At 36.5% G+C, this 288,358-nt stretch overlaps 2 protein-coding genes and 1 pseudogene across 2 annotated transcripts; 2 read left to right on the top strand and 1 right to left on the bottom strand.

Moving 5' to 3' along the window:
• The first annotated feature begins 117,363 nt into the window (after nt 1-117,363).
• BMT2 (base methyltransferase of 25S rRNA 2 homolog) lies at nt 117,364-201,572 on the top strand. Its single transcript, XM_065884335.1, has 5 exons — nt 117,364-117,523; nt 131,996-132,137; nt 148,881-149,051; nt 184,855-184,969; nt 200,943-201,572. Exons 1-5 carry the CDS (start codon nt 117,364-117,366, stop codon nt 201,570-201,572), a joined length of 1,218 nt encoding a protein of 405 aa, XP_065740407.1.
• On the bottom strand, nt 199,117-200,063 carry LOC136128372 (protein-L-histidine N-pros-methyltransferase pseudogene; annotated as a pseudogene).
• A 9,162-nt stretch (nt 201,573-210,734) lies between the features above and the next one.
• TMEM168 (transmembrane protein 168) lies at nt 210,735-266,677 on the top strand. Its single transcript, XM_065884171.1, has 5 exons — nt 210,735-211,070; nt 215,605-216,862; nt 250,582-250,724; nt 253,000-253,274; nt 264,678-266,677. The coding sequence occupies exons 2-5, from the start codon at nt 215,735-215,737 to the stop codon at nt 265,223-265,225; spliced, it is 2,094 nt and encodes a 697-aa protein (XP_065740243.1). The 5' UTR covers nt 210,735-211,070; nt 215,605-215,734; the 3' UTR covers nt 265,226-266,677.
• Nucleotides 266,678-288,358: the final 21,681 nt, after the last annotated feature.

The following is a 288,358-nucleotide window of genomic DNA, read 5'->3' as shown; positions in this document are numbered from 1 at the left end:
CCTGGTGGCGCAGTGGTTGGGAGTCCTCCTGCCGATGCAGGGGACGCAGGTTCGTGTCCCGGTCCGGGAGGATCCCGCATGCCGCGGAGCGGCTGCGCCCATGAGCCATGGCCACTGGGCCTGCGCGTCCGGAGCCTGTGCTCCGCGGCGGGGGGGGCCACGGCGGTGAAAGGCCCGCGTACCGCAAAAAAAAAAAAAAAAAAAAAAAATCAGCTGGATACCCTCACTATAATACTCAGCACACAGTCCTAGCACTTATCACAACCAGTCAGAATCCCCCACTAAAGGCTGGGATCCTCTAGCCTCTTTCATTCACCATTTAATCCCTAAAACCCAGCACAGTACCCAGCACAATATGTATTTGTTGAATGAATAAATAAATGGATGCATGAATGACTGCAGATTTCCTCTACTTCTCTGGCTCAAGCAATCTCACTGCTCACCTGAATCACTACAGTAGCTTTCTAACTGGATGGACTATTCTCAGTATTTCAGCCCCCGCTTCAAGACCACTTGCTGTACATTAGTCAAAATGAGCTTTCTAAAATCAAACCTGATAATGTCCCTGGCCCTATTTAAAACCCCTGAATGGCTCCCTAATGCTCTTAGGATAAAGTCTAAGCTCTCTGATGTATCTTACTTATAAAGCCACTTTTAACCTGGGCCCTGTGTACCTCTATCACCTAATCTACTTTCAATCCCTGTTTACATGCCATTCCCCAGACATACTGAATGTTTCCCGCTCCTGTGAGCAAGTCATGCCCTCTCTTTACTCAGAAATTTTATACTTGCTTTATCCCAGAATACTGACTTCCAACCACCCCTTTCTCTTGATTAAGACATTTCTCCTTTCAGGAAGCCATCCCTGATCACTCAAATCTGGATTAGGTGCACATCCTAAGTGGTTCCCCTGCCATGGAAATCTTCAGCACACAGTGTTTTAACTGTCTATTTACTTCCCCATCTTACCCTCTTGACTGTAAGAGCTGTGGAGACAAGTATTGCATCCATCTAATTCACCACTGCCTTCCACAGCAGGTACTACAGTGCCTGGCATCTGGCAGGTCCTTAGAATATATATATATATATTCATATATATATATTCTATATATATATATATATATATATATGTATGAATAAATAATATCCTCTCTTTCCCGTAAGCTCAGAATAGTTTATCAAATGAGTTCATTGTCATGTTAGATAGTATGAGATAGTATGAGAACCTAGACCTTAAAGAAGAAAATAAGGGAGAAATAAGTTTCAGGGGGAGGAAGGGTTGAGTATTAGTTTAAAAGCAAAACATTCTGGATTAAAAATAGAGTCAATCAGGACAAGTGTAAAGGACAAGCTCAGGGGGTCAGTGGCCATGGGATATGGCTCCAGTACCCATAGCAGGACAGGGAAGACTGAAAATTGCTGGGGACTTTAAATTAAGCTTTTCCAGTGAGAAGTGGAAGACTTTGGGAACAGACCTATCTGTCAGTATGGGAGGAAATCCAACAGGAGATCAAAAAAAGGGCAGCAACAGCCCAATAATAGATACATGTTGAATGAATAAATAAATGGATGGATGGATGAATGCTGATTTCCTGATTCTCTGGGTAATGTGCTTAGCTTCTAGGAGGCTGGCAAGAGAGTAACCCAGTCTTCTGATGGAAAAGCTGACCATAACAGTGAAGAAGTCAGAGAAGGCAATGTAGGACAGACAGCGTTAACTTGATTTCTTGCATTCTTTCTCCAGATATACCATAGAGTGTCAAGTAATTTAGAACTGTTATCTCACTAAATCTTATGCGAAATAGGCACTATTATTCATTTTATTTTGCAAATGAGAAAACTGAGGCTCTGAGAGAAAAATAACTTGCTAGTGATGAATGGCATCAAGATTTAAGTATATGTCTGTCTGCCTCCCAAGCCCAAGCTCTGACTTTCCATGATCTCCTGCCTTGCATCATAATAAGCACCATATACTGGTGCTTACTCCTCTCAGCCAGATTAATTGCATTAATTCTCTCATTTAAGTCCCCCTACAACTCTAATTAGATAGAACCTGAGACTTAGAAAGGAAGAGTATTTTGCCTGATGCCAAACAGGCAACAAGAGATGGAGTTGGATTTTAAACCTAGGTCTGCCTGTCTCCAAAGCTCAAATGTTTATCCTTTGCATTGTTATCCCCACTCTTAAAAATTAATCTTTACAAGGAGACGAGTCCTGGATTAGGGCCACACAATTAACAAGGGTTTGTTGGGACAGAGTCTCAGCACTGAGCTAGAAATGAAGGGCTTGAATCTTTCCTGCAGCCAGCCCTGGCCATGACTGATCTTAGTAGCAGCCAGTCTGGTTGGGATGAGCAGTGGGTGAACTGGGAGGAGAGGTCCATGAAGAAAAGGGAGAAGGAGTGCCAGGCAATCTGGACAGAGCCAGTCCAGAGGACCCATGGTCCCAGTGATGCAGAGTTGAGAGATACATAGGCTAGATACCCAGCCAAGAATGAATGGCAGCTAATAGAAATAATAAATGGCAAAGGAATGATGTAGAATAAGCAATATAAAATCATCTTAACCACTTAAAGTTTGGTTAGCAAAACTTCTAACTATAAACCAAGACACATTTATACATGTTTCTGTTCACTTTATGTCCTATAACTTGGTCATTCTGCAATGTTGTGATGAGACAGAATTTTCACTGCTATAACCATTTAATACAGAGTATTTTTTTAGGTTATTTGGACACAGATACCATACAACTCATATGAAGAGACTGGGGAATGACCTTTTGTTTAACTCCAGGAAAAAATCCACAATATAAAATGATCTAGAAGAGATCAGCAGTGTGATGATTGTGAAAGGTTTTTTTCTCTCTCTCTCAGCTTGCCTTGTCTTCTCCAATGTTTGTAGTATAACTGGATTACATTAAAAACAATAATGACTGTTAATTAGAAGATTTAAACTAGGCTGCAAATATTTTTTCCTTTCTAATATTCTAATTGCCAAAGAAGAAAGTCTATGTAGAAACTCTGGGGAGAATCTACCAAATAAGAAAGAGCTGTCTCAAAGCAAATGTTCCAAGAGACAGCTAATTCCTTTGTTTGATTGTTTGTTTCATAGGTTCATACTGTAGGAGGGAAAAACCAACAGATGATATTTTTATTCTTCTCCTTGTTAATAGTTTGGCAATGTAGTGGGATGGTAAGAGTGATAGATTCACAGTTAGGAATGTGGAGTTGGGTTCTGGGTATACCACTAACTAGCTATGTAACATTGGGCAAATCTCCTCACTTCTGTAGGCTTCTTCTGTCACAGCTGTAAAAATATCCTAATCTCTTTCACTACTGAGAAACAGTGATGCTAAACTAATTGATTCTAACAGCTCTAACACGTTGAGTGTTCCAGTATTGAAATCCTGATTGTGAGCGTACCTACACCACAGTAGTAGTTGTGGTAGTAATTCATTTAACAGAAATTCCCAACTGGTGACCATTCACCCACTTCCTTCAATACCTAGTCCTTAGCTGTTTCAAAGCAAGAAATAATGCTAGAATGAAAACAGAAGCCAAATTTCCCCCACGGAACGCTGAGAGTAGTCCTGTAGCACCTGCTTCTCTATTTTGTTCATTACAAAAAATAAAATAAAATCTCCGTGTCCATCTGGTAGCATTCAAAGGTTGCCAACCTGGCACCATTTGTGGATATTAAATTCACTGACTCTTATCTAAAACAAATTTTATACTTTACGTTCATAGGCTTAGCATGAATGGAATTAGCAGATTTTGCCATAAGTAGTTAGCAACAATTATTTCCAATAAGCAAACCACATATTCCACATAACTAATTTTATCCCATGCTCTTCAAAAGAGGTTACAGAAATGACAATTTAAATTTGGGGAAAAAATAAAACAATCCTAAAAAAGTGCTTAGTGTTTATTTTTAAATGACTAATAATTTGAAATCTAATATCATATTAAATGACTCATTAGAAAATAGAAAAAAATGGAAATGATTATTCAACTGGATGCACATAAAGATACATTATATACCACCAAATATATAAAATAATAGCCAAGTAACTATTTTTAATAAAATGTAACTGTGGCTATAGACACAGTCTCAGGAAACTTCATAATTAAAGAAGTAATAAGGAAACAGGAAAACAATGCATATTCATTCCAATAAATATAGTACCACAAGTATGTATAATCAACCTAATGAACTGGTGAAATGGTTCTATAACTATTATCACATGAAAGTTAAATTTTCTGTTTATTCTTAAAACATTGTCAAATATTCATTTGGGCTCTTTAATATTCTTCTGGAAAATAAAAGTAAGAAAAATCACTAAATCTTTCGATGCTTTTAATTTGTGTGAAATTCTATAGTGGCTCTGTGTACGCTAAAGTTCAGATTTCCTATCACAAAATTTATTTCTATCAAATGAAACAATAATTGTTTTCTTAAAAATTTTATAACATCAATTTCCTAGAACAGGTTCAAATAGCTAAAGATTTTTCTGAAGAGTCCTAAGTGGTTCTTCTCCTTTCCCAAGGAGCTAATTCCATGTTGATGTCCAATCCTGAGTAAAACCAAGACTTTGTGGTGAGAGAAGTTACATTATCCTTTGCCCAGAGCTTCACAGCAGACATTGTTCCTGTATGTGGCACTAAAGATAGTTTTTCCTCCGGAGTAATATCCAGGGTAAACAGAAGACTGAAGATACATGTAAAGTGGGCAAGTTATATATGAATTGCATGGAAGAGACAGCGTATAGTCCCCTCCCCACTCTACCTGCAGTGGTTCATCAAACACAGGAGCTCATCTCTGTCTTCCCAGGGAAAGTACTTTCCAAAAGGAAGTGGGATTTGGAGGGCAAAGTGGTGGAGAAGACATGGGGTAAGCTCAATTCATATCTACGAATTGTTTGGCATTCTATAAAGAGAACTTATGGCCAATTAAATGTGTGTTATTTAAATGAAAATTATCATATGTCTCCCTAAATAGAAACAGAATACCCACCATTTATTACAAGCACTATGTGCCAAGCACTGTGTTATGTGCTTTATATACACTATTTAATGTAAAACTCAAAAAAACTCTGCAAAGTAAATGTTTTTATCTCCTTCTTAAAGATAAGGATATTGAAGCTGAGAAAGGTTAAATGATTTGCTCAAAGTCACTGGGGATATATAGTAGAACTGGAATCCAAATTTAGGTTTAGCTAATTCAAAAGCAAATGCTCTATTTGCCAATAACAAAATGTCTTATCAAGTCAACAACATATGGCTCAAGACTATCAAAAAATAAAATGGTACGCATTACTCATTTGTAGGTCCTCTAGTTCCATCTTTCAACTCAATTAGGCAGCAAAAATAAAAGGAAAGTTACAAACAGAATGATTAGAAGAAAGGAGGGGAGCTAATATTAAATGAGGAGAGGCCATACTAGCAACTCCTAGGCATATCTCAGAAAAGATATGTCTAAATAATGCACTCAAGCACTAGTTACAATGCCCATTGCTGCAAGAAAGAAAGAAAGGAAGAAAGGAAGGAAGGAAGGAAAGGAAGGAAGGAAGGAAGGAAGGAAGGAAGGAAGGAAGGAAGGAAGGAAGGAAGGAAGGAAGGAAGAGGGGGAAGGAAGGAAGGAAGAAAGAGAAAGAAAGAAAAAGGAAGGAAAGAGGGAAGGAAGGAAGCCTCTTCCACCAGAGAGCAGCCAGCATAAGCAAAAAGAACTACAATCCTGCAGCCTGTGGAACAAAAACCAGATTCACAGAAAAACAAACAAAATGAAAAGGCAGAGGACTATGTACCAGATGAAGGAACAAGATAAAACCACAGAAATACAACTAAATGCAGTGGAAATAGGCAACCTTCCAGAAAAAGAATTCAGAATAATGAGAGTGAAGATGATCCAGGACCTCAGAAAAAGAATGGAGGCAAAGATCAAGAAGATGCAAGAAATATTTAACAAAGACCTAGAAGAATTAAAAACAAACAGCTCGAAGAATTAAAAAACAAACAGAGATGAACAATACAATAACTGAAATGAAAACTACAATAGAAGGAATCAATAGCAGAATAACTGAGGCAGAAGAAAGGATAACTGACCTGGAAGACAGAATGGTGGAATTCACTGCCATGGAACAGAATAAAGAAAAAAGAATGAAAAGAAATGAAAACAGCCTAAGAGACCTCTGGGACAACATTAAACACACCAACATTTGCATTATAGGGGTCCCAGAAGGAGAAGAGAGAAAGAAAGGTCCTGAGAAAATATTTGAAGAGATGATACTCGAAAACTTCCCTAATATGGAAAAGGAAATAATAACCCAAGTCCAGGAAGCACAGACAGTCCCAGGCAGGATAAACAAAAGGAGAAACACACCGAAACACACAGTAATCAAACTGGAAAAATTAAAGACAAAGAAAAATTATTGAAAGCAACAAGGGAAAAAATGACAACATACAAGGGAACTCCCATAAGGTTAACAGCTGATTTCTTGACAGAAACTCTACAAGCCAGAAGGGAGTGGCATGACATATTTAAAGTGATGAAAAGGAAGAAACTACAACCAAGATTACTCTACCCAGCAAGGATATCATTCAGATTCGACACAGAAACCAAAAGCTTTACAGACAAGCAAAAGCTAAGAGAATTCAGCACCACCAAACCACCTTTACAACAAATGCTAAAGGAACTTCTCTAAGTGAGAAACACAAGAGAAGAAAAGGACCTACAAAAACAAACCCCAAACAATTAAGAAAATGGTCATAGGAACATACATATCGATAATTACCTTCCATGTGAATGGATTAAATGCTCCAACCAAAAGACACAGGCTCACTGAATGGATACAAAAACAAGACCCATATACGTGTGTCTACAAGAGACCCACTTCAGACCTAGAGACACATACAGATTGAAAGACAGGGGATGGAAAAAGATATTCCATGCAAATGGAAATCAAAAGAAAACTGGAGTAGCAATACTCTTATCAGACAAAATAAGTTTTAAAATAAAGAATGTTACAAGACACAAGGAAGGACACTACATAATGATCAAGGAATCAATCCAAGAAGAAGATATAACAATTACAAATATATATGCACCCAACACAGGAGCACCTCAATACATAAGGCAAACACTAAGAGCTATAAAAGAGGAAATCGACAGTAACACAATAATAGCAGGAGATTTTAACACCTCACTACCACCAATGGACAGATAATCCAAAATGAAAATTAATAAGGAAACACAGCTTTAAATGACAAAACAGGCCAGTTATATTTAACTGATATTTATAAGACATTCCATCCGAAAACAGCAGATTACACATTCTTCTCAAGTATGCATGGAACATTCTCCAGGATAGATCACATCTTGGGTCACAAATCAAGACTCGGTAAATTTAAGAAAACTGAAATCATATCAAGCATCTTTTCCAACCACAATGCTATGATATTAGAAACAAATTACAGTGGAAAAAAACGTAAAAAGCACACACACGGAGGCTAAACAATACGTTACTAAATAACCAAGAGATCACCAAAGAAATCAAAAAGGAAATCAAAAAATACCTAGAGATAAATGACAATGAAAACACGATGATCCAAAACTGATGGGATGCAGCAAAAGCAGTTCTAAGAGGGAACTGTACAGCAATACAATCCTACCTCAAGAAACAAGAAAAATCTCAAATAAACAATCTAACCTTACACCTAAAGGAACTACGGAAATGAGAACAAACAAAATCCAAAATTAGCAAAAGGAAAGAAATCATAAAGATCAAATCAGAAATAAATGAAATAGAAACAAAAATATAGCAAACATCAATAAAACTACAATGTGGTTCTCTGAGAAGATAAACAAAATTGATAAACCTTTAGCCAGACTCATCAAGAAAAAAAGGGAGAGGACTCAAATCAATAAAATAAGAAATGAAAAAGGAGAAGTTACAACGGACACTGAAGAATTACAAAGCAACCTAAGAGACAACTACAAGCAACTCTATGCCAATAAAATGGACAACCTGAAAGAAATGAACAAATTCTTAGAAAGGTGTAACCTTCCAAGACTGAACCAGGAAGAAACAGAAAATATGAACAGACCAATCACAAGTAATGAAATTGAAACTGATTAAAAATCTCCCAACAAACAAAAGTCCAAGACCAGATGCCTTCAGAGGTGAATTCTATCAAACATTTAGAGAAGAGTTAACACCCATCTTTCTCAAACTCTCCCAAAAAACTGCAAAGGAAGGAACACTCCCAAACTCATTCTACAAGACCATCATCACTCTGATACCAAAGCCCAACAATGATACTACAAAAAAAGAAAATCATAGACCAACATCACTGATGAATATAGATGCAAAAATCCTCAACAAAATACTAGCAAACAGAATCCAACAACACATTAAAAAGGTCATACACCGGGGCTTCCCTGGTGGCGCAGTGGTTCAGAGTCCGCCTGCCAATACAGGGGACACGGGTTCATGCCCCGGTACGGGAAGACCCCACATGCCGCAGAGCGGCTGGGCCCGTGAGCCATGGCCGCTCACCCTGTGCGTCCAGAGCCTGTGCTCTGCAATGGGAGAGGCCACAACAGTGAGAGGCCCGCGTACCGTAAAAAAAAAGGTCATACACAATGATCAAATGGGATTTATCCCAGGGATTCAAGGGTTCTTCAATATATGTAAATCAATCAATGTGATACACCATATTAACAAAATGATGAATAAAAAACCATATGATTATCTCAATAGATGCAAAAAAAGCTTTTGACACCCATTTATGATAAAAACTCTCCAAGAAAGTGGGCATAGAGAGAACCTACCTCAACATAATAAAGGCCGTATATGACAAACCCACAGCAAACATCATTCTCAAAGGTGAAAAACTGAAAGCATTTCCTCTAAGATCAGGAACAAGACGAGGATGTCCGCTCTTTCCACTATTATTCAACATAGTTTTGGAAGTCCTAGCCTTGACAGACAAGAAAAAGAAATAAAAAGGAATACAAACTGGAAAAGCAGTAAAACTGTTACTATGCACTGATAACATGATACAATACATAGAGAATCCTAAAGATGCCACCAGAAAATTTCAAAACTAATCAATGAATTTGGTAAAGCTGCAGGATACAAAATTAATGAACACAAACCTCTTGCATTGTTATACACGGACAATGAAAGATCAGAACAAGAAATTAAGGAAACAATTCCATTCACCAAGGCAACAAAAAGAATAAAATACCTAGGAATAAACCTACCTAAGGAGATAAAAGACTTGTACTTAGAAAACTATAAGACACTGATGAAAGAAATCAAAGATGACACAAACAGATGGAGATATACATACCATGTGCTTGGATTGGAAGAATCAATATTGTGAAATGACTATACTACCCAAAGAAATCTACAGATTCAGTGCAATCCCTACCAAATTACCAGTGGCATTTTTTACGGAACTAGAACAAAAACTCTTAAAATTTGTATGGAGAACCAAAAGACCCCGAATAGCCAAACAATCTTGAGGGAAAAAAACAGCTGGAGGAATCAGACTCCCTGACTTCAGACTATACTACAAAGCTACAGTAATCAAGACAGTATGGTACTGGCACAAAAACAGAAATATAGATCAATGGAACAGGATAGAAAGCCCAGAGATAAACCCACGCCCATATGGTAACCTTATGTTTGATAAAGGAGGCAAGAATATACAATGGAGAAAAGACAGCCTCTTCAATAAGTGGCACTGGGAAAACTGGACAGCTACATGTAAAATAATGAAATCAGAACACTCCCTAACACCATACACAAAAATAAATTCAAAATGGATTAGAGACCTAAATGTAAGACCAGATACTGTAAAACTCTTAGAGGAAAACATAGAGAGAACACTCTTTGACATAAATCACAGCAAGATCTTTTTTGATCCACCTCCTAGAGTAATAGAAATAAAAACAAAAATAAACAAATGGGACCCAATGAAACTTCAAAGCTTTTGCACAGCAAAGGAAACCATAAAGACGATAAGACAACCCTCGGAATGGGAGAAAATACTTGCAAATGAATCAATGGAAAAAAGGATTAATCTCCAAAATATATAAACATCTCATGCAGCTCAATATTTAAAAAAACAAACAACCCAATCAAAAATGGGCAGAAGTCCTCAGTAGACATTTCTCCAAAGAAGACAAACAAATGGCCAAGAGGCACATGAAAAGGTACTCAACATCACTAATTAGTAGAGAAATGCAAATCAAAACTACAATGAGATATCACCTCACACCAGTCAGAATGGCCATCATCAAAAAATCTACAAACAATAAATGCTGGAGAGGGTGTGGAAAAAAGGGAACCCTCTTGCACTGTTGGTGGGAATATAAATTGATACAGCCACTATGGAGAACATTACAAAAGTTCCTTAAAAAACTAAAAATAGAATTACTATATGACCCAGCAATCCCACTACTGGGCATATACCCAGAAAAAAACATAATTCAAAAAGACACATGGACGTCATAGTTCACTGCAGCACTATTTACAATAGTCAGGTCATGGAAGCAACCTAAATGCCCATCAACAGACGAATGGATAAAGATGTGGTACATATATACAATGGATTATTACTCAGCAATAAAAAGGAATGGAATTGGGTCATTTCTAGAGATGTGAATGGACTTAGAGACTGTCATACAGAGTGAAGTAAGTCAGAAAGAGAAACACAAATATCATGTATTAACGCATATATGTGGCATCTAGAAAAATGGTACAGATGAACCAGTTTGCAAGGCAGAAATAGAGACACAGATGTAGAGAACAAACATATGGACACCAAAGGGGGAAAGCGGGGGGTGGTAGGAAGAACTGGGAGATTGGGATTGACATATATACACTAATATGTATGAAACAGATAACTAATAAGAACTTGCTGTATTAAAAAAAATTAAGGTAAAATTCAAAGAAAAAAGAAAGAAAAGTTTGGCATGAATCTCTTTTTGTGTTCCCAAATGACAACATTTTATTCACTGTTGCTTTTTTGAGTTTACAGAACTGAGAAGTCCAGAATTTATCCTCATGGTTTTGTATTTGCATTTCTCAGCATTATGTTAGTGTGTCTTGTGGCAGACAAGATGAGGTGAACAATGCCTACACTGAAAATCCTCTGGGAAACAATAGATAGTATTCAGAGTAAATCTATAAAGTGTATCATTGACATACACACTAAAAGGGTGCTTTTGGATGCTTTGTACAACTTTACTCCTGCATATACAGAAAAAACAGATCTGTTTTCCCATTTATCTTCACAACCCCCTTTTGAATTAGGAAATAATACCTTACAGTAAGAGAAAGCTAAAGAATACTGGTTACAAAAAATTGAGCCTCATGTATTAGATTCTCTAGTTTTTTACTTTTGGTTGGTTTTTGTTTGTTTGCTTGGTTGGTTTTTTGTTTTGTTTTGTTTTGTTTTGTTTTGTTTTGGGGGGGTGTTTGGTTCCTTTCAGTTTGGTTTTGGCTGATTATTCCATCGTCTCAAAAAATGATGTTTCAGGGCTTCCCTTGTGGCACAGTGGTCAAGAATCCGCCTGCCAATGTAGGGGACACGGGTTCAAGCCCTGGTGCGGCAAGATGCCACATATCACAGAGTAACTAAGCCCGTGCCCCACAACTACTGAGCCTGCGCTCTAGAGCCCACAGGCCACAACTACGGAGCCTGCGGTCCTACAGCACATGCTCTGCAACAAGAGAAGCCACTGCAATGCGAAGCCCGCGCACCGCAACAGAGAGGAGCCCCCACTCACCGCAACTAGAGAAAGCCCATGCGCAGCAACAAAGACACAACACAGCCAAAAATAAAGTAAATAAACTTTTTTAAATGATGTTTCTATACTAAGATTTCTATGTTTAAAAATCTTCCGATATCTAGATGAATAATTAAACATGCAACTAGTTATTTGGCTATAATTATTAAACAGTCATTTAAAATTATTTATTCATCAATATTTGTTTCAATACCATATGCAGGCAACATAGGAGATATAAAGAGTAATAAAATTGCACGTCAGCCCTAAAGAAGCTTAGAATCTATTAATATAAAAAAGGACAAGGCATACTTTATAATAATAAGTATCATATAACTTGTGGAATATATGCCATAAGAGGGAAAAAGATCAGTACCAGCTGGGTGATGAGGAATGGCTTAATGGAGATGCAGCATTTGAGTTGGGTCTCGAAAGATGAAAATTATTTGATATGAACAAAATGAAGAGTGAAAAATAGCAGCATTCAGAAGCATGAAATATTCGCAGAGGCATAAAGTTGGGAAATTTTAAAGCCTGTTTGGGGGATTCTACTTGAACTATATCCAAAATATAAACAGGAAATATTCCCAGGAAAGTAAATTTGGGCTCACATTTGGAGGCTTGCATTGGCTGAATGCATAGACAATCATAAGGAATTCAAAGAGTAGAGTTGTTTGTAAAAGGAATGCAATTAATTCCATTTTTAGACACTAAGGGCACAAAGTCATATGGGCTGAACCTCACCAAAGTAGAAGATAAAATGATTTACTAGGACCAGAGGTGAATTTGATTAGAGAGGAGAATAGAACAGAAGAATTGCTACGAAAATATCATAATGGCTCTGCAATAGCAAGGGCCCAGCTGAGATTACACAGCATAAATGGATATTGGACCCAACAGCACTATTTTGTCATTTTATCCAACAAAGTTGGAACAGAGAAATGGGTGATGTGAGTAACTTATCATTGATAATGGATATGTCAGAAAGCCAAGACTGCAAAGAATTTTAGGATGCCACAGAAAATACTGAAGAGATACAAGAGGGCCAGCCTGGTTACAAAGGCAAGTGAATACTCTGGATCAATGGCCTGACAGAAGAGTGACAAGCCCACAATATGAGGATCACAAAAGGGAGGAAAAGAAAGAATAGGCATAAGGGAGGAGAAAACACGGTTGTAGCCAGACAGAGGAAGAATCACAGACAAGATACTGGTCACAGAGCATTATTTCATTATGATAGATTTCAAAGTATGTGTATGTCAATACTCAGGACTAAACTGCCAGTTTTTATTTGAAGTGAAAAAAGCAGAAGAAATACTCAGAGAAGATGAAAGGGTTTTCTCAAGACACAATGGAAGAAACTAGTAGAGGATGAGGAGGGGAGGCAGTAGGGTAGAACAATTGTGAAAAGAGCTGAAATGGAAAAAATATATATTCCATAAGAGGCAGATAAGGCCCTGACTGTCACAGAGATGAAGGAAGATGTAAGATCCAAGCAGAGAGCTGCAAAACTGTTTTACTTGGGTTTGGAGACTCGACTAATTCTGGTGGGCCAACTGAAATGTGGGTGTATTTGTTTGTTAGGGCTGCTATAACAAAGTATCACAAACTGGGTGGCTTAAACAACAGAAACTTACTGTCTCTCAAGGTTCTGGAGGTTAGAAGGTTGAGATGAAGGTATGTTCAGGGTTGGTCCTTTCTGAGGATTGTGAGGGAGAATCTGTTTCATGCCTCTCACCTAGCTTCTGCTGGTTTGTTGGCAATCTTTGGCATTCCTTGGCCTGTAGAAACATCACCCTGATCTCTGCCCTTCATCTTCTTATGGAGTTCTCCCTGTGTGTGTGAGCCTGTGTACAAATTTCTCCATTTTGTAAAAACACCAAGTCATATTTGATCAGGGGCCTGCCCTACTCCAGCTTGATCTTATCTTAATTACATTTGCAACTACATTATTTCCAAATAAGGTCCCATTGGGAGGTACTGGGGTTTTGGGGTTTTTTTATAATAGTTGTTCACATAATTCATTAGATCTTTTTCTTTTTGGTTGTGCCAGGTCTTGGTTGCAGCAGGCGTGCTCCTTAATTGTGGCTCGCAGGCTCCTTAGTTGCAGTTTGCTGGCTCCTTAGTTGTGGCATAAGAACTCTTAGTTTTGGCATGCATGTGGGGTCTAGTTCCCTGACCAAGGATCGAATCCGGGCTCCCTGCATTGGGAGCGTGAAGCCTTAACCACTGTGCCACCAGGGAAGTCCCCTGGGGGATTTTTAAAGCTTCAAAATATGAATTTTGGGGCAATACAAGTCAACCCATGATAGTAGACTTAGCAAAGTATTTGTGGAATTGGAGCTGTGAGATCCAGTCTCCCTAGGGGCTATGTTTGGTCTGGATGTCTTCTCAGTTTCCACTAGTGGAAAAGAAACAGGTAAAGGTGAGTTTCTGCATGTTTGACCTCATGCAGACAAAGCCTTTGGATAACTGACTACAGTATTTGCTTTTTGTCTGTTTAGACATTCATATATTCATAAACACAACCTGAGTGCATATAACTGTCTGCTAAAATGACTATATACAAGTCATTCAAATGCAAAGTCTGCAAGTGGGAATAATGTAAAGGATGGCAAATTTGTAATATGATAATCCACAAGCCGAGCATTACCACATTATCCTGAATTCCCATGGTGCTCTCTCTGTAAAACTAAAGGAAGAGTTCAGCCTCAGGCCACAAGACAATCAATATGAGGTTGATGAACCACAATTAAAACATGTCAAGATCTAAAAGTTATTGAAGACAAATCGTCCTTCATTGAAGATGTTTCTCAGAGAGAATAAATGATAGTCCTGGGAGAGCAGAAATCAGTTCTGGAAAGGTCTTAGCCTACTAATCCTTCAGGAAAAGCTGACAACATTCAAAATGCTAAGATTGTCAGCAATCTAGAAAAATACTCACCTTGTATAGCTTTGGTTTTCCAAGGAATCTCTCAAAAGCAAGATCTAAGAATCTAATGATAAGAAAACTTGCCCTTTAGTGTTCAAAAAAATAATAAAAAGGCTACAGTGAAAAATTTATACAAAACGTCATGATCTATGAAACTATTGTTTCAAGTACACATGGAGAATGATATGAAAGATTTTACTTTGATTTTTTATTTCCATCTTTTTAATTATTCCTCATTTTGTGATCTGTGTGATTAATTTGAAAGGTGCTCATTATATACGCAATTTAGCTTTTAGGAAAAGAGTCAAAGCAAAATGAGCATAAAATACTCTACCCCTTCACTTCTTACCTGGATTACACCCACCTATTCATTTTTAGATCTAAGCTGATTTCCCACTACCACCCTTGCCCCCACTTTAAGTGAGTTTCCTTGAACTTTTCCTGTAAAATAGTAGAGTTCCAGCTTGCATATGTATTTGTGAAAATTGTTTAATTCCTGCCTCTCTACACTAAATTCTAAACTTCACCAGACCAGGGATGATGTCCTTCTTGCTCCCACTGTATCCCCAGGCTAAATAGGTATTCCATAAAAGAATAAGATTTGTGAATGAATAAAGACTGTAAGGTAGAAAAACTAAACAGTAAACAATGTTTAGTCTAAGCTGCTTAACATAGTTCTGATAACAGAGGGAGGATAATAGCATACCTACTTTATGATACTTTGTACAGATCTACTTTTTCCTACATCTTGCATCATTTTCAGGCCTTCAGTTGCCCCAGGGAATGGAGGAGTCCATACTAGGGCTACTTAGGAGAAGCTTTGGCACCATCATCACTCCCTCACTAGGAACCAAGGATTCCACTCAAACAGCCAACTGCAGAGTTTTCACACAACCCGAAAATGTTGCGATCCCCCACTGGAGGAACAAAAAGGAAGAGGAAATCTCTTTTTCCAGATCTTAGTACCTAAGTGTTTAAAAACAGATGGGATGTCCACTAATTATAGAAGTGACACAGAGACAATGTTCACCAACACCTAGAATAATGGAAAACAAGCTTTGTTCTACTACTTAGAGATATAAAATAGAAAAATAATCTCATTACAGATTCATGTAATTTTTGTCTGGATAAGTTTTCGACTAATGAAATGCCTTTCTCTGTAATTGAAATGAATCATTCATTTCCTACAGAAACATCCTACTTAACATCCTATGCATACATAGTGAATTTCAAAACTTCATTTCCCCTAAAGAGAGTGATTTAATATTTATACACCCGCCCACACACACAGTTTTTTCTTTTCTATATAGTACAGTTTGGAAACTTAGGAAAACATTTTTATATATCATGGTTCTGCTCTAATCACTCTCTAGGTACCAGGAAAACTACTTTTCCAGCTGTGAGGAGAAAAACAAATGTTTAAGGAAAACATCTGGTCTAAAGTGAGCAGTTCATGTTCTATGGAGGCATATAGGACCTTGGTAATGCAAGTACACTACTCCATGGTTATGGAGGGGTGGGATGGAGCAGAAATACTGATCTGGTATGTAAAATGGAACAGTATTAACCAAAGGCCTATAGTAATATTTGCATTCAGATAATGAACAAGTTAGTTGTAATTATAAATGAGTCATATTTGATATAGTACTTGTAATATCTCTATGAAATTTTAAAGTATTGTTTATAATGTATATTCCATTTAATTGTCAAAAAGTTTTAGGATAGGTTATAATAAAAACACATCATAAGTATACAGGTCATTAAATATGAAAATAAGAGCTATCATAAATCTTGAAAATGAAAGATATTTGCAGAATAATGGTTGAAAAATCAGATAATTACTACAACTTGAACACAATCTGACTTGCGCATACTTCCAGACAATGCAAAAATGGAAACTTAATTGGATGTTCAGTTATTTCACCCCTTATATAAAGCAGATGTTGAATCATAATTCATTGAAGACATTTCTAATAGTAGCTAAGCTAATAAAGTCCAAATACCTACTTCTGAGTGATCTAAGGGATAGAACTGAAAGACCACAGAAAACTGTCATTCAAAAATTGCTTTAAACCAAGGAAAACTCAGTTCCAGGTACACCTTACTCAGAAGTTCATTCAAAAATTGCTTTAAGCCAAGGAAGACTCAGTTCCAGGTACACCTTACTCAGAAGTAAGACATGGAAAATAGATCAAAGTACAACTACTCTGGTTGAAGAAGGAACAGAGGAGGGCTGGGACCCTATCTTTCAGTAATCCCTCTTTACTTTACTCCCCTACCCCATCTCTGGTCAGCTCCAGTGATCAGGTAGACCTCCTCAGAGCACTTTTCAAAACCCACTGCCCTAGAAAAATTGGTTGGCTAACTAGTCCTTCTATCAACTATCCTTTGACAGGTTCTGAGTAGTCATCATTTCAAGCTTGGGCTCCATGGTGAGAGTCTAGAGTACAGATGAACTGTGTTGTTGCAAAAAAAAAAAAAAAACAAACTTCACATGCAAGATACACATAATAGGGGAGCAGGTGTCCCATCGGAAATGGTTATGAACAGGCTGCAAAAGATACGTGTTTCTAGAGAGCCCCTCCCTGACCCCTTCCTGGAACAAAATAAATCAGAATCAAAGAAGTTTCCCTGGTAGTTCTCATGAGTTTGTGAAGGAGTTTTTAAAAATCTACTTAAAAAAGTAAAATATGCATTTTCCCTAAATTTATAAGACATTTCTTATTATTGCTGAAAATTTAGAAAACTCAGAGAGCACAAAGAAAAAAGTGCTCTATAATCTCACCTTCCCAGAGGAAACCAATGATAACATTTTATTATGTTTCCTTTCTATCTTTTTTGTATGCATTGACACATACTTTGAAAAAAGATTATGCTGAATATGCTTCTTAGAAATCTGTTATTTTTACATACTACATCATAAGTATTTTTGTACTCTATTCAATGTTTTCCCACAGGATCATTTTTCATGGCCTTGTGTTACTTGTATGGTTGAAACAATTTTGCAAATATCCAATAGTTGGCCATGTAGATTGCCTATACAGTTTCTATATTATCAATTGTGTTGCAATGACATCCTTAGGAATACATCTTTTCCTACATTCATGACTATTTTTTTAGAAATAGAATTGCTGAGTCAAACAAACAACAAACCATTTTTAAGTCCTCTGATACCCATAACCAGTTTACCCTCAGACAAAAGTAAACAACAGTTGCCCTCTGGAACTAGAATAGCTCTTCAGAATTGTCCTGAGTTGGGCTGAGATGCTTAGGAATTTATGCATCCACACTGACCAACCACTGGATGTGGACCATGTAAGGAAGGAATGTTACTTTGGATGAGGCCTTCTTCTGCTAAGGCAATCCTCGAATCCCTGCAGATAAGACAGCCCCAGAAACTGAAACAACAGTGCTTCACTGAAGGAGGATCTGAGCCTTGCATAATGTCCCCCCACACTGACATCACCAGTACTGTATGAGTGTGCCTGGTTCACCTCACTTTGATGCCACATGCTATCATTAGTTATTTCATCTTTGTTGTTTGAAAGGTGAATAACGGTATCTTGTTTGTTGGTGATTTTTAAATTTTTTATGAATTGCCAATTTATGGTATTTGCCCATTTTTCTATACGGGTGATTTGCCAAGGGAGAGGTTGATTTGTTCTTTTTTAAAAAGCTCTTTGTATACTAAGAATACTAAACCTCCCATAAGCAATGCAAATATTCTTTCTCAGTCTGCAATATTTATATTCGATTTTTAATGGTATTTGACAACAGAAGCTTTTAGTTTATGTGGTCAAATATTTTTATCTTTTTTCTTTATGATTTCTGACTTGAGAGTTATGCTTAGAAAGATCTTCTCCACCCCAAGATTATATCAGTATTGATCTGTATTTTTTAACAATTATGTATATACATATATATACTATATATGTATATAAATATATAATGTTTAATTTATCTGGAAATTCTTGGCGTATACATATATAAGGTAAGGAAATTATCTTTTCCCAAATAGTCAACTGTCCCAACATCATTTATTCAATAATCTATCTTTTCTTTGATGTTTTGAAATGCCATTTTTATCATGTTCTAATTTCTGAATATAATAATATCCAATGGATTTTTAATCACTGGAAAATGATTCTTGTAAAAATGCTCTGTGACACTGCATAGGATAGTGCTGTATATAAACATTTTAGTCAAAGTTTCCTACCATTTCTCAAAAAAGAATAGTTTGATATAAGGAAATTAAACTAAATATTAATAGGAACATAATTTTCAAGTTTGAATGATGACTTTTAATTATGTCAGCAACTGTTTTACCTATAAAATGCTAATATTATTTAGAATCCTTGTACACCACTTGAGCACATTTTGTTTTAACAGCTGAGATCATTCTCTATTACTCTGACCCATGAGATTAAATCCTATTAAAAGTAATTCACATTAGCATCATTAAGAAGATAATCCTATTTGGCCTACATACAGTTCATTTCTTTCTTTCTTCTTTTTTTTTTTTAAATAACAATGCAACTTAGCTGTGCGTTTCTTTTCACTAAAACTGAAACAGAAAGATAAAGGTGCTAATCTAGAAAATACTGTCTCTATCATTCTCACTGCTTTTACATCAAGCATTCAAAAGTGTGGTTTTCATTGCAGCCTATCTGTATACAATAAATTAGATAATAAAATGGAAGCAAGACATCATTTAAAAAAACAATTTAGCTACTGAAATTCTATCCCGTGAAGATAGTCACACTCTGTCTTTTACCTAAATGATGATGCTCAGTCTTCTTATATATTGAATGCTTCAGTTGTGGGGGAAGAACTCTGACCTCATGCCTTGGGTCACCTGGAGGAGTCTGAGAGGTGTCACCAATCTCACATGTCTCATGGTTCCTCAGTGAAACGAAAAATTATTCTGGCCCACTCTACTAAAATATTAACTCTGCAGTTGGTTCAATATTAGCGCTCTTTACCCAAATAAAATGTAATTCCCAGTGCAATAAATTCTTGAAATGAAATTTAAAAGATGCTTCAGATATGCTTGCTTAGTACTTTTACTCCTGTGAAAATGTGTGGGATAATCAAGTCCATATTTCCATGTACATTATACCAGCTCCTGTCTACATTATTGCATGCTAAGAATACATAACTAAAATCATATGGAAATCTCCACAAATGATACGGTGGTTATCTGGTGGGAGGGGTGCAGGAATGAAGAGGAGAAAATTTGACCAATTACTTTCAAATAAACTGAAATGTCTTTATTTGCATCACAGACAGAAGTGTGGTGCTGGTAAAGGCACAAGATGAGACGTCAGCTCTGAACTCAGGCATCTTCTTTCCCATTCCCTGCCCTCCCAAGCAGCCCAAAATTCACCCCCACAAAATACACTTGCTTCCTCTACTGTTGTATCAAAAGGAAGAAGCTTTCTCCTGCAAAAACCTGTCCTTCCTGTGTGCTCTACACAGTGCCTCGGCAAGGGACTTACTCCAATATTTATTCTCTCTTCCTCCTCACCCTTCTCTTTTCATGAGCTTCCTGCTTTTGGCCTATAATACTCATGCCCTCACTACTTCTAATTGATCACGTATTATTTCTCTCCTTCAAGCTTCTGTATTGACTCATTTTCTCACCTACTTTTTCTTCAATTCACTAAAATCTGTCTTCTATCTTTAGCACACCACTGAAACTGTTCTTGCTAAAGATCTAAATACCAACTCCAATATATTATTTTCAGCCCTTGTATTATCTGTTCTCTTTGTTACGTTAAACACTGGTAACTACGTGTTTCCTAACATTTTCTCCAACCTCTCTATAAGGACTCTCATCCCTAATTCTTTGGCTTTGCTCACTGCTCAGCTGCTTGGATGATTCCTCTTCTTCTACCTGCCCTTCATACTGTAATGTACTGAGGTTTTTGTACCAGGCACTATTTTCTCCTACACACATTCCTGCCATCTATTCCATGATGTCAAGCAGCTGTACACTTATGAATCCAGAATCTCAATATCGAATCCAAATCTATCTCCTAAGCCTTAGACTACCAAATAGCTCCACAAGAGAGTTGATTACCTGCCCATTTGAGTCTACATGAAGATGTAACAAACTATGCAGTTTTAACTCCATAAGGTATAGAATTCAAAGTATAGGCACCTAATTCATGTCATTAAATTCATAATGCTAACGTGTGTCTCGCTATAGCTGGAAAAAATGCTTCTCCTACTCTGAAGAAGAGATTTTTTTTTTTTTTTTTACTCTGCCTAACACCACACAATTACTTTGACTTAAGGGAAACAGAACATAAATAAATGGTGATGTGACATAATACATAAAATTTAATAATTGAATAATTCCAGATGCATTAGGTAGGAGCTCTCATTTGCATATTTTTCCAATTGCTATTTTCAGCTTTCTTAAATTGGTAGGGTCACCTACCCTACGCTTGATAATAGTACACTATGTTTTTAATGTATATGAGTATAAATGTTTGAATTAGTTAAAATGTCACCAAAAGACCAGATTCTGTCTTGTAGATAACAGGGCTTGAGATGACTTCATTATCTAAAAATAACCAAACACAGTAGAGTTTACTGCAACAAAAATTGATACACAATTCTCCATAAATGTATTGCACAGGAGCCTTAGATGTTGATCATGCCTTCTTGGTATAAATGAAGGCTGAAAGTATCTTTGGAAAACATAAATAAAATCATATCACTCTCCTGCTCAAAATCCTCACTGAGAATAAAATCCAAAGCCCTTGTAACAGCCTACAAGGCTCTACACAATCTGCACCACTCCCTCCCATCATCCCATGCCACCTCCAGCATCTCATCTCCTACCATTCCTTCCCTAAATCTGTGTTCCAGCCTAACTGACTTCTTTGCTGTTCCTGCAACAGACCATGGACATGCTCTCCTAAGGGCTTTGGCTCTGCCTAGAATGTTCTTTCCCCAGATATAGGTAAATCTTCTCTACTTCCTACATCTTTCTGCAAACCAAGGTGCAAATCCCAGCACCACCCACCACCATTTCTATGACTCTACCATGTTTACCTATCCCTTCTTCTATCCCAGTCTCTTTTTCTGTAGATATGAAATAATACCACATACCTGGGCCTTTGTTCGTATGGTTCTCTTTTCTCAATAACCATTACACCCAGATTTCTGCTTAGGTCTACCTCATTTCCTTCAGGACTCTGCTTACATTTTTTTCTTTATCAGAAACCTTCTTTGGTCATCCCATATAAAACAGCATACACATAACCCCCCTTTGTCTTCCATCTCACTTTACTCTGCTTTATTTCTCTTCAGAGCACTTTTTAACCACCTCCCATATTGTCTACTTACTCATTTGCTTATGGTCTGTCGTCCCTCACTAAAACAAAAAGTTCCTTTTTGATACTTTCATCTGTTTTGTTCATTGTTGTAACCCAGCATCTAGAATTGTGTCTGGCAAATACTCAGAGGTTAACAAATACGTATTTGTTGAACAAGTTAAAGAATGAAAGAACATGCATTTCACTCAAGGTGAATTCATTCTGTAAATTAATCAGAGGGATTATTTCTGAAATACTACATGGCTTTCAATATGACCCAAGTTTCTCCTATATTATACAATATATATATATATGGAGAATGGTAGCCTTTACTTCAGCATGACTCACACTGTGTATGCTCACAAGATAAACTAGGGATGTAGCAAAATAAACACCAATCTAGATAATGCTGGCCCTCAGAGTAATTACAGAGTAGTTCAGAAATAATACATTTTAATCATCTACAATAATGAAATTATCTAACAACCTTCTGAAACCTCTACTCCATCTGTGTGTGTGAATGGTTTGGGGCATGAAATCCAAACTGAAGGATATCTGATATGATTATAAAAGCCAGTGCAGGGATCTGCATTTATCGGCTCAAGAACTAAAACGATCATAGTTTCCATGCTAAGACCAGTTTTATTTCTTGTCAGCAGGTCTATTCATTGTTTTCTATGAAGAAGCCCTAAGGGATTACATATCTTTAAGTAACAGACTCGTTTTAATGAACTCTTTTCCATATTTAAAATGGCCCTACTACATATGTCTGCAACAAAGAGCCAAAGGAATTTAATCATCTCCAAGATTACATGCAAATGCAAATTTTTATGTTGGGGATTCTGTTTTATATTGGAAATATATCCTTCCTTGAGACCATTTCTTTCTCTGGAAATCATTCCTTGGCGAAAACAATATGAATTCCCTAGCTGCTTTCTCAAGCAGCAAATATATAAAGTTCAAATTAAATAGTGTAAAAAAAGACCAACTTTATTAGATTATTAAAATAGATAACCTCAAAAATAGATTTTCTGGTAAAATGCTAAAAATATTTTATATTAACTAAATCTATTAACTAACATATATTAAATTTTTGTCAGGTTATTTTTTTCTATTCAGTGTAACTATGGGTATATCTCATTTTATTGCACTTCACAGAGAGTGCATTTTTTTTTTTTTTTTTACAAATTGAAGCTTTGTGGTAACCCTGCCTGGAGCAATCTATTGGCACCATTTTTCCAACAGCATTTGCTCATTTCATGTCTCTGTGTCACATTTTGGTAACTCTCAGGATATTTCAAACTTTTTCATATTAATATATTTGTTTTGGTGATCTGTGATCAGTGATTTTTGATGTTACTATTGTAATTGTTTTCGGGCACCACAAATCACACCCATATAAGACAGTGAACTTAACTGATAAAACGTTGTGTGTGTTCTGACTGCTCCATTGACAGGCTAATCCCATCTCTTTCCTTCTCCTCAGGCCTCCCTATTCCCTGAGATACTATAATATTTAAATTAGGCCAGTTAATAACCCTACAATGGCCTCTAAGTGTTCAAGTGAAAGGAAGAGTCAACCAATGTGACAAACTTCATTGTTGTCTTATTTAAGAAATCACCACAGCCATGCCAACCTTCAGCCACCACCACCCTGATCAGTCAGGAACTAGCAATAAAAAGGCAAGACCCTCCACCAGCAAAAAGATTACCACTCACTGAAGGCTCAGACTTTAGTTAGCAATTTTTAGCAAGAAAGTATTTTTTAATTAAGGAATGTACATTTTTTGACATAATGCTATTGCACATGTAATAGACTACAGTGTAGTGTAAACATAACCTATATGCACTGGGAAACCAAAAAATTCATGTGAATCCCTTTATTGTGATATTCACTTTATTGCAGTGGTCTAGAACCTTAGTATCTCCAAGGTATGCCTTTATTCAAAATCTTTATAATATATTGCAAGATTCTAAAGGAGTAGATTAGGATTGGGTATTTTACAATAGGCTTAGTCTGTAAAGAAAATATAGGAAAGAAAAATGATTTTCATATTCACATAAAATAAAGCAATATAGTACAATTGCAACTCTACACTATATTAATATATATAATATGTTTCCAAACTGCTATGTCTGTATGTAAAGTTGGCTTTCACAATATGAAGCCACTGTCAAACAAATCACTTTTATGCTGAAGATGGTGTAAAGAAAATAAATCAAGCCCAAATCAAATGAAACTCTATTCCATTCTTTCCCTCCAGGAATATCAGAATTCATTTAACTATCCATTTGTCCTAATGAAATCTTCTGCTGTACTCATAATGCAGGTGAGGTGAGCAGCATCCCCAATTTGATCTGCTCTCACAAACCAGAACAAACTACCAGAGTGGTGAAACAGAAAGCACTGCAGATCTGGTTACACCCTGGCTCCTCAGCCAACTATATGGTTTGATTCTGTTTCCTCATGTGGAACATGTAGGAAATAAACCAGAGGGCTTCTAAGGGTAAAGAAGAGAGAGAGTTTGTTTCTTCAATGATTGCAGCAATAACGTTTCTCTAAAAGTACAGAAGAGAATTTTAGAGCTATTGAGATCTAGAGATTGTTAAAGTGGGAGATTTCATGCTGTTATCCACTCCCTGCTTCCAGAACTTTTATCAAAGTTTTTGTTATAAAATCTGATGATGTCATACCTCTGGTTAAAAGTTTTTGCTTCTCCACTTGCTTAATGGCTGATCTGGACATCCTTATACTTAGCACTAGAGACAAAGATCCATGCAATTTGGTCCACTGAACCACTGGTGCCCCATTCCCTGCCATGCCTTTCATTCTTTTCATACATCCCAGGAGACGATATCCTAAAAAGTTCTATACATCTGTACATATGGTTCCTCCACCTTCAGTGTCCTTATTCCCTTTTTCCCTTGGCAAACTCCCACCTAGAGGGATGGTCCCCATTGAGTACTTTCAACTATTTATTGGTATTTCTATCACAACCTTTATTACACTGTACTGTAATCTCCCTTTTAAAGTCTGTCTTACTCACTAAATCATTTCTTTTTGTGGGAAAGAGATCATGTCTTACTTATCTTTGTGTTGCAAGTGCCCAGTACCACGCCTAGCATGTAATGAGTGTTCTACAAGTATGTGCTTTATATGGAACTGTATAGATTTAGGCAATGAATAATAACTGCTATGAGCTAGCTCAGTTGCTGCCTGATGTTAATACAGTGACCTAAAAGCTACAAAAACATCCCCAGCATACATAACATTCCTCTTCATAATAAGTATAAGGGTGAAAGGTTTCCTCAGTCAGAAAAAAATTAGCACATCCTTCACTATGCATTTTTTTAAAAGAGCAACGAGTAGTTATCAACAGAAATTTATTCATAAACACCTGTGTTTGTTCCAAATGGATGAAACAACTTTACAGAGCATGCTGAGTTATGAGAAATTTAGAAAGCTTGAGAGGTCAGTTTTCCCCACAAAAAATCTGCCTCAGGACATCCTTTGTCACTTGCAAGCTCCTTTGAGCCTCACCATTTGCTTGCATATGAGGTTAAAATATAACTGAAAAGGCTCTCTCTGCAAAGTTAATAAACTCAAGTAAAGACTGGCTGGTGATTAGGGGAAAAATGACTATAAATCTGGTGTGTTTAAATTTATTGACACATACTGTTAATTACTGCAGTTGTAGGAGCAGCACCAAACTATTTTGGGAAGAGCATCCTATAAGCAAAAAGTTCTTGTTCTGAAATGGTTCTGCAAAATCAAAATAGATGATTTTTAGAGAGCCCAGAAATAAATCAATGCATCTACAGTCAACTAATCTTCATCAAGGGTGCCAAAATGAGGAAAGAACTGTCTCTCCAATCAATGGTGTTGGGCAAACTTGATATCCCCATGCAGAAGAATGATATTGGACACTTATCTCACACCATATCAAAAAATAAATGCAAAATTTAATAAAGACCTAAACCTAAGACCTAAAACTGTAAAACTACTAGAAGAAAACATAGACAAAAAGCTTACTGATGTTAGTTTCGGCAATGATTTTTTGAATATGACACCAAAAGCACAAGCAACAAAAGCAAAAGTAGACAAATGATATTGCATCAAACTAAAAAGCTTCTGCAGCTCTCAGCCTTAGCACCATCTTCTTAGAAACCTTTGCATCATGAGAGCCAAGTGGAGGGAGAAGCAAATGCACAGGCTGGAGTGCAAAAGAAGAAAGATGAGGCAGAGCTCCAAAGTAAACTGCTAGCCTATGCACCTATGGAAGAGACAGGAGCAACAATATGGAAAGCTGGAGGCCAGGGACACAGGTAGAAATTGCTGGACTGGATGCTACTATCTAGAATTGTATCATTGAATCTAGCACATCCATTGCCATCTGATCCTTGTGACCGACCACCTCTGAAAGACCTACCTTGCTTATACCAAAACAGTCCCTTTTGGTCCTTTGCTCTGGACTTGGTGACATTCTGGGCTACTTCTGTTCTCAGTTGTGGCTGACTATAACATGTGTACAATAAATCATCTCTTCTGCTGCCTTAGCTGAAGAATAAATAAATAAATAAGCTTCTCCACAGCAAAGGAAAAAATCAACAGATTGAAAAGTCAACCTATGGAAGAAAATATTTGTAAACCATATATCTGAAAATGGATTAATATCCCAAATATGTAAGGAATTCATCCAACCCAACAGCAAAAATCAAATAACCCAATTTAAAATGGCAAAGGCCTGAACAGATATCTCTCAAAAAAGACATACAAATGGCCAACAGATTTATGAAAAGGTGCTCAACTTCACTAATCATCAGGGAAATGCAAACCAAAACCACAATGAAATATTACTTCATACCTGTTAGAATGGCTATTATCAGAAAGATGAAAGATATGTATCGGCAAAGATGCAGAGAAAAGTAACCCTTGTATGCCGTTACTGAGAATGTAAGCTGGTATAGCCATTATGGAAAACAGTGTGAAGGTTCCTCAAAAAATTAAAAATAGTACTAACTTATGATCCAGAAATCCTACTTCTGGCTATATATCCAAAAACAAAAAAAAGAAAGAAAGAAATCAATCAGTATCTCAAAGAGGTATCTGCAACAGACCAATCACAAGCACTGAAATTGAAACTGTGATTAAAAATCTTCCAACAAACAAAAGCCCAGGACCAGATGGCTTCACAGGTGAATTCTATCAAACGTTTAGAGAAGAGCTAACACCTATCCTTCTCAAACTCTTCCAAAATATAGCAGAGGGAGGAACACTCCCAAATTCCTTCTACGAGGCCACTATCACCTGGATACCAAAACCAGACAAGGATGTCACAAAGAAAGAAAACTACAGGCCAATATCACTGATGAACATAGATGCAAAAATCCTCAACAAAATACTAGCAAACAGAATCCAACAGCACATTAAAAGGATCATACACCATGATCAAGTGGGGTTTATTCCAGGAATGCAAGGATTCTTCAATATACGCAAATCTATCAATGTGATAAACCATATTAACAAATTGAAGGAGAAAAACCATATGATCATCTCAATAGATGCAGAGAAAGCTTTCGACAAAATTCAACACCCATTTATGATAAAAACCCTCCAGAAAGTAGGCATAGAGGGAACTTTCCTCAACATAATAAAGGCCATATATGACAAGCCCACAGCCAACATCATCCTCAATGGTGAAAAACTGAAAGCATTTCCACTAAGATCAGGAACAAGACAAGGTTGCCCACTCTCACCACTCTTATTCAACATAGTTTTGGAAGTTTTAGCCACAGCAATCAGAGAAGAAAAGGAAATAAAAGGAATCCAAATTGGACAAGAAGAAGTAAAGCTGTCACTGTTTGCAGATGACATGATACTATACATAGAGAATCCTAAAGATGCTACCAGAAAACTACTAGAGCTAATCAATGAATTTGGTAAAGTAGCAGGATACAAAATTAATGCACAGAAATCTCTGGCATTCCTATATACTAATGATGAAAAATCTGAAAGTGAAATCCAGAAAACACTCCCATTTACCACTGCAACAAAAAGAATAAAATATCTAGGAATAAACCTACCTAAGGATATGAAAGACCTGTATGCAGAAAATTATAAGACACTGATGAAAGAAATTAAAGATGATACAAATAGATGGAGAGATATACCATGTTCTTGGATGGGAAGAATCAACATTGGGAAAATGACTCTACTACCCAAAGCAATCTACAGATTCAATGCAATCCCTATCAAACTACCACTGGCATTTTTCACAGAACTAGAACAAAAAATTTCGCAATTTGTATGGAAACACAAAAGACCCCAAATAGCCAAAGCAATCTTGAGAACGAAAAAAGGAGCTGGAGGAATCAGGCTCCCTGACTTCAGACTATACTACAAAGCAACAGTAATCAAGACAGTATGGTACTGGCACAAAAACAGAAAGATAGATCAGTGGAACAGGATAGAAAGCCCAGAGATAAACCCACGCACATATGGACACCTTATCTTTGATAAAGGAGGCAGGAATGTACAGTGGAGAAAGGACAGCCTCTTCAATAAATGGTGCTGGGAAAACTGGACAGGTACATGTAAAAGTATGAGATTAGATCACTCCCTAACACCATACACAAAAATAAGCTCAAAATGGATTAAAGACCTAAATGTAAGGCCAGAAACTATCAAACTCTTAGAGGAAAACATAGGAAGAACACTCTATGACATAAATCACAGCAAGATCCTTTCTGACCCACCTCCTAGAGTAATGGAAATAAAAACAAAAATAAACAAATGGGACCTAATGAAACTTCAAAGCTTTTGCACAGCAAAGGAAACCATAATCAAGACCAGAAGACAACCCTCAGAATGGGAGAAAACATTTGCAAATGAAGCAACTGACAAAGGATTAATCTCCAAAATTTACAAGCAGCTCATGCAGCTCAATAACAAAAAAACAAACAACCCCATCCAAAAATGGGCAGAAGACCTAAACAGACATTTCTCCAAAGAAGATATACAGAATGCCAACAAACACATGAAAGAATGCTCAACATCATTAATCATTAGAGAAATGCAAATCAAAACTACAATGAGATATCATCTCACACCAGTCAGAATGGCCATCATCAAAAAATCTAGAAACAATAAATGCTGGAGAGGGTGTGGAGAAAAGGGGACACTCTTGCACTGCTGGTGGGAATGTGAATTGGTTCAGCCACTATGGAGAACAGTATGGAGGTTCCTTAAAAAACTACAAATAGAATTACCATATGACCCAGCAATCCCACTACTGGGCATATACCCTGAGAAAACCAAAATTCAAAAAGAGTCATGTACCAAAATGTTCATTGCAGCTCTATTTACAATAGCCCGGAGATGGAAACAACCTAAGCGCCCATCATCGGACGAATGGATAAAGAAGATGTGGCACATATACACAATGGAATATTACTCAGCCTTAAAAAGAAATGAAATTGAGTTATTTGTAATGAGATGGATAGACCTAGAGTCTGTCATACAGAGTGAAGTAAGTCAGAAAGAAAAGGACAAATACCGTATGCTAACACATATATATGGAATTTAAGGGGAAAAAATGTCATGAAGAACCTAGCGATAAGACAGGAATAGAGGCGCAGACCTACTGGAGAACGGACTTGAGGATATGGGGAGGGGGAAGGGTGAGTTTTGACAGGGCGAGAGAGAGTCATGGACATATACACACTAACAAACGTAGTAAGGTAGATAGCGAGGGGGAAGCAGCCGCAAGGCACAGGGATTTTAGCTCGGGGCTTTGGGACAGCCTGGAGGGGTGGGATGGGGAGAGTGGGAGGGAGGGAGACACAAGAGGGAAGACACATGGGAGCATATGTATATGTATAGCTGATTCACTTTGTTATAAAGCAGAAACTAACACACCATTGTAAAGCAATTATACCCCAATAAAGATGTTAAAAAAAAAAAAGAGGTATCTGCACTCCCATGTTAATTTCAGCATTATTCACAATAGCCAAGATATGGAAACAACCTAACTGTCTGTGAATAGATAAATGGAAAAAGAAAATGTGGTATGTACATACAATAGAATATCATTCAGCCTCTAAAAAGAAGGAAATCCCACTATTTGCAGTGACACAGATGAGCCTGTAGGACATTATGCTAAGTGAAATCAGCCAGATGCAGAAAGACAAATATTGCATAATCTCAATTATATGTGGAATCTAAAATAGTCAATCTCATGGAAGAAGAGAATAGAATGGTGGCTACCAGGAGCTGGGGAAAGGGGAAAATGGAGAGACGTTGGTTAAGAAGTACAAAATTTCAGTTATGTAGGATGAATAAATTCTGGAGATCTAATGCACAACAATGTGACTACAATTAACAATACTTTACTGTATACCTGAAATTTGCTAAGATGATAGATTTAAAGTGTTCTCATCTCACACACACAGTAAAGAAAATGGTAATTATCTCAAGTGACAGATATGTTAATGATCTTGATTGTGGTGGTAATTTCACAGCATATACATTATGTATATCAAATCATAATTGTATACCTCAAATATATACAATTTTTAATTTTCAAATATATCTCAATAAAAAAATCAAAATGAATTCTATATGATTTTTTTGGTCACTGCCTAAACAAAGACAGGAGAATTATGTATATTATAAAAGTCAGCATTTTACAGTCTTTTCAATATCTGAATCAATTCAATCTGCTAAAAATAAAAGAAAATGTTTTCCTATAAAAACTCCTATATGGACTGCACGTGTTACAATGAACATAATATAATGTCTATCTAATAACTTACATTTATTGAACACATACCATGTGCCAGGTCTAAATTGCTTGTCATGTAATAACTCAATCAACATAACAATCTTCTAGGTAGGAATTATGATTTTAATTTTTCACTTGAGGAGACTGAAGCACAGAGAGACTACATAATTTTTCATATCACCTGACTTGTTAGGGTCAGAGCTACATTACAAATCCAGAACCAACACTTGTAATCGTATCACCCCATTCTTCAACACTGGACTACACTAACTTCTATACAAGAGAAATTTTAAAAAGTAAATAACTTTAATTGGTGATTTTTTTCCTGATAATAAAAATGAATCATGTTCATTGGAGAACATTTTTGTAATCAAAAATATAATAAAATCATATTTTAAAAGAAAGTAACCCAAAGAGGTTGAAATAGTACAAATTGTACCAGTGTGGCAATAGAATTAACTGTGGAATTTTAGGACCCACAGAAAGAGAGCAGCAGACCTCATTATTAGTTTGAGTCATACTCCATTCTATAGATGACATTCTTCTTGATAAGAAAGTAGCCACGACCTCAGTATCATGAGATATTTTACACATAGGTCCAGCTCCAACACCAAAAAATAGGGCATCAGTGGTCAGAAACATCTCTCTATAGTTACTGTTCTTTACTATGATTCACAAGAGTATAAAAGCTTGATATAATGGAAGGCATTTTTGTGTCAGCAAAGCATGTAATGACTTTTTCTGGTAGGTTCCTCAATTGCTTCATTTTGTTTAAGAAAAACATAGAAGGAATTAGAGTAGCCTCAAGAATGCTCAAAGTTTTTCCTTTATTTTTAAAGAAGATGCATTTTTTAATTTTACATAATATAACTTGGATAGCATGAATATAAAAATTGCTAATGCTAAGACTAGGAAAAAAGATACTAGAATTATTCTTATTACATTTTTATCTTTTTTCATTCAGATATATTGTGTATCAAATCACATAGAAATTTCTAAACTTTTCCTATGAGTTCTTAGTATGTTGGTCTTACATGAAATATGGATCTACCCTGAATGCTAGAAGGTCTCCATGAAGCACTAGAAAATTAAAGGAGGGAGCAAAACTTTAAATTTTTAGAATACTTCATATTCACCATATAGTTACATAATAATATCAACTGGGTGTTTGTAGTGACCTCAACAACTTAGGTAAGTATCTTGTGAAAAATAATTATAGAAGATATATGTATGTATTACGTGTTTCGAAATACTAACATAGAAAGTTATAGATATATATTCATCCATCTAACAATACAATGTTGAAGGCAGTAACAGCCAGCCTATTAACATCTAGCAAGTAGTAGGTGCAAAATAAATATTACTCACTGAAAGTAGATTTTCCAAAAATGGCACTTTCATTCTTCTTTATTACAAAGATTAAAATGAAACACAGAAATTGGCATGTGTGATATTGTCAATAATCTGAAATAGATTAGGATTGAATAAAACTAAAATGACATGAGGTAAAGCATCTCTGTTTCTAAACTAAATTAGGATGAAATCTACATCTAAATCTACTTAATGCAGCCTAGGCTAGAAATGAAATAGTGGACATGAAGTGATAAATCATGTCAGTATTTTCTAGGCCTTAGCTTTTTATTTATTTTTTTTTCAAGATTTATTTTATTTATTTTTATTTTTGGCTGCATTGGGTCTTCATTGCTGCATGCGGGCTTTTCTCTGGTTGCAGCGAGCAGGGGCTGCTCTTCGTTGCAGTGCGTGGGCTTCTCATTGCGGTGGGTTCTCTTGTGGAATACGGGCTCTAGGCACGTGGGCTTCAGTAGTTGTGGCACGCAGGCTCAGTAGTTGTAGCCCACGGGCTCTAGAACGCAGGCTCAGTAGTTGTGGCGCAAGGGCCTAGTTGCTCCGCGGCATGTGGAATCTTCCTGGACCAGGGATCGAACCCGTGTCCCCTGCATTGTCAGGCGGATTCTTAACCACTGCGCCACCAGGGAAGCCCTAGGCCTTAGCTTTTTAAAAAACAAAGTTCAAGTAGACCATCTGATCAGAGTCAAAGTAGACTGAAAATCAAGTGTGATGGATTTCAGCCATTAGTCATGATTAGAGCTATTAGAACAGTTAACAGAGGAAAACTTTTAGATACCAAAAAAAAAATCCCTTAAGATTGTTGGTATCTTTTGATTTATCTGAAATCAATGCAGTAAGCTTCATCAATTATGTTGTTTTGCCAAAATAATTAATTGCAAAATGTGTCTAATCTTCAGAGAGCCTGCCATTTAACTTTCTTTATCAATCTTACCACATGCATGATGGAGAATTTAATTCTAGATGTATTCAAAAACAGTTATATAGAAATAAGTATTTTTATAAATTTCTACCTTCATCTTTGTATATGCTATAAACTGATGCCAAAATATCACAGATTGTATGTTATTTCTGAGCCTTTCCTGCTTATGTTCTCTGGAGTTCATGTAAAAGAAGCTCTTAATCTTTTAGGAATCATAGATCTTTTTAGAATATGATGATACCTATGATGTTTCCCTTTTTTAAAAAAATGTACATATTCACAGTTTGCATCCAATTTCAGATCATCTATGGATACAGGTTAAGAACTTGTGGTCTATAACAAATACTTGATTTTTCCGGAGGGGATGTATGAAATGTGTTGGACTTCTCAAAAGAAAAATGGATCAGTGAGCTTACTGAATGGAATCTTAGAATATTTTGGGGGGTGATTACATACAGCATTGGAAGTGGAATTTATCCATTTATTGAGAAACATATCTCATTTCCATAGATGAATGCTTTTATATCAACAAAAGGGCCTCCACTGGCTTATTCATCTCTTCGGTGAGATGTCTTCTCCAGGGTTTTCATCATTGTCAATTCAAGTGGCTTGGTGCTGCCAGCACAAGTAAAATGGTTCTTCTCCCCCATTCATTCATTTATTAAACAGATATTTATTGAGTACCTGTTACATGCTAGGATCCTCCTAGAACTTCCTTTGTGTCTATATCCTCCTAGGCTTTGAGGATATAGACACAAACAAAAAAATACAAGGTTCCCACTCTCATGGAGCTTGCTTTCTAGTTGAAAGCAAGAGGAATAATAAACAAGTTAACAAATAACCAAGGTAATTTCAGATAATGATAGGTTCATGATGACCATAAATGAAGGTCATGTGATGAGTCACCGAGGTGAGGGGAAAGACTCTAGAATGTGATATTGATCTGAAATCTCAAAGGATGAGATTTAGCCAACAGTGGAAGAGAGTACCTAGCAAAGGGACCATCAAGTAAAGGGCCCTGAGATCAGAGCGTGCTTGGCTTACTCAAGAAACATAAATATGATCAGTATGGCTAGAGTATTCTAAGGGTGAGATGAAGTCAGGTGGATGGGTGGAGTGCAGATCCTGTAGGACCTTGCATATTATTAAAAGGATTCTGGATTTTATTCTAAATATGATGAGAAGCCATTAAAGAGTTTTAAGCAGAGAAGTGACTAGCATAACCAGATTTATATTTTGTAAAGATGATTTTGTCTGATATGACCTTAGACACAAATGTAGCCACAATAGAAAATGCAGTATTCAGGGCAGATAAATGAAAATTTCCACTACTGATACCAAGCAAAGCAAGTTACAGACTGTAAGTAAGAAGTTACCTTATGACTAACAACATATATATTTTAAGATTTGCTATTAACCATTAATTTATAATAATGTGAGACTTCAAAAATCTCTGGTTCCATCTGTACCTTACTGAAAGATCTAACCTTCCATTTGTCCAATAACTAATTATTGAATAACTTCTGTATCCAGGTATTATTCTGCCTAGTGCTTTTCAAACTATCTGTGGAGAAGGACCAGTTTTTTCATTGTTGACTAATATTTTTATAAAATACATAAAAATAAGTTATTAAAAATAATTTTAAAAGATGAAAACAAGCTTAATTTATTATCAGATTTAACAAACATAAAATTACATTTCAATAGATGTAATCAGAAGAAACATAACCAAAGCAGAGAAAAAGAATTGCAAAACTAAGCAAGTTTAAAAGTGTGTGCACAGGTGATTAATATAATTTCTAACACATTTGTAATTTTTTGTCATTCCACAATAGTAACTAAAGAGTATGTGAGGAAATAGTGACTTGCCACATTAAATCCCTATTCACACACTTCAAACACCAAGATATCAATATTTAAAGTTTTTAGTGCAATAAATGAGCTTTCTTCTTGCTTGTCAAATTATCTAATCAAGAGAGCAGTTACTCAGAGTTATCTGAAACACTGTCTCCCAGGCTGCAGTTCTCATTTTGCCCCAAATAAAACTTTACTCACAGCTCTCACAGTTGTGCACATATATTAAGTCAACAATTATGGCGACCACGAATAAGGGACCCAGATTGGACTTCTCTCCTTCACCTGAACTCTGCAAGGAACCAGAGCCTTGGTACCAGCAGAGGCTGCTTGCACCCATCCGCCTCCTCGGAGAGTCCAGATGAATCTGGACAATTGCACATGAGAATAGGCACCATGAAGATATATGAAGCAGACTGTGTGAGTTTCTGTGCCCTTAAGTGATCCATATTTGTTGTTTTCTTTTCGTTTTGCAACTTTGGTTAAATGAATAAGTATTGTTTCACAGTGACCTATGATCCTGTTGTGTTTTTAAAACTTTTTGATATTTTTAACGAACTTCTCAAAATCTAACTAAATTTGTTTTGGAAATTTATCTGAAATCTCTAATGTCTCATATGTCTTGATATAATGTCATAATTCCAGTTATTCTAAAATGCTGTATGTCACAGAAATATCCAAGTTTCCTACTAATTGCATTATACTCAAATCTTTAACCATGCTATTTTAAGTTTTGTCCGATGCTTTTACAAAATGAAGATTTTCAAGAAGACTCATAAAAAGAACTTTTTAAACAAACACAAGTTTCTGATGGCCTTTAGATAATACCACTGAACTATGTAACAAATGACGGAAAACCTGATTACTTTATCCAAATCAACAGGAATCAATTACATGGGACTGAATGAACTGATGAATATGATTTATAACCTTATGACTTTGGGAAATATACTAGCTTTAATCTTTGTTTTTCAGAAAAACCTTTTCTCTTATGCTATGACTTACAAGTTGCTAAAGTATACACTTGTAAACAAAGATAAAACATTTATCTTTTTCGCTCTACCTGATCCTACCAGAATTTGGCTTCTCCAAGTGGCTCTCCTATGGACTTGATGGTTTACTGCAACTAGATTACAACTAGTTATACTAATTGTTTTAATTTGTTCTTTGTTTCCAAATTGTTTATGATTGTGTCTCCCTGCTGCATTATGATTTTGCCAATATTACTAGCTACATTACTTATCCTGTCTATTCATAAGATTGTTGTCTCTTACAGCACTCAGTGATAGTAACCAGGCTACTAGCCTACTGAATTCTTAGGTCTCTATGATGAGAAAAGCAGTGCTACAAAACCGCGTGGTCCTTGACATCCTTACAGCATCTCAGGGAGGTACCTGTGCCACAATTCAAACTGAATGCTGTGTTTTCATATCTGATGAATCCACTGATATAACACGTTTAATTAACCATATGAAAAATCAGATTTTTGCCTTAAGTGACCCACTTCCAAGTCTTGATGACCTCTTAGAAAAATGGTTTGGCATGGGAAGCTCTTGGCTTAAATATTTACTTATAACTCAATCAATGTTATTGGCTATATTATTTGTATTTTGCCTGTTTTACAAGATTATTGTTTCTTGTATTACTAAATGTATGACTGAGCCTCCAACAAAAATAATGATGACTAGGCGACTTGAAGCAGTTGATCAAATATATAGTTCTGTATGCGATCAACGATTGTAATAATGCAACTCTAGATATGGGAAGATGCGACTAGGGAAAACATTTCCTGGATCAAATTAAATTAGTAAGACAGAGGATCCAGAGAATCTTTAATTATCAACAGGGCCTAATCCGAAAATTAGCACCTGGAGTGTCATATCAACAGGAATTTTCGTCTGATGTGGGATGAGCCTCCCAGCACCGTGGGACAACATTTGGTCATGAAATGTTTTCCAAATATTGGTCGCATTCCTGACCAAGAGGAGGATATCTGAGAAATGAAATATTTTCTGCCATATCAATAAACAAAGGATGTCACAGTCATCAACAACTGCAGCCCTCCAACGTGAGCCTAGCCGAGGAAACTCAGGGCTGAAAAGAATACCTGCCATCTAGCAGCCATCAGACTGCAGCTGGTGAGCCCTGAGGAAACTCAGGATGTGTCAGGATACTGGCCCCAGATGGCTGAGGTGCATATCACAGGAATGATGTCAGTGAGCCGAGACTCTTGCATCTTCCCATAAATAGAAAAGTGCTAAATTCCTTAACTTGAAATATCTGGTTTTCTTTAACAATAATCTTTTGACGTTTCTGACTACCTGTCCTTTGTTGCAAAACTCCTCTATATCCTGGCTTCTCCCCTCACCTCCTCAAGGCAGTTTCTCAGAGCTATCTGAAATGCTGTCTCCTGGGTTACAGTCCTCATTTTGCCCCAAACAAAACTTTACTCACAGCTCTCACGTTGTGCATATATTCTTTTTAAGTCAACAATCCCATGAGTGTATTATTTTACACAGCCAGGCCAAAGGGACTTTGAAGATAGCGTTAAAACTGTAAACTTTAAAATAGGGAGAGTATCCTGGATTATTCTGATGGGCCCAGTATAATTACATGAGCCCTTAAAAACAGAATGAGGCAGAAGAGCTGTCAGAGAGATGCAACCCGGGGAGAAGAGGCAACAGAGAGTCAAAGCATGACAGGGACTTGACCTGTCATTGCTAGCGTTCATTATGGAGGAAGTAGACTATGAACCTAGTAATCCAACGGCCTCCAGAATCTGAGAATGGCTCTCAAATGACAACCAGCAAAGAAACAGTCCTATAAATGCAAGGAACTGAATTCTGCCAACAACTTGAATAAGCAAGAAAACATTTTCATCTAGAGCCTCCAGAGAGGAACAGCCTGCTGACACCGTGATTCTAACCTGTGTCAGATTCGACCTGTGTCATTTTCTTACAACACTGTAAGAAAATAAATGTGTGTTAAACTGCTAAAAAAAAAAAAGAAAAATTATCTAATCAAGATCGGACTGACAACAATGTATTTCTAAACAGCTTCTGTTTTGTTTTTAATAACACTCAAAAGTAGAGAAACCAGTCTTGCAGAAGAATATTGATAGGAATGAAAAAGATTTTAAAGCAATTTTGGCAAGCTCGAGATATTCACTTTTAACTTTTATACAAAATAAAATAATATACTCTCAAAATTAATCTTCAATCCCTCATCATAGTCAGATATAACAAATTACTCTATAAAAATATAGCTAAAGCCCAAACTGCCTATTCCCCATTCAATGACTATAATCCTATCTTATAAATCCACTGATCATGAACTTGGATGTTGCAACAATGTCAAATTACTATAGAAGTTTCCAAACCCTTACTTCAACTTCTGCCTGTTTCTCATCACAGAAGTTACACACAGTTCTTCGACCCACACCACTTGTGAACTATAGTTTGGGGAGCACTACTCTAGACTACCCTTTCTATGAACAAAATAAAGCTGTATGTTTTCAAAATCATTGAATTCACTGTAGAGGAATGCTTTCTACTCATCAGTGTTATAAGTCAGAAATATTAGAAATAGCAATAAAAGTCAGTGTTAACCTGGAGAGATATCTCTCCAGATAAAAAATGATTTGGGGTAATTTATGTCTCTGACTACCTGGCTCTATTTCTGACGTCTGGGATTTGTTTAACACAGGGTTTCCTGCAATGATCATCTGTTTAGAAGTACTCAGATCTTTTTCCTGCTTCACTCCTCTCAAAAACAAACAAAAAAGAAACAAAAAAATACATATATATTAATTTAGCATATAACACAATCTATTAGGATTTTTCAAAACTTCATTTAAAACAATCTTATAATTTCAACTTTCATTAGGTCAAATGACGATTTATAAAAATGGAATTAAAACCACTGGTTGGCTGCAGTTGGCCCATACTGGTTTGGGAGAACCAATTATGTGCATATCTTCCCACTCAGCTTTCAGTGGTATCAGGTTGGTAATTGAAATCAGCCTTGGTGAAAGTATTTACACCATGGAGATCAGCAAACACTACTAGTCAAGGCTTTTTTTCTTTCCAGAGAGCTGGTTATTAAACATTTACAGTAATAACTAGTTGTAATTAATGTTAATTTCAAATTTCTTTAGAGTAAGAAGAATTGACAGAAATGGTATTATAAAATTTGAAATATTTCAGGTATTATTTTCAAGATGGTCTCATTCACGGCCTTCAGCATCCGGCTAAGAACAAAAGAAAAGTCTTCCTGGATTATATAAAATAATCTGTCATTCAGGATAAATTTATATCATACATACACACACCAAATCACAAGTAAGAACAGCAACAGGTATACAAGAAGAATAATAGTATATGTGGGTTTATGAGTGTAAAATTGTTTTCAAATGTGATTTAATAAATTATCTTTATGTTGGTCATAATACACTAGAAAAACTCCAACAATTTATTCCAGACAATAGCAAAAACTAGAGCTGATGAAAAGCTTTTTGAAACAATAGGAGAAGCACAAGTCACTGTACAGGTGAAGGCTGTATTATTGAAGATAATAATAATAGCATTACTATTTCCAATAATAGTACTAAAGGTAGAACTCATGGCTTGCTTCTATAAACAAACAACAAGCTACACTAAAACAAATTAAATCCATTGCTGAGAAATTACATAAATTTTTTTTTAATAGTGTGCTCGGGGCACACTATCACCTATTCTGCCTTTTATTAATTTTATTTATTTATTTTTGCTGTGTTGGGTCCTTGCCTCTGTGCGAGGGCTTTCTCTAGTTGTGGCAAGCAGGGGCCACTCTTCATCGCGGTGCGCAGGCCTCACCATCGCGGCCTCTCTTGTTGCGGAGCACAGGCTCCAGACACGCAGGCTCAGCAGTTGTGGCCCACGAGCCCAGTTGCTCCGCGGCATGTGGCATCCTCCCAGACCAGGGCTCGAACCCGCGTCCCCTGCATTAGCAGGCAGACTCCCAACCACTGCGCCACCAGGGAAGCCCCGAGAAATTACATAAATTTTTAAAACAAAATCATTTTTAAAAGAAATGGGAAAACGATAAATATAGGGATCTAATAAATGTTTGGTGAGAGAATAGATAAATGACTACCAAATAACATTTAAAGAAACAAGCGAGTTGCCTCGCTAATTAGAGTGTGGTTCCAAAGAAGTTAAGGGCAGGTTAGGTCACTCTAAAGCATGACCCTAGACTGAACACTTAGTCTGACTGAAAAATGAAAGCCTAGAGCCACAGGAGAAAGGCAGCAAATTCAATTCACCATTACGGTGAATAACCTACTGGTAACATACTAATTCATCACTTGTGACTCTTGGGGGCAGTGGGACAGTAGCCCAGCTTTTGATATCAGGGGTTTCATATATCATTAACATCTACCTTGTTTCTATTCATTTCTTCTCCTGACAAGCAAAAGCACAGTGAAAACTAAATTGGAAATAAGAGCAATTCCAAACTTTAGGATAAACTATTTTTCAAATATGGTGAAAGATGTTTACAGCAAAAATGTTTAATACATTAGCCTCATCTGCACCTTGCAATACTATCTGTTCAAAAGAAATCCTCTTAAGGATTGCTATCTTTTCCTTTGAATAGTTATCTTTCTTATGCTATTTGAATCTGAGCTGATTTTCACAGCACAACAAAAACAGGATCTTACGGAGATTTAAATGCCACTTAAAATAATGAAATAGAGAATTAAGAAGCTATTCTTATCATAATATGTCTACCCTTCCCATTTTGTAAGGATTTTCTTATATTGAAAAAATTTTTTTAGTGACTAGGAATCAAAAGTCTGCTGCTTTTTAAATTATATGACAGATAATCTCTCTATTCTCACTTTCTTGCTTTCTTTTCTTATTCAGGGAGGAAAAAGCCCCATCACAGTGCTGCTCACAAGCTACTTAATAGTCTTCTTTTTTTTTTTTAATAGTGTGCTCAGGGCACACTATCACCTATTCTGCCTTTTATTAATTTTATTCATTTATTTTTGCTGTGTTGGGTCTTCGTTTCCGTGCGAGGGCTTTCTCTAGTTGTGGCAAGCAGGGGCCACTCTTCATTGCGGTGCGCGGGCCTCTCACTATAGTGGCCTCTCTTGTTGTGGAGCACAGGCTCCAGACGCGCAGGCTCAGTAGTTGTGGCTCACGGGCCTAGTTGCTCCGTGGCATGTGGGATCCTCCCAGACCAGGGCTCGAACCCGTGTCCCCTGAATTAGCAGGCAGATTCTCAACCACTGCGCCACCAGGGAAGCCCCTACTTAATAGTCTTCTTAAGTGAGCTGTGTCAGGTGACTGATTCCCTGTTCCCTGACACCGGCAGCCCTTTAATAACTCCCAGTGATAGCTGAGTGCCCCATGGTTTTACCAACTATATTATATCTTCCTCAAACATTTCTTACTTTCATAGACAAAATAAGGTTTATGTCAATATTAACCTCAACAATACTCGTTTAGCAGCTACAAAAATTTTTTCTTAAAATTAAATGATAAAGAATATGCCAAATTTCAATTGATGTAAACATCAAAGAAAAACAAGATGCCCTCTCCATTTCCTGATCTTTCTATTATTGATTCATTGATTCAGTAAGTTGCTGGACTTACTTTGATGAAATTTTTAAAATTGAAAAGTATAATGGCAAATATGATAGTATTCTTGGGATTTTCAAAAGGTTGCATAATTGTAGTCAATTGATAATAACCTCTTCATTTGAAATGGTTTTCTTGTCATAGGATTAGAACACACCTGACACTAAGCAATAGCAGTAAATAAGATCAAAGATTAATAAAAAACCATTTGTGTTCAAGTTTAAGGCAAGCTCTCAGGCATAATTATATATTCATAAGTCATGAACTTAACTTCATCTATTTCTTTACATTTTGGGAAATAACAAAAGAAATCTCACCACATTTAATTTTTAAATGGCTGTATTTTTCCTGCATTATCATATATAATCCCCACATGAAGAATGAACTATTATTATTCCCATTTTATGGATGAAACAATGGGGGCAGGATACAAATGACTTTAAGTTTTGAAGCCAATGCTCATCTACCATTCCAAAACTCCTAGAGCCCTTGAGAATTATGCTAAATCTACTCTGTGTCTATTCTATAAATTGAAAAACAAAGCTTCGATGACAGCACATTTGTTTACAACTTGGTTTACTGAATGTTTTAAGGCCACTGTTGAGACCTATTGCTCAGAAAAAAAAGATCACTGCTTATTGACAATACACCTGGGTCATGCAAGAGCTTTGATGGAGATATACCACAAGATTAATGTTGTTTTCTTGCCTGCTATCACAACATTCATTCTGTAGCTCATGGATCAAGGAGTCATTCTGACTCTCAAGTCTTATGATTTAGGAAATACAATTTATAAGGCTATAACTGGCATAAATAGTAATTCCTCTGAGAGATCTAGTCAATGTTAATTGAAAACCTTCTGGAAAAGATTCACCATTCTAGATGTTATTAAGAACAATCATGGGAAGAAGCCAAAATATCAACACTAACAGGAGTTTGGAAAAAGTTGATTCCAACTCTCATGGATGATTTTGAGGGGTTCAAGACTTCAGTGGAGTAAGTAAAAGTGTTTCAAATTCTACCACTGCAGATGTGGTGGAAATAGCAAGAGAACTAGAAGTGAATCTGGAAGATGTAAGTGAATTGCTGCAATCTCATGATAAAAGTTTAATATAGGAGGAGGTGCTCCTTATGGAAGAGCAAAGCGAGTTATTTCTTGAGATGGAACCTACTCCTGGTGAAGACTGTTGAAAGGACAAAAAAAAATGATTTAGAATATTGTATAAAATTAGTTGAAAAGCAGAGGCAGGGCTTGAGAGGATTGGCTCCAATTTTGAAAGAAGTTGTACTGTGGATAAAATGCTATCAAACAGCCTCACATGCTACAGAGAAATTATCAGTTGATGCAGCAAACTTCGCTGTCTTATTTTAAAAAAGTGCCACAGCCGCCCCAGTCTTCAGCCACCACTACCCTGATCAGTCAAGAGCTACCAATATCAAGGCAAGACCTTTCACCAGCAAAAAGATTATGACTTGTTAAAGGCTCAGATGATGGTTAGCATTGTTCAGCAACAAAGTATTTTTAAATTAAGGTATGTACATTACGGTTTTAGACATCATGCTATTGTACACTTAATAGACTACACTATAGTATAAACATAACTTTTATATGCACTGGGAAGCCAAAAAATTTTTGTTACTCGCTTTACTGCAATATTTGCTTTATTGCAGTAGTATGGAACCAAAACCACAATATCTCCAGGGTATGCCTGTAATCTAATTGATTGCATTGTACTTGACCATATCTGAAATAGCCAATATAAAACACAACTAATCATATCAGTAATTCAGTACTTATTAGGTAAACAAAAGAAAAACTAGATCTCTTTTGTCACACTGAAGTTACTTGCTTGCAGCTAGACTTTAAAAAATAATTTGAAACACTTTTTTTATCTAATAGAAATGTATTTTCTATTATAAAGTAATTCATACATCTTGTAAAAAATTCAGACAATATGAAAGTACATAAAGTACAAAATTAAAGTCACCTTGTAATACTAACCTTGTTTCTAGTTTTCTAGGGAAATCTTACTTTGCCCTTGTAAAGTATATGTTTTTAGATCATCTTCTAAGTTCCTAAGCAATCATGTAATCTCAAAATTATAAATGGAAAAATCAAATTGTGATTTTTAGGCAAAGAAATGCTTATGGAGACAGAGAAAAAACAAATTCCCTGCCACTTAGCAGAAAGTTTGTATTGTTTACTCTTGCTTCTTTAACACATCTGTTTATTATTTCTAAATTCAATTCCTTTAATCTATGAATATTTGGTGTTACAAGAAGTTGCAATTTTTTTCCATGATCATCCATTTAATTTTTATTTTTTAATTTAATTTACCCATCAGAAAATAACTATTACAACAAAACACAGAAAACTCATGTTCCAATTTGCATAAGTTGCTGGACTTACTTTGATGAATCAGATACTACATCTCTATTAGTGGTTCCCAAATTCCCAAACTTTAAGTGTGTATCAGAATCATCTAAAGGGCTTGTCTAAACACAGATTGCTGGGCCCCCATGTCTAGACTTTCTGAATTCCACAGATCTGGGAATGAGACAGGAGAATTTGTATTTTGAACAAGTTCCCAGGCAACAGTGGTGGGGCTAGCAGAGACCACATTTTGAGAACTGGCGATCTATATAAAGACATTAAACACCACTTTAGAGCTCATCTTTCTAAGATTTATTGTCACTGGATCTTGATTTTAATGGACAATTTAGTGCCGTGTATATAGTAGGTTTCAGTAAATGTTATTAACTGATCAATTCTAAAATTAAATATAAAATAAATTGGGTTATAAATCTACCAGTTATTAAATAACCCATTTCCCCCCCTAATTTACCAATTGAGAAAATCTTGGCCAAGTTTTCAGAGAGCATACATACATAAAATGGTCTTTGGATACAGAATCTTTCTACCTATTAAGTTTCTTTACAGTGTACTTTTATTTTACTTACTGACAATAACAATCACAGTCATTCTGGTACAGGCAATATAATGGTAAAATAAAATGTGCTTAATGAAACATTAGTAAAATTGTTGAATAGATTGTTGATTCAAAGAATTTTTTTAGAAGCAGTGTTTTGATAATAGTAGAGAATGATTTTTGGAACAGAGATCACAGCTTGATTTTTTTAGTTTTAGTACAACATTAATCTCATGTTGCTAAAATCTGGAATGTGCCTATTAGTTTGTTTTGATGTCTATGTTTCACCCTGCATGACTAATTTAAGTGAGACATTTTTTCTGTTTCCAACCCTACAGTGAGATGTTTTAAGTCTTTTCCCATAGTTACACCAGTTCTACCAAATTCTGAATGCTAGTTGAAGTATCAGTAGTACTGGGAGAAAATATTCAATGATTTTTCCTTTTCCTTTGTCAATATGTTATGGTATTCATATGACTCCCTCTGGTGGCAAATGCAGTATGGAATGTTAATCTTTTTCAAGAAATGTACATGTATATATTTCTCTTCTTATAAAGTCAATGATTTATAATTTCCCTCCTGCCTGAAGTTTTTTTCTCTATCTTACTTAATGCTATGCATAATCTAATGTGACCATTGGAAGTCATCAAAAATGATTAGTTCAATCAATACAAAGATGGACTGAATCTCTCTGTAAAAAATCAGCCTGGAAAATGGAGTCAAATAGTTTTTGTAGCCTTTTAATAATCACACCAGAATATTAAAATACTAAAACAACTGATTAAAGAAAATGACCCCCCAAAATTCAATCTCAATTCCTCTACACATAGTTCATTCACAGTCATGTATATACTTAGTCTAAGAAACCTAAGTATTGGACTTCCCTGGTGGCACAGTGGTTGAGAGTCCACCTGCCAATGCACTGGATACGGGTTCACACATGCCATTGAGCAGCTAAGCCCATGTGCCACAACTACTGAGCCTGCATTCTAGAGCCTGTGAGCCACAACTACTGAGCCCGTGTGCCACAACTACTGAAGACTGCATGCCTAGAAGCCATGCTCTGCAACAAGAGAAGCCACCACAATGAGAAGCCCACGCACCACAACGAAGAGTAGCCCTCACTCACCGCAACTAGAGAATTCCCACATGCAGCAACAAAGACACAACACAGCCAATAAATAAATAAATTTATTTTTAAAAAAAGGGGGCTTCCCTGGTGGCGCAGTGGTTGAGAGTCCGCCTGCCGATGCAGGGGACACGGGTTCATGCCCCGGTCTGGGAAGATCCCACATGCCGCGGAGCAGCTAGGCCCATGAGCCATGGCCGCTGAGCCTGCGCGTCCAGAGCCTGTGCTCTGCAACGGGAAAGGCCACAGCAGTGAGAGGCCCACGTACCGCAAAAAAAACCAGAAAGAAACCTAAGTATCTGCATTCAGAAAATACCCTCAGAGCTCCATACAAATATAATATAGAGTCATGCAGAGATGAATTTGAATTCTACCTCTGCCACCTGATGGATGAGTAACCTACATCAGGTTATGTAACTGCTGTGAGATATGATTTTCATATCTATAAAGTGAAATAATACCTACTTTATGAACTTTATAAGAATTAAACAAGACAATGTTAAAACCTAGCACTGTGCCTTCTGTTTAGTAAGACACTAGCTATTATTATAGCTATTCCTTTTAACTAACAAACTGAAGCAAACACCTCTTATATTATCTATAGGAATTATTATCAACTGTCCCCTCTCCTACACTCTGTCTCACACAGGATCCTTTCAATTATACCATCTTACAATGCCCCACATTTATCTACTCCTTCTGTCCTCTTGTGCGTCAGTCAGGGCCCCGGCAGAAAACAGATGGTACATTAAGCTACATAATTTGATAGGAGCTTAATAATGAGAATATTTACAAAGGGCCTGAAGGAAACCATAAGGGTAATACAGTGATGCCTTGGGAGCTACCACACCTCGGCCAGAACGGGTGAGACTAGTAAGTGGCTACCAGACCTGGAGAGAAGAGTTATATGGATAGGGCTGCCAGACACAAGCTATAGGCTTTGCTGGCAGGATGCTGCCAACCTGCAGCGACCAAACTAAGAAAGATCTGCGGGGAACTGGTATCTCACCCTCACTCTTCTCCTTCCCTCTGATCACCTACGGGTGTCTCCCATTGGCCACATATACCTGGAAGCTGTAGGGCAAAGGTGATGTAGCCCCTAAGGGGCAGCTTCCCAAGGCCCAGTGCAGCAGCAAGAAAGGTAGACAGGGGGATCAGGAGATGCAACAAAAGATTTCAAACACGTCCTGCAAACCCATAATTTTACTACAGTGGCCATCATCTCCTGCCTGGATTATTTCAATATCCTCCTAACTGGTCTCCTTGTCTCCAGTCTTGCTTCCTTCTAGTCCATTACTCATACAAGACAGAGTGATCTTTCTAAAAGTATAAATCTGCTTAGGTCACTTCCCTATTAAGTCATCCAATGGCCCCCACTGTTCTTGGGACAAATTCCAAACCCATTAACATGTGTTTTATGAGGCCTTTGACTATCCAGCCTTGAAGAGCTCTCCAATCTCATTACTCACTGTTTTCCTGGTCACTTCACATAAGCTGAAGGGAATACAGGTCTTCTAATAAGTCGTGCTCACTTTCAGATCTATCTGCATGATGGTCCTTTTGCCTGAGTACTTTTTACCACCCTCTCTGCAGGTTTAGCTCAAGACTACCTCCCAAAAGTCTCCTCCTCTAGGGAGCTTTCTCCGTCTTCCCAGAATTAGGTCATATGTCTTCCTGGAACAGCTCCATCTGCTCCAGACATGGCACTAATACATTATTTTAATTGCCTCTTTACTTATCCATTCCCCCCCTAGAGAATCTGTGCTACTTGAGCACAAAAAGATTACACTGTTCATCATTGTCACCCCACCTCCAACCCAGGCCTGGCATCATGTGGGCACCAAGGGAACTTTTACTGAATGATTAAATAAACTAAAAGAAAAAATTCCAATCTCTTCATAATGACTTCCAGACTCTCCATAATCTACCTTCACCTCATATTATCATATCTCCAACATCTGTTCCCCCAGTCCTACCCCCATCATAAACTCATCTGTCCAACCATATTTCCTCCCTAGATAGGAAATTAAAGGTCACCTTTCCTTCCTTAACCCCTCTCCTAAAAATGGGTTAAAATGTAGGACTCCCATTCTATCTCCAAGGAGGAAAAGTGTGCTCCTTGATTAGACTACAGCACACAAGTACAGAGTATTAAACAGGTTTGAAAGATTACACAAATATAAAGATGGTTCTTTGGGGTTTTTCCTTCCAAGAGACTGGAAGGGTAAGGCAGGGCTCCAACCTGCCCCTCTGTTTCCAGTCAGTGAGTAAGATAGGCCTGGAAGTCTTTCCCTTTCCCCACACCACACCTGAGCATTGAGGCAAACCCTCTGTCTCTTACACACTCTTCTGTTTTTTGCTGTCATATTGTCTCACAAACCACACTGGAATTGTAGGTAATCTTAGTGTCCAGGTTAACAGCGCGTAACACTGAGGTTTAATGTTAAGGCCTCAGCTTATAATCAAGGGTTAGCTTACCTGGCTTCCATTGTGTGAATTGCTTTCTTGGGATCTCAAGCATCAGGTACTTCATTTGAAGTAAGATTCAGATCTTTCTGTGAACTGGAAAAATACCATCTTTTCAGTTTTTAAAGTTGTTGCTGTTTCAATTGTCTTTTTGTTTTTTAAATACCATATGTACATGGAAAAAAATTCAAAACTTTACAGTGAGATGTGTCTCTCCTTCCCAGGTTCTGTCTCCTGGGAATTAGAAGAAGTATCTGCTAATTATATTTTACTATAAATATGTTCTTCACAAGTTTGCATTCGTTTCTGGGGTTTTTATATATATTGTGATTGGATACACCAGAACAATCTAATATCATCCAGAATGATACCAACCTCCATGGAACCAATTACGACTACTTATGAAAAACCTTCCATGAAGCCTGAAATACCTGCCAGGAGTACTGCTCAGAAAAACATGAGCTTTAACATCTAAATTATTAGGAGTTACGCTCAAAGAAATAGCCCTGCCACTGTAACCCGTTATCTCCTTGACCTCATCTTCTATTACTCTCCCCTCTGGCCCATTCCACTCTAGCTTCAAAGAGGCCTGACTTGCCTCAAAAAGGCCTTTAAAACATTTGCATTGCCTCTTCCTTCTGTCTTGGGCACTCTTCTCTCAGATAGCCACAGGGCTAATTCCCTCTAGCTCACTTCCTGCATGTCACCTGAGTGGAGCTACCTTCCTGACCACAGAGAAATCATTATTTTATGGTACCTATGCCAATTTGCATTTATTCATTATTTATCTGTTTGTCTAATTGAAAGTTCTGTGAAGACAGGGACTTTGTTTTGTTCCCCACTGTCTGTTTAACAAATAGCCATTCAGTACCAACTATGTGCCAAGCACCATTTTAAGGGACACAGCTATGAAAGAAGTTTATATTATAGAAGAGTGAGAGGGGGACAGACAATAAAAGTATACACGTAAAATAGCGGGATAGTTCAGATAGTAACCAATGATTTGAAGAAAACAGACAAGGGAACGTGATAAAGAGTGACTAAGGGTTGGAGGATTAATTTACATTGGCTGGTCAGCGAAGACCTCTCTAAGGAAGTAACGAGTTGAGATGGGAATTATATGAAGGAGACAGCCGTGAGACGTCCTGGTGGCTGAGCACTCCACAAAGAGAAAACAAAGTGCAAAGGACCCAAGGCAGGAAAATCTTTGACATTAAGGGGCATGAAGAAGTCCATTGTGTCTAGGGCTTTGTGAATGACAGGGATGAGATGAAATGGGAATGGCAAGCAGCGGACAGCTCACATAGGGCACTGCAGATCATGCTGAAGCATTAGGTTACTTTGCCTGATATGTGTAGAATTAGATTATAGAAGAGCAAGAGCAGAATCAGCAGGGAGGTGTGTCCTGGCAGATATAGGAGATTAACAGTGACTTGGATCAGGTATAGGTAGAGAGAAGTGGAAAAAGTGGAGATAGATAGTAGAAGTGGAATTGCCAAAATCTGCTGATGGACTGAATGTATGCAGTGAAGGAAAAAGAGGAATCAGGATGACTCCCAGACTTCAGTCTGGACTTATCTGGTGGACGGATGGCATTTCCACTTACTAAGGCAAGTATTTAGTGCTTGTCACATAATAAGTGCTTAATAGTTATTGAACACATCAATCAGTACTGAGGTTCTGGGTAAAATTTTGTTTAAATACAACAGTTTTGATGAAAACAGAGGTTGAAACTACTGCCGTTAGGGAGATCAGAGTTGTACATGCTGGTTTTAATCTCATTTGGGTGACTTAGAGGAGATGGCTCTTCTATTACAATTTCCCTTGGCAATGCCTCTGATGCAGTAACAATGGGTACATGCATTCACAGAGCTGGCTTCTGGTATGGTGAGGGTAATGGGTGGTCCTTGAGAGGTTTGAAGATTACACCCTATGAAACTAGGGCACTTTGGTTGTGAAGAAGTTCTCAATTGAGAGACCAACGGCTTAGTCAAATACGGCAGAGGTTGATGTTGACTAACAAGGAATTATAAAAACTAAAAAAATCAAAGAGTGAGCAGAAGTTTGGATTTCATCCAGGGAGGATGACTGTCTCCCAAATCATTTATATTCTTTTAAATAAAGTAATTTGAGGTCTTCTAGACATGCCAATTTTATAGGAAGTTAATCCCTGGAAATTGGGTGAGTGAGAGGGTGGGACAAGGTATATCAAGGTCCTTTGCTGAGGGTCTCGTAAATCACACCATAGAAGCAGTTACCTTATTTAACTGCACATAAAGCCACTCTTAATTCTGATTGGTTGAACAAAGTAATCATGTTTGGAGAGATTATATGCCTTGCAGAACTGCTGGGAAAGAGGGTGGAGCAGAACCAAGAGCAAATACTTTATCTCCTAATCAACACTGGAAGTTTAGATCGCTCAAACATGGGTAATCTAGAAACCTGCTGGCACTGACACTGCAGCTAATAGGAACCAGCAGCAGCCTCACAGCTGCCCAGCAGAGACCTACTGGGGTGTTGGCAGTTGAAGTTTATAGATGTCCACTGGTGTGTCCTCTCCGGAAAGCTAGAGCTCAATTTCAACAGGATTATGAGGCTTAATTGATTAGTGCTGCTAAAGTGTATACCATCTAGTTGTAGAGCTTGTAGTCTTAGCTTCATAGAATTGAGTTAATTTCTTCCCAAGGGAGGCATTTGCAATTTTCTTAAGTGATAGCTTTAACCTAATACCCTCAATGGTTAAAATCTTGATAGTTAAAAGTTAATGGGTTTTTAACAAGCTATTCCCAACATATGCATAATTTGTTTTCTTTTCTTTTCCATGGTAGTTCCACGTTAAGGTTGAATTGGATAAAACAAAAGAAATGCAAAATTCTTCTTCAGAATTTGGTTTCTGAGATAATATCAAGTTCCAGACCTTATTTTTAAAAACAATGGAATTTTCATTTTCATTGAAAAATGCTATTATTTTCTGACTATAAGAATTAACAGTGCTGAATTAAAATTCTATCACCTTGTAAATTTGGGCAAATTACTTAATTTCTCTAAGTCTTAATTTCCTCACCTGTAATACTGAGATAATAATAGTTGTGACTATTAAACGAGACAATGCAGGAACAAGAGTTAATACTTGTTTGGCAGAAAAATATTTTCTCAGTTTATTATTATTATTAAATGTTTTGAGAAGTGGTTTTATCCTCCAATTAAATAATTATGCATGTGGGTGTTTAATCTGTAGGGCCAAACTTGAGCTCCAAAGCTTGAGCAAAGATAAATATTTTAAATGATTTTTCAACTTATTTTCTGTTATTCCTTCATGTCAAATCTGTCTAATGTACCTGGCAGAACACCCCCTAAAGGAAGTGATTATTATCCTGACAACTCCAATTATCCAATCTTTTAAAAATCCTAATACACATATGTATTTTCACAGTAATCTTTGAATTTTTCAAGGTTATTAATTAGTTAAAAGAATGGCCTATCTGACAAGATAGTTCTTTGTCTATATTTACAGAAGGAAAGGGCACATGCTACTGTTCTGTTTTACTGATTGAAATAACCTGGGTTAATTCCTAACCTTACCGCTAGGATAGTCTTAAAGAACAGTATATATATATTCAACTCTAGTGTTTAATCAGTATCCTTCTCTATCCTGCTATGTGCAAGGCACTGAAAATACAGTAATTAAGTCACTAAGAAGCAAGAGAAGCCGCTGCATTTTTTGTATAGCTTGTCTGTACCAGAAGCTGGTAGATCTTGAGAAAAAGGCTGTTTCAACAATTAAAAGAGCTTTCTTAATCTCTAATATAAAGAGAGTGAAAGAGTGAATATGTATTGAGAACACATCACCCCCCCAAAAAATCTAAATCTACATTTGAAGCTAATAATAAAGTATGTTTAAAGGTATAAAATGTTGGTCTTATTTTTATGTTGACCCTTAAAGATGTGTTAGGCTCTACCTTCATCCACACCTAACTAGGACTGAGCTATCCTCTGCCACTAACATTAGAAAACTCAGAACTATATGTTTCCCAGCAACAGAGTAAATTCAAAAACTTTTATGGTAGAAAAGGAAACTTCAGTTGAGCTTGTCCTTTGGGCCATTGAGCAAATTTAGAATAACAGGACCTACTTTTCTTTTTAACAAATACTTAGACCAGGAAAAAAAATGCAACAAGCAGCCTTAAAACTGTAGAAGTCTATGTATAAAACTTTATGGATTATAATGAAAATAAAAATTAACAGTCACAGTTAATCCCCAAACCTTTTTTTTATTAATCATGTCTCCCTTTTCACAAAACATCTTGTTCCCTATGCTAAATTATTTAGTATATAAATGAGCAGAGTTTTATCTGTAAAAAAATTAGGTGGTGTTAATTCTGTATATATATATATATAAAATCAAAATATGTTGCTTTTATTAAAAAGCAGTAAGCTAGGGCTTCCCTGGTGGTGCAGTGGTTGAGAGTCCGCCTGCCAATGCAGGGGACACGGGTTCGTGCCCCGGTCTGGGAAGATCCCACATGCCGCAGAGCAACTGGGCCCGTGAGCCATGGCCGCTGAGCCCGCACATCCGGAGCCTGTGCTCCGCAATGGGAGAGGCCACAGCAGTGAGAGGCCCGCGTACCGCAAAAAAAAAAAAAAAAAAAAAAAAAAAGCAGTAAGCTAACAAATTAGCCTGCCACAAGCTAACATACTAGCTACTTGCAAGTTAAAAGGTAGCCTACCACAGTTTCATGGGTACTGGTAGAAGACATGAACCTCCTTAGAGACAAAACACAGGTAATGACTCAAAGCAATAGCAATAGCCAGACTGTCAGCATTTGCATTGATACCCAGCCCTACATTCCCATAACATTTAATAGAAAGAGAGCTTAGGGAACACAAATCTTGTATTTGTGAGAGTTCCTGCCCACTGCTCCAGACAGAGATACTATCTCTATCTTCCTAGACTATAAACAATCCTACCCTTTTCTCTGGAGGGAGACAAAATCTCCATCTTCCAAGTCTTTTCTTTATATAAACATCCTTGAAACATAGTCAAGAACAAAGAGTAGTCAGTGCCTTGCTTTGCAAGAGGTGCAGAAATGCAGGACTCATGGAGGATTGTCTCTCAACAAATCTATGCAGTGATTTCCAGGGAAAGAGTCTGGAGGAAGAAAGAGAATCCTGTCCTGGTGACTTTTCTGGTACTGAGGTTAGATGAATCCTCTTCATACTGGGTAACATGATGAGAGAATTTAGTCTGAGGTGAGCTTCCACTGCCACATGTGACCTGAGAAGAAGAAAATTCCATCTCCTATTCTTCCTTTTCACCCTGTCTCAATCTCTGTTTCCCAGAACATATTTTAGTTTAGTCATGGCATCCTGAAGTCTGACTTGGATATCAATTACCTTAGAAATAATTTACAATGGCAGTCAAATTTCCTGACTATTCCTCTCACTGCCTCCCATCTCAATCTCCCCAAAGGCCCTATTAACTGACAATGTAACTGATTTATAGAACATTCAGTTTCAACTACATTTTGAATTAAATAAAATTGGCTGCCTAGCTGGATACCATAACCACTTATGGAGTCTCTAGTGTGGGAAAATGTGTCTTTATTAACAAATGCACTTAACAAATGATTTTATCAGCCATGCCTCTTATTATATTGCATCTTTGTATTTAATAAACAAGTTTTTAGAATGTTATTACAGGAAATTTACTTTTGCAAATGTCTATGAAAAATGGCACTATTTTCTATGGCAGCAAAAAAGTTATCCCAAGCCAAAAGCCTGGAGAAAAAGTAGACTTACTCACTAACAGGAGATTAAAGTTAAGTGTATGAGCCAACATGCTGTCAGATTATCATATTCTCTCCCTAGAGAAGTGTAATGGCCAAAAAGCAAGCAGTAAAAGAAAAAAATATTTTAATGATAGTTCACAAAATCCTTGAAAAATGGAAAGTTTATACTATGTCAGGGAGAAAAAAAAAAAGGAATTATATCTCTCTCACTGGACAAGGATTATACCTTTGAGAACCTCTCTGAGCATTTCCAATTTACATTCAAATTCTCCTGTTTCGAGGAGCTCTTACTATGCAATGGAACATTGCTGCTTGTCATCAAAATACTCTCTGTGATATTCCACTTTCAAGTTTGCTTTGCTTGACTTCACCCCATTGCACACAGCTATAGAACGTTTTCTTATCTGCATTCCCATTTAAAACTTGTCAAACATTTTTATCATTTTTATATCAATTTTTACATAATTTTTTTAGAATTCATGCTCCTTTTTTTCTGGTTGAAAAAATTATCCAGTTAGTTCTATTTTTCCCATGTGAGGAGACTAGAATGAAGGCAGACTAGCAAAGTCAAATGTGATTTTCTCAAGTTGTAGTGGGGGGGGCATTCACTACTCCTGTGTTCTGAAAGATTGCTGACATTTTTTTCCATCAAAGTAAGCGCTTTGGGGGTAACTTTTCCACCTTTAACTGTCCTTTACTTTTGCCCTTTTCATAGGATCTTACTTCATGTTGATCTGGGGGTAAAAATACCTTTGGTTCACTTTTAATTAAGGTGTTCCATCTCTTGATTTATCTTATTGTTGAATTTTTATCTTATTTTTCTCATTTCTAGGGCATATTCTTGAAATTTTACAAAATATTATTTTAAAATGTCAAATTACTAAACTATTCTAGGAGGTAATTTTGAATAAAAAAGGAAAGTTCATATTAATTGACCCCCCAAAATTAAAAATATAAATGAATATTATCTCCTTCACTATAACTTAGGAATTTCTACTTTTATTCCATTGATCTTGCCATTGTTTAAAACAATTTGGGGATCTCCTCTTTTGGATTTGCCTTTAGAATCTGCTGCTTTATTTTAAATGAACTCAGTGGTAGTAAATCTTCAGCCTTTAAGTGTGGACTTTAATTTTTGTACAGAAATAACTGTCATCCATAGTCTATATAGGTTGATGATCAGACTGGGAGAAAAAGTATCTGACTATAAGGAATGAGGGTAATATTCTTGTCTGAATAAACTCGCTGTGAAGACAACTTCAGGAAAAACTTCTAGAAAGTTCTTGAGCTTTGTCAAGAGCAACTGACTGCCATACATCCAGCTCCTGTGTAGATCCCTGGTTCAGCCAGTGGTAGTGGTATATCACATAGGTCCTAAACTCACCTGGTAGACCATTTTACTCTAAAGGAAATGGGGAGTCATTGGAGGGTTGTGGGCAGATGAGTGCTGTGAACAGGAATGTTTTTAAAAGATCACTCTGGAATGCTCTTTTGAGAAGACACTGAAAAGGTAAGGGCAGAAGGTGGGACAGATGCTAGAAGTCTAATTAGGAAGCTACTGCAGTAATCCAGACAAGGGATGGTGATAGCTTGAACAAAGATAGAAAAGGGAAGTGGTGAGAAGTGGTTGAATTCTGAATATACTTTGAAGATACAGTCAATAGGATTTCCCAATATTAGCCTAGATTTGGGCCTCAGCCAGGGACCATTTTCCCCCAAGAGGCATTTGGCAGTGTCTGAAGACATCTTTGATTGTCATGACTAAAAGCATGCTATAGACATTTAGTGAATAGAGGCTAGGGCTGCTGCTAAGCATTCTGCTAAGCATTGTTTTCCACAACAAAGAATTATCTAGTCCAAAAATGCCAATTGTGCTCAGGTCGAGAAACACTGCTCCAGTTGCACTTTGAGCATTACCCTGTGAATTTCCCCACTATATGCTTTAGGAGAGTCCTCTATAACAATTTTGACACTAAGCTAAAACTATTGTTGAAATGCCCATGGAAGAGGATAGACTCTAGCAAAATCCATTCTGCCAGTGGACTCAGCCTAAATTAGAAAGAAACCTCCCCAATGAGCTTGTTCTAAGAATAATGAGTAAGCCTGTTTGGAAGTGGCTTTATTCACCAACACATCCAGATGGAGGGTAACCATAGTCAGGACTTCTGCTTAGATGCCCAGCATCCGGCCTCTACAGGAGCCAATGAAGTCTAAATTTATGAGAGTTCCTTCTGATTTTCCTGGCAGAGAGGGAGGAACAAATAGCGACAAATCCTTTCTTCATGAGCCCAAGTGGAGCCTGCCCTACCAAGTGTCCCAGGCCCATTATGCCAGAGGAGGGAATCTGTTGGCCACCATAGCAAGGCAGCCACTGGACAGATTTGCCATTTTAAGAATTAATCTAGTTGGATAGCCTCACTTTCTGAAGACATATCAACTCTATGATAGGTGTCAAATAATTACAACTTGGAGCACTACTCTATGAATGTAGGCATCCTTTTACTTTTAGAAATCTTTGGTTTGAGGAAAGAATCATCAAATCTCTAAATTCCAATTCTAGAAAACAGAGCTACTAGGTTGGAACCAATATCAAAGTAATGTGGGTGCTTCTACTGTCAATAACACATTAGGAAGGACAAGCCATAAGATTCCTGCCCTGAGTAGACACGAAATTATACAGGCCATCCTTTTTATCTACATATGTATTATTCAGGCTCTCAAACTTACAAGGTTTCATAGGCAAGCAAAACTATTATGACACAAGAATATTTGCTAAGGAACTCCCAAACATAAAATTAGTTCATACTCAAAAATCCTTTCCTGCTTCACACTAGCTTTTATCCTATGCACCATTTTCATATCTTTGACATTTTCTTACAAAAATTATGACATGTTATAATTATCAGTGAAACTGAAAATCTTACAAAAGGTGCAGGCTTTCTTGACGTCCATAAAAGTGAAATTAGAAAACAGATAAGCCACTGAGAAATAAAGATCTGATGACAAAGTAAATGCTTCAGAAGAGGCTTTGAAGAAGCCCTTGAATATTTTGCAAAAATAACTCTCTTTATGAGCATACTACAAAAGTCAAGTGAGAAGTGAAGGATGCCCTATGGTGCCATTCTATCACTTGGTTAGAAAAATTAACCCCTCAAAAAGCCCTTGATTTATTTTTTTGTGCATCCTAAGAATTAGCATAATCATATGCAAACTCTAACCTAGATGTTAAGTAGGAAATAAAATAAGCTTATTTTCATAGTTTACAGACTAACAGCTTTATTCTTCAATATAAAAATACACAGGAATTTTCCTCTAAATTCCCTTATTCCCTGTCATACCCACCACTCACATTATAAACTCAATTAAACTTAAAGCTACAGTTGGCTTCTGTCTGCTTATTACAGTCTGAAATGCATCCTCTGCCCCAAGACTAGTAAAAATTCCTTTTCTGCTCAGTGGTTATACACTGGCTGGATCAGTCACTGCCATTAGCTGGACACTTAACTCCAAAGAGCTATATGAACACCTCAAAGTACCTCAAGAAGCTCCAGAACCCATTGAAATGTCCTATTAGATTGGGTTAAGACCAAAGCCTGTTTGAGAAACTTGCTATCTAAACAAATGGATGATCCTCCCAAAATCTCCAAAATTGTTTCACTGGGTCCCATTTCTTCCTGTCTTTTAAAAAAAAAAGAAATAAATATATAGAGAGACAGATATAGATGTATAGATATGGATATAGATATGGCAGAAGCATAATTATTTTAAGTTCCCTTTTAGGGCCAGTGTTAATTGCACAGCCTCAACTGACTGTCTAAAACTTCAATATTTTTACTACATATAAGCAAACAAGGCTTTTACAAGTAAAACTTTCTAAGATTTAGGCTCTCCTTTTGCTGCTACAAGAGTTCCATTATAATGGTGGTTCTCAAAGGGTGGTCCCAGGACCAGTAGCATCAACATCCTCTAGGAACATTTCAGAAATGCAAATATTTGCTCCCCCACAACTGCCCATACCTATTGAATCAGAAAGTATAGGGGTGGGGTCCAGCAACCTCTGAACAAGACTTCCAAGTGATTGTAATGTTCGAGAGTACTGCATTATAGAGATTATTTTTAAGGTCCTTGAAAACATGAATGGTGTCTTTCCATCTTTATATCACTCCCATGAGTGTCCAATACTATGTATGTGCCCTGACACACAATATTTAGTAAATATTTCTTCTATGAATGAATTTAATGATTGGTCTATCATTTCTATGATTTGTTTGGCATTGTCTTCTCCTGACTTCTCTCTTCTTCACATTTGTCATCCATAAAACTGAGGCAATAGTATGAAGAAGAGTTAAGTATGAACTGAACACGACTCTCACCGGGCTGTCACTGTTCTCTCAACACAATACTCTCAGTGTTTTAAATTCACCATGATCCGTATTTTTTCAGGATGCTTAAAAGTAACTTGCATACCAAGCAGGAAGAGTACAAAGAAACTGCAGGATTTTGAACTGTGCAGAACACTGCATTACACTTATATTATCATACCTTATTTCTCTCTACAATGCAAGAGAGAAAGTGTCATCAGATAAGCATTTAGCAGTTTCTGCCACATTGTACCCAAAATATATAGCCAGGAAGATTAACAATGATATTTGAAACTGTAGGCATAATTCTATGCTGCAGAAGTAGTATTTGCCTGACCTGGAAATTACATAAGAACATAGTTATTGTTTTTTTTCTTCAGAGAAAAGAATATCTTCATGAAGCTATCAAAAACACTGTACTTCTATATTTCATGAAATATTTACAGATAATGACAAGTTTGCTGAAATTATGTAATCAGCAATTCCTAAATGGGTACCGTTATAATTAATGTTTATTTGAAAATCCTGAGAGACAGAAGAAACATCTCCAGTTTTGTAATGATATGAGGTATTCTCCTGGCTGCTCTTCCAAACACCTGGGCTAATACAAATGTAAATCACCCAGTACTAATTTCTGCATATTAATGAGGGTCAAGCTTTACTGTTCCCATAGCTAATTTTTTAAAAATTTCCTCCTTTTGACACTATTATCAACAGATTCTCAAACATAACACTAAAGAATAGAAACCTCCTCCATCATGCTTCTAATATCTCATCTCTCTTATTTTAAGATCCTCTTGATTGCCATTTCTAATAGTTTTGTCTGATGTATTGTGCTATAGTATAAAGAGCCTTGTACTTGGGTTCTAAAAACCTGAGTTTCAATCCTTTAGCTTCTATTAAAGGCAAACACTGCTCCTTTGAACTGCAATCTCCACATCTGTAAAGAAAAGATGATAGCTTGGTGAAAGGGATCTTTAAAAAGTCACTTGCTGGAGCTGTTATCAAAACAAAACAAAACTTCAAAACAACCAGAAAATAACAAGTGTTGGCAAGGCTGGAGAAAAACTGAAACCCCTCTGCACTGTTGGTAGGAATGTAAAATGGTGCAGTCACAATGGAAAAACAGTATGGCAATTCCTCAAAAAATTAAAAATAGAATTACCAAATGATCTGGCAATTCTACTTCTAGGTATATACCCAAAAGAACTAAAAGCAGCATCTCAAAGAGATATTTGTACACCCATATTCATAACAGCATGATTCACAATAGTCAAGAGGTGGAAACAACCCAAGTGTCCATTGACAGATAAATGGATAAACAAAATGTGATACATATAATGGAATATTATTCAAACTTAAAAAGGAAGAAAATTCTGACTACACATAAACAAATCTTGAGGACATTATGCTAAGTGAAATAAGCCAGTCACAAAATATATACTGTATGATTTCAGTTATATGAGGTATCAAGAGCAATCAAACTCACAGAAACAGAAAATAACATGGTTGTTGCCAGGTGGTAGGGACAGGAGGAAATGGAGAGTAGTTGTTTGATGGGTATAGTGTTTCAGTTTCGAAGATGAAAAAGTCCTAGAGATTGGTTGCACAATAATGTGAATATACTTACTACTGAACTGTACAAAGAAGTTAAGAAATTAAAACAACAAGATATCACTACCCACCTATTAGAATAACCAAAATCCAGAACACAAACAACACTAAATGCTGGCGAGGATACAGAACAACAGGAACTCTCATTTATTGCCAGTGCGACTGCAATATGGTACAGTCACTGTGGAAGAGAGTTCAGCAATTTCTTACAAAACTAGACACACTCTTACCATACAACCCAGCAACTGCACTCCTTGAAATTACCCAAAGGAACTGAAATGTTATGTCCACACAAAAACCTGCATATGGATGTTCATTATCAGCTTTATTCATAATTGCCAAACACTGGAAGCAACCAAGAAGTCCTTCAGTAGGAGAATGGATAAACTGTGGTACATCCAGACAATGGAATATTATTTGACAATAAAAGGAAATGCACTATCAAGCCATGAAAAGTCACGGAGGAACCTTATATGTATGTATATTACTAGGTGAAAGAAGCCAGTATGAAAAGACTACATACTGTATGATTCCACCTACTGTATATAACATTCTGGAAAAGGCAAAAGTATATACAGTAAAAAGATCAATGGTTTCCAAGGGCTGGGGGAAGGAGGGACGATAGGTGGAACACAGAGGATTATTTAGGGCAGTGAAACTATTCTGTATGATGCTGTATTGGTGGATACATGTCACTACAAATTTCTCCAACATAGAATGTACAACACCAAGAGTGAACCCTAATGCAAATTATGGACTTTGGGTGATAATGATGTGTCAGTGTAGATTCATCAATTATAACAAACGTACCACTGTGGGGTTAGGAGGGGAATACCGATATATATGGGGGGGCAGGGGTATATGGAACATCTCTGTACCTTTCTCTCAATTTTGCTACAAATCTAACATTCTTCTAAAAGAATGAAGTTTTTAAACTGAAAAAATAGTTAAGAAAATTTTTATGTTATTTGTATTTTATCTCAATTAAAAATAAAATCAGTTGCTATATAAAATTTAACTTCTTGAAAGTATTCCATATCAGTTTGCTATTTATCATTATACCTCAGTGTTATTATCCCCCCAAAAGAATGATCATAAAGTATAATAAAAATATAATAGGGGACTTCCCTGGTGGTCCAGTGGGTAAGGCTCCCCGCTCCCAATTCCGGGGGCCCGAATTCGAACCCTGGACGGGGAACTAGATTCCGCATGAATGCCACAACTAAGAAGCCTGCATGCTGCAACTAAAAAAGATCCCACATGCCACAACGAAGATCCCTCATGCCGCAACTAAGACCCGGTACGGCTAAAATAAAAATAAATAAATGTTTTAAAATATATATATAATAAAAGTATAGAGCTATATAGAATGTATCTTAGTTCCTTTATATGGAAAACCCAGTGGAGCTTTAGAAATGTCACAAGTCTTCTACTTAAATTGACTCCCAGACTCTGCACTGGAGACAGGACCAAGTGGAGTATTTTTATTAAGAGAGGACATTTCTCCAGTGGGAGAGGGGCTCTTTTTCCACTCACCAACCTAGTCTCTTTTTTCTGTCAGTCTGACGGCGTGCGCAGTCCACAGGGCACAGCACTGAAAACGGCTGAGAGGACAGGTGGAGGCAATTGTAAGAAGCAGGCTCCATGAGTGCTGAGTGACTATTTGTCACAGCACTCTTCTTCTCTTCCCCCTTTGCTTCTCACAATCCCTTCCTTTCCCCCAGAATGAAAGTCTCATGAATGCAAAAACCAAGGTAAGGCAGTGACCTTTCTCAAGGCTCCAAAGGCAACCATGGTGACAGTTCAGCTATTCTCTGGAGAATTCAACAGATAACCAGTTGGAAGAAATGTCCCCCCACCCCACCCCTTTTTTAGCCCTCTTTGCCATAAAGAGAAAACCAAGGTAGTAAGTTGGGCTGGCTCTCTGTCTTTCACAGGTGGGCTAACTTGTAAAGGAGGTCCAGTTTCTTCTCTGTTGACCATACCCCACTACCCGCCACCACCACAGTCATGAGCACCTTCTCTGTGCCAGCCCCCCATTCAGAGAGGGTCTCCACCCCGGCCAGCCCTCTCCTTCCTGCTCCAAAGACTCTGAAAACAAACATTCCAGATTCTAAACTTTTCCCCCCTCCATTTCTCATCCCTCTTCTTCAGAAATGAAGGCTTTTTCTGTGCTAAATTTCTCCAACTGATGACAAACTAGCTAAAATGCCATACTGGTTGACACTAGGTTTTAATTGTTGATTAAGATTTATCTCCAGAATAATTTCCATTTTAGAACAGTATTCAAGGCCCAAACATAAAGTAAATATTTGTAAACCTAAGGTGAGAACCCCAGGCACTATATTACATCTGCCAAATTAAGGGACCAGGCAGTCTTTTTAGTGCCTTTCAAATCACGTCAAGTGATTGCGGTCTGCTCTGCTACGCTAATCCACTTTACTCATTCAACTTTGCTCATGCAGCTGTTCTTTCGTCACCAGAAAAGCCCACGGGGGCCCCCGGGAAAAATAATAAGATAGTGTTTAGGTGATAAAATAAGGTCTAACCTCTTCTTCTCGGTCCAGTTTCACCTGCTTATAGTGGGTCGGGTGCAGAGGCTTTGTGCCTAACGCGTCAGATCACAGTCTCCACAGCAGACCTCATTCAAGATGGCGGCGGCCTGCAGTGTGCAGAGACGCTGTATCCCGCACTTCAGTCTGAAGTGCCGCGAGAGCAGCATAGCCACACCCGACCCACGAGAACGCTCCAGTTCTCCCCACCCACCCGCGAGAACTCTATAAAACAGTTCCGCCCATCGCCTACTGGGGAGAGTTGTGCTCTATAGTGCGAGCGGGCGTCTCTCCCTTTTTTCATCAAAGAATCAAGCTTTCTTTTGCTACGGAACCGAACTGAGTCTCGTTCTCTTGGCTCGAATGACACCAAGCAGGAGCACCCTGGGGACTGACTCGTGAGGGTCGGTAGCACTTTCAATAACTACATACTAAGCCCATGCTGAGTACAGGATACTGTACTTCAAGCATTTCCTCAGCAGCCCTACACACAGCCTTTGCCCACTGCTCACCAAAATGTGAAGTAAAGACACAGAAAGAAGAAAGGAACTCACTACCACACTGGTAATCAAGACGGAAGCTAGCCTAACTCTAGTATGTGGGAAAGAGTAATGCTAATTCCAAAGCAGGGAGAACTTGATAGAGGCATCTCAGAGATAAGGACATAACATTTCCCACCTCCAGTGTATAAAAAAGAAAGCAATAAATAGTGCACTGCTTTTAAGGCCTGGATCCTAACATAGAATACAGTAAATATTTTATACAAGTAATTAAGATTCGTGATAAAAACTGTTTTCCTCTTCAATGTTACCATTGTCTCCAAATAGGCGTGGTTCTTCTGCAGAGTTCCTTTACCTCTGGTTTAAAATAAACAATTGAACAGGCTTTAATTTCTCCATTTTTACATTATACTGCTTACTTAATCCTTTATAATAAAATGATAATAAATTCAACATATTGTTGCCAGATTTGCATAGATGCCTCATTTATGCATTCTCTTTTTTGATAACAGCATTTCATGGCTGACTCACATCCAGTTTAAAGTATGCTAACACTCCTAGAGCTTACAGTTTCTTTCCAATATCGCCATTAACTATTCTTCTCCTATAACTGATTTTCATTAGTTTCTGCCAGCCCTATGTTTTTAAAATAGTATCTGAAGTGCAGAACAGTTGCACAATCAACACAATTCAAGTAAATTCGGTTTTTTAAAGAGAGAGCATCTCAAAAATGTAAATAAGAAAACAAAAGCTGACCTCTGTTCTCAAGCAAATCCCACCTTAAAAAAATTGTTTTTATCTAGATGCATTTGAAACAAGTTAACAATTACTGGAGATGACAGTAAACTGGCAGGAAAATTACTTAAATTATTCCATCTGGAGAAAAGAAAATGGAAGATAATCATAGATTTAAGACGTAAGGGATTATTTTAAAATGTATTCCAAATAGCAAACCTGTCCAATAATGTATGCTCATTTATAGATGAAGAAACAGAAGTGTTAATTAATCGTTGATCAATATAGGGAGAAGAACAGAAAACTTTCTGAATTTGAGGGTCTTTTAGTTTGTTTTGTGCTCCAACCAGTATGCACTTCTCCATTTCAAATGTATCACCAAATAATCAGAATGCAAAGAAAAGAGACATGAAGCAAGACTTCAAGCTTAAAATGACATAAGAACAAAACAGGAACATATTAGTAGCTTAGGCATAGCCACGTTTGCAAGCAACAATTTTGTAGAAGATAATAAACTATCATATGGGTACAAAGGACTAAATGTTCACTGCTGACTCTCTAAAATAATGTTATGGAAAACGTTTACTTTTACAGCACTGTTTCCTTTATTAAATATTATGTGCCATAGCCCAGATGTAAATCTGACCTAGCTTTTGGTCCAAGATAGCCCCTGAGAATACTAGAAAAGCTAAATGTCAGGATTATGCAGAGCCAAAATTAGCTGAGCATGGATAAAAGTGTGGAAAGATATACCCCAAATTGCTAACAGTGGTTGCCTCTGCAGGATGGAAGTAGAGCTGGGGAAAGAGGAGAATTATCACTTTTAAATCATGTATTTTCTGTTAAAATTTTTTTGTTTAGATTGGTTAAAATGATCACATGTTACTTTTATAATTTAAAAAATTCATTACTGAAACTTCCGACCAGATGTCAAATAATGTTGCTTCTCAGTTGAAGCAATATCTGACTTAAGAGAAACAGCACTTACTGATGGTCCACAAATTCCATTCCCTGAACTGTATCTCTACCTTTTCTCCCTCTATTTGGACATATCAACAGCCCCACAGAAAAATCCCAGAACTATTGCTGGGATGAGCAATCATATGATAGGTGAGCTATCATAAGATGTAGAAAAGGAGCAGTACAGGTAGGCAGAATTTTTTTAGACAATTCTTACATTCAGAAGAGTGAGTAAGGGAAGAAGTTGTGAAAACAGTGAACACACCCTGAATCCAGTTTCCCAAATGGAACTTCTTGCTTGAATATTGTCCTGCATGCCCAAAATATTTCCTGGTTTGTTTGGGTTTTTTTACACTTCGGTTATTACACCATAGAATGGTACTATAGAATTCTACCAAAAAGATAATCCTCTGGTTTACATCTTTCTTTAAAATACAAATTCTTCTTGAAAGGGTAAATGGCTCTCCACTCTTCACACATTAGTAAATGTTAGTTTAATCACATGTCCTCGTAACAGCCAGCTGAAATTAGACTTGCTGTTGAGAGAAAAAGCATATGAGAGAGCGTAATTACCAATGGGAGACCTGGATGTTGAACTGAAGAGGACTTGGTACAAATGAAAGCATGTAAGCTAGGAACTACAAGAGGGCCCTGGAAAGTCATAAAAAAAGATGGGTCGTAAAGGAAGGTAAAGGATACCAGAAAAACTGTGGACTGCAGAATAAAAGCACCCAGTGAAAAAAAATAGACTCCTTTTGTTTCCCTCACCTTCTCTTCTTTCCTCTCCTTCCTTCTCTTTTACTTCAAATACTAAAGCAAGTATGAGTACCACATGTGAGTTATATACAGTGGCCTAAATAAACTTCAGCTGAAGCTCCCTCCTCCATCCCTCTACCGCAAAGACTCACCACCACCTCCCACAGACTAAACACACAGTCATTTGTCCACTGCCCAGGAAAAGGTTTGAGAAATAGCTCATTGAACACTGCCAGACAGAAGTATATTTTGTCAATGATATTTCTATGGACTGGACATTTATGCACCCCCCCCCAAATTCATAATCCCCAATGTGATGGTATTTGGCAGTGGGACCTTTGGGAGGTAATTAGGTCATGAGGATGGAGTCCTCATGAAAGGAATAAGTGCCATCCTTATTCTCCATCCTGGCCTGAGTCATATTGCCTCTGCCAAAGACTCATATTACACTCCCTTGTAGGTTTTAGAGCTCTTTGGAACACAGACCTGAAATAAGACTCAGGGATTCTCAGATGAGCCTTCTGTGCATCCCAAAGACAAAGCAAATCAGCCAGGAACAGGGATGGCTGTGCCTTGTAAAACTGTGGTCATGAAATCCAACCAGGACAGCCAGGGATAGAGAACTCACTACACACACCATCAAAAGTGTTTGATAAAGTGAGCTAAATGAAAGAGTGACATTCACTAGATGTGTTTTCTTAGTTTCCCAGTATCATCTCTTAATTGAGGATGCCTAATACTTTTAAGGAGGACTGGAAGATAAGTGAGATAACACAAACTATTTGGAGCACTCAATTCAAGGCCAGGTATCCTAGGATTAGCTAGAAATATTTACATATTATATATAGGCCGTGGGGCCTATATAAATACGGGACTTGAGGACATGGGGAGGGGGAAGGGTAAGCTGGGACGAAGTGAGAGAGTGGCATGGACATATATACACTACCAAATGTAAAACAGATAGCTAGTGGGAAGCAGCCGCATAGCACAGGGAGATCAGCTCGGTGCTTTGTGACCACCTAGAGGGGTGGGTTAGGGACGGTGGGAGGGAGACGCAAGAGGGAAGGGATATGGGGATATAGGTATATGTGTAGCTGATTCACTTTGTTATAAAGCAGAAACTAACCCACCATTGTAAAGCAATTATACTCCAATAAAAATGTTTAAAATATATAAATAAATAAATAAGATTTTAAAAATCATTAAACAATTTTTGACCACCAATTTACATTAATCTCCCTCATACTTATGCTTTCCCAGATATTTCACCTTTCTTCCTCTCAGTATAAACGCACTAAAAGAACAAAAGCATTCTGCTGAAGCAAAAGTAGTAAAAGCATTCTCATAGGCAATGGCTTTTATGCAAAAATCCAGAGGACTTGGGAAAAAACAGAGCTTATGCAGTTTCTTTTGGGGACACATTGGTTTCCCTTGTAGTCTTTCTGATCCCAATCTCAATTTTTGTAGTCCATTTAGCATATACAAGTGATGGGAGGATTAGAACGAGAGTCCCCTAGTGGAGGAACAGAAAAATGTGCGTGAAGATCATGGAATTGTAGAATAATGGGTAACCAAGAGCCAGATGGTCCAGATTCAAAATCTCAGCTCTTCCCCTCACTAACTACATGACTGTGGACAAGTTAACCTCTCTGTGCCTCAGTCTCCTCATTTATAAAGTTGGGATAATAAGTACCTGCTTTCCAAGGTTGGATAAATTGAGTAAATTCATATAAAGTGCTTAGGACATAGTCTAACGTATAGTAAGACCTCAATAAACTTGACCATTAATATTGGAAGCATCATATTAACTTTTGTGGCACTTTAGGAACTCATACTGTGGTTTACTTGGAGTTGTCACTGGAAGATAGGAAATGAGACTGCAGAAAAAGGCTGTCTTTACTCTCACGATCCTTTTGAGAGCATTTCAGCTTGTAAATGGAGAAATATAAAGGTTTCTTAATAAGCATAATGATTCCATAATAATAATAAAGCACAAAATTTATAATTTACTTATGAGTCAATAAGATTAAATTATCAGTGTGAAAACTGAATTTAAAAAAGGAATAAAAATTTTATTCCCTGTTAACCAAGTGAATTTTAGCGTTGGAAATGACTTTCCACTTCTTTACATAACTATAGCTAGGACATAAACGTTAAAAGATCTCTGGTCTTGCATAATTTTAGGTTCAACCATAGTTAAAGGAAACAAGAATAAATGTGGATACATGATGAAAAATTTTGCAATAAGCAAAGAATAATTTTTAACAATAGAAAAATTATTCATTTTACCAGACAGCTTAATATCTTACATAACAGTGAGATAGAACCTAACACCTGCAGATAAGAGAGGGTGGGTGAGAGAAGCTGATATTGAATGATTACATAAAATGACACTTGGCAAACAGAGCAAACCAAAGAATGACTGCAAATGTTCCATCACTGGTAGTTTGATACTAAGGAGTAGATAAATAAAATAAAAGAGGAAATTGGGAGGCGTGTGAGGAATTGCTAAAACAGAGCTATGAGAGTTAGGAATACAAAGTTGCTTCAGAAAAGCATCAGAAATTTTCCAAATAACATGGATTCCCAAGTATTGCTTAATAAGAACTTTGGATGGAATAATACTATAATAGTCTCTGCAGCTTCAAGCTTTCTTGCTGTCCCCAAAGGCAAATACATAGGACTTCTGGTTTAAGGGGATGACAGAACCAAAATGCATGGGAAAATCACGAAGTTTAAGTAACCTCATTATGTTCTTATGACTAGGTTTCCTGATCTATGGTTGTTTATTTCTGAGTGGTCATTGGAAGAACCACTGGACTTCTGCTGCTTAGGACTTACTCTTGAACGTGATTCTTTAATCTTCCCCTGTCTACTACATCTTCAGCCCATGTCTTTTGCCTAGAGAGAGACAATGACAACCGTTCATTCAAGAAGGACCCCCATGCAGACCTGAGGACCCAATCAATGAAGAGCAAATATCAGCTTTTCCATGCAGTGGATGACAACCAATTCAACAGGTCCCTATCCTTCATGAGAATGTTGTCTTTGGAACATTTCCTTACAAGGAGTCCTATTGTCATTTGATCACCAGTTTGAAATATATTATTGCAATTGCAATATTTGTTGTTAACTTTTTAAAAAACACAAAGTGATGAAAATCACTGGATGTGATCAAGTTCAAACAGTCTAAACTATGCTCCCAAACTCCAAACTGATTCAAATTAAATGATGATTTTAGGGTTAAGATATCTTAATGAGAAATCTAAAAGTTAAAAATAAGCAAAATAACAAAAACATCTAAATACCAGAGTAGTCTTCTCTTTAGTTTAATCTCATATTGATGTTGTGTTTTTAAAAAAATTTTTATTTATTTATTTATTTTTAGCTGCGTTGGGTCTTCCTTGCTGCGTGCAGGCTTTCTCTAGTTGTGGCGAGTGGGCACTACACTTCGTTGCAGTGCACAGGTCTCTCATTGCAGTGGCTTCTCTTGTAGCAGAGCACAGGCTCTAGGCACGCGGGATTCCGTAGTTGTGGCACACAGGCTCAGGAGTTGTGGCTCACGAGCCCTAGAGCACAGGCTCAGTAGTTATAGTGCACAGGCTTAGTTACACCACGGAATGTGTGATCTTCCTGGACCAGGACTTGAACCCATGTCCCCTGCATTGGCAGGCGGATTCTTAACCACAGCACTAGCAGGGAAGTCCCTCATATTGATGTTTTAAATGTACATACCATCTTTATACTTCTGAGCTATTAATCAGCACTTCTGTTTTCTTTAATTTTTTGCCTCTTTTGACCTAAAATAAATTTTAAATGTAATATTTAGATATTAAAATTTTCCAGTTTCACATTTTTGCAACTCTTTTAATCTGTGGTTGAAGTTAAGGAATCTTCAAAAATGTTTTCATACCTTGAATGAGTAGCATTGCCCTTATTTACAAAGGGTTTTTACTCTGAGATAATTGATAACAGAATTATATTTATGAGGATCCAAGCCTCAGAGTAAATATGCTTTATGCATAAATATATGGTTCATCATAAAGCTTAGAGAGAGCATGTAAAAATTTTCTCTTAGAAAGTAATTAAGATAAGTTGAAAGAATAATTAATAATTGTATGGGTTCATTTTATCCTGTGGTTCATAACTTTATTCTGAACCAAATATTTTTAATTTGGAAAGTTTTATGATTAATGTCATTTGATCTAAATCAAATTCATCAGTCAAAATTAAGGTATCAATGTAAGAAGCTTTAGTAATCAATCTTTGGTTTATTGCAGCCATCAAATCACTTATCCATGAATAATTTAGATGAATTCAAAAGAATCATACTTTCAGCTATACATTTCCCAAATATGTGTGGTGAGGAATAGCAGTAATTGTTCAATATGCTACAAATAACATTATTTTATTTTCACAAAAATCGACTTTATATCAAATTGTTTTTCATTTTTATTCTTTTCCCTCTCTTGTTAAAAAAAAAAGAAGAATATACACTTTCAGTTATCTGCATTCATGGCCAGATTTTTTTGATGAGTCAGTTAGTTGGTGGATCCATATATTGCTTGAGATCACCATCAACTCTTCTTATTAGGCATTTATCTCATCAAGGCAGATATATCAGATGATTGTCAAAACAATCAAGCTTCTTGAGGGCAATTTAATGTTTCCTTGTAAAATAAAATACCACACAGAGAGAAGTCAGTCAAACAATAAAACAATAAAAATTTGAAGCTAAAGTGTTTTAAATTCTAGTAAGAAATAGCATGAAACGCCAAAATGTATGAATAGAATGTCTCCTTTCATGTGAAAATACTGCTAGGCTTGGGGGTGGGGGTGGGGGTGGTATGAATTGGGAGATTCGGATTGACATATATACACTAATATGGATAAAATAGATAACTAATAAGAACCTGCTGTATAAAAAATTAAATTAAAAATTAAAATGGCAGATATGTTGATGGAATATTTATATGTGAAAATTGTTTAATGAAGCTGTGTGTCCACTGATAAAAAGGGCCAAGGAAAAAGAATTGAAGAATATGAATAAAGGACATACCGTTGACTAAAAAAAAAAAAAATACTGCTAGGTTTAAACAGCTATCATACTGAGACTTGATATTTTACAACTTAGGACTCTTCCATAACTATGTAGCCAATAAGCTCCATCTCTAAACATATTAACAGTTTATATCCATGAAACCTAGGTCATAGAACATTAATGTGTATCAGATGCAGATGGACAACTCAACAGGTACAATTCTTAAGACAATTATAATTGGTGCTATCCTGAGGGTATGGATGGAAAAGGAGGTTGCCAGGGAAACAAAACCAACTGACTGGACATGTATGACTCTCGGATGCTTTATGATACCACTGAGTACACGAGGGCACAAACAGAAGAGCATTGATGTATGTGCAAGAGCTCATTGGCTGTTGCCATGGAGGCAGCCAGTAATGGTGTGCAGGGAACAAACAGAAGGACATAAAAAGAGATGACTGTGCCACATGTACTGAGAAATAAACCTGTGAAATTCTCTCCGCTCATTGGCCATCACTATGGAGACAGTCTTTAAAAGCCCATAGGAAATGGAAATTAGATTCTGGTTTAAACACAAACACACACACACACACACACACACACACACACACACACACATATACCTCATAGAGGTGAGTATAAGCATGAAAAATATTTAAGATCAATTTCATAAGCTGTTTTCAGGAACAATTACAGCAAAATCCCCCGAGACAGAAAACATTGATATTATTCAATAATTATAGAGAGTATCTTTTTTCCTACCCTGGTATTCATTTCCAAAAGTTACCCATTTTGCTCAATTTTATCTCTAGGTTGTATGTCAGATGCCAATACCACTGTATGCTGTTAAAAGATCACTCTTTCAAGTAATGAATACAACCCCCTGCTGCAAAGCAAGGGCTTAGAGACCTTGAAACCCTGATGTTTGGCAGGTAGATATATTTCAAGTTTTATCAGCTCTTTATACATTGGGTAAATGTTTTTCTGTGATGCATTATTAACAAGGCTCGTCAACATCCTGTTATGCAAAAAAAACAAACAAACAGTTGTGCTTTAACTGGCTACTCATGAGGCATAAAGGAAATCGAGGTTTCTTAAATTATCCTCTTTTGCTTTTCTTTGCATGATAGTAGTTTGCCCTGACTCAATTACCAATACAACCATCATCTCTTGAATTCTTTTCAATTTTTCATTTGCTCTAACCTCCCGCTATGTGTAGTAGCTGAGCTGCCTAAAGCTTAGGTTTATCTTGGTCCCCCAAAATACACAGACATATACAACTTGGTCTAAGGAAAATACGTATTGTAGGAAAAAATACAAAAATGATGACTTTTGAGAATATGGAAATTAATTGCCACTACTTATTTACTAAGAAAAAGAAAAGGACTATTCTAACCATGGAATGGAGCTTGAGAGAGAGGAAAAAGAGAGTCACAGGTGGCAAAACCCCCTAATTTACTCCTGGCAACTTTAAAATGGAAATTCTCAACCAAGGGAGGCTCATACTTCTGTTGCAAAAGTCAAAATATTAATAGAGGTATAAATTACTGTAGAATGTTCTGAGTTTCCTCTCTAGCTGGGTGGAAGGGTTATATCTTCTGCCTGAGAAAGAGAGTGCTAGAGAGAGGAAGGCCGAAATAAGGGTAGACTTATCTACCAACTCTATGCAAGCAAACAATTAAAACAAACACTTCTGTCACCCAAGGGCATAGCCAAATGAGCTAGTTGATGGCAACGTAACTGAGTCCTCATTGTAAGTCAGGATGCCCCCAAATTACAAATTTTTTTGGCTAGGGGTCAGCCTGTATTTGGAAATGATAAAGTTCTATCCATGTACTTGGTGTGAGAAGCAATCGTGATCCCAGTATACCCTAACAGTTGTCGAACACATCTGCTGCAAGCTGCCTGCACAACGGTGTGACAGATAAAGAAGCATCAGAACTATTAAGAGGATAAGCTGGATCTTATCAGTTAGACTGAAAAGTGTGCTTATATGGACTCTGAAATGCTCCACAGTATCTAACTTTATTTCTCTGATGCCTAAAAAATGTGATTCAGCCTTTAAGCACGACTGGTGTGCTATTTTTAGGCAGAGGGGGAAATCTGGTTCAGTGTCACTATTAAGTACCATTGTTTATATAGATCTTTTTATACTAGGATTTGACCTGAACTTTTAGCAAGTTGAGGGGTGGGTTGTGAAGCATATTATCTCATTCCCTTGATCCTAAACACTATCCTCAAAAATTTCATTTGCAGAATGAGTTTCATTTTCAAAGGACTTACTATAAATAATAATAACAACTTATTTCATGCTATCATAAAGGTGTAAAAAATTTTTAGAGAATGTTTAATTTTCCTGGGGGGGTCTAATTCTCTTATTTTAGGTTATTTTGCACAGAGATCATTAATATTTTTTAAGCTGATTGACTTTTCATGCTCTAAATTTAGTTACCTCTCTACAGATCTTCAGTTGAAAAAAAAAAAAAAACTCTAGGGATTATTTCAAAGTTACATACCTGAAATTCCTGTAATTAGCCAGCCAATAAATTAGAACACCTAGGCTATGGCCTCCAGATCCAAAAAGTCTGACTTTCCATTACCGTATAATGAAAATAAAACATTTATTTATACTCAATTATGTTACTTCTATAAAATATTTACTCACATTATGATGTTATATTTCAGCAGTAAATATAGCAAAGTTTTAACATTCCTACAAATATATTCATCAAATCAGTAAGAAAAGTCACAGAATCACAGTAACAGATGAGAAAGGGCATGAATGAATCAACAGTTCACCTAAGATGATGACTAGAAAAAATGTTCAAACTCACTAAAATCTAAATATGCAAAATGAAATAATATTTTAGCATATTATAGTTAAATTGCCCAAAATAAATAATGATACATCTTAGAGATTACAAATTTAGAACAAATGATAAAATGAAAACGATAGCTCTTAAAGATTAGATAATTTAGATCAAAGTTTGAAAAAGTACAAATATTTGGCCAAAAATTTTTTTTTTTTGGCTGCACCGTGAAGTTTTATCCACTGGACCACCAGGCAAGTCTTAATTGGGCAAAATTTGAGAACATCTTCATTAACTTGTAACAATTATGAATCTTAATCCAATTATATTCCCTACAGATTTAAACAGAGTATTGTTGTTCTCAAGTTTTGGAAGTCCAAAGTTCCTCAATTGTTGGAGTTAAAATTTTACTGCTCTTTTTCTCATTTTAATAGTTATCTATGATCTCAGCTTACCTTTGACTTAGCTAGTGAAGTCCCCAGAGGTTTAAGTCCCTTTGCCTCCGAGTTCTAACTTTTCCTTCCTTATACGATTTGACAGAAAGAGCCCAAGGTTGAATATGTCCTATATTTCCCAGTATAACTTCCATGTGACAGCATTTTTCAAATCAGCAGAAAAATTTCCTCTTCTGAACATATTTCTTTTTCATGCCCATTCTTCTTCCTTTATGAAGCCAGGACTGGTTTAACTCCAACTTTGCACTGTATACTTAGGCTCATATTGCATTTTCCCTTGGTAATGGGTACAGGAGGTTTTAGATCACTCATAAATCTACTTGTTTTTGTTGTTATTTAAAATGGCATGGCCTTTCCATTTCAAAACAGACTATAACATACATTTAAACAGATATATAAAATTGTTCCTTTCTCTATACCAACTAAATAAACTGTCCTCACAGCTGCTCAAAAGCACAGATTCAGTCTACTACAACATTTTCCTAATTCAGTGTTCCTTGAAAACAAACTACAAATTCAGAAATTTCATCATAAATCTTAATGATATGACTATATTAAACTTTTCATAAAACAAATAATGTTCCATATTTGGAAACACATAAAATATCTGTGATCCCACACTAGCTTATCAGACACTTTCAGTCATTGGAAGTAAACTCTGTAATTTCAGTAGATAAATTACTTTTTCAATTCCTATTTAGATAGCACCTAATAGTAAAATTATAGTTTCTAAAAATAGTAAACTTGATATAGTCTTCTCCATTTTAGTTAAAACATTTTAATTTTGATAGTTTCCTTTATTCACCAGGAAAAAAATTCTAACTTTGTCATAATATGGGAAAAAAATTACCTTTTCAGCCTTACTTTCTGCTAACACTTTCCTGCCTGCTATTATATCCATCTGCCTGATATACCCTTGAGCTTTTTCTTCATATTTGACAGACTTGGTATTATTTTTCAAGGCCAACTCAAAGGTACTATATGAAGCCACCATTAACGACTAGATTTGAATTACTTATTGCATTGCACTGCTGACCTAAAACAAATAGATTGCCAGTTATTTCTGCATCAAAAATGGGTTTATTTGAATTCAGCAAAGAATTGTAATTCAGGGAGATTGGAACCAAGATGGCAGACTAGAAGGATGTGCTCTCAATCCCTCTTGTGAGAACACCAGAATCACAACTAGCTGCTGGACAATCATCAACAGGAAGACACTGGAACTCACCAAAAAAGAGACCCCACATCCAAAGACAAAAGAGAAGCCAAAATGAGATGGTAGGAGGGGCGCAATCACAGCAAAATCAAATCCCATAACTGCTAGGTGGGTGACTCACAGACTGGAGAACACTTATACCACAGAAGTCCACCCACTGGAGTGAAGGTTCTGAGCCCCATGTCAAGCTTCCCAACCTGGGGGTCCAGCAACGGGAGGAGGAATTCCTAGAGAATCAGACATTGAAGGCTAGTGGGATTTGATTGCAGGACTTGGACAGGACTGGGGAGAACAGAGACTCTACTATTGGAGGGCACACACAAAGTAGTGTGTGCATCGGGACCCAGGGGAAGGAGCAGTGACACTGGGGGAGACTGAACTGAACCAGACCTACTTGCTAGTGTTGGAGGGTCTCCTGCAGAGGCAGGGGGTGGCTGTGGCTCACCGTGGGGACAAGAACACTGGCAGCAGAAGTTCTAGGAAGTACTCCTTGGTGTGAGCCCTCCCAGAGTCTGCCATTAGCCCAACCAAAGAGCCCAGGTAGGCGCCAGTGTTGGGTTGCCTCAGGCCAAACCTCCAACAGGGAGGGAATCCAGTCCCACCCACCAGCAGTCAAGTGGATTAAAGTTTTACTGAGCTCTGCCCACCAGAGCAACACCCAGCTCTACCCACTGCCAGTCCCTCCCATTAGGAAAGCTGCACAAGCCTCTCAGACAGCCTCATCCACCAGACGGCAGACAACAGAAGAAAGAACTACAATCCTGCAGCCTTTGGAACAAAAACCACATTCACAGAAAGAAAGACAAGATGAGAAGGCAGAGGGCTATGTACCAGATGAAGGAACAAGATAAAACCCCAGAAAAACAACTAAATGAAGTGGAGATAGGCAACCTTTCAGAAAAGGAATTCAGAATAATGATAGTGAAGATGATCCAAGACCTGGGAAAAAGAATGGAGGCAAAGATCAAGAAGACGCAAGAAATGTTTAACGAAGACCTAGAAGAATTAAAGAACAAACAAATGGAGATGAACAATACAATAGCAGAAATGAAAACTACAATAGAAGGAATCAATAGCAGAATAACTGAGGCAGAAGAATGGATAAGTGACCTGGAAGACAGAGTGGTGGAATTCACTGCTGCGGAAGAGAATAAAGGAAAAAGAATGAAAAGAAATGAAGACAACCTAAGAGACCTCTGGGACAACATTAGACGCAACAACCTTTGCATTATAGGGGTCCAAGAAGGAGAAGAGAGAGAGACAGGACCCGAGAAAATATTTGAAACGATTATAGTCAAAAACTTCCCTAACATAGGAAAGAAAAGAGCCACCCAAGTCCGGGAAGCACAGAGAGTCCCATACAGGATAAACCCAAGGAGAAACACACTGAGACACAGTAATCAAATTGGCAAAAATTCAAGACAAAGAAAAATCATTGAAAGCAACAAGAGAAAAATGACAAATAACATACAAGGGAACTCCTATAAGGTTAACAGCTGATTTCTCAGCAGAAACTCTACAAGCCAGAAGGGAGTGGCATGACATAGTGATGAAAAGGAAGAAACTATAACCAAGATTACTCTACCCAGCAAGGATATCATTCAGATTCGACAGAGAAACCAGAAGCTTTACAGACAAGCAAAAGCTAACAGAATTCACCAAACAGAAGAAAGAACTACAATCTAGTTCACCAAACTACAAACTAGCATCACCAAACCAGCTCTACAAGAAATGCTAAAGGAACTTCCTTAAGTGGGAAACACAAAAGAAGAAAAGGACCTACAAAAACAAATCCAAAACAATTAATAAAATGTTCATAGGAACATACATATCAATAATTACCTTAAACGTGAATGGATTAAATGCTCCAACCAAAAGACACCGGCTTGCTGAATGGATACAAAAACAAGACCCATATATATGCTGTCTACAAGAGACCCACTTCAGACCTAGGGACACATACAGACTGAAAGTGACGGAATGGAAAAAGATATTCCATGCAAATGGAAATCAAATGAAAGCTGGAGTAGCAATTCTCATATCAGACAAAATAAGCTTTAAAATAAAGAATGTTACAAGAGACCAAGAAGGACACTACATAATGATCAAGGGATCAATCCAAGAAGAAGATATAACAATTATAAATATATACGCACCCAACATAGGAGCACCTAAATACATAAGGCAAGTGCTAACAGCTGTAAAACAGGAAATCGACAGTAACACAATAATAGTTGGGGACTTTAACACCTCACTAACACCAATGGACAGATCATCCAAACAGAAAATTAATGAGGAAACAGAAGTTTTAAATGACACAAAAAACCAGATAGATTTAATTTTTTCTTTTTTTTTCTTTTTTTTTTTTTGCGGTATGCGGGGCTCTTACTGCTGTGGCCTCTCCCGTTGCGGAACACAGGCTCCAGACGCGCAGGCTCAGTGGCCATGGCTCACGGGCCCAGCTGCTCTGCGGCATGTGGGATCTTCCCAGACCAGGGCACGAACCCATGTCCTCTGCATCGGCAGGCGGAATCTCAGCCACTGTGCCACCAGGGAAGCCCCAAATAGATTTAATTGATATTTATAGGACATTCCATCCCAAAACAGCAGATTACACTTTCTTCTCAAGTGTTCATGGAACATTCTCCAGGATAGATCACATCTTGGGTCACAAATCAAGCCTCAGTAAATTTAAGAAAATTGAAATCATATCAAGCATCTTTTCTGACCACAACGTTATGAGATTAGAAATGAAATACAGGGAGAAAAACGTAAAAAACACAAACACGTGGAGGCTAAACACTATGTTACTAACTCTCCAAGAGATCACTGAAGAAATCAAAGAGGAAATCAAAAAATACCTAGAGACAAATGACAATGAAAACACGACAATCCAAAACCTATGGGATATAGCAAAAGCAGTTCTAAGAGGGCAGTTTATAGCAATACAAGCCTACCTCAAGAAACAAGAAAAATCTCAAATAAACTATTTAACCTGACACCTAAAGGAACTAGAGAAAGAAGAGCAAACAAAACCCAAAGTTAGCAGAAGGAAAGAAATCATAAAGATCAGAGCAGAAATAAATGAAATAGAAACAAAGAAAACAATAGCAAAGATCAAGAAAACTAAAAGCTGTTTCTTTGAGAAGATAAACAAAATTGATAAACCATTAACCAGATTCATCAGGAAAAAGAGGGAGAGAACTCAAATCAATAAAATTAGAAATGAAAAAGGAGAAGTTAAAACAGACACCGCAGAAATACAAAGCATCCTAAGAGACTACTGCTAGCCAATAAACACTATGCCACTAACACTATGCCAATAAAATGGACAACCTGGAAGAAATGGGCAAATTCTTAGAAAGGTATAACCTTCCAAGACTGAACCAGGAAGGAACAGAAAATATGAACAGACCAATCACAAGTAATGAAATTGAAACTGTGATTAAAAATCTTCCAACAAAAAAAGTCCAGGACAGGATGGCTTCACAGGTGAATTCTATCAAACATTTAGAGAAGAGCTAACACCCATCCTTCTCAAACTCTTCCAAAAAATTACAGAGGAAGGAACACTCCCAAACTCATTCTATGAGGCCACCATCACCCTGATACTAAAACCAAAAATACTACAAAGAAAGAAAATTACAGACCAATATCACTGATGAATATAGATGCAAAAATCCTCAACAAAATATTAGCAAACAGAATCCAACAACACATTAAAAGGATCATACACCATGATCAAGTGGGATTTATTCCAGCGATACAAGGATTCTTCAATATATGCAAATCAATCAACGTGATACACCATATTAACAAACTGAAGAATAAAAACCATATGATCATCTTAATAGGGGCAGGAAAAGCTTTTGACAAAATTCAACACCAATTTATGATAAAAACTCGACAGGAATTAGGCATAGATGGAACCTACCTCAACTTAATAAAGGCATATACAAGAAACCCACAGCAAACATCATTATCAATGGTGAAAAACTGAAAGCACTTCCTCTAAGATCAGGAATGAGACAAGGATTTCCACTCTCACCGCTATTATTCAACATAGTTTTGGAAGTCCTAGCCTCGGCAATCAGTGAAGAAAAAGAAATAAAAGGAATACAAATTGGAAAGGAAGAAGTAAAACTGTCACTCTTTGCAGATGACATGATACTATATACAGTGAATCCTAAAGATGCCAGCAGAAAACTACTAGAGCTAATCAATGAATTTGGTAAAGTTGCAGGATACAAAATTAATGCACGGAAATCTCTTGCATTCCTATACACTAATGATGAAAAATCTGAAAGAGAAATTAAGGAAGCACTTCCATTTACCACTGCAACAAAGGAATAAAATACCTAGGGATAAACCTACCTAGGGAGACAAAAGACCTGTATGCAGAAAACTATAAGACACTGATGCAAGTAATTAAAGATGATACCAACAGTTGGAGAGATATACCCTGTTCTTGGATTGGAAGAATCAATATTGTGAAAATGACTATACTACCCAAAGCAATCTACAGATTCAGTGCAATACCTATCAAATTACCAATGGCAGTTTTTATGGAACTAGAACAAAAAAATCTTAAAATTTGTATGGAGACACAAAGACCCTGAATAGCCAAAGCAGTCTTGAGGGAAAAAAATGAAGCTGGAGGAATCAGAGTCTCTGACTTTAGACTCTACTACAAAGCTACAGTAATCAAGACAACATGGTACTGGCACAGAAACAGAAACATAGATCAATGGAACAAGATAGAAAGCCCAGAGATAAACCCACACACATATGGTCAACTAATCTACGACAAAGGAGGCAAGAATATACAATGGAGAAAAGACAGCCTCTTCAATAAGTGGTGCTGGGAAAACTGGACAGCTACATCTAAAAGAATGAAATTAGAACACTCCCTAACACAATACACAAAAATAAACTCAAAATGGATTAGAGACCTAAATGTAAGACCAGACACTATAAAATACTTAGAGGAAAACATAGGAAGAACACTCTTTGATATAAATCACAGCAAGATCTTTTCTGATCCACCTCCTAGAGTAATGGAAATAAAAACAAAAGTAAACAAATGGGACCTAATGAAACTTCAAAGGTTTTGCACAGAAAAGGAGACCATAAACAAGACCAAAAGACAACTTCAGAATGGGAGAAAATTATTGCAAACATATCAACGGACAAAGGATTAATCTCCAAAATATATAAACAGCTCATGCAGCTCAATATTAAAAGAATAAACAACCTAATCAAAAAATGGGCAGAAGACCTAAATAGACATTTCCCCAAAGAAGATACACAGATGACCAAGAAGCACATGACCTCTGCTCACCATCACTAATTATTAGAGTATTGCAGATCAAAACTACAATGAGCTATCATCTCACACCAGTTAGAATGGGCTTCATCAGAAAATCGACAAACAACAAATGCTGGAGAGGGTTTGGAGAAAAAGGAACCCTCTTGCACTGTTGGTGGGAATGTAAACTGATACAGCCACTATGGAGAACAGTATGAAGATTCCTTAAAAAAGTAAAAATAGAATTACTATATGATCCAGCAATCCCACTACTGGGCACCCACCCAGAGAAAACTGCAATTCAAAAAGACACATGCACCCCAATGTTCATTGTAGCACTATTTACAATAGCCAGGTCATGGAAGCAACCTAAATGCCCATCGACAGGCAGATGAATGGATAAAGAAGGTGTGGTACATATATACAACGGAATATTACTCAGCCATAAAAAGGAACAAAATTGGGTCATTTGTTAAGAAGTGGATAGATCTAGAGACTGTCATACAGAGTGAAATAAGTCAGAAAGAGAAAAACAAATATCGTATATTAACACGTATATGTGGAACCTAGAAAAATGGTACAGGTGAACCAGTTTGCAGGGCAGAAATTAAGACACAGATGTAGAGAACAAATGTATGGACACCAAGGGGGGAAAGCTGCAGGGGTGTGGTGGTGGTGTGATGAATTGGACGATTGGGATTGACATATATACACTGATATGTATAAAATTGATGACTATTAAGAACCTGCTGTATAAAATAAAAAATAGAGAAAACCTATTTATTAAATAAAAAAGAATTGTAATTTAGATTGTGTAACCATGGCGAGCCATGTGCAAGTCCCCAGAAAAAAATGGAGAGAATTCTTTCATAGAGGGGAAAAGGAACTTGGGAGGCCTATAGTAAACAAAGACTCCATGACTTTTCATTGGCTGAATTGTGACTGTCTCTCATTGGCTGAGCTCTCTCCAGGAAGGAGGAAGAAGTCTTCTTCCTGTTGGGCTCCCACTCTTGTTGGTCATAGGGCATGAGAGCTCCCCCTTCTGTTCACCTGACTCTATTTTTTTGTTTGTTTCTTGGTTTTTTTGGCCACAACCAGCAGCTTACAGGATCTTAGTTCCCCAACCAAGTATTGAACGTGGGACCCCTGCATTGGAAGCATGGAATCCTAACCACTGGTCTGCCAGGGAATTCCCTGACTCTATTTAACTGAGGTTTCCTTGTATTAATTTTTTATAGCACTATCTGTGATCTCCTAGGTCTTTGTCCACACTTCTTTCTAAACACTTGTTATCTTTTATTATGTTATAGACATATGTGTCATCTCATATATGTTTATATCTCCGTCTAGACTGTAAGATACTCAAGAGTAAGCAACATATCCTGTTTACCTTTATATTTTCAGGATCTCACAAAATAGCTGCTATATCAATAAAATACTGCCACACAAACATTTAATGAAAAAAAATCATTATTGAGATTATAAACAGGCAGAATGGTAAAACCTATAAGGGAAACAAAGTACTTCTTTGTCTGAAACAAGAGGAAAGGAAGTTGTCCATATATAGCATTGCTCCTTTGTGAAGGTGTTTTCACCATTTCAAAGTTAAGGTTAAAAATCTTGGGGGAAACACTGGTTCAGCTAATTATGAATTTGTGTCCTAGATATTCATACTTTTAGTTTGCCAAACTACAAATAGTTGTAAATAAACTTTACAAGATATTCTCCAAGGAAGCAGGAATAAACAAAGAATGTGACCCGGAAAATTAGAGAATAGTTCAATGGGGTGATTAACATCCTATCCATTATCAGACCAGGCTGTCCTGAGGAAGAACACACTCAGCTTAAACCTATTTTAGGACCACGGCTAGGAAGCAAGAGTCTATGAAATCTTGAATGCCTGCAATATCTAAATGTGCAGGTATCCTTTTCTTCTTCAAAGGCACGGAGTATTTATTTTGGCTGAAACTTCTGAGTGGGCTGTGTGATATTGTGATTTATAATAAGAAACATATATCTGGTCTTTATCCCCATTAAAGACATAGAGCTCCTAAAACCCTTGAAGTTTCCTAAGTGACAAAAGCAATAAAGGTGTCTTTTGTTATGTTCTTGATGGAAACTTTTGGAAAGCCCTTGGGTAACCTAGGGTGGGGGCTGATTACCAAGGGAATCAACCAGGTGATTAAAGGGATGGAACTTTCACTTGTACATTCTGACCTTCCTGGGAGGGGAGAGGAGCTGGAGTTCAATGTCCAATGGCCAGTGATTTAATCAATCATGCCTATGTAATGAAGCCTTCAAAAAACTCAAAAGTATGGGGTTTGGAGAGCTTCTGGGTTGGTGAACCTGTGGAGATTCAGGGAAAGTGGAACTCCCAGAGAGCATGGACCTTCTGAGCCCTTTTCCTGTACCTTACCCTGTTTATCACTTCCATCTGGTTGTTCCTGAATTACATCCTTTTATAATAAATCAGTGATCTAGTGAGTAAACAGGTTTCCTAAGTACTGTGAGTCACTCTAGCAAATTAATCAAACCCAAGGAGAGAGTCGTGGGAACCTCTGATCTATAGCCAGTTGGTCAGACATACAGGTGATAACCAGAGCTTATGATTGGCATCCTGAGTTGGAGGAGGTTGTTGGAACCTCCAATTTGTAGCCAGTTTGTCAGAAGCACAGGTAAAAACTTGGACTTGTGACTGATTGGCATCTCAGATGAGAGGAGGAGTGATCTTGTAAGACTGAGCCCTTAACCTGTGGAATCTGATGCTACCTCCCAGTAGATAGAGTCAGAATTAAAGAACACCCACCTGGTAACCTGAGCATTGCTTGTTGGTGTGGGGAACACCCTTCTCCAACATACATACACAAATTGGAATTGGGTCTAAGAATCCCCCAAAAGACAAGGTTTTAGATAAACTAGTTCTTATTCTTCACGCTAGTGAGTAGCCATTCTCTCACACAAGCAATTGTAAAACTGTGCCTATGCTTTGATCAGAGTGAGCAGAGTGTGCAAGTAAACACATAGACTCTTGGTCCTGTTCTCCAGACCCTTTCAAATTTTCCGTCTTCTGTAAACCAATCTATCTTCAGATATGTGTTAATATCATTAGGCTGTAGCTTGTTTCACACTTACTCTTACTTTTAAATATATTTCTAGGTGCAATTCTCCTAACTTGACCCACAGATTTGCTAATTTAGTCAATTATATGAAGGTGTTAGTTATTTAGCTCTTAGAATTTCACCTTAATTTTTCTAGTTGTAAGATCATCTCACTCTAGCCTTTAGTACACTCTCTCTAATTCTCAGTGGATTACATAAATTATATCTGTACAAGCCTAATGTTTTAAGCCTTTATTAAGACTACAGTTGGACAAAAATTATGTCCTTAGGCAACTCTCATAACCATTTCCTACAGTCAATCAACTCCATTCTTACTGAAGGGGAAGATTTTTGCAAAACTTGACATTGCCCAAGTTAGGCAGCTTGTTCAGCAACCCTGAAGTGTAGACATCTAATCATCATTAATTGAGAAATCTTCCAAGATTTATTTGTTCAGCTTAGACTTTCTAACCCTTGGAATTAGATGTATCATGGAGACACTGTTTTATGGGCCTCCAGATAAGGTAAAAAGGTTTTTGTAATATATTAGCCATAAGAGCTACAGAAGATAAGTTCTTTTGAAAACATCTACATCATTTCCTTTGGAGTCAACCTTGATCCTCAGTTCACATTCAATCTTCAAGAAATTTTGATGGCTCTTCTTTCAAAATATATCAGAATCTGACCATCTCTCACTCCTCTCCACCTCCCATGGCAGTGCCAGCACCTCTCTAGACCACTATGAATTACTACACCTTGAATTACAATCTGCCCTCCCCGTGCACCAATTTTGCATCCATGGATTCAACCAACAGCAGATTGAAAATATTTTTTTTAATTCCAGAAAATTCCAAAAAGCAAAATGAATTTGCTGTGGACCAGCAACTACTTACATAGCATTTACATTGTATTAGGTATTATAAGTAGTCTAGAGATGATTTAAAGTATGGAAGGGTGTATGTATATTATATGCAAATACTACAACATTTTATATAAGGTACTTGAGCTCCCTCAGATTTTGGTACCTGCAGGGGCCCTAGAACCAGCTCCCCGCAGTTACCAAGGGACGACTGGACTATAATGGCCTCACAACTGCTCTATTTTTATACTTTCTCTCCTATAGTCTGCCTTCAACACAGACATTAAAACATTAATCTGCTCTCCTCTGCTCAAAACCTTAGAGGGGTTCTCCTTCATTTAGGGAAGAGAGAACTCCGATTTCTACCAAGAATGTGGAAGAATAAAAGACCAAGCATTGCCAAGCATTCTGGCAGCAAAGCCTGATCTTAAGACCTATTTTAGAAATTTTCACTAAGAAAAGAATATACAATTTGGGAAAAGATGCAAAGAAGACATACACATCAAGATCTATGTGCCTTCATGAAAAGATGCTCAACATCGCTAATTACTAGAAAAATGCAAATCAAAACTACAATGAGGTATCACCTCACACCAATCAGAATGGCCATCATTAAAATGTTGACAAATAACAAATGCTGGAGAGGGTGTGGGGAAAAGGGAACCCTCCTACACTGTTGGTGGAAATGTAAGTTGGTGCAGCCACTATGGAGAACAGTGTGGAGGTTCCTCAGAAAACTAAAAATAGAACTACCATATAACCAAGCAATCCCACTCCTGGGCATATGTCTGGTGAAAACTTTAATTCAGAAAGATACTACATGCACCCCAACATTCATAGCAACTCTTTACAATAGCAAAGGCATGGAAGCAACCTAAGTGTCCATCAACAGATGAATAGATCAAGAAGATGTGATATACACACACACACACACACACACACACACACACACACACACACACACACAATGGACTACTATTTAGTCATAAAAAAGAATGAAATTTTGTCACTTGCAACAATGTGGATGGACTTGGAGGGCATTGTGCTAAGTGAAATAAGTCAGAGAAAGACAATACTGTATGACATTGCTTATATGTGGAATCTAAAAAGTACAACAAACTAGTGAATATAACAAAAAAGAAGCAGACTCACAGATATAGAGAACAAACTAGTGATTATAGTGGGGAGGAGGGGGAGGGGCAATATAAGGGTAGGGGAGTGAGAGGTACAAACCACTGGGTGTAAGATAGGCTACAAGGATGTATTGTACAACATGGGGAATGTAGCCAGTAATCTGTAATAACTGTAAATGGAGTGTAACCTTTAAAAATTGTTTAAAAATTGTATAAGGACTTCCCTGGTGGCTCAGTGGTTGGGAATCCGCCTGCCAATGCAGGGGACACAGGTTTGATCCTTGGTCTGGGAAGATCCCACATGCAGCGGAGCAACTAAGCCCGTGCGCCACAGCTGAGCCTGCGTACCACAACTGCTGAAACCTGCATGCCTAGAACCTGTGCTCTGCAACAAGAGAAGCCACCACAATGAGAAGCCCCCACTCGCTGCAACTAGGCAAAGCCCGCACACATCAACAAAGACCCAATGCAGCCAAAAATAAATAAATAAATTTATTTTTTAAATATTGTATAAAAATTAAAATTAGAAAAAAATCCTATGTTCCTATATTCTGGTGAGGAGTGGTCCTTACAAAGGTCTACTGCCTGACTCTCGGACTGGGGCTTACTTCCTGGTCCCCACTTCTACCCCAGGATACCCCAGGCTACCTGGGTGGCACTTCTAACGCAAAAGCCTCTACCTCAGTCTCAGTCACTTCTGGCCTGAAAATTGCTGCTCCCCATTATAGATCTATTTGGTGGAGATGGAAGGAGCTGTTTCTGCCCTCTTTTCAGTTTTGACCTGGGTGTTTGCATCTTCTGCTCATTTTTTCCCCTTTGCCCATGATAAAAGCAAATATTTTTTTTTCAAAAGGTTCAATTAAAAACCTAGAGTAAGGCTAATGGACAGATTAGGTTATGTTGTCAGACTTAAATCTTGAAATAACATGTCAGAAAGTCTGAAGAATTGGTTAACCTATTACCTTTTCCTCAAACTGTTCACAGAATTGCAGTGTTTCAATCATAGTTATAAATCCCAGGACTTTCAGACAAAGAGTTCAGCTACAATAACAATGTTGTAAATAGGAACAATTCTTTTTCTCTTTTATCCAATATAGTCATTACCTAAATAAAATATATGTATCTGGTCTGTCCATTCTGCTTAAAGTAGAAATAAACTTTTACGGGATACCTTACCCTTTTAGCGTTGAATTTTGTGGAGATTCAAAATGTCATACATGGGGCTTCCCTGGTGGTGCAGTAGTTAAGAATCCACCTGCCAATTGAGGGCATATTGGTTCGAGCCCTGGTCCAGCAAGATCCCACATGCCGCGGAGCAACTAAGCCCGTGCACCACAACTACTGAGCCTGCACTCTATAATCCATGAGCCACAGCTACTGAAGCCTGCGTGCCACAACTACTGAAGACCGGATGCCTAGAGTCCATGCTCTGCAACAAGAGAAGCCACAGCAATGAGAAGCCTGCCCACAGCAACCAAGAGTATCCCCCGGCAACTAGAGAAAGTCTGTGTGCAGCAGCGAAGACCCAAAGCAGCCAAAAATAAATAAATTTATAATAAAAAATAGTTTTAAAAAAATGTCGTACATATGTCCATATCTCTACTGACAATTTCCACATCAGGGAATGTGTGTGTATTTAAGGGTAACTGAAACTATTAGAAATAATAAGAAAATTCACGTCCATGGTTTACAGAGCTAATATTAAAAATAACGTTTGCTTTCCAATATTTTAGCAACAACGATACAAACTGCAGTGGAAGAAATTATCTTTTACAAGAACAATAATAAGATTAAATGTCTAAATATTAACTTACAGGAATTTTACAGAATCTCTATTCCTAAAACTTTAAAACTACACTGAGGAGTGTATAAAAAGATTTTTAAAAATTATTATGCACACTATCCACTTGTATACAAGGGAGACAATATTGTCATTTCCTTTCTAAATTACTCTATAGGTTAAATGCAGTCACAAAACACCAAAAGGATGATTTTTGCACCTGGACAAAGTTATACTAAAGATCATTTGGAAAAATAAACACACAAAGATGTTGAAGAAAATTCTAAAACAGAAGAGTGAATGGGGCTAGCCCTATTAGCTCTTAAGACATCGTGTAGTTTCCATAATTAAGCAGATTGGAACATGAAAAGAAATAGATCAATGAAACAGAACAAAGTCAAGAAATAGTGTGCAGGACGCACAGAGATGTCCTTTATATTAAAATTGTGTTTCACGTCGATGTGGAAAAACTTCTGTATGGCTAAAACTAAAATTCTAACTGTAAACAAAGTTAATGAACATATATAAAAAATATTTGTAACATGTTAAAAAAGGATTAATTTACAAAGAACTCATATAAATTAATAAGGAAAGAAAGGATCATTTTGTAAGAGAGAATAAGAGGAATGAGTTGATTTTTTTTTTTCTGGAAAAAAGCAAGAAAATGGTGCCTATCATTACTTTACACAAAGAAGACTGTGGTTGTGAGTGAAGCTGTTTAGAGAGATATGGGGAAAAGAGGCTCTACCTTTCAGTTTGTATCTTTCTCTACAACATGGATTTTCCTAATTATATTCAAGTATGTATTCATTTAACATGTAAACATATTACCTGGGCGATAGGATTTTAGGCCAGTATTTATTTTCATTATTTTACTTATTTATAAATAAACCCATATTATTGTTATTTTTAACATTTTAAGGAAATTGCTCTATATTGTCTGTAATTTACTTTAGAATACCCCAGTGTAAATGGAGATATATATGAGTTTCGATTTAATTTTACCGTAGGAGCAGGTAATTATCATTGAAGTGTCCTAATCAGGAACATACACTTCATGGGTGGTTAACTGGCTTTGAATAGCTCTAACTAAAACAATCCAGAAACACCTACACCAGCCTTTCAAATATCTTTATCTCCAATCAGCACAAGAGGCTTTGATATATGTTAGAAGTAATTTTTCACTGTGAAATGAATAGTGTTTAAGATATATGCATTGGCTAGAAATATTATACAGATTTTCATACCTTTGAATGAATAACCTAATATCTAAGCAATCCAATACCCTACGCCTTTTAGAATAAAGCACTGATTTAAGATTATAAATAAATTGTTTGGCTGCCTAATGACAGATTTTCTCAACTGACTCTAACTAAAACGTTAGCTATATTTGACATTAAAATATAATCACGGGCTTCCCTGGTGGCGCAGTTGTTGGAAGTCTGCCTGCCGATGCAAGGGACACGGGTTCGTGCCCCGGTACGGGAGGATCCCGCGTGCCGCAGAGCGGCTGGGCCCGTGAGCCATGGCCGCTGGGCCTGTGCGTCTGGAGCCTGTGCTCCGCAGCGGGAGAGGCCGCAACAGTGAGAGGCCCACGTACCACACACACAAAAAAATAAATAATATATATATAATCACATTCATCTATATTGAAGCTTGTATGCAAGATTCTGTCAGAGTGCCTAAAATGATGCAATTTATAGAGCATGATGACTTTTCCCAATAAACATTTCTATGTAGTGTTTGTATGTGTGGCAAATTTGAGCTTGCTTTCATTATGACATTTCACCTTACGGTGAAGTTATGGGGGAGAAGACCTACAGTCTCACCTAACTTTTAAGGGAGGTCACTCCACTTATCTACCCCAGAAACTTAATTATTATGAATGACCAAATTACCTTAGGTCAATTTACAACACATTTATAATAGGGGTCTTAGGGGTGGCAGCTCTGAGAAGGAGAAAGCTTAGAAACAATCTCAGCATGGTATCCTCCCTCCCAGTTATCATAATTAGTCTCCAGAAATATAGACATAGAATTCAAAATGTAAGATTTAATCGTGGCTTTGATAAGGGTCTTTGTATCTCTTTATTAAGCTTATAGAGATATCTATCCTCCCTTTTCTATGTCACTATTATATTCCCAATTCTCCACCCCAGTGAGCCTCTTTACCAGGTGTATTACCAACTATTTTTTGGAGATATGCTAAGTATTCTGCTGGTTTCTGAATTTGCAATACCCAAGGGCTTGTTTAGGGCCTTTAATCAGTCTGCTGAAAGTCCTGACAAATTCCGCTGACTTGAAAAATTAACAGTAAAAATAGAACCTCCATAATGTAAATTTCTCTGTTTTCATTCCATTTGTCCACATTTAGAATTGCCAGGCTACCTGAATTACCTGAAATAATAAACATTTGGGCAAAGTTTATTTTCTTGCTAACTTTATAGGTATGTGTCACTTCTTAATTCCCCATACAAAAATTTAAATTATCTAATCCTTTGTACATTTATTAATCAACTCTTGGAATTTCATTTAGGTCTATTTTAAAAGTTTTTTCTTGGGCTTTCCTGGTGGTGCAGTGGTTGAGAGTCCGCCTGCCCGTGCAGGGAACACGGGTTCGTGCCCCAGTCTGGGAAGATTCCACATGCCGTGGAGTGGCTGGGCCCGTGGGCCATGGCTGCTGAATCTGCGCGTCCGGAACCTGTGCGTCCGGAGCCTGTGCTCCGCAACGAATAAGAAAGTTTTTTCTTAAAATCTAATGTAGTCTCTAGAATAGTTCACAGAAATTTGAATGCCCTACCTTTGCAAATCTAAATCTTCTGTGCATTTGAAGGATAGTTTCAATCTTGCCATCTCAAGTTTCGATCTCTAGCATTATTAATTCAAATTATAATCAGTTTCTTCAGTCTCATACCATCCTTCCCTATGTCCCTTAACAAAACAAATTTAATCTTTTCATCTGGAAACAGTTCATTCCACATCTCGTCATGAGCTCACTACACTCTCAGATCACCTGATATCTATGAAAACAGATGTATAACAATTATTAGAAACAAAATCTGTAAAAGGTCTCTGAGATATCTGGTTCAGCAACCTTATTTTAGAGGTAAACTGTGTTTCCCAGAGAGGTTTAGCAAGTCTCTCAGTTATTCATCAACTTAGGGTCAAAGCTGAATTATTCAGAACCTAAATTTCCTTACTCCCTTAGGCCATGTCCCCCAAGGATACCACACCACTTCCTTATTCAATTGTCTGAATCACTAAGAGCCAACATTTCAGCAGTGGAAATATGGTGAAGTTGAAATAAAATCTATATGGAAATTTCAAGCTTTATTATTTAGACCTAGAAAAATACCCTAGGAACAGCAACATTAATTCTTTGACAGTTTTTAACAACAGCAAAAATACTATCTCTTTTATACTTTCTTCTTTATATTCCCAGATTATAGGAGGTGGAGAGGACCGTAGTCTTATTTCTCTTTCCTCTCTTTGGAGCCATCACATAAAGTTAAGAACCCTTAAGCTCTTGCTCTGATTGAGCCATTCCTGAAGCATCTTTTTCACGTTCCATTCATTGTGTAACAATTTTGCTTCTAACCCTAAAACTGTCAACTTTTTTCCTTGTCCTTTTTTTTTAGCTTTACATGAATTGGCGAAGGATGAACAAATAGGTCAATAAATGAATGAGACTGTAAAATGGGTTCTTCCATTCTGAAACCAAGGTAATTTTTCAGTTATATATAATTAATGCTTTCTGATAATTGGCAAAGAACCTTAATGGTATTGTATCCAAATGACTGACAGACTCTATAGCATCAGAAATGATAGTGATAATATGGGGTATGCTACCCAGAAAAAGCAAGGTTGACATCTACCAAATTATGTATGAAATCTAACATCTGTTAGAGCCATTCAAGGTGCAAAATAACTTAGTGAGTTAATATATACAATAACTTAGAAATGTCTAAATATTGTTAAATTATTGCTGATTAAATTTTTAAAGATTTAGTTTCACATTTTCTTTTTTCTTTTTTTTTTTCTTTTTTGCGGTACGGGGGCCTTTCACCGCCGCGGCCTACCCCGTCGCAGAGCACAGGCTCCGGACGCGCGGGCCCAGCGGCCACGGCCCACGAGCCCAGCCACTCCGCGGCATGTGGGATCACTCCCGGACCGGGGCACGGACCCGCGTCCCCCGCATCGGCAGGGGGACCCTCAACCACTGCGCCACCAGGGAAGCCCTCCCATTTTCTATTTTTATTTGATCATATATGTTGTATTGAGCTTTTGAGTATCCCTCTCTAAAAAACTCTTATTTTTGCTATCTAATCTGCACTGTCAATGCAAACCCATTTCTCACTCTTATAGTGTAGCTCTTTTTTCTTTTCAAGTACCAGAAATAAACATTTAACATTTGCAAACAGAAAACTCTGTGTTTCTACATGCATGAGACATGATAGACTTGGAGAAATGATTATCAACTGAATTCAGATATGGGAGAATGAAAGATGTCAATTTTAAAATGTTTTTTCACTTCCTTATGGAATCTCAGTGATCAGCTTCTGTGAACTTTCTTTCCTCATCTGTATAACAGGGATGCTAAGCTATATAACCTAAAATCTAATTATAGGAAATTAAAATAGCCACTTCAATATCTATCCCATGATATATCATGGTAATATAATCAGATAATAATATGGTCCAGCAATTTGTTAGCCAGCAAATGCATCTCCCCTTTCATGCTGCTTTACTAAATTCAGGTTTTTAATAAACATTCATTTCTGAAAGGTCCATAAGGTATAATTATGAGATTTTCCCATTATGGTGTGGCAGGTCTACAGAAGAACGAAGTGATAGTCTGATTATAAAATTATAACACATGCAATATGAGAGACACTATGGTAAGCCTAATCAGCTTGCTATAAAGTATTCAGAATTTTAAAGATGACATACATTCTATGAAGTTGCAACTGTCTAATCCATGTAATTGCTCTTTTTTCCCACTTAAATTTTGAACTATTTCCTTTGTGTGGTTAGAACTGGAAAAAAAAACTGACAATAAATCAGCATTATACCATATATTGGAACGCTTAGTAAGTAAAACATCATACATTACTATTATAAAATTATAAAAAATCAATTATGGTATTGGGTTATAGATTCTTTTTTTTTTTTTTTTTTTTTTTTTTATGCGTTACGCGGGCCTCTCACTGTTGTGGCCTCTCCCGTTGCGGAGGACAGGCTCCGGACGCGCAGGCTCAGCGGCCATGGCTCACGGGCCCAGCCGCTCCGCGGCATGTGGGATCTTCCCAGACCGGGGCACGAACCCGTGTCCCCTGCATCGGCAGGCGGACTCTCAACCACTGCACCACCAGGGAAGCCCGGGTTATAGATTCTTATGATAAAATATTTATTTTGTTTAGCAATAATAGCAATATAGTAAAATGAACTAAACTGGAAAAACTAAAAATCCCCCTCACCACTTTGTCAAGAGTACACACAGGAATGATGAAAGATTCCTTATTCTGTTTGTTTAATGTTTGGATTTCAGTGATGCCTACCTCTGAAGATAATCTTGAGTGGCACATTTGACATTATATGAATCTAGAGGAAGTTTGATGCCACATTTTCAAATACAATGAGATACTGCATTTCACTGTCAGTTTCTATGTTTCTAGAGAATTTCAGAATCATGCAAGAAATCTTAAGAATCAGGTCCTATCTTGTTATTTGTGAATATGAATTATTTCAAAATATAAAGCATAGGGAGAGGACGAGAAAATTTAAGGAAAATAATAGTATTACCTGGTCAAAGAAATCTAAATAGCTTTCAGTTAGAAACCCTAGTAATTAACATCATGAGTTTAATAATGAATAGTCAAGAAGATTTCAATCTTGATGTATTATACTTCTTGGGCTACTATAACAAAGTATCACACACTGGGTGGCTTAAACAACAAAAATTCATTTTCTCACAGAAGTCCAGGAGCAAGGCACTGGCAATGTTTGGTTTCTGGTGAGACCTCCCTTCCTGACTTGCAGAGAATCACCTTCTCAGTGTGTCCTCACATGGCCTTTCCTCTGTGTGTGTATATGCAGAGAGAGTGAGCGAGCTGTGGTGTCTCTTCCTCTTCCCATAAAGATATCTGTTCTGTTGGACTAGAGCCTCACCCTTATGACCTCATTTACCTTCAATTACCTCCTTAAAGGCCTTATCTCCAAGTACAGTCACATTGAAGGTTAGGCTTTTTTTCCTTTTCTTTTGTGCTGTGCCATACAGCTTGTGGTATCTTAGGCCATGCGGCATGTGGCATCTTAGTTCCCTGAACCTGTGCCCCCTGCAGTGGAAGCACGTAGTCTTAACCACTGGACCACCAGGGAAGTCCCCGAGGGTTAGGCTTTTAACATAAGAACTTTGTAGGAACATGATTCAGTTTATAATATTTGGTATCCATTGGAAACCCCTCAAAATATTTCTCTCTCTACTTTAGGTCAAGCTAGGAATAACTGGCATAAGATATTTATTAATTGTGACAATTGCAAGAAATTTATTCTCAATTAGAAGGAACATCTCAGTATTCTCATATTATAATTTTAGCCTTTACCTCCAGGAGAAGAATACAGAGGAATTATAACACAATCTAGAGGAAATACATTTTAAGACATTTTTTCCTATTGCTGAGTAGTATTGCATTGTATAAATATATCATAATTAGTTTATTAAACTGTTGTTGGTTTTGAATTGTTTCTGCTATTAACATTTGTTTGCACGTATTTGTGTGGACATATGTTTTCATTTCTCTTGATTAATTACCTAGAAATAGAAATGTTAAGTCATAGGACATATATATTTTACTTTATAAGAAACTGCCAAAAATTTTTCCAGAGTGGCTCTATCATTTAACACTCCCACCAGCAATGTATGAAGGTTCCAGTTGCTCTGCATCCTTGTTGACATTTGGTATTGTCATCTTTTAAATTTTAGCTATTTTAAGGGTATGAAATGGTATTTCATTGTGTTTTTAACTTGCATTTTCCTGATGACTAATGAAATTGATCACTTTTTCATATGCTTATTGTACTTTTTAGTTCTAGAATTTCCATTTGGTTCTCTTATATAGTTTCATTTCTCTGCTGAGATTTGCCTATCCATTCACTCATTCTGATCATCTTTTTCCTAAGTCATGAACATCTTAATAATTATTTCTTTAAAGTACTTGCCTGATAATTTTAACATCTAGATCACCTTGGGATTTCTTCCTATTGATTCTTTTTTCTCTTGACTAGGGAGACTCTTTGTTTCTTGATATGTCTATTACTTTTTGATTGCACACTGAATATTGTGGATGATGTATTGTAAGGACTCCAGATTTCATTATATCTCTCTGAGAAGTGTTGATTTTAGTGTGACCAGGCAATTAAGTTACTGGCTGATATCCATGAACTTGTAGAGGCTTGATTTGAAAGAAGCCAGACACAAAGGCATATTTACTGTATGATTCCTTTTATATTCCTTTTATAATAAGCTGAAGAACAGGAAAAACATTCCTATGGTGACACAATCAGAACATCAGTTGTAAATGGGGAGTGGAGACTGAATGCAAGGTGCACAGTATAATTTCTTGGAGTGATAAAAACATTTCAAATCTTATTTGAATTGATGCTTACATGACCGTATTCATCTGTTGTAACTCACCAAACTGTATGTAAATTTTTCTCAATAAAAATGGTATCAGGGCTTCCCTGGTGGCACAGTGGTTGAGAGTCCGCCTGCCGATGCAGGGGACATGGGATCGTGCCCCGGTCCGGGAAGATCCCACATGCCGCGGAGTGGCTAGGCCTGTGAGCCATGGCCACTGAGCCTGCATGTCCGGAGCCTGTGCTCCGCAGCGGGAGAGGCCCGCGTACGGCAAAAAAAAAAAAAAAAGGTATCAAAAAGTATCTGTAGACTACATATTCACTTATAAAATTTAAATTCCTCAATATCATTAAAGAATATGGACCTATTGTATATAATTGTCCTCCATGAATAGTTATCACTATATATAGTTTTCCATGCAATCAAATATAAATTCTAAATATAGAAAGCAATGAGAAAAAAAAAAAAGGAGCAAGAAATTTTCCAAACTTACAAAACAGTGTTTACTTGGGAGAGGGAAACTGCAAAGATATTTTCTGTTCCTCGTTAAGACCCTTTCTGCCTTCAGGATTCCAATTTACATTTTAAGAGGGAGAGAATTCAAATTGTTCCACTCCTCTGGAATGGATTCTGTGTCCAGCTAAAGAGAATAATTCTTTATAACATGGTATTTTATCTTGCATACTTATCTTATCCTAAAATAATTTAAAAAAACAGTGACATATTGAAAGTGAACTCACATTCTGATAGAAAAAGTTGTCACTAGTGGTGCATGGTCAAAAACAAACAAACAAAAGGCAATAAAGGAGTATGTCATCCTAAAGCAATGGTTCTCAACTCCAGCTGTACATTAGAATAACCTAGGCAGATTGTAAAATAAATACTAAGTCTTAAGCCTCACTAATTACAGCAGAATCCTTGAGTTATTATTCTCACTGAAATAAAAACTTCATGAGGGAAGAGCTGTTTTTTGATTTTTTTTCTCTTTTGTTCATTCTTATATCCCCAGAGCTTAGAACAGTGCCTGGCACTAGTATGCTCTCAATATTTGATGAACCGGTGAAGAGTAAACAAGTTATTACAAGCCAAGGACAATTTTGGTCTTGTTCAAAATGGCAGAATTCTTCTAGATAATAAAGAATACAGCAGTGTGAAGAAGTTATTTTACAAAAATGTCTGATGATTTGTATTCATTTTATTTTATTTGTTTATATTTTATACAGCAAGTTCTTATTAGCTATCTATTTTATACATATTAGTGTATATATGTCAATCCCAATCTCCCAATTCATCCCATCACCACCACCCCCACACACATACGTCCATACGTTTGGTGTCCATACGTTTGTTCTCTACATCTGTGTCCCTATTTCTGCCTTGCAAACCAGTACATCTGTACCATTTTTCTAGATTCCACATATATGCGTTAATACATTGTATCTGTTTTCCTCTCTCTGACTTACTTCACTCTGTATGTCAGTCTCTAGGTCCATCCACATCTCTACAAATGACTCAATTTTGTTCCTTTTCATGGCTGAGTAATATTCCATTGTGTTCATGTACCACATCTTTATCCATTCATCTGTCGATGGGCATTTAGGTTGCTTCCATGACCTGGCTATTGTAAATAGTGCTGCAATGAACATTGGGGTTCATGTGTATTCATTTTAGCTGAAAATTATTATACTAAGCATTTATTGAGCATTTTCTATGTATCAGGAATTATGCTCAGAGTAAGGTATACAAATGTTAATAAGGCATAGTTCTGCATTTGAGAAGCTTCCAGTCTGTTAGGGATTAATGGTAAAGAGAAAGTCTAGCACAAAAACATACATCTATTTATTCATTCATTCAACACTTATTTATTAATTATTTACTCTGCGTCATGGACATATGTGCCAGTATATGCTGTGGTAAACAAGGCAAATATGATAACTCTCCTCCTGTCTAGTGAGGGAGAAAGATAATAAACAAGAGAAAAAAAAAGAATTACAATTTGTGATAAATATTATGAAGGAAATGATTATAATGTTGTGATGGAGAATTTGGGTCAGGTAAAAGGCACTGTTTTGTATTGGATGGTCAGGAAATACCTCTCTAGGGAGAAACTTTAATGATGAGAAGAAGTCAAGAATGCAAAGTGCATAGAGAGTTTCTAGCAGAAGAAATATGTTCAAAATACTTGAGGTTGGAAAGAACTTAGCATGTTCAAGGACCTGAAAGAATCCAATGGCTAGAGCATAGATAGAAAGTAGAACAAGTTGAAAGTGGATTAATAGATGGGGTTATTAAATTCACAGCCTTGTAGGCCACAGTAGAAAGTTTGGATTTTATTCTAAGGGCAATATGAATCTATTAAATGGTTTTAAACAATAAAATGGCATGATACAATTTATATATTTAAAAGATTAAAAAGATTTCTTTTTCCAAATGTAAAATAGATTAGAAAGTGGACAAAACGGAGGTGTGAATATTAGTTAGGAAGTTTTACAGAAGTCCAGGTGAGCGATGACAGAGGCAGTGAATTACAGAGATTCTAGTACATATGGAGAAAAGTGAGCTGCTCTGAATATATCCGAAGACAGATTTGATAGGACTTGGTGAGGAATTGAATGTGAGTGAGGGAGAGAGAAGAATCAGTAATGACCCATAGGTTTCTGATTTACAAGAATGGGAGGATCAAGTAAATATGTACATAGATGGGGAAGAATAGGTCAACTCCAACTTTTAAAGTTTGGATAGAAAAGGAACCAAGGAAGAATAAAGAATAACCAGAGAGGGAGCAGAGAACTCTAGAGCATGAGGTATCTCAGAATCTAAAAATCTCCCTAAAAGAGGAGAGTATTTCAAGAAGGAAGAAGTGATCAAATATGTTCAATGAGGCTAAGGGCAGAGAAGTATCCACTGGATATGGAAAAATGAAGGTTGTTTGCAATCTTGATTAAAGCAAGTTCAGTAGAATTATTGGAACAAAATTCAGATGAAAGGGGACTGAAGAGTAAATGGGGGCTTCCCTGGTGGCGCAGTGGTTGAGAATCTGCCTGCTAATGCAGGGAACACGGGTTCGAGCCCTGGTCTGGGAGGATCCCACATGCCGCGGAGCAACTAGGCCCGTGAGCCACAACTACTGAGCCTGCGCATCTGGAGCCTGTGCTCCGCAACAAGAGAGGCCACGATAGTGAGAGGCCTGCACACCGCAATGAAGAGTGGCCCCCGCTTGCCACAACTGGAGAAAGCCCTCGCACAGAAACGAAGACCCAACACAGCAAAAATAAATTAAAAAAAAAAAAAAAAAAAAAGAGTAAATGGGAAGGAAGGCAATGGAGGAAGCAGGAGTAGACAACAGTTTCAAGAAGTTTAGTTTCAAAGGGAAGCAGAAAAATGGAATGAGAGGTGGTATTGAATCAAGAGGAGATACCAGAGCATATTTGTACATTGATGGGGATGCTCTAGTACAAAGAGACTGATGGTTCAGGGAAAGAGGGAGTGTTAATAAAGAAGTCTGAGGAAGGAGCATGGTAATTGAAGATGTCCTTGAGAGAATGATGACCTGTGGAATCTAAGCTGGACAAGGAGGGGAGAGGATATGAAAGCTAAACAAAGCTATGAATAAAGAAAGCTAAAAATAAATAAATAAATATAAATTTAAAAATAAAGAAAGCTAGAAAGAGCAATGAATACTTGACCTTCTGAGAAGGAAGCATGTTTGGAAAAGGAAGAGGATGACCTCATGGAGACATAAGGTTGAGCAAAAGTTGTATGGTCTTCTGAGACTATTATGGAGAATGGAGGCAGTGAAAAGAGATGAAACTTGAAAGCTAGCTTTTGAAGGATACTGCATGACTGCCAAAGAATTTGAACTTAATTTGTTAACAACCATAATTATGAAGACTCTTTGAGTTGCAAATAACAGATATCTACTTGGGTGGTATCTACAATGAAAGGGGTAAGGTTATAGATGTCTTACAGAATTCAAGAATGAAAAAGAAGTAACGGCCTGGGAAGCACTGGAATATAGTGTTTATTGTCATTCATTTCTCCTTTTCTTTTCTTTTCCAGTCTGTTTAATTCTTCTCCATTTCATATATTAGAATATGGTGACCCCATTGCTTATAAGTTTTTACAGGAGGGAGAGAGATTGAGCCAGTTCAGGTATCTACTTCTGTTCCAATCAACTATGGCTGGAGAGTGGGTTGTCACTGAATAAATATGGTTTCTGGAAGCCCATTCCTGTGGATCAGTAGCTGAATTCATAGAAGATAATATTTTTAGAAGTTTAGCAGGCAGCCCTCAAATCATCAAGACATAGGAGGATTTTTTTTTTTTAATACGGAAGTAACATGATCAAACCCAACATTTAAAAAGATAACTCTGGCAGCAGTATAAAGAATACATAGATAGAGACAAACTAGATTCAGAAAGATAGTCGAGTTAGGAAAGCACTAAGAAAAATGCCAAGCAAAAAAATAAAACGAACTGGGTTTGGGATAGCAGTAGTAGCAATGGAAAGTCATGGACGGATATCAGACACATTTCAGAGGTTGGATGGACCAGACTTTAATATAAGCAGTGAGGAATGGTGAAAAAGAAAAGATTACTCCAAGATTTCTAGCTTGGGCAACAGGGTAAATATGATTGCTGATAACTGAGACATGAAAAACAAGAAACGAAACAAACAAAAAAACCCCACCAAGGTTTGAGGGGGCAATATCAAGACTGAAGAGTTACAGTAAATCCAATGACAAATCCAAAGCTCAAGAAAGAGTTGAAAATTCAGTATTTCAGAGACACAAAGGCAATAGTTGGAATGTTAGGATTCCATGAGATCATTCAGGAAGATCATGTAAAGTGAGAAAAGACAGTAACTCCCTTGGGAAACTCCATCAGAAGAGATGGAACTAGGAGAAAAGTAAGGAGCAGTCAGAGACGTTAGGGAAGAATAAGAGATAACTGTGTCTTAGAAGCCAAGAAAGAGCTTTACAGGAAAAAAAAAAGATCAACGATATCAAATTCTGCTGGAAGGAAATATAGGCTGAGAGCTGAAAAAAGGCTAACGTATTTGGCAATCACATGATTGCTAACCTTTCTCACAGCAATTTCAGTAGGGTGGTGGGGGTGGAAGCCAGATTGCAGTGGTTTGAGAAGTGACTGAGAGAAGAGGAAGTGGAGGCAGTGCTTATGACCTGCTCTTTCCAAAGGTTGCCTATAAACTAGAATATATACAAGCATAGAATGATTTATTCTATTAAAACTTATTTTTTCATTATTTTGGATTGAACTAAAACTAAATCATTGACAAAGCTCCAATTGAACCACGGACTCCTTATTCCCAAATATCTAGAGATCACTTTATCTTTAAATAAATTAATTCTGTGGCCTCTTAGAGAGGTAGATCCAATGGTACTATATCTCATCTTTATTTTTACTGGTTTTCATGCCATGGTCTTTAATGATTTCTCCCATTATCATTCCTTTTTACTCCATCTCAGCTCTCAGACACATGACCCTTTTGCCAATCTCATTAAAGCTTGTGCTCATTTTCTCAAGTTTCCTATCAATCTGGGTAATTTCTTCCTACACAAAACCCAGTCTCCTATTAACTGGCTCATTACCTTGAGTTAAAAGTTTAGAAACTTCAAACTGAAATCACTGCAGTATCCTGAAAAGAAACTACTTTTGAAGATGCTGACACATCTGTAAGCCAAGACATTCTTTAGATTGAATTCATTGTTTTACAGCTCCAACTTATTCCTTGTCAAGTTCCTATTTTCACCAGTTTTCCTTCCTCACTGTAATGGTACATTTATTACTCTCCAGGTCATAACAGTTGCAAACATCTGGAGTAGTAGAGGACAAAAATCAGTTAATATGTTGATCACAGCTCTGCCTGTGTTGATAGAGCTATGTGGTTCAGAAAATGTATACTATTAATGTTACTCTAGTTCTCTCTCCAGTTGAAGACAACTAGGTTAATAAACATTTGTCCTCATTTATTTGCATGCTAACTAGTTTTATCTTTGCATTTTTTGGCTTACTTCACTGATGCTGAACATCCTAAAAAACCATTGCTGCTTTGGATCAGTGAGAAAGACCAAGAGACATGAAGAGAAAAAAAAAAAATTGAAAAAAATGTAATAAGATAAATGATCCAAACTCATTATACCTAATGAGTAATTAAAAATATTCTTTGGTAGTACAGGTAAACATCTCCTCAAATAGATTTTTTTACAAAGCATCTATAATAAGTTCAAGACATACATCACTTCAAGCAGAATAACGTCTCCTAAAAAGAACTAAGATGCCCCAGTATTCAGCTGCCCTTTCTATCAAATATTTATTTAGTACATATTTCATGGTGGTCACTGTGATATAGAGATATGGGCCTTGGTTTGTGTTTTGAAAACCATATCGTGGGGTGAGGAGAGAGAATATCCTATCCACAGGAAAGTAAGTAATAATATAAGTATATTTTCAGTGACAAAATGAATTTTACAGATTATAAGAGCTATCAGATTCCATATTGGTATTAGTATACCGATATGGAATAATTTAGAAAAGATTTCATGAAGGAAGTGCTCCTTGTGCTGGATCTTGGAGGAAGTATAAGACATAGGCTAGCAAAAAGGCATGGGGAAGACATTATAGGCAGAGGACAAAACTTAAACAATGATCCAGAGGAGATGTAGAATTGCTGAAGAATCAGGCCTGAAGGCCTGCAAGTGTCTTTCATGCTCTGGAGGAAGTTAGCCACCATGAATAAAGTCTAACTACCCTGAGCCTATCATCATGCTGTGAGAAGCCCCACCTACCCATGTGGAGAGGTCACATGGAGACCTGAGGCCACTGGCCCTGAGTTCCCAGCTGAAACAGCCAGCACCAATATGCCAGAAACATGAGTGAGGCCACCTTGGAAGTGGGTTTTCTAGGAGTAATTGAGCTACTTACCTGATACCATTGCTCAGCCCTGCATAAATTTTGGAATTTTGAGCAAATAAATGATTGATACTATTTTAAATCATTAAATTTTGGAATGAATCACTGCCTCTTTTCTTGATATGGGTTAAAATTATAACAAGCAAAATTTATCTGTGAAGATCTCTTGCTTCGGTATTATTCACTTTCCCAACTTTGTCTTCTCTACCATGTAGCATAAATCTTTATTCTCAAAATCCATATCATATGATGACTGGTTAATTTATTTTTTAAAAAGGTCAAAATGATCCTTTTTTTTTTTAACATCTTTATTGGGTATAATTGCTTTACAATGGTGTGCCAGTTTCTGCCTTATAACAAAGTGAATCAGCTATACATATACATATATCCCCATATCACCTCCCTATTGCATCTCCCTCCCACCCTCCCTATCCCACCTCTCTATGTAGTCTCAAAGCACCAAGCCGATCTCCCTGTGCTATGTGACTGTTTCCCACTAGCTATTTTACATTTGGTAGTGTATATATGTCCATGCCACTAGGGGCAGGACAGGAATAAAGATGCAGACGTAGAGAATGGACCTGAAGACACGGGGAGGGGGAAGGGTAAGCTGGGACGAAGTGAGAGAGTGGCATGGACAAAATGTTCCTTCTAATGTTATTTATCTTTTAACAAAGGAAGATAGGAATATCTTTTTATTTATTTATTTATTTTTGGCTGCGTAGGGTCTTCATTGCTGCATGAGGGCATTCTCTAGTTGCAGCAAGCAGGGGCTACTCTTCGTGTGGTGCACTTCTCATTGCAGTGGCTTTTCGTGTTTCAGAGCACAGGTTCTAGGAGCATGCGCTTCAGTAGTTGTGGCGTGCAGGCTCAGTAGTTGTGGCTCGCAGGCTCTAGAGCGCAGGTTCAGTAGTTGTGGTGCACAGGCTTAGTTGCTCCACGGCATGTGGAATCTTCCTGGACCAGGGCTCAAACCTGTGTGCCCTGCATTGGCAGGCGGATTCTTAACCACTGAGACACCAGGGAAGTCCCAGATAGGAATATCTTTTTTTTTTTTTTTTTTTTTTGCAGTACGCGGGCCTCTCACTGCTATGGCCTCTCCCGTTGCGGAGCACAGGCTCCAGACGCGCAGGCTCAGCGGTCATGGCTCACGGGCCCAGCCGCTCCGCGGCATGTGGGATCCTCCCGGACCGGGGCACGAACCCGTGTCCCCTGCATCGGCAGGCGGACTCTCAACCACTGCGCCACCAGGGAAGCCCCAGATAGGAATATCTTTAAGATGCAAGTGCTGAAAAGGATGTAGGGTGGGAATGTAATGAAAAAGAAAGAAAAGGAAAAGTATAAAATCACCATATAAAAGTCCCAAACATCCAATTTAAGCTATATTGCTTCAGGTTATCTAGATCACAATTTTTCTTTGCTTGATTTCTCTACTTAAAAATGTATGTCACTTCCGTAGGTATTTTTTCTTTCAGTTGAGAAAAGTTAATTACTAACTATGATTGCTTTATAAACCTCATATGCCAATTTATTATAGGCTAAAATCAACTTGACAGATAAATATTTAAAAATAATCAGCAAACAAAAGATTTTCCCCATCTCATGCTTTTTCTAAAACATGTAAAGTGAACCAAAGAGTAAAACAAAAATGTATTATACTCCTCTTCAACTGGTCTGCCACTAGTTCTCTTTAACTAGTCTGATACTTTAATGGGAATTTTCTTTTTCCATTTAAGAACACATATTCTCCTAAAATTAAGTAGCACATATTTCAATTCAACACAAAAATCCGGTTTCTATCACTGTCAACTTCTGGGAATTAAACCACATTAAGAATTTAGGGGGAAGATGGCGGAAGAGTAAGACGCGGAGATCACCTTCCTCCCCACAGATACACCAGAAATATATCTACATGTGGAACAACTCCTACAGAACACATACTGAATGCTGGCAGAAGACCTCAGACCTCCCAAAAGGCAAGAAAGTCACCACGTACCTGGGTAGGGCAAAAGAAAAAAGAATAAACAGAGACGAAAAGATAGGAATGGAGCCTGCACCAGTGGGAGGGAGCCGTGAAGGAGGAAAGGATTCCACACACTAGGAAGCCCCTTCGTGGGTGGAGACTGAGGGTGGTGGAGGGCGAAAGCTTCGGGGCCGCGGAGGAGAGCACAGCAACAGGGGTGCGAGGGGAAAAGCGGAAAGATTTCCGCACAGAGGATTGGTGCCACTTTAGCACTGGGGACACACATCAAAAACAACGGGAACTACAAACCTGCAGCCTACAAAAAGGAGACCTCAAACACAATAAGATAAGCAAAATGAGAAGACAGAAAAACACACAGCAGATGAAGGAGCAAGATAAAAACCCACCAGACCTAACAAATGAAGAGGAAATAGCCAGTCTACCTGAAAAAGAATTCAGAATAATGATAGTAAAGGTGATCCAAAATCTTGGAAATAAAATAGAGAAAATGCAAGAAACATTTAACAAGGAGCTAGAAGAACTAAAGATGAAACAAGCAATGATGAACAACACAATAAATGAAATTTAAAACACTCTAGATGGGATCAATAGCAGAATAACCGAGGCAGAAGAACGGATAAGTGACCTGGAAGATAAAATAGTGGAAATAACTACTGCAGAGCAGAATAGAGAACAAAGAATGAAAAGAACTGAGGACAGTCTCAGAGACATCTGGGACAACATTAAACACACCAACATTTGAAGTATAGGGGTCCCAGAAGAAGAAGAGAAAAAGAAAGGAACTGAGAAAGTATTTGAAGAGATTATAGTTGAAAACTTCCCTAATATGGGAAAGGAAATAGTTAATCAAGTCCAGGAAGCACAGAGAGTCCCATACAGGATAATTCCAAGGAGAAATACGCCAAGACACATATTAATCAAACTGTTAAAAATTAAATACAAAGAAAACATATTAAAAGCAGCAAGGGAAAAACAACAAATAACACACAAAGGAATCCCCATAAGGTTAACAGCTGATCTTCCAGCAGAAACTCTGCAAGCCAGAAGGGACTGGCAGGACATATTTAAAGTGATGAAGGAGAAACACCTACAACCAAGATTACTCTACCCAGCAAGGATCTCATTCAGATTTGATGGAGAAATTAAAACCTTTACAAACAAGCAAAAGCTGAGAGAGTTCAGCACCACCAAACCAGCTTTACAACGAATGCTAAAGGAACTTCTCTAGGCAAGAAACACAAGAGAAGGAAAAGACGTACAATAATGAACCCAAAATAATTAAGAAAAAGGGAATAGGAACATACATATCGATAATTACCTTAAATGTAAATGGACTATATGCTCCCACCAAAAGACACAGATTGGCTGAACAGATAAAAGAACAAGACCCATATATATTCTGTCTACAAGAGACCCACTACAGACCTAGGGACACATACAGACTGAAAGTAAGGGGATGGAAAAAGATATTCCATGCAAATGGAAACCAAAAGAAAGCTGGAGTAGCAATCCTCATATCAGAGAAAATAGACTTTAAAATAGAGAATATTACAAGAGACAAAGATGGACACTACATAAAGATCAAGGGATCGATCCAAGAAGAAGATATAACAATTGTAAATATTTATGCACCCAACATAGGAGCACCTCAATACATAAGGCAAGTACTAACAGCCATAAAAGGGGAAATCGACAGTAACACATTCATAGTAGGGGACTTTAACACCCCACTTTCACCACTGGACAGATCATCCAAAATGAAAATAAATAAGGAAACACAAGCTTTAAATGATACATTAAACAAGATAGACTTAATTGATATTTATAAGACATTCCATCCCAAAACAACAGAATACAATTTTTCACAAGTGCTCATGGAACACTCTCCAGGATAGATCATATCTTGGGTCACAAATCAAGCCTTGGTAAATTTAAGAAAATTGAAATTGTATCAAGTATCTTTTCTGACCAAAACGCTATGAGACTAGATATCAATTACAGGAAAAGGTCTGTAAAAAATAAAAACACATGGAGGTTAAACAATACACTACTTAATAACGAAGTGATCACTGAAGAAATCAAAGAGGAAATCAAAAAATATCTAGAAACAAATGACAGTGGAGACACGATGACCAAAAACCTATGGGATGCAGCAAAAGCAGTTCTAAGAGGGAAGTTTATAGCAATACAATCTTACCTTAAGAAACAGGAAACATCTCGAATAAACAACCTAACCTTGCACCTAAAGAAATTAGAGAAAGAAAAGCAAAAAAACCCCAAAGTTAGCAGAAGAAAGAAATCATAAAAATCAGATCAGAAATAAATGAAAAATAAATGAAGGAAACGATGGCAAAGATCAATAAAACTAAAAGCTGGTTCTTTGAGAAGATAAACAAAATTGATAAACCATTAGCCAGACCCAGCAAGAAAAAAAGGGAGAAGACTCAAACCAATAGAATTAGAAATGAAAAAGGAGAAGTAACAACTTACACTGCAGATATACAAAAGATCATGAGAGATTACTACAAGCAACTCTATGCCAATAAAATGGACAACCTGGAAGAAATGGACAAATTCTTAGAAATGCACAACGTGCCAAGACTGAATCAGGAGGAAATAGAAAATATGAACAGACCAACCGCAAGCACTGAAATTGAAACTGTGATTAAAAATCTTCCAACAAAAAAAAGCCCAGGACAGGTGGCTTCACAGGTGAATTCTATCAAACATTTGGAGAAGAGCTAACACCTATTCTTCTCAAACTCTTCCAAAATATAGCAGAGGGAGGAATACTCCCAAACTCATTCTACGAGGCCACCATCCCCTTGATACCAAAACCAGACAAAGATGTCAGAAAGAAAGAAAACTACAGGCCAATATCACTGATGAACATAGATGCAAAAGTCCTCAACAAAACACTAGCAAACAGAATCCAACAGCACATTAAAAGGATCATACACCATGATCAAGTGGGGTTAATCGCAGGAATGCAAGGATACTTCAATATACACAAATCAATCAATGTGATACACCATATTAACAAATTGAAGGAGAAAAACCATATGATCATCTCAATAGATGCAGAAAAAGCTTTTGACAAAATTCAACACCCATTTATGATAAAAACCCTGCAGAACGTAGGCATAGAGGGAACTTTCCTCAACATAATAAAGGCCATATATGACAAACCCACAGCCAACATCATCCTCAATGGTGAAAAACTGAAAGCATTTCCACTAAGATCAGGAACAAGACAAGGTTGCCCACTCTCACCACTCTTATTCAACATAGTTTTGGAAGTTTTAGCCACAGCAATCAGAGCAGAAAAGGAAATAAAAGGAATCCAAAACGGAAAAGAAGAAGTAAAGCTGTCACTGTTTGCAGATGACATGATACTATACACAGAGAATCCTAAAGATGCTACCAGAAAACTACTAGAGCTAATCAATGAATTTGGTAAAGTAGCAGGATACAAAATTAATGCACAGAAATCTCTGGCATTCCTATACACTAAGGATGAAAAATCTGAAAGTGAAATCAAGAAAACACTCCCATTTACTATTGCAACAAAAAGAATAAAATATCTAGGAATAAACCTACCTAAGGAGACAAAAGACCTCTATGCAGAAAATTATAAGACACTGATGAAAGAAATTAAAGATGATACAGATAGATGGAGAGATATACCATGTTCTTGGATGGGAAGAATCAACATTGGGAAAATGACTCTACTACCCAAAGCAATCTACAGATTCAATGCAATCCCTATCAAACTACCACTGGCATTTTTCACAGTACTAGACAAAAAATTTCACTATTTGTATGGAAACACAAAAGACTCTGAATAGCCAAAGCAATCTTGAGAGCGAAAAACTGAGCTGGAGGAATCAGGCTCCCTGACTTCAGACTATACTACAAAGCTACAGTAATCAAGACAGTATGGTACTGGCACTAAAACAAAAAGATAGATCAATGGAACAGGATAGAAAGCCCAGAGATAAACCCACGCACATATGGTCACCTAATCTTTGATAAAGGAGGCAGGAATGTACAATGGAGAAAGGACAGCCTCTTCAATAAGTGGTGCTGGGAAAGCTGGACAGGTACATGTAAAATTATGAGATTAGGTCACTCCCTAACACCATACACAAAAATAAGCTCAAAATGGATTAAAGACCTAAGTGTAAGGCCAGAAACTATCAAACTCTTAGAGGAAAACATAGGCAGAACACTCTATGACATAAATCACAGCAAGATCCTTTTTGACCCACCTCCTAGAGGAATGGAAATAAAAACAAAAATAAACAAATGGGGGCTTCCCTGGTGGCGCAGTGGTTGAGAGTCCACCTGCCGATGCAGGGGACACGGGTTCGTGCCCCGGTCTGGGAAGATCCCACATGCCGCGGAGCGGCTGGACCTGTGAGCCATGGCCGCTGAGCCTGCGCGTCTGGAGCCTGTGCTCCACAACGGGAGAAGCCACAACAGTGAGAGGCCCGTGTACCGCCAAAAAAAAAAAAGTAAATATATAAATAAATAAATAAATAAACAAATGGGACCTAATGAAACTTAAAATCTTTTGCACAGCAAAGGAAACCATAAACAGGACCAAAAGACAGCCCTCAGAATGGGAGAAAATATCTGCAAATGAAGCAACTGACAAAGCATTAATCTCCAGAATTTACAAGCAGCTCATGCAGCTCAATAACAAAAAAACAAACAACCCAATCCAAAAATGGGCAGAAGACCTAAATAGACATTTCTCCAAAGAAGATATACAGAATGCCAACAAACACATGAAAGAATGCTCAACATCATTAATCATTAGAGAAATGCAAATCAAAACTACAATGAGATATCATCTCACACTAGTCAGAATGGCCATCATCAAAAAATCTAGAAGCAATAAATGATGGAGACGGTGTGGAGAAAAGAGAACACTCTTGCACTGCTGGTGGGAATGTCACTTGATACAGCCACTATGGAGAACAGTATGGAGGTTCCTTAAAAAACTACAAATAGAACTACGATACGACCCAGCAATCCCACTACTGGGCATATACCCTGAGAAAACCATAATTCGAAAACAGTCATGTACCAAAATGTTCATTGTAGCTCTATTTACAATAGTCCAGAGATGGAAACAACCTAAATTTCCATCATTGGATGAATGGATAAAGAAGATGTGGCACATATATACAATGGAATATTACTCAGCCATAAAAAGAAATGAAATTGAGCTATTTGTAATGAGGTGGATGGACCTAGAGTCTGTCATAAAGAGTGAAGTAAGTCAGAAAGATAAAGACAAATACCGTATGCTAACACACATATATGGAATCTAAGAAAAAATAAATGTCATGAGGATCCTAGGGGTAAGGCAGGAATAAAGACACAGACCTACTAGAGAATAGGCTTGAGGATATGGGGAGGGGGAAGGGTAAGCTGTGACAAAACGAGAGAGTGGCATGGACATATATACAGTACCAAACGTAAAGTAGATAGCTAGTGGCAAGCAGCTGCATAGCACAGGGAGATCAGCTCAGTGCTTTGTGACCTCCTAGAGGGGTGGGATAGGGAGGGTGGGAGGGAGGGAGATGCAAGAGGGAAGAGATATGGGAACATATGTATACATATAACTGGTTCACTTTGTTATAAAGCAGAAACTAACACACCATTGTAAAGCAATTATACTCCAATAAAGATGTAAAAAAAAAAGAATTTAAAACTTTGTCTATCGCTTTCTATTTTAAAGTTATGGACACTGTTAAGAGATATAGTCAAGAAGTATTTGATATTTCTCTTTCACTTTTATATATCTTCTCATTTAACAGATATGCTGAGTCCTTGCTATGTTTACACTAAATTTATCTAGGTAGCAAAATAAGTAACTAGTTTGTATCAAATTTCCACTTACTTTATTTTATAAATAGTACATAAATAAAAATTCCATTGGTTTGCATCCTCTTACTAGTAACTGCTAACTTCATGAAAATATAGACACTCTCTTTTTTTTTTTTTTTTTTTTTTGCCACTGAAGCTACAATACCTAGCAGAATGTCTGTCATATAATAGTTGCTGAACAGATTTATTGAGGTACAATTAATATACAACAAAGAACATGCATTTAAAATGTACAGTGTGACAAATTTTTACGTCTGTACAGACTCATAAGATTACCACCATATTCAGGATAATAAACATATCCATTGTCCTCAAAAGTTTCCTCATGCTCCTTTGTAATCCCTCCTATCATGACTACTGATCCACTTTCTGTCACTATAGATTAGTTTGCATTTTCCAGAGTTCTATGTAAGTGAAATAATAAAGTATGGTTTGCTTTCTGTCTAGCTTCTTTTACTCAGCTTAATTATTTTGAGATTATTTTTTGTTGTGTGAACCAATAGTTTATTTCTTTTTATTGCTGACTAGTATTCTGTTGTATGGCTAAACCACAGTTTGTTTATCCATTCATCTGCTGAGGGACATTTTGGTTGTTTCATTTGGGGCTGTTACACATAAAGCTGCTGTGAACATTCATGTATGTCTTTATATAGATATACACTTTCATTTCTCTTGGGTAAATACTTAGGAGTGGTATGGCTGGATAATATGGTAGGTGTATTTTTAGTTTTTTAAGAGTGTCAAACCGTTTTCCAAAGTAGTCGCACCATTTAACGTTTGCACCTGCATTGTGTGAGAATTCTCCTTTCTCTATGTTCAAGTCAATACTTGGTATGGCCAAACTTTTAAATTTTAGTCATTAGCACTGATGTGTAGTGGTAGCTCATTGTGATTTTAATTTGCTTGCCCCTAATGACTAACGATATTGAGCACTTTTTCACACACTTTTTGCCAACTATTTGCCCAACCCAAGGTCATAAAGATTTTCATCTAAAAGTCTTACAGTGTTAGGTTTTATATTGAGGTCTGTGTTCTATTTCGAGTTATTTTTTATATATGGCATGAGGCAGGGACTGAAGGACATTGTTTTGCATATGGATGTCCAATTTTTCCAGCAACATTTGTCAAAAATACTATCCTTTCTCCACCAATAAGCTTTGCAACTTTGTGGAAAAACTAGTTGTCTATACATGTATGGGTCTATTTCTGAATGTTCTCTCCTGTTTCTTTGATGTATTTGTTTCTCTTTATGCCACTGCCACACTGTCTTGATTATTGTGGCCATATACTAAATCTTGAGATCTCCAACTTTGTTCTTCATTTTCAAAATTGTTTTGAATCTTCTGAGTTTTTTTTTTCCACATGAACTTTAGAATCAGCTTGTCAAGTTCTACAAAAAGGCTTACTTGGATTTTGATTGGGATTACCCTGAATCTTTACAACAATTTAGGGAGAATCGACATTCTAACAACATTGAGTCTTCTGACCAATGGCTGAATACATTTTTAAGGGATAAAAGAAGAATTGTTGAAGTTCAGTTTTAGAATAAAGAATTTTAAGAAACTCTAGGTAAATTAGAAATATCATGTTTATTAAAATGTTATGGCGGGGAATTTTGATTTGGCTTTTCAAAAAACATTCTAATTATACTTTCAAAATTTGGGGGAGATACGGTCAACCTTAGGAAATGTATTGTAATTGCTTCATTCTTTGACATATAACACCTTGTAATTTCAGAACTAATATGAGATCTTTGGAGCATGCTCTACCTTTAGAAAAAGAAAAAGAAAATAGTGATTTGGTGACAAACTATTAAAATCTAAAGGGAGACAGATGAACATTCAATAAAAGAAAGTCTAGATTTAGCTTCTTGCATCCAGGCAATTTCACTTTTTCAGGCCCCTTAAAAACAAATAATACCTATCACATTCATTTGCTTTTGTAATTTTTTAACTTTTCAAAACACTTTCAGTTCACGATTTTCTTTTATTCATACAACTTTGTGAAGTAAGAATGACAAGTCGCCATCATTGGCAGCTGAGGAAATTGAGGAACCCAGCAGATAACAGATCACCAAAAGTCACTGTGAGAGCTAGTGAAAACTGCTTTCAGGTCACCTAATTCTCTTCTGAGATGTTTCTTCATTAGACACTTCTGTGCAAAAAATAGAATTCACTCTAGCTGTTCGAATAGAAAAGGCATTTATTAAAGGATGTTAGGTGTCCCCCTAATCTCCAGAAGGACCAGTGAGGCAGACTTGCAGACTACCCAGCCCAGATCAACACCTAAGTCAGACCCAGTGACTAATGTGCTAGGTCAGACCTCACTACCTTTGTTTTTTTGGCTTAACGGCAAATGTTGGACACTAGAAGACAGGACCTCGGTCACTATGATCCTAAAAGACCCACACCAGCACAGTCTCCCTCAACGAACCAAAAGGTTCCCTGTAGCTTCTGCTTCATTGTTCTGCCCTTTTCTGAACAGACAGGTCATTCCAGAGAATATGATTAGCAGAGTCCAGTCACTTATTTGAGCCTACATTCATAATGGGGGAAATTCCCCAAACATAAAAATGAAATTTAAAAAGGAGTGAATAGCCTCAACATGGCAAGGTACATGTCACAAAGCATTCTTAAAATCATTGTGAGTCACTGAATGACAGTGGTTTGGGGGTTGACAGGGATCTTTTAAATTGCCAGTATTTTCCAAATTTTAGCCATGACTCATTAGAACATCATAAAAATCAATGTAGTGTGCTCCATAGTTTTAAAAATTAAAATAGAATTGAAAATACCACTATGGATTGCACTTAGGGAAGGTAAGTACTGTCTGGTGAAACTTTTGTCCTAATTGTATATGTGTGTCTACATGTCTATATATATGTATATGTACAATATATATGTATTCGTACATATGTATAATATATATTTATATTTGTATATATATAGTGTGTGTATATATATATATATATACATATACATATATATATATTTTTTTACATTGGGGCTTAGGGTACATCCCAAGCCCCAATGTAAAATGTATTTTTTACTGTGAGTCGTGGTGAATATAAAAAATTGAAAAATGCTAGTCTAATCCAATCTCTTCATTTTACATTTAAAGGAGAAAAAATAAGGCTCAGAGAAATCAAGTACCTTGCTCTGGCGGTTAGCATAAAGCTGGAATCAAGATGCAGAAAATCTCTCAGTCCTACTCTGCATTATAAGGACATTATCTATCACCTAGAAGAATACTTCCCATTTCCTATGTAGATCTTCTCCTACATTAGCCTTGTTGTGGTAATTAAATGTATTTCATAATTAGTAAATCACAAAAATATTGTAAATTTTATAGTTGCATTTGGAGTGAGGCAGTAGTTAATTGTTACCACTTGCTGTAGTTAATACTAGTCTTAACACCATTCTGCATTTTAACTCTGGAAAGACAGCTAACCTCTGTTATTTTAAAGATTTTTATGTTGGCAGATATGTTAAGAATTGCAGGTGACACATGGTACTAGTTACTATAAACAAATTTTTAAAGAAAATAATTTTATTTTCAATAAATAGAAGGAATTTTAAAGTTGTAATCTGCCATACTGAATGAAGATATATCATTGAAAATATTTCTTTTCTTGCTAGTTCTCTGCTATGTTTGTTTCTATCAAAACATTAAATACATATTCCAAAAAAAGTTTCTGTGATTTGAAATAAAATTTGAAAAACAAAAGCTTCTCAACAGTTTCTCTAAATGTGCCCAATTAATGATACCTCTACACTTTAAAAATTTGAATTACTAGAAACAAAGTACTTAAACTTCATGGATATTTTTATATTAAGGGGTAAGAGTTATACAAATAATATATAAATATTTTAAACAATAATATAGATTTTACTTTTCCAGTCCTCATTTTAACTGAATTTCTAAAAATTCTATTTCTAAATAGCCATGAGCCAAAGATTTAGCCAGCTTGCAATATCTCTATCTTCAATAATAAAGAGGTTCATCAAGTCTTTTTGCAGTTGCACACCACTGTGTATTTTATAAACAGAAATTTAATATAAATACTTCAATTACACATTAAAACCTAATTGCTTTTAAGATTTTGATGATAAAGAGGGTCAAAGAGGAGTAAAAAATACCAATGATTAATGCTTTAGATAATCAAAGAACCCCAATTTCCATTGTGTAGGCTTCTCCCTCCTACAGGAAAACTCAATAAATGTAGCAATGAAAAGTACAACACTTTTGCAAAGTGCACCCAGAATCTTTCTATTTGCTAACTCAGTGCCACCACCCAGATTTTGATATGGATCCTACAAGTTTACTTTTCATCACCAGTTAATATGTTTTGAACTCATACTGAAAATAGAATGCACTTTATTTTTACATGTTGTCTCTTCTCATTGCCTGTGGGAACTTGTTTTCCTTACAAAGAACATAGCTGCAAACGAAGAAGACACGGTATTTTTCTTGCCAAGGATATTTTCCTATACTGAGTGGTCCTTTGACATAGGAAGCTTACTATGACATACCAAATGTGCATGGGAAAGGGTGCAAAAGTCCGTCAGGTAAGGTAAAGAATGAGGATGAGAAACTTAGTTATCAGGGGTTTAGTGCAGTCATTAGGAATGTCTCTTCCTCCCAGACTGTTTTGTCCCGTTCAGTGAATACTGTTTTATTCCAACATCCCTTTTCCCAACAGCCATTTAAAATAATAATGAGAAAAAATATTTAAAGATATTTACAGTAAATGAAATTCTGTCACACATAGAGAGGGTAGGGGGAAGATGCTGATATTTTCCTGAGCATAGGATATGCTCATTGAATATGGCACCAAACCTACTTTCTGCAGTGAATTCTTCTTACCAGCAATTGGGACAATTATTTTACTTAAATGGAAAATATTGCTACCATTCTTCTGCTACCTTAACAGTCAGAAAGCTTTTCCCAATATTGCTAATCACACTGGAGGAAGATTATAAACTCCTTTTTATACTGTGGTCTATGGCTGGTTGCCATAGTCCTCCAAAGAAAATTCAGTATTGATGTATCTCAGGACATGTTGGCCTTCTGCCCTATGTGAATTCATTCAAATTTAGAATAAAATCCAGCTGTTTAGTTTCTAATCTTGAGTTACTTCTCAAGAAAATATGAAATCAAAAAACAAATTAAAAATGTGGAGCTCTTCAATTTGCTTGAAAAATGACAACTAGATAGTCTTAAATAAGTTCCTTTTACTTGCTCTTATATTAGTATTAGTGTTAAAAATTATGCCAACCAGAATAGCCAGTTAAGAAACAGCAGAAAATTCCCACATGTTTCTTAAAAATAGAGACCTTTAAAAAAATCTCATTAATGACTTTGTAAATTGTACTACCTACAGTTGGTAAGGGTGCAATCAAATAAACACTCACAGTTACTGCTGGAGGTGACATAAACTGCTACCACCTTTCAGAAAAGACAATTTGACAATGTACGTGAAAAACCTTAACATGTTTGATCCTTTGATTCAGAAATTCAACTTTTAGAAATTTAGTCTAGTGAAATGTATAATTAAAGAAATGGACAAGCATTTGTGTACAAGGGTGTTCATCAAAGCATTACTTGGAATACAGAAAAGCTGGAAAAAACCTAAATATACAATAGCTGGGAATTGGTTACTAAAACGATAGGCTATTCGTATAATAGACTATCACACAGCCATAAGAAATATCTCATTTGAAATAAGTATGTACAAGCAAAGGAAAAAACAAAAAGCACTGTTATCTTTCAATTCTGGGTTTCCAGGTGACTTTTACTTTTTTTCCACCAGCTTTATTGAGATGTAATTGACACATAACATTGTGTAAGTTTAAGGCATCCAGTTGACTTGAAACTTTTATAAACTGCAAAATGATTACCACCGTAGTATTAGCTACCACCTCCATCCCATCACAGTTACCACTTCTTCTGTGATGGAACCATTTAAGATCTACTCTCTTAGCACTTTTACTTTCTTTACTCCTTTCTGTATTTTCCAGGTGCCCTTCAGTGTAATCTTTACTTTTTAAAAGGACTTTAAAATTCATGTGCTAGTAGTAGCATGGAGGGAAAAAATTTTTTTAACTACAATTCAGTATAAATGAAATTTAATGCTCTCTTTACTATGATTATAACTTCCAAATATTTGCACCTCTTTCTGCCTCCGATAAATATTAAATACGTAAGAGCCAAACGAAGTATGTCTTTTCAAGCTCCCTTTTTTCCCAAATGAAATCCCCCCAAATAAGACCCCCATATTCTCATGAAGCATATCCTCATTTTATTAGGCATGTCCATGTAACTTCTCCTCATAATTACAATTAGTTCTTATGAAGTTTATCTGTGTTTCATCTGCTTCTTCTCTGTGCTGGTAGGGACATAATCTTCCATCTTAAATTTCACCAGTATTCTCCCTTCACTTCTTCCCTCTTGCTTCTCCTATGTTCTCGAGAGTGTATGCTACGTTCTTCAGGGTCTTCTTTATTCAGAAGGTGCCATACGAAACGGTTACATAACGCAGGCTTCATTCATACTTATAAAATTACTGATCAGATAGTTACTGCAACAATTTCCAAACAACATCATTTAACCGACAACTGCAGTGCGGTGGGTGGAGTGCGGGGGCTACAACCTAACACAATTCATTAAGGGCTCTCAGCTGGTTGACTGTCTCACACTCCAGCAGTCTCTCTCTCTCTCTCTCTCTCTCTCTCTCTCTAGCAGCGTTCCACCTTTCTGGGGCAGAAGTCAGTAACCATATTCTCCATAAGCTTCCCATGAGAAGATGTAAGAGGACGAAGGTAGAACAGGTTGCCAAACCCACTTAGGCGTTCGCATATATTAACCTACCAAATAAAAGGCAGGAGGTCACCCAACCCAACTTTAAAAGCGCTCAGAGTTCTGACGCAAATTAGACCAACGCAGGCTTTCTCTGACACCCGGGCCACCACGAAACTTCTTGAGGGCATCTGTTGTGGATTCCCCATCTTTCCTTTCCCCTCTTCCATCTTATATTGTTTTTATTGGCCCTCTCCTCTCCCCAAGTTCTGTGTTTTTCGCCCAGCACTTGCACTACAGGCATTAACCATTGTTGGCCCGTGAATTAAGCCAGTACTTGGCAGCCATACCTCTCTTGCGCCCACCAAAGCATCCATGCCTGGGTTCCTTAAAGTCTAAAATTCTAGTGCTGCCAAGTCACCTCTAAAGCGCTTCTCAGGGCTACACAGCTAAAGGGAACCTACAACCGACAAGGTGCAGCGGGGGCTCAGGTAGAGGACCCTGGCTACAACACACCAGAATATAACTCGCAAAAGGGGGAAGAATGCTAGGCGGTAGAAAGATGCTAGGCGGTAGAAAGATGCCCAACCTAAGCAAACTCAGACGCGCAAGCGCGTGGCTCACGGCGCGTCTCCGTGGCCTCACCACAGCGCCTGCGCACAGGATCCCCGGAGCGGCGGGGAGAGGAGAGGAGCAGTCGGGCCTGGCGCTCCTACCGCCTCGGCAACTCCAGCCTGCAAACTCCGCCTCCCTCAGCTGCTCGCCTTCCCAAACAAGCGGGTGCGTCCCTGGCGCTCTCCGTCCATTGGCCGTTGGCCTTTTCCGTTTCCGCCCAGCCCTCCAGAGTCCACCAATCAGCTTGTGCATTTGGGTAAGTGGCCACCTCCTAGGCCGTCGCTCCAGGTTCTCTGTCTCCTCCCGCTGCTGCCTCCGCTGCTGCCTCCTCCTTCCCCACCTCCTCCGTCAGGCGGGCGGCTGCGGGGGCCCGAGGGGCGGCGGCGGCGGCAGCGATATGGAGCCGGGGGCCGGCGGCCGAAGCGCTGCTCGCGGGCACGGGGCCAGGCCCCCGAGCATTCCGCCGCCCAGGGAGCAGGAGCGGAAGCTGGAGCAGGAGAAGCTCTCCGGGGTGGTAAAGAGCGTCCACCGGCGGCTCCGCAAGAAGTACCGGGAAGGTAAACAGCGAGCTGAGCGGGGGGAAGGGGAGGCCTCGTCGCCCCCAGCCCCTTGTCAACCGCTCCCCTCCCCCCAAGGGGCCACCATTACAACCTGAAGGAGCTGCACGTCAGCCTCTGCTAGGGCCGCTCTCCTAGGTCCGGACGCCCCCTTCTCGGTCGAGTACTCGGTCGGCGTCAGGCGTGCTCCTCCCGCCCCCTTTTCTTCGAGGGCCCTTCAGGAGAGTTCCAGGCCTGTGGAGGAGCCGAGTGCCCACCTCCCCCATCCCCTGTCCCCAGCCGGGGTGCTGAGATTGTTGTCACCACACACACAAGCACGTAAATCCTCTCACAGGAGGTGGAGGTCGCTCGCTGCGAGAGACATGAAGCTAAAACACGAAGGCAGGTAGAATCCATTCGAGAAGGACGAACTGAAAGAAGCCCGAGTTACCCTTCGCTGCCTCGCGCCTGATGAGCCTGTTTGATTTGCTGCCTCGTCAGACCCCCTTCCTAGTACCTAATTTCTGTGGCTTTAGCCCGGGCCGGAGCTTCCTCGCATTGGCTTCCAGGGCTGCGAAGTCAGCAGGCCTTAGAGCTGACTAGACTTCACCTTGTTAAAAGGGGGAGGGGTTCCATCCTTGCTCCCCCCCCCCCCATTCTTCAAATGCTGCATCTTAGGGTTTATTTAGGCGGGAGAGGAAGAGATCTGGGGCAGGTTCTCAAAATACTGTTTAGATTTGACTAATCCGTAACTACCAAGCCTCCTAAGGATACAGACCCTGGTGAAGCCGGCCGTCGCTGGGAACCCCTCTTGTGGAAGGTCTTGAGCAAAGGAAAAAGCCATAGTAGCTTTTGCTTGGGCCTGAGGAAGGTTTATAGTTGGGATCTACAGTTATCCTTGGTATTTTAAAATATAGGCTTTTTTACAGAGCTATTTTATAAGAAACTAGCAGTGAAAATTCCCAGTTTTTTCATGCGCTCAGGAGACATTTCTTCTAAAGATTAAAACGAGGGATAACTTTTTTCTGTCTTTAGCTTAATTGCAAACAAAAGTCGGCAGTCTTAGTTAAGTTAGGATTAGAAGCAAAATTATGACAGTGAAGGAACAGATAGGTAAGATCATGTTACTTTCGAGTTACAAACACTTTTCAATTACTCTGGAAGATAAAAACTAAGTGTCTTTTGTTCTCTTGAGTGTAGGTGATGTGTTTCATTTTTCAAACTTTAAGAGTTTTTTCCCCTTGGCAACTCAAGCCTCAATTTTTTAATAGCTGCTTAAATAGTCCTCCTCAAAGCTAGCCTATAGTTATTGTTTAATAGGTAGCAATAGAAAGAGACTTATCGGGCATACTGAGATGTTAAAATTTGTTTTTTAAAAGAATGCTTTAAACCCCAACCCACAATTTATTCAATAAAATGAGTAGTTACCATAGCAATCGTTGCATCATTCTTGATATTCAGAGAGTGCACTTACATAATGGCATTCAGTGTAGGTTCTTGTGTTGTTTGGAGAAATGAGCAAATAAAACGGACACACTTTAATTTATCATGCTATTTTGCATAAACTTAAGCAAGTACATCTTTTTAAAGAAAAATGGGTAGCATATAATTCAGTTTCCATTTTTACCTTTTTATAATTATTCATTATTAACTTATTCATAAATGAATATATTCCATTTAATATACTACTAATGTGTCATCATGCATTCAAGAGCTGTTTATATTTGCTTAGTTCTCACATGTTGAAACATGTCTTTAAGCCTGAATATTAACCAAGGGAACATTTGTTTATAATGAGAATTAGTATTTGGAAGTTATGAGAGCTAGAATAGATACATGTAGTACATAAGTGAATGATCTAGTGTGCTTTAGGGCAGGTAAAGTCCTGGCAGTCTGTAAACATATGAATGAGACAGTTCTTTAGGCGTTTTAATGCCCTGAATTCCACCAGTGATCTAGACTTCTCTAGGCTTTACTCTAATGATATACAAAGCCCCATCAGTGAATTAGCAAAGTAAAAGGTCCTAAAGAGTCTGCCCTTTCTACCTTTATTTCTGACCTGTAGGTCAAATCTTAGTTGTGATTTGACAAAAATCCATGAAAAAGCCATCTGTGAAAAAGTCTGATTATGCACATAATAATACCAAAGAAGTAATTTTTAGTGCTTTCCTTTGAGGTCTTAGTATCATTATAATATCATTTGCAAAGTCATCTCTGGTTATAAAATAATAATATAAATGGTGCTTAGGTTCTAGGTCAGGTTACAAAGGCCTATTTGATCAGTAACATGCCTGCACTGTAACACCAATAACTATGCAAACTTTACTCCTTTTATAACAATATTCCTATCAGAAAATGCAGTGAAAGTTCCAGCTTAGAATCTTGGAATGTTAAACTAGAAGGAACTTTAGCATTTATCAGTGATTCCCAAACATGGATAAACAATAGACTTATATGGTTGCCTTTTAGAAAATTACTCCATTCCACCTCAGATGTACAGTTTCAGAATCCCTATCAGTGGTGCTTGGAAATTGGTCAGCCAGATTTTGGACTGGTAATCTAAACTACTTCCTTCCTTTTTACACATGAGTGAGCTGAATCCTAAACATAGTAAAATAACTTGCTTGAAGTTTGGATAGTTTATCATTAGCACAGAACGTATTTTATGGGAATAATGTGTTTTTCTTTCCAATTCAAAGCCTAATGGTGTCTCCAAATGTTGGAGTGGTAGGGAAAATGGGAAGCAGGACGTAGCCCTAGAATTTGTGTTGGGTAAGAGGATGTAAACTGACGGGAATGGGGCAATCCATGGGATAGGTATGGTTCGCTGAGTTAGGGCTATGTGAGGTGTGGGTTTCTTAGGGAGTTATGGCAAAGAAGGAAATAAGTTGGGGTAGAATAAAGAAGGAGGCAAAACATTCACTGGATAGTAGACAGGAGTGAGACCTGGATAATGAGTGTAGGGTTGGATAATATAGTTTTCCCTTTCCTTATCTCTGGTAGTGGAATTGAACATGAAGCAGGAATAAGATTGAAAATAAGATTTTTCTGATGTGGTAGAAAAAGGTTTTTCTCCATCCTTCCCAGTCCATTTGTCCAAACTGATGCTTGTTGTGGCAGTGAGCAGGCTTGGGGTAGGGGGTAGTGGATAGGATTGTAAAGACTAGCAGGTAAGTTTAATGTACTCTTTTACCACTTTTCCCCTCTCTGCTCCATTTTACTGCCTGTCCTGTGTCACCACTTAGAGATCCTTTCTCTATTTGTATAAGAGTAAAGTGAGAACTGGAGATAAACGTCAGTGTTCCAGGCAGTGCTGATATCTGAAGTAGTTACCAAAAGGAAATGGTAGGGAAATGTTTAGCAATGGTGATGAGAAGGGGTGTTTCTGGTGTCAGCCATTTATAGATAAGGGACAGTCTTTTAGACTGAGTTTATATAAATGGAAATATGCTTGCAGATGTAGGTGTTTTCTGTCTTTGCTATACAGAATTTTCAAAATAATGGCCTTGATATAAGCCAAAAATATTTTAAAATATATCATAGGATTGGAGACAGCTTTTAAATAAGAAACAGCTAGTTTTTCTTTCCAAACAGGGAGTTTGGAACAGGGAGTCATTGTTTAATCAAATCTGCCTGATAAGTACATATCTAATTGAGAACTGAAGTAGAGCCGTGTGTATTTTCAGTTGACTTTGTATGATTTTTTTCCATAATCCTAGTCACATAATCTTATTCCTGTAATGATTGTTATTATGCTTGGCATCTCTTTTTAAATTGAAAGTATCCGTGTAAAAACTACAAGAAAATGTAAAGGCTACAGCTGTTAGGAATAAAAGTATGATTCCCCATTCCTTAGTTTTGCTTTTTTAACTTATCATGTGAATGTCTTTACTTTAGCAATTTTCATCAACTTAATTAAGTCTCTGAATTTACTTATTCTGTATGCCAAAGCAGGTTAAACAAGTTTGTCACATAAACCCGTGTAGGTTATCAATCAGACAAAAATAAAAATGCACGTTACCCTGTTAACAGTGATATTCTCAAAGTCATGGTTTAATGGGAGATCTTTATTATACTTTTCTGCATTAAAAAAAAATCAATCTTATTAGTAGCAATGATAATATTATAAAAGTGGTTAGAGTAAGTAACAGATTACTGATACTGAAACAGAAAAGGAGAACACAGAGTAGGTTGGTTCTGTAGACTAAGTCTGGAAAACATTGTTACAAAGGTTAACAGCTGTGAGCAGCATTTTAAGAGTCAACTACTAAATAGCCTAGTTTAGATGTTTAATTCTTATTGATTATTGAAATTATTCTTCCTTGTTTGAGACAAAGGGTGAGCTAGAATAGCAGTTTAGGATAAGCTGAAAAATATATTTGTGATTGAGTTTTCTTTAGCATACATCTAAAATGAGAACTGTAGGGGGGAAGGAAAAAAACATTTGAATTAGAAATAATTTTAAACTAAAACCAAAAGGTCTAAAAATGAAAGAATAAATGTATCGTTAGAGTTTTTCCTGAAACAAAGTTTTGAAATTGTTTTTAAAATTAGGATAACAGACTATGTGGGGGGTTTTTTGTTTGTTTGTTTTTTTTTTTTGCGGTACGCGGGCCTCTCCCTGTTGTGGCCTCTCCCGTTGCGGAGCACAGGCTCTGGACGCGCAGGCCCAGTGGCCATGGCTCACGGGCTCAGCCACTCCGCAGCTGGGGCACGAACCCGCGTCCCCTGCATCGGCAGGCGGACTCTCAACCACTGCGCCACCAGGGAAGCCCTGTTTTACTTTTTTAACAAGTGAAGTTTTACTCTTTTTTTCTTTACATGGTCTTTTCTGATTCTGATATAGAATCTGAAAATGCTGGGTTTTTTGGTAGAATCTTTGCTCAATCAACAAAATAAGGTGAAAAGTGTCCACAGAAATGCTTGTTAACTTTGCCCTAGGAGAGTTTGAACTGCCATTCTAGCAGGGGGAAAAAAAATGAAAAGAGTTTAATAATTAGTAACACTAAAAGATAAAAGGAACATTGATAAACAGTCAGCTCAGTGAGGTACACATAGTATATTATTTGATTTCTAGTCATCTTTGTATCTTTTTAGGAATTTTTTGTATTTAAAAAGATACGGTAAAACTAAAAAGTATTGGTATAGATCCTTTGATTGTTTTGTGGGAAAAAATATAACAACAAATGCAGTGGATATTAGCCTTGATTCCACATCAGTATCATCTCTGGAACTTTGTGGAACACAGGCATCTGTATTATTTAAAAGCTCCATAGATTATACAGTGGACAAAAGGGTTGAGGAACACCTAGCTAAAGTACTCTAGATTGGAGTAGGAAGGAATCTAGAAGAAAGCAGATCAGCTAGGAGACTCTTACACTAATCTATTTTTTAAAGGTGAATAATAGCATAAATAACAGTAGTGATCATGAAAATAGAGAAAGATAAGTCAAATAGTCAAACATAAGTCGAAGTCAAAGTGAGCAGTTTTAATGAAAGTAAAGGGGAAAAGAGTCATTGATGATGCCAAGATTTCTTGCCTGGAAAAATATAAATAGCCATTTCCATCCAGTTTGGAAATGTCTGTGTTGAGGTGGGAGCAGGGAGAAAGGAGTAGACAGGCAGGTTGGCTTGTCATAGGGATAGTGGTAATGATTTAGTTTGGAATGTATCCCTTGGAAGTGAAGGATTGGAAGCTCTCTCTTGAAGTTGTAGCTTTGAGGGCAGATGAATGACCCAATGGAGTGATGGTAATGTATAACTGAGGACAGATCCTTGGAAGATACCAGTAGTGTCCAGTTTTACGTAAGTACTGCCCATTCTACCGTATGCTCCCATGGCACAATTGCCTTGCTTTTATCATAGTTATCACTTATCAGTTCACTTGTCTTTCTCACTGAATTTAGTTACTTGAGTAGGACTCTGCCTTTTATCTTTGTATCCCTAGTACCTAGCACCTTGCCTTGTAGATTTAAGGCACACACACACACAAAAGAAAGAAGCTGATATACATATTTCCTTATAGTTTGAGTCTAATCTTTTTGTATTCATAACTTTAAAATTTTAACTTTGGATACAAATTTTTTGTAATGAATTTATGGTCATATCTTTTAAAGTGAGTATATTAGATTAATTTAACCTTTTGAAAATGGTCCAAATTATCATTATTAGTATCATTCCATTTTTTTATTAAAAAAACTGTAAATAGTGGCAAATATAGATAAAAAAAATTTTTGTTCTCAGAAAATGAGAACTAATAAGGATATTGTGTGTGGTATAATGTGTCTCTGTGTGTGTTGGTATAAGAAGATGATAATTTTGTGTATGTGTATATATATTATATCCTCTAATTTCACACACAAAATTTTGCAACCCCAATATCAATTGCCTAAATTTTGGAGGTGAAATTTGTACTTGTTGTAAAATCCAAACATCTGAGAACCACTGATCTAAACTATACTAATTTATTGTGCTTTAAGTGTAGATATATTGATGCTCATTGCAAGGGTTATTTTAGAACCCCATGCCTTTAGAGGGACATCTGAGTATCCCCTATTCTCATTTATACAGAAATTGCTCTACTTATATAGAAATTCCTATTCCCATTTATATAAAAATTTAAGTCACTGAAGTTTCTCCATAAGTCCTTTGCTTACACTAAACAAGAGATCTGTGTGGTGGTACACATTTCGGTAAAGTTGTTTCACAGGGGAATAACAGATACTGATGCCATTATTTCTAACTTTTCTTAATTTTTTCCATCTCTTGTACAGGATGTGTTCAAAGTTTTATATTTCAATTAACTGTTTTTATCATAAATATATTTATAGTAAGAGAGTGCTCCATGTACAGAAGATGCACCATGGGCCAAACTGTGTTTATAAATGTGAACTTTTATCTATGCAGTGTTTTGTTTTTTAATTAAATTTGACTCTTCAGTTTGCCCCAGGTCTCAATTGCTCTGTGTATTATTTCACCAGACTTTTGAGTTTACAGTCTTGCCATAGACCCATGGCTTTAAGCCATGGCTGCACAGTGGATTCATTTGGGGAGCAGTGAAATAAATGACCAGTTCCCACCTCAGACCAATTAAATGAAACTTCTAGGGGATTCCAGTGTGCAGCCAGAGTTGAAATCACTGCCAGAAATCTAACAAATAATGCAGTTGCAGAGACTAAATAACTGCATTTGACTGACAAAAGACCATTTGTTTGTGGCTAGTAGTCAGTGTACTTTGCTTTAGTGCAAAGCTTTGTTCATATCCATGAAAGTTTATAAATTAAAAACTCATAAAGACAGGCAAGGTGGTATAGCGGTTATGAGCATGGACTTAGGCACTTGAGTGCCAGGTTTGATGTGTACCCTTGAGAAGGTTACTTAATCTCTCTATACTTCAATTTCCTTATCTGTAAAGTAAAATATCTGCCTCAGTGGGTTGGTATTAGAATTAAATGAATTAATATTTGTAAAGTGCTTAAAACAGTATCTGGCACATAGGAAGCATTACTTGTATTAAATACATAATTTTAAAAATTAAAGGTATATCTGTAGCTACCACCTGGATGCATTAAGGGCATTGAAGATTGAATGGTTTCTGGAATTTGTATCTAGACTATTCTATAGTGTCTTTCTTCTTCAGTATTAGGATTGCTGTAGTGTTTTTTCTTTTCTTTTCTTTTTTTTCTTAACCCATTTGCTTTTTGTATTTTTAACTTTTTATGTGAAAGGTCCAACCTTTTTAGCACATTAGAATACTGAGTTTTTTCCCCTTATCAGAGAAATGACTAGTCGTAACACGTTAGGTGTAAGATGCAGGTTTTCAGGTGGTTCGTTTGTTTGATTCTCAGGAGCTGCTTCAGCACCAAACATCTTGGATGTTTTTGTCCCACCTGTGTGTGTCACTATATCAGATGCTCAAGAATACTGAGAAAGCTGGTCTGTGTGTGGTTTAACTATGTTCGTGAGACAATCTTGTCCTGATCACTTTGTTTTAATGTCTTGGAATGGCTGCTGAACTTGTTTCCACTTGGTCATGAGTTTCTCTGCTTACTTCATATTAAAGAAAATGACCTTTAAATGTTCTTTGAACTTGAATTTGGTAATCTGGTTATCTATTTGGTAATATACCTAAGTAAAAGTGAAATTTTTCTGAATTTCTAAAAGTTTAAGACTTGTTTGTGATACTCAAGGTAACTCCTTGTTTTTGTTTTCAGAGTATTTGATGACCCTCAAATTTAATGAAATACAGTTTTTATTTTGTAACTTTTGCTGTGTTCACAGCATGTCATATTTTAAAATGAAATTTATTGAGGTACAATTTATATACAATAAACTACACACAGTTAAAGTATATAATTCACTGGGTTTGACAAATATATACACCCTATATTCTTTTAGCACAATCAAGACACAGAACATTTCTGTTGCCCCCCAAATTTCCTCATGCTCCTTTGCAGTCATTCTCTCACTCTACTCTTGGTCCCACTGATCTCTTGTCCCTGTAGATTTTTTTTCATATTTTAGAATTTTATATACATGGAATCATGTGATAGCTTCTCCATTGCATTGTACGCCACTTAAGGACCACAATAGTGCAATGTTAATCTTTGGTATCGTGACTCACAAGGCTAAACTGACAAGAATGACATGCTATTCTTATCTTAAATTGGCCTCAGATTTACACTTGCTAAATGTCTTATCTTCTGTGCTTTATATTCTGTCTTTTTATACTGAGAATTAGAATAGAGTTATTGAAAAAATAGTATTATTTCTAATGTACTTCTAAACATCAAATGGTCCCAGCATGAAAAAATGCATGAACCTTAGCACCTCTTATTCATTTTATTCATTTACAAGTAATTCTTTATCTATGTAATGTGTTACCAATAATTTCTTCTTAACCTTATAGATTTTCCAAAAAGACCCATGTACTATAATCAAAGAATTTAATAGATGTGATTGTGTTTCCACTTGCAAGTTTGGTTTTTTTTTTTTTTTGACAATAATGTGAAGTGAAAAAAAAAAGATAAATTAGCTTAAAACAGTGGAGAGATTCTCAAATTGACTTTGAACCTATTGGTTTCCTAAACGTCTCATAACTAATATTTTGAGAACACTGTTTGAAGTATTCAAATTTTACTGCTTATTCATCACTATTATCTATTGACAGTTATGAACTGTAATTTGAATTTTACTCTAGCAACTATTTAATTTGTAATTTTTGCTGTTTCTTATAATTTTTTTTTTTTTTGCCGTACACGGGCCTCCCACTGTTGTGGCCTCTCCCGTTGCGGAGCACAGACTCCAGACGCACAGGCTCAGCGGCCATGGCTCACAGGCCCAGCTGCTCCGCGGCATGTGGGATCCTCCCAGACTGGGGCACGAACCCGTGTTCCCTGCATTGGCAGGTGGACTCTCAATCACTGCGCCACCAGGGAAGCCCTTCTTATAATTTTTGAGCACGGTGAAAATTTAAATATTTTCTCCCCCATTAATGGGGTACCACGATTAACTTCTATAGCTTATATAAGTTATAAATCAAAAGTAGTCTTTACCTTTCAATTTATACTTTCTAATGGGAAATATCACACCTGGTTTTAATAGAAAACTCTATATAAACAAGTGACAGAGTACTATAAGGATAGCAAATGCATATGGGGGGAATTGTAAGATGATCAAATGGGAGGCAGGTAAATCCTCTTGAAGAACATGGGAACTCAGTTATGTTTTGAAGGCATGAGAGAGGTTAATTCAAAAAGGAAGAGTAGTATCCATTCTAAAGCGTATCCATTCTAAAGAGACAGTTTAGAGATTCCATTGGTTCACCTGAGTTTGGACCTGTAATACAGCTGTTCTTGAGCAACAATAAATAACTCCTTAACTTATTATACTTGGTTCTTACAAAGACACCTGCAGTCAAAGTAATAATTATCTTAAACTAATCACAAAATTCTTAAAAATGGAACTTTTTTTTTTTAACAGCTCTATGACGTATTTATTTTATAACTGGAAGTTTGTACCTTTTGACCCCCTTCACCTATTTTGCCCACTCCCCTACCCTCTGCCTTTGGCAACTACCAGTCTGTTCTCTGTATCTATGAGCTTGCTGTTTGGTTTTTTTTTTCCTTCTTAGATTCCATAGAACTTTGTCTTTTTAATCAACTAATGAATATGCTATTTTTTCCTAGTTATTGTCTTTTCATAGGAAGTAACTTATATTTATTCTTTAGTTGTTGCATGTTTGTGAAGGTGAGTTTAGTCAATAATTATGGTATTATTCCTGACAGTAGGACCAAGCTTCAGAATAATTTGGTTCATCCGATTTCCATACTGAATTTGTTTTGGCAACTTTAAGTTGGCATCACTTGTGTTTTGAATTATTAATTAATTTTTTAATTAGTGTTTTTAAAAATTTAAATGTAAAGAGAATATAATGAATAGAAGTCATGTTAATGTGAACTTCATTCTAGAATTTTATGAGACCATCAGGTGACTTTATCTTTAAGACCTGACAGAGCTTTAAGTTGATCTTAAAATGATGTATTTGAACAAATGAATACTGATTTCTTCTCTAGATTTATTATTTTAGTCTGACTATAAAATGTTTATTAACTATTAATTTCAAGTTAGGCTGCAGGACATATATATATTTAATTGTGCTTTCTAAATATAATTTTTTAATTGCCGAGACTTCTCTGTGTTAGGACAAATTCGAATGTATGCATTAACTAGAGATTTTCCTCTCCTTCTCTCCATTTCCTTCTCTTCACTTCCCCCCTCCCCCCTTTTCTCTCTCTCTGTCTCTCTCTTTAACTAAGATACATTCATATTTTTATAGGATGCCTGTAAGAAATAAGTAAGAAAATAGATTATTAATCACAATGATTTTGAGTCATCACAAATACCAATATATAAAAATCATTATAAAGCTAATTATTAATTCATTGAGATCTCTGATTGATTGAACTTTAATACTTAAGCATTTCTTGTTCTGTTCAGTAGATCTTTGATGCAGACCTCAGGAAGTTCTTAGTTCTTAATTTACCTTTCGATAATGAAAAAGTATTTCCTTTTAAATAAGACAGTCTTTTAAATATTGGTTGACCTAATAACTAAAAGATAACAACAACCAAAAAATCCTCAGAATTGAGTTTTAACATATTTTTTGCATATGCAGTTTGACCAAGTTAGCAGCAGAGTTTTGAATTTGTATACTGGGCACTGGTGAACTTCAGCTTTTTTTGACTTTTGGAACCCAAATCATAAATCATTTTGAAAATACAGTGATTAAAAGGTAAATAGCACTATTTTGAATACTGTAAAAACAAATAATGGGCTATTACGAAAAAATACTGAATTTTCCCATTCTGTTTTCAATAAATTTATTTATTTTAAAAATAGCCTTTCAAGGGTATTCTGGAAAGTGGAATTTCTGAAGGCTAACTGTATTTTTTGTTCAACTTTGTAACCACCAGACATGTAACATAGTGTATACCTAGTAGTTGGGGTTTGATACTTTTTGTTGAATAAATACATGACTTAAAAGTTCTGGGTCCAGAATGGCTTACATGGGCCATAGTGAATATGTCAGGTTCGTATCTCTATTAGAGCAGATACCACATTTTAATACATCTTCTCCCCTTCCTTTGATGCCAGTGCTTGCTCGTTAACTTTATTATTCTCTATAGTGTTTCACCTAGAGTATTTTCCCAGCAAATCTGTTGGAATGAAAAGTATGTACAATTGCATTAGTTTCAATTATATATTAAGTGTACTGACTTTATTAATCACGTTAATCTCAGTATCAGCATATTTAGAGAGTCTGGAGACTCTTAAATGTTAGTGAAAACATTAAATAGAAGTTTACAATCAGTTTGATAGGCTTACAGACAAAATGTGAATCCTTCCTCAAAACTTCAGTAGAGCAGATAGTAAGCCTTAAAACTACATAAAAAATTGAAGTATTTAAAGAGAATTTTGAGTGTGAGAAACTAGAGGTCATCTAAAAAGCTGAAGGGCAGTAGGTTTCCACATATATATAAACTCGTCTTTGTATCTCATAACTAGTAGAATAATTCTAGAGTAAATTGAGTTTCACAGTATACAATGTTATAGTAAGGACTCTGAGAATTTATAGTAGATGCTTTTGGCGGCTCACACAGCGTACCATTGGTCCTTGGGTGTGGTGGACAAACACTGTGAGCTCAGAGGCACTTGACCCTGACCGAGTCCCATTTTAAATGTGTGTTGCTTTCTTTTCTATTTTTCACCTTTTTCCAACACTGATGGAGACCACTGAGGGAATCCCCTTTTTCAGTACCTAAGTGTAGACTTAGAGGTACAGGTTGTTAACAACCCTCAGTTAATGGGGGATAGTAACTGATAGATAAATGCTCCAGCCTCCCATCCTTTAGGTATACAATTCCAGAGGCTTTTTGTATGCTTCTGTGCTGCCCACAGCAGCAGCCTCAGTAATGCACCCTTGTATTAGCATTTTCTCCTCCCTTAACTTGTTCTCCCCACTCCCTCACTCCTGTTTCATAGGGTTCCCTCCTAAATAGACTGCTTGAACCCAGGTCCTTGTCTTAAGTTGTACCTTCTGTAGAATCTAAACTAAGAAGTCTTAAAAAAAGGAAATCTGTTTAAGTATGTTAAACATAGCTTTTCCCAAACGTATTTGATCATAAAACTTTTGTTTGAATGACTTCTATTACCAGAAAATGTAGTAAATTTATGTATTTATTTATAATATGTACATTACGTAAGACAGTGAAACTTACATATTCAAACAAAGGGCCTTTTAGAGTTGAAGATATCCATCTCAAAAAAAGATAAAGCACCTTTAAAATAATACTGTACCTTAATGAATCATTTGACATCAAGTCTGATAAGTAAAGTCAGGAACAGTCTTATGAACATCATAGGTTTATTAAGGTATCATTAATCAAAGTATTTGTTTCAAAGACTTTACTTCCTGTAGTCCTACTTAGATACTTGATAAATAACTACATCTGAAAGATGTTACTAACACTGAGGGGTTTTTCTTTGAGAATGTAGAAAAATTTGTTTGCCTGCTTGTTTTCAGTGGACAGTTATTGCCAACCTGCTGTATAACAAATTGAGAGCCCTGTCACTACACAAATATTAGTGATTAATGAAAATATTATTGTATAAGAACATAACCATGAAAAAAGAGAAAGCTTTTCATTCTTTTGGGGTTTAAAGTCAATATTCAGACCAAGGCTGAGACTGATAGATATTCATCTTAACTGAGCAATGTGAGTGTGAGGGCATATTTGTACCCTTATTGCTCTTTCTGGTATTGGTCAAACTAGAAGGCTAATAGTTTGGTTTTCAGCTCAGTATGTGCTGGGCTAAGTGCTTAAAATAACCAGTAAAGTTTTTCAAATTTTGAATAGATAAGTGTTGTTAAATTTGAACTATTATAATTCCTTTTCTGTTAAAAAAAAAAAACCCAACTCTTAAGTACTGGAATCTAATTGTCTCACCTAGGGAAAGAACTTGACTATAATTATCATCCCCAAATTTGGTTGTTGTATTTATGTTTTTAAGTTTATTCTGTCACTAAACAATTGCCTATATTTGAACATGTGGCAAGAGAACCTAGATTATGTCTAAGAGCATTGATTGAAGCCAACTTGATAATTTTTGTTTACTCTTTTACCTTTACAATTATGTAAATGTTATTTATTTGGCTGTGGCATATTCATACCTTTCTTTATCAGAACTCACATTGATTTTTCAAATTAAATATGATGACTAATCTAATTAAAAAGGAAAAAAGGTAGTAGCTGGAAGTAATGCTGTGGCCAGATAATGTAGTCAACTTATAATTTTTATTCATCTTATAAAGACTCAAAACTTTGGAGAGTTTTCCAAGGTAATTTCTCTAGCAACGTTTTTGCACTAGGATTATAATTTTTTAAGTGTAGTATGCCTACAGCAAGTCCAAGTGTATCAATACACAACTATTTAACTTGCATGCTAATTTATGTTGCCATCTCACTTATCAACCCCTTTTAATATAGAAAATGATAAATTTGTAGAGATCCAAGAAAATAACAGACAAGAAGAAGGATTAAGTGGCTTCTCTGTTGCTGCAAGGTCGTATTGCCCAATGGTAGCAGGACAATTAATGTTTGAATGCCCAGCCATACTTGTCCCCTACCAGGATGTTTTTGGTTTATAAATTGATAACTTGTATATGTCTACTTATATTTATTAGTTTTATTCAGCTTCACAAATCCATCTGTTTAAAATGGTAAAATTTACTTGGTTATCAAATCATCATGGTTAAAATGATGAATCCAATTTGCATAAAGGAACTTCGAAAATTATGAAGTTTAAACTTCATAGAATTTTACTTCATGAGTTTGCTTTTATTCATCTTTAAATAATTGTAGATTATGCTGAAGCTTTTAGGAGCCTGATGTATTTTAAGTCAACTTAATTTAATTTTTTCCTTGTTTTTAGTGGGAGATTTTGATAAGATCTGGCGAGAACATTGTGAGGATGAGGAAACACTTTGTGAATATGCTGTTGCAATGAAAAATTTGGCAGATAATCATTGGGCAAAAACTTGTGAGGGCGAAGGTCGTATTGAGTGGTGTTGTAGGTGAGTGTTTTTATGAACTAACAGTTTTGGTTTCTAATGTATTATTTAAATTCTTAAGTCTAAGTAATGCCGTATATGATTCATTGTACCAAAATAGAAATGTTTTAAAACAGATGATGTCTTTTAAATAGCTTCTCCCCATTGCCTCACTTTCTCTATATTTATTTCATTCACCTTTTTTTAATCAAAATGTTTTTTTGATATAACTTAAATTTCTTTGTTTCAACTTTTTAAATGTATAACTTTAAATACATTTGTTTAATTAAGCATTGGTACATTTAAAATAGGAGATTTAGCACTTGACTCATCATTAATAAGTTATAGTATAGAAATTTCTTTAGATAATTATATTTGGATTCAAGTAAAAATGAATACTTTCCATTCTTTAAAGCTGAAAACATCTTAAAAGTTTCCAAATCCTGAATTTTTATATGTGATTCAGGGTATTCCAGCACTTATATTGACTTTGGATAATGTTTATTTTCTCATAGCAGAGCTTCTAATTTTAAAAACATCAGAAAATGAATACTGCTGATCATTTCTCTCAAGTGGTAAAATAATAAGAATGAATTTGTATATTGACTGAATTTAAAAATCAATTTCCAGAAAACAAAACATTATCTTTCTGCTTGGACAATAAGTTTATGGTAACTTTAGGTTTATATTTCATTTCAATTATTTTTTATTCAAAGTTTCTATTTTGATTTCATTTAAAAGTTATATAATAGTGCCTATTTCATTTATTCAATAAATAATCCAGAGAAAAATATGTATTTTACTTTGTTTTTTTATTTATTCATTTAATAAATAATTTTAAGTGATTGTCTTCTGTGTACCAGTCACATCATAGGCACTGTGAGTATAGCATTCAACCAAACAGATAAAATCCTTGCTCTCATTGAACTTACATGCTAGTGAGGGTTAGAAGCAAGAAACAATACATAAGTTAAATATACACTAGGTCAGATAATGGTAAGTGCTGTGAGAAAAATAAAGCAAGGAGAAATAAAACAATTTTAAATAGGGTAGACAGAGAAGGCCTCACTAAAGTGATGTGTAAAAGACATGAAGGAAGTAAGAGAGCAAGCCTTAACAAGTCCAGAGGCCTTGAGACAGGAGCTTGCTGGCATGTTTCAGAAACAGCAAGGAGACCAGTTTGGCTAAGAACAGAATGAGAAGGGGAGAGTGATAGAAAATAAGATAACAAACAGCTAGATTTTGTAGGATCTTGTGGACCATTGTGAAGACATTGGCCTTTATTCTGCGTGAGATGCGAAGTCATTAAATGTTTTAAGAAGAAGAAGTTACAGGATCTTACTAATCTTTTGAAATGTGTCAAGGATTTTTAAGAACTAATTGTAGTGTTAAGATAGACTATAGAAAAGGCAAGGATGTTAGTAAGGAAACCAGTTAGGAAGCTGCTACGGTAATCAAGGCACAAAGTTATAGTGAAACAGTTTTCTTGGAGAAGGAGAGAGTGAATGGACAGATGGTGTGGTAGGATTAATGCTCAAATGAGTATAATGACTTAAGAGAGGAGCAGGGGAGATGGTGATGTATACATGGTGGTGATTATGATGATATGTAAGAAGTGAGCTGAAAATGTGAGGTAGGTGAGGAACAGTGAAAAGATTGGTATTATCAATGGATTGTGGAGCCAAAGAATTGTGGAGTTGAGGACTAAAGGAAGGAGCCAGAGTAATAAGAAATGAGATGCTTGGGATTAAAATGTTTGGGTTTTTTTTTTTTGCTTTTTCTAGAGAAAAAATGGTTATAAATGTGACTGTTCTACGGAGTATACATTTCTCCTTCAAGCTAAGAAACGCAAATTGAGGCATACTACTGAGCCAAATATTTCCCTTGTGACACAAAGTAATAATGTAATCCAATCAGGAAGTCAGTACCATCGCTATTTAAGACCAACATTCTTTGCTCTTAGCAGCACTGCTTTTAAATTAGTATTCCAATACATCAGGCAAGCTCTCAGACTTTATTTCAAATACCACTTTGATATGTGGTATTCTCATAGGAGCATTTGCTTGTACCTTCCACTTGAATAATGAATATGCCTCACACTTCACTCTTCTTTCTTTTTCCTCAGATTTGTGTTTTTATCAGTAGTTTTTGTATCTACATGTGTTCTGAAAGAGGTTATTTTTAGGTCAAACTGCTGAAAAAGAACATTAATAAGAATTTAGGTCAAACTGCTGAAAAATAACAGTGGCAAAATATGGTAAAAAGATGTTACTATGGAAAGTAATCCCAAGAGAAGTTTTATAGTGTCTTTACTTTAAACTTAAAAGTAGGTTGGGGAAAAAAGGCTTCAAAGCAATATTGAATTTTGAGATGAGTTATCTGTAGTTCTAACTTGGGTTATATGTATTTCCTTTCCCTGTTGACAATTCTAAGAGAGCAGTGTCACTCTGAAAAGCTAAAATCAGCTTTAAAAGGGGTTTGACAAAAGTTTGCTTCCAGTAGTTATACTTAAAACTTTAGAGGAATTTGATATGTGCAATAAGTCTTACTGACATTACCTTGCTAAGAGTTTGTTGACAGTTTAGCTTGAAGAATTATACATAAGATTTCCTTCTAAAAATTAGTAAAATTTTATTTGTAATATGAAGTATTTAAATTAGAAACAAAATACAATATAAAGTTATAGTTGTATGTTTAATAAAAGAATTTACCTTTTCTAACTCTCCACACAGAGGAACATATAAACACACCATTTCCTGAACCATTTGAAAGTAAATTGCAGATGACATGACATTTCATCTCCATCTCCTACATAACCACAATACTGTAAACACATTAAGACAATTAACAGTAATTTCCTAAAATATCTAGTTCATAAAATTCAGATTTTTGTTATTGTCCCCATAACATGCTTTATAATTTTTTCCCCCTAAATCAAGGCTTGTGCTTTGGTGGTTAAATTTTTTAGGTTATTGTTTTTGTTTTCCCTAACATTGCATTGTTTTTAGAGAAATGTTAGTTGATTTGTAAAATATACCACGTTCTGTATTTTGTGATTGTTGGTTTGAGGTGATTAGTAGCATTGTTCAAATATTCTATATATCCTTACTGATTTTTCTTTTTGGCCTTCTATCAGTTACCAAAAGAGATGTTTCCAAGATATCATTTTACTTAATTTTTCTATAATAATTTGGCTCTTCTTTAAAGATTTCATTTTCTATTGAAGTTCTCCATATTTTCATCTATTCAGTTAATATTTTTCTCTATTGAAAAAATTTATAATAGTTATTTTAAGTCCTTGTCAGCTTATTCCAACATAAAATTAATCTGTGGTTCTGTTTCTTTTGGCTGTTTTTTCTTTTGGTTATGGATCATTTTTTTCTGCTTCATGGTATGTCTGGTAATTTTAAAAAGTACACTGGGTTGGCCAAAAAAGTTTGTTCGGGTTTTTCCGTAACAGCTTACAGAAAAACCCGAACGAACTTTTTGGCCAACCCATATATACTGGCATTATGTTTAGAAGGGACTGGGGTAAATATTATTTTCCCAGAGAGGGCATGGTTTTTTCTCTGATAGGCAGCTGGGATAAGAGATTGAACACTTTGATCTTATCAGGAGTTAGGCTGGGTTGAAGCTTGATTACCACTTTAGATAGTTTCAGTTCGCATCTGGCTTCAAATGCCTTGAGAGTGAGTCCTGTTCTGTGTATATTACAGGTACCAACCTGTAGCAGGACTCTGGGACCTAAGCCCATGGAAGAGTGCAGAGAATTTTCTTTGCTTTTTTAGTCCCACTCCAAGTCTCCAGTGCTCCCCCCTCCCCCATCTTTTTCTTACTTGAAAAAAGACCTATGGGGGAAGGCAGGAGAATGGGGAGAACAGTCTCTGCATTTGGGTTTCTTAAAGTTTCCAGTGTGTCACTCCATTCTAAGCAGCCATTGAAAGCTCTGCTGCTTTTCCTTTAATCGAACAAAATTCCTCTACCTTGGAAGGCTTGATCCTTCACCACTCATGCTCCTTTTCAGCAAATGCACAAAGTGCCTGTGGTCCCTTCCATTAGACCTCTTTGCATATTCAGTTCTCTTGATTTCTTTTTAATACATTATTTTTAGATTGTTTAGGTATTTTTCTTTTTTCCTAATTATAGCACAACCAGGGGTCTATTGTGATTATCTGTATCCTAATCCAAAACTAGCTTTGTGTCTTTGTTTTGGATTTATTTGATTGTTTTATCATGGTGCCATTTAACTACTTCCTCAGTCTCCTTTATTTCTTGTAAACTGAACATTGAGTCTAAAGTGTTGATTCAGGTCCCAGATTTTTGCCAAAATATTTATTAGGTGAAACTGCATACTTCACATTGCATCACGTTAGCAAGTTCTTATTGTCAGGTTATTCCACTGTTAGAGACGATAAATTTTGCCATTTGGTTAAGGTGGTAACTACTAGATCCTTCCATTGTAAACTTATGTTTTCCTTTTGTAATTAGCAAGTCATACGTAGAGTGACGTTTTTGGCTTGTGAATCAATCCTGTCTCCCAACAATCTTTCAACTAACAGGTTTACTCCATTTATTAAATAAATCTGGGGTGGTAAAATGATTTTTTTAATTGTATCATTCCTTGCATTTATTAGCGGTCATTCTTCTGTAAATAAAAACTTTCCCTTATGAACAGGGAATGATTACATGTTTTCTGGAGAGGCTAGGTAAAAGTAAACATATACATGTAATTCTTTCTGTTTAATTAGCAATTTTCAGAGTAAGGAGTTGGTGTAATGGTCAATTCCAATTGTGACAAGTGAGTTGTGGTTTTGTTGTTGTTTGGTTGGTTGGTTTGGTTTTGGTGGATTTTGTCTGTTTTTGGAATATCACTGCAGGCTCCTGGATTCACTTTTTCCATCAGTCTTTGATTTGTGTTTGAGTGTGTGTTTGTGTTCAAATTAATCTGTATTTAGCCAGTGGGAGCCTCTTCAAAGCTGGCTTCTTGGTTCTGATGTCACCTTTGAGCACTTCTTGCTATCTACTACAAGATAAGCTTTACCTTCCCAGTCAAGACCTACAATCAAGGAGCCTTAGTTTCTTGTAGTGAGAAATAGAAATTAAGATCTGGGCACTAGATATGCTTCTGGGGTGTCCTTTCTTCTAGACTTTTTCACTGAACAGAAATATTATATAGTCTTAAATTCATAATTGATATTTGCTGTTCAAATGTAACATTACAGGTTTTTTGCCTAACTTCTTTGTTTTATATTTGTATATTATCTCTTCTGTTACTCTGAAGGACTTAGTTTGGAATAACATCAACATATTTGCTTTGCTCTATAGTTCACATAAAATGGTTTCAAAATTACAGTACCAATTCTACTTCTAACAACAAACTGAGTAAAGTTTAAGATTTCTTTGCAGTTAGTTCTTTCGTCTTTAGAACATATCTCACTAAGGGTCAGAATACTGTGTTTAAAAGTTACATGAAACAATTCTTTTGTGTATGGTTATGTTACCAATTTACTATGCAGTTGGTTTCACTTTGTTTTATGGGCTTTTTTCTTATTTTCTTTTAATCTGGAGGAATATAAGGCATTTACGTGGTTCAAAAGTCAAAGCTTTACAAAAAGGTATACTCAGAATAGGCTCCCTTCCATTTTCTTCATTTGTTTCTTGTTTCTCCTTTTTGCAGAAATAAGCAAATTCATACAATGTATATACATGTATCCACCCTTTCTTATCTCTTCAAGTGGTACATGTCATATACTCTCTTTTGTACATTTCATTTTTACTTAATATTATGTCATGGAGATCATTCTATTTGTTATTGTATTAATCAGGGTTCTCCAGAGAATTGGCTCATGTGTTTGTAAAGGATGACAAGTCCCAAGATCTGCAGGATGAGTTGACATGCCAGAGACCCAGGAGATCCAAACCAGTGGTATAATTCCTATCCTGAGGCCAGCAGGCTCGAGACCCAGGAAGAGCTGCTGTTTCAGTTTGAGTCCAAGGCAGGAAAAATTCAGTGTTCCAGTTCAAAGGCAGTCAGGCAAGAAGAATCTCTCATACTCTGAGGAGGGTCAGCTTTTTTGTTTTACGCAGACCTTCAAGTGATGGGATACAGCCTACCCTCATTAAGAAGGACAATCTGCTTTACTCAGTCTACCCATTTAAATGTTAGTCTCATCCAGAAATATCCTGACAGAAATACCCAGAATGTTTGACCAGATATTTAGGCACCCCATAGCGCAGTCAAGTTGACACATAAATTGATCATCACAAGTATATAGATGTCTTCCTCATTTTGTTAAGTTACATACAAGCTTTTTCTGTTACAAATAGTGCTGTAATGAATAACCTTGTGCATATTCATTTTGTATTTTTGGCATTGTATCTTTGTAGACGTGGAATTGCAGAGTAAAAGAGTAAATGCATATGTGATTTTGTTGGATATTGCCACATCACCCTCCATAGAGGTTATATCATTTAATTCCACCAGCAAAAATGACAATACCTGGTTCTCCAAAATCTTACCAACAGAGTATGTTGCCTACCTGTTGAATTTTTGCCAGTCTGATAGATGGGAATTGATATCTCTATGTGATTTTAATTTACGTGTCTCTTATGAATGATGTTGAGTACGTTTTCATATACTTAGGAAATATTTGCCCTTTTTTTCTGTGAATTATGTGTTTGTGTTTTTGATGCTTTTTTTCCTAACGGTTTTTGGTCCCTTTTTTCTTGATTATTTTTTAGAGCTCTTTATATAATTTAGAGATATGTGCTCTTTTTCTTTGAGTTTGTATCTTTTGCCATGCAAGTTTTTGTTTTGCCATGCAGAAGGTTTTTGTTTTCACATAATCAGATATATCTGTCTCTTCTTTTATTGCTTCAAGATTCCAGTTGTCTTAGAAAAGCTTTTCTGATTCCCAGACTGTAAGAATTCCTGTTAGAAATTCACTCATGTTTTCATGTAGTACGTTTATGATAATCATTTTTTTTTGACATTTAGATCTCTGACCTCTTTGGAATTCATTCCAGTGTTTGTTGCAAAGTATAGATCTAACCCCCCCAATAGTTATTTATTTCTCCAACATCATTTATGAAAACGTCTACCTTTTCTACAGTGATTTGACATATACTTACATGATATACCAAGATTCCCCACATAATTGGTTCTGTTTTAGGACTTCCTGTAATGATTCCTTGTCTATATCATTTAATCCATGCTATTCTACATCATTTTTCCGCCTCCCCACCACCATTCTTCTTTCTCAGGATTTTCTTGGTTATTCTTGTATTTTTTTCACCATATGTACTTTAGAATCAACTGGTCTAACTAAATTTTTTTTTAACATCTTTATTGGGGTATAATTGCTTTACAATGGTGTGTTAGTTTCTGCTTTATAACAAAGTGAATCAGTTATACATATACATATGTTCCCATATCTCTTCCCTCTTGCGTCTCCCTCCCTCCCACCCTCCCTATCCCACCCCTCCAGGCCATCACAAAGCACCGAGCCGATTTCCCTGTGCCATGCGGCTGCTTCCCACTAGCTATCTACCTTACGTTTGTTAGTGTATATATGTCCATGCCTCACTCTCACTTTGTCACAGCTTACCCTTCCCCCTCCCCATATCCTCAAGTCCATTCTCTAGTAGGTCTGTGTCTTTATTCCTGTCTTACCCCTAGGTTCTTCATGACATTTTTTTTTTCTTAAATTCCATATATATGTGTTAGCATACGGTATTTGTCTTTCTCTTTCTGACTTACTTCACTCTGTATGACAGACTCTAGGTCTATCCACCTCATTACAGATAGCTCAGTTTCGTTTCTTTTTATGGCTGATAACTAAATTTTTTAAAGTTTGTATTTTTATTGGGATTACCTTAAATTTTTTAATAACTGGAAAAAAGTGGAATTTTTATAATGTTGAGTCACTGTGTCCATGAAAAAGTTATATATCCTTCCATTTATTCTAGTCCACTTTTGAATTTTCAGTAGTGTTTTAAGGTTTTCTGTATAGTGATTATGCACATTTCTTATTATGTTGATTCCTAGGTACTTTATCATTTGTTGCTATTATAAATGAAATCTTTCCTTCCGTTGTATATCCTAACAGGCTATTGTTTGTATACATGTGGAGGCTTTTGATTTTTGTATGTTTTACATCCTGTTTTACTGAATTCTCTTACTGTTTGTATTACTTTGTGATTGAATCTTTTGGATTCTCTAGGTATATTATCATATCTGTGTATACATAGAGTTTTATTTCTTTCTCTCCAATTCATTTGACTAATTATTTTTCTCTTGTCTATTGCATTAGCTATGTTTTACTCATTCAGTGATGTGTGTGGTATGTCCCCATTATATAAGTTGCTGGCTTTTTTGGCTGATATATAGATACAATTTAACTGTTAGGAAGTATTCACCAAGCTCTGATTGATTGATTGATTTTATTAGGAATAGCTGTTGGATATTGTTGAATGTCCTTTCAGCATCTGTGGAAGTGAATGTTTTCTCCCTGATTTGTGAATATAGTGAATTATATGGAAGGATTTTTTATATTGAATAATCCTCATATTCTTGAGATACATACTCGGTCATATTTGATTCTGTTTGTTAAAATTTTATTTCATATTTTACATTGATATTTATTTTTATATTTTGTATTTTATATTTCTGTATTTTTTGTAGACATTCTCACACCTGATTATCATTGTATTTGCTCCATAACAAATGACTTTAGAAAATTTTCCTTTGTTTATATGGTCTGGAACTGTTTAAACAGTTTTGGCATTGCCTAATTTGTACTTGTGTGTTTTATTTATAGAGGTGACTGAGTGATGGCATGGAGAGGTCATTGCCATTGAAAGAATTTATTACTTACATGCCCTGAGAGAAGTGGGTATGCCATGTTACACAGGGAAGCACCACATTTGGTCAGGAGGCAGAAGCAGGAGTGAGGGGAAGAAATAGACCTGATCCTTTATAGGGTTTACATGGGAAAGGCAAAGCAGTGTAAACAGTATAGGACTGGCTAGTTTGAATAACTTTGGTGGGCTTTGGAATATAGGAGCTGTCCCTAACTGTCTGGTACCTGGACCTGAGTTAATTTAGGGTTTGGGAAACATGGACTTGTGTGAGAGTTAAATAAAGGAAATGGTTGGGTTGCAACCCATAGTTGCAACTCTGAGAGGTGCGCTCCCAAGTAAGTTGTTTATTATCTTTAGGAATTAGCTAGCCTTGGAGAGGCAGTTTCTCCCTGGGTCTGTAAGGCCCTCCCAGATGTCAGAACATCCTAAGTTACAGAAAATTAAAAGCTTGATAAATACAGGGGTTATCTGATTTTTGAAGCCTTGGTAGAATTCCTCAGTGGATACTGATGCTTTTTGGTGAAGCAACTCTTTGATAACTTTCTCTTATTTCATCTATGAATTTTGGGTTTGTTTAAATTTTGCAATTTAATTGCAAAATTAACTGCAGTTTATTAATTCTACCAGTAATCAAGAGTCAAGTTTAATAAATTTTCCTATATTCCTATATCCTATATTTAATATACTTACCTAGAAAAATTATGCTTCATCTAAGTTTTCAGCTTTATTTGTATAAAGTTATACAAATTAAAGAACCAGTTTATGTATTTATTTGTTGGTTCTGTTTTTTTCTAACATTAATATCTTACTCCCTTTTTTTTGTTTTACTTTTTTCCCCTAATCCTTTGAGTTGGATATTTATTTTATTTATTTTGATTCTTTCATTTGTATTGATATAAATATTAAAGGTCTGAATTTTCCTCAGGTCACTATTTTAGTGCATTTCTTAGATTCTGACTTGTGGTGGTTTTGTTATTGTTTTTTAGAAGTTCTGTGATTTTTATTAGTACTTTAACTCCAGAGTTATTTAACTTTTAAAAAAATTTGCAGGTGAAATGAATTTTTTGTTTTATTTTGTTATTAGTTCTAGCCTTATTGCGTTGAGATTGGATGATTTTGTCTATATTATTTTTCCTATGGCTCTTACTGTAGTTTTATTTGTGACCTAATACATGTATATGGTAATTTTTATGAATATTCCATGTGCACTTGAAAAAGAATAGAGTGAAGTTTGTTATGCAGTGATAAGATAAACCTTATTATGCTCTTTAGGGCTTCTGTAACCTTACTTATTGTTCATTTACTTGATTGAGAGTGGTGTGTTAAAGTTCCCTGTTTTTAGTTTTGCCTGTTTCTCCATGCATCTCATGGAGTTTCTGCTTTGTAAGGATGGCTGCTACGATACATAGTACATGGCTTCACTGGGAATTGTGGTCTTCAGCATGATAAAGTATACGTTTTTAATTCATTTAATGCTTTTTATTCTCTACCAGCCTCTTCTTCAACATTTCCCAGTCATCTCATAGATGAAGTTCATGCTTTAATAATCTTGCAACTGTGACATTCTATGAGTTCTTACATACCAAAAGCTATTTTTCTGTAGTTTTGTCACAAGGTGCATAACTTGGCTAGATATAAAATCCTTGACTCACACTTTCTTTCCTTCAGTTTTGAAAAAAAAAATGTTGCTCTATTTTAGTCTCATTTTGTATCGTTTCCCCTTTTTCTCCCCCCGCCACACCCCCCTCACCTTTTCCCTGCACTCTCTATTGAACCATTTGAAAGTCAGTTGCAGAGATCACAAGACTTTTGCTCCTGAATCCTTCAGTGTGTATCATTGCACTTAGTTGTTATCCCTCTTTGGTCTTCTTTAATCTAGAAAAATTCTCGGTCTTTTATGACATGGACATTTTGTAAAGTCAAAGTTTTACAGACTGTCTCTCAGTTTAGATTTGTATGGTTGTTTCTTTGTGATTAGGTTCAAGTTAAGCATATTATTAGCAAGAATATCACATAGGTGATACTGTATCCTTCTCAGGGTACTGCATCAAGAGGCACATGATCTATTCTGTGTTCTTTTTTTTTTTCTTTCAAATAATCATTATTGTTTTAGAGCAGTTTTAGGTTCACAGCAAAATTAAGCAGAAAATACAGGTAGCTCCCATACACCCTGACTCCACACATGGGCAGTCACATCACAATCACCATCCATCTATAGTGCTACGTTTGTTACAGTTGATGAACCCACACTGACACATCATTAGAATCCAAAGTCCATAGTTTACATTAGGGTTCACTTTGGGTATTATATATTTTATGGGTTTTGACAAATATATAATGACAAGTATCCACCATTATAGTATCATACAGAACAGTTTCACTGCTCTAAAAATCCTCTGTGCTCCAACTGTTAATTCCTTCTCCCCCCAACTTCCCCCCGTACCCAGCAACCACTGACTGTTTTACCGTCTCCATAGTTCTGCCTTTTCTAGAATGTATGTAGGTGGAATTAAGGTATTTAACCTTTTCATATTGACATCTTTCACTTAATAATGTGCATTTAAGGTTCCACCATGTCTTTCTTGGCTTGATAGCTTATTTCTTTTTAGTGGTGAATAATATTCCATCGTCTAGATGGACCAAAGCTTGTTTATCCTTTCAGCTACTGAAGGATATCTTGGTTGCTTCCACATTTTGGCAGTTATGAACAAAACTGCTGTAGAGACTTCCCTGGTGGTCCAGTGATAAAGAATCCACCTTACAATGCAGGGGATGCAGATTCGATCTCTGGTCAGGGAACTAAGATCCCACATGCTGTGGGGCAACTAAACCTGTGCACCACAACTATTGAGCTCGAGTACCTCAAATAGAGAGCCTGCGTGCCACAAACAACAGAGCCTATGCTCTCTGGAACCCGTGCGCCACAACTAGAGAGAGAAAACCCAAACGCCACAACTAGGGAGAAGCCTGTGTGGCACAACGAAAGATCCCACATGCCTCGATGAAGACCCTGTGTGCTGCAACTAAGACCCGAAGCAGTCAAAAATAAATAAAATAAATAAATCTTTAAAAAAAAAAACTGTTGTAAACATCCATCTGCAGGTTGTTGTGTGGAAGTAAGTGTTCAACTCTTTTTGGAAATACCATGAAACTTGATTGCTAGATTATATGGGAAGAGTATATTTAGTTTTGTGGGAAATTACCTAACTGTCTTCCAAAGTGACTATACCATTTTGCATTCCCACTAGCAGTGAATGAGAGTTCTTGTTGCTCCACACCAGCGTTTGGTGGTGTTAGTGTTCAGGTTTTCTGTCATTCTAATAATGTGTAGTAGTATCTCATTGCTATTTTAATTTGTATTTCCCCAATGACATGTGATATGGAGTGTCTTTTTCTTATGCTTATTTGATATCTGCACCTTCTTTAGTGAGGTGTCTGTTAGGTCTTTTGCCCATTTTTTAATCAGGTTGTTTGTTTTTGTAACGTTGAGTTTTGAGGGTCCTTCATATATTTTGGATAACAGTCTTTTATCAGATAGATCTTTTGAAAATATGTTCTCCTAGTCTATGGCTTGTTTTCTCATTCTATTGACATTGTCTTTTGCACAGCAGAAGTTTTTTATTTTAATTAAGTCTAGCGTCTCAATTTTTTTTTTTTAAGGATTGTGACTTAGATTTGGCAATGACTTTTTAGATATAACACCCAAGTTCATCTAGATTTTCTCCTAAAAATTTATAAAACTCTCTTAAGGCTTTTAGAGTTTTGTGTTTTACATTTAGATCTGTGATCCATTTGGAGTTAATTTTTGTGAAGAGTGTAAAGTCTGTGTCAGGGTTCATTTTTTGGCATGTCGATATCCAGTTGTTCCAGCACTATTTGTTGAAAAGACTGTCTTTACTCCACTGTATTACTCCACTGCTCCTTTGTCAAAGGTCAGTTGAATGTATTTACATGGATCTATATCTGGACTCTCTCTTCTGTTCCATTGATCTATTTGTCTATTGTTCTGCCTACAACATACAGTCCTTGATTACTAATAGTAATAGTATAGTTATAGCTTTATATTAAGTCTTGAAATCAGATGGTTTCAGTCCTCCAACTTTGTTCATCTCCCTCAATATTGTGTTGGCTATTCTGGGTCCTTTACTTATCCATGTACACTTTAGAATCCATTTGTTTTATCTATAAGATATTTTGCTCTGCTTTTGATTGGGATTGTGTTGAATGTATAAATCAATTTGGGAAGAGCTAGCATAGTGACAGTATTGAGTCTTCCTATCCATATTCATGGAATATCTATTTATGTAGTTCTTCTTTATCCTCAGTTTTCTATTTAATTTCAAATTTGAAATGTTTTTCATATCTGCATTGCTTAATTATATATAATTAATATTGAAGTGTTAGGTTACAATTTTCTTCTCTTTTATAGCTGTTATTTTCTGTGTTTTTGAGAATTTTCATCCACTGAAAAGTTTTGATATCTTTCTCTTCCCTTCTAATAGAAACTTGTACGATTGCTGGATTCATTGGACATCTCTTTTATGCGTTTTGTCTTTTATGTTAGACTGTGTATAGAGGTATAGGTAGAGGTTTGGGTGCTTGCTTTGTTTCTTAATTCCAAAGATCCTTGCTTGATTGCTACAGATATGAAAGTGGAGTTCCTTTAATAAGTATTGTCCTCTTTTGGCTGATTTATGAATTTTTAATAGGTTTAACTTATGTCAGTATGCTCTTTATTCTTAATTGCTTCATTCTTTCCCTTTATCAACACACCTCCAGAGATACCCCCTTTTTTCAAGGTGCTTCCTTTCTCCCTCAGAAATAATATCTTCACAGAGCTCTCACCTTTGGTGACAGCCCTTCCCATATACTTTCCAAACTTTTTCCTTTTGGTCTTCCTGTGCCTAATGCCTTGTTTCACTATGTCCCATAAGTCTTAAGATCTCTCCATTCAGAGTTGGACTCTCTCTGTGGTGAACCTTAGCTGGCATTATCGATTTTTCTGTGCCACCTCTAAGACCCCATCATACCTTCCTCTCTTACACAGTCCTCATCTGACTCTGTACTTCGGGTAACTCCAAAACCAACTCAGTTGGCCTCGGATTTTTATTTCCCCAATTACATGTAAAATAAGGTGCTATTCCTGTTTCCTAGTTATGCCATGGGTGTGAACTGTGTGTGCTTTTATTTGCTCTTTCTAATGTTTTGTATATTTTTTGGAAGTTTTGTAGGGAGATTGGGGTTTAGATGGTGGTTATTATCCTATGAGTATCTGGAATTCTAGCCCTTTAAGTATTTTGCAGTCAAGTGTCTAGGTAACATTGAGATTGAACCACATAAAATTGCAATTTTTGTGGGTCAAGAACTACTGAATATCAGCAGCTCTTTGTGGTTCCACCTAATAGAAAGGTAAGTAATCTCTTTACCCTTGTGTTTCATGCCTTAGTGAAATATTATATGATAAAGGTATTATTTTTAGTATTAATTCCAAGGTGATTCAGGCTATAATTTTCAATCAACCTTACTGAGGTTTAATTAATATTCAATAAAATATACCCATTCTAGTGTACAGTTCAGTGAGTAATGACAGTTGTTTACACTTGTGTAACCATCACCACTGTCTAGATACAGAACTTTTCCACGACTCTAAAAAGCTCTAGTGTACACCTCTGTAGTCAGCCCACCCCCCACTCAAAGAAACCACTAAACCATTTCTGTCATTAGATTAGATTTCTAAAAAAGACCACATTCCTAAATAGGCCTGTCAGTCTTGCATGATCTGAAGTTTGCTTACCTCTCCAGTGTCACGTGGCTGTTGTTCCTCTCTATATGTGTGTTGGCCTTAGGGCCTTTTCACTTATGAGTCCATCCATCCATTTTCTGCCTGGCAGTTTAAATTTCACATGCCTTGAACCGATGTCTATCTCTGCGGGATCCATGATGCTTTTCTCTTCCATGCCTTTGCTCGTGCTGTTCTCTCTGCCAGGAAAGCACTTTCCTCCTTAACTAACATTCTTCCTAGCCTGATTTATTCCTACTTATCTTCCTAAAATCAGCTTATACTACTGATTTTAGATTGGGCGTTAGGTATTTATCAATTGTATTTTCTTTACTATTGGGTTGGCCCAAAAATTTCTTTTGGAAACCCAAACAAACTTTTTGGCCAACCCAATATATAATTATTTGTCTCCTTCACTAGTCTGAGCTCCTTGAGGGCAGCAATGCCTTCTTCAATTTGTTTTTCCATCACCTATGTGCCTGGCACATGATAGGTACTTAATAAATGTTTGATTAGTGATAAATGAGTTTCAACTCCTGTATATAATTTGAGTTAAAATTAAATCCCATAGGATAAGTTAAAGAAGTCTTTATTAGATACTTAGGCAAACTGAAATTGAACTAATAGCATCCTTTAAGTGTGAGGGGAAATGAGCATTGTTTCATTAGACACCATAGTTCTACTTGCTGAAATCAGTTTTAAATTAATTTTTCACTTCTTCTCTAGCCATGTGTTTTTGAAACTGCACCAAGGAGTGTCTATGGAGAAAAATAGTCTAGCTTGTTCAGAGTATGAGCTATATGGAATAATAATGTGGTTTAAGAATCTAAAAATAAAGAAAATTTGTTTAGTTTCCATTTACATTCACTTTAAGCTTTGATAAGTATATCAGTTAATTGTCTAAGTATGTATCTCCTGTCATATTGTAAGCTCAAGGGCCAGAGGCAGATCATACCAGTCTTGCTTCCTTTAAGTTTTTTGTCTTTAATAGCTAGTAAGTGTTTTGAGTTGATTCTGTGGTTCATGTTTATTGTCCTGTTACATACCCAGGCGTGGTACCCTACTATTTTCACCCTAAAATTGTATGAGGTATGAAGAAAATTGTTTAATCTTAATGCCAGTCATCAGTTTCTGATTACGGATAACAACCTGATATGGGCTAAACTAAATGAGTTTGAAATAATACATCTTGAAAAATCTGCATTTTAATATCCATTTATATTATAAGAATTGGGACAAGCAGTAGTGGTCTCTTGATGGACAGGAATAATTTCCAAGTGTTATAAAAATCACTATTATGTTAAAACCTTTGTTCTCTCTGAATGTATACCTTTATAATATGATACCATTTTTACCTTAACCAGATTTTTATGCTCTTCTTTCAGAGCAAATAGCATGATTCTTAATATTTTGGCAACCTGATTTTGTGACTTTTTTTTTAACAGCAATTGGATATAGTTTAATGGAGCTTCTCTTTTGTGTGATAACTATACATATATATATATTTTTTATTGGTATAGTTGTTTTACAATGTTGTGGTAGTTTCTACTGTACAGCGAAGTGAATCAGCCATATGTATACATAGATCTTGCTTTTTTGGATTTCCTTCCCATTTAGGTCAACACAGAGCACTAAGTAGAATTCCCTGTGCTATACAGCAGGTTCTCATTAGTTATCTATTTTATACATATTAGTGTATATATGTGTGACTTTGTTTTTATAAACTAGGAGGGATCTGAAAAACAACTGTCTACTACCAGCAGAGCTGGCTCAGAGTTAACTGTGACTACTATTCTTTTTGGATTCTCTCACTGAATAACAGAGTTATCTAAGCTTTTCTGGAGGAACTTATGTTTTAGCTAAGAATAAAGTTCAGCAAAACATACAGGCACATTGTACTTCTGAAAAAACACTTTTAAACATAAATCTATAATCATGCTTTGTTGTATGGTAATTTTAAAAATTTGAAAATGCTACAGGTGCTCAAACTTACCTCTATGACATTTTAAAAATAGGACACTATAATTTGAAAATTTCCCATTTTGATTAATAAAGGTTAATATTTTCCCATTTTATTTTATATTCATACCTATTGTTTTAAAATATAACTTTATTTTGCCTTGTAGTGTATGCAGAGAATATTTTCAAAATGGTGGGAAGAGAAAAGCACTTGAAAAAGATGAAAAAAGAGCTGTACTCACCACTAAGACCACTCCAGCCTTAAATACGCATGAATCTTCTAAACTTGAAGGTCATTTAACCAACCTCAGCTTTACAAACCCTGAATTTATAACTGAGTAAGTATACTTTTCTACTTAGATTATTAACATTATCCTGGATTGCTGTGTTAATAATGTAAAATAGTGTAATGGTTTACAGCAAGTAGTGGGCATTTTGCTTGCTTCTCTGGTCATATGTTAGTCTGAGAAATGTAAATTTGTTATATTATTAGGTAGGAAAGTAGCATAAAATTTTAAGGGATATCTGGGAAACTAGTAGTTCCATAACATCGATTGTTCTCACTAAAAATGAGAAAGAATCATTCATTAAATGTTACATTTTATGGTAATACAAAGAATCAAAACAGTGAAATCCAGTTAAATTAAATCCACTGACAAATCACAAATAAAGAATTAATGGAAGATTATTAATACAACCAATTCCCATTATTTTATTTTCAATATAAAAATCTGCCTGCTGCTAATATATATATATGCATATAGGCATAAATTTTATTTAATAAGTACATGAGTATTTTCCCAGTTTTACTGAGATATAATTGACATGTAACACTGTTTAACACATACAACAAAGTGATTTAATATATGTATATATTGTGAAATGATTACCGCAGTAAGTTTAGTTAACTATCCCTCACCTCACCTAACTACCATTTTTTTTCCTTATGAGAACTTTTAGCAATTTTCAAATATACAATACAGTATTGTTAACTATAGTTACCATGCTGGATATTACATCTTCAGAACTTATTTATCTTATAATTGGAAGTACCTTTCACCCAATCCCTAAATTTGTGATCTGACAGTCACAAATCTTATTTTGTTTCTATGAGTTTGACTTTTTTTTTTTGACTCTACATAGAAGTAAGATCATACAGTATTTGTCTTTTCGTGTCTGACTTACTTAGTGCAGTGACCTCATGGTCCATCCATGTTGTTGCAAATGGCAGGATTTCCCATTTTTTTATGGCTAAATAATATTTCATTTTGTATGTATTATAATCCAATTAATTTTAATAGTATTAAAATTATTTATATACCTTAGTACCAGAATAAATTTGTGGAATCAAGTAATATTGTATTACTCTCTTGAAAATGTTAAGCTCGAATAATTCTAGAAGCATTCCTAATAGACACTGCAGGCTAACCATGGAAATAAAATTAAATTAACCTCTTAAAACATTTCCAAACCTGTAGATATCAACATAACATTACCTTTGGTTACTTTGATTTTATACCATGTTGAAATATTATCTAGTTAGGTATAAGCAGTTTCATTCAAAAATTAATATACCTTTGATTAGTTCTGTAGGAAAAGATCTTTACCTTTATTCAAAGGTTACTACAAAGCTTACAAAGCATAATGAGTTACTAAACATCTTATAACTCAGGTGTTACGAACATTCTTGAATATTTTTAAAATATTGACCAGCATAAGAAATTATATAGTTAACAGTGCTATCAAAAACAGGTACATATGGAAAACGTGAACCCTAGAATTTCTATATCGTTCTTTTTTATAGTCTCTGTTTCATTGTTGAGATTACTTTGTTTGTTAAGTCATTGTCATATTTTCCTTTTACTCTTCTGAACGTGGTTTCTTTGAACATTTTTATAATAGCTGATTTGAGGTCTTTGCTAAATACATTTGGGCTCACTCAGAATCTATTTACTGCTCTTTTTCTTGAATATGGACTACACTTTCCTGTTTTTCTCTGCATGTCTCATAATTTTTTGTTGAAAACTGTCCAATATATTTTTGAAGTTATAGAAACTCTTGTTTTGGATTTTTCCCCAAGGAGGGTGGTGATGGTGGTGGTGGTTTTTAGTAATGTCCCTGCACTTAATCTGTGGAGTCTGTTTCCCTGGTAGTTTGTACGTTACTATTATTTTTATTTTTTTAGGCTGATTTCCTACAGTTTGCACTTGTGTCTGCACAGATTAGGGGTCAATGATAGGTCAGAGGTTGTGCTCAAACACCTCTCCAGCCTGTAAGGCTCCCACCCTCTGCCAGTGGATGTGTGTTGATTTGGGAGTACATTTAAAATTCAGGCAGTTTCCAAGTCTGCCTCACTTTTTGCTTTCCATCAGGCCCTCGTGGGTCTCCCGTGCATGTTCATTTAGCCTCCCAATCAACCAAGGCTATGTGGAAAGCTTATTTAGCCCTTCTGTGCCTCTTTCATTTCCAGGATATTTCTGGAATTCCTAAATTTCTGACCAGTCTTCCAGTCTACAGCTCTGGCCAACCAAAACTGCAACCTGAAGCTGGCATAGCTGCTGACTTGCCCTGTTTGTTTCTTACCATTTTGTTACTTTTACTGACATTGTTCTGTGGGTTTTTCACCCTCTGCTCCAAATCCCGTTAACCCCTTCCAGCAGGGAATTTGCTGTTTCTCACAGCCAGCCCTGTCCTCAAAGAACTTCCATACCAACTGAGCAAAGGGTGAGGATGATGAGAGTGGCTTCAGGCAAAGACACCACAGATCCCCACTGTTGTTAGCTAAGATTTAGCTGGTTTTCATGAATGAACACTTTGCAACGTGTTTGCCTAGGTTTGAGCCCTGAAATGGTTGTGTTTGATGATTGTGTTCTTTGTTATAGTTGTTTACTGAGGAGTGGATTTGCCAGCCTCTCCCCTGCCATAGTCAAGAAATTTCAGTCTCTGTTTTAATTTTAAAGGAGAAAAAGTAGTTTTAAGTATTTAAAGGAAATATGATTGTTATAGGTCAGGACTGACTTAGTATTGAAATTAAGCATTGAAACATCTTAGCCTAGGATGGCTAGGTTTAGATTTTCTTCATTCTAGAAACTACTTTGTATAGCATCTGGCCCCAACATGTGTATGTAGACTTATCCCTCCCACTCCTCCTACCATTATTGCAGCCCGTATTCTAGTCTTATGGAACTGTTTAAATTCCCCTAGTGGCACATTCATGTTCTCACTTTGTGGCATTTGCAAGTACAATATATCCTCTTTCTGATCAACTGTTGCTGTATTATATTAGGCTATATTTGAAGCATCTTCCCTTCTAGAACTTAACTTTAACTTCTCAAAAGAATTGGTACTCTGGTACCAATATCAAACTTTTAATATCTCTATTACAGTACTTATCATGTTGTATTAAAATCAGTATTGTATATTTTCCTGACTGCAAATGAAATAAGGTAACAGTATGAAAAATTTGCATGTAGAGTAGATTATAGGTGTAGAAAAATTATTACTCAATCCTGGTTACATTTAGGTGTATTTCTTTCCAGTCTTTTTAATAGGCACTGTTTTCTTACACAATAGAGACCATGCAGTATAAAAAATTTTGTGTAAACTGCTCTTCCTGTGCTATTAAAACACTCATTCTGCATTATATTTTATCATAAATATCTACCACTTTATGTGTCTAAATATAAAGTGATACTCATACAAAATAATAATCAATTTTTCCAAAGAGAATTTCTCGCTCTCTTACACATACACACTTCTAGAGAGGTAGATGAAATAGTCAAAGGTCAGATGTTTACTCTCTTTATTTATAGATATTATTATGTAGGAAGATATGTATTTGTTACTATCTAAATCTGTTTGACTTCCGACTTTGGATAGCAAGTGTAGCTAGCAAGGTTTATCTTTTTCCCAGTGTTATCACAAAATCAAGTCATTTTGATTTCCGGGTTCAGATAGTGATGGCTCACATAGCAAAAATACCTTGGGTTTTTTTAACTTACATTTCATGAAAACCAAAAATTTATTACTACTAGAGTCACTTTTTTTCTTCTTCTAACTTTATTGAGGTATAATTGACATATAACGTTGTGTAAGTTTAAGGTTACGATGTAATGATTTTATACATGCATATGTTACAAACTGATTACAACAATAAGGTTAGTTAATACAGCAGTTACTTCACATAGTTAGAATTCTGTGTGTGTTTGTGAGGAGAGAACTTTTAAAATCTCTCTTAGACAACATTCAAATATACAATACAGTATTGTTAACTATATTCACGTACAGAACATTACCTTACATTACATCCCCAGAAACTGATTCCTCTTATAACTGGAAATTTGTACCCTTTGGACACCTTTACCATTTTCTCCCCCTCCACCTCCTGCCGCTGACAATCTGCTCTCTGTTTCTATGAGTTCGGTTTTTATAGATTCCACATTTAAGTGGGATCATAAGTGTCTTTCTCTGTCTGACTTATTTCACTAAGCATAATGCCCTCAAGTTACATCCACATTGTTGCATATGGCAGAATTTCCTTCTTTTATGGCTGAATAACATTCCATTGCGTGTGTGTGTGTATCACATTTTCTTTCTTAAACATCTTTATTGGAGTATAATTGCTTTACAATGGTGTGTTAGTTTCTGCTTTATAACAAAGTGAATCAGTTATACATATACATATGTTCCCATATCTCTTCCCTCTTGCATCTCCTTCCCTCCCACCCTCCCTATCGCACCCCTCTAGGTGGTCACAAAGCACCCAGCTGATCTCCCTCTGCTATGCGGCTGCTTCCCACTAGCTATCTATTTTACGTTTGGTAGTGTATATATGTCCATGCCACTCTCTCACTTTGTCACAGCTTACCCTTCCCCCTCCCCATATCCTCAAGTCCATTCTCTAGTAGGTCTGTGTCTTTATTCCCATCTTACCCCTCGGTTCTTCATGACCTTTTTTTCTTTCTTAGATTCCATATATATGTGTTAGCATACAGTGTTTGTTTTTCTCTTTCTGACTTATTTCACTCTGTATGACAGACTTTAGGTCCATCCACCTAACTACAAATAACTCAATTTCGTTTCGTTTTATGTCCAAGTAATATTCCATTGTATATATGTGCCACATCTTCTTTATCCATTCATCTGTTAATGGATACTTAGGTTGCTTCCATGTCCTGGGTATTGTAAATAGAACTACAATGAACATTTTGGTACATGACACTTTATGAATTATGGTTTTCTCAGGGTATATGCCCAGTAGTGGGATTGCTGGGTCATATGGTAGTTCTATTTGTAGTTTTTTAAGGAACCTCCATACTGTTCTCCACAGTGGCTGAACCAATTCACATTCCCACCAACAGTGCAAGAGGGTTCCCTTTTCTCCACACCCTCTCCAGCATTTATTGTTTGTAGATTTTTTGATGATGGCCATTCTGACTGGTGTGAGATTATCTCACTGTAGTTTTGATTCGCATTTCTCTAATGATTAATGATGTTGAGCATTCTTTCATGTGTTTGTTGGCAATCTGTATATCTTCTTTGGAGAAATGTCTATTTAGGTCTTCTGCCCATTTTTGGATTGGGTTGTTTGTTTTTTTCATAGTGAGCTGCATGAGCTGCTTGTAAATTTTGGAGATTAATCCTTTGTCAGTTGCTTCATTTGCAAATATTTTCTCCCATTCTGAGGGTTGTCTTTGCATCTTGTTTATGGTTTCCTTTGCTGTGCAAAAGCTTTTAAGTTTCATTAGGTCCCATTTGTTTATTTTTGTTTTTATTTCCATTTCTCTAGGAGGTGGGTCAAAAAGGATCTGGCTGTGATTGATGTCATAGAGTGTTCTGCCTATGTTTTCCTCTAAGAGTTTGATAGTTACTGGCCTTACATTTAGGTCTTTAATCCATTTTGACTTTATCTTTGTGCATGGTGTTAGGGAGTGTTCTAATTTCATACTTTTACATGTACCAGTCCAGTTTTCCCAGCACCACTTATTGAAGAGGCTGTCTTTTCTCCACTGTATATTTTGCCTCCTTTATCAAAGATAAGCTGACCATACGTGCGTGGGTTTATCTCTGGGCTTTCTATCCTGTTCCATTGATCTATATTTCTGTTTTTGTGCCAGTTCCATACTGTCTTGATTACTGTAGCTTTGTAGTATAGTCTGAAGTCAGGGAGCCTGATTCCTCCAGCTCCATTTTTCGTTCTCAAGATTGCTTTGGCTATTCGGGGTCTTTGTGTTTCCACAAAAATTGTGAAATTTTCTGTTCTAGTTCTGTGAAAAATGCCAGTGGTAGTTTGTTAGGGATTGCATTGAATCTGTAGATTGCTTTCGGTAGTGGAGTCATTTTCACAATGTTGGTTCTTCCAATCCAAGAACATAGTATATCTCTCCATCTATTTGTATCATCTTTAATTTCTTTAATCAGTGTCTGATAATTTTCTGCATACGGGTCTTTTGTCTCCTTAGATAGGTTTATTCCTAGATATTTTATTCTTTTTGTTGTAATGGTAAATGGGAGTGTTTTCTTAATTTCACTTTCAGATTGTTCATCATTAGTGTATAGGAATGCCAGAGATTTCTGTGCATTAATTTTGTATCCTGCTACTTTACCAAATTCATTGATTAGCTCTAGTAGTTTTCTGGTAGCATCTTTAGGATTCTCTATGTATAGTATCATGTCATCTGCAAACAGTGACAGCTTTACTTCTTTTCCAATTTGGATTCCTTTTATTTCTTTTTCCTCTCTGATTGCTGTGGCTAAAACTTCCAAAACTATGTTGAATAATAGTGGTGAGAGTGGGCAACCTTGTCTTCCTCCTGATCTTAGTGGAAATGGTTTCAGTTTTTCACCAGTGAGGACGATGTTGGCTGTGGGTTTGTCATATATGGCCTTTATTATGTTGAGGAAGGTTCCCTCTGTGCCTACTTTCTGGAGAATTTTTATCATAAATGGGTGTTGAATTTTGTCAAAAGCCTTATCTGCATCTATTGAGATGATCATATGGTTTTTCTCTTTTAGTTTGTTAATATGGTGTATCACATTGATTGATTTGCGTATATTGAAGAATCCTTGCATTCCTGGGATAACCCCCACTTTATCATGGTGTATGATCCTTTTAATGTGCTGTTGGATTCTGTCTGCTAATACTTTGTTGAGGATTTTTGCATCTATGTTCATCAGTGATATTGGCCTGTAGCTTTCTTTCTTTGTGACATCTTTGTCTGGTTTTGCTATCAGGGTGATGGTGGCCTCGTAGAATGAGTTTGGGAGTATTCCTCCCTCTGCTATATTTTGGAAGAGTTTGAGAAGAATAGGTGTTAGCTCTTCTCTAAATGTTTGATAGAATTCGCCTGTGAAGCCATCTGGTCCTGGGCTTTTGTTGGAAGATTTTTAATCACAGTTTCAATTTCAGGGCTTGAGATTGTCCTCTTCATATTTCTGCTTCCTCATTCAGTCGCAGCATGTTGTGCATTTCTAAGAATTTGTCCATTTCTTCCAGGTTGTCCATTTTCTTGGCTTAGAGTTGCTTGTAGTAATCTCTTATGATCTTTTGTATTTCTGCAGTGTCAATTGTTACTTCTCCTTTTTCATTTCTAATTGTATTGATTTGAGTCTTCTCCCTTTTTTCTTGATGAGTCTGGCTGATGGTTTATCAATTTTGTTTATCTTCTCAAAGAACCAGCTTTTAGTTTTATTGATCTTTGCTATCGTTTCCTTCATTTCTTTTTCATTTATTTCTGATCTGTTTTTTATGATTTCTTTCCTTCTGCTAACTTTGGGGGTTTTTTGCTTTTCTTTCTCTAATTGCTTTAGATGCACGGTTAGGTTGTTTATTCGAGATGTTTCCTGTTTCTTGAGGTAGGATTGTATTGCTATAAACTTCCCTCTTAGAACTGCTTTTGCTGCATCCCATAGGTTTTTGGTCATCATGTCTCCATTGTCATTTGTTTCTAGGTATTTTTTTATATCCTCTTTGATTTCTTCAGTGATCACTTGGTTATTAAGTAGTATATTGTTTAGCCTCCATGTGTTTGTATTTTTTACAGCTGTTTTCCTGTAATTGATATCTAGTCTCATAGCGTTGTGGTCCGCAAAGATATTTGATAACAATTTCAATTTTATTAAATTTAGCAAGGCTTGATTTGTGACCCAAGATGAGATCTATCTTGGAGAATGTTCCATGAGCACTTGAGTAGAATATGTATTCTGTTGTTTTTGGATGGAATGTCCTATAAATATCAATTAAGTCCATCTTGTTTAATGTATCATTTAAAGCTTGTGTTTCCTTATTTATTTTCATTATGGATGATCTGTCCATTGGTGAAAGAGGGTGTTAAAGTCCCCTACTACAATTGTGTTACTGTCAATTTCCTCTTTTATGGCTGTTAGTATTTGCCTTATGTATTGAGGTGCTCCTAAGTGGGTGCGTGAATATTTACAATTGTTGTATGTTCTTCTTAGATCGATCCTTTGATCATCATGTAGTGTCCTTCTTTGTCTCTTGTAATATTCTCTATTTTAAAGTCTATTTTGTCTGATATGAGAATTGCTACTCCAGCTTTCTTTTGATTTCCATTTGCATGGAATATCTTTTTCCATCTCCTCACTTTCAGTCTGTGTGGGTCTCTTGTAGACAGCATATATAAGGGTCTTGTTTTTGTATCCATTCAGCGAGTCTTTGTCTTTTGGTGGGAGCATTTAACCCATTTACATTTAAGGTAATTATCGATATGTATGTTCCTATTCCCATTTTCTTAATTGTTTTGGTTTTTTTATTGTAGGTCTTTTCCTTCTCTTGTGTTTCTTGCCTAGAGAAGTTCTTTTAGCATTTGTTGTAAAGCTGGTTTGGTGGTGCTGAACTCTCTCAGCTTTTGCTTGTCTGTAAAGGTTTTAATTTCTCCATCAAATCTGAATGAGATCCTTGCTGGGTAGAGTAACCTTGGTTGTAGGTTTTTCTCCTTCATCACTTTAAATATGTCCTGCCAGTCCCTTCTGGCTTGCAGAGTTTCTCCTGAAAGATCAGCTGTTAACCTATGGGGATTCCCTTGTGTGTTATTTGTTGTTTTTCCCTTGCTGCTTTTAATATGTTTTCTTTGTATTTAGTTTTTGATAATTTGATTAATATTTGTCTTGGCATGTTTCTCCTTGTATTTATCCTGTTTGGGACTCTCTGTGCTTCCTGGACTTGATTAACTCTTTCCTTTCCCATATTAGGGAAGTTTTCAACTATAACCTCTTTAAATATTTTCTCAGACCCTTTCTTTTTCTCTTCTTCTGGGACCCCTATAATTCGAATGTTGGTGCATTTAATGTTGTCCCAGAGGTCTCTGAGACTGTCCTCAGTTCTTTTCATTCTTTGTTCTTTATTCTGCTCTGCAGTAGTTATTTCCACTATTTCATCTTCCAGGTCACTTATCCATTCTTCTGCCTCAGTTATTCTGCTATTGATCCCTTCTAGAGAATTGTTAATTTCATTTATGGTGTTGGTCATCATTGTTTGTTTGCTCTTTAGTTCTTCTAGGTCCTTGTTAAACATTTCTTGTATTTTCTCTATTCTATTTCCAAGATTTTGGATCATGTTTACTATCATTATTCTGAATTCTTTTTCAGGTAGACTGCCTATTTCCTCTTTAGAGTCACTTTTTAAAGTCACCTATAGCTCAGAATTGAGACGTGACACTTTTTGAATCTGTATATAATGTGATTGATGGAAATTTTATCCCAAGCCCCAATTAGTACCAATCCTTCTAATACTAAGATAGCTGTGTCCCAACCCTCCGTCATGTTGTACATATATACTTGTAAATGATACAAAATAAGTACTTTGCTTCCTTCTCAAAAGTATTATTTTTTCAAAACGTTTACCAAATAGACCATATTCTAGGCCATAAAACACACCTTAACATATTTAGAAAGATTTGAGTTATATAAAGTATTCTTTCAGACCACAATAGAATTAAAATATAAACCAATAACAAAGAGAACTGGAAAATCCCAAAATATTTATCGATTATCTAATTAGCACGTGGGTCAAACAAGAAGTCTCAGGAGAAATTTTAAAATACTTTGCACTAATTGCACTAAATGAAAATGCATCTTATCAAATTTGAAGAGATGTTGTTAAAGCATGCTTAGAGGGAAATTTTTAACATTGAATGCATATATTGGAAAAGAAGAAAAATGTAAAATCAGTAATCTAAACTTCTACCTTAGGAAACTAGAAAAACAAGAGCAAGTTAGATCCAAAATAAGCAGAGAAAAAGAAATAATAAAAATTAGATCAGAAATTAACAAAATTGAAAACAGGAAAGCCATAGAGAAAATCAGTGAAACTAAAAGGTGGTGTTTGAAGGTCAATAAAATTGATAAACCTCTGGTCAAGCTAACCAAAAAAAAAAAAGACAAATTACTAATATTGGAAATTAAAGAAGGGCCATCACTACTGATCCCATTGACAATAAAAGGATAATATAGGCATATTATGAATAACTCTATGCCCACAAATTCGATAACTTAGATGAAATTCCTTGAAGGGCACAATCTACCAAAACTCACAGGAAGAGAAATAGATCATCTCAATAGGTTTTAATTAATTAAAGAAGTTAAAGCAATAATGAATAGTCTTCCAAAAGAGAACGCATCAGCCCTAGTTGGTTGTACTGGTGATATCTACCATTTAAGGAAAAAGATACCAATTCCCTGCAGTCTGTTCCACAATATAGAATTAGAGGGAACACTTATGAATTCATTCTGTGAGGCCAGCAGAATGTAATTTAAGATGTTAAACCAGTCTTCCCATTTCCCAATCTAAAGTAAAAAGGAAAATTTTTAAATAAAAGAAAATCATATGAAATCAGAAAAATAAAATTCATTCTGTGATGTTCTAGTACTTGCTATGGTAGAAACATGGCATACATGCTTTCATAATACTTTCCAAAATCCATGATAAATGTAGGTAGTTTGTCATTGGATCTTTCCTACAGAGCCTGGACTTGCCTCAGAATCCTTTTTACACAGCATTCTAAGAAGCTGTTTCCAATTAATCAGTCAATATAAGAGAAGAAACTCATCATCTGCCATTTATGTCCATTACTGTTGTTACAAATAGAACACACAGTTTTGACTCTAAGTTTCTTAGCATCTAAGCCAAGGATTCGAATAGGATCATTTCATTATTTCTTTTTTTTTTTTAAGGATTGTCTGTTCATGTCATTTGCTCTCTTAAGTTTTATGATCTTAAGTCTGTCAATTTATATGAGCTCTTTAGTACTCAGGATATTACTGGACATTTATAGTGATTTGAGGGGGGCTTAACACATGCTTCATGGGTAAAAGAACAGACAGACAGATGGACGGATGGATGGAAGGAAATGAAAGAAGGAAAGACATATTTAGGACAGTAGAATCAGGTTTTTCTAATCATCTACTTGAGATTTAGTTAATTGGTAGAGAAAGGGGGAAGGAAGAGGTGGCACTGAGCAAAAGGAAAGACTATTTATTAGATGGTCACTGCCAATCTAAGAGTCTTATGGACTTTACCTGCATACTACCTTAGGATGTAAAATATTGGACATATTCTTAAAAGACTTGTGACAGAAAGAGAATACAATACATGATGATAGGTAATATCTAATAAAGAGGACCTAATTTGACATATTAATGCTGGTTTTGAGAGTTCGGTTTATAATAATTAAATAGTGGTTTTGAATACCATTTTAGTGTTCTTTTTTTTCAAAGTTTTAGTTAGCAGTTGATTTTTATTCAGTTTTTAGCATTCTTCGTATTTTCTTTGGCTTTTAACGTTGAAGGTTATCCTAGTAAGTGAAAGATATTACGGTAGTAAAGGAGGAAGTTAAATGTCTTTTGAACATAATACAGTATATAAATGAAAAATTTGTTTCAGTAGTGCTTTTCAGGTGTTTTGCTCTTAGTTTGAAATGCATTACATATTAAAGCATATATACAAATATAAATTTGAACCTGAGAGTAAAATTCATTTATTTCACTGAAACACTAAATGGATAAAATTGTGATTACAAGTATCAAATATGGAGTTTTAGAAATATTAAGATATTAAGTCCCACTTCCCTGGTGGCACAGTGGTTAAGAATCCACCTGCCAGTGCAGGGGACACGGGTTCGAGCCCCGGTCCGGGATGATCCCACATGCCGCAGAGCAACTAAGCCCGTGCGCCACAACTACTGGGCCTGTGCTCTAGAGCCTGCAAGCCACAACTACTGAAGCCCGTGTGCCACAACTACTGAAGCCTGTGCGCCTAAAGCCCGTGCTCTACAACGAGAGAAGCCACTGCAATGAGAAGCCCGTGCACCGCAATGAAAGTAGCCCCCACTCACTGCAACTAGAGAAGAGCCTGCGCACAGCAACGAAGACCCAACGCAGACATACATACATACATACATACATAACTAAATAAATAAAATCTTAAAAAAAGAGACAGACATGGTGGCTGATGCCTTTTGTGAAAAAAAGAAAAGATATTAAGTCCCATTTAAAGCCATGTATAATATTTTAAAGTTATTTCTACAGAAACAATGTGTATTAATTACTAATTCAAAATGTAAAGTTTTCCTCCATAGGTTTTCTTCATTTAAAAAATATATATATTGGAGATTATGAATAAGCTGAATGCTAATAATCCGTGCTTATCAGTTGCTCCTTTTTAAAACGTTAGATAGTTCCTTTCCCAATTTTAACACTGGCTCAGAGAATAACCTTGGGAAAATATCTAACATTCCTGAGTCTCCCTTTATTTATAAAAATAAAATAATGCTGTATAGTCTTCTGTTAAAAAAAAATAGGAAGAACTATGTATAAAGACCCCAAAGGTCTGAGCTTTCAGATAATGACCCAAAGTACTAGATGTTGAGAATGAAAGTAGTGATGATTGTATAGGTTCAAAGCATCATTTGGGTAACAATAGCACAATGGGCGAATTGTCATAAGAAGAATACCGTGATCCAGCCCTCTATAATCTGACTGTATATATAAAGGAAAATGATGACCAAAAAATATTTTCTACGAAAAATTCTGTTTGGAGGCATTCTTTTATTTATTTAATTTTTGGCTGTGTTGGGTCTTCATCGCTGCGCAGCGGCTTTGTCTAGTCGCGGTGAGTGGGGGCTAATTTTCGTTGCAGTGCACAGGCTTCTCATTGCAGTGGCTTCTCTTGTTGCAGAGCACGGACTCTAGGCATGTGGGCTCAGTAGTTGTGGCTTGCGGGCTCTAGAGGGCAGGTTCAGTAGTTGTGGCTCATGGGCTTAGTTGTTCCATGGCATGTGGGATCTTCATGGACCGCGGCTTGAACCTGTGTCCCCTGCATTGGCAGATGGATTCTTAACCACTGCGCCACCAGGGAAGTCCCTGTTTGGAGGAATTCTTAAAGTAAATGTGCTTCCTTAGTAAGATTTAAAGCATTCCCCCCAAATTCTGTTAACTTCAGTTTATAGGATTTTTATTATAGTTCTGTATATTATGTCCTCAACAGATAGTAAATTAAAGATTTACTATCTAAAACAAGTTGTTTATTATTTTGGTAACTGGAGTTGAATCTAATTTGATCTAATAAAAAATATAAAGCTAATTAGACTTACATGGAATTATAGAAGTATAATTTAGGAAATAGAGTCTTTGGTGTTTTAACTAACAAATTACCATTTTCTAGTGAGTTACCTAAAGCCTAATAAAACTCGTCCTGAAACAAATATCAATGAATGTTATTCATTTTATGGGGGTGGTAGAGGCATGTGCTATATTACCTATTTTATGAGTCTTAATGGTAATTTAGTGGTTATTAACAATCAACTTATGTATTCTTCTCCTTATGACTGCAGTGTTATCTTTAAAAAATAAGTGTCTTCATCTTAATACATGTGCTGTAAGGACACGTCCTTTTATCAGTACATTTCTTGTCATTTCTTAATAGCAGTACATCCCCTTTCTTTGCCTCTTAAATGCTGGTCCTGTGCTGTCTACTCTTCATTTTCATATCCTCTCATGGCAGCGTAATTTACTTCCATAGTTTTGGTTGCCACGTATATGCTGGTGATACCAAATCTGTATTTCCAGTTCAGAGCTCTGATCTGAGCTTCATATATCTAGGTGCCTACTAAACTCTGTTTGCGTTTGTGCCTGTGAAATACCCTTGTATCATGAGCAAGCTAATATTCTCCCCATTCCTACTCTCTGAATCACCCAAATTTGTTCCTCTTCCAATGTTCCCTGTTTCATTAAATGCATCTGTATGCCCAAGCTAGAAACTTAAAGATTTTATCTTGACTCCTTCCCTGTCTCACTTCCCACATCCAGTTAATCACCAAGTCCTATTATCATTTCTAAGTTCTCAATATCACTTCAGTCAGTCTACCTCTCTCTGTCCTCTTCTCCTACCAGGGCAATTACAATAGACTTCTATTTCCAGTCTTATTGCAATTCATTCTCCACAGTTCATCCTGAGAATTTTTTTCTGAAACATAAACCTGATAATGCCAGCTCTCTTACCTAAAACTGTTCAGGGGTTTTCTTTTGCTCTTCAGATAAAATGCAGGCTCCTTAACATAACATAGAAAGTCCTTCATTATTGACCTCGGCATCCCTCATTTCCTCAGTACCTTTTCTTTTTAACTATATGACCTAATAATACTGATGTTTCTTTCATTCATGTAGAACTCCAGCTTCGGCCTGGTGTTTTTCCTTCTGCCCAGAGCATCCTCTCACAACCCATCATTCAACCCCTTCACCTGGATAATTTCCTGTTAATCCGTACATATAGTCTTAAACATTCAACACTCTGAGGAGGAACTTCCTTTACTCCTAGATTTGGTATCATCAACAAGGCTACCAGAATCCTCTAACATAGCAGATTTCAAAGTATGATCCATGGATCTCTAGGAGTCTCTGAGGCCCTTTTGGGGAGGTCTGTGAGTTCACAGTATTTCCATGTTAATATTAAAATATTATTTGCCTTTTTTACCATGTTGCTATTTGTACTGATAGTTCAGAAGCAATGGTGGATAAAGTTGCTGATATCTTAGCACAAATCAAGGCAGTGAAACCAAATTATATTAATAGTCGTATTCTTCGCCATGAACCCACAATTAAAAAAAAAAAAAGTCCAGTTTCAACTTGATTGTTGGTGATGAAGCAATAAAAATTATAAATTGTATTAAACTTAACTATTGAGTAATTGTCTTTTTAATGTCATGTGATGAAATGGGAAGTATACAAAAAGCACACTAAAGCATGATGGCATGATTATCCAGCTATTATCTGTTTAGCTAGACAACAGAGATCTGCAAAAAAAATGTAAAACAGTGTCACTTTTCTCATTAATTTTTTGTTTGGAAAATATAATTTTCTCCAAAAATGCTATTTATAAAGTTAGCCTGTGATGATTTTATTATTGCCATTTTTATGAATAAATTTTAAAAAATTTACTCAGCTATAATTTTTATACAGTAAATATCAATTGATATAACCCACATAAAGAAAAGTTCTCTGATGTCTTCAGTAACTTTTAAGAGTAGAAAGGTATTCTGAAACCAAAAAGTTTGAAAACCCCTGCTCTAACTCATTGTATTTTCCTTATTCTGTTTATGGTTTGTCTTTCCTCTTAGACCACATTGTAAACCCCGTGAAGATAAGGTCCATGTCTGCCTTGTGGGTAACTCAGCTCCTAGCATAGTGCCAACACATACAAGGTCCCCAATAGATACTTGTTAAATTACTGAATTCAACAGCATGTGTTTATTATTATCTTGCATATTGTTGAAATGTGAGTCTAGAGCTAGGAAAAAATTTTTTAAATCAGAAAGTAGATATAGAAGTATCATCTGCATTTGGGGATTATTTTGATTGTTGGAAGTACATGATATCATCTGGATATACAGAATATCACCTGAATCAGTCTGGAGAAAAATTGTAAAGTAGAAAGAGAGAAGGAAAGAGAGAAACCTTAATTATGGAACTTTAGGGAATGCTTATGTATAACAGGAATGAAAAGGAAGGTATAATGAATGTAAGAGTTAGGAGGATAATCATTAATTGGATACAGATTGAGAGGATGTTCTTCGGGGGGGGGTGTTTATAGAGTAATGATACTCTAAAGAGAAGCATGATAGCAAGTGAAAAGGTTAAGATAGGATAATGTCTTTAGGGAAATTCAGGAGTTCTCCCCAAGTGACTACAACACACACATTATTTTGTACTTGTAAGTCTATAGAGTAAATTTTTTTATTATCTTGAATCATCTAAATAAGAATTTAACTGGATTTATTTTTAATGCTAATACAACAGCATTAACTAAATTAGAGGATGGAGATATACAAGCAACTGGCTAAAGTCAAAGAACAGAAGATGTATGTATATGTATAGAACTGAGTGGGTTGAAGAGTAAATTGTGGTGTTTGTGCTGCAACTTTAAATCATCACGTCCTTCTTATCCCTAGGAGAATCACTTTCTTAATAAAAATCTCCTGTTTAGTACTTCTCCAAAAGAAATGCTTTATTTACTTGAAAGCTTTGTTCTTATCCCCCCCCCCTCCTCATTTGTAGGTAAGTCTTTCTGGTCCGTAATTTTTAAAATCATTCATTACACTCAGAGAATGGATTTTCTATTAGTTAGTGCTATCTTTCCTAGTTAACTAGGATAACTTGGTTTTTTGGTATTGAACCTTAGAAAACATTCACTAATTTTATATGGAGTGTTCGAGAGCGATGGTACATATGTTTTCTTTGACATTTTTTTTCTTCAGTCACTTGCCTTTTGATAAACATAACTCAATCTTTGTCACAGCATTTTGATATGAAAGTGTCAAAATATTGCTGTGATAACTGTCATGGTTAAGGATAGTACTCTACAGATTTTATAAAGCTCTTCTGAGATCTAGTACTTAGGCCTAGACAGGATCTATAGTTTGAGATCTATAGTGAAGAATAGTTGGTGTCTGGCTTTCTAAACCTTCAACCATGAAGCTTGTGGGAAAGCTGCTATTTAGAGATAAAATAGGAACTGAAACTCTGTAAACAATAAACAGCCGCCTTCCTGGGTTTCAGCCCTCTCCCTCCTGACCTCTTCTGTTTCACCAGGCAGCAGCAAGTAGTTCATAGCTTTCCTTCCTTGATTCTCACCCAATAGCTTTCCTTCCTTGATTCTCGACCGTTCTCCGTGCTTCACTTGGCCCATGGAGACTGCCTACTAGAGGATCTGCCAAAGTCAGAGCTGGAGTCTTTAGATTAGTCACAGTGTTGCACAGAATTCTGAAATGTTTCCCTGCACCAAATTTAATAACACATTGTTACTAAGTTTATTCTTACTATACTGGTAGTAGCCAAATTAGTGATACTGAGTAACTGTATATGGAGGAGTGAATAGACACTTCAGTTCCCAAACCATATATTATTTATGACTCTTTTTTGAAGTGGTGGTCCTCATGTAGTACTATATAATTATTATATTGTGTGTATTTCCCATTCTCACTCAGTTCAGCTCTACTTATAGAAAGCCATATGAAAATAATTCATGATGTTTTATTTATACAGCACTTACCTAAATTAGATTCCTGCTGTGTAAGTTTAAGGACAGTAAGTTTGCCTTACCACTGTGTCATCAGTACCTACAGAATACCTGGCATACAATAAGTACTCAGTATATATTTGAATAAATGAAAGAAAAATGGAAACAATTGAGTAATCTAATATAGAAAGTGTGAGCGTAATCGCTTTACTTCTGGAGAATATTTTAAAATTAAGAATGTGGCCTTAAGAACATGACCAGAGATGAAATGTGAATCTGAGGTGGAAGGCTTCTGTGAAATATGTAAGTTGTTAAAGAACCTTAGCCAGCTGGATTCTTTTCTACCTCAGTTTTCCAAAGCAGTGGCTTTTAGCCTTCAAAGAAACAATGTTACCTGTGTTAATTTTTATCTAAGCCAACAGTGATAGAGGTCACAGCCTACAACTTAAACTATAAATATGAGTGTAGAGTAGTAAGGTATTTCAGAATGACATTGTCTACCTCACTCAATCTCTAAGCCTTTAGGCAATGTTTATGTCTATTTCCGTTTAAGAGGAAAAGCCTATTCCTCCCAAGATCTCTGTACTGTTATGGATTAACTCTAGATTGAATACATATTCTCAAAGGTAGAAACAATTTTGAAAACCTGGGAAAGTCTGTATGTTTGACAGAATTCACAGTAAATTATTCTAAGTAAAATAATCTACTCTATCATAAAATCACAAGAGAACTTGTGTCTGTGTCTAAAGGCCAGGTTTTCTTTAGGCTTTAGTAGTAGTTGAGAACTTTAAAAAAGGGTTAGAAAATTCTAAAAGAATTAAGTTATTCACTTTAGTAACTGGCCCAAGGGGCATTATAATCTTCCTAACCATTATAATTTTCCAGACCATGTACTAGTGTATAAAGCATCATGAGGACCGCTGTCCAAACTCTCTTATTCTCTGCTATAATTTGGGGGCTTAACACAGTAACCTTGCACATAAAGGAACACACTAAATCAGTGAATGAATGAATTCTGTTAGAAGGGACTATAAAATTAATTTTAACCAAAACCCCAAATAGTGCTAATCTCATGATTAACTGTGACTTTAGAAAAAGATGACTTAATCGAGGTTAGAAACAGGGAAAATTAGTAGTACTCTGTTTCCTTTATTTTCTTTTTATCCCTAGAATATCTTTTCAGTTCTGTATACCATTGAGTATGGTGATGTTGGCCCAAAGTATTTAGAGTAGGATGGAGCCATAAATATAACAGATTATGGGTGATCCCAAGGAGAAACAACAAAGGATTAAAATGTTAGAAGTAGACTAAGTAAAGGTTTTAAAAGGGGGGTGCAGATGTTGGGGGGTGTTGTGTGTGACACTTTATATCTTCAGAAAACATTGGTAATCTAATATCTCTACTATTTGGCTTCTTACCCTGGTTAATAAAAGACAGTATATCTAGTTTTAGCCGACTTATATTTAACCACCCTGAATAAAGATGAGATCAGTTCAAGTAATTGCCATGGAATTAGGCCTTCATACACAAAAATGAAGAAGAGGAAATAAAGGAGAGAGTTTTTCAAAGCATAATAGATTAGAAACCTTAAGAAAACAGAAGAGTCAGTTTACATAATAACAAAATGTGACAGAGAAAAGACCAACTATCTTAAAGAAAAGCAACAAATAATTCTAGAAACAGGCAAATTTTTTGGAGGGGCAGAGTCTTATATATCTATAAAGATGATTAATGGTCATGATGAATACCTCTGATGTCCAGAAAAGATAATGTTCAAGTCATTTTTAAGAAGACAGGTAAGACTATATTAACTCTTAAAAGATTTCCGTTACATATAAAATATGTTGTCACTCAAGCACTAGATCCTTGCCTTTAAAGAATCATGCCCTATCACAAAATTTTGAGTTGTTAAAAAATACTGAAGTGTAGGTTACCAACAAATTGTTTATTTCATAAATAACAGGTGAGAAAGTTGAAATAAACAGTATTTTTAAAATTTATTTTATTTATTTATTTTTGGTTGCATTGAGGCTTCGTTGCTGCGTGCAGGCTTTCTCTAGTTGCAGTGAGTGGGGGCTACTCTTCGTTGTGGAACGCGGGCTTCTCATCACGGTGGCTTCTCTTGTTGCGGAGCACAGGCTCTAGGCCCACGGGCTCAGTAGTTGTGGCTTGCGGACTCTAGAGTGCAGGTTCAGTGGTTGTGGTGCATGGGCTTAGTTGCTCTGCTGCATGTGGGATCTTCCCAGACCAGGCCTCGAACCCGTGTCCCCTGCATTGGCAGGCGGATTCTTAACCACTGCGCCACCAGGGGAGCCCTAAACAGTATTTTAAAATATCACTTAGGACAAGGTCATGAGTGAATATAAATCTGCATTTCAGTTAACTTTATAATTTTTCCAATTTCTTGCCAGATCTGATTTAGTCTTTTTTTTTTTTTTTTTGCTTGCTTCAGTCTAGCTAAGAAATGTTTTTACTAGGAATTGAAGTGTCAGATCTGTTTTGTTTTGTTTTGTTTGTAACTCCCTTGCGTTTCCATTTTTAGATTATCTTCAACTTTTAAGCTTCTTTTTTTCTTTTTTTTTTTTTTTTTTTTTGCGGTACATGGGCCTCTCACTGTTGTGGCCTCTCCCGTTGTGGAGCACAGGCTGTGGACCCACAGGCTCAGCAGCCATGGCTCACGGGCCTAGCCGCTCCGCGGCATGTGGCATCTTCCTGGACCGGGGCACGAACCTGTGTCCCCTGTATCGGCAGGCGGACTCTCAACCACTGTGCCACCAGGGAAGCCCTAACCTTTAAGCTTCTTTGCCAGGAATCTTGATAAGCTACTCTTTCATGAGGCTTAGTTTAATTAAAACCAGTGATTCAGTCATCTATTGACTTACCTGGGAGCAAGGAAACTCAATATATTGTGGTATGCTGCTAGGGAACAAATAGCAGGGATATGCCACTGGTATTCCTCTGTGTTTTGGAACTCCTCATCTCTCAGGTAACCCTACACAAAAACAGGAAGCTTGACCACCAGATACAGGGATTCTTTTGGGGAGTGTGTATTAGTCAGTGTTCTCCAGAGGAATAGAACCAGTATAGTCTGTGGGTGTGTGTAGAGGATCAGAGATTTAAGGAATTGGCTCACATGATTACAGGGACTGGCAGGTCCAAAACTGCAGGGCAGGAAAGCGGGCTAGAGACCCAGGGAAGTGGTAATGTTGCATCTTGAGTCTAAAAGTAGTCTGGAGGCAGACTTCCCTCTTCCTCATGTGACCTTAGTCTTTTCTGGTAAGGTTACTAATCCATTGATTAAGATGGGAAGATCATCTGGGTAGGCCTAATCTAATCACATGAGCCCTTAAAAACACAGAACTTTTTCCAAATGCAACAGAAGAGGAGGGGAAAAGGAGGGTATCAGGGAGATTTGAAGCATAAGAAGGATTCAGTATGCTGTTGTTGGCTTTCAAAATGAGGTGGGCCATGAGCCATGGTATACAGGTGGCCTCTAGAAGCTGAGCAGACAGCCAGCAAGAAAACAGGGCTCTCAGTCCTACATCCACATGGAACTGGTTTCTGCCAACAGCCTGAATGAGCCTAGAAATGGATTCTTCCCTCACAAAACTCTTAAATGAGAGCCTAGGCCTGCTGAAACCTTGATTTCAGCTTTATTACACCCGGAGCAGAGTACTAGGCAAGCATACCGGAACTTCTAACCTATAGAATTAGGTTGTATTTTAAAGTTAGCTTTGTGGTAGTTTATTATATAGTAATAGAAAACTAATACATATGACTAGCTTGTATTCAAAATGAACTACATTTATAGTATATATTTCCATAGCATATTTACTTTATGCATGGACAACTGTTAATTTGTATCCAAACTGCTACTTCCTTCTATGCTAAACGTAGTGAGCATAATTGTTAAAAGCTCAGGCTGCTGAGTTAGACAGATTTTAATTCTACCTGAAATCACTTACTAGCATATGACCTTCCATGTGTTATTTAACTTCTCTAAGCCTCATTCCCCTCATCTATAAAATGAGAGTAGTAGTACCTACTCATAAGAATTTTACATTGCCGATATAGTGACCATTGTTATATGATTATAATGATCACCATGATGGCAACACAAAGAATGTTGTCAATAAGAGCAGGAATCTGGGCATTCATGTGAAACCATGCTGAGATCTTTTCACTTAATTCTTTATACCCTTCTCTGATCTCTGTGTATGGATTTTCTGGGTCATCCTTTCAGTTTTTTTCAGATGTTTTGCTTAAAAACTAGATATCCATGCCTTTCTCATGAATCCCTATCTCGTCTCAAAAGTTTCCCAGAGAAGTTCTGTAAAATAAGTAATACATAATTTGAAAGGGAGTTTGTCAACAAAATAAATTTGGACATTAAAATTAAATTGAGTTTCTTAATTGTAGAGCTATTATATGGTTACATGCCTGTAGCTCTTCAAAAAGAGATTATATTTTCCACATTCATTGACCTATTGACAAAGAAGCGACTTGCAAGACTATTTCGTGAAATGCGCTTTGGGAAAAACTGTCCCTTCAGATATAAATCAACTCCATGAGCTAACTCTTGTTTTCTCTTTTCCTCTTAAAGCCTGACTTCATCTACTTAGTGCAGATTATTTAGCCTATAAACAACCTTTACTCACACACTTAATCTCCCTCCAATATATTTTTTGTTCTTTACTACCAAAATATGGAGGGGAGGCTGTTGTCTGGCTTTTACACATTGCCATCAAAATCAATAATTGTTAGCGTCATTTCAGGGATTTGTAATACATATAGAAATGAAATGGATTATGTACAATGCTAAGAATGAGTTGCTAAATAAATGATAATAAACCAAGTCATCAGAGTCAGAAGTTTTCTATTTTAACTGGTTTTTTTTGCTGTTCCTTGAAGGAATGATTGAGACAAGAGGATAGGTGGAACTAAGGATTTTTATATGATCCAAGGTATCTAGTAATAGATTTTCCCCACTTATTTGTCATCTATCAGCCCTAAAATTTGGCTTTAGAAAAATTTCCATATATATGACTGTCATGAATTCAGAGTCAGAGTGACAGTGCTGTTGTTTTACATACTAACTCTCAAAAATGCATTTTCTTCTTGTTTTTTCTTCTCAAAAAGATAAGATATGGAAATCTAATTTCTCCCTTCCTCTACATCAAACCAGCAGGGATAATTAATAAGGCCTAGATCATTGATTTCAACCATTTTAACCATAGAACCTTTTCTTCAGAGGAAACATTTTATGGTACGGTTAAAGGGTATAGAAGTTGTAGCCTCCAGATATCTCCCATACCTGCCTTTGTTGGCCCTTGAATGGACTCTGGAAAATACCTACAGCTTTGTAGAGAGCACTTTGAAAAACTGTTGTAAACTGCATACTTGGGTAAATATTGCCAGATTTTCTTATGTAATGAGCAAAAAATTTTACTTAGAGTTTACAGCTCCCTCTTAATATGTCTTGAGGAGTTCAAGATGCTGTTGTTGACACTGGCAGCATGCCAGACAGAAAATTTTGTAGGAAATAAAATCCTGCATTTCCTTACTAAACTCCTTAACCAGTGGATGGGAATTGAGGGGGAGAGAGTAAAGAAATGTAATGTTTTACCATAACTGTTTTGGAAAAGAGAACAAAGACAATATTGAGTAAACACCAACATGGGAAATTTAAATAGAAAGTTATCATTTGACTAGCCTATACATGTTTTTTACATATAAGATTTTTTTCTTAACACTTTTGAAAAACTGCAAATGAAGTTAGAAGACTATGAATTCTTAAGTTTTAAAAATGTTTTTAAATAATACAATTTTAAGATTCTCTGCTAAAATCTGTCTAAAGAAGCAAAATGAAAATTTACTGAGGAATGTAAATGAACATTTGAAAGAGGCATTAAAATGTAGAGGAAGCATTACAAACTTTCTAGCTAAACTTTGTTTTCTAATCAGTATGTTTTATCACTTTACAGAATGTAAATAAGTGAGTGCATATATGCTGAAATTAGGAACCAGTCTAACTGTATTTCAATTAGCTGTCCTTTAGAAAACCATTTGTTTCCTGACTAGGCAGACTGTTGACCTGTTATAAAGATTTTCCTGATCAGAAAAACTAATTTTTTCCAAATATTTGTCTTACCAACATTAGTAAATTCAGCCATTCCTTTTTGTTTTGTTTCTCATAAGGTATAATGACTTTTTTTTTCTTTTCCTTGATCTCTTTGGAATCACATTTTACATGTCAAAAAAAGGCTTTAAAATCTAAGCCTTACATACAGCCTAGTGCACATTTAGAAAAATGTGTTTAAATGCCCCAGAGTAGTCTCCAGAGAACACTAACATGTTCCAACAGTGCTGCCGTAGACTACAAAATTTATTACAACTGTTTAATGAAGTTACAACTCCTACATTTCGCATTTCTTTTAAACATTCTTAATGGTGGCAAATTGTCTATTGTGGTTGAGTTTGATGTTAATTTTTGGAGCGATGTTTCAGTAGAAAATGGTATAGCTGTAATAAGTCTTAGGTTGCTATGGGAAGAGGAATAAAGCATGAAAAGTATAATCTGAGAAGGGCTATCTGAGAGTTACAGGTGTCTTGGAAGGGATTTAAAGAGCACATCCTAACAAAGAATGCTGAACGTTAACTCAGAGAGGAGTTCACAAATATTACATTAATCTAGCTCATATCCTGACTGTGTATGTAAATACTAACTACTCTAAACTGAAGTGAAAAATAATTATACTTTAATAGTATAGTTCAGGGATATAGGACCATGTCTACTTTTGTCATCAAAGTCCAGAAATTTTTTGTAGGCAACTGAGGCAGCTTTCTGGAAAGAAGGAGGAGACAGAAGACTATCTCCTTGGTAACTTTTCTGCTCCCATGAAGACCAACTGTGCTTCTTAAAGTTGAATTCCATGAGTTATCTTTTCATATTTAAAATAAATTTGACTTTACTTAAGCTAGTTTAAGTGTTTTCTGTTCCTTGCAACAAAACTATACCAGACGAAGACAATGATTCTATAAAACTTTATCTTCATCATCACTGCCTATACATGGAAACTCAGATAATCCAAGCAGAGTCTGTGAACCACCCTGAATTATATAAAAATGTGATTTGTGTATCATATGTGTATTGTTGTCTAGGGGGAAAAGGCCATAGATTTCATCAAATACTCAAAGAAGTTTGTTACCCAAAAATATTAAGAACTGTTGGTAGAGAGCCTCATGCAGAGGCATCCTAAGTGACAGAGTCCCTTTCCATTTTGCCTCCATGCAGAGGCAGTGAAAGACTTTGGTTCATTATTGTTGCATCTCACAGTGCCATAATTATGCCAGTTTTTATCCTATATATGGAACGTTGAAAAAGATGCCCCTTAGAGCTTTGCTGCTGTTAGATGTCTATTAACAATCTGACAAAATAGATTTTCATGAAATTTGGACCTCAGGAAAATTCACTAGGTAGTAATTTTTTTAAGAAGTCTTAGTTTTTGTTATTTGATTATTTTCAATGGGACATTGATACAGACAGGTTTCAAATCTGCAAGAGGGTGGTATTCTATCAAGAACTGATCTAGAATTTTAGAATTAGAATGGCCTTTCATTTTACAGATGAGAAAACTGAGACGCAAAAAAGGGTAAGTAAAATTTCTAAGGTCACTTGGTAGTAAAGCAGAAGTGAAGATAGAGTTCTGTTGACTGTCTCCAGAGCCTTTTTTTTTTTTTAACTGTACCAAACTTTTGATAATTATTACTTCTTTACTCCTTGTCCCCATCTATGATGCATAGTCAACTCATTTAATGTTTATACAACACTATGAAGAAGGTGCTGTTACTGGCATTTTAGTAACTATTTCTTCTGGGGAAATTTTGTTGGGGAAATTACATTGTGAATGTTCTATTAAAATATGTAAGTCAGTTTGAAAAATAGTGCCATACACATATATGTACTGATTCATGGTAGTGGAATTAGATTTCAAGTCTTGGATAAATCAATGAAAGAGCCATTTCAGATAATATTCTTCTCTGTTTTCTAGGAAATGTGTTTAGAGGCTTTTTTGTTTGTTTGCTTGTTTTTAAAATTCAAAGTTTTAAAAATGTTAAGGGCAAAAAGAACAAAAAATTGTCACTCTGGACTTAAAAACTACAATACAGTGAAATCAGTTACTGGACATTTCAAAAGGCACTTTATGAGTTTCACAGATTTTATGGAAAGTCCACACCTACTTGGAAACATGTACCTTTGCACTTACTATGCTTTCTGACTGGAATGACAGTCACCTACCTCAACAGTCCTTCCCTTTATTCTTCACCCCCCATTTCCCATTTTCTCCTGGGAGAAGCCTGCTTATCCTGCAGGTCCCAGATATGGATTTCCCTTCTCTTCTACCAGTGTTCTTCTGCTCCTATAACATTTTATACACTCCTTTACTATACAGTCATTGCATTGTTTTCATGTTGTATTTGCATGTGTGTCTTCTTTACTGAACTGAATTACTTGGGAATCTCAAGCTCCTAAAAAGAGGTAGACAGGTACAATAAGTATTCAATAAGTATTTGTCAAGTTATAGTTATGTATACATTTAAAGTATTTTTAAAAATGATACTAAAAGTATTCAGGTTTTTTGTAGAAGATTTGAAATACTGTTTCGATGAATAATTTCAAATTAAAACAACTTCTAAGCTAAGATTAAACAGTCTTAACTATATATTTATGATTATAGCTGTTTAGTATAAACTTGAAAATTTCCTTCCAAAATCTAATCTTATTGTTGATTTTAGAACCTTGAGGCTTCAGACTTACATTTCCACATCAAAAATTAGAGCATACGATCTGACAAAGATTTTGTTTTGTTTTTGTGTTGTGAATGAAAGGTATTCTGAAATATAATTTGGGTGCCAGGATACTGGAATTTCAAGATCTTTCAGCTTCAGTGAGGAAGAGTAGTTTGTTGGTACTATTGAGAAAAAAAAGAAAAACACCCTATTATACTGTTTAAGTATTTCTTTTGTTAAATGAATTATTCTTACTTTGCTGAGGCCAATGTTTTGAATTCCAGATACCTAACCACCACCTTACCCATCATTTAACTTGCAAATAAAACCGGGCTTTTCCTCCAAGTAAATTTATAATATGAGAATTTGCATAAGTAGTAATGTTTGTTGCTTAATTTTGAAGTATTGGTGCTTCAAATACAGAAATATAGGTGCCAGGATTTAGTTATTATCAATAAAAATCAACTTGATGTGACAGTAGTCCTTATAAATTTTATTTATTTTGGACTATGGGATTACAAATCCCATAAGAATTTATTAAGGGTAAACCTGAGAGAGACCAGGATAGCTTTTACATAGCATTAACATAAAAGACTTGCTTATTTCTCTTGCAGAAAAATTTGAAATAGTGATTAAAATGAGAAAATTGGGTAATTCAATGTCATTTTAGTCATATCTGTATTTGGCATTTTAACTATGAAGTCTGTCATATAAGGTCACTTAAGGTTGGCTCTCTGGCCTTTTTTGATTAAGAAACTTCAAAGTCATTTGATAGATTATTCAGAGGCTATTTTTGCTCTTAGCACACCTAATGTATTCACATAATAAGTATTTTCATATCTGTGAACAATAATGAAATACTTCTTATACTCCTTTTATAATTATTGACTCTTTGTCACAGACTGATTTTATGCTGACCAACTAGACTAAATTAATTTTATCTGTTTATATATTTACTTTGAAAGTTAACTAGAATATGCTAGCAGGATATTCTAACTAATCTCTCAAACTTGAAAAGAATAACTTTTATAAAATGTTGGATAAATCTTAAAAACACGAAAGAATTGGTAGGGCCAAATGCAAATGCTGGCAGGAGCCCAGAAAGGGAGGCAGAGCACAAAGCTTCTTTAGCCTTGAGAGCATTTTTCCAAACTGCAGACTTCAGCTTTAGTTTTTATACTCGACTGATTGGAGCTTCAACTCTGAAAATTACTTTCTCAGTTTAAGGATGAACCAGAATAAATCTACCCTGTTCGTCCACAGCATGACAGACTCTGACAAGTTGAAACTACAGGACATCCTAAGCATAAACTGCTAAATTCACATCACGAGGGTGGTCCAAAAAACTTTAAACCCTGTTTATTTGGTTGAAAGTGGTCCGGCACTGGTGGTATCCCAGATTGCCTGACAGAGCAAAAATGAATACTTCTGCTCAAAGAAACTTCATAAATAATTTTTTAAGAAAAACATCTCACGGTAAGAAGTAATTACGAAGCATGTATGGAAACAAGGAGCCATGATCTAAAATCAGCAGGTATCAAGAATAGATATTTAAAGGCCTCAGACACTAGAATTATGAGTCACTATTTATAAAATAATATTTTAAAAATAAAAGAATGCTTGAAAGTTTCTGCAGGGACTAGAAACTTTAAGAACCTACAAGCCATTTGGAAAGCCAAAATTAAAAAGAAAACTTCTAGAGATAAAAAATAAAATAATTAAAATAACTCGGTGTATGACATGAACTAAAGAGGAAATTATTGAACTGAGTGAGAGTAAATGAAATTATCCAGAATGCCACATATGGACAAGGAAAAAAAATAATAATGAATTAAAATGGTTAAAGACATAGAAGATAAAATAAGGTTTAACTTCTTAATGGAGTTGCAGAAGGAGAGAAAAGAATGGGAGAGAGAAATCTCTTACTAAAAGAAATTCTAGAGGTGTATTTCAAGCAGAAAGAAAATGACCCCAGATGGAAAGTCTGAAGTGAAAGAAAGAATGAACAACAACAACAACAACCGAAAAGGTAAATATGGACAAACATTTATAAAACAGAATACACAAAAAGACTAACATAACCACACAACAGAATTGTGGTCTCAAGCATTTGTATGGTTTGAGAGAAGGCTAAGATTATTCAATAGTTAAGTATATACTTTTCTAAAAGAACAAACTATAAATTTTTGAAATCAGTAAAATGAAACAATATGTAATTATTAAAATTTAAAAGGAAAAATCTAAAACCAGTTCTCAACCTTGGCTTACACAATACATTCACTTGGGGAGCTTTTAAAAACCCTGATGCCCAGGCTCCATCCTAAACCAATTAAATCAGAGTCTTTAAGTAATTTTGAAGCTCCCAGGGTGATTCTACAGAAAGCAAGGAGCAGAGGAAAAGAAACGTAGAACAGATAGAGCAGATAGAAGGTGCAAGGTAAGATACTATATATAAATCAAAATATGTTGGTAAATCACTTTAAAAGTAAATGATCTAAATACTCTAGTTAAAAGAAAATTTTTATTGTCATAAAAATCCAGTTTATGTTGCTTATGAGAGACATATCCAAAATATAAGATGGTAGAATAAATATAATTTCTAGAGATAAAGTATATTTCTCATAATAATAAAAGGTGTGATTTAACAGGAGAATATGTGTTTAATTTGTACGTGCCTAATAGTATAGCTTCAATATACATAAAGCAAAAATTGACAGACAAACCTACAGTTGTTTTGAGGAGGTTTGTTTTTTTTTCCCCCAGCATTAAAGTTTGATAAGTTTCAAAACTCTAAGGGAGATTTTAAGAGTAGTACAACCAATACCCTCATTTATGTTTGTTACCAAGATTCATTAACAGTTAGTATTTTGCTACATTTACTCCATAAATCTATGTGTGTATATATAGACACATTTTTCTTTTTGTTTCTTTTCTGAACCATTTGAGTTACTTCAACATTAAATACGTTATCATGTATCACCAAAGACTGAGGACATTTTCCTACATAACCACAATACAGTTGTCATCACATTCAGGAAATTTAACATTGATATAGTTACATGTTTACATAGTTCACATTTGAATTTTCCAGATTGTTCTAATAATGTTCTTTATAACTGTGGGTTGGTAGTTTGATCCAAGATCCAATCAAATATTATATATTGTATTTAGTTGAATATCTCTTAGGCTTGATTAATCTAGAAAATTCCCCATGATAGATCCATGTTAAACATTTTTGATAGGTATAGATGATACTGTGTTCTCAGTATATCACTAAGAGGGCATATGTCAGTTTGTCCCATTATCATTCATGTTAAGTTTCATCATTTGACTAAATTGGTATCCACCAGATTTCTTCACTGTAAAGGCACCTTTAATCTCTAATCTGTTGGGTTATACGTGAAGATCGAGACAATTTCCTGTTCCTTGACAATTTTCACTGTAACTTTAACATGGTCTTGCCTGAGTCAAGTTTTGTTTCGGTTTTTTTTTTTTTACTATAATAGTTGGAAATAGGTGATTTTTCTATTTCTAGCTTGCTTACACATTCATTGGTTGATATTCTTCTATAAAGAAAAACTTTCCCTTTTCCCCCTCTTTTTTAAAGTTCTGTAGACTGATAGATTTTTTAAAAAATTCAGTGTGTTATAATTCATTCCTATCATTATTATGATGCTAAAATCATCTCAGATTAGGCCAGTGGAAACTCCTGTAAGCTAGCTCCTTTGACCTTTTGATATATTCCTATTAGTTTTTGAGCGTTACCTTACTTTCTTGTACAACAAGATAGTTGAAGTTCACCTTGTACTTTCTCTGCTTCAACCCTGAAATAAGCCTTCCTGTAAAAAGTGCCGATTCCTTTTAGCAAGGGACCAAATTCTGGCATTAGGTATCCTCACTGCTACTGGGGTGTTATTGCATCTACACCCTTTCATATGAAACCTCTAATTCTAGTCTATCTCCGAAGGATTCTTTCTCTCCTTTCCCTCATTCTGAATTTGTATCTTCTAGCAACTTTAGTTTATTTCCCTATTTGCTCAGCCCTTCAATACACACAAAATAATTTTTAAATGGCTGCACTAGTACCACAACAACATACTAAGTAAAATTCAGGATTTCTTTGCAGTTTTTTGTCCTTAAAATTTCACCCATTGATATGATTATAATCAGAATACTGTGTTCATAATTATTTAATTTGAATAACTATTATTTCAAATCAATTTATGGCGATCTTTATCTGCTTCCTTAAAAAAAAGTTGGAAGATTTTTAACACACCTTCTCAATAACAGAGAGCAAGCATTCACAGTGAGTAAGACTGTAGAGGATTTGAACAACATAATTAACAATCTAATAGCCATATATAGAATAGTGTACCCCAAAGCTACAAAGTAATATTCATTTCAAGCATACAGGTAACATTTATAAAAATGTTTTTTAAAAAATTGTGAATTTAAAAAATTAAATATTTAAGGTATTTAATTTATAAAAATTTATAAGTCAAATGTTAGTAAGATTCAAAGGGTTGAATTATGTAGACAATGCTATTAAGCTAAAAATTGGTACCAAATTGCAATAAGGAAATACCCAAAGGTTTAGAAATTAGTAAATAACCTTCCAAAAAAAATTCCATTAGATGAAAATTTATAATAAAAATTAGAAAATATTTTCAACTAAATAATAATGATACTTTTTGTGAAGAAATTTTTTGTCAAAAGATGTTACAAATGTGCTTTTTATTAAAACTTGTGGATATAGCTAAAGCATCGCTTAAAGGAAAATGTATAGCTTAAATGCATATATTATAAAGAAAAGCTGAAACTAGTGAACTAAGAATCTATCTCAAGAAATTAAAGATAACTCAGCAAATAAGGCCCTTTCCCCCTCCAAATGAAAAGGAAATAGTAAAGAGCAGGAAGATAGAAAAAGCCAGAGATAAAAGTTGGAATTTTGTAATAATATTAAAGAAATTAAATCAGTGGTTAAAGATCTCAGAAATAAAACTCCGGGCCTAAATGGCTTTACCAGCGAGTTCTAGTAAACATTTAAGGAAAAATGAATTCTGTTCTTATACATACTCTTTAAAAATAGAATGAAAGGAGTTATCCCACACTCATCTTAAGAGTCTAGCATAACCTTGATATTAAAACCCATCATGGACAGTACTAGCACAGAAAATTATAGTCTGATCTCACTTACGAACATAGATGCAAAAATCCATACACACACACACAGTTTATCCTAATTATTCAGAAATTCCATATCTGCCAATTCACCTACTCACTAAAATTCAACTCCAAGGTGAGTACTCATGGCATTTTCAGACTCACTTGTGGACATGCTGAGGGTGGTGAAAAATTTGTCATCTGACACACACCTTCCCAGCTGAAGTTGAACAATGCAAGCTCTGCCTTATTGTTTCAGCTCTCAAGTATAAAAATGTCCCATTTTCAGTATTTAATATCACATTTTTTGTGCTTTATTGATTTTACGTTTATTTTTTAAATTTTATTTTTGGCTGCATTGGGTCTTCATTGCTGCGCGCGGGCTTCCTCTAGTTTTGGCAAGTGGGGACTACTTCGTTGCAATGCGGGGGCTACTTAGTTGCGATGCGCAGGCTTCTCATTGCAGTGGCTTCTCTTGTTGCAGAGCATGGGCTTTAGGCGGGCGGGCTTCAGTACTTGTGGCTCATGGGCTCTAGAGCGCAGGCTCAGTAGTTGTGGCACATGGGCTTAGTTGCTCCACGGCATGTGGGATCTTCCCGGACCAGGGCTTGAACCCATGTCCCCTGCATTGGCAGGTGGATTCTTAACCACTGCGCCACCAGGGAAGCCCTATTTTGCTTTAAAAATGGCCCCTAAGCATAATGTTAAAGTTCTATCGAGCCTGTCTAAGCACAGGAATGCTGTATTATGCCTTACAGAGAAAATAGTGTATTAGATATGCTTCCCTTAGGCATGAGTTATAATGGTGTTGGCTGTGAGTTCAGTGTTGATGCATCATAATACATATTAAATAAGTTACCTTTAAACAGAAATACACATAAATCCAGGTTATGTGTTAGCTCTGGTGTTGAAAGTATTGTAACCAGAGGCCTAGTCTTGTATTTCCCTTAGGAGCATGGTTTGGTGATTGTGGTGACTTTATAGACCAGACCCATCACAAATAGAACCAACTATATATACATATATAAAACAAATCCTTTAAGTTATGAAGACAGTAATTTATCAAAACCAAATTAGATTCTTCCCAATAAGGCAAGATTGATTTAACACTACAGAATTAATGAGTATACTGTATCACATAAACAGATCAAAGAAAAGTCATATCTCAGTAGCTGAGTACATTTGATAAAATCTAACATAGATTTGTGTGAAATTTTTTTTAAAAGGAGCTAGCAAAATATAAAAGTAGCTTCATCAGCTTTATCAAGGATTCTATATAAAACCTGCAACAGTCATTATATTTAACGGTGAGTTATACATTAATGGTGAACATTATACTTAATGTTCCCTCTGAGACTGGAAACAAAATAGTACCTGCTTGTATTAGTCCTGTTTAATATTGTATTAGAAGTCCTGGGCAAAGCAGCGAGGCAAAAAATAGATGGATGGGTGGGTGGATGGATAGATAAGAAAAGAAGAAATATTATTTTTCACAGATTATGTAACTACGTACCTAGACTAGAATACCCAAAATAATATACAGATAAGCAGTTGAGATAACAGGAATTTAGTAATGTTGCTGGATACAAATCATTGTACAAAACTGAATTGCATTTCTGTAACCAACAATGGAAAATCAAATTTTAAAAAATAACAAGGTTTATCCATAGGGGAAAAGCACCAAAAAATATGAGTTAACAAGAAATACAAATCCAACAAAATATACATGGGACCTTTTAAGAGAAATTGTTAAAGCTATTGAGAGACAATGAGGAACTAAATAGATGGAGAACTATGCCATGTCCATGGATTAAAAGAGTCCATATTGTAAAGACGTTAATTCTCCCAAATGATCTTTAGATTCAGTGCCACGCTAATCAAAATCACAATGGGATGTGTTGTATAAAGGTACTATCACACAGCCATGTACATGAATTAACTACAGAAACACAAATGACACTCACAAACTTAATATTAAATGAAAGAAGAAAGTCACAAAAGCAAATGTGTAGTGTAAAACTAAACTATGTTATTCAGAAGACATTCAGTCATAGGTAGCAAGACTATAAAAGGAAATCAAGGGAACGATTATCACTAAAATCAGGATAGTGGCTACCATTACAGAAAGGGGTAGGGGATGTCATCAGGGAGGATCCTGTTTCTACGGTGCAGGCAATGTGTTATTTCTTGACCTGGGTGATAACTACTTGGATGTTCTGTTCACTTTGTGATTAGTCTTTAAACTAAATATATGTTTGATGCAAAAAAAATTACAGAGCTCAACCAAAGAATTTGAAATGGATTAAATGTATTACTGAGAGTTAATGTTATTAAGTTAATCCATGATATTAAGTTATTGGTAATTATATTTTAAAGTTGAATTAAGTTGAATGATTTGGAATACTCCATCCAGGTAGAAAGGTTAATTTCTAAGAAGCACTTTTTTAAAGACCATCAGGAATTTTTTGTTACCCAATTTACCAGAGTCTACCAGTATTCTGCTTTTACCATGTTCAGGAAGATCATTAGTGGACAAACCACAAAAGATTTTATATATAACATGATATTAATAGCTAACAATGATATCTACCACTTTTTGAGCGTTTATCATGTACCAGATATTAGGGCAAGAATTATAAACGCATTATCTCATTTAATCCTAGAAACGACTCTTGAGTGTGGGTACCATTGTTGTCCCCATTTCACACAGGTAAAGGGCAGAATCAGGTTTTGATTTTAGTCTCTCTGATTCCAGAACTCTTGTTCTTAACCATAGCCCCACATAAGGATTAGAATGGCAATCTAGTAGTGTACTTAGTATTACATGTTGTTATAGATTCATTTATTCAAACTGGTTATGATTTGAGTATTCAAATTTGTTAATTTAGCAGTGAATGTCAGCTATATGCCAGGCATTTCAAGGTACCTATCTACTGGATCTTTTGCTCTGTTTAGCAACTTGGAACCTATACCACAGTAGTTCGCTGGCCTCCTTCTTCCTTAGAGCTAGTGTATTGTGATATTTCAAGTATCACTAAACTTAATTCAACTTTACAGATGATTATTTGTTATACACATCACCCAAACTACATAATAATCTACTTCCTGATTTGGCTGCAGTACAGAAAATTACCTTTTGAGCCCTAGGATCAGCTCTTGTTGCTGAGGGAGTTTCTAGGTATTCCTTTTATTTCCTTATACCCTCATAACCCCTTCTTTGGATGAGTTCTTAAATAAAATTTTGTTGACAAAAATCTTTTAATTGGTTCATATTGTTTTTATGGTACTATAAAATGCCATGTACTATATTAAACAGGTCCTGTATACAGTTTATTTATAATCAAATGGTGATTATGGTCATTTCTATAAAATGTTAGGACATCAGGCTCTTGGTAAAAAATGTAACCCCTATTTATTGCATTCCTTTTCTGAAAAAAAAAATCAACTTTAGATTATATTATTTTATTTTGACTTACAGTGCCTTTTCCAGGAGCTTAACTACAGTCTGTAGTTTAACACCTCTCTAATGGACACTATGGCAATATGCTAGCTGAGGTAAAAGGAACAGAAGCTGGGCAGATTTTCTCTGCCCTATAGGCTTTAAAGAACCAAGATTCTGTTTTTACCCAGTTATTTCACTATATTTCTTTCCTTTATGTTTCCAGTGTCTACTCATAATTTTTTTCAGCAAAATTGTCTTAATATCAATAAAATGGCATATGTCTTAAGTTGGTTTTTATTATTGCTTTACTGTCTGAACACTAGGACTATAGGCTTCAGACCAACAAAAATCCACTGTTTTCCTTTATCCTTATTTGCCGCTATGTAGATCCGTATTATCAATAGTTGCATTTGACTAACTTTAATGGTCATGTCCGGTTTTGTTTACCTTCTTTTTTCCTAACTACTTTTGGACACAAGGAACGCTCCTGAACAAAATAAAATTTTTCATAACTTAAGAAATACTATCCTATCATTGCTTTGCTCTTTGGTCCTTTTAAATCATTGAGACAAATTAAAGTCCAAAGACATCATTATATTGACTACTGAGAATTAATTTGTGAATGGATTCTTTCATCTACAAAGACAGTTTTCAAAGTGTGGTCTGGGGATCTGAGACCCTTCTAGGGTCTCTGTGGGGAGGAAATTATTTTCATCATAATACTAAAATATCGTTTGCTTTTTCTACTCTTATCCTCTCTTGAGTGTACGGTTGAGTTTTCTAGAAACTTCATGGCATGTGATGCTGCAACAGCTTGAATGCAAAGCAGACATGCGAATCCATCTGTCTTCTATTAAGCCCAACATTAGAGAGACTTGAAAAAATGTAAAACAGTAACTCATTTTTACTATCTTTCTAATCTAGATTTTCATTAGAAAGTATAATTTACATTAGCATATACTATAGTGTTATTGTTTTATAAATGAATTGATGTTTTTAAACCATTCAGTTTTAATTTCAAATATGGTATTATTGATAGAACCTGCATAAACAAAAGAGCTCTTTTAGGCCCTCAGTAATTTTTAAACATGTAAAGGGATCATGAGACCAAAAAGAGAGCCAATAATCTATATGATTTTTTTTATTCTCAAATGTTTGAATTTTTCTTATATTTTATTTCATCTTATAAAAAGCATAATGAAAATAATCTATTTTTAGGTTGCTACAAACCTCAGGAAAGATCAGATTACTTGATGTTGGCAGCTGCTTTAACCCATTTCTGAAGTTTGAAGAATTTCTAACTGTTGGCATAGACATCGTACCTGCTGTAGAGGTATGCATAGTTCTGTTTGTTTTGAGATGAATATTTTACATATATATATACAAAGGAAAGCACTGTCTTTACACTCCTGAAATAGCAAATATATTTCTTGTGTACAAGTTGATAAGAGACTATTTCTGTTCAAAACTAAAAGTATATTTTGTGAAAATTTGAGCATTTAGTTAACTAATATTAATTTGACCAATACCATATTTGTCTTCATTTTGTTTTGTTCCCTGTTTATCATCTATCATTTCAATCAAGAAACTTAAGTAAGTTGCAAAGATTCCTTATTTTATTTTTTAATGCATCTCTTTCTGAAATGTACTCTGATGTAGAGCTATTATGGAATAGTGGAAAGAGCAAGGGCTTTGGAGACAGCCAAAACTTTATTAAATCCCAGCTATTTGTACTTAGTAGATTAAACAACATTACAAAGAATGTTTCCTCTGCTTTTCAAATTAGATTTTTTTTCCCCTCAATGACATAAGTTTATAACATTTGCCATTATACTTCTGATATGGTACCAGACACAAAAATTTTTTTACAAATTTTTATTGCTATAAAGAGATTGTGGTAGAGTATAAACTCAGGCTCAGAGATTTTTTTCCTCCACTGCTATATTCCCAGTACCTAGAAGAGTGCCTGGCATACTAAGTACTCATTAAATACTTGTTGAATAAAAGAATGAAATCTTATTTTCAACCTTGATTTGACTTTCGGATTTGACTCTCTGAGCCTCAGTTTTCTCGTCTGTGCAGTGGGGTTTGTAATGGACTATACCTTATAAGATTGTTGCCGTGTTTACTTGAGAAAAAGTATTTAAAGCACCTAACAAAGCACCTGTTATATAGTGAGTGCTAAAGAAATGTTTGCTGTTATTATTGAAAAAAGTTCCTGCATGAAGAGTCAACTTTCATATGAATTTATTCTTTAATTTTTATGAGCTTGACTGTCTATATTGAATCTATGTGACTAACACTGACGAATAAGAAAATGCTAAAAGCGTTACTATTATCTCCTAAAGGTAGACAGATACTTGCTGTACGGTAAAACAGCTGTTCTTAGCTTACCACTGCAGAGAATTCCTGGGCCATTAGAAGCTATAGTTTTAAAGTGCAGGTGGATTTGTACATGGATTCTCTCCCCTTCCTTCCTCAAGACACGCATTAGAGATGTCCTTCAAGGACTGGTAAGACATGATGACCATTTGATCTAAACCTAAGGCTCAAATATTAAAATATTAAGCTTATTTATATATAGGGCTATAAATTTTCAACTGTAAAGCCATTAGATAGGCAAAAGAACTACTATACATGAGTTCAGTAGTAGAATCTGACTTTGATAGTTCCAGAACCCTATAACTAATTTTAAAACAAAGGGAAGAAACTTATACTTCCAGTCGAGATGGAGTGACAAGGACCAGACTGATCCACTTTCCCCCTGCCTGCAGCAACTAAAAAGTGGACAAAATATTCAAAATAATATACAAGACACTGGACATCAGGTAATGAAGGACAGTGATCCCCAAGAGATGGAAAACAAATGAGATGAGCCATATGGTTGCACCAGCATACAGCCTTCAGAGAGTTTCCAACGTGTGGCACAAACAGGGGATCCCAAGCAGAGTCCAGCTGGTACTGAGTTGTAGAAGCAGAGGTGAGAGTCCTGAGAGACCAAGACAGCTAAGGCTCATGGACAAAGTACCAAAGATATGAGAGCTACACAGAGAGAAAACTCCAGGGGTCTGCAAAGAATCCTCCCTGAGTACTCAGCTGAGTACTTATCAGTACACATCTATGAGAAAACTACATGAGACTGGAGGAAGTACCACCTCAGAGATCTAGAGGTTATAGTGCCCAGCACACTCACACAGGCTGGAAGTAGCACCCGTTCCCACCAGCCACACTGGAAACCTCAAGAATCACAGTAGCCTGGGTAGAGTTCACAGAAAAGCCTTGCATCAGTAGTGGAGAATAATTAGCCTTAGACTGAAGGCTGCTGTAGTCCCACCTAGCAAATCCTGAAACAAAAACCAAAAAGATCAAACTGTCTCCAGATAATTTAACTACATCCTAGAGCAAAGTTAGAATATTTATAGCAATACCAAGTCATCCAGGATGCAGCAAAGTAAAGTTCACCATGCCTAGCATCCAATAAAAAAGTAATCAGCCAAGTAAAGAAGCAAGAAAATAGGACCCACAATGAGGAGGTCAGTCATCCAGCACAGACCAACTGTGAACTGACACAGATGTTAAAATTCGGAAACAAGGACATTAAGATAGGGACATTATGACTGTATTCTGTATGAGCAAAAAGTAAAGTAGAGACATGGAAGATAATTTTAAAAACCCAAATCTAACTTCTGGAGACGGATACTATGATCTATGATATGAAACAAGTACTAAATGGGATTAACGGTACATTAGATATTGAAGAAGAAAAGTTAAACTGAGGACATGGCAATAGAAACTACCCAAAATTAAACTGAGATTTTTTTTTTAATGGAAAAGCATCAGCAAGCAGTGAGTTAATTTCAAATGGCCAAATGTAAGCATAATTGGAGCCCCCCCAAGAAAGGAATGAAAGAAATAATGGTCAGAATTTTTCTGAACTTGATAAAAGCTAACTAATAGTAGAGCTGACCCTTAGCACCCAGGGGGATTGTTCCAGGACAGCCCACCACACCACAGATATCAAAGTCTGTGGATGCTCAGGTCCTAGAGTTGGCTCTTCATATCCCTGGGTTCCATGTCCACAGATACAGAGGACTAACTGTATATTTCTTGGAAAAATCCATGTATAATTGGACCTGTGCAGTTCAAACTCGTGTTGTTCAAGAGTCAGTTGTAATGTAGAGTTTATAATCTATATAAAAATAAAATGTATGATAACAATAGCACAAGAGGGGAGAAAGGGAAATATACTATATAGTAATAGGTTTTTATAATATATATAAAGTGGTAAAATACTATTTGAAGGTAGACTATGATAGGTTAAAGATGTAGACTATAAATTCTAAAGCAACCAGTAAAATAAAGAGTTACAGCTAATAAGCCAGCAAAGGAGATAAAATAGAATTACAAAGAAATTTCTTTAATCCAAAAGATGGCAGAAAAGGGAAGGAAACAATGAACAGATGGGAAACATAGAAAATAAATAGCAAGAGCATACATTTAAACTTAAGTTTACCAATAATTACATTAAATAGATATGGCCTAAATACCCCCAATTAAAAGGTGGAAATTGTCAGATTGGATTAAAAAAAGCAAAACTCAAATATATGCTGCCTATAAGAAATGCACTTCAATTATAAACACACAAAATAGGATGTGTAAAAGAAAGACACTGTGGCACTATTACAGTCAGACAAAGTAGATGTCAGAGCAATATTACCAGCAGTAAAGATGGCCATTTCATAATGATAAAAAGGTCAATTCATCAAGAGTACAAAACAATCCTCAGTATATATGCATCTAATAACAGAGCTTCAAAATACGTAAACCAAAAACTGATAAGGTAGCAATTACGAATAGACATTTATAAAATTATAGTTGAAGATTTCATTACCCCTCTCTCAATAATTGATGGAACAATTAGAACATTGGTCAAAGAAGAACTCACAAGGAAAGACCATATTTTCTTTTCTTCTTTTTTTTTTTTTTTGCAGTATGCGGGCCTCTCACTGTTGTGGCCTCTCCCGTTGCGGAGCACAGGCTCCGGACGTGCAGTCTCAGCGGCCATGGCTCACGGGCCTAGGCGCTCTGTGGCATGTGGGATCTTCCCGGACCGGGGCACGAACCTGTGTCCCCTGCATTGGCAGGTGGACTCTCAACCACTGCGCCACCAGGGAAGCCCTAGACCATATTTTCAAATGAAGATAAATAAAAACATATGATATCAAAAACATAAGATATGCATAGGATGCCACTAAAATCACTAAAATAGTACTTAGAGGAAATTTTACAATAGTAAACACCTTTATTAGAAAAATAAGAAAGGTCTCAAAGTAATGACACCAACTTTCCAACTAGGAAAAAAAACAAACCCACATTAAATCTAAAATACAAGAAAGAAAATAATAAAGATTACAGGAGAAATCAATGAAATAGAAAACCTTCAGAAAATAGTAGGGAAAAACTAATGAAAGCAAACACTACCTCTTTGAGAAGATCAATAAAATTTATAAATCACTAGCCATACTGATTAGGAAATAAAGAGAAAGGTGTGATATCATGTATATTTTACCAATATTAAAAGAAAGGAAAATAAATATTACAAAAAATTTTATGCCAATAAATTCCACAACTTAAGTGAAATGGTCAAACTCCTTGGAAGACACATACTGCCAAAGCTCACTCATGAAGAAATACATAACCTCAGTAGCCCTAAATGTATTAAAGAAATTTGAATTGGCAGTTAAAAACTTTCCCACAAAGAAAATCCCAGGCTCAAATGGCTTCACTTCCCAACTTATTCTATGAGGCCATTACCCCAATACCCAAACCAGAGACATTACAGAACAACAACAACAACAACTTATAGACCATATCCATCATAAACATAGAAAAGTTGTCTACAAAATTCTAGCATATTGAACCCAACAGTATTTCAAAAGGGATAATAAATCATGGCTAAGTTTGATTTATTCTAGGAGTATAAGATTGGTTTAATGTTAAAAAAAAATAATCTATAACACCTATACAAAAATCTACTCAAAGTGGATTAAAGACCTAAATATAAGACCAGATACTATAAAACACTTAGAGGAAAACACAGGCAGAACACTCTGACATAAATCGCAACAATATTTGTTTTTTGATCCGTCTCCTAGAGTAATGGAAATAAAAAGAGAAATAAACAAATGGGACCTAATTAAACTTAAAAGCTTCTGCACAGCAAAGGAAACCATCAACAAAACAAAAAGACACAACCTACAGACTGGGAGAAAATATTTGCAAACAATGCTACCAATAAGGGATTAATCTCCAAAATATACAAACAGCTCATACAGCTTATTATCAAAAAAACAACCCAATCAAAAATGGGCAGGAGACCTAAATAGACATTTCTTCAAAGAAGACATATGAATGGCCAACAGGCACATGAAAAGATGATCAGTATCACTAAGTATTAGAGAAATGCAAATCAAAACTACAGTGAGGCATCACCTCACACCAGTCAGAATGGCCATCGTTAAAAAGTCTACAAATAATAAATATTGGAGAGGGTGCGGAGAAAAAGGAACCCACTTACACTGTTGATGGGAATGTAAATTGGTGCAGCCACTATGGAGAACAGTGTAGAGGTTCCTTAAAAAACTAAAAATAGAGTTAGCATATGATCCTGCAATCCCACTCCTGGGCATATATCTGGAGAATACTCCAATTTGAAAAGATACATACATCTCAGTGTTCATAGCAGCACTATTTACAATAGCCAAGACATGGAAGCAACCTAACTGTCCATCAACAGATGAATGGATAAAGAAGATGTGGTATATATACACAATGAAATATTACTCAGCCATAACAAAGAATGAAATAATGCCATTTGTGGCAAAATGGATAGACCTAGAGATTATCATATTAAATGAAGTCAGACAGAGAAAGATAAATAGCATATGGTATCACTTATATGTAGAATCTTTAAAAATAATGATACAAGTGAACTTATTTACACAACAGAAACAGACTCACAGACAGAATACAAATGTATGGTTACCAAATGGGATAGTGGGGGACGGGTTTGGTGGCGAGATAAGTTAGGAGTTTGGGATTAACATATACACATTACTATATAGAAAATAGATAAACAACGAAGACCTACCGTATAGCACAAGGAACTCTACTCAGTATCTTGCAATAATCTATAATGGAAAAGAATCTGAAGAATATATATATAAATGAATCACTTTGCTGTACACCTGAAACTAACACAACATTGTAAATTAACTATACTTCAGTTTAAAAATGGTTAAAAATAAAATTACATATGCCATAAAAAAACTCCACTTATTCTTTTCATCACAGTAATACACTAAAAAAGAAACCTACAGCTAACATCATACTTAACAGTGAAAGAAAAATGTTTTTCCAATAAAAACTGAAAAAAGAACAAGATAAGGTTACTCTCACCATCTCTATTCAGCATTCTCTAGAGGTTTTTACCAGTGCAGGAAAGCAAGAAAAAGCAATGATAGGCATCCAGATTGGAAGATAAGACGTAAAACTGTCTTTGTTCACAGATGACATTGATCATCTATTACATTATTCTGTGGAATCTACAGAGAAGCTACTAGAGCCAGTAAGTGAGTTTAACAAGGTTGCAGGATATAAGATTAACATATAAAAATCAATTCATATATACTAGCCACAATCAACTAGAAATTAAAAATAGTACCATTTATAATAGCATCAGAAATATGAAGTATTTAATATATGAACATATATTTATATGAAATATAAAGCTGACAAATATATGGCAAACCTGTATATTGAAAACTATAAATTATCAAGAGAAAGTAAAGAAGACCTAAATGAGTAGAGATATATACTGTATTTATTGGTGGAAAAACTCAAAATCTTTAACACATCAATTTTCCCAAAATTGATCTATAGATACAGTGCAATCCTGATAAAAATTCTAGCAGGTTTTTTTGTAGAAATTGAAAAATGTATTCTAAAATTTGTGTGGAAATCCAAAGGTCCTAGAATAACAACTTTTTAAAAGGATAGTGTTGGAGAGTTTCAAAATTTATTTTAAAGTTATAGTAATGAAAACAGTGTGGTATTAGTGTCAAGATTATCAATGAAATATAACAGAGAGTCCACAAATAGGGCTAAACGGGTCCCAGAGGGAGAAGAGAGAAGAGGATCAAAAATGTATTTGAGAAAATTATGGCTGGAAACTTCCCAAACTTGAAAGAGAAAAAACTCATATCTAGGTACAGGAAGCACAGAGGGTCCCAAAAAGATGAACCCAAACAGACCCATATCAAGACATAGCATAATAGAAATGGCAAATTTAAAGACAGCAAGAGAAAAACAAAGAGTCATATACAAGGGAATTCCTGTAAGGCCATCAGCTGATTTCTCTGCAGAAATTTTGCAGGCCAGAAGGGGGTGGCATGATATATTCAAAATGCTGAAAGGGGAAACCTGCAAACTAGGATACCCAGCAAAACGATTATTTAGAATAGAAAGGGATAAGAACCTGCTGTATTAAAAATTTTTTAAAAAGAAAAGAAAAAGAATAGAAAGCGAGATAAAGAACTTCCCAGACAAGCAAAAAATAGTTTATCAGTACTAAGCCTACCCTAAAAGAAATGTTAAAGGCTCTTCTCTAAGTGGAAAGAAGTAAGGATCTACAGGAAAGGGAAGATCCCATTAGGAAAGGGACATATATAGTAAAGACAGAGAATCAATTGTGAAAGCAACTGTAACTGCAATAAACAGTTAAGGGAGAATCATGCAGATGTAAAATATGACGTCAAAACACAAATAGGAGGGGAATTAAAAATGTAGATCTTTTAGAATGTGTTTGAACTTAAATGACTGTAAGTTCAAAATAAGTATTTATATTATAGGTCAATACATATGAACACTGTGGTAACCACAAATAAAAAAACTTAAAATAGATAGACAAAAATTAAAAAGAAAGGAACACAAGCTTACTACTAAAGAAAGTTCATCAAACCACAAGGGAAGAAACAAAAGAAGAAAAGAACAAAGCTACAAAAACAGCCAGAAAACAAGTAATAAAATGGCAATAAGTACATACCTATCAATAATCAGTTTAATGCCAATACACTAAATGTTCCTATCAAAAGACATAGAGTGGTTGATTGGCCTAAAAAACAAGACCCATCTATATGCTACCTATAAGAGACTCACTTCAGAGCTAAAGATACACACAGAATGAAAGTGAGGGGATGGAAAAGATATTTCATACAATGACAAGAAAGTGGGGGTAGCAATACTCATATTAGACAAAATAGAATTTAACAGAGTGTATAACAAAAGACAAAGAAAGGCATATAATGATAAAGGGATCACTATAAGAAGTTTTACACTCATTGACATATATACATCCAACAGAAGGGCACCTAAATATATAAAGCAAATAACTAACAGACATAAAGGGAGAAATTGACAAGAATACAATAATAGTAGGGGAATTTAACACCTTACTGACATCAATGGACAGATCACCCAGATAGGAAAAAAATAAGGTAACAGTGGTCTTAAATGACAGAATGGACCAGTTGGACTTAATAGATATCTACAGGACATTCCATCACAAAACAGCAAAATACACATTCTTTTCAAGTGCATGTGTAATGTTCTCTAGGATCGATCACATGCTAGGCCACAAAACGAGTCTCAACAAATTTAAGAGAATAGAAATTCTATCAAGCATTTTTTCCAGCCACAACAGTATGACACTAGAAATCAGTTACAGGAAGAAAAATGGGAAAAGAACAAACAGGGAGACTAAAACAACATGCTACTAAAAAAAACAATGGTTCAATTAAGAAATCTAAGAGGAAATCAGAAAATACCTCAAGACAAATGGAAACTGAAACACAACTTCCCAAAATCTGTTGGATGCAAAAGCAATTCTAAGAGGGAAGTTTATCACAATACAGGCCTTCCTCAAGAAAAAAAATCTCAAACAACCTAATCGTGGACCACCTAAAGGAATTAGAAAAGGAAGAACAAAGCCCAAAGTCAGCAGGAGGAAGGAAATAATAAAGATCAGAGAGGAAATAAATAAAATAGAGACCGCCAAAAATAATGGAAAAGATCAATGAAACTAAGAGCTGGTTTTTGAGAAGACAAACAAAATTGATAAACTTTTAGCTAGGGTCACCCAAGAAAAAAAGAGAACCCAAATTAACAAAATAAGAAACGAAAGAGAAATAACAACTGATACCACAGAGATACCAAAAAAAATAATAATAATACTATGAACAGTTATATGCCAACAAATTGGACAATCTAGAAGAAATGGATAAATTTCTAGAAACATACAACCTGCCAAGACTGAATCAAGAATAAACACAATTTGAACAGACTGATCACTGGTAGTTTAACTGAATTTGTAATTTAAAAGAACGCCCAGCAAACAAAAGTCCAGGACTGGATAGCTTCACAGAGGAATTCTGCCAAACATACAAAGAAGAGCTAATACCTTTCCTCTTCAAACTAGTCCATAATATTGAAAAGGACAGAACACTCTGAAATTCATTCTACAAGCCACCACTACCTTGATACCAAAAACAGCAAAGACACTACAAAAAAGAAAATTGCAGGCCAATATCTTTGATGAAAATAAATGCAAAAATCCTCAACAAAATATTAACTAACCAAATCCAACAACAATACATTAAAAAGATCATACACTATCATCAAGTGGGATATAGTCCAGGGATGCAAAGATGTTTCAATATTTGCAAATTAATGTGATACACCACATTAACAAAAGGATAAAAGTCACATGATCATCTCAATAGACACAAAAAGCATCTAACAAAATTTAACATCCATTCGTGATAAAAACTGTCATCATAGTTGGTATAGAGGGAACATTTCTCAACATAATAAAGACCACTTATGACAAACCCACAGCTAACTTCATACTCAACTGTGAATAGCTAAAAGCCTTTCCTCTAAATTCAGTAACTAAACAAGGACGCCCGCTCTCACACTTCTATTTATCATAGTAGTGGAAGTCCTAGCCACAGCAGTCAGGCAAGAAAAGGAAATAAAATGCATCCAAGTTGAAAGGGAAGAAGTAAAACTGTCATTACTTGCAGATGACATGATAGTTTATATAGAAAACTCTGAAGTCTCCACCAAAAAACTATTAGAACTAATACATGAATTTAGTAAAGTTGCAGGATATAAGGTTAATATACAGAAATCTTATGCTTTTCCATACACTAGTAATGAACTATTGGAAAGTGAAAGTAAAAAAAAAAAAGTCCCATTTAAAAATCACATCAAAAGGAATAAAATACCTAGGAATATACTCAACCAAGGAGGTGAAAGACCTATACTTTGAAAACTATAAAAAATTGATGAAGGAAAGTGAAGATGACACATAAACTTGGAAGTATATCCTGTGCTCTTGTATTGGAAGAATTAAGGTTGTTAAAAGGGCCATACTACCCAAAGCAAACTACAGATTTAATGCAATCCATATCAAAATACCCATGACATTTTTCACAGAATTAAAACAATTAATCCTAAAATTCATATAGAATCACAAAAGACCCCAAGTTGCCAAAGCAGTCTTGAAAAAAGAAACAAAAACAAAACTGGAGATATCACGCTCCCTGGCTTTAGACTATACTACAAAGCTGCAGTATTCAAAACAGCATGGTACTGGCACAAAAACAGACACATAGATCAACGGAACAAAATAGAGAGCCCAGAAATAAACCCACACACCTATGGTCAATTAATCTATGACAAAGGAGACAAGAATATAAAGTGGGCAAAAGACAGTCTCTTCAGCAAGTGGTGCTGGTAAGATTGGACAGCTGAATGTAAGCCAATGAAGTTAGAACATGCCCTCACACCATGCACAAAAATAAACTCAAAATGGCTTAAAGACTTAAACATAAGACATGATACCATAAAGCTCCTGGAAGAGAACATAGGCAGAACACTCTGACATAAATTGTAACAATATTTTTTCAGATCTGTCTCCTAGGACAAAAGAAATAAAAGCAGTAATAAACAAATGGGACCTAATTAAACTTAAAATCTTTTGCACAGCTAAGGAAGCCATCGACAATACAAAAAGACAACCCACAGAATGGGTGGAAATATTTGCAAATGATATGACTGACAAGGGGTTAATATCAAAATATAATAACAACTCATACAATTCAATATCAACAGAACAAACAACCCAGTCAAAAAATGGGCTGAACACATGAATAGACATTTTTCCAAAGAAGACATACAGATGGCTAATAGGAACATGAAAAGATGCTCAACACTGCTAATTTAGAGAAATGCAAATCAAAACAACAAAGAGATATCACCTTATACCTCAGAATGGCTGTCCTCAAAGTCTGCAAATAACAAATGTTGGAGAAGATGTGGAGAAAAGGGAACCCTTGTACACTGTTGGTGGGAATGTAAATTGGTGCAGCTACTAAGGAAAATAATATAGAGGTTCTTCAATAAACTAAAAATAGATAACCATATGATCCAGCAGTTTTACTCCTGGGTATATATTAGAAGAAAATGAAAACAGTAATTCAAAAAGATAAATGCACCCTTGTTTTCATAGCAGCGTTATTTACAATAGCTGAGATAAGAAAGCAACCTAAGTGTCATCAACGGATGGATAAAGAAAATACATACACATATATATACATACAGGTATATACACATACATACACACACAATGGAACCTTACTCTGCCATAAAAAAGAATGAAATTTCTGCCATTTGCAAAAACATGGTTGGAACTAGAGAATATTATGCTTAGTAAAATAAGTCAGACAAAGATAAATACTATATGATATCACTTATGTGTGGAATCTAAAAGATAAAACAAATGAATGTATAGTAAAACAGAAACAGACTCACAGATATAGAAAACAAACTAGTGTTACCAGTGGGGAAGAGGGAAGGGAAGAAGGGCAAGATAGGAGTATGTGATTAATAGGTACAAACTACTGTGTATAAAATTGATAAGCAACAAGGATATATTGTACAGCACTCTGGAATATAGCCATTTCATAATAACTTTAATGGAGTATAATCTCTAAAAATACTGAATCACTGGGCTATACACCTGAAACTAATATTATAAATTAACCATATTTCAATTAAAAAAGAAGACATTGTTAAAAGAATGAAAAGACAAGCCATAATCTGAGAGAAATATTTTCAAGTTATATATCAGATTAAGGACTTGAATGAAGAATAAAGAACTTTCAAAATTCAATAAGAAAATAGGTTTTTGGGGCTTCCCCGGTGGCGCAGTGGTTGGGAGTCTGCCTGCCGATGCAGGGGACGCGGGTTCGAGCCCTGGTCCGGGAGGATCCCACATCCGCGGAGCGACTGGGCCCGCGGGGCCATGGCTGCTGGGCCTGCGTGTCCGGAGCCTGTGCTCCGCAGCGGGAGAGGCCACAGCAGTGAGAGGCCCGTGCACCGCGATGAGGGGTGGCCCCCGCTCGCCGCAACTAGAGAAAGTCCTCGCGCAGAAACGAAGACCCAACGCAGCCAAAAATAAATTAATTAATTAAATAAAATAAATTCATTTAAAAAAAAAAGAAAATAGGTTTTTAACATTTAAAACGACCCAATCATTTTTCACTATGCAAAAAAATTGAACAAACACTTCACCAAAGAAGATACTCAGGTAAACATTACTACTCATTAGGAAAATCCAAATTAAAACTTCAATATACTACTACACACCTGTGACTATGATTAAAATTTAAAAGCCTGGCCATTCCAAGTGTTGATGAGGATTTGGAGGAACTGGAACTGCAATAAACTCCTGGTAGAAATGTAAAACTCAGTATAAGTGCTTTTGAAAATAGTTTTGAAGTTTCTTTAAAAGTTAAACATGCACGAACTGTATGATCCAGCCACCCCTTTCCTCAGTATTTGCCCAAGACAAATGAAACATGTTCATTCAAAGACAAACAGGAATGCTCATAGCAGCTCTAGTTGTAATAGCCAAAAACTAGAAACAACCAAGTTATCTATGAAAGGTATATGGATAAACGAAGTGTGGTATATCTTAATATAGTAGCCTACCTCAGCAATTAAAAAGGAATAAACTATCAATACAAGCAAAAAAATGGATTAATCTGAAAATAATTGTGCTGTATGAAAATAGTACATTATTCTGTATTATTCCACTTACATAAAATTCTAGAAAATACCCATTGATCTATAGAGATAGAAGTCACATCAACGATTGCCTAGTGGCAGGGGAAGAACAGGGAGGGTACAAGGAAGGGATTATATAAGGGGCACAGGAAAACTTTGGCAGGTGTTGGATCTATTCATTAATTTGATTGTAGTAGTGGTTTCATGAGTGTATAAATGTTAAAACTTACCAAAGTGTGCACTTTAAATGTTTGTGTGTCAGTTATACTTCAGGTTGTACACCAGTTATACTTCAATAAAGCTATCCCCCTGCCCCAAAAGGAGCAAAAGGAAGAAAATCTTTTTCCGCGTAGTTCCACGTAGTAGAACTTTGTGTCGCATTTCCTAATAGATAGTCCAGATGCTTATGTGACCAGCTTGTCTACACACTAACAGAATTGAGGGACTAAGGTATTAGTTCATATCTTTGATAATTAATTAACTATTGTTGTATATAAGGGTAACTAATTTTTATCTAATTTTAAAACTGCTTTCTTATTCTGGATTATTTCCACAGAGTTTTGGTTTTTTTTTCCATCTCCAAAAAAGTTTATTAGCATGATTAAAAACATTTTTTGAATAATGATAGAATTTCTAAACGTAAAAGAGTATCAGTGGCTATATCCTGTAACCAGTATTTGCAACTGGATGGACAGCTTTATTGCCAGTCTTCATTTTATTAAAGACAATCCATATTTATTGGTTCCATGTGAAGTCATGACTGTTGCTTTGCCTGAGAATGAGTCCCTCCTGCAATTAAGTATAAAAAAAATATCTTCCAGGTGAACCGGTTTGCAGGGCAGAAATAGAGACACAGATGTAGAGAACAAACATGTGGACACCAAGGGGGGAAAGTGGCCGGGGGCGGGGAGTGCTGTGATGAATTGGGAGATTGGGATTGACATATATACACTAATATGTATAAAATGGATAACTAATAAGAACCTGCTGTATAAAAAATAAATAAAATTCAAAAATTCAAAAAAATACATATATCTCCCATAATCGGAGTGTGACCTGCATTACTGAGTAAAGAGTTAATAAAAGTCCTCAAAGAGTTGGGGTTTTGTTTTTCAAAAACATTTTTTACACACTACAAAGAAATAATTCGTATTTTGGCTTTTAAAATTCCTGCATGATATTTAGAATGGCAGCCCCCAAATGTCCTCCCTTCACAAAATTGAGAACACAGACCCTCTTCCGGAGCATACATTCTTGGGGTGGACTCTGAAGACTTCAACCTCCACATGTTTATACTGGTTTGAGAACAAAGACAGCGTCATCCAGAATGTAGTAGTCTTTATACATGTCACCTTCACACAGGTATGGCAGTCTGGTGAAAGCTTCGATAACAAAACCAGCTTTTCTGAAAACTTCAGGCAGACTATTCACTTGTTCTTCCCAGTTCTATCCCTTGATTTTCAAAATTTCTGATGGTTTATCCCACTTGCCATCTATGTTTTCCACATAGGGATGAAAAGGTAAGACCAGACCAAGGATGACCCTGCCTCTAGTTGGCTCCAAGACGCTTCTGATATCTTTTAACAAAGTCAGGGGTTGATCACAGCAGTCCAGCAAATTCAAGCAGCTGATGATATCATACTGGAACCCTGTATTCTGCCATTCATTTTTACCAAGCACTCTGTATTTCTTCTTCTGAGGCTGCCATATTATAGTTTCAGACAGCTCAGTGGCATAAATTTCTTCAAAATGAGGGCTCATGATTTTTGTGACTTCTCCATCTCCAGCAACTAAATCAAGAAATCTGTGGGTTTTCCAGTCTGGATTAATTTTAAGCAGTCTCTGAAACTGATCTGGTGAAAACACAAACATTGAGCCTCTTCCTAGCAACCCATTGATAGATGTTCTAGACATAAACTGGCTAAAAACAGATGACACAAAACAGTGATATAATTGGATAAATAGCCAGCCCGATTTCTCAGTGCTGTTGTTTAGGTCTGTGTTCCTTGATCAAGGTAACTGAGCAAAGACAGCCTGGAGTGATTCGCATAGTTTCTCTCTGTTGCACACAAACCACTGGTGGTTCTTCCTGCTGCCTTCGGCTGCCGCCAGCCCACCCCGGTCCGCTCGTCATGTTCACGTACAGGGAGCGGGTGAGCGGGCTCCGCAGGGTCCACATCCTCCGCGCCAGACACACGGACGCCGGGCTCAGACAGCCAGCCCGCGAGCAGTCTCATCGGGGGCCGCGGCCACTCGCTCCGGTCATCGCCGGTGCCGGGACAGGGAGGAGGACGCGCTGCCGCCTCCAGCCGCCGCCGCCGCCGCCCAGGATTGAGCCATCGCGCCAAACTCGCCCATCCAGCCCCTTCAGGGCAGAGGCAGAGGGTCTCCATAGAGTTTTAATATTCAGCAAATGATACAGTGTTGTTTATTTCTTTACTTGTAGTGTATCTCATGGTCATTTGACTCAGTTAATTAAATTTAATACATAGTTTGTTTCAAGCCGGAGATCAGCTTTTTAATAGAATCAATATATTATTAAAATTACTTTTGAGATGGTTAAAGTTAATGGTTGAAAAGATGTTTTTCATGACCTTAAAAGTTCTGGTATTTTGTTTTTACACATTTATAACTCTTTCATTATCCTCTTTGACTTCTTTGATTCATCTTTATTTCATGGTATTTCTTGTTTCAAGTTATTTTTATGTAAACCTGTTTTTTGGTAACTATAAATGTTTAAGTGAATATAAATATGACTAAGTTTAGAAATAAATCATCCCTGTAGGCTCTTACCCAAATAAAATTTCAAATAAACCCGTATTATTTTTAAAAAATATATACTTAAACATTATTTCTAATTCTTAATTAATTGTTACTCAGAAATATTTTTTTTTAATAATGACTAGAAATTCTTTGGGCTTAATTACTCTGAGATTTTTCTGAGTAAAAGTTTTGGTTGAATAAGTCTGTGCAAGTGGAATATTTATAAGGGAAAGGTACATAATTAAAGCTTGAATTATATAGAAATGCTATGAAATAGCTTGGTTTAAAATGTATGTAATTAGGTGGAGGTAATCTTAAAATTCTTAACATGCCTTGTTTTTCCCTTTCTGCAGAGTGTGTATAAATGTGACTTCCTGAATTTGCAGCTTCAGCAACCACTCCAGCTTGCACAGGATGCTATAGATGCCTTTTTGAAGCAGCTAAAAAACCCTATTGATTCTCTTCCTGGAGAACTTTTCCATGTGGTTGTTTTCTCTCTCCTTCTTTCCTATTTTCCATCACCTTACCAGCGATGGATTTGCTGCAAGAAAGCCCATGAACTGTTAGTGTTAAATGGTTTATTGCTTATCATCACACCTGATTCCTCCCATCAGAACCGTCACGCTATGATGATGAAAAGCTGGAAGATTGCTATAGAGTCCCTGGGCTTTAAACGTTTCAAGTATTCAAAATTTTCACATATGCATCTGATGGCATTTAGAAAAACCTCCCTAAAAACCACAAGTGACTTGGTTAGTAGGAACTACCCAGGGATGTTATATATTCCTCAAGATTTCAACAGTATAGAAGATGAGGAATATTCTAACCCTTCCTGCTACGTTCGATCAGATATAGAAGATGAACAGCTAGCATATGGTTTCACAGAGCTCCCTGAAGCTCCATACGACTCAGATTCTGGAGAAAGTCAATCCAGCTCTATTCCTTTCTATGAGCTAGAAGATCCCATATTACTTTTAAGTTAATATAAAAGCAAAAGGCCCTTTCAGTCCAGACTCCTAAACTTAATTGCTTACACTAATCAGAAATACTAACATGAACTCAGTACTTAAAACCTGCTTTGCATAGAAGAAATGCAAAGGTTTACAGAGTTTGCTATTTTTTTCTACTTCTGGATTTTAAAATTTATTCTTATATAGAAAGCTTAAAGTTTCATGCAGAGTGACTCCTGTCATAGCAGAAACCACTGTTATTTTAGCATTTAGCACTAAGATATTATAGAAAGGTACCTTTTTCTCTTTAGTGCTATTGTGAAAAATGAAGCATAATTTGCTATGTATTTTTCTTATTTTCATCTTTTCAGTGTTGACTTTAAACCATTGCAATGAGAAACTAAGATATGTAGAAAGCTGTAGATTGCACTTTGATGACTCACAAGTTAAATGTGACAGAGATAGATTGGTTTAGTAGTTTTGTGATGCACTTATTCTTTTTTCTAACTAAATTGTTACCTGTTATAGAAAGCCATTTTGGCTCAGTTTTGTCTGATGATTGAACATTCCCCAAACTTCTTGGAATTGATAATTCTTATTCTTTCTTGCTTGCTCATTTGGCAGCATCAGACATTGGGGAGATATTTCCCCCAAAGTATGTATTCTAATTTGATTAGCATAGTACAGTAAACACCATTGCCAAAATAGAGTTTTCATATCTTTCTTGTTGATTTGGGCCTTGGTGTAAAGTATATTTAACGGTGAGAATTCACTTTTACTTTTTTACATTTAGGTTTCATTTACAAAATTTTCTATTTAAGCAAGGAACAATATAATACTCAATACTGACCCGAAACACATTTGTGAAAGGGTTTGCACTTGTAAGAGAGCTTATGTTCTACCTAGACCAACCTTAATAGGGTCCTCACCTTTCCATTAGGAGGTGCTGCACTACAAGTCTGGAATTATATAGAAAAATTTTAAATTAACCCTCTGCTGGTAATCTCATAAAATGGTTTTGACGTTTCGGTATTCTAATTTCTATCTAAATCCTAGCAGAAATTTTTCTTTGAATATATAAACCATTAGTTGGCTGTGGGAATTTTCCCTTTCCACATTGATAAATGCCTTTCTGTGTTTCTGAATCAGAAGCAAATGATTAAGGAGAAATATATGTCCAACAAGACAAGATTAGTTTAAATGGCTAAGAACATTTAGTCCACATTGTCTTGTCAGCCAGCAATTGTCATGTAAACTATCATTTTTAAGAGTGCCACTGTGTGGATTTTTTTTCAAGTGGTTATTACATTAAAATTACCTCATACTGAGGTTTTTGCACTGAAATATCACAGTTTCAGATTTCATGGTTAATGTTGTGTGTGTGCGTTTTTAAAGGAAATTTGCATTTTCAATAGTTGATCCTAAATTCATAAACTGAACTTCTTTACTCTGATAAAAGTGTTTTTGTGCTTATTGTGAATTGCTGTAGTTAACTCTGAATGTCAAACTTTATTTAGAAATAAAAAATTTACCCTTTAAGATATAAATGGTTGAGTGTGTATACCCAATATTTCAAATTAAATTTCACATTCTAAATTAATGAAAGTAACAAGACTGTAATTAACCTAAAAGTCAGTTGAGTAAATGCAATAAATATTGGTTGCTCAAATATGCCAGAAGTAACTTGAAGTTTTTCGTTTACTTTCAATAGCATAAGATTACTTAATAATAAGGAATAATTAGGACTTTCTTTCCAATTAAGAACTACAGGTCAAGTCTTATAACTCGCCCAAAAGAAGAAAAAAAACACTGTGTTCAGGGTAACATAGAAAAATGTGTGTTGTTAGTACCTCCTTTACCATACGGTCCGTTTTCTGTGATTTGGCTAAATGCTATCTTAAAGGCAAAGAAAAGCAACATACCAAACAAAAGCGCTTTGAAAGTAAATGAAAACAGTGCTTTTGAGAGGCTGGTGTAAGTATTGATATATGACCTTGGAGTTAGCCCATGTGTTACAGCTAAAATGTTGGTGCTATAAATTCTTCTGATTGTTTACAGATGTTGATTCTGCTTATGCTCCAAAGTGTGCATGATGTATTTTAAGTAGTACTTTAAAGAAAAATCTCTTTATAAAAACCTATACTCTCACTTAGTATAAATTTGTTTGGATTTATAAATCTCATTTGTTACTACTGTAAATTCATCTTCAAAATTAGGTTGGCGCAGGATTTAAACTAATACGTATTCCACCAAAGCCAATTCAACATATAAATGTTAAAATATAAGCAGTCATGTGGCTTGGTGCCAGATTATATATGTAATGACACAAGAAGTTATTAGAGCCTTTAATACTGTATGGGTACTCTTGAGAATGATTTTGTTTGGATATGAAGAAGTTAAGGGGCGTCCTGTCACATTCACAACAGTATTCTCCAAAATAATTTGATGTTTCAAAAACAAATGATCATTTGCTTGGTTTCTTCAGGATTATGACTAGATCAAGTGGTTTATATGGTAGTTGCCAAGTGGTGGGAGGTGGCTTACCTGAAAATGTATGTTTGTGTTTGTTGTATTTTTTCACATTTTGTGAACAAAGCACATTTATTAAAAATTTTAAATTTTCTAATATTCCTTGTCTGTTATTTACGAACTGAAAGTTTTGTGGTCTTGACCTAATCTCACTAAGTGATTTCAGAATTGGGAAGCAATTTAAAACTTAAATGACTTAGAATTTTCTATCTGGTTTCATCTAGTCCAGTCCCTTAATTTCATAAATTCATTCACTGAGATCCAGAGAGCTCAAGTGACTTATCCATTATCATGCTATTTACCGACGAACAAGGACAACAAACAACAAATTATAGTTCATTATATGTCAACTATATCATACCCTGCTTTTCTTGAAAGTTAATTACATCCAAGATAATTTACCTAAGTATATCAGTTATTTTAGGGCAGCAGATGGCTTTCTCATAATGTGAAAGGGTTCTTTATTCATTAAACAGATATTTGAATTCTACCAAGTGCAATATGCTGGGGAAACAGCAGGGCTTGGTGTGTTCTCAGTCCCCTGCTTTCATTGGAACTTACGATCTAATGAAGACGACAAGCATTCTACATGGAGTTAACATATGTATTTAGGAATGATTGCCTACTGATCCTATACCTTTGCTCCTGCTTAACTTCCTTAATTTGTTTCCTAAATAGAACAAAAAGAGACAAAAAAATTTTAAAACACAACAAAAACTGTTTAGCAAATCACAAACACATTGTAGATAAGAGGGATATATTGTTCATCCCTCCAGAAAAGTGCAAACTGAAAATTCTAATCGTTAAAGGCAAGGAAAAAATGGAATTGAGCTTTTGCTCCATTTCCCCACACTTTTTGAGCACAGTGCTGCAATGGTATTCGTCTTCAAGAGTCCACATACTAGGTAAGTAGAATATAGACTTAAGATCTGGCTCCTTCTTGGTGTTGGAAATTGTTAGACAGCAAAGGTGAAAACCAAATACCTCTAAATTACTAGTCCCAAAAAACAATACAAACGTTTATTACAAAGAATGTTTGTATTATAGTTTTTTTATTCGTTCCAAAAACTTGATTTGCAGTAACTTGCATGATAGTTCACAATAAAAAATTCATGTCCATGATCAACTGAACACAAAGCTCCCCAAAATTATTAGTGGTGGCCTATATTACATAGTACCCAATAAACAAGCATGCTACAATAGCTAACAAATTAAGACCTCTAAATGTTATAAAAGGAGAGAAGTATTAGGTTTTCTAAACCCTATTTTGTCTTAGAGATATTCAAACCTTAATAATTGGAATCTCTTAATTTATTTTAAACTCAAGTTTGAATGTATGTTTTATCCCAAATTTGTTTCAGAATGAGCTCGGTAGTTTAGTATGTATTTTTCAGATAAGAATTTGTTACAGATGGCACTACTGAGTGGTAACTTTGAGTCTACATAAGCAGTGTTCAACGGTGAATTTTATTTTTAAACAGAACACCTTTGCTCAATTCCACTTTTTGCAATAATATAAAGCACTTGTTATTCATGTCACTGCTTGTCTTTAGTAATTGAATATATTGATAACTGTTTTGCACTATAGATTTTAACAGTTTCTAAGATTGGCCCCATCAGTAGTACCAAAGATGGTACCTATGTTTTTTAACTTACAGGAAAATACAAAAAATTAGGTCATAGGCGTTGACTGCAGGATTGTTTCTTAATTTGTCAATAAGATTGTAAAACATAAATTTGTTAATATTGTTGGATTGGAATACCTACGTAAATGATAAAAGTAGTAGGAAGCATTACTCAAAAGACAAAACAATGCCTGGTAGCATTTCCTGGCACTGGGCCTATTTGTACCTCTTTACAGAGAATAGCCAGGAGAATGTACATGCATTTTTATTGCTTGTATGTCTTATCTATTGAAGGCAGACACAACGAAGTAAATCAGTGATCTCCTAATAACATTCTTTCCATATACCTTTGAGCTGGTGTGGGGGGAATCAGATATCTAGAAGAATATGATTTCTTGTCACAGATACAGTCTACATGAGGCTATTATGGAATCCACATGTAAGTCATTTACATTTATTCCCTAGACCTACAAATCTTTCCTGGAGTTAACTAATGCCACTCTAGCTATTCCCATTACCTTCTACCAAGGAAAAAGAATACAAACATGGCCATGGCCAGTATTAATTTAGTTCTCCCTCAAACTCTTGTCCTGTAACATATCCCCTGTTTGGAGAGGGTTTGCTGAGACAGGCTAAAGTATGTAGGAAAGATAAAGTCATCCAGAAACAATTATAGTTTTTAAATCGCCACAGGCCTTTTCACTAGGAATCTAAGAGAAAACACTCGCAAAGCCAGGCCTAGAAGTAAAGTAGATGCATGATTGCTGGCAAGAAGAGAGGTAAGCAGGCTAAATCCCTGGAGCCTGCCTGCAAGTAGAAAGATGCTTAGGAAAGAGACCTGAGACAGAGGGTCTAATGGCTTGACTGTGAAAAGGAGCTTTTATGTTTTTCAACCCCATTGAAATATTATCACAGATTAAAGTACCAGAGTGCAGGTTACTGTGGAAAAATAGAGACCTGGGAATTTAAAAGTCAAGATAACATTTTGATAGGAAAAGTTCTGGATCTTGTGTGACCAGAAGTATTATCAAGGTAGGAGGGACCCCAGTGGCCTGGAGAACGATGCCAATTGGAATGAGCTATAGAATGGGAGTTAGAATGTCACAAACCATCTCCTTAGTCCTGCTTGATTCATCATTTGAGGCTTCATTACTACACTATTACACTAGACTAGGTACTGTAAGGAATAGGTGTCTGTTGTGCTCTTCAGAGCTAACAATGTAACTTAAGAAAAAAAAAGAAATACATTTGCATTAATATGAAGCAAGAAAAACTTTAAAATTGAAGAATAGTATATTCTGGCATGCTGCATTTGGTGATACATATCAATGAAATCTGTTCATGTGATTATGGCACACTGTTCATAACCAATCTAGATGCAATTAAATATGGGTATCTCTCATCATGGAAGTACCAAATATAAATTATGCCCCTCCCTGCCTCTCCCAATTCAACCTCCTACACTCTCTCCTTCACCTTCAATGTTAACCCCCTGGGGGTGGGGCAAGGGAGAACCAAGCCTGTGCTCACCTTTGCAACAGCTAGTCCCTCTGCCTAGAATTTCTCCCTCTTATATTGGATTTGCACGGCTAGCTGATTTTTGCTAATCAGATCTTAGCTTGCATGTCACCTCCTCAGGAGGATCTCCCCAGTCCACATAATCTAAAGTAGTCTCTGCATCACTCTATCTGAAGTTTATCCTTTTCCTTGTTTGTCTATACATATGGGCAAGGCCCTCTTCCATCCTATTCTGTATCTTCAGCTGAGAAAAGTGCCTTGCACAAACAGGTGATCAATAAATATTTGCAGATGAATTCATTTTACTTTATAGAATGCAAGCGAGATGACACAGCTTCACTGCCAATACTTAGTTTATGAATTTTTTTTCAGGGGAGGGGAGAAGGTCTAGGTCTGTTTTATATTGTTTATTACTTAATGTATTCTCAGAATCAGGATATAGCTCAATTTATACTTCAGAAAAGTCTGAATTGGTTTGTATAAAATATAGCTTAGATCAATACTAAGTAACTTCCCCCCTCCCCCCGCTTGCTTACTCCTACCCATTTAGATTTCTTGTATCTTAATCTCAGATCCTTTCTCACCATGTCTCTGTGACATCCAATCCCCACCTCTCTCTCATTGCCAATAAAATAAGTTTGTAAACCATCATTACCTTTACTACATACTAAAAAGGAAGACTTAGCTAATTGATATCTTTCAACTCCACAAGAGAAGTGGTACTCCAGCAGTTTCTTAATTTGTGTAAGGGATACATTATTCCAACTACTGCCCAATGACTTTATATCCAGATAGGTTTCCACCATTAAATACTATGACATCTTGGGCAAATTTCCTCAGGACTTATTTCTTAATCCACACATTTTGCTGTGTTGAAGATAGGTTTAAAAACAATTTATATAAAACAAGTAATACAATCTTGTCACATAGTAGGGATATAACACATAGTATTATTTGTTTTAGCAAATAGGCTTTAATAGCCCTGTTACTTTCTTTTAGTCTTGCCTGTTCTGTGCCTTCCACACACATTAACCATTTCACAGCCACCATCACCACTCTCACTACTGCCCCAGGAGCTTACCTTGCTGCATTCCTGCAGTTACCCAGGGAGCATAGCTTTCTGTGCCTGCTTTTTTGAGTCAATAGCTTCCAGCTGGTGCTCATGATTGGTTGAGTAAATACTTGGCATTTCAGTTTCAGCTACTAGACTTGTAAGGTTGGGGGGTGTGAGTGAAAAATGTTGGCTGCCATGTCAGTAAACAAAGAATGTTGCAGCCATCAAATTACAGGTCCCTCCCCACCGCCGGAAGGTGAGACCTGAGGAGACTCAGGATGGGAAAACACAGGATACTGGCTCAAGGTAGCTGATGTACATATCAAAGAAATGAACAAGAAGATAGAAGACACTAATAGAAAATAAGTGGGAGGAGAGGACCTACTCTGTTCTATTATTTCATTTAACAAATATTTAAGTACCAACTATATATCAGGCACCACGTAGGCCTATTTAATGGTGAGCAAAACTGGACATGTCCCTGCATTTGAGGAAATGGAAGCAGGCTAGGGTGCAGAGTTGGGGGAGTGTGGTGGTAAAATCATGCAACTCAGATTGGGACTTCAACCCAGCCGGAACCCAGATTGGGACCTGAACCCATGGTCTTTTAGCTGAGATCACACACCTGGTCTCAGGACTTAAAGAAGCTCAGGTTCTTGATGTCTCCTTGCAGAAAGAATTCAGTGAGAGACAAAATGATAGGTAAGAAGTGAATTTACTTAGAGAGAAACATACTCCACAGAAAGAGTGTGGGTCATCTCAGAAGGCGAGAGGCCCCGAAATATGGGGTGGTTAGTTTTTATGGACTGGGTAATTTCAAAGGCCAATTAGTGGGAGAATTATTCCAGTTATTTTGGGGAAGGGGTGGAGATTTCCAGGAATTGGGCCATGGCCCACTTTTTGACCTTTTATGGTTGTCCTCAGAACTGTCATGGCACCTGTGGGTGTGTCATTTAGCCCGCTGATGTATTACAATGAGCATATAATGAGGCTCAAGGTCCACTGGAAGTCAAATCTTCCGCCATCTTGGACCTAGTTGGTTCTAACCAGTTTTTGTCATGTCCTATGGCTATGTCATTCTTTTAAAGGTTGTGCCCTGCCCCCTTCCCTACTGTTTCAGTTGGAGGTCAAGCTGCTGTATAGTCTGTTGTGCTTTATTCCAAAGGAGATAAACCATGTAAAGGTTTTAAGGTAATTTTTATTTTATTTTATTTTTTGTGGTACGCGGGCCTCTCACTGTTGTGGCCTCTCCCGTTGCGGATCACAGGCTCCGGACGCGCAGGCTCAGCGGCCATGGCTCACGGGCCCAGCCGCCCCGCGGCATGTGGGATCTTCCCGGACCGGGGCACGAACCCGTGTCCCCTGCATCGGCAGGCGGACTCTCAACCACTGCGCCACCAGGGACGCCCTAAGGTAATTTTTACATACATCATCTTATTTAATCCCTACAACAACCCTGTAAGGTAGGTATTATTAGCATTCTACTTACATATGAGGGAACTGGGGTTCATAGAGACTGACCTCGCTAAGTGCTATGAACAGTAGAAAATTATGGTAGGGACAGAAGGCTGGCAGGCAGGAAGGGCTTCTTGGAGAGGGAGGGGGAATTCATACTTGAGGGCCTACCTTATGATGCCAGAAAAAAAAATGTTTTACTGAATATTCACAACATGGAAGGAAGGTTTCCTTCCTTTGCAAAGAAGGTTTTGTTACCATTTCTTAGATGGAGAAACCTAGGTGGTACATAGGAAGGGGAGAAACCAGAATTCAAACCCCAAAATCATCAGCTCCACAGCTGTTGTGAAACGCTGCCGAGGAATATCCCCTTATGTTTATTCAGTGCGTTCAGATACAAAGAAGAATTAGCCCTGGAATGTGAAGGACCCTCAGGATGCGGGGCCGGTGAACGTGTAAGGGACGGGGTGGGAGGGGGAGAGGGGTAATGGAATGGGTCAGGACTGGGGGAGCTTAGCGTTGTCGGCGGAGTAAAGACCCAGGCGGTTTATGAAAGGAAGTCTTAATTAGAAAAGGAGGCGAGGAGGGCTTTGAAGGCGAGCCTAAGGAGCTTGAGCTTTTAGCTGGTCAGTGGACACAAAGCCATATATTATGCGATAGGTATCAAAGAGCAGCAACGCCTCCTGCAGTATTTACTGTTTTTGTGTGGCCGGCCGGCCCGGCCGCTTTGCCCCGGTCTCGGTCAAGCCCGAGGTGGCGGCCTAAAGGCTTGATGGACACGGTCGGCCTGATCCTTCGTGGTCTTCCAGCTCCCTGTTCGCCGCCCATTCCAGGTCCAGGAAGGCGACAGCTTGTACCCCAGGTGGGGCCGTTTGCGCTCGCGCAGCGCCGAACGCACCTGGGTCCGCGGCGGCTCGGAGGGTTTGGGCGGGGAGGGGGGCAGGGCCTGGGCCGGCTCTCAGGGAGGAAGCGCGTTGTGCGGCTTGACCCCGGCGGCGTTCCGTACCGTCGCGGATCCGGCGGCGGGAATATGGCGGCCGTAACCGGGCCAGTAACGGAGAAAGTTTCCGACGAGACTGGCCTGTGCTAGAGCGTGCGGCCTCTGGCCCTCGACTCCCCTGGAATCCCGCCTCCCCACTCCGAGTCGCAGGCTCAGCCGCAAGGGCCCTCCCTTTACCGTGCTGGCCTCAGCGCCGACTCCGAGGGTTGAGAGAGTTGGTAGCAGCGGCCGAGTCAGGTAGGTGGGCGAGGGGGTCACTGGCGAGGCGGTGAGACCTGGGCACAGTCACCGCCCGGGGCTCAGAGTGGTGCGGGCCCCAAGCTCCGCCCAGCCGGCCTCCTGGGGCGGAGGTAGGGATACCTGCCCGGAGAGAAGTTGATGGTGTGGGGTGGAGGATGGAAGGCGGGGCGCCTCTCCGTATCCCCCAGCAGTTCCCCACTGAGCTGGGTTATGGTCGACAACAGCGAGGCTTCTTCTTGGGCCTCCCACATCTTGCTAGGAGGAGGCAGAATGGAAGAAGAATTGTTATCGCTGCCCTATTGCTGAGGGATTTAGTATTCGAGGTGCCATTCTCCTTGTATGAGATGGGTCCAAAGAGTTATTATCATGAATTCATAGAACCGAAGCACTGGAATTCCCCGACCCTGGGTGCTCAGTATGTTCTTTCAGCTTTTGACACTTCCCCTAGATGGGACGGAAATAGTTTCTGAGTCTAAAGACGTTGCACGTGATATAGTGTGTCTTGGATTCCCTAGAAGTAGGACATGAAAGAGAACTTGTTGGTCTGGAGGAATTTGGATGAATTAAGTGAAGGCTGGCATAAGTCCGAGAGAGAAGCAAACCAATTAGACAACTTGTTTACTCTTTGTATATTAATACGTGCCCTATAACTGATTGGCATTGTTGTTAAATATAGTTATTTCTGCATCACTCTTTATTTCTTCAACAAGTACGTGTTGAATACCTACTTGGTGTCGAACTTTCTGCTAAACAGTACTTTTTGCTAAACAGTATTCAATACTGGTGTACAGTATCGAAGACAGACTTTCAGAGACCTTTTGATCTAATGGGGAATGCAGATTTTCAACAGTTGATGGTCAATATTTTGCTGTTACAGAGGAAGTACATGGATCATATAAATGAGTCAAGGTGATTGCCCTAAGAAAATCATTTAAGCTGAGGCATAAAGAGTAAAGAATAGGAGTGAGCCAGGTGTGAGGACTGGGATGGGGCCAAGAGGAGGGAAAGCAGTGCACCTGGAGAGGGAATAGCATTAGTATGGTTCAGAAAGGTATGGCTAGAATACAAGTTCAAGAGGAAGAATGGTAAGAGATGAGGCAGGAGAGTTATGCATATCCAATGAGGAGAGTGTTATAAGGCATTTTAAGGAGTTTAGACTTTGTTGCTTAGAGTGATGGGAAGCTGCTGGGGGCTTTTACGTAACAGAACGATGTGACAAATTTTGGCTTTAAAAAAGATACTTCTTGGAGAAGGGCAAGAGTGGATGCAAGGAGACATTCAACCATGAGATGATGGTGGCCAGAACTGGGATTGTGACCTTGAGGATGAAAAGAAGTAGATACATTTAAGAGGTGTGCAGGAAAAAGAGTGGACAAGACTTGGGTGACGATTACATACAGGTGGTGAAGGAGAAGAGGGTTTAGAGTAGTACATAGGATTTTATAAAACAGACTCTGGCAGTTGTTGGTTAACTTGTCTTGTATTCAGATTGACTCTTCTGTGCTCCTTTTTCATCTGCCTCTCAAGGAATTTCCCACTGAATCATTAGTGATGGCAGACCCACTGAAAAAGTTTGCAGTGCTTTGTTTTACTCTGATTCAGGCTGTTTGTCTTTTGAAGAAGGTCAGAATGGGAAAAGACTTTTGTAGATTAGCTGTTTAAAAATAATATTCTGTCATGTTGGTTTTGGCCTATAACAGGGTGGCTGCATATATTCCATGCTATGTATGTGCTGTACTTTATTATTTACGTGTTTTCCTTTACCTTTTTCTAAGCTTTTACCTCAGTGCAGAACCGAGCTAGTGCTTTTATTTCTGTCAGGTAGGTTAATATATATGTGTTTAAGTGTATAGTGAGAGAAGAGCCTAGGTTTGGGATTGAACATCCAAAGGATAGATTCAGAATGAAAACCCTGCAAGGAGACAGAGAGGAGAGATCAGTGAGTTAGGAAGAAAATCTGGAGTCTGGTCTTTGGAAGCTAAAGGAAGGGCAGGTTTCAGAAGGTGAAAGGAGTCAAAAACATCAAAGGTTGTTTGAGGAATGTGCAAGATAATGAGTGAAAAGAACCCATGGGATTTAGGAATTTGCAGGTTATTTTAGAACTTGGCAGAGCAATTTGTTGTGTGGTGGAAACCACTGTTTAGTTGGTATGAGAAGTAAAGCAGTCAAATATTGGCTGTCAAGAGGACCGAAGATTGAACTTGGAAGAGGAGATGAGGATTAGTGAGGATTGTTTAGTTTTGTTTGTTGTTTCTGTTTCTGTATTTTTTTTTTTGGTATCATTTTTTGATTTGTTTTGTTTTGTTTTGCTGTACGCGGGCCTCTCACTGTTGTGGCCTCTCCCGTTGCGGAGCACAGGCTCCGGATGCGCAGGCTCAGCGGCCATGGCTCACGGGCCCAGCCGCTCCGCGGCATGTGGGATCTTCCCGGACCGGGGCACGAACCCGTGTCCCCTGCATCGGCAGGCGGACTCTCAACCACTGCGCCACCAGGGAAGCCCTGGTATCATTTTTTAAAAAGAGCTTTGCAAATGGTTGTGTCAATGGATAAGAGAAGAGTTGGAGTTTAAAGAGAGAGGAGGGAGTGTGAAGTTCTGGAAGAGGCAGAGGGGAAGGGATACGTGTGTGGCTAAAAGATGTAGCCTTAGATAGGGAAGGGACAGCCTTCCTTTCTTGAATCAGGAATTGTAGATAGAGGTGAGTTTGTGGTGTTGGAAACTCAGGTAAACTCCCTGCTGATGACTTCATTGGAGGCAAAGTCATCTGGTGAGAATTTGGTGGGAAGTGGATGTCAGAGATTTGAGGATAGGGAAAAGAGGTTTGCATAATCACAGAGAATGAGAGTGTGTTGACCAGAGAAACATAGAACTATGTCTCATGAGTTGAGTGGCAACCATTTAGTCTGGTGTGTGATTTTTTTTTCTCCAACAGTGTTCAATCATCTGAGCCCAGACTGTACCATCGACCTTTTGAGGACATATATTCCAACATATTTGTTGAATGATTATATAACACATAGAAGTAATGTTTTAAAAAATGCAATGCACTCTAGATACTATCAGTTTCTTAAGTAAAAAGATAAAACCTAAATATACCAAGGAAGATATTTTCTTTAGTGGTGTGTGGTTTCTTAAGAAATGATTGAATGAAAATGTAATTGAGGAAAAATTAGCATTCTTAGTTAATTAAATAAACTTAGCTGTAAAAAATATACATGTTGAACATGTAAATTACTAATAATACTTGGAACCTCCCAGAGACCCTAAAGCTGTCACCCGGTGACATTCTTTTCCAGCGAAATGGGTAATTAAGAGTTAATTCCAAGTTATCTCATATTTATCTTGGGTCTTTCTTTTAGTGTCCTGCTATTAGAAAGTATAAATAAGCTGATCACAAACTAGTTACTTTTTGAGTTTTTATTGATTGAGTTCTCTATGGATATTCAGTGTGACCCTGAGCCATTGCATGGATCATTTCTTCTGAAATAGCATACTAGAAAATTTGAAGAATTATGTAGTAGAGAGTTAAATCATTTTTTGACTACATCATGTTTGAAGTGCAACTTGAAGGGGCACTTAAGATTGAAATAATTATCTGGGTCCTTTGACAAATAATTGTTGTGGTAACTTTTTAAAAGTAAAATTATAGTTTTAAAAATTTACCTTACAATAAATATTGGTCAGCATTCCAACTTTACAGTTTTGACTAGAAAGGTCCAGAATTGGTTTGCTACAAAGATTGTAGGTTTGATAATCAAAGTAATTTAGTAGAGGAAAAAGTACAGAGAGAACTATGGATCAACTTCAGTGACTGAGTAACTTTAATACAGTTAAACTTCTAATAAGTTTATTAAACACTGTTAGACTAAGATTTCATCGCATTTTAGAGGTGACTGGTAAAAAGATGTAGATGATTTTAGGCAGGTAGTAATGGTTGCTATTATTGGATACTGTTGCTTTTCAAATTAGAGGTAATGATGAGGTCCCTTGTTTCATTTAAGAATTGAGTAGCTTTCCATTGTGCCAGACGCATCTGCTACATCTAAGCTAAGTTGAATATCTCATCTTTGCATGTTGTTGAAAAACCACATATCGGAGTAAAAATGAATTATGTGAATTCCTCACCATCTCTGGAAAAACAGTTTCATTGATGGTGACTTAGTCATACAATCCTAGCATAGGATGAGTAGAAAAAAATCTCCATTTTTGTTTGGATAAACTGCAGAGTTTTTAAGCCAGAGACAGTTAGCATTAAGATACACACAAGTCGGGCTTCCCTGGTGGCGCAGTGGTTGAGAGTCCGCCTGCCCATGCAGGGGACACGGGTTCGTGCCCCGGTCCGGGAAGATCCCACATGCCGCGGAGCAGCTGGGCCCGTGAGCCATGGCCGCTGAGGCTGCGCGTCCGGAGCCTGCGTGTCCGGAGCCTGTGCTCCGCAACGGGAGAGGCCACAACAGTGAGAGGCCCGCGTACCTCAAAAAAAAAAAAAAAAAAAACCCCAAAAAAAGATACACACAAGTCACATTTTAAGCTGGGTTTCAGAACAAACTTTATTTCTCACTTATTTGTTATTTTGTATAAGGAAGATACATGTGAAAGGCAAATTACATAAAATTAACAACGAAATATTTTTTTCTTCTTTTTAGATCACTACAAACAAACAAATTCCACCAGAGAAAATGCTGAAGTAGGAGTTACAGAAACATTGGATTTGCTGGATGAAATACAAGCAGTTAATTTTTGTAACGTGGGGAGAAAGCCCAGATTGACAGATTAATGTGTAAATCACTGCGTTATTGCTTTAGTCATTGTCTCTATTTAGCAATGACAAGACTGGAAGAAGTAAACAGAGAAGTGAACATGCATTCTTCAGTGCGTTATCTTGGCTATTTAGCCAGAATTAATCTACTGGTTGCTATATGCTTAGGTCTTTATGTAAGATGGGAAAAAACAGCAAATTCCTTAATTTTGGTAATTTTTATTCTTGGTCTTTTTGTTCTTGGAATTGCCAGCATACTCTATTATTATTTTTCAATGGAAGCGGCAAGTTTAAGTCTATCCAATCTTTGGTTTGGATTCTTGCTTGGCCTCCTGTGTTTTCTTGATAATTCATCGTTTAAAAATGATGTGAAAGAAGAATCAACCAAATATTTGCTTCTAACTTCCATAGTATTAAGGATACTATGCTCTTTGGTGGAGAGAATTTCTGGTTATGTCCGTCATCGACCCACCTTACTAACCACAGTTGAATTTCTGGAACTTGTTGGATTTGCCATTGCCAGCACAACTATGTTGGTGGAAAAGTCTCTGAGTGTCATTTTACTTGTTGTAGCTTTGGCCATGCTGATTATTGACCTGAGAATGAAGTCTTTTCTAGCTATTCCAAACTTAGTTATTTTTGCAGTCTTGCTGTTTTTCTCCACATTGGAAACTCCCCAAAATCCAGTTGCTTTTGCATGTTTTTTTATTTGCCTGATAACTGATCCTTTCCTTGACATTTATTTTAGTGGACTTTCAGTGACTGAAAGGTGGAAACCCTATTTGTACCGTGGAAGAATTTGCAGAAGACTTTCTGTTGTTTTCACTGGGATGATTGAGCTTACATTTTTCATTCTTTCAGCATTTAAACTTAGAGACACTCATCTCTGGTATTTTGTAATACCAGGCTTTTCCATTTTTGGAATATTCTGGATGATTTGCCATATTATTTTTCTTTTAACTCTTTGGGGATTCCATTCCAAATTAAATGACTGCCATAAAGTATATTTTACTCACAGGGTAGATAACAATAACCTAGATAGAATCATGGCATCCAAAGGGATGCGCCACTTTTGCTTAATTTCAGAGCAGTTAGTTTTTTTTAGTCTTCTTGCAACAGCAATTTTGGGAGCAGTTTCCTGGCAGGTAAGCTTACAGTTTGTTTATTATGTCAGTACCTATGATATGTGATTAAATGCTTGCTTCAAGAGTTGAATTATTAGAATTGAAAGGTCAAGTTCCTGATTTCAGAAGTAGATGGTGGGGCACTTACTTAATTTTGTTCCTGGAATTGAAGTACTGAATGAATATTGACAGGATAATTTCATTTGCTTTCTAGCAAGAAGAACCAGAATATTAGGAATACTCAGCATGTGACATGCCTCCTACCTTCTTATTGTTAATGAAACACTCATGGATTAAAGATCCTTAGAATATTAACATTTGAAGGGTGCTTAGAGATTGTTCTTTAATTTTTTCACTTTACACACGAGGAAACTGAAAGCCAGAAAACATATCCAGAGTCACCGGTACTAGCCAGAACTAGGTTACCTAGCTTCTGTCTACTCCATTGATCTCCTCATTATATTTCTTTTATATAGTCATTTTCCTAAGATTTTCTGGAAAAGGTGATTAGTTATATAATGACATATCAGATTCTTAATTACAGATTAGAGCCTCTCCTAAGAAAGAAAAAACTAGTTTTACAATACGTTTGCTTCCCACAATGTTTTTTTTTTTTTTTTAAAAAAAGGTCTTTTGTAGACAAAGACATTCAAACTATATGGCTAGAGTTTATATCTGTAGTTTATATCAGTCTTCCATTCTCTGAACATTTATTGACTATACTGTATATCAGGTACTGTACTGGTGCTGAAGATCTCGAGATGAGTAAAAAATGTCTCCGTCATTAAAGAAGGCACAATCTCTAATGGGAGGCGGAAGAGGCAAGGCACGTAAACCAATAATTATTATTACAGTGTCACAAATACTGTAATTTGGGTACATCAGGTTGTGATGTAGGGCAAAAATGAAGGTGAATTTTGCTTGGTGCAGTTCTCTGCTTTGCACCAGTTGCAGCAGAGTGATTTGTCGATGTGAGTGTCTGAAGAGGAGATGTGGAGACTTGCCTGGGAATGGTACATTTTAGTCATTGTGGGCTAGGGCATGGAGCCTGTGTGGGAGTCAACCAGATGATTAAAAAAGAAAAAATCATGGGTGTTGCCTGAGGATATCTTACTCTATTTGCCAGTGCTAGGGACTATTAGAAAGATGATGATGGATGAGAACTCTACCAAGAGTTCTCATTCCTCTTCCTCTCTTCTCTCCTTCCTGTTAGCTCCTTTCCCAGCCCGACTTTTTTTCATTTCCAAATCAGCCTCATTCATGCTTGACACCTTTCTAATCATCAAATCCTGAAACCAAATATTTTGTAAGTCACCAAATTCTTGTTTTCTCATACAAGTGGTCTTAAACATGGTGTGTGTACTACTGGAGATACACAGAAGCTTTCCAATGAGTCTGTCAGCAAAGATAATTTTAAGACAGTTTCCAGATTCTCACCTTCCAGTCAACTGTTTCTTAAAGTTTATCTACTTGAGATAGGTGTGGAGTGGTATCTTATTGTGATTTTAACTTGCGTGTCTCTAATGACTAATGATGTTGAGCATCTTTAATGTGTGTATTAGTCATTCACTTACCTTTGCTGAAGTATCTATTCAGATCTTTTTTTGATCTAAATTGGGTTGTCTTCTTATGATTGAATTTTTTTAACATCTTTATTGGAGTATAATTGCTTTACAATGGTGTCTTAGTTTCTGCCGTATAACAAAGTGAATCAGCTATACACATACATATATCCCCATATCTCCTCCCTCTTGCGTCTCCCTCCCACCCTCCCTATCCCACCCCTCTAGGTGGTCACAAAGCACCCAGCTGATCTCCCTGTGCTATGCGGCTGCTTTCCACTATCTATTTTACATTTGGTAGTGTATATATGTCAATGCTACTCTTCACTTCGTCTCAGCTTACTCTTCTCCCTCCCTGTGTCCTCAAGTCCATTCTCTATGTCTGCATCTTTATTCCTGTCCTGTCCCTACGTTCATCAGAACCTTTTTTTTTTTTTTTTTTAGATTCCATATATATGTGTTAACTTACAGTATTTGCTTTTCTCTTTCTGACTTACTTCACTCTCTGTGGCAGACTCTGGGTCCATCCACCTCACTACAAACAACTCAATTTCATATCTTTTTATGGCTGAGTAATATTCCATTGTATGTATGTGCCACATCTTCTTTATCCATTCATCTGTCGATGGACACTTAGGTTGCTTCCACATGCTGACTATTGTAAATAGAGTTGCAGTGAACATTGTGGTACATGACTCTTTCTGAATTATGGTTTTCTCAGGGTATATGCTCAGCAGTGGGATTGCTGGGTCATATGTTAGTACTATTTTTAGTTTTTTAAGGAACCTCAATACTGTTCTCCATACTGGCTGTATCAGTTTACATTCCCACCAACAGTGCAAGAGGGTTCCCTTTTCTCCACACCCTCTCCAGCATTTGTTGTTTGTAGATTTTTTAATGATGGCCATTCTTACTGGTGTGAAGTGATACCTCATTGTAGTTTTGATTTGCATTTCTCTAATGATTAGTGATGTTGAGCATCTTTTCATGTGTTTGTTGGCAATCTGTATATCTTCTTTGAAGAAATGTCTACCTAGTTCTTCTGCCCATTTTTGGATTGGGTTGTCTGTTTTTTTGATATTGAACTGCATGAGCTGCTTGTATATTTTGGAGGTTAATCCTTTGTCAGTTGCTTTGTTTGAAAATATTTTCTCCCATTCTGAGGGTTGTCTTTGCATCTTGTTTATGTTTTACTTTGCTGTGCAAAAGCTTTTAAGTTTCTTAGATCCCATTTTTTTGGTTTTTATTTCCATTTCTCTAGGAAGTGGGTCGAAAAGGATCTTGCTGTGATTGATGTCATAGAGTGTTCTGCTATGTTTTCCTCTAAGAGTTTTATAGTGTCTAGCCTTACATTTAGGTGTTTAATCCATTTTGAGTTTATTTTTGTGTATGGTGTTAGGGAGAGTTCTAATTTCATTCTCTTACATGTAGCTGTCCAGTTTCCCCAGCACCACTTTTTGAAGAGGCTGTCTTTTCTTCATTGTATATTCTTGCCTTCTTTATCAAAGATAAGGTTACCATACGTGCATGTGTTTATCTCTGGGCTTTCTATCTTGTTCCATTGATCTGTATGTCTGTTTTTGTGCCACTACCATACTGTCTTGGTTAGTGTAGCTTTGTAGTGTAGTCTGAAGTCAGGGAGCCTGATTCCTCCAGCTCCATTTTTCTTTCTCAAGATTGCTTTGGCTATTTGGGGTCCTTTGTGTCTCCCTACAAATTGTGAAATTATTTATTCTAGTTCTGTGAAAAATGCCAGTGGTAGTTTGATAGGGATTCCATGAATCTGTAGATTGCTTTGGGTAGTATAGTCATTTTCACAATGTTGATTCTTCCAATCCAAGAACATGGTCTGTCTCTCAATCTGTTGGTATCATCTTTAATTTCTTTCATGAGTGTCTTACAGTTTTTTGCATACAGGTCTTTTGTCTTCTTAGGTAGGTTTATTCCTAGGTATTTTATTCTTTTTGTCGCAATGGTAAATGGGAGTGTTTCCTTAATTACTCTTTCAGAGTTTTCATCATTAGTGTATAGGAATGCAAGAGATTTATGTGCATTAATTTTGTATCCTGCTACTTTACCAAATTCATTGATTAGCTCTAGTAGTTTTCTGGTAGCATCTTTAGGATTCTCTGTGTATAGTATCATGTCATCTGCATACAGTGAAAGCTTTACTTCTTTTCCAATTTGGATTCCTTTTATTTCCTTTTCTTCTCAGATTGCTGTGGTTAAAACTTACAAAGCAATGTTGAATAGTAGTGGTGAGAGTGGGCAACCTTGTCTCGTTCCTGATCTTAGTGGAAATGGTTTCAGTTTTCACCATTGAGGACTATGTTGGCTGTGGGTTTGTCATATCTGGCCTTTATTATGTTGAGGTAAGTTCCCTCTATGCCTACTTTCTGGAGAGATTTTATCATAAATGGTGTTGAATTTTGTTGAAAGCTTTTTCTGCATCTATTGAGATTATCATATGGTGTTTATCCTTCGATTTGTTAATATGGTGTATCACATTGATTGATTCACATATATTGAAGAATCCTTGCATTCCTGGGATAAACCCCACTTGATCATGGTGTATGATCCTTTTAATGTGCTGTTGGATTCTGTTTGCTAGTATTTTGTTGAGGATTTTTGCATCTATGTTCATCAGTGATATTGGCCTGTAGCTTTCTTTTTCTGTGACATCTTTGGTTTTGGTATCAGGGTGGTGGTGACCTCATAGAATGAGCTGGGGAGCATTCCTCCCTCTGCTATACTTCGGTAGAGTTTGAGAAGGATAGGTGTTAGCTCTTTTCTAAATGTTTGATAGAATTCGCCTGTGAAGCCATCTGGTCCTGGGCTTTTGTTTGTTGGAAGACTTTTAATCACAGTTTCAATTTCAGTGCTTGTGAGTGGTCCATTTATATTTTCTATTTCTTCCTGGTTCAGTCTCGGAAGGTTGTGCTTTTCTAAGAATTTGTCCATTTCTTCAGGTTGTCCATTTTGTTGGCATAGAGTTGCTTGTAGTAATCTCTCACGATCCTTTGTATTTCAGTGGTGTCAGTTGTTAGTTCTCCTTTTTCATTTCTAATTCTGTTGATTTGAGGCTTTTACCTTTTTGATGAGTCTGGCTAATGGTTTATCAATTTTGTTTATCTTCTCAAAGAACCAGCTTTTAGTTTTATTGATCTTTGCTATTGTGTCCTTCATTTCCTTTTCATTTATTTCTCATCTGATCTTTATGATTTCTTCCCTTCTGATAACTTTGGGTGTTTTTTTGTTATTCTTTCTCTAATTGCTTTAGGTGTAAGGTTAGGTTATTTATTTGAGATGTTTCTTGTTTCTTGATTGTATTGCTATAAACTTCCCTCTTAGAACTGCTTTTGCTGCATCCTATAGGTTTTGGGTTGTCATGTCCACATTGTCATTTGTTTCTAGGTACTTTTGGATTTCCTCTTTGATTTCTTCAGTGATCTCTTGGTTATTAAGTAACGTATTGTTTAGCCTCCATGTGTTTGTATGTTTTAAAGATTTTGTCCTGTAATTGATATCTAGTCCTATAGCATTTGGTCAGAAAAGGTACTTGATACGATTTCAATTTTCTTAAATTTACCAAGGTGTGATTTGTGACCCAAGATATTATCTATCCTGGAGAATGTTCCATGAGCACTTGAGAAGAAAGTGTATTCTGTTGTTTTTGGATGGAATGTCCTATAAATATCACTTAATTCCATCTTGTTTAATGTATAATTTAAAGCATGTGTTTTCTTATTTATTTTCGTTTTGGATGATCTGTCTGTTGGTGAAAGTGGGGTGTTAAAGTCCCCTGCTATGACTGTCTTCCTGTCAATTTCCTCTTTTATGGCCGTTAGAATTTACCTTAGGTGTTGAGGTGCTCCTATGTTGGGTGCATAAATATTTACAATTGTTATATCTTCTTCTTGGATCGATCCATTGATCATTATGTAGTGTCCTTCTTTGTCTCTTGTAGTAGTTTTTATTTTAAAGTTTGTTTTGTCTGATATGAGAATTGCTACTTCAGCTTTCTTTTGATTTCCATTTGCATGGAATATCTTTTTCCATCCCCTCACTTTCTGTCTGTATTTGTCCCTAGGTCTGAAGTGGGTCTCTGGTTGACAGCATAAATATGGGTCTTGGTTTTGTATCCATTCAGCCTATGTCTTTTGGTTGGAGCATTTAATCTATTTACATTTAAGGTAATTATCGATATGTATGTTTCTATTTCCATTTTCTTAATTGTTTTGGGTTTGTTATTGTAGGTCCTTTCCTTCTCTGTTTCCTGCCTAGAGAAGTTCCTTTAACGTTTGTTATAAAGCTCGTTTGGTGATGCTGAATTCTGTTAGCTTTTGCTTGTCTGTAAAGGTTTTAATTTCTCTGTCAAATCTGAATGAGATCCTTGCTGGGTAATCTTGGTTGTAGGTTTTTCCCTTTCATCACTTTAAATATGTCTTGCCACTCCCTTCTGGCTTGCAGAGTTTCTGCTGAAAGATCTGCTGTTAACCTTATGGGGATTCCGTTGTATGTTTTTTGGTTTTTTTCTTGCTGCTTTTAATATTTTTTCTTTTTATTTAATTTTTGATAGTTTTATTAACATGTATCTTGGCGTGTTTCTCCTTGGATTTATCCTGTATGGGACTCTGCGTATCCTCGACTTATTTCCTTTCCCACATTAGGGAAATTTTCAACTATAATCTCTTCAAGTATTTTCTCAGACCCTTTCTTTTTCTCTTCTTCTGGGACCCCTATAATTTGAATGTTGGTGCATTTAATGTTGTCCCAGAGGTCTCTGTGACTATCCTCTATTCTTTTCATTCTTTTTTCTTTATTCTGCTTTGCAGTAGTTATTTCCACTATTTTATCTTCCAGGTCACTTATCCGTTCTTCTGCCTCAGTTATTCTGCTATTGATTCCTTGTAGAGAATTTTAAATTTCATTTATTGTGTTGTTCATTACTGTTTGTTTGCTCTTTAGTTCTTCTAGGTCCTTGTTAAACGTTTCTTGTATTTTCTCCATTCTATCTCCAAGATTTTGGATCATCTTTACTATCATTTCTCTGAATTCTTTTTCAGGTAGACTGCCTATTTACTCTTCATTTGTTTGGTCTGGTGGGTTTTTACTTTGCTCCTTCATCTGCTGCATATTTCTGTGTCTCCTCAGTTTGCTTATCTTACTGTGTTTGGGGTCTCCTTTTTGCAGGCTGCACGTTCGTAGTTCCCATTGTTTTTGGTGTCTGCCCCTGGTGGGTAAGGTTGGTTCAGTGGGTTATGTAAGCTTTCTGGTGGAGGGGACTGGTGCCTGTGTTCTGGTGTATGAGGCTGGATCTTGTCTTTCTGGTGGGTAGGACTGTGTCCAGTGGTGTGTTTTGGGGTGTCTGTGAACCTACTATGATTTTAGGCAGCCTCTCTGCTAATGGGTGGGGTTGTGTTCCTGTCTTGTTAGTTTTTTGGCATGGGGTATCCAGCACTGGTGCTTGCTGGTCGTTGAGTTGAGCTGGGTCTTAGCATTGAGATGGAGATCTCTTGGAGCGCTCTCACTGATTCATATTACTTGGGGCCGGGAGGTCTCTGGTGGTCAGGTGTCCTGAATTCGGCTCTCCCACTTCAGAGGCTCAGGCCTGACACCCGACCGGAGCACCAAGACCCTGTCAGCCACATGGCGGTCTATCAGCCCCTTTAGAACCAGTCTGCCCTCCTGTTTGGGATTTGATATCCTGCTGGTGTTGTAGGGTCTCCTGCAGAGGCAGTGGGTGGCTGTGGCTCATTGCGGGGACAAGGACACTGGCAGCAGAAGTTCTTATGATTGAATTTTAAGCGTTCTTTTTATATTCTGAATACAAGCCTTTTTATCAGATATATGATCTGGAAATGTTTTCTCCTAGTGTGTGGCTTATCTTTTTTTTTAATGATACTTTTTTTTGTGTGTGTGGTACACGGGCCTGTCACTGCTGTGGCCTCTCCTGTTGCGGAGCACAGGCTCCAGACGCGCAGGCTTAGCGGCCATGGCTCACGGGTCCAGCCTCTCCACGGCATGTGGGATCTTCCCGGACTGGGGCACGAACCCGTGTCCCCTGCATCGGCAGGAGGACTCAACTACTGCACCACCAGGGAAGCCCTTTAATGATACCTTTTGAAGAGTGCAAGTTTTCAGCTTTATGAAGTCCAGTTTGTCAACTTTTTCTTTTTTTTTTTTTGCGGTACGTGGGCCTCTCACCGCTGTGGCCTCTCCTGTTGCGGAGCACAGGCTCCGGACGCGCAGGCTCAGCAGCCATGGCTCACGGGCCCAGCCGCTCCACGGCATGTCGCATCTTCCCGGACTGTGGCACGAACCCGTGTCCCCTGCATCGGCAGGCAGACTCTCAACCACTGCGCCACCAGGGAAGCCCCAACTTTTTCTTTTATGGGCTGTGCTTTTAGGATCACATCTAAGATATTCATTGCTCAGGCCTAGGTCACAAAGATTTTTCTCCTATAGTTTTCTTCCAGTAGCTTTATCATTTTAGTTTTAACATTTAGGTATATGATCCATTTTGAGTTAATTTTTGTTATGGTATGAAGTAAGGATTTTTTTTTTAATATGGCTTTCTAATTGGTCCAGCACCATTTATTGAAAAGACTATCATTTCCCATGTTGAATTTCCTTGGCACCTTTGTCCAAAATCAGTGTCTGAGCTCTCTTTTTTGTTCCATTGACCTGTATATCTATCCTTGAAACAGGACTATGCTGTCTCACAAGATATGTTCTAATTTTCTTTGCAATTTCTTCTTTGACCTATGTTAAAGTTAAAAGTTTATTGTGTGATAGTTTAATATTTGGGGGATTTCCCACATTTTTTCTATTATTGATTTCTAATTTAATTCCAGGTGATTGGAGAACATAGTTTGTTTGATTTTAGTCTTTTATTAAGACTTGTTTTGTAGCCTGGCATGTGGTATTCTCGAGAATACATCATGTTTACTTTAAAAGAGTAAGTTCCTGATGTTGTTGATTAAAGTGTTCCATAAATATCAGCTAGGTTGTGTTGGTTGGTAGTGATGTTTATGTATCTATATCCTTGCTGATTTTCTAATTCTGAGAGAGTGATATTGAAAATCTCCATTAAAATTAACTAAATTGTGTACTTCTCATTTCAATTCTTTCATTTTCTTGCCTTATGTATTTTGGGTCTCTGTTCCTAGGTGTATATACATCCTTTTTTTTTTTTTGCGGTACACGGGCTTCTCACTGTTGTGGCCCCTCCTGTTGTGGAGCACAGGCTCTGGACGCGCAGGCTCAGCGGCCATGGCTCACGGGCCCAGCTGCTCCGCGGCATGTGGGATCCTCCTGGCCCGGGGCATGAACCCGTGTCCCCTGCATCGGCAGGCAGACTCTCAACCACTGCGCCACCAGGGAAGCCCTATACATCTTTAATTATACCTTCTTAATGTATTGACCTTCTTATCTTTATGGTAAACGGCATAGTTGAATAGTTACAACAGTCACCTAATGGCTTGCAAAATGTAACATTAACTAGCTAGCTGTTTACAGAGTTTGCCAACTCCTGTTTTAGGCCAGTACTTCTCAAACTTTAATATACATAGGAATCGCGTGGGGATCTTGTTAAAATCCCAAAGACTGGAATTTGGGGGGAGAGCCTGAAACTCTGCATTTCCAGAAATCTTAAAAGTTATGCAGAAAGTCCTAGTCAGAAGTACACCCACTGAGTGGCAAGGTATTAATTTAGCTATTCAAGACTAATGTGTATCTATCAGAGTTTTGTATGCATTAGTTGCTGTTTGGTAACTGCTGCTTGTGGTGTAGGCATTGTGTCTTTGATGCAATTAACTTTTTTTTTTAAATTGAAGTATAGTTGATTTACAATGTTGTGTTAGTTTCAGGTGTACAGCAAAGTGATTCAGTTTATGTGTATGTATAATATATTCTTTTTCAGATTCATTTCCCATATAGGTTATTAAAAAATATTGAGTATAGTTCCCTGGGTTATACAGTAGGTCCTTGTTGTTTATCTATTTTATATATAGTAGTGTGTTTGTTACTGTCAAATTCCTAATTTATCCCTCCTTCCCACGTTTCCCCTTTGGTAACCATAAATTTGTTCTCTATGTTTGTGAGTCTGTTTCTGTTTTGTAAATAAGTTCATTTGTATTTTTTTAGATTCCACATATAAGTGATATCATATGATATTTGTCTTTCTCAGACTTACTTCACTTAGTATGATAATCTCTAGGTCCATCCATCTTGCTGCAAATGGCATTATTTCATTCTGTTTTTATGGCTGAGCAGTATTCCATTGTATATATGTGCCACATCTTCTTTATCCATTCATCTCTCGGTGGACACTTAGTTCGCTTTCATGTCTTGGCTATTATAAATAGTGATGCAGTGAACGTTAGGGTGCATGTATCTTATTGAATTATGGTTTATATCCTCAGGAGTGGGATTGCCAGATCATATGGTAGCTCTGTTTTCAGTTTTTTAAGACCATCATCAAAAACTCTACAAATAATACATGCTGGAGAGGGTGTGGAGAAAAGGCAACCCTCTTACACTATTGGTGAGAATGTAAATTGGTACAGCCACTATGGATAACAGTATGATGCAATTAACTTTTTAAACTTAATTAAAAAAAAAACATTTATTTATTTTTTTATTTGGCCGTGCCAGGTCTTAGTTGTGGCACGTGGGATATTCACTGCCGAGTGTGGGATCTTTTTTTTAGTTGCAGCATTGGGGATCCTTAGTTGCACCATGTGGGATCTTTTAGTTGCAGCATGCAGGATCTAGTTCCCTGACCAGGGATTGAACCCAGGCCCCCTGCCTTGGGAGTGTGTAGTCTTAACTGCTGGACCACCAGGGAAGTCCCTAAACTTAATTTTAATTTAATCTGTGCTCTGCCGAGTGTTCGGTGAGATCATCTCAAATTCTTCCAATTAGATTTTTCTTGAACTATTTTTGCTTAACATTCCTAAATGATATTGATACTGAATAGCTTTTTAATAATATAATCTAAACCCATTTTTCACATTTCTGTGAGAGTAATATTAAAGCGTAAAACTGATTTCCCCCTCTGTCCCATTAAAATATCCTTCAATGGATGGATTTCCACTGGAAAACTGATTGGGTGGGGGCAGACCCAATGTGGCAGGAAAAAAATGAGAAACTAAAGCCTTTTGAGTAGATCAAATAGTCAGCCATAAGTAGGATCAATGAAAGTAGAGGTAGACTGAAATCTAGAAGACTAGGTAAGAGCAAGGGATAAGGACCTGGACTAAGGTGACAGGGAAAAATTGCTGAGCTAAGGATATAACTGATAGAAGTATCAAGGGAAAAACAGATCTTGTTGAAAAGTAAAATTTATAGAGAATTTGAAATAAATTGATGAAATTTAGAGATGAAGAGTGTTTTGACATGGTATTTAGATAGTCTAAATATTAAAAAGATGTTGAGAGGCTAAAGGGAGCGGATGGGAATGTAGGATGATGGATTTCACTGAGTTAATGACCTAGTGGGCATTTGTTATTAACAAAATATTTTAGAGTAGGTTTATTCTTTAAAGTATATTTTTAGGCAGTCAAATGTACTCTCATTTTACTACCAGAAAGGTAAAACCAAACAGACACAAACATGAGACTAATCTGCCTCATGGAGCACAATGTGGTTTAGACCTTACTTCCCAAAATGGGCTTAGCCACTTTTTCTTATTTTAAGGTTTTTGCATGTCAGTAGTTTGGGGGTTCTTTTAGTTTTACATAACTTAACAAAAATTTTTTATTAAGGAAAAATTTGCATACAGTAATATTCACCCTTTTTAGTGTACAATTCTGTGATTTTGACAAATGCATATAGTTGTATGACCACTACATTCAAAATATAGAGCAGTTCCATCACCCCCCAAAATTCCCTGCTGCCCCTTTGTAGTCAGTCCCGCTCCCAACCCCCAGTACTTGGCAACTAAACTGTTTTCTGTCCCTAAACACTTTTCTAGGGTGTCATATACATGAAATAATATAGTGTATAGCTGTTTGAGTCTGGCTTCTTTCACTTAGCATAATTCATATGAGATTCAGCTACATTGTTGTGTTATAATATCAGTTTATTCCTTCATATTGCTGAGCAGTATTCCATTATGTGGATGTCTCACAGTGTGTTCATTACTCAATGGAGGGACATTGAAATTAGCTTTTGGTGATTATAAATAAAGCTGCTGTAAACATTCATAGACAGGGTTTTGTGTTAACGTAGGTTTTTATTTTACCTGGTGTGGGTTGTATGATAAACGTATGAGCCATGTTTAACTTTATAGAAACTGCCAAACTGTTTCCCAAAGTGGCTGTACCATTTTGCATTCTCACCCGCAATGTATGGGAGTTATCTCTTTGTTTTTGTTTTTTAACCATTCTTATAGGTGTGTAGTGGTAACTCACTGTGGTTTTTATTTGCTATTTCTGTAGTAGCTAAAGACGTTAAGTATCTTTTCATGTGATTACTTGTCCTGAGAATTTCAGATCTCAGCAATGTTTAAAACTGGGTTGTTTGTTTTCATGTTGTATTGAGATATAAGTCTTTATTAGATGTATGACTTGCTAATATTTGCTCCAAGTGGCCTTTTCTCTTGTTTTCTGAAGAGCAGTTCTTAATTTTGCTATACTCTAATTTATCCATTTTTTTCTTTTATGAAATTATCTTTTGATGTCATACCTAAGAAATCTTTGACCTCATTTGAGTAGACTCTCTGGATAAGCCCACATGGATAGCTTTGTTTTTTGTTAGTTTTACCGAATTTAATAACATTTTCAAAATGAGTCAGTAGTATCATTCCACGTCATGTACATTAAAAAGCTGGAATTTTACCATTAACTTCTGTTGTGTTTTGTTCATAATCTCGTTCCAATTTTAAAATGTAACCTTACAGCTGTTGTTTCCTGCAATTTGTGTTATGCTCATTGAATTTGCTACTTGCTTTCCTCTTTTGTACTTTTCTTCCTTAAATAAGTCAATAAGAAGTACTTACACAGTACCATAGCCATTTGGTGCTAGTTTTATTGCTCAGCCATAGGCTTTTCTGAAATTGATACTTGACAATTCACATAAGGATAAAAAGGGAGGAAAGTGTCCAGATACCGAAGGAAGCATACTCCATGGCTTGCTCTTTTGTTTAGGAATTTTCTCTGAAATCTTTCACATGAGATTTTATATGCCTTTCCTTGCTACCGTCATTTGCAGATTCCATGGGGTTCTGATGCAACTTTTTGGAGGAGCCCTTTGACCCAAACCAGAAAAACCATAATCACCGTTAATTTCTCTGTAGGGGAAGCACTAGCAATCACTGGGTTTGACAGATGTAACAAGACCAGTTTCATATCCAAGGAAGGGAGGGAATCCACAGATGCAGCACAGTTTCATTTCTAGCAAGATGGCTGGATCAGCCATATTATCTCACTTGACATGGGGAGCAGGGAGTTTTCAAATCTGTTGCCAAAACTAGAAGTTCACGTTTCATAATTTTTTGTTTTGTTTCATTTCTCTTCCTAAAGTTTTGAGATATTTTAGTCTAGATTAGAGGAGGGGACACTAAGTCTTTTTAGCTTGAAGTTATACTTTTAATTTGATGTTTTATGCATTCTGCCAGAACACAATGAAACAGGAGTAGATGCTTTTTTCCCCCTAAAACAACAATAACAATGATCTGAATATTATTTTATTCATGAAACAAGAACATGAATTTCTCCTTTGCCCTGATTTTCCAGCTTTAAAAAAATTTTTTTTAATAACTGGAGATATTTTCATTTTAATAATACGGCTTACCAGTTATTAACTGTTTTTTATGTGCTATCCACCATTCTGTGTACTTTGAGTGTATTTATTTAATCCTCATGACACTCTGAGATAGGTACCATTATTATTCCCATTTTGTAGAGAAGAAACATGCTTGAGAGATTAGGAAACTTGCTTGAGGCTACACAGCTGGTGTGAATCCAGGCAGTCTGCCTTCACAGCCTTTACTCTTAACCACTTTACTTAGTTCCATGTATTTTTAGAGTTGGAAATGAGCATACAGATTATTTAATGTAACATCTCTATTTTGTCCATGGGGAGAAGTAAGATTCAACACACTGTCCAAGTTTGATTCCCATACCAGTGTTTTACCTTTATCAAGATTGTGGTCTACAAAAATTTCTATTTTTGCTATCTCTTTTGAGGCTACTCGAAAAATATTTTTTTTCTAATGCATCTACTAGGGCCTTAACTCTATAAGATCTCCTAAATAGCAGTTGTCATTTAGATTAAAAGGTAATCGTCATTTAAATTTCTATTGTTTTGTTCATAATAACCTCATTGCAATTTATAAATGCTTCATTGTAAATTACAGCTACCATTTTATTGTACTAGACATATTTCACATATTTCTAATCTATGTAATAAGCTCATAAAATATCCCTCTTTTATAGATTCAGACTGAAAAGCTTAATTTGTTCATGTACACACAGATGGTAAATGACTATGCTAGGATTGAACCAAAGTCTAACTCCAAAGCTTGAGTCCTTTCCCCTACAATTTCTCTATTGCCTCTACTTAAAGAAATCGCTGCTTTAAAACTAACTGTAAAGTAGCTTTCCTAATGTTCTTAAAGTTCTGGAACTAAGCAAAGTTTTGGAAGTTGCCTATTGTTTCTTAAATATGGGTTTCTCACATTGAAGAGCATAATATCTCCATTTACATATTGCATTGTAACATACATTTATATATTGTGTTTCTTAGTTAGACTTCTATGTATAATATTTCCCAAACTTAGTTACTAATGTGACTCATACAAAAATATTTCTAAACAAACAATATTCATATCTCTTATGTAAATGCCAGGTTTTTTAAAAAATGAAATTCCAACATTGGATAAATAGATTTTGTTCCTATTAGCTGAGAAAGTTTTAGGATGTGAAAATATTGAATCTTTTGACCATGACTTGAAAGCCCAGATGAATAGAGAATAACTAGTAACTACATTTAATGGAAAGAATATTACTTAAAGTTGTTTATTGGTCTGCTATTATGTTCAGCTTATACCTGCTTTGAAATTTGAGCCATGTCTTAAAAGTTTGCTAGTGAGCTTAGGGTGATTTGTAGAAGCAAATGAAGAAAAGTATCTATACTTACTAGTTTTGGTCAAGTAAGTTGATCTTATTTGTTACAGGGAGTTGTTTAAAATGTAAGGTGTACTCCAAGTCACAAATGACTTTTAGGTTGAAGCTGTAGAATAAAGGGTTGCAGGCCAGTAAAATTGAAGCTTTCTGAATGTGACAAATGGACAAAACATCCTAAATTTATTTTGGCTCCCCTGGACACATTTGCCAACTGTTAAGACTGCAAATTTTTTGTATTGCCAAACTGTTCACTTTTATCTATACTATCTTTTTTTAAATTAAATTAAATATTTTAAATTGAAGTATAGTTGATTTACAGTGTTATGCCAATCTCTCCTGTACAGCAGAGTGACTCAGTCATACACGTATAGACATTCTTTTTTATATATATTCTTTTCCATTATGGTTTATCACAAGAGATTGAATATAGTTCCCTGCACTGTACAGTAGGATGTTGTTGTTTATCCATCCTATATATAATAGTTTACATCTGCTAATGCCAAACTCCCAGTCCTTCCCTCCCCCACTTCCCTTCCCCTTGGCAACTACAAGTATGTTCTTTATGTCTGTGAGTCTGTTTCTGTTTTTTTAAAATAAATTTTATTTATTTATTTTTGGCTGTGTTGGGTCTTCGTTACTGTGTGCAGGCTTTCTCTAGTTGTGGCGAGCAGGGGCTACTCTTCATTGTGGTGTGCAGGCTTCTCATCGCGGTGTCTTCTCTTGTTGCGCAGCACTGGCTGTAGGAGTACGGGCTTCAGTAGATGTGGCACACGGGCTCAGTAGTTGTGGTGCATGGGCTCAGTTGCTCTGCAGCATGTGGGATCTTCCCGGACCAGGGCTCAAACCCGTGTCCCCTGCATTGGCAAGGGGATTCTTAATCACTGCACCACCAGGGAAGTCCCTATTTCTGTTTTATAGATAGGTTCATTTGTGCCGTATTTTAGATTCTACATGTAAGTGATATCATATAGTATTTGTCTTTCTCTTTCTGACTTCACTTAGTATGATAGTCTCTAGTTGCATCTGTGTTGCTGCAAACGGCATTATTTCATTTTTTTTAATGGCTGAGTAGTATTCCATTGTATATACGTACCACAACTTCTTTTTTTTTTTTTAAACATCTTTATTGGGGTATAATTGCTTTACAATGGTGTGTTAGTTTCTGCTTTATAACAAAGTGAATCAGCTATACATATACATATGTTCCCATATGTCTTCCCTCTTGCGTCTCCCTCCCTCCCACTCTCCCCATCCCACCCTTCCAGGCTGTCACAAAGCACCGAGCTAATATCCCTGTGCCTTGCGGCTGCTTCCCCCCAGCTATCTACCTTACTACGTTTGTTAGTGTGTATATGTCCATGACTCTCTCTCGCCCTGTCAAAACTCACCCTTCCCCCTCCCCATATCCTCAAGTCCGTTCTCCAGTAGGTCTGCGTCTTTATTCCTGTCTTACCCCTAGGTTCTTCATGACATTTTTTCCCCTTAAATTCCATATATATGTGTTAGCATACGGTATTTGTCTTTTTCTTTCTGACTTACTTCACTCTGTATGACAGACTCTAGGTCTATCCATCTCATTACAAATAGCTCAATTTCATTTCTTTTTAAGGCTGAGTAATATTCCATTGTGTATATGTGCCACATCTTCTTTATCCATTCATCCGATGATGGGCGCTTAGGTTGTTTCCATCTCCGGGCTATTGTAAATAGAGCTGCAATGAACATTTTGGTACATGACTCTTTTTGAATTTTGGTTTTCTCAGGGTATATGCCCAGTAGTGGGATTGCTGGGTCATATGGTAATTCTATTTGTAGTTTTTTAAGGAACCTCCATACTGTTCTCCATAGTGGCTGAACCATTTCACATTCCCACCAGCAGTGCAAGAGTGTCCCCTTTTCTCCACACCCTCTCCAGCATTTATTGTTTCTAGATTTTTTGATGATGGCCATTCTGACTGGTGTGAGATGATATCTCATTGTAGTTTTGATTTGCATTTCTCTAATGATTAATGATGTTGAGCATTCTTTCATGTGTTTGTTGGCATTCTGTATATCATCTTTGGAGAAATGTCTATTTAGGTCTTCTGCCCATTTTTGGATGGGGTTGTTTGTTTTTTTGTTATTGAGCTGCATGAGCTGCTTGTAAATTTTGGAGATTAATCCTTTGTCAGTTGCTTCATTTGCAAATGTTTTCTCCCATTCTGAGGGTTGTCTTTTGGTCTTGGTTATGGTTTCCTTTGCTGTGCAAAAGCTTTGAAGTTTCATTAGGTCCCATTTGTTTATTTTTGTTTTTATTTCCATTACTCTAGGAGGTGGGTCAGAAAGGATCTTGCTGTGATTTATGTCATAGATTGTTCTTCCTATGTTTTCTTCTAAGAGTTTGATAGTTTCTGGCCTTACATTTAGGTCTTTAATCCATTTTGAGCTTATTTTTGTGTATCTCATACTTTTACATGTACCTGTCTAGTTTTCCCAGCACCATTTATTGAAGAGGCTGTCCTTTCTCCACTGTACATTCCTGCCTCCTTTATCAAAGATAAGGTGTCCATATGTGCGTGGGTTTATCTCTGGGCTTTCTATCCTGTTCCATTGTTCTATCTTTCTGTTTTTGTGCCAGTACCATACTGTCTTGATTACTGTTGCTTTGTAATATAGTCTGAAGTCAGGGAGCCTGATTCCTCAAGCTCCTTTTTTCGTTCTCAAGATTGCTTTGGCTATTCGGGGTCTTTTGTGTTTCCGTACAAATTGCGAAATTTTTTGTTCTAGTTCTGTGAAAAATGCCAGTGGTAGTTTGATAGGGATTGCATTGAATCTGTAGATTGCTTTGGGTAGTAGAGTCATTTTCCCAATGTTGATTCTTCCCATCCAAGAACATGGTATATCTCTCCATCTATTTGTATCATCTTTAATTTCTTTCATCAGTGTCTTATAATTTTCTGCATACAGGTCTTTTGTCTCCTTAGGTAGGTTTATTCCTAGATATTTTATTCTTTTTGTTGCAATGGTAAATGGGAGTGTTTTCTTGATTTCACTTTCAGATTTTTCATCATTAGTATATAGGAATGCCAGAGATTTCTGTGCATTAATTTTGTATCCTGCTACTTTACCAAATTCATTGATTAGCTCTAGTAGTTTTCTGGTAGCATCTTTAGGATTCTCTATGTATAGTATCATGTCATCTGCAAACAGTGACAGCTTTACTTCTTCTTTTCCGATTTGGATTCCTTTTATTTCCTTTTCTTCTCTGATTGCTGTGGCTAAAACTTCCAAAACTATGTTGAATAAGAGTGGTGAGAGTGGGCAACCTTGTCTTGTTCCTGATCTTAGTGGAAATGCTTTCAGTTTTTCACCATTGAGGATGATGTTGGCTGTGGGCTTGTCATATATGGCCTTTATTATGTTGAGGAAAGTTCCCTCTATGCCTACTTTCTGGAGGGTTTTTATCATAAATGGGTGTTGAATTTTGTCAAAAGCTTTCTCTGCATCTATTGAGATGATCATATGGTTTTTCTCCTTCAATTTGTTAATATGGTTTATCACATTGATAGATTTGCGTATATTGAAGAATCCTTGCATTCCTGGAATAAACCCCACTTGATCATGGTGTATGATCCTTTTAATGTGCTGTTGGATTCTGTTTGCTAGTATTTTGTTGAGGATTTTTGCATCTATGTTCATCAGTGATATTGGCCTGTAGTTTTCTTTCTTTGTGACATCCTTGTCTGGTTTTGGTATCAAGGTGATGGTGGCCTCGTAGAAGGAATTTGGGAGTGTTCCTCCCTCTGCTATATTTTGGAAGAGTTTGAGAAGGATAGGTGTTAGCTCTTCTCTAAACGTTTGATAGAATTCACCTGTGAAGCCATCTGGTCCTGGGCTTTTGTTTGTTGGAAGGTTTTTAATCACAGTTTCAATTTCAGTGCTTGTGATTGGTCTGTTCATATTTTCTATTTCTTCCTGATTCAGTCTTGGCAGGTTGTGCATTTCTAAGAATTTGTCCATTTCTTCCAGATTGTCCATTTTATTGGCATGGAGTTGCTTGTAGTAATCTCTCATGATTTTTTTTATTTCTGCAGTGTCAGTTGTTACTTCTCCTTTTTCATTTCTAATTCTATTGATTTGAGTCTTCTCCCTTTTTTTCTTGATGAGTCTGGCTAGCGGTTTACCTATTTTGTTTATCTTCTCAAAGAACCAGCTTTTAGTTTTATTGATCTTTGCTATCGTCTCCTTCATTTCTTTTTCATTTATTTCTGATCTGATTTTTATGATTTCTTTCCTTCTGCTAGCTTTGGGGTTTTTTTGTTCTTCTTTCTCTAATTGCTTGAGGTGCAAGGTTAGGTTGTTTATTCGAGATGTTTCCTGCTTCTTAAGGTGGGCTTGTATTGCTCTAAACTTCCCCCTTAGAACTGCTTTTGCTGCATCCCATAGGTTTTGGGTCGTTGTGTCTCCATTGTCATTTGTTTCTAGGTATTCGTACCACAACTTCTTTATCAATTCATCTGTCAATGGACATTTGGGTTGTTTCCATGTCTCGGCTATTGTGAATAGTGCTGCTTATGAACATTGAGGTGTGTGTATCTTTTTGAGTTATAGTATTGTCTGGATATATGCCCAGGAGTGGGATTGCTGGATTATATGGTAATTCTATTTTTAGTTTTCTAGGAACCTCCATATTGTTTTCTGTAGTGACTGTACCAACTTATATTCCCACTAACAGTGTAGGAAGGTTCTCTTTTCTTCACACTTTCTCCAGCATTTGTTATTTGTAGACTTTTTATGATGGCCATTCTGACATGTGTAAGGTGGTACCTCATTGTAGTTTTGATTTGCATTTCTCTAATAATTAGTGATGTAGAACATCTTTTCATGTGCCTGCTGGCCATCTGTATGGCTTCTTTGGGGAAATGTCTGTTAAGGTCTTCTGCCCATTTTTCAACTGGGTCGTTTGTTTTTTGTTGTTGTTGAGTTGTATGGCTGTTTGTATATTTTAGGGATTAAGCCCTTGTCTGTTGCATCATTTGCAAATATTTTCTCCCATTCCGTAGTTTGTCTTTTCGTTTTTTCAATAGTTTCCTTTGCTGTGCAAAAGCTTGTAAGTTTGATTAGGTCCCATTTGTTTAGTTTTGTTTTTATTTCTTTTGCCTTGGGAGGCTGACCTAAGAAAACATTGGTACGACTTATGTCAGAGAATGTTTTGCCTATGCTCTCTTCTAGGGGTTTTATGGTGTCATGTCTTATGTTTAAGTCTTTAAGCCATTTTGAGTTTATTTTTGTGCATGGTGTGAGGGTGTGTTCTAACTTCATTGGTTTACATGCAGCTGTCCAACTTTCCCAGCACCACTTGCTGAAGAGACTGTTTCCCATTTTATATTCTTGCCTCCTTTGTCAAAGATTAATTGACCATAGGTGTGTGGGTTTATTTCTAGCCTCTATTCTGTTACACTGATCTGTATGTCTGTTTTTGTACCAAAACCACACTGTTTTGATTACTGTAGCTTTGTAGTATTGGCTGAAGTCTGGGAGAGTTTTACCTCCTACTTTGTTTTTATTTTCCCCTCAGGATTGCTTTGGCAATTCTGGGTCTTTTATGGTTCCATATAAATTTTTGGATTATTTGTTTCAGTTCTGTGAAAAATGTCATGGGTAATATGATAGGGATCGCATTAAATCTGTAGATTGCTTTGGGTAGTATTGCCATTTTTACAATATTAATTCTTCCAATCCAAGACCATGGAATATCTTTCCATTTCTTTGAATCCTCTTTTATTTCCTTTATTAATGTTTTATAGTTCTCAGCATATAAGTCTTTCACCTTCTTGGTCAGGTTTATCTCTAGGTATTTTTTTTTTTTGGTGCAATTTTAAAAGGTATATATATATATATATTTTTTACATTCCCTTTCTGATATTTCATTGTTAATGTAAATAAATGAATGTTAATCTTGTATCCTGCTACTTTGCTGAATTCATTTATTAGATCTAATAGTCTTTGTGTTGAGTCTTTAGGGTTTTCTATATATAGTATCGTGTCATCTGCATATAGTGATAATTTTACCTCTTTCCTTCCAATTAGGATACATTTTATTTCTTTTTCTTGTCTGATTGCTGTGGCTAGGACTTCCAATACTACGTTGAATAGAAGTGGTGAGAGTGGGCATCCTTTTCTTGTCCCAGATTTTAGCAGGAAGGCTTTCAGCTTTTCACTGTTGAGTATTATACTACTAGCTGTGGGTTTGTGATAAATGGCTTCTAGTATGTTGAGATATGGTCCCTCTATTCCCATTTTGGTAAGAGTTTTTATCATGAATAGATGTTGAATTTTGTCAAATGCTTTTTCTGCATCTATTGAGATGATCATGTGGTTTTTGACTTTTCTTTTGCTACTATGGTTTATTACATTGATTGATTTGCGAATGTTGAACCAGCCTAGTGAACCTGGGATGTATCCCACTTGGTTGTGGTGTATGATCTTTTTTATGTGTTGTTGGATTTGGTTTACTAATACTTTGTTGAGAATTTTTGCATCTATATTCATCAAAGATATTGGCCTGTAATTTTCTTTTTTAGTGATGTCTTTGTCTGCTTTTGGTACCAGGGTGATGGTGGCTTCATAGAATGTCTTTGGGAGTGTTCCCGCTTCATTCTTTTGGAAGAGTTTGAGAAGAATTGTTATAAGTTCTTCTTCGTATGTTTGGTAGAATTTGCCTGTGAATCCATCTGGTCCCACACTTTTGTTTGTAGGGAGTTTTTTTAATTACAGATTCTATTTCACTTCAAATGATCAGTCTGTTCACATAATTTATCTATTTCTTCTTGATTCACTTTTGGTGGGCTCTATGTTTCTAGAAAGTTATCCATTTCTTCTAGGTTGTCAAATTTGTTGACATATAATTGTTCATAGTATTGCCTTATGGTTTTTTGTGTTTCTGTGGTGTCAGTTGAGATTTCTCCTTTTTCATTTCTTGTTTTGTTTATTTGGGTTCTCTTTCTTCTTGGTGAGCCTGGGCAGAGGTTTGTCAATTTTGTTTACCCTTTCAAAGAACCAGCTCTTGGTTTTGTTGATTTTTTTCTGTTGTTTCTTGAATCTCTGTTTTTTCCTCCCTGATCTTTATTATTTCCTTCCTTCAGCCGACTTTAGGTTCTGTTTGTTCTTTTTCTAATTCTTTTAGGTGGTAAGTTAGGTTGTTTACTTAAGATTTTTCTTGTTTTTTGATGAAGGCCTCTATTGCTATGAACTTCCCTCTAAGAACTGCTTTTGCTGTGTCCCATAGATTTTGTATGGTTGTGTTTTCATTGTCGTTTGTCTCAAGTTATTTTTTAATTTCCATTGGTTTTCTAGTAGCATGTTGTTTAGTCTCCACATAGTCATTTTTTTTCTCATTTCTTTTCCTGTGGTTGATTTCTAGTTTCATGCCATTGTGGTCAGAGAAGATGCTTGAAATAATTTCTGTACTCTTAAATTTGTTGAGGTTAGTTTTGTACCCTAGTATGTGGTCAATCCTAGAGAATCTTCCATGTGCGCTTGAAAAGAATGTGTATTCAGGTTTTTTTGGATGTAATGTCCTGAAGATATCAATTAAGTCTAACTGTTCTATTGTATCATTTAGGATCTCTGTTGCCTTATTGATTCTCTCTCCGGAAGATCTGTCTGTTGATGTGAGTGGGGTGTTAAAGTCTCCTACTATTATTGTATTTCCATTGATTTCTCCCTTTATGTCTGTTATTATTTGTTTTATGTATTTGTGTGCTCCTATATTATGTGCATATAAGTTGATGAGTGTAATGTCCTCTTCTTGTATTGATCCTCTTATCATTATATAGTGCTCTTCTTTAGTTTTCTTCATAGTCTTTAAAGTCTATTTTGTCTGTTATGAGTATTGTAACTCCCGCTTTCCTGTCATTTCCGTTTGCCTGAAATATTTTTCCATCCCCTCACTTTCAATCTGTCTGTGTCCTTTGCCCTGAGGTGGGTCTCTTATAGGCAGCATATTGTAGGCTCTTGATTTTTATCCAGTCTGCCACTCTGTCTTTTGATTGGAGTATTCAGTCCATTGGCATGTAAGGTAATTATTGGTACATATGTATTTATTGCCATTTCAACCTTTTTTTCCAGTTGATTCTTTGTTTCTTCTTTGTTTTTCTTCTTCTTCTTGTGGTTTGATGATTTCCTTTCATTTTATGCTTGTATTCTCTTCTTTTTGGTTTTTGTGAATCTATTGTATGTTTTTGATTTGTGGTTGCGCTGTTTTTCAAGTATGTTAAACCCTTCCTATATCTGCTTGCTTTAGACTGATAATCAATATATGGCCTTTATTATGTTGAGGTAAGTTCCCTCTATGCCCACTTTCTGGAGAGTTTTTAATCATAAATGGGTATTGAATATTATCAAAAGCTTTTTCTGCACCTATTGAGATTATCATATGGTTTTTAGTATTCAGTTTGTTGATACCACACTGATTTGCAGACATTGAAGAATCCTGGCATCCCTGGGATAAATCCCACTTGATCATGGTGTATGATCCTGTTAATGTATTGTTGGATTCGGTTTGCTAGTATTTTATTGAGTATTCTTGTGTCTATGTTCATCAGTGATACCTGTAATTTTCTTTTTTTATCATATCTTTGTCTGGTTTTGGTATCAGGGTGATGGTGGCCTCATAGAATGAGCTTGGGAATGCTCCTTCCTCTGCAGTTTTTTAGAAGGGTTTCAGAAGGATGTGTTAACTCTTCTCTAAATGTTTGAAAGAATTCACCTGTGAAGCTCTCTGGTCCTGGACTTTTGTTAGTGGGAAGTTTTTAAATCACTGTTCCAGTTTCAGTACTTGTGATTGGTCTGTTCATATTTTCAGTTTCTTCCTGGTTCAGTCTTGGAAGGTTGTACCTTTCTAAGAATTTGTCCATTTCTTTTAGGTTGTCCATTTTATTGCCATACAGTTGTTTGTAGTAGTGTCTTATGATCCTTTATATTTCTTTGGTGTCAGTTGTAACTTTTCCTTTTTCATTTCTAATTTTATTGATTTGCGCCCTCTCCCTTTTTTCTAGATGAGTCTGGCTAAAGGTTTGTCAATTTCATTTATCTTTTTAAAGAACCAGCCTTTAGTCTCATTGATCTTTTCTATTATTTTCTTCATTTCTATTTCATTTAGTTTTTGCTCTGATCTTTGATTTCTTTCCTTCTACTAACTTTGGGTTTTGCTTGTTCTTTTTGCTCTAGTTGCTTTAGGTGTAAGATTAGGTTGTTTGAGGTTTTTCTTATTTCCTAGGTAAGATTGTATTGCTATAAACTTCCCTCGTAGAACTGCTTTTGCTGCATCCCATAGGTTCTGGATTGTCATTCTTTTGTTTTCATTTGTTTCTAGGGTTTTTTTTTTTGTTTTTAATTTATTTTTGTCTGCGTTGGGTCTTCGTTGCTGTGCGCAGGCTTTCTCTAGTTGTAGCAGGTGGGAGCTACTCTTTGTTGTGGTGTGCAGGCTTCTCATTGTGGTGGCTTCTCCTGTTGCAGAGCATGGGCTCTAGGCCTGTGGGCTTCAGTAGTTGTGACTTGCAGGCTCAGTAGCTGTGGCTTGTGGGCTCTAGAGTGCAGGCTCAGTAGTTGTGTCGCAGGGGCTTAGTTGCTCCGTGACATGGGGGATCTTCCCAGTCAGGGCTTGAACCCGTGTCCCCTACATTGGTAGGTGGATTCTTAACCACTTCACCACCAGGGAAGCCCATGTCTCCAGGTATATTTTGATTTCCTCTTTTTCTTTCTTCAGTGATCCATTGGTTGTTTAGTAGCATAGTGTTTAGCCTCCACGTGTTTGTGTTTTTTACCTTTTTTTCTTATAGTTGATTTTTAATCTCATAGTGTTGTGCTCAGAAAAGATGCTTGATATGATTTCAGTTTTCTTCAATTTACCAAGGCTTGCTTTGTGACCCAGTATGTGATCAATCCTGGATAATCTGCTGCTTTTGGATGAAATGCTCTATAAATATCAATGCAATCATCTGGTCTAATATGTCATTTAAGCCCTGTGTTTCCTTATTGATTTTCTACATGGATTATCTGTCCACTGATGAAAATGGGGTGTTAAAGTGCCCCACTATTGTGTTCCTGTTGAGTTCTCCTTTTATGGCTGTTAGCACTTGATTATTTATTGAGGTGCTCCTATGTTGGGTTCATATATATTTACAACTGTTATATCTTCTTCTTGGATTGATCCCTTGATCATTATGTAGTGTCTTTCTGTGTCTCTTGCAACAGTCTTCATTTTAAAATCTATTTTGTCTGATATGAAAATTGCTACTCCAGCTTTCTTTGAATTCCATATGCATGGAATACCCTTTTCCATCCCTTCACTTTCAGTCTGTATGTGTCCCTAGATCTGATGTGGGTCTCTTGCAGACAGCATATATCTATGTCTTGCTTTTGTATCCATTCAGCCAGTCTACGTCTTTTGGTTGGAGCATTTAATCCTTTTACATTTAATGTAATTATCAATATGTATGTTCTTATTGCTGTTTTGTTCATTGTTTTGGATTTGTTTTTGAAGGTCTTTTTTCTTCCCTTTTTCTTTATTCTCTTTTTACTTGATGTCTATCTTTAGGATTTCTTTTTCTTTTTTTTTTCTTTTTTTTTTTGCGGTACGCAGGCCTCTCACTGTTGTGGCCTCTCCTGTTGCGGAGCACAGGCTCCGGATTCGCAGGCTCAGCGGCCATGGCTCACGGGCCCAGCTGCTCCGCAGCACGTGGGATCTTCCTAGACCGGGGCACGAACCCGCGACCCCTGCATCGGCAGGCGGACTCTCAGCCACTGAGCCACCAGGGAAGCCCTGCTTTTTCTTTTTTGTGTGTGTATCTATTGCAGATATTTGGTTTGTGGTTCCCATGAGGTTTTGATATAGCAGCCTATATATGTACAATATTGTTTTAAGTTGCTGGTCTCTTATTAGTTTCCAGTGCATTTCCAATATCCTGCATTTGTACTCTTCTCTTCTCACGATTTCTGGTTTTGATATTATATTTGTGTGGGGGGTGATTTCCTACCTTTGTTTTATGTTTGCCTTTACCAGTGAGCTTTCCCACTTATAATTTTCTTGTTTCTAGTTGTGGCCTTTTCTTTTTTACCTAGAGAAGTTCCTTTAGGATTTGTTGTAAAGCTGGTTTGGTGGTGCTGAATTCTCTTAGTTTTTGTTTGTCTGTAAAGCTTTTGATTTCTCCATTTAATCCGTCCGAGGGCCTTGCTGTGTAGAGTATTCTTGGTTGTAGTTTTTTTCCCTTTCATCACTTTAAATATATCATGCCACTCCCTTCTGGCCTGCAGAGTTTCTGCTGAAAAATCAGCTGAAATGGGCATTCGCTTGTATGTTATTTGTTGTTTTTCCCTTAATTGGTTTTAGTATTTTTTTCTTTGTGTATAATTTTTGTCAGTTTGATTACTATGTGTCTCAGTGTGTTATTCCCTGGGTTTATCTTGTATGGGACTCTGCACTTCCTGGACTTGAGTGTTTCCTTTCTCATGTTAGGGAAGTTTTTGGCTATAATCTCTTCAAATATTTTCTCAGACCCTTTCTCTCTCTCTTCTCCTTCTGGATCCCTTTAATGCAAATGTTGGTGTGTTTAATATTGTCCCAGAGGTCTCTATAGACGGTCCTCCTTTCTTTTCATTCTTTTTTCTTTATTCTGCTCTGTGGCAGTGATTTCCACCATTCTGTCTTCCAGCTCACTTACTCGTTCTTCTGCCTCAGTCATTCTGCTATTGATTCCTTCTAGTGTATTTTTCATTTCACTTATTGTATTGTTCATCTCTGTTCTTTAAATCTTCTAATTCTTTGTTAAACATTTCTTGTATCTTTTTGATCTGTATCTACAATATTTTTCTGGGTTGTTGGATCATCTGTACTATCATTACTCTAATTTCTTTTTCAGGTAGGTTGCCTATCTCCTCTTCATTTGGTTGTTCTTATGGGGTTTTAATCTCATTCCTTTGGAGTATATTTCTCTGCCTTCTTATTTTGTCTAACTTTCTGTGTTTGTGGTCTCCTTTCCACTGGCTGCAGGATCGTAGCTCCTCTTACTTCTGGTGTCTGCCCCCTGCTGGGAAAGGTTGGTCCTGTGGCTTTTGCAAGCTTCCTCGTGGGAGGGACTGGTGCCTGCCCACTGGTGGGTGGAACTGGGTCTTGTCCTTCTGCTGGGCAGGACCATGTCAAGGGGTGTGCTTAGAGGTTGCTGTGAGCTCAGTACAGCTTTAGGCACGTTGTCTGCTGATGGATGGGGCTGTGTTCCTATCCTGATGGTTGTTTGGCTTGAGGCATTCTGGCACTGGAGCCTGTAGGCTGTTGGTTAGGACTAGGTCTTGATACCAAACTGGCAATGACCTCTGGGAGAACTCATGCTGATCAGTGTTCTCCGGGGCCTCTGCCATCAGTGTTCTTGCTCCCCCTCCCCACTATTTAACCACAGCTGACCCCCATCTCTGCCAGAGATCCTCCAAGTCTCATACGTAGGTCCAGCCCAGGTTCCTATGGAGTTACTGCTTTGTGCTGGGTCCCAGTGTATGTAAAACCTGTGTGCACCCTCCAAGAGTGGAGTCTGTGTTTCCCCCACTCCTCTGGAGCTGCTACACTCAAGCCCTGCTGGCCTTCAAAGCCAAATGCTCTGAGGGTTCCTCCTCCTGATGCCAGATCCTCAGGCTGGGGAGCCAGACATGGGACTCAGGACTTTCACTCTTGTGGGAGAACCTCTACAGTATAATTTTCCAGTTTGTGGGTTGTTCACCTGGCAGGTATGGGATTTGATAATGTCACAAAAGCACTCCTCCCATCATCTTGTTGTGGATTTTTCTCTGTCTTTGGATGTAAAATATCTTTTTTGGTAGGTTCCAGTCTTTTCTGTTGTTGGTTGTTGAGCAGTTAGTTGTGATTTTGGTATTTTTATGGGAGGAGGGGGGCTCAAGTCCTTCTACTCCGCCATCTTTTCCAAAATAGAGGGGCAGCTTTTAGTTTGGATGCTTGCTGTCTCTTTCCTCAGCGTGTGCTGGCCTTTACCTTTTTATGTGGGGTGTGCGGGTTCAGCGGCCCTTGTGCACTCACAGGACAGTGGGGGCAGGGCTTGGCACCTGCTTGGGGGGTCTCCTGTGGGCGGCTGCTATCCGTGCACTCCTGGGATAGTAAGGGCAGCCTGCTTTTAGGTCTCATAGTGGCGACCTGTGCCCACCTCTGGAGCCCAGGATGGCAGTGATGACTTGCACACCACCACCCCCTCCCACCAACAGCTCCTGTGGGCGGTGTCCTGTTGCCTGGGAGCACTCACAGGGAAAGGAGCTCTTAATGGTGGGCCCACCCCTCTCCCCCTCCACCCCCAACAATGGCACCTTGCCTCTGTGGCAGGCCCTGGCTTCTTCTGAGTACTCCCTCTGTTGCCACAGTCTAGCCTCTTCAGGCTGCCTCCATGCAGCCAACCCTGGTCCCTTCCCTGGGTCTGACCCCTGAAGCCTGTACTTCAGCACCTAGCCCCCACCCTCACCAACAGCTGAGCGTCTCAGGCGGGGGAGCACAGGGTGGCACTGATGACCTTCTGTGCAGGTGACTGTTTTGCCTTCTGCAAACCTGTTGCTGCGCTCTCCTAGGCTCCAAAGCTCCCCTCCATCCAGGCTGATTTCCCTACCAGTGAGGGGACTCCCCAAAATTCAGGAACCTTTTCTCATTCACAGCTCCCTCCCTGGGGTGCAGGCCCTGTCCTGATTTCTTTCTTTTTCGTTTTCCTTTTGTCCTACCCTGTTACATGGAGGTTTTCTTGCCCTTTGGGAAGTCTGAGGTCTTCCGCCAGTGTTCAGTAGATGTTCTATGTGAATCGTTCCACTTGTAGATGTGTTTTTAATGTTTTTGTGGGTGGGAAGGTGAGCTCCCTGTCCTACTTCTTCACCATGTTGATCACCCCACCAATAATTATTTTATATAAATGGCTGACATAATTTGAATGTACAGTCCTCCCTCGGTATCCACAGGGGGTTGGTTCCAGTACCCCCTATGAATACCAAAATTCGCAGTTGCTCAAGTCCCTTATATTTATGGTGTAGTACAGTTGGCCATCCATATCTAAAAGTTCCCTATCCACTTTTATGTGAATAAGGGTTTAATTGATCGAAGCATTTTTCTATTATAATGGAGCAACATATGTAATAGAAGGTATAGGAATTGAAAAGAAAATAATGAAATTATCAATATTTGTAGATCAGATGATTACCCGTTAAACCTAAGAGTTAACTGAAAAAGCAGTTGAAATTGCTGTAGTAATAGTTGTGAGAATTGTTGTATCTTTTAAGTTGTGAGCTATGTCAAAAAATGGTAATTGTGCTCACTGATAGTTATCATTAACCCAACCAATATACAAACTATGTGAATTCTCTTGGACATACATAAGTTGTATGAGAAGAAATGGTGTTTATAGCGGAAATATATTTTTTAATATGTACATTATGTCCTTTAACGAATTTGCCTCCTGACATTGTATCCTATTAGTGATCCAACCTGGATTAAGTGGTCAAACCTGGATTAAGATATGTAGACTGTTAATAACCCCCAGCATCCTGGAAGAAACAAACATCCTCTTGGAGAAGGTATAATTATCCTAGGTCCGAAATTAATCATATAATAGTTTTTTTGCATATAGTGTTCAGCTCATAAATATAACCAGATACACACACACACTCACATGGCATTGAGAGCAAGAAGCAGCAGAACCAACAGACGATAGGCAGACCAAAAAGTCTTGAGATATTGGAATTATCAAACAAAGAAAGCCATCATACTTGGCAAGTTGAAAAAAAAGCAAAGATAATACATAATGGTAGGAAGTTAGAAATTGTAAGAAAGTGACAAGGCAGATTTGAAAAAGAACTAGACAAGTTTTAGAATCAGAAAATAAAATATCTGAAATGCATTCAACGTGCTAGTTTAACAGATTAGACAAATGAGAAGTGAGCATTAGTGAACTGGAAAATATAGTTCAGATGAAGCTATGAAAGAAGGAGCTTAGAGAGGAAAAATAGAGAAAATACTATACAGAGAAAAGGATAAGACTCATTGAGGATACAGAGAGATATCATCTGTGTTTTACTGGAGTCCCAGAAATAAAGGAGGAAATGTGGACAAAAGGAAATATTTGAAGGGATAGACAGATAGGCCAGCGGAACATAAGAGTATAAAAGTAGATATCAGAATACTTGATTTATGACAAAGATGGCACAGTAATGTGGAATGGTTGAGATTTTCAATAATTAGTAATTAGATAATTGGGTGTTCACATAAAAAACTTAATTTGGACTGTTATTATAAAAATAACTACATTTGGATTATAGACCTAAAAGCAAAGTGCAAAACAACAAAGCCTTTAGAGGATAATGTACAATACCTTCTTTTTTTTTTTTTTTTTTTTTTTTAACATCTTTATTGGGGTATAATTGCTTTACAATGGTGTGTTAGTTTCTGATTTATAACAAAGTGAATCAGCTATACATATACATGTGCTCCCATGTGTCTTCCCTCCTGCATCTCCCTCCCTCCCACAATACCTTCTTGACTTTTAGGTGGGTGGAGAAGATTTAACAAGACACAAAATGACAATGTTACACTTAAGAACTTAAGTTAAGCAAAAAACAGCATTAACAGTCACAGAGGGAAAGGTATTTGCAATACAACCAACTAAAGACTTTTTTAATACATCTTTATTGGAGTAATTGCTTTACATTACTTAATTACTTTACAGTACATTAATTGCTTGACAATGTTGTGTTAGTTTCTGCTGTACAACAAAGTGAATCAGCTATATGTATACATATTACCCATATCCCCTCCCTCTGGAGCCTCCCTCCCACACTCCCTATCCCACCTCTCTAGGTCATCACAAAGCACCGAGCTGATCTCCCTGTGCTATGTGGCTGCTTCCCACTAGCTATCTGTTTTACATTTGGTAGTATATATAAGTCCATGCCACTCTCTCACTTCGTCCCAGTTTACCCTTCCCACTGCCTGTGTCCTCAAGTCCATTCTCTACGTCTGCGTCTTTATTCCTGCCCTGCCACTAGGTTCATCAGTACCGTTTTTCTAGATTCCATATATATACATTAGCGTACGGTATTTGTTTTTCTTTTTCTGACTTACTTCACTCTGTATGACAGACTCTAGGTCTATCCACTTCACTACAAATAACTCAGTTTCACTCCTTTTTATGGCTGAGTAATATTCCATTGTATATATGTGCCATATCTTCTTTATCCATTCATCTGTCGATGGACACTTAGGTTGCTTCCATGTCCTGGCTTTTGTAAATATGCTGCAGTGAACATTGTGGTACATGTCTCTTTTTGAATTATGGTTTTCTCAGGGTATATGCCCACCAGTGGGATTGCTGGGTCATATGGTAGTTCTATTTGTAGTTTTTTAAGGATGTCCATACTGTTCTCCATAGTGGCTGTATCAATTCACGTTCCCACCAGCAGTGCAAGAGTGTTCCCTTTTCTCCACACCCTCTCCAGCATTTATTGTTTCTAGATTTTTTGATAATGGCCATTCTGACTGGTGTGAGGTGATACCTCATTGTGATTTTCATTTGCATTTCTCTAATGATTAGTGATGTTGAGCATCTTTTCATGTGTTTGTTGGCAATCTGTATATGTCTTCTTTGGAGAAATGTCCATTTAGGTCTTGTGCCCAGTTTTGGATTAGGTTTTTTTTTTTTTTTTTTTGATATTGAGCTATATGAGCTGCTTGTATATTTCAGAGATTAATCCTTTCTCAGTTGCTTCGTTTGCAAATATTTTCTCCCATTCTGAGGGTTGTCTTTTCGTCTTGTTTATGGTTTCCTTTGCTGTGCAAAAGCTTTTAAGCTTCATTAGGTCCCATTTGTTTATTTTTGTTTTTATTTCCATTTCTCTAGAAGGTGGGTCAAAAGGATCTTGCTGTGATTTATGTCCTAGAGTGTTCTGCCTGTGTTTTCCCCTAAGAGTTTTGTAGTGTCTGGCCTTACATTTAGGTCTTTAATCCATTTTGAGTTTATTTTTGTGTATGATGTTAGGAAGTGTTCTAATTTCAGTCTTTTACATGTAGCTGTCTAGTGTTCCCAGCACCACTTACTGAAGAGGCTGTCTTTTCTCCATTGTATATTCTTGCCTCCTTTGTCATATAGGTGCATGGGTTTATCTTTGAGCTTTCTATCCTGTTCCATTGAGCTATATTTCTGTTTTTGTGCCAGTACCATACTGTCTTGATTACTGTAGCTTTGTAGTATCGTCTGAAGTCAGGGAGGCTGACTCCTCCAGCTCCCTTTTTCTTTCTCAAGATTGCTTTAGTTATTGGGGTCTTCTGTGTTTCCATACAAATTGTAAAATTTTTTGTTCTAGTTCTGTGAAAAATGCCATTGGTAATGTGATAGGGATTGCATTGAATCTGTAGATTGCTTTGGGTAGTAGAGTCATTTTCACAATGTTGATTCTTCCAATCCAAGAACATGGTATATCTCTCCATCTGTTTGTATCCAACTAAAGACTTTTATCTAAAATATACTGAGAGCAAAATAAAACTGTAAATCAGTGACAGAAAGGCAGCCCCACGGCAAAATGCTTCACCAAAGATGAAACCAAAATGATCAAAGGTATTTAACATAAGTAATAATCAGAGAACTCCATACTTATTCTGGTTTTGTTTATCATAGGGGAAAATTAAAAGGAATCTAAATACAACAAATAGGAAATCAGCTAATTAAAATTTTATAAATATGATAGTAATACCTTTTGATATTTACAAATAATTTAGAATTACATTAATGGGCTTTAACATATTAAAAAGTTTGCAGAACATTATATTTCATTGCACTTTGGTAAGAAACTAAGTATTTGTGAATATTTATATAGTATGATGTCTGAACATATTTTAAAAAGTTAGCTGTGTGTGGATGATGGTACTTGGAATTATTCTAATCAGTTTTACTCATTTGTATTTTCTGTTGTTTCTAAATTGAGCATGTACTGTATTATTTATGTAACTGATAACACATAATGTACCAAAAATAGGGCATTATATCCATTTTTCCATTATCGGAGTCAACTTTATTTTTTTATTGAAGTTCTGATCAAATGAACCACTTCTTAGTGTTAGAAAACCGTATTCATGCACATAGACACATAACTGTGTAATATGTGCAGTAGCAACACAAAAAATGTGGGATACTATCCGTATTGTAAAAATATAGGTTAGTTCTGAGTGACTCATCCTTCCTTTTCCTTTTCATTTAAATGGGTCCTTTAATTTTTTGTTTGTTTGTTTCTTTTAATTGCAAATACTACTTAAATCTTGTCTTCTCTTAATATGTCTCCTGCCTCCCTTTTTCCATTCTGTTTTTAGGCTGCTTAAATGTCTTCAATATATGTCTTTATATGTATGTATGTGTATATATATATATATATATATACTTTTTTTTAGTTTTGAATTTATAGTCTAGAACTTTTCAAAGGAAAAGTTTGTTATAAGTTTAAGAATGGAATTCATTTTGATAGCTTTAAGGAACTTACAGTTTAAGATTTTCTCTTAATTTCTGGACATTTCACAGGGGGAAAAAAAGCCCTTTCTAAAGTACCTTTTCTGATAAAGTAAATGAGTGTGTTATTTGTAAAATGATTTAGAGCATGTGGGTTTTAACAGGAAAGGATTTGTTTTCTGGCTTTTTCTCTGTCATATCAAGGGTGTGGTTATATTTTTGTTTTGTTTTTTAGTTTGAGTGGGATGTTACTTGACATCCCATCATAAAAATACAGCACATCATAAAAATGCGGTGTGCTGTATTTGTTTTGCCATGACTTCCAAGCAGCTTAGAGATAAATTTAGGGTTCATTGCTTATCCATGTATACACTTGTCTCTTTCAACTTATAACGATTTTTAGGTCATTAATTATCCTTTTTATCCTTGTTGGAAGTAGAGGCAAAAAATGAATATGCATTTATGTAAATATATATATGTATACACATATATAAGTTCAGTCACCCACTCTATGTAAACATGATGTTTTAAATATTTTTTAGCCAACAAATGGAATCTTCTTGAGCATGTTTCTGATTGTTTTGCCATTGGAATCTATGGCTCATGGCCTCTTCCATGAATTGGGTAACTGTTTAGGAGGAACATCTGTTGGATATGCTATTGTGATTCCCACCAACTTCTGCAGGTACAGTAACCTAGTATAATAAGTAATAGCTACTTGACTCAATATTTTGCTAATATTGGTATAAGATGATAGCTTATTTTTTCAAAACTATAATATTCTCAAAGTATAATACTCTTGCTTTTTTATTTTCCATTTATCCCAAATGTTTAAGAACCTTTATCTACTCTGAGTAATAATATAATCTTCAGGGTTCAATTAAAATTTTATTTTTGATAAATGTGATTAGCTTATATTTTAGCTAAAAATCATAAAATATGAATGGATTTTCATAAAATATGAATGGATTTTCTAAGTAAAGTTCCTGCCCTTTCTTTAGAGAGGGATATCTCGTTTAAGAAAATGTAAAGCAACATGGTGAAGTATAATAGAATGTACACTGGACCTCAGCGTCCTAAATTCTAGTTCTGTGTTACTTTAGGCAGATCATAACTTCTCTGGACCTCAGTGTATTTATCTAAAATGCAAACAATACCATTCTGCCCATATAGAGAAATGTTATGAAGAGCTAATGAGACTATAAATGTAAAAACACTACTAGAAAGTGTCATACAAATACCACGAATTCAAAAACATTGGCAGTGAAGTTAAGTATTTGATTGCAGTTTTATTTGGAAATATTTTTGACCCCAAATGTATGGCAAACCTGTTTCAGTCTGTAAATACTGCCAAATTTTAGTTTTTCTTTTGTAGTTAAGTACCTTTGAAGTAGAAAAAAATAGTTCCTTGCCATTAATGAATTCTGTTGACCAAGCAGTCATCATACTTTCCTTGGCCAGGGATAGGAGAGGGCTTGAAATGAAGTTTTTATCTGATTTCAAATATTTGACATAAAAACACATAGTAAATATTTCCTCCATATTAAAGACTTGATATATAAGTTGAAGATTCTCATGAGAAGTAAAAGAAATACGTTTAGAAGGATCACATAAAGTAAGATGTGACAACTCTGCAGGAAGAATATGTGGAAATAGTACTTTGCACAGTTAGATTTTTATTGTTATAATTTTTGATTATGCATTGCTTTATTCTTTTGCTGTTTTGAGGCTGTTAAATGATACAGATAGAGACAAAATGTTTTGTTCTTTTAATGAAAACTTTTATAGAATTAATAGAATAGTATTGATAATACATGAAGCAAAATATAAAGTTTACACAATTCCTACTAGAAGTCTCTTTTTTGGATAAGAGTTATGATTTTTTTCTCCTTCAATATTGATTTGATTATGCTAGTTTTAAGACTTGGTTTATTATCTTTACTAAAGTACCGTTTTACATGTATTCCAGGATCAGGTCTAAGTCTTCAGTTAGTATTCAGTAGTATATAAGGCAGTGGACCTAAATAGTAATAATTTTTTAAAATAAATTTATTTTATGTATTCATTTTTGGCTGCGTTGGGTCTTCGTTGCTGCACCTGGGCTTTCTCTTGTTGAGGCGAGCAGGGGCTACTCTTTGTTACAGTGTGCAGGCTTCTCATTGCGGTGGCTTCTCTCATTGCAGAGCACGGGCTCTAGGTGTGTGGGCTTCAGTAGTTGCAGTGCGTGGGCTCAGTAATTATGGCTCACGGGCTCTAGAGTGCAGGCTCAGTACTTGTGGCACATGGGCTTAGTTGCTCCGTGGCATGTGGGATCTTCCCAGACCAGGGCTCGAACTCATGTCCCCTGCATTGGCAGGTGGATTCTTAACCACTGTGCCACCAGGGAAGTCCATAATAATTGTTTTAAAATGTCATTTATTAAAAGGTAAGTTCTATCATTTATGTACCTTAAGTTAGTAAAACTTGAACACAACTTTATAAAGACTGTCTTTTTCAACACAGAAATTAAATATATAATTTTAAATATCGCTTCCAGATTTTGTTAAAATTTTTTTCTCAAAAAAGTACTTTCATTATTGTCCCCACCCAGGTATTCTTGAAACATTTTGGGGGTAGAATTAGTACAGTCTTGCTTTTTAAAGTTTTGTTTAATATCTGTCATTTGGTAAGAAAATATGAATAAAGAATGAAGAGTAGTACTATCTACATTTGGAGATATTCTCCCAGCTTCCAGTTTTATTGATAAGAAATATAATTTTTAGAAACTAGGCTTTGATTTTCCAAGCTTAATTCTTATCACTGTAGAAAATTTAGGAAAGATGTTTTTCTTAAAAAAAAATCCTGCCATTTAATTAGCCACTTATGATTCTTAGATAATTTATTATAAATGAAGAATAGGAATGTGACATAGAATGAACACTTCATAAACACTAAAATGATCTTTTTTTCTCCTTCTTCAGTCCTGATGGTCAGCCAACACTTCTTCCACCAGAACATGTACAGGAGTTAAATTTGAGGTCTACTGGCATGCTCAATGCTATCCAAAGGTTTTTTGCATATCACATGATTGAGACCTATGGATGTGACTATTCCACAAGTGGCCTGTCCTTTGATACTCTACATTCCAAACTGAAAGCTTTCCTTGAACTTCGGACTGTGGATGGACCTAGACATGATACGTATGTTTTGTATTACAGTGGGCACACCCATGGTACAGGAGAGTGGGCTCTTGCAGGTAAATCCATCTCTGGCAATTTCACTGTTGTAAAAATATGCCTATTCGTGGAAATCTGTCCTTCACACTGAAACATTAAGTTTCCAAATTCTCAGTTTTCTACTTCACAGATTACCAAGTATACATATGACTGTTTTGTTTGCCTTTTCTCTGGCATACTTGTTTAGCATAATTTTAGTAATCTCTAAAGGTTTTGAAAATTATGTTTTGTGTTGATTGGAAGAAAAAAATCTGACTGCTTGATCTAAGACTTATAATTAGTTTCCCTTTAAAGTATTTTCAGAATTATTAAATGTAGTTACATTTTTCAGAAGCTGATTAACTTATTTGACTAATACTTGTAAGTCTTTAAGGTGTTATAGGATGCTGATTTCAGTAGTTCTTCATATATGCAGTTTTATTTATGTTAGAAAGCTCACCATAGTTTTAAGCAGCAGGTGATATGATATGGTTGGAGTAGTGCTTAGGTCAGTGCATGGTCCTCATTTGCCCCAACAGTGTTGTTTGAGGCAAGTTACTCTGTTTCATTTCTCTCATCTGTAAATAGAAGGAGTAATATTAAGTCTCCTTGCCAAGGGAGAAATGAGACCCTGTAAGTCAAAGGCTTTGTTTTATGAATTACTTGCTTAGTGCCTGGAAGAGAGTCTGGCATATAGTAGGAGATCCTTAAGTAATATAGATAGATGGATGAAATCACTGAATGAATCACGAAAAAAGGTACTTTCTTATTTTAGATTAGAAATAGTTTTTAGATTTAATTATATCCTACTTTTTTTCTATAAAATATTTCAGATGTTTTACACCATGAATACAAACAATAAAATAATCATAAAATATAAGTAGAAAACGATATTCAGCTCAAAGAAAAATATAAAACAAAAGTATTATGGAAGGACAGAGGTAGAGCGCTAATACAAGAACTCCAGAAGAAAGGAAATAAACTCAAGGTTAAAGGAGACACGATTTCAAACCATCATGGTCTCACTAATTTCATGCCAGATTGGTTTCCAGGGTTTTATTATAAATACATTTTTTGGTTTTGCAAATAAATATTGAATAACTCAATGGCTGTCTAGAAGGAGTAAAGGCAAACTAATACTTAACTGAGCACATTTGAAGCACAGCTACTATGCTTGGTACTTTATACACATTATTAGATTTAATCTTCACTTGAAATTTCTTGAAGTAAATACTATCACCTCTATCTTCATTTTTCAGAGGATGAAATGAAAGCTGAAAGTGGTTACATAACTTATCTGTAGTCATACTACTACTAAGTGATGGAATCATGATTCAAGCCCAGATCTCCCTGACCCCTAAAATCTTCCCCCTATTGTACCATGTTGCTGCCAAAGATGAAAACCATGAAGATACAGAAATGGCATGTTCTGGTTCAATAGATATTTTTGTTAGCATGGTTCACCCATTTTCAAAACACTGTAATATAGAAGAAGCTAGTCAACATTAAAACTACTTCAGTATAATGGTTTATAAAATCATTTACTTGACCTATACTTTTTAATAACAGTGTGTAAAATAACTTTTTAATTTTTATGGCTATTTCAAGTTCAGGTAAAGTATAGCATTCTGTGTACTTCAGAGCACAAAAGAAAAAGTTCTAGTCTGTTCAAAAATCTTTACAGAAATATATTTCAGACCCCAAAACAGGGATTGATTATTGAAAACTACTGCAGTGCTTAAAATAATAACCTCTTCCCTAAGCAAATGGGTCGAAAAAGGCATAATTTTGGTGGCCATGCATATATCCTTAGTAATTTTTAAGTTTTAAAAGAAAGTAATTTAAGAAGCAAACATGTTGTACGTTTCCATGAAGGATTTATTACTTAATGTAAACATTTTGCCAAAAGTTTGCATTTTTCTTAAGTCCTTTAAAATTTATCTCAAGTATTTTTTAAAAAGTGGCTTTGGAAATAAGTTCTAGATGTTCAGTTTACTGATTTTTTTGTTTGTTTTTAGTTTATTTTTGTGTATGGTGTTAGGGAGTGTTCTAGTTTCATTCTTTTACATGTAGCTGTCCAGTTTTCCCAGCACCACTTATTGAAGAGACTGTCTTTTCTCCATTGTATATCCTTGCCTCCTTTGTCATAGATTAGTTGACCCTAGGTGCATGGGTTAGCTCTGGGCTTTCTATCCTGTTCCATTGATATAAATTTCTGTTTTTGTGCCAGTACCATATTGTCTTGATTACTGTAGCTTTGCAGTATAGTCTTAAGTTGGGGAGGCTGATTCCTCCAGCTCTGTTTTTTTCCCTCAAGGATGCTTTGGCTATTCGGGGTCTTTTGTGTCTCCATACAAATTTTAAGATTTTTGGTTCTAGTTCTGTAAAAAATGCCATTGGTAATTTGATAGGGATTACAATGAATCTGTAGATTGCTTTGGGCAGTATAGTCATTTTCATAATATTCTTCCAATCCAAGAACATGGTATATCTCTCCATCTGTTGGTATCATCTTTAATTTCTTTCATCAGTGTCTTATAGTTTTCTGCATATAGGTCTTTTGTCTGCCTAGGTAGGATTATTCCTAGGTATTTTATTCTTTTTTGTTGCAGTGGTAAATGGGGATGTTTCCTTAATTTCTTTCAGATTTTTCATCATTAGTGTATAGGAATGCAAGAGATTTCTGTGCATTAATTTTGTATCCTGCAGCTTTACCAGATTCATTGATTAGCTCTAGTAGTTTTCTGGTGCCATCTTTAGGATTCTCTATGTATAGTAGTATCATGTCATCTGCAGACAGTAACAGTTTTACTTCTTTTCCAATTTGTATTCCTTTTATTTCTTTTTCTTCTCTGATTGCCGTGGCTAGGACTTCCAAAACTATGTTGAATAATAGTGGTAAGAGAGGACATCCTTGTCTTGTTCCTGATCTTAGAGGAACTGCTTTCAGTTTTTCACCATTGAGAATGGTTTGCCTTTATGATATATGGCATTTATTATGTTGAGGTAGGTTCCCTCTATGCCCACTTTCTGGAGAGTTTTTATCATAAATGGGTGTTGAATTTTGGCAAAAGCTTTTTCTGCCTCTATTGAGATGATCATGTGGTTTTTATTATTCAATTTGTTAATATGGTGTATCACATTGATTTGCATATATTAAAGAATCCTTGCATCTCTGGGATAAATCCCACTTGATCATGCATGGTGTATGATCCTTTTAATGTGTTGCTGTATTCTGCTTGCTAGTATTTTATTGAGGATTTTTGCATCTATATTCATCAGTGATATTGGTCTGTAATTTTCTTTTTTTGTATTATCTTTGTCTGGTTTTGGTATCAGGGTGATGGTGGCCTCATAGAACAAGTTGGGGAGTTTTCCTTCCTCTGCAATTTTTTGGAAGTGTCTGAGAAGGATGGGTGTTAGCTCTTCTCTAAATGTGTGATAGAATTCACCTGTGAAGCCATCTGGTCCTGGACTTTTGTTTGTTGGAAGATTTTTTTTTTTTAACATCTTTATTGGGGTATAATTGCTTTACAATGGTGTGCCAGTTTGTGCTTTATAACAAAGTGAATCAGTTATACATATACATATGTTCCCATATGTCTTCCCTCTTGCGTCTCCCTCCCTCCCACTCTCCCTATCCCACCCCTCCAGGCTGTCACAAAGCACCGAGCTAATATCCCTGTGCCATGCGGCTGCTTCCCACTAGCTATCTACCTTGCTACGTTTGTTAGTGTGTATATGTCCATGACTCTGTCTCGCCCTGTCAAAGCTCACCCTTCCCCCTCCCCATATCCTCAAGTCCGTTCTCCAGTAGGTCTGCGTCTTTATTCCTGTCTTACCCCTAAGTTCTTCATGACATTTTTTTTTCTTAAATTCCATATATATGTGTTAGCATACGGTATTTGTCTTTTTCTTTCTGACTTACTTCACTCTGTATGACAGACTCTAGGTCTATCCATCTCATTACAAATAGCTCAATTTCGTTTCTTTTTAAGGCTGAGTAGTATTCCATTGTGTATATGTGCCACATCTTCTTTATCCATTCATCCGATGATGGGCACTTAGGTTGTTTCCATCTCCGGGCTATTGTAAAATAGAGCTGCAATGAACATTTTGGTACATGACTATTTTTGAATTTTGGTTTTCTCAGGGTATATGCCCAGTAGTGGGATTGCTGGGTCATATGGTAGTTCTATTTGTAGTTTTTTAAGGAACCTCCATACTGTTCTCCACAGTGGCTGAACCAATTCACATTCCCACCAGCAGTGCAAGAGTGTTCCCTTTTCTCCACACTCTCTCCAGCATTTATTGGTTCTAGATTTTTTGATGATAGCCATTCTGACTGGTGTGAGATGATATCTCATTGTAGTTTTGATTTGCATTTCTCTAATGATTAATGATGTTGAGCATTCTTTCATGTGTTTGTTGGCATTCTGTATATGTTCTTTGGAGAAATGTCTATTTAGGTCTTCTGCCCATTTTTGGATTGGGTTTTTTTTTTTTTTTTAATATTGAGTTGCATGAGCTGCTTGTAAATTTTGGAGATTAATCCTTTGTCAGTTGCTTCATTTGCAAATATTTTCTCCCATTCTGTGGGTTGTCTTTTGGTCTTGTTTATGGTTTCCTTTGCTGTGCAAAAGCTTTGAAGTTTCATTAGGTCCCATTTGTTTATTTTTGTTTTTATTTCCATTACTCTAGGAGGTGGGTCAGAAAGGATCTTGCTGTGATTTATGTCATAGAGTGTTCTGCCTATGTTTTCCTTTAAGAATTTGATAGTTTCTGGCCTTACGTTTAGGTCTTTAATCCATTTTGAGCTTATTTTTGTGTATGGTGTTAGGGAGTGATCTAATCTCATACTTTTACATGTACCTGTCCAGTTTTCCCAGCACCACTTATTGAAGAGGCTGTCCTTTCTCCACTGTACTTTCCTGCCACCTTTATCAAAGATAAGGTGTCCATATGTGCGTGGGTTTATCTCTGGGCTTTCTGTCCTGTTCCATTGATCTATCTTTCTGTTTTTGTGCCAGTACCATACTGTCTTGATTACTGTAGCTTTGTAGTATAGTCTGAAGTCAGGGAGCCTGATTCCTCAAGCTCCTTTTTTCCTTCTCAAGATTGCTTTGGCTATTTGGGGTCTTTTGTATTTCCATACAAATTGCGAAAATTTTTGTTGTAGTTTTGTGAAAAATGCCAGTGGTAGTTTGATAGGGACTGCATTGAATCTGTAGATTGCTTTGGGTAGTAGAGTCATTTTCCCAATGTTGATTCTTCCCATCCAAGAACATGGTATATCTCTCCATCTATTTGTATCATCTTTAATTTCTTTCATCAGTGTCTTATAGTTTTCTGCATACAGGTCTTTTGTCTCCTTAGGTAGGTTTATTCCTAGATATTTTATTCTTTTTGTTGCAATGGTAAATGGGAGTGTTTTCTTGATTTCACTTTCAGATTTTTCATCAATATATATAGGAATGCCAGAGATTTCTGTGCATTAATTTTGTATCCTGCTACTTTACCAAATTCATTGATTAGCTCTAGTAGTTTTCTGGTAGCATCTTTAGGATTCTCTATGTATAGTATCATGTCATCTGCAAACAGTGACAGCTTTACTTCTTTTCTGATTTGGGTTCCTTTTATTTCCTTTTCTTCTCTGATTGCTGTGGCTAAAACTTCCAAAACTATGTTGAATAATAGTGGTGAGAGTGGGCAACCTTGTCTTGTTCCTGATCTTAGTGGCAATGCTTTCAGTTTTTGTTGGAAGATTTTTAATCACAGTTTCAATTTCATTACTTGTGATTGGTCTGTTCATATCTTCTATTTCTTCAAGGTTCAGTCTTGGAAAGTTATACCTTTCTAAGAATTTGTCCATTTCTTCCAGGTTGTCCATTTTATTGGCATAGTGTTGCTAGCAGTAGTCTCTTACGATGCTTTGTATTTCTGCAGTGTTTGTTGTCACTTCTCCTTTTTCGTTTCTAATTTTATTGATTTGAGTCTTCTCCCTCTTTTTCTTGATGGCTAATGGCTTATCAATTTTGTTTATCTTCTCAAAGAAGCAGCTTTTAGTTTTATTGATCTTTGCTATTGTTTTGTTTCTATTTCATTTATTTTTGCTCTGATCTTTATGATTGCTTTCCTTCTGCTAACTTTGGGTTTTGTTCTTCTTTCTCTAGTTCCTTTAGCTGTAAGGTTAGATTGTTTGAGATTTTTCTTGTTTCTTGAGGTAGGCTTGTATAGCTATAAACTTCCCTCTTAGAACTGTTTTTGCTGCATCCGAAAGGTTTTGGATCATCGTGTTGTCATTGTCATTTGTCTCTAGGTATTTTTAAATTTCCTCTTTGATTTCTTCAGTGATCTCTTGGTTATTTAGTAACACATTGTTTAGCCTCCATATGTTCGTGTTTTTTCCCCTGTAATTCATTCCTAATCTCATAGTGTTGTGGTCAGAAAAGAAGCTTGATATGATTTCAGTTTTCTTAAATTTACTGAGGTTTGATTTGTGACCCAAGCTGTGATCTATCCTGGGGAATGTTCTGTGTGCACTTGAGAAGAAAGTGTAATCTGCTGTTTTGGGATGGAATGTCCATAAATATCAATTAAATCTATCTGGTCTATTGTGTCTTTTAAAGCTTGTTTCCTTATTAATTTTCTGTTTGGATGATCTGTCCATTGGTGTAAGTGAGGTGTTAAAGTCCCCCACTCCTCTTTTATAGCCGTTAGCAGTTGCCTTATTATTGAGGTGCTCCTATGTTGGGTGCGTAAATATTTACAGTTGTTATATCTTCTTCTTGGATTGATCCCTTGATCATTGTGTAGTGTCCTTCCTTGTCTCTTGTAACAATCTTTATTTTAAAGTCAATTTTATCTGATATGAGAATTGCTACTGCAGCTTTCTTTTGATTTCTATTTGCATGGACTGCCTTTTTCCATCCTGTCACTTTCAGTCTGTATGTGTCCCTAAGTCTGAAGTGGGTCTCTTGTAGACAGCATATAGATGGGTCTTGTTTTTGTATCCATTCATCCAGTCTGTGTCTTTTGGTTGGAGCATCTAATCCATTTACATTTAAGATAATTATTGATATGTATGTTCCTATGACTATTTTCTTAATTTAGGGGGGTTTGTTTTTGTAGGTCTTTTCCTTCTTTTGTATTTCCTGCCTAGAGAAGTTCCTTTAGCCTTTGTTGTAGAGCTGGTTTGGTGGTGCTGAATTCTCTTAGCATTTGCTTGTCTGTAAAGCCTTTAATTTATCCATTGAATCTGAATGAGATCCTTGCTGGGTAATCTTGATTGTAGGTTCTTCCCTTTCATCGCTTTAAGTATATCATGCCACTCCCTTCTGGCTTGTAGGGTTTCTGCTGAGAGAGAAATCAGCTGTTAACCTTATGGGAGTTCCCTTGTATGTTATTTCTTATTTTTCCCTTGCTGCTTTCAATAATTTTTCTTTGTCTTTAATTTTTGCCAGTTTGATTACTGTGTGTCTTGGCATGTTTCTCCTTGGGTTTATCCTGTATGGGACTCTCTGCACTTCCTGGACTTGGGTGGCTATTTCCTTTCCCAGGTTAGGGAAGTTTTTGACCATAATCTCTTCACATATTTTCTCGGGTCCTTTCTCTCTCTCCTTCCGGGACCCCTATAATGCAAATGTTGTTGCATTTAATGTTGCCTCAGAGGTCTCTTAGGCTTTCATTTCTTTTCATTCTTTCTTCTTTATTCTGTTCCACAGCAGTGAATTTCACCATTCTGTCTTCCGGGTCACATATCCATTCTTCTGCCTCAGTTATTCTGCTATTGATTCCTTCTAGTGTAGTTTTCATATCAGTTATTGTATTATTCATCTCTGTTTGTTTGTTCTTTAATTCTTCTAGGTCTTTGTTAAACATTTCTTGCATCTTCTTGATCTTTGCCTCCATTCTTTTTCCGAGGTCCTGGATCATCTTTACTGTCATTATTCTGAATTCCTTTTCTGGAAGGTTGCCTATCTCCACTTCATTTAGTTGTTTTTCTGGGGTTTTATCTTGTTCCTTCATCTGGTACGTAGCCCTCTGCCTTTTCATCTTGTCATTCGGTGAATGTGGTTTTTGTTCCACAGGCTGCAGAATTGTAGTTCTTCTTGCTTCTCAGTTTACTGATATTTATATTATCTTTTTCATTTCTTAGGAAATGTAATACATACCAAGATAAATAGCACAAGTGTTCTTAAATTTTCATTCACTATGAATAAGGAATAATTTATGAACACAAACTCTAAAGTAGGGTAATATTTTAGGCAAATGTCTAGCAGTTACATTCTGCAGTGTTATCTTTATAATAAATATTTTTTTAAGTATGTCAATAAGTTAACCATTATAGAATTCTTCTGTTAGGCCAGAAGATCTGTTCATGTATGTGTAACTTTCTTTGTGAGAGTCTTTGTTGTAAAAATAGGAAAAAAAAAAAAGGAGAAAGCATAGCTTGACAGGCCTTCCCTTTCCCATGAAGGCTAGGTTTTTGTCCCATGATAGTTCAGCAACTGTATACTCCCCCACGGCCTGAGGCACCTGGCTCAGTGGATGAGTCCTCTTTTCAGTCAGTTCCTGGCCTTGGCCTGCCTGAAACAACCCTCAAAGGTTGATTCTATCTCAGAAGTAGTATTGAACACCCCTGCTCTGAAGAAAATGCTTTAATTCATTCCAAGCCAAGTGACAAAGAACTCTAAGCACTAAGCTTTATCAATAGGTATTTTTCTAAAAACGTCTAAATAGGAAACATCACGACTCGATTTTACTTCAGCAAGTTAAGAGTAGGTCCAAAAATCACTGTGAGAAAGAGAATCTGTATGTGCCCTTTATCCCATACCTTTACTGTTAGTACTTCTTAGAATATGTAGTCTTCTTACATTTATGGGGCTCCATAGTGTAGAACCTGATATTTTTGCCTGTTTGAGGGTAAAAAACAATTATGGTAATGACAAGAGAGACAGAAATACATAAAAAATGTAGATAATCTATAAAGCATTTTATCACAGGTAAACGAAGTCTTTAAAAAGCAGTCTCAATTACTTGAACTGTTGGCTTGAATTAGATTACTTGAATCAGATGGCTGTTATCTGAGATAAATGTAAATATTTTGCATCTGGGCCAAAAGCCAAATGCAACATAGAAACTGTTCATAGGAGAAAGCAGAGCAAAACAAAACAAGAGAAGAGAAATAGTATAAAGGGCTTTAATACTGCTTTAAATTTCTTGCTGATATCTAAAGAGTGTGTTTATAAGAGAATTAGTATAGAGTGTGCTGAAGAATATTTATTGAAAGAGTTGTAGAAGGCAAGTTAGAACGATGATGCAGGCAAGTTAGAACAATGATGTTTTGTGGCAGATGGAATTTGTATAACTCCTCTTGTAATCTGTGTTGTCCTGTCATCTCCAGAGAAGTTTAATAAAACTGGCCATAAAGAAAAGTGAGCTTGATCATATTTAAAAAGATATCTCCTAGGGCTTCCCTGGTGGCGCAGTGGTTGAGAGTCCGCCTGCCAATGCAGGCGACACATGTTCGTGCCCCAGTCCGGGAAGATCCCACATGCCGTAAAGCGGCTAGGCCCGTGAGCCATGGCTGCTGAGCCTGTGCGTCCGGAGCCTGTGTTCTGCAACGGGAGAGGCCACAACAGTGAGAGGCCCGTGTACCGCAAAAAAAAAAAAAAAAAATCTCCTGGAGGTCTTTGTGAAGCAGTATGTTAGTAATATGTGAAAAATAGTGTCTCTGAGATGATTGATAGGTATGAGTGTAAGAGCAGTTCATGAAACAAATTTTTCATTGTCACAGTCTAAGATACAGCAGGCTGATGAATAAAAGAATATTAATTATTCATAAAGAATGTCATATACCCTGACTTTATAGGTCATATTATTAATAGAATCCAAATTCTAAAGGATTCTCTATCTCTTCAGTATTGTCATTTTGATAGTTTAGCAAAGAGCATGGTTGCTCTTGTTAAAAATACATATTCTGAAGTTAGGTTGTTGGAACTTGTATTAGTAAATTGTAGCATGTTAAAACTTTTTTCTAATTATAAAAGTAACATATATTCAACATAAAAATTTTGGATCACATAAAGAAGTATAACAAACACCACCTGAAATCCAAATACCCGGAAATAACTACTGCTGTTATTTTTGTAGATACATTTCTGTGTCATGCTTTTTCTAATATCATAGATATTTTTGTCATTAAAATTTGTTTATATATATCATTTATTATAAACCTCTTCTCATAAGGTTATACCATAATTTATATCCGTTCCCCCAGTAGTTTCAGATTTTACACTATCTTAGATAGCAGTGGGAAGATGAGCTTTATATGTAATATTTTGTCTGCATTTCTGCCCTTTCCTTAGGGTAAATTCCTAGAATTGGAATGACTGGATTAGAATACCATTTGAGACAGAGCCAGGACTAGGGTGAGGTGAGCATGGCAGTTGCTTGGGACACAGAATTTAAGAGGCTGCTAAAAATTAAATGCTGAAGATAACACTTTAATGCAATATATTTAAACCTCAAAAGTTAATGCAAAAAAAAAAACCCATCCATAATGAACCACATGTAAATACTAGCTGTAAGATATATTTTTAAGTCAGAAATATATTTACTTTAGACCTTTCTGGTATATATTTTTTTAATCCTTTATTGTTGTTCAGGTATAAAACTGATTTAAAAATAAACCCATTCCAAATTCATTCTTGTTACTGGTAGGAAGGGTGTTTTTCATCTCGTAGGTAACTACATATGAGGAGATAATTTAATTTATTAGAAGTGTAGAACGGGGTGAGCCAACATTTTCTGTAAGGACCAGATACTTTTGGCTTGGTAGGCCATAAAGTCCCTGTTGCAACTACTTAGCTCTACCAGTGTAGTATAAAAACAGCCATAGACAGAACATAAATAAATGAATGTTATTTATAGAAATATGAAATATAAATTTCTTATAATATTTACATGTCACAAACTTCTCTTTAAAAAAATTTTTTTTACCATTTAAAAATGTAAAATCAGTTCTTAGCTCTCAGGCTATGCAAAACAAGCGGCAGGCTGGATTTGACCACGAGCCATAATTTGCTGCCCCGATGTAGAATATTTGCTTTGCTGTATAATTTTAATTTTTTTCACTAAATTGAACTTTATAAAATAATTTTCTTATTTTATCATAGCATACCCCTTTAATGTGAATAACAGGATGATTGGGGGGTTGGGGGTGTTTTGGGTTTTCTTTTTGGTTTGATTTTTTTACCTGAAGCTGAAAGTCTGTTTTTTGTTTTTAAAAATTCTTCTGAAAGAGATACTTTGAAAAAAAGGCTCCCTCTTTTTTTCTTACATATTTTAAGAACTTAAAGAAAATACACTTAAGACAAAAGAGTATTGTTAGTAAGACACTTCAGAAATTCTTGCTCTACTGAACTTTCTGTTGTTCACAGGTGGAGACATACTACGCCTTGACACACTTTTAGAATGGTGGCGAGAAAAGAATGGTTCCTTCTGTTCCCGACTTATTATCATATTAGACAGTGAGAATTCAACCCCCTGGGTGAAAGAAGTGAGAAAAATCAATGACCAGTATATTGCAGTGCAAGGAGCAGAGATGACAAAAACAATAGATATTGAAGAAGCTGACCCACCGCAGCTGGGTGACTTTACAAAAGACTGGGTAGAATATAACTGCAACTCCACTAATAACATCTGCTGGACTGAAAAGGGACGCACAGTGAAAGCAGTGTATGGCGTGTCAAAACGGTGGAGTGACTACACTCTGCATTTGCCAACGGGAAGCGATGTGGCCAAGCACTGGATGTTGTACTTTCCTCGTATTACATATCCACTAGTGCATTTGGCAAATTGGTTGTGTGGTCTGAACCTTTTTTGGATCTGCAAAACTTGTTTTAGGTGCTTGAAAAGATTAAAAATGAGTTGGTTTCTTCCTACTGTGCTGGACACAGGACAAGGCTTCAAACTTGTCAAATCTTAATTTGGAACCCAAAGTGGAATATTGTTGAGAGTTCATTCTACCAGTTATCACTAACTTGCCATTTTTTGCATATTGTATTTTTATTTGTAAAAAATATCTTGTTACTTCTGTAGCTGCTCTCATTTTGTCTTTTCTCCAGTAATTATGGTATATGTAAGGTGTTGGGAATAAGCATTATTTTATACTAAAAATATGTAGGGAGTCACAAATGTTGACTTTGTAAATGCATAAGAGATGTTAAAAATAATAACAATGCACTTTGAGGAATGTTTGCATATGCCTCTGATTAGAAAGAAGACACTCTGCTCTGCAGTGGCCAGTGAAGAATTACTAATGCCTTATTTTCTAGGCATAGATTAAAGAATGTAAACGAGACAATTTGTTTACTATTGTAAGAAAACTACCAATTTGCTTACAGATTAGTTTTTGTGAACAGTAGGTTTGAGTTCAAGGCCATTTGAAGAATTACAAGCTCTCTCTTAGAAAAGGGAAAAGGAAGAAGTCTGCTTAAAATGAATGCAAAATTTGCTTGTAGTCCATCACGTTTAGTTACTTGGCTATGACCTGTTATCGGTATCACAGAGAAGCCCAAATCACTGTTCAGGTCAAGACATTCTTCATATAGGTAACTGTAAGAAGCTAGAGCCTACAAATTGCTCCTTCATGCATTGTTAGGGGCCTATGAAAGCACTGGCAGTTTTAAGGGTCTTTCTCAGGGTAACAATGTTTTCTTAATGAACAATGTTTCCAGTTACAAATTCCTTCCAAATAAATTGTCTTCCCTTTCAAAAAGTAATCTTAAGAAATTTAGCCATTTGTCATTGATTTAGGCTATTTTCAGTACTGAGAAATGATTTTGATCTCTATAGAGTTAATGCTCTGTCATGAAAACTATTTTTCAGATCCCCATTAGTGGTAACACCTTTTTCTACTGAAGGTCAAAGGATTGGAAACAGGTCATTTTTCTTCATGTATACATGTAATGTATTATGTAAAAAAGTATTCATATTGGCAGTTTTACTTAAGCATAATGGTGTGGTTGTAATTTTTAAAACTTAATTCTGTGTTTTCTCGGATTAAAGCAGGCATGGATCAGGGTATCTCCTAAGAGGTAATTTACCTCCTATTCCCTTCCAATAATCCTTACATTCTAAGTTTTCATCTCTGAGAAATAACAAGAAGGGAATAGAATTAAATTGGGGGATAATCTAATCTTTGTTGTTTAAATGGTGTGACGTCTCACCATTAAAGCCATTTTTTCCAGCCTCAGAGAGAGTAAATAATGCCTCTACCATCTTCTACCTGGTGACTTGAAGTTTTAGTTAGGAAGAAGTCACTTAGCGTCAGGGAACTTGTATACCACTATCTATGCAGCGTTGTTATATAGAGTCTGATTATTTCTGCGTTTTGAGTATGATTTTCCTAATGTTCTGAATAAAATTTTGTCAAAAATTAATTTTTCACATAATGTGCAAATAACAGTTATTGAATGTTTTAGTGTATTAAGAGAGAGAGTCATAAAAAATGTCCAAGTATTAGAGTTCATGGTTAGTAGCAGGTTGATTTAAAATTTTCCAATATTTGGTTACATATTTATATAAACATCATCCAAATGAAATAGTATATAGTGTTTCATTACTATTCAAAAATAGTGTAGCAGGGCTTCCCTGGTGGCGCAGTGGTTGAGAGTCTGCCTGCCGATGCAGGGGACGCGGGTTCGTGCCCCGGTCCGGGAAGATCCCACATACCGCGGAGTGGCTGGGCCCGTGAGCCATGGCCGCTGAGCCTGCGCGTCCAGAGCCTGTGCTCCGCAATGGGAGAGGCCACAACAGTGAGAGGCTTGCATACGCAAAACAAACAAAACAAAACAAAACAAAACAAAACAAACAAACAAAAAAATAGTGTAGCAGACAAGCCAAGTGTTAAAATTATGAGCTTACAGCTAAAAAACAGTTTAATTAATGTTAAGTAAAATCTTCTTTTAAATTCTGAGCCAGTATTAAGCCAACTAGCTTTAACTGAAGTGTATCTCTTTAGTCTGAGAAAGCCAAACATAAAAGTATATCCTGCATTCTTTATAAAGTGATACTAAGATTTTGCTAAAAATCACATTCAAAAGGTAGCAGACATTTTTACAGCCACAAAGCTAATATTTTGATAAATATTTTCTATAAAGTACAACCCAAAAAGGTCTGGGCTAAAAATGTGACTTGAGCCTATTTATTAAGTTTGATGAATTCTCCTACCCAAACAAATAAGACACTATAAATGACTCTTAGGAGATGGCATCCTAAATTAAAGATGCCTATTTAAAAACATTCAAGTATGATAAATGATAGTATGGAGAAGGAATATTACAGGAAGGCTAAATTGATTATTTTTACCTAAAGATTATAAAACAGACCTGACAATGAGACTAATTTTCTTATGGCTTCCATTTTATATATCATGTTTAGGAAGGAGTTACTTGAAGTGATAGAATTTATGTTAGGGCAAAATTTTACCATTCCACTAAAAAGAGATAACATGGAGATGTTTTTCAACATAATGTTGACTTAATTTGTTGCCTTATAGATACCTTGCTAAAACCATAAAAGACTCCCCTCTAAAAAAATCTTTTTTAAATGTATACACTGTTATGTGATAAATTAAGGAGTCAAGTTCTTTTTCTCATAATTTCTCAGTTATGCTATTATTTCATTCAAAAGTTTAATTTGCTCTGACTAAACTCTTTTGGGATATTTGGATTTATCTTTGCATAGCTTTCTATCTCACTCTTCTTAATAAATATGAAATTCTATAGACAAGACCTTTCTCAGAAAACCATTTTTATGAACAGTTTTCATAAATTACATACTTTTTAAAAGTTACATTGCTAATTCAAATGCATTTATATTTAATGCATTAGTAGGTAGAATTTTTTTGGAGTAAAATCTTCACTAAAGTCTATTTGTAACTGTACATTTTGTTTGTAAATTTTGGCTTGAATATATTTGCTGTTTTGGATACTGCATTTTTTATAGGTATCCTTTCACATTTAGAGCATAGTCTCTTTCAAAATAATGTTCTACATTACCTTTCCACAGGTGATGTGATAGTTAATATTATGTATGCCAAAAGAAAATGGCTTAATTTTAAGCATGTGATTAAGTATATTTGATAGTAAGTGCTCAAAGGAGTTAGATCTGTCAGTACTTTTGAACATCTCCTCTGTTGGGAAGTAACTAGACTGTCATCTCTTTTCAGGCAGAGGCTTGCACATCTTGGTATTTCTGGTACACAATTACCCAGAAGAGTGCCTTGCCTATAATCCTTATTATTTAAAAAATATTTTTGACTGAATGAATTTAGACTCCTAATGAGAAATTGGAATAACTTGATTGTAAATTATTACAGTTTCTTGACAGTTTTACCTTAAGTGGATATTATTTCAAGATCCTCATTAAATTAATAATTACCAAAGACAGTTACAGAATCAGTGAAAGGAAAACTAATATCACATTTGTAGTTAAAGAGCCATAGGATCAAGATTAGGGAAGGAAAAACTTTGTTTGAATGAAAACATAGCTGATATCAATCACCAAAAAGTGGCTTTTTGTGGGTTGAGTCCCTTTTCCTCATGTCTCCAATATGATTAAGGTTGAATCTTTCATTGATTTCCCATTAGAAACATATAGACAGGTTGGAGATTTATCACAAATGGAAATTATTGAAAGTCTGACAGATGAACAAAGAAAGAATTTGGCTGTGCCTGTCACTGACAACTAGACTGTAAAATCAGAAAAAAAAGTGGGCCTGTGAACATAAGCAGGTTCAGGACAAGTTAGGGAAACTAAAATTATATCAGCTTTGGAGTATCCTCACTAGTTGCAACACACAGGTGTACAGTATGATACAATGAAATTTAAGCAACAGTTGTTCCGAGCAACTATTTTGTTGATAAGGTAATTTACATTTATGTTTTTTAGGAAATATTAGACCAAAGATGATTCAAAATTGAAATCTGTAGGCTAATCACTAAGCTTTAATATTAATATGTAAAAACCCTTTTGATTGATTTAAAAATCAAATTGGCCAATTATCTTGTGTGATGACCTCACAGTATTTTTTTTTTTTAAGTATGAACTTAAAATAAGTAGAGTAAGTAGACGAGTTTAGTAAAATTCTGTCGTTACTGTTTGGTCTGGACCTAAAAACCTTGATCTATCTTAAATCAGTGTGGCAGGGTCAGTGAGAAACATGGCATATCTCCCTAGATCAGCAATATTTACTCCATGTGAAGTAAAAATATTTTTATATTAAAACATACCAATGTACTGAGCAATATTTGCATTAATTTTTAGTGTAAATCACAAGACTTCAAAGCAATTTTAATATTGCACTAGGTCCTTTGTTCTCCTTACTGCAGAACACTGAAGATTCTTTGGACACAATTTTGGATGTTAATGATACTCTATATTAAAAAGAAAAAAAAATCCTTTATCTTATGTCCTGGAAACACAAATAGCACGATGAATTTTCGCTAAAAAAATAATTTTGTTTGAATATATATGGAACTTCAGGTGTGTACTGTTTTAATGCAGTTTTATAATAGATATTTCTAGGTTCTTTGGAGTCCTTATACATACTGATTTCTTGTTCTACACAACTAGGTATTGGTAAGGAAAGTGGGGTGAGGATTTTGATTTGTAATCTACATCCCCATGCATTCATACCCATTCTCACCTATTTCTCTGCTATCTAATTAGAAGAGATACTACTCTTTCCAAAACCTAACCTTTGGATTCCTTTCCTCCTTTCTACATAAAACTAATTCATCAATAACAATAAAAATGACAATGGCTATCATCTGTTGAATGTTTTTTATGTTCTAGGCACTGTGCTAACCACTTCTGTATACATGATTTCATTAAACCCTCACAACCACCTTTTGTGATGGATGTACTTTTATTTTATGAATGAGGAAACTGAGGCAATGAACTTAAGTAACTTTCCCCACATGACACATCTATGGATAAGAAGTTGGGTCTCAAACTCAGCTCTAAACCAGATTTTATGTTGTGGGGACTCCCACATACCAAGAAAAGGAAGGTTTTACTCGGGTATATATACCTACATGCTCTTTAGAGAACTGTTTGCGTATTTTATCAAGGGGGTAGACACCTGGCTATAAGCATGTAAGCACAGGGAAGAGGGGCAATTGGTCAATACAAAGACCTCCAATTATCGTACTAATATCAGCCCCACTCCTCAGCTCCTTCGTTAATTTTCTAGCAGTTTCTGATGCTAGAGCCTTTCTGGGGTTGTACTGGACTGCTCAGACACACCTCCCCAGAAGCATATTCTGGGAGGCTGCTAGGCTAGTGCTTGCTTTTCTCTGCCACCCAGTTCATGCTCTTTTATCCATTTTGTCTTTGGATGTGTCTGGTCTGATAATAGATACCCCATTCCCTACATCTTGATGGTATAGTCACGTGTTTATTCCTTTAAACTGGAGGAGAAGATATAGAGGCATGTGTTCACTATCTTGACCTCAAAGCCAAAAGTAAGCTTCATTTAAAAAAAAAAAAATGGTGAGGGCTTCCCTGGTGGCGCAGTGGTTGAGAGTCCGTCTGCCGATGCGGGGGACACGGGTTCGTGCCCCGATTCGCGAGGATCCCACATGCCGCGGAGCGGCTGGGCCCGCGAGCCATGGCCACTGAGCCTGCGCGTCCGGAGCCTGTGCTCCACAACGGGAGAGGCCACAACAGTGAGAGGCCCACGTACCGCAAAAAAAAAAAGGTGAAATTGACTTTTACTTCTGGTTAGTATATAAAATACAAAAGAACTTTGATCCAGCGGAAACATAAGAAAAATTCCAGGTTAAAATAAACATACTCTTTATTGGAGCTGCTGCAGAATAGTACATACAAGCAAATCTAGGTGAAATAAATCCCAGAGAGCAATAATTTCTTCATAAATCAGCAGAGACTGCAGCAGCTTCTATACCTGGGGCAAATTCCTGCCTTGAGTGCTAGTATGTTAGAATCGGAGCTGCCATGGACTGGGAGATTTTGCAGGAAAGAGGAAACCAGGCAAACTTTTTTTTTTTTTTTTTTTTTTTTTTTTTTGCGGTACGCGGGCCTCTCATTGTTGTGGCCTCTCCCGTTGCAGAGCACAGGCTCCGGACGCGCAGGCCCAGCGGCCATGGCTCACGGGCCCAGCCGCTCCGCGGCATGTGGGATCTTCCTGGACCGGGGCACGAACCCGTGTCCCCTGCATCGGCAGGCGGACTCTCAACCACTGCGCCACCAGGGAAGCCCCAGGCAAACTTTTGACAGCATTATGGGCTGGTGAGACGGGTCTGCAAGGGCAGTGAGCAGTTGACCAAACAATTCTGCCCCCTTTCCCTGGAATTTTGCCAAGAAAATGGCAGTGGAGGAGAGCCTCATAAGCGAAGAGAATTCATGCAGCTTTGCACATCACACTTAATTGCCAGGGTTGGAATCAAATATGAATCTGAACTATGTAAAACAGACTTATTCCAGTTCAAACACTAAAAAGACCAAATCACTCAGTATCTTGGCAGATGAGGCATGGGAAGTTAGGGACTGGGCTAACTGAAGGTGAACTGAATCTGATTAAAGCTTCTGCCCAGTTCTGGCTCAGATAAACCTGTGGGAGATTCGGAAGGGTAAGTCCCTCACCTAAACCACCTAGAATGAAAAGCATGCCATTTCTGAACAGACACAAATTACACTTTTCACTGTTCTTATATGCATAATACAGAATACATTTTTTTAAATTATAAGACATGAAGAGGGGAGGAATTGGACCCATTATCAAGAGTGAGCAGTCAAAAGATAGACTTGTAGATTACTAGCACACAAGAATTTTCAAACCAAATGGATATTCTAGGACTAATAAATATGTCAGAAAACTTTAAATCACAGGATGGTACTTGGGGGTGAGGGTTAGTCCCTAGCATAGGATGTCAGAGTGTGGCAGGAACCACAAAGCGGAGCTATCTGGCATAGACTAAGGAGGACATCCACACCAGGGACAAGGGAAAGATGATAATGGGAGATTGATTACATAAGCACGGATTTATCAAACATGAAAATATATTTAAGATGATGGGAGCAGATTCTTCTGTTGACGAAGGGAATTGCAAACATGGAAATGGAGAGAGCTAGCATAGTCACTAAGGTGTTGGAGTCGAAGAGACAGTATTAGATATAGAAATTAATAAGATGTAAATATGTGTAAGGATATGTGTTTATGTTTTTATACATGTAATCCCTAGCTTTGTTTACTAAGAAGGTCTGAGATTACCAGTGCCTCCATAGCAATGAACACACCTAGATCCCAGATCATGGCTTCTGCATATTATTCTCCACTGAAAGGATCCAGGGCTCTTTGGAGAAATAACTGATTACTTCTAATGAGCCTGGAATATGTTAGTTCCAGAGAGCTGGGACAATTTGAGCATTAGGAAACTAAGTACCCTTACTAAGTGCCCATACACACATATATGTATATCTATATGTGTATATGTATACATATATACATATGCATACATACTTCATGACTTTGATGAACAGGACAGTAATGTTAAAACAAAGAGGCAGAGGAGGAACCAAGATGGAGGAGTAGAAGGACGTGCTCTCACTCCCTCTTGGGAGAGCACCAGAATCACAACTAGCTACTGGACAATTGTAGTTCCAGGAAGACACTGGAACTCACCAAAAAAGATACCGCACATTCAAAGACAAAGGAGAAGCCACAATGAGATGGTAGGAGGGGCGCAATCACAGTAAAATCAAATCCCATAACTGGTGGATGGGTGACTCACAGACTTGCGAACACTTATACCAGAGAGGCCCACCCACTAGAGTGAAGGTTCTGAGCCCCACGTCAGGCTTCCCAACCTGGGGGTCCGGCAATGGGAGGAGGAATTCCAAGAGCATCAGACTTTGAAACCTAGTGGGAATTGATTGCAGGACTTCGACAGGACTGGGGGAAACAGAGACTCCACTCTTGGAGGGCACACACAAAGTAGTGTGAGCATCGGGACCCATGGATAGGAGCAGTGACCCCAAGGGAGACTAAACCAGACCTACCTGCTAGTGTTTGAGGGTCCCTTGCAGAGGCGGGGGGTGGCTCTGTTTCACTGTGGGGACAAGGACACTGGCAACAGAAGTTCTGGGAAGTGCTCCTTGGTGTGAGCCCTCCCAGAGTCTGTCATAAGCCCCCAAAAAGAGCCCAGGTAGGCTCCAGTGTTGGCTTGCCTCAGGCCAAACAACAAACAGGGAGGGAACCCAGGCCCACCCATCAACAGTCAAGTGGATTAAAGTTTTACTGAGCTCCACCCACCAGAGCAACAGTCAGCTCTACCCACCACCAGTCCCTCCCATCAAGACTCTTAGATAGCCTCATCCACCAGAGGGCAGACAGCAGAAGCACTACAATCCTGAAGCCTGTGGAACAAAAAACCACATTCACAGAAAGATAGACAAGATGAAAAGGCAGAGGGCTATGTACCAGATGAAGGAAAAAGATAAAATCCCAGAAAAACAATTAAATGAAGCAAAGATAGGCAACCTTCCAGAAAAAGAATTCTGAATAATGATAGTGAAGATGATCCAGGACCTCAGAAAAAGAATGGAGCCAAAGATTGAGAAGATGCAAGAAATGTTTAGCAAAGACCTAGAAGAATTAAAGAACAAACATACAGAGATGAACAACACAATAACTGAAATGAAAACTACACTAGAAGGAATCAATAACAGAATAACTGAGACAGAAGACTGGATAAATGACCTGGAAAACAGAATGGTGGAATTCACTGCTGCAGAACAGACTAAAGGAAAAAGAATGAAAAGAAATGAAGACAGCCTAAGAGACCTCTGGGACAACATTAAATGCAACAACATTTGCATTATAGGGGTCCCAGAAGGAGAAGAGAGAGAGAAAGGACCAGAGGAAATATTTGAAGAGATTATAGTCGAAAACTTCCCTAACATGAGAAAGGAAATAGCCACCCAAGTCCAGCAAGCACAGCGAGTCTCATACAGGATAAACCCAAGGAGAAACATGCCGAGACACATAGTAATCAAATTGGCAAAAATTAAAGAAAAATTATTGAAAGCAGCAAGGGAAAAACAACAAATAACACAGAGGGAACTCCCATAAGGTTAACAGCTGATTTCTCTCTCAGCAGAAACTCTACAAGTCAGAAGGGAGTGGCACGATATACTTAAAGTGATGAAAGGAAAGAACCTACAACCAAGATTACTCTACCCGGCAATGATCTCATTCAGATTCCACGGAGAAATCAAAAGCTTTACAGACAAGCAAGAGCTAAGAGAATGCAGCATCACCAAACCAGCTCTACAACAAATACTAAAGGAACTTCTCTAAGTGGGAAACACAAGAGAAGAAAAGGACCTATAAAAACAACCCCCCCCAAAAAAAACCAAAAAAAACAAAACAAACAAACAAAAAACAAACCCAAAACAATTAAGAAAATGGTCATAGGAACATACATATCGATAATTAGCTTAAACGTGAATGCATTAAATGCTCCAACCAAAAGACACAGGTTTCCTGAATGGATACAAAAACAAGACCCATACATATGCTGTTTATAAGAGACCCACTTCAGACCTAGGGACACATACAGACTGAAAGTGAGGGGATGGAAAACGATATTCCATGCAAATTGAAATCAAAAGAAAGCTGCAGTAGCAATACTCATATCAAATATAAATAGACTTTAAAATAAAGAATGTTACAAGAGACAAGGAAGGCCACTACATAATGATCAAGGGATCAATCCAAGAAGAAAATATAACAATTATAAATATATATGCACCCAACATAGGAGTACCTCAATACATAAGGCAACTGCTAACAGCTATAAAAGAGGAAATCAACAGTAACACAATAATAGTGGGGGACTTTAACACCTGACACCAATGGACAGATGATCCAAAATGAAAATAAATAAGGAAACAGAAGCTTTAAATGACACAATAGGCTGGATAGACTTAATTGATATTTATAGGACATTCCATCCAAAAACAGCAGATTACATTTTCTTCTCAAGTGTGCATGGAACATTCTCCAGGATAGATCCCATCTTGGGTCACAAATCAAGCCTCAGTAAATTTAAGAAAATTGCAATCATATCAAGCATCTTTTCTGACCACAACGTTATAAGATTAGAATCAATTACAGGGACAAAAACGTAAAAAACACAAACACATGGAGGCTAAACAGTACATTACTAAATAACCAAGAGATCACTGAAGAAATCAAAGAGGAAATCAAAAAATACCTAGAGACAAAAGACAATGAAAACATGATGATCCAAAACCTATGGGATGCAGCAAAAGCAGTTCCAAGAGAGAAGTATATAGCTATACAAGTCTACCTCAAGAAACAAGAAAATCTCAAGTAAACAATCTAATGTTACACCTAAAGGAACTAGAGAAAGAAGAACAAAAAAAACCCAGAGTTAGCAGAAGGAAAGAAATCATAACGATCAGAGCAGAAATAAATGAAATAGAAACAAAGAAGACAGTAGTAGAGAGCAATAAAATGAAAAGCTGGTTCTTTCAGAAGATAAACAAAATTGATAAACAATTAGCCAGATTCATCAAGAAAAAGAGGGAGAGGACTCAAATTGATAAAACTAGAAATGAAAAAGGAGAAGTTACAAAAGTCACCACAGAAATACAAAGCGTCCTAAGAGACTACTACAGGCAACACTATGCCAATAAAATGGACAACCTGGAAGAAATGGACAAATTCTTAGAAAGGTATAACCTTACAAGACTGTACAAGGAAGAAGCAGAAAATACGAACAGACCAATCACAAGTAATGAAATTGAAACTGTGATTAAAAATCTTCCAACAAACAAAAGTCCAGGACCAGATGGCTTCACAGGTGGATTCTATCAAACATTTGGAGAAGAACTAACACCCATCCTTCTCAAACTCTTCCAAAAAATTGCAGAGGAAGGAATACTCCCAAACTCATTCTATGAGGCCACCACCACCCTGATACCAAAACCAGACAAAGATACTGCAAAAAAGAAAATTACAGACCAGTATCACTCATGAATACAGATGCAAAAATCCTCAACAAAATACTAGCAAACAGAACCCACCAACACATTAAAAGGATCATACACCACAATCAAGTCGGATTTATCCCAGGGATGCAAGGATTCTTCAATATATGCAAATCAATCAATGTGATACACCATATTAACAAATTGAAGAAGCAAAACCATATGATCATCTCAATAGATGCAAAAAAAGCTTTTGACAAAATTCAACACCCATTTAGATAAAAACTCTCCAGAAAGTGGGCATAGAGGGAACCTACCTCAACAAAATAAAGGCCATATATGACAAACCCACAGCAAATATCATTCTCAATGGTGAACAACTGAAAGCATTTCCTCTAAGATCAGGAAAGAGACAAGGACGTCCACTCTCACCAGTATTATTCAACATAGTTTTGGAAGTCCCAGCCACAGCAATCAGAGAAGAAAAAGCAATAAAAGGAATACAAACTGGAAAAGAAGTAAAACTGTCACTGTTTGCAGATGAGATGATACTATACATAGAAAATCCTAAGCATGCCACCAGAAAAGTACTAGAGCTATTCAATGAATTTGGTAAAGTTGCAGGATATAAAATTAAGGCACAGAAATCTCTTGCATTCCTATACACTAATGATGAAAAATCTGAGAGAAATTATGGAAACACTTCCATTTACCATTGCAACAAAAAGAATAAAATACCTAGGAATAAACCTACCTAGGGAGACAAAGGACCTGTATACAGAAAACTATAAGACACAGATGAGGGTTTCCCTTGTGGCGCAGCGGTTGAGAGTCTGCCTGCCGATGCAGGGGACATGGGTTCGTGCCCCGGTCTGGGAAGATCCCACATGCCACAGAGCGGCTCAGCCCGTGAGCCATGGCCGCTGAGCCTGTGTGTCCGGAGCCTGTGCTCTGCAACAGGAGAGGCCACAACAGTGACAGGCCCGTTTACCGCAAAAAAAAAAAAAAAAAAAAAAAAGACACTGATGCAAGAAATTAAAGGTGATACCAACAGATGGAGAGATGTGCCATGTTCTTGTATTGGAGGAATCAAATTTGTGAAAATGACTATACTACCCGAAGCAATCTACAGATTCAATGCAATCCCTATCAAATTACTGATGACATTTTTTACAGAAATAGAAAAAATCATCTTAAAATTTGTATGGAGACAAAAAAGACCCCAAATAGCCAAAGCATCCTTGAGGGAAAAAATCGTAGCTGGAGGAATCAGACTCCCTAACTTCAGACTATACTATAAAGCTACAGTAATCAAGACAATATGGTACTGGCACAAAAACAGAAATATAGATCAATGAAACAAGATATAAAGCCCAGAGATAAACCCACGCACCTATGGTCAACTAATCTATGACAAGGGAGGCAAAGATATACAATGGAGAAAAGACAGTCTCTTCAATAAGTGGTGCTGGGAAAACTGGACAGCTACAAGTAAAAGAATGAAATTCGAACACTCCCTAACAGCATAAACAAAAATAAACTCAAAATGGATTTGAGATGTAAATGTAAGACTAGACACTATAAAACCCTTAGAGGAAAATATAGGAAGAACACTCCTTGACATAAATCACAGCAAGATCTTTTTTGATCCACCTCCTCGAGTAATGGAAATAAAAACAAAAATAAACAAATGGGACCTAACGAAACTTCAAAGCTTTTGCACAGCAAAGGAAACCATAAACAAGACAAAAAGACAACCCTTAGAATGGGAGAAAATATTTGCAAACGAATCAACGGACAAAGGATTAATCTCCAAAATATATAAACAGCTCATGCAGCTCAATATTAAAGAAACAAATAACCCAACCAAAAATGGGCAGAAATAGACATTTCTCCAAAGAAGCCATACAGATGGCCAAGAAGCACATGAAAAGCTGCTCAACATCACTAATTATTAGAGGAATGCAAATCAAAACTACAATGAGGTATCATCTCACACCAGTTAGAATGGGGATCATCAGAAAATCTACAAACAACAAATGCTGGAGAGGGTGTGGAGAAAAGGGAACCCTCTTGCACTGTTGGTGGGAATGTAGACTGATACAGCCACTATGGAGAACAGTATGGAGGTTCCTTAAAAAACTAAAAATAGAATTCCCATATGATCCAGAAATCCCAGTACTGGGCATATACCCAGGGAAAACCATAATCCAAAAAGACACATGCACCCCAATGTTCATTGCAGCACTATTTACAATAGCCAAGTCATGAAAGCAACCTAAATGCCCATCAACGGACGATTGGATAAAGAAGAGGTGGTACATATATACAATGAAATATTACTCAGCCATAAAAAGGAACGAAATTGAGTCATTTGTTGAGACCTGGACGGATCTAGAGACTGTCATACAGAGTGAAGTAAGTCAGAAAGAGAAAAACAAATATCGTGTATTAATGCATGTATGTGGAACCTAGAAAAGTGGTACAGATGAGCCAGTTTGCAGGGCAGAAGTTGAGACACAGATGTAGAGAACAGACGTGTGGACACCAAGCGGGGAAAACCGCGGTGGGGTGGGCATGGTGGTGTGCTGAATTGGGTGATTGGGATTGACATGTATACACTGATGTGTATAAAATGGATGACTAGTAACTACCTGCAGTATAAAAAAACAAACAGACAAACAAAATAACTAATACTAAACTTTCTTTGGGTTATTTGTATGGAAATATGTTAATATAAATGTTTCAGACATTACATGAAATTTCTAAAAATTTTATATATTCTGGTATAATGTTATAAGTCATAATTCTAGTTATTACTTTAAAATGTATACCTCAGAAATAACTAAATTTCCTTGTCAATTGCATTATTATGAACTTTCATCAAATCTTTAACCGTGGTCATTTTTAAGTCTTTTGTCATTTACAGAAAGTTCTGTGTGTACTCTGATGCTTTTGCAAATATTTTCCTATAAAAGGGTTTCATCTTCAAGGAATTCATGGAAAAGTCTCTGACAAGTACAGGTTTTTGGTAACTGACTATACTGCTGAACTGAATGAATAAGCATTGTCAGAACTCTAATGGAAAACTGATGAACTCATAAAAGTGCTAACAAAAGATCAAGATGAAAAAAAAATTAATTACATAGGACTGCGTGAACTGATGAGGGTGATATTAATTTTGGTAACTTTGTTTGAATAAAAAAAAATCCCACAAGGACTCAGAGGCAAAAAATATACAAATCAATTTTCACTGCAAAGTAAAGAAGCTGTTACAGTGGAGGATTACTGGACTGAATGTCAATATTATGACATAGTATGAATGTGTTTCATGTTTGGTAATTGCAATCATTGTTGCTTTTGTTGTGGTCATCTATTTACAATGCTTGGTGTCAGTCTATCTCTTATAAAAATAAAATACAATGTGTGTGTGTGAAAAACAAAACAAAAAAACAAAACAAAAAAACAAAACAAAAACAAAGAAAAATAATGCTCTATTTTACATACTTAATATCTAATTTACAGTACATATTATATAACACATTTATAGCATATATATTTGCATAAATTAGAACATTATTTTCCAAATGGACTAGACTATATATATAAAAGACTACACACACACACACACACACACACACACACACACACACACACCAAGGAGAAGACTTTTTAAAGAATAAAAGGACTGCTTCACTCCTTAAACAAGAAGAAAAGAAAAGATCATGAGAGATTACTACAAGCAACTCTATGCCAAGAAAATGGACAATCTGGAAGAAATGGACAAATTCTTAGAAATGCACAACCTGCCAAGACTGAATCAGAAAGAAATAGAAAATATGAACAGACCAATCACAAGCACTGAAATTGAAACTGTGATTAAAAGTCTTCCAACTAACAAAAGCCCAGGACCAGATGGCTTCACAGGCGAATTCTATCAAACATTTAGAGAAGAGCTAACACCTATGCTTCTCAAACTCTTCCAAAATATAGCAGAGGGAGGAACACTCCCAAATTCCTTCTACGAGGCCACCATCACCTTGATACCAAAACCAGACAAGGATGTCACAAAGAAAGAAAACTACAGGCTAATATCACCGATGAACATAGATGCAAAATCCTCAACAAAATACTAGCAAACAGAATCCAACAGCACATTAAAAGGATCATACACCATGATCAAGTGGGGTTTACTCCAGGAATGCAAGGATTCTTCAATATACGCAAATCTATCAATGTGATAAATCATATTAACAAAGTGAGGGAGAAAAACCATATGATAATAGATGCAGAGAAAGCTTTTGACAAAATTCAACACCCATTTATGATAAAAACCCTGCAGAAAGTAGGCATAGAGGGAACTTTCCTCAACATAATAAAGGCCATATATGACAAGCCCACAGCCAACATCATCCTCAATGGTGAAAAACTGAAAGCATTTCCACTAAGATCAGGAACAAGACAAGGTTGCCCACTCTCACCACTCTTATTCAACATAGTTTTGGAAGTTTTAGCCACAGCAATCAGAGCAGAAAAGGAAATAAAAGGAATCCAAAACGGAAAAGAAGAAGTAAAGCTGTCACTGTTTGCAGATGACATGATACTATACATAGAGAATCCTAAAGATGCTACCAGAAAACTGCTAGAGCTAATCAATGAATTTGGTAAAGTAGCAGGATACAAAATTAATGCACAGAAATCTCTTGCATTCCTATATACTACTGATGAAAAATCTGAAAGTGAAATCAAGAAAACACTCTCATTTACCATTGCAACAAAAAGAATAAAATATCTAGGAATAAACTTACCTAAGGAGACAAAAGGCCTGTATGCAGAAAATTATAAGACACTGATGAAAGAAATTAAAGATGATACAAATAGATGGAGAGATATACCATGTTCTTGGTTTGGAAGAATCAACATTGTGAACATGACTCTACTACCCAAAGCAGTCTATAGATTCAATGCAATCCCTATCAAACTACCACTGGCATTTTTCACAGAACTAGAACAAAAAATTTCACAATTTGTATGGAAACACAAAAGACCCCAAATAGCCAAAGCAATCTTGAGAACGAAAAAAGGAGCTGGAGAAATCAGGCTCCCTGACCTCAGACTATACTACAAAGCTACAGTAATCAAGACAGTATGGTACTGGCACAAAAACAGAAAGATAGATCAATGGAACAGGATAGAAAGCCCAGAGATAAACCCACACACATATGGTCAGCTTATCTTTGATAAAGGTGGCCGGAATGTACAGTGGAGAAAGGACAGCCTCTTCAATAAGTGGTGCTGGGAAAACTGGACAGATACATGTAAAAGTATGAGATTATATCACTCCCTAACACCATACACAAAAATAAGCTCAAAATGGATTAAAGACCTAAATGTAAGGCCAGAAACTATCAAACTCTTAGAGGAAAACATAGGCAGAAAACCCTATGACATAAAACACAGCAAGATTCTTTCTGACCCACCTCCTAGAGTAATGGAAATAAAAACAAAAATAAACAAATGGGACCTAATGAAACTTCAAAGCTTTTGCACAGCAAAGGAAACCATAAACAAGACCAAAAGACAACCCTCAGAATGGGAGAAAATATGTGCAAATGAAGCAACAGACAAAGGATTAATCTCCAGAATTTACAAGCAGCTCATGCAGCTCAATAACAAAAAACAAACAACCCAATCCAAAAATGGGCAGAAGAGCTAAATAGACATTTCTCCAAAGAAGATATACAGACTGCCAACAAACACATGAAAAAATGCTCAACATCATTAATCATTAGAGAAATGCAAATCAAAACTACTATGAGATATCATCTCACACCAGTCAGAATGGCCATCATCAAAAAATCTAGAAGCAATAAATGCTGGAGAGGGTGTGGAGAAAAGGAACCCTCTTGCACTGCTGGTGGGAATGTGAATTGGTTCAGCCACTATGGAGAACAGTATGGAGGTTCCTTAAAAAAGTACAAATAGAACTACCATATGACCCAGCAATCCCACTACTGGGCATATACCCTGAGAAAACCAAAATCCAAAAAGAGTCATGTACCAAAATGTTCATTGCAGCTCTATTTACAATAGCCCGGAGATGGAACCAACCTAAGTGTCCATCATCGGATGAATGGATAAAGAAGATGTGGCACATATATACAATGGAATATTACTCAGCCATAAAAAGAAATGAAATTGAGCTATTTGTAATGAGGTATGAGGTGGATAGACCTAGAGTCTGTCATACAGAGTGAAGTAAGTCAGAAAGAAAAAGACAAATACCGTATGCTAACACATATATATGGAATTTAAGAAGAAAAAAAAATGTCATGAAGAACCCAGGGGTAAGACAGGAATAAAGACACAGACCTACTGGAGAATGGACTTGAGGATATGGGGAGGGGGAAAGGTGAGCTGTGACAGGGTGAAAGAGAGTCATGGACATATACACACTACCAAACGTAAGGTAGATAGCTAGTGGGAAGCAGCCGCATGGCACAGGGAAATCGGCTCGTTGCTTTGTGACCGCCTGGAGGGGTGGGATAGGGAGAGTGGGAGGGAGGGAGACGCAAGAGGGAAGATATATGGGAACATATGTATATGTATAACTGATTCACTTTGTTATAAAGCAGAAACTAACACACCATTGTAAAGCAATTATACCCCAATAAAGATGTTAAAAAAAAAAAGAAAAGAAAAAAACAAAGAGGCATATTTTAATAAATCAGTAGAGGAGATAAAATAGAATACTAAATATATATACATATATATGTGTATGTATGTATATATTTGATTAATTCCAAAGAAGGTAGGAAAGGAAGAACAGAGAATCATTAAGAAAAATAGAAAACAAATAGTGAGATGCCAGATTTAAAATTAACCCTATTGATAATTACATTGAATATAAATGAAGTAATGGTTTCAATTAAAAGTCAGAGATTTTTCAAACTAGATCAGAGTTTCTCAGCCTCAGCACTACTGACATTTTAGGCCACGTAATTGTTGTAGGAGGTGCACTGCAGGCTATTTAACAGAATCTGTGGGCTCTACCCACTAGATACCAGTAACACCATCCCTTTCCCTTCAGTTATGACAACCAAAATTGTCTCCAGATATTTCCAAATGTGCCCTGAGGGATAAAATCAGCCCTGATTGAGAACCACTTGGCTAGATGAAAACCAAGGCCAACAATATGCTGTTTACAAAACACCACATGTTAATTATAAAGACACAGATAGTTTTAAAGGAAACGGATGGAGAAAAGATGCAAATATTAACTGTAAGAAAGCTGGTATGACTATATTAATATCAGACAATGCAGATTTGAAGAAAAAGGGCATTTCCAGAAAAAGAAATATTTCATAATGATAAAAACAATCTACTTATCAAAAGGACTTAAATGTGCATGCACCTAGTAACAGAGCTTCAAAATACATGAACCATAAACTGACAGAAACAAAGAAAAAAGACAAAATCTATAACCATATTTGGAGACTGAAACACTGCTCTTTCATTAACTGCTAGAATAACTAGATGAAAATCAGTAAGGTTATACAAGATTTGACGCTTTTAACCAATTGACCTAAATGATACTTCTAGAATATTACAGTCAACAACCACAGAGTATATAGTCTTTTCAAGTGCACCCGGAAGGTTCACCAAGATAGACCATATGCTGGGCCAAAATACGAGTCTCATTAAATTACAGATGACTGCAATCAAACATTTTCTATGAAAAGAGGAATACATTAAAAATCAAAAATGAAAAGGTATCTACAAAAATCCTCAAATATTTTAAAGTAACATACTTCTAGATAACTGCTGGGTCAAGAAAAAAGTCACAGGGTAATTTAAAAATATTTTAAATTCAACATCAAAGTTCTTCAGAATAATTTGTTTTCATACACCCTTTCTCAGGACCAATTGGCTTTGGATGGTCAAAAAAAAAGCTTCATTAAAACCGTTCAACTGCTTTCCTTGAATCCTTGGTCAATCAGTTACCCTTTGTTTTTGACCTCACACTTATAGGAATGGAAAGCTAAAAAAAGCACTATTATATTCAGTTTGTTATTCAGGGAAAGGTGGAAAATAACTAAAAAGATTTCCAGCTTCCTTTATTTTATAAGTCCAGATATTATTGTTTTCTTTGAGTGTAATGGGTATTAGGACTGTAGAAAATTATGGTTGTAACTAGCTTTCTGCAAGTAAGGTGTTTGCAAGTAGGAATGATCTTATAATGTTACCTGTGATGTGAAAAGGAATTATTTTAATGATGGATTTTGATCAAGATAAAATTTTTAAAAATCTACATGTAGACATACCAGGGAAATTGCAGGAAAAAAAACAAAGAAAAATCTAAAGCAACTAGCTTTTTTTTTAAGGATAGATTATCTTCAAAGAGGCAAAATGTATACTGACAACTCTACTTAAGCAAGGGCAGCAAGAAAAATCAAAGCACAATAGAACTATGAAATCAATGTGCTGAAAGAAAATAATGACCAACATAGAAGTCTACCTCCAGCACAAATATCCTTCAGGCATGACGATGAAATAAAGATATTGTTGGGCAAAAATTTAGAGAATTTACTACCAGCAGAACTTCAGGAAGGAATTAAGTATATCCTTTGGGCAGAAGGAAACATTCATGGTTTAGAAGGTTAGCTATGTAGGAAGGAAAGAATTCCAAAGAAAGCCATAAATACATGGTAAATCTAAATGAACATTGACTATGTAAAGTAATAATAATAACCTGATGTTTAAAGTATAGAGAGTATTAAAATAGAAAGCATATGTAAATAATAGCATATTGGTTGTATTTTCCTGTGGAGGGTTAAAGTACTAATTAACTTACCATTTCTATCTAGGGTAAACAAAAATTGCCAAATTTTCAGACTAACAGAGAAAAAAGTGTAATTAAAATACTTAATGACTTCATAGAAAAGCAAGAAAGGGGAAAAAATAGAACATAGCATGAGCAGAATAGACAGAAAACAGCAAAATGGTAAATTTAAACCCACATTTACTGTTTTAAGACTCTTGAGGACAGTTCATGGGTGTATGATTGAAAAGAATAACTGATTTAATCACTTTACTTTGTCCAAAGAAGTTCTCCTTAATAAGTTCCCCCAATTGGAAATTTTAAAATGCTACTTCTCTCCCTGGTGGCGCAGTGGTTGAGAGTCCGCCTGCTGACAGGGGGCACGGGTTCGTGCCCCGGTCCGGGAAGATCCCACATGCAGCGGAGCGGCTAGGCCCGTGAGCCATGGCTGCTGAGCCTGCGCGTCCGGAGCCTGTGCTCCGCAATGGGAGAGGCCATAACAGTTAGAGGCCCGCGTACTGCAAAAATAAATAAATAAATAAAAATGCTACTTCTTGGATGCTTTAGATACCCTCAGCACCAGCAAGGCACTCTGCATGCATCCTGTCTTTTTATCCTCACAATGAACCTGCAAGGTGGGTTTTGTATACCCAAATTGGAGATGAGGATTGCCTGAGGTTGCTCAGGCGGTAAGTGACCAAACAGGATTCAAAACAGTTCAAACTCATCCCAACCAGAATATGCATCCAACCATGACACAATTCTTACCATTTAATAAACAAGGTTTGGTCATGTTATCTAACTATATCTTAAGTTTTTAACTGCCCAGAAGAAACAGAGGGACAAACGTTTTGCAACAAACCCAACTTTTAAAAAGTAAAATTCCTGAGATTCCTCAAGTTAAATAAATAGATCTTTAAAACAAATGTACCAAACTTAACCTACAGTCCTGTGCAAAGATACTCATATTCAAAGCAAGCATTTATGGAGATGCTATATGCATCTTATATTTTTCCATTTTGTGGCCCACAGTGCATATGCATTTCAGTTTCTACTTAGATCTTCATGTAATTCTGCCAAGAATATGCATTCATTTCTTGTTAAAAGTATTCATTTCTGAAGTGATTGATACCGGAGGACAATATAATTACATTAGAAGACATAATAATTTGCAAATTCATTTCCAGCCAAGATTTGTGCAAAATAAAATCTAATTTATGCCAAAGGATATCAAACTTGCTAATCAATTCTTTTTTAATGACTTTCCAGGAAGAAACTCGTGTTGGCTATGATTCTTTACACAGCACTGTTATCTTCCAACCATATTGCTTTTTACAAGTATTCAATCTATTTTTATGCTCTTTCAGAAATAAGGGTTGCATTATCTATTTACCACAAAATGAGAACTTTGTTGCTCAAATGATAGAAAAGGAAAACTTTGATTGTTTTCCTTCAAGTCATTTATTTCCAGGTATGTTCACGTTTATTTCCATCACTTCTTTACTGCTTGATCCCTAATGCCTTCTGTACTGATCTGTAACTGTATTTTAATATTATTCAATATAATGCTGAAGTGACTCTAGCTTGTCCCAAGACCATTACAAGAGAACAAGTTGGAGAAAGAAAAATCATCACTAGAAAAGATAAATGGGTGACACACTGGACCTTAAACTCTGTTTCTAATGGAAATTCCCATGTAGTAGATGAAAAGTTACCAGAAAACATGAACTGCCTCATTAACTTTATGCCCAAGTTCTATCAGCAATTGAATTTTAATGCCTATGTTCATCATTTATGAGCTCTTCCCATTCTTTATATACATTTAAAATTAAGCTTTATAAGATGAACTAGTTCCATGGTGATGCTCACTAAATCATCTATATAAAGCACTTTAAAGAATTATTCACGGAGAAGAAACATAAAGCTGATGAGCAAGAATTGTTTTGTGATACAAATTACTGATTATCAAAGTCAAATGTGGCAGCTATAATTGCCACTCTATTTGAAATAACCTTAATAATTGTCAACATATCATGAAGATATTTTTGGAAAAATAGGACAATATTGTTTTCTTTTTTTTGTATTTCCACAGCATCTTTCAGCCAAGGTTTCTGACAATACTACAGTGTGGCCATCTGCATCACCAACATATTTGTCATTGACAGAGAGAAAACAGATTTGGAAATTGTTGCACATCAAAACAAAGCCGATTAAAGTGAGCCAAAGACATCAGTTTTCAAAGCGGCTTCTAAAATGCCAATTCTATAGACTCAGTAAATAATCCATTGAGCTTTGTAGAGTTGTGTGGAATAGTTTTTTTTCCTTTTAATAGAGAGCCATATTTTAAAAAGTAAGTAGAGAACTAGGTTTTAAACATGATTTTGTTAGTTTACTTATAGTTGGTGGTGAACAAAACTGTTAAGGCTAGCTTTGCTGTTACTGGAACTAAGTAAAAAATAATTTTCCAGAAGCCAGGCTGATATGGGAGATATTTTTTACTTTACCCCTAGAGGATAGCTAACATTGGCTCACATAGCCAACCTCTGTTGTAAGCCTTGATATATGTTAACTCATTTAATCCTTTCAACAATCCTGTGAAGGAGGTACTATTATTATCAATATTTCAGGAATGAGAAAATGAGGCAGAAGGGAAAAATAAATCACTTGGATCCTTCAGTAGGAAAGGGAAGGATCCCATCTAGGTGGTCTGGCTCAGAAGCCTAATTCTAACCAAAGTGCTATCTCTCTTCAATTGAAGTGTTCAAATTGAGTGTAAAATGTTTTCTTTCATCAAAAGCATAGAAGAATAGTTGGAGGAATTCTAGTATATTGCAGGAAGCCTCAAAGAATCTTTAAAATGGAGCCACTCATTAATTGGATTAGTGAACCCCCATCAGTGGGTTCTTCCCTCTCTAACAGAAGACTGACTTGCAGACTTTCACCTCTGACACTTAAAGTCTTGCTCAGTGCTCTACTTTATATCATTTAATCCTCACAACAACTTTATAGAATACAATGGAATTATTATCTTCATTTAAATCAACACACGATGTGGACTTCTGTGAAAATTAGGGCAGAGGACACTACAAATATTCTGAAAACGCCAAGGGTTAAATATAGTTCTACATCCTTTTTATATATTTGTGAAAAGTTTTCCCTTAAAAATTTGAGACCTCAAATATCAACAGATATTCTGATAGTCTGTTCTATAACAAAGTTTTCTTTTTCTTTTCTTTTTAACTGAAGCATAGT

This window comes from Phocoena phocoena, chromosome 9, assembly GCF_963924675.1.
Source record: "Phocoena phocoena chromosome 9, mPhoPho1.1, whole genome shotgun sequence".
NCBI classification, from domain to species: Eukaryota; Metazoa; Chordata; class Mammalia; order Artiodactyla; family Phocoenidae; genus Phocoena; species Phocoena phocoena.
This window is presented reverse-complemented; position numbering and strand designations above follow the sequence as displayed.

Bases quoted from the DNA above. Each gene is read 5' to 3' on its own strand.
- TMEM168 (XM_065884171.1), top strand. From the start codon at position 215,735: ATGTGTAAATCACTGCGTTATTGCTTTAGTCATTGTCTCTATTTAGCA. The intron at 216,863-250,581 runs GTAAGCTTACAG...AATATTTTTTAG, and splicing joins TGGGAGCAGTTTCCTGGCAG to CCAACAAATGGAATCTTCTT. The intron at 253,275-264,677 runs GTAAATCCATCT...TGTTGTTCACAG, and splicing joins AGGAGAGTGGGCTCTTGCAG to GTGGAGACATACTACGCCTT.
- BMT2 (XM_065884335.1), top strand. From the start codon at position 117,364: ATGGAGCCGGGGGCCGGCGGCCGAAGCGCTGCTCGCGGGCACGGGGCC. The intron at 117,524-131,995 runs GTAAACAGCGAG...CCTTGTTTTTAG, and splicing joins CCGCAAGAAGTACCGGGAAG to TGGGAGATTTTGATAAGATC. The intron at 184,970-200,942 runs GTATGCATAGTT...CCCTTTCTGCAG, and splicing joins ACATCGTACCTGCTGTAGAG to AGTGTGTATAAATGTGACTT.